Source organism: Panthera pardus, unplaced genomic scaffold, assembly GCF_024362965.1.
Source record: "Panthera pardus isolate Hobbes unplaced genomic scaffold, ASM2436296v1 HiC_scaffold_15, whole genome shotgun sequence".
Lineage (NCBI taxonomy): Eukaryota > Metazoa > Chordata > Mammalia > Carnivora > Felidae > Panthera > Panthera pardus.
The window spans coordinates 22,060,876-22,305,158 of NW_026526710.1; the positions used below are offsets into that span (position 1 = coordinate 22,060,876).

Genomic DNA, 244,283 nt, shown 5'->3' on the forward strand with positions numbered 1-244,283 from the left:
AAGAGATGGTAGTGTTAGACAAGCAAGACTTGGGGCTTAGGCACATGTGACCATGCCCGGGGATACAGGGCAGCAGCTGCAGACCGGTCTTTCCTAAACACTGGACCACATACCTCAGAGGAGTGGGACACAGAATGGTGCCTTCCCATTGCCAGAAAAAGGGGATGTGGTCATGCGTGGGTTGTACAGAGGTTCAAATCCTGGTCTGCCACGGAAGCATATGGCTCTGGGCCAGCCCCACCTCCAGCTACACTCTCCCCATCTAGATGGAGCCATGGCAGGCACTCTGATATTCTTTGTCACCACTGACTCCAGTCTGGACAACATTTGGTGCCAGGGAGCAGATAAGACCAGATAAGATGGGTTGGGGTTGGAAGCTGAACCCTGGGGTCTCAGGACTGGAAAGAGTTCACTGCCACCCCACCTCAGGTGACACACATCCTTAGATGGGGAGCTCACTACCTTGTTTGGTCACCCTTTCAGTCTCTGAACATTTGTCACTGTTGAGAAGTTCTTCCTGACCTCCAGCTGAAACCTTTTTCCCTCTATAGCTTTCCTCACATGTCCCAGGGATGTCCCTACGTAGATGCCCACCAGCTGGGTGGAGAGGTTGGGAGAGAGGGAGGAGACTGGGTTACTGGTCCCTGTGGCAGTGGTCAAGCACTTGGGGCTATCTATCCTGCTTTTGGACTGTTACTGACCCCTACTTGCAGCCTGGGTCATGGTGGGCCCACTGCCAGAGAGTAGTCTTGAGTCCTCTTGGCACTGACACTGTCTACTCTGCTCCCCTGTATATGGCTGGTAATCCAGCTTGGGGTACAGAATCCTGCCTGGAGTGGGAGGCAGGGAGGCAGTCCTCACTTAGGCCAGTTTTGGAGCACAATTCTCCCCTTTGCTCTCTCAAAGGCCTGTCCAGCCCCTCCTGCCACCATCAGCAAGTGTGTGGGAAAGGGATGGTGCTGGACTACAAGCTCACTATGAGAATAGAGCTCCAGGAGGACCAGGGTCCAATGCCCCCGGGGAGGTTTGTAGGACAGCTGGACTAGTGAAATCCACTCCTAATGGAAGGAAGAGAACCCCCAAGCCCACAAAGCAGCTGGGTCAGAATGTCATCAGTGGTGCAGCTCCATAAGATAAGAGCTATCTTGCTCTTAGGGCCCCCTGTGTTCCAGAGAAGGACACTTCATTCTACCTGCTCAGAGCCACAAGCAACATCAGTATGCCAGAGTGTCAAATGTCTCTCACCTCAAGCGTCAACTTCAATTGATTGGTTGTGGCTGCCTGGCTCTAAAAGGCTGTTAGGGTGGATTTACTGTGTGTGCCAGGTACCACAGGAGGGACCCAATGTTGGTACCAGTGGTGAGTTCTGGCCCTACATCACTTCACTTTCTTTCTTCTGATCAAGCAACTATTGGGTGAACACTCTGGCTTCCTGATGTGGGTGGATAAGACATACATGTCTGGTCTCCCCATTAGCACTGTCATGGGCCTGTGACTCCCTGGGTGGACGTGGGGAATACGGTGGGCTGAAAATCTGGTGATTTCCAGGTGTGACCAGGGCTGGAAAGGCTTAGAACTAAGCATGCACCAGAGTCACTGGCCAAGGGGCCATCATATCATGAACTTCCTGAAATAACCCCAATGGGCAGCAACCCCATTGGTTCCTCCTCACACCATAAAGTTAAGAGGAGCTGGCCAAGGATTATGGTCCCATTTGTTGTTATATGTGTGCCTCGTGTCACTGCAGGGAACAGGTGGCTGCTATCTGGCAGAAAAAAATGCACCTTGTGCTAAACTCTACTCAGGTGGCTGTACCCCACAGTGTTCCTCCAAGACCCCAAGTAGGGTGGAGAAAATGGGACACCAGGAAGTGTTTGTGGGGGGGGGGGGGGTATAACTCCTCCCCACCCCCAGGCCCTGAGCTGTGATTGATGGAGGAGGTTAGGGAGGGCACTCCTGTGGCAGTCCTGCAGGGTGGGCTGAGTCAAAGTGTCCGTAGATTCAGACCTGGTGGAGGAAAACCTCTGGTTCACCGAAAGGCCCTTTCTGCTTCAGACACACGGCTTCCATCCTGCCTCGCTGAGCCAAGTTCAGACCCGTATCTCTGCTCTGAGAACCCATAGGCCCTAGAGTGTGACGGACTAGATTTGAGCCAGGTGACCTAAAGCAAGTGAGAATTCTGAGCTTCAATTTCCCATCTGTAAAATGGGAAGTCAGTGGAACTCTCTCGCGCGCGGCTTGCGTGAAGAATACCATCAGATATTGAGGGAAGGGCGCGGCGCGCTGCTCCCGGCGAACAGCAGGGGCCGGAGAAAGGACCCTAGCGAACTAGGAACGGTTCCGGCGAGACTGGAAACCGAGAAAGGAGCACGGGGTCTGCCAATCCCCGCTCGGGGCGGACGGCACGGGGACATCCTGGAAGGCGGCCGAGAGTGGGCGGCCCCGAGGATCCCGCGGCCGCCGCAGCGGTCCCGGCAGGTGCCCGGGCCTCGGCCCCTCCACGAAGGGGACGGTCGTGGCTGGGACGGACACCCCAGGAGCCCAATGGCAAGCCGGCGTCTCCCAGCGCCCGTCCAATTGACGCCGGTTGCCGGGCCGCGCTGGGTCTCCCGACCAATCGGAAAATTCGCGTTCGGAGGGGGCGGGGCGGAGGGTCGCGTCGCTGGCCAGACCCGCTTTGCGCACGGGCCGCGCGAGGGGTGGGAAGGGCTGGCCCTGGGGCTGCACGCTGGGCCCAGGAGGGGTCCGCCCCTGCACCCGTCCAAGTTGAGCCCCCGCGGACCGCTAACCGCGCCTCGCCCTGGGGACGTCGCGCCCCGTGAGCCGAGAGACCTGGGGACGCCCGTCTGGGGGCGGGGGCCACGCTGCGGGGCCGCCCACGCCGCGCTCCAGGTAGGCTCGGGCCGGGGGGGCGGGGTCCGGAGGTTGGGGCCCGGATTGGGACGAGGCCAGAGGTCCGGGACGGGTTCGCAACTGCGGTCTAGCAGGGGCTGGGTCGAGATGGGGTCCTGGGCCGGGAATCGACGTCTGGCCGGGCATAGCTGCCGGGGTAGAAGCCGGGCCCCGCCCCACCTGCACCTTGCCGGCGCTGCGGTGCGCGAAACCCTGAACTACGGGGGGCGGGTCCCTTTGTGCACGGTCTCGGGGCCCTGCCGACTGGGCCAGGGCATCCCGCACCGCGCGTCCCCGTGGAGACTCGGCCGGAACCCGCAGCCTTTACTGCCCTGCGCGACGCCGGGTGCCTTGCGGCTGGGGTCCCGTAGCCACGGAAACTTTACAGCGGTCAGAGGGACGGCGGGGCCGGAGGAACTTTCCCGGGGCGGCGCGCCACCGGAACGCGCGAGGGCACGGCGGGGCCAAGGGGATGTCCCCGCTCCCGGTGTTCCCGCCGCCTAGAGGACGAGGGAGGGGATGCCACCCGGGGTTCCTGCCTGGTGCCCTGAACGGGGGCCGCCCCGACCGGGGATCCCCCGTTCCTGACACCCCTGAGTCCCCTCTGTGGGATACCGGGCCCGTGGCAGAGGTGCGTCCTCCCCACCTGGGGTGGTACTCAGCCTAGGTTTGCCAAGGTGTTCTCCCAGGGAAGGCAGCCTCATATCCCGAGCCTTACCATTTTAATCTTTAGTTAAACGTTGGGTACTTACAACGTGTCACCGTTTCTAACCTATGCGTAGCGTTATCACTGAAAACATTGCTCAGGGACTTTGTTTTCCCTTTAGACCCAATCATGTTTAGAAACATGGAAAAGTATCACCCCAACAGGGTTTCATCCTTTGGGCTAGGCTCTTCATTGTAACCTCAGGTGATTACCCACCTCTCACACCCCTTCCTGTTGTCACTTGCATCACTGTGCAGGGCACACACCAAGTCAGGATTTATAAGCCCAGGGGCTTGGGCAACTAACTAAGGCTTAGAGGGCAATCTCCTCCCATGAAGACATGCAGCAAAGGTAGACTGACAGCCTCCATCCCCTCCCTCTGCCCCGACCACTAGAGATGTGGGCCACCACCAGAGGTCTGCTGGTCCAGAGCAAGTCCTGCCTGTCCTGTGCTCACTGTATCTCTGGACTTGGGACAGTTCTGGACACAGGAGACAGTCAGAGCCTCTAGGCAGTATACTGGGCCCATGGCCAGTAGTTCCTGAGCAGGTGATCCAGTCCTTGAGTCTCGCCATAGCAAGTGGGGCTGTGAATCAAGAATGCATGCTTTCCAGGGCACTTGGGTGGCTCAGTCGGCTAGACGTCAGACTTCGGCTCAGGTCATGATCTCATTGCTCATGGGTTCGAGCCCCGCGTCGGGCTCTCTGCTGACAGCTCGGAGCCTGGAGCATGCTTCAGATTCTGTGTCTCCCCCTCTCTCTGCCCCTCCCATGCCCGTGCTCTGTCTCTCTCTGTCTCTCAATAATGAATAAATGTTAAAAAAAAAAAAATGCATGCTTTCCCCCAGCCTTGCCCTGTCCCACCCACAGTGCCATGTCTGTCCCCTGCTTCCTCAAGTCTATGGTCCATTAGCACCCAGCACGGGGTTGGGCACAGAGCACTCACTATGCTCAGGTGTCTGGTGCTGGCCTAGGAAGGTCACAGCCAAGCCATCCCTGCCCTGATCTTCTTTATAGTCTTTTCTACAGACGCAAATACTTGCTGACCAAGACCCTCCCAGATAAACTGGGCTAGTCCTCAGACCTGCTGAGTTAGCTCCCCACCATGCCATATTGGGGTTGCATAGCACCCCCTCCAGAGGTGGCCCCTCAGGTCTCTTCCCAGTTCCAGAGGTCTCTGCATCTCTGAGGCTCTGTAAAGGCAGGACTGTACTTCCATCCCTATTTATGCTGCATAAGGATTCAAGGTAGATGTACTGCACTCTCTTCTCCTCAGGGGCCAGGCCTGAGGGGCATGAGCAGTAGGATCCTGCACCTTCCAGAGGAGCCAAGAGTTACACACAGCTGGGAAGCAAGGGCACTAGGCATGCTAGAGCTCTAGCCAGTCCCTAGCATCTTCCCTGTGACCTGGCCTAGCCTCAGCAGTGGGAGGGAGTGGGGGTCAAGCTTGTCCTGGAGGCAAGCCCTGAGGACTGCCAGGGGGGCCAAAAGAGGTTCTGGGAACTTCTCAGTGGCGGCTCAAGTCAGGGGAAGGCATCTGTTTTATTGACATCAGCCTCCATCAAGACCATGATGCTGTTTTGGGCTGCTCAGCAGAAGACCCAGAATCAGGGAATAAACAGAGGGAACATGGGGTCAGGGATCCCATATTGGGCTTTCCTGACTGGGACAGCTGCACATCTCAGCTTATTTCACAGGTCAGGCCCTGAGCTGATGGACACCCATTTCATTCATCCACATCTTTCCCTCCTCCTTTCCCCTACTGTGTGTCAGGCACAGGCCCTTCCCACTGCTTCAGTGGATCCTGAAGAGCCAACAGCCTCTAGCAAAGCCACAACTAGCTGAATACGGCCACCAGAGGGCACCAGGGACCACCATGGCAGGCAAGACTGGCTCCACCCAGCCTCCCTCTGTGCTGGGACCCCTCCCTGAGGCACCTGGTAGGGCCAGAGCTCTGCTTTCTCCAGTCTGCCTGTCCAGGGTACAAGCTGGAGAGGAGCAAGGATCCCTGGGGCGAGGCCCCTCAGTAACCACCAGAGAGCCCCTCATCACCTTTGGTGCAGGCAAGAGGAGATGCAGGGACTGAATGGGGCTTGGGCAAGGACAACGATAGGCCCTGAGTGAGGCCTTCTTCAGGCCTGTGCCCCAAGGGCCTCCTTAGCTGACCCTGCCACCACCCAGGTGAGGATTCTGAGCCAGCCAGTCAGGATGAGGCTGCACTTCTTCTGTTCATTTGTAAAAGAAGGTGCAACAGAAGTGGGTGCCTTTTCACATTGTATCCAAAGTGGCCAGGGGCCTGGAAGAGCATATTGGGATTTCTCATGGTGGAGGAGGGCATGAGGCTTGAGTGCAGAGCAGGTTCCTAGGCAGACCTGCCTGACCCCCCACGCGGGTTCCTCAGCACCTGCCACAGCCCTGAGTTGCCTGCCCCGCCCACCCAGCCTGGGCCCTGTCTCTCCTCTGGATTCCATTTGTGCTCATGGAGCTGCCTCATGCTACGGACACACGACAAGTCCATGGCTTTGCAGGACTGGCTGCTTGGCAGCCCCTTGTGTCCTGGGCTCTTGCCCCCACCTGAGATGCAGCAGACCTTCCCAAGACTGGGGGCAGACTGGACAGATTTCCCGGGCACCCAGTGTGAGGAGGCCCATGGCAAAATGAGGCCCAGGTTACTATAGGCAGATGGAACTGCTCCATTTCTCAGGACCCTCCCCATTTGAGGATGGAGCCCGATAAGGGGCAGGTTTGGTGGCCCCCTCAGCCCCCAGGCTCCCTTGTTCAGGTGTCCTTGGCCAGATGAGTGACCCCAAAGCCTGCAAGTCAGCCCTGAGAGGGCTCTAAGAAAGGATTCTCAAGACAGGTACCCCCTGCGCTCTCATCACAAATCCCGTCACTGATTCTATTTTCGTATGTCACGTATGTCCACTCCCTCAGGGCTCTGCCCTGCCCCCACCTATGTAGTGTCCTGTGACAGGGGCACCCCAGGGACCTGGGGCCTTCCAAAGCTGCCACCACTTTACATCCTCCAGACCCTCCCATTCCCCCTACCCTCCTGCAGGAAACCTTTAGTGCCCTCCCCCCAACAGCAGCCCTGCAAATGCCCTCCCCTACCCCCCACTGGTGTGTAATACTGTCTCTCCTCTGTATTTATGGAGCTCTGAGCCTGGCCAGAGCCCCACGGGAGGGAACATGTTCTTCTTGTAGACAAATATCCCCAGCTGATGTGGGGGTGCAGGGAGTAGGAAGACCTGAGTTCAAATCCTGGACCCAGTTTCCCCATCTGTAAAATGGGGTGTTGGGCCAATCCAGGGCACTTAGCAAGAGTAAGATGAGGCACTTGGCAGCACCTCGTGAAGCTTTGCACAAGGCCAGCACTGAACAAGAGGCCAGGCCGGCAGTTATCAGGACTAAGGAAGGCATTTGGTGCTCTGTGGGACAAAACCTATATAAACATTTAAACCAAAAACAGAAGTGTCCCAGAAATGTCACACTCCAAGCAAAGCTGCTCCCTGAGCCTCGGACCTCAGGGTAGGAACAGTAGCTCCTCTGCTGCAGGCAGGGCGGATGCAGCAGGGGGGCAGGCTCCCTCCCAGATTGCCCTTTCAGGCACACACAAGAGTGAGTGTGCACGGATATAGGCGTACGTGCAAACATGCCTGGCTCCCTGGCTCAGGCCACCGTTCTTTCCTGCCTCTGAACCCATGCATCCTGTTCCTCCATTGATCCCACTGTGACTCAGAACCCCTCCTCATGATGAAGGGGCTGCTGTGAGGCAGGGATACCCACTCTCAGGGCCCCCAAATAGGCCATGTCCACAAGAGGAAATTAGAGGCTCGGAACAATCTAGAAAACACTGTAGAGCCCAGGGGAGAGAGCTTCTATCACCCCTGACCCCCCAGGGATGACTTTCTCAGACCTCCGCTCCTCTCTGTGCCACCCTGGTTTTGGTTTTTGGTTTTTGTTTTAAAGATTTGGGTTTTGTTTTAAAACCCTACAATCAGCGTAGGGCTCAAACTCAGCAACTCCAAGATTAAGAGTTGCACGCTCTACCGACTGAGCCAGCCAGGTGCCCCTCCACCCTGTTTTTTCATTTTTATAACACACTCTCTGGCATCGTCCCCAGGCCTAGATACAATGACAGGGAATGTGTCTCCTGAGTCATGGGATGAGACAGAAAGCCCATGGGGCTACAGCTCCTGCATGTGAGGTACTCCTAGCTATAGCTCTGGCCCCTGGGTCCTGGGATCTTGAAGTTAGGCTGCCTTTCTCACAGGGACACGAGTTCTGGGCTGGCTCCAAGGAGCATCAGGAGAGGCAGGTGGCCTGCTACACAGGGCAGGAGTGGGGTCCAGGTGGGGAGAGCAGGACTAGGCGGGTGTTGGGTTCGACTCGGTAGGGCCAGTGAGATCCTGGTGCAGAAGTTCTCCTTGCTGTGCTGTTTATCACATCAAGACACACCCAGCTTTCTGGAATGGGGAAGACGTTATTATCATTCTAGAGCTGAACAATCAGTGTTGAAGGAGCTAGTGAACAGCATTAGAAATATTTACAAGGGACTGTGGTAGCGGTAGTCCAGGTGAGTGGGGATAAGAGAATGTGCACGAACGTGTGGGTACACATCAGGAGCGCCACAGGATGACCTCGGGGTCAGGGATGACAGTGCCCCCACCAGGGGTCTGGCTTCATCTAGAAAGGACTTAGCCCAACAGGTTGGCTTCACAAGGTATCCTCTGGTTTTCCTGCAGGATCTGGAGACATCAGGATGGATGTTGGGACATGCTAATTTCCCCTCCAGATAGGTAAGCAACCAAGGCTTGGCCTGGGGACATCCCCCTCTTTGCATAGGACAGCAGAGTGTCCTAGTGGGCCTGTCAGGTGTGGTTGACTGAGGGATGGACTATGACCCGGGGTGGTGTATTCTTCTGGTCAGCCTCACTTGGGTGGGCACAGCCCCAATGCTAGACAGGGGTGGGCATGGGGGCCTCCCAATGCTTGGACTCATGGATGCCCTGAGTGTGGTCAGCAGTCACCAGGTTGATATCTGGCTCGAGGGGTGAGCCTGCAGTGGGGTGGACCAACCAGGACATTGGCTGGATCTGATCCTCACTTACCTTGACTTGGATGCCCACTATAACCATGTCTGGTATCGGCATAGCCCACCAAGCTTGGCTCTTAACTCAGGTGGTCCCTGCTGCCCAGGGGAGACTAGAGCTACCAGCTGGGGACAGGCCATCACGTGCTGGCCCGTGTCCTTGGATGTTTTCTGTGTTTGTGGGTTCATCTGGTAGTCACTCCTCCAGCAAGACTAGGGTATGGTGCTTGGGAAGTATGGCAGAGTTGGGAGGCTGTGTGGTCCCTGTGTCCCCCAGGTCCCTCTGAATGGTGGGAAGATATGTCCTGTTCGAACCCTGGTCTTTCAGGGTTTGCTATGGTGGCTGTATTTACAGAGACGCCTCATAAAAATGCCTCTGGTCACTCTTGTTCTGCCAGTATGGGTGCCCAGTCCCCAGCCTGGGCATCTGCTCCTGCCCCACTGGGTGATGTCTCTATGGGAGGCTTGGCCAACCCAGTCCTGTGAATTCTCAGTGGTACTGTGTATCCAGCGGGGACGGCCTGGCCCAGCCAGTGACATACTCAAGTGGTGGGGAGAAGGCAGAGGCGACAAACTTGGGAGACCCCAGGCCTCTAGACACCTCAGTGTTCTATGCCAAGGGCTGTAGAACAGGGAGGGACAGGGCCCGGCTCCTTCTTCCTTGTTCCACATGACCGTGGGTGTGGGAAGCTGCCATTTGGTGGTGTACCACCTGGGCAGATCAAGTTCAGGCCAGGCATCTCAGTCGTGGGCTGTTGGGCCACATGGGGACCTCTGGATTGGGATGAAGAGGCCCAGGCTGCATCCTGGGCTCAGAACCTGGCATTGCTTGTGGCATGAGTGACATGGTTTCTAAGGGCAAGGTTGGCAGGGGGCTGGCCCCTGCCCCCCTTAACTCCTGGTAGGCCACCAGGCCTCAGGTCTGCAGACCAGCCAAACACCAAATGATAGCTCTGGTCACAGGGTCTCCCTTATCCTGCCTGCTGCTTTTGCCCGCTTTCCTAGCACTGCTTGCTTGTTTCCTGTCCCTGTGTATCCCTGCCACCTCCTCCTGGTCTTCTCCCAGTTTTTCTCTTGTCTTCTCTGTGCTTCTCTCTGCCTTTTCCTCTCTTTTGTTTCTGTCCTGCTCTTCTTGAATGTGGTGATTGATTATTCTTGTCTGCCATAGTAATTGATTATTCATGTCTGCCATGGGCACTGGAGGGATAGTAGTGGCGTTCATGCCATCTCTGCTCTGGGCTGAAACCATTTCACAAACTGGGAAGCAGAACCTGGGCGCTGGCTATGAGCTCCCTGCTCTGTAGGCCCTGGGGTGCAGCCCTGCCCATATCAAAAGGGAGATAGGGATGGGGAGGCCTTGGGACTAAATTGGGACAGCAATCGATGGCAAGCACCCATCTATCTCCCATACTCACCTTGAGCCATTCAGCACCCCTGTGCTGAGCTCTATATCAGACACTGGGTTTTGTGACCACATCAGGCACAGACATGCCCCTGGGAAGCCCCCAGCCTGGCTGAGGAGGCAGCTACAGAGAAAGTGACCACCTGTAGAATTGCCAGGTAGTGAAGAGAGTAGCAGGGCTCCCCGAGAACGGGGAGCCAGAAGGCGGTAAGGGAGTGATGCTGATACCTGGGGTACATGGGTGCCCTCCATTGCAGCCATGCCAGCACCAATACCACCTCTGGGAAACCACCCCGAGCCTGGCCTTGCCCCTCAGTGGCCTTGTCATTGGCCTCCATGCAGCTGTGCTGAGCATGGCTGTGCTCCTGTGACCACCTGCCCCATGCTGGGTTTTTTTGGCGTTTCGATGTGTATCTCAGCCATTGATAGGAGTCTTTATTATTAAAGTATGAATTCATCCCTCATCTGTTGGCCTACTGCACATTCTTTCCCCATCTTTCAGTTTTTGTTTAGGACAGTTTTTCATCTTCAGAGATCTTTCATATTTTGTGGTGAAATCCATTGAATGTTTTCCCTTTTCAGTTATCCCATTGTCCTTCCTGAGCACCTAATGAGGTAAATACACCCTTATCTTACCCTGAGGTATTTCTAGTTTAACATTTTACACTCAAGATTTCATTCATCTAGAATTTATTTTGATAGAAACAGAAGGTGAGGATTTAACTTTGTTTTTCACTTGTATCTGAACCATTTCCTGACTAACATTTTCTGTCACTGGAAATTGGAAGCATCGTGTAATGTGTTCAGGTTTACGGTGTCTGTGGAAAGCTCCCAGCCCTTAGCCGACACCCACTGCCTAGTTAAAAATTAAGATCAGGCCAGAGCTTCCCCTCAATCAGTCTTTTGTCCTCAAAAGTCATGGTTATTCTGCATGTTTACCCTACATGTGTGTGTTGGAACCACTCTGTCAGGTCCCTCTCCCTGTGACTTCTGTGGGAGTCACCTTAACCTGGCACTCTTTGGAGACAGTTGGCCCTCCCTGTGTGTATCTGTGGCATGTCCTATGCTGGTCTCCCCATGGCTCGGAGCCTTTGCAAGAGAGCCTGTCCCTCCTCTGAGCACTCTTGTTTACTGAGAAGAGGTTCCCGCCCTCGTAGAGCCTTTGCTGGGCCCTTGTTGGTGTGGCTGGAGAGCCTGGTGCAGACCGGCTGCTGTCTCTCCTTTGTGACTCTCAGCCAGGCATCTGAGGGCCTTTGTGATTAGACTCATGGGTCATATCCAGGTGGGCAAGTCCCCAGGGGAGCCCCAAGCCCCTTCCCACTCCAGCAACCCATTCTTCTCAGGCAGGGCAGAAGGAAGAACATTCTATGTGGTGGGGCTTGGGTTCAGACCCTGGCTCTGCTCACCCTATTGGCCTTGTGAAGAACTTGGCACAGCTGATGGTCTGCTGCAGTTATGGCATGAGCGCTGCGCCAGCTTCTGGCTGTGCCATCCCTCGTACAGGGTGATTCACGGCTGGTGGTATGGTCAGTGCGGCAGGGCCAGACTACTGAGGCCTACATCGCCCAGGCCACCAGGCAAGATGGTGCTGTGCTGGCTCTCCTGGCCAGTCTCTGCAAGCCCACAGTAGCATTTACCCTGGCCCTGCATTTACCCAGCCCCCCAACCCCCAGCTTATCTCACTCATAGGAAGACTGCCCACTATCAGGTGGGGAGATAGAAGTACCCCACCCCCATGGCACATCTTGCCAGGTTGATGTTAGCAGTTGATGAGTTTGGTATTTTGAATATGCCTTTAGTTAAACTTTTTCTTTTCAAAATATTTTCACTCTCTGTGAAATCCTAATTAGGCCATTCATTCGTCTGAATGTACTTGCTGCTCTCTGCATTTTGCAAGATAATGAGGCTGCAGAGATGCTGCCATCCCTGTGCTCCCAGGGCCTTCACTTTCTGCCCTGGAGGGAGATGCTGGCACCCCCATGGGCCATTGCTGCCCATGGGATCTGAGCCACAGTGCCTAGGGGTGGGGGGCACCAAGTATATAGATGGGGAAAGTGAGGCCTGGGCCACTGAGGAGTCTGGGATGGTGTAGATGAAGGGGTCTCAGCCCCAGCAAGGCCCACCGTTCACAAAACAGCATCTCTCTTCACCTCCCACACCCCAGGCCCAAGATCAAGGCCAAGGGAGGTGCCTCCTGGATCCTGCTGGCTCCCTTGGGTGTGCCTGAAGGGCTGGGAGAGGCCACAAGACTGAACCACAGAAGCCAAATGACTATGGCACCAAAGTTCCCCATTTTGCTCCCTGCCCCCTCAGTGGGCACAGACTATCAGCCTCACCTGCCATCTGTCCAGGGTTAGTGGCAGGCTCATTGTCACCCAGGGTGGCAGGTGATCTGTCCAGAGTCCCAGGGTGGGCAGGCCATGGCTAGGACCACAACTGAGGCAGGGACTTGTGTGGGACCAAAACCATCTTCTCCTTTAGGCCTCCCAGCAAGGGGGTGGGGGATTATGATGGGGAAACTGAGGCTCAGCAAGCAGAGCTGGGCTTTGCTCCCAGGCCTGCTCCAGGCAAGCGCATCCTCCCCTTTCCAGTCTTCTTGGTGACAGTTCTCTGGCATTTGCCTATCTGTAGGGAGCTATTGGTTATAATGAGACTATCTCAGTATTTGTATTTGAAGAAATAATTCCAGACGTTTATTTGCCAAACCTTTGAAACAAGGGCATTGGTTAATTTTTAATTAAGCCTTTCTGCTTGCAGGCTCTTGTCTTTATGGGGCCAATACGTCCAGAGGTGTAGTGTTGCCAGGGGTGGGGGTGGGCGATTCCCCAGGGGCATGGTGCAGGGAAGGCGGCCATCTGTAACAGGCAGAAGCCTCGTGCCCTGTGAGAAGCCTGGGCCTAGCACGCAGGCAGGCACGTCCCCCTTGCTCCTGGTAACTCTGTCCCCCTTCCATGACTCCAGCTGTCCTGCTCTGCTTGCTTAGAGCGACCCCACAGTTGATGGGCAGGAGGAGTGAACCTCAGACAAGACCCCTGGTCTGAGAACAGCTGCCTTGGGTGGGAGGAGGGGGCTGGGTGAGAGTAGAGGAGTGTCAGCTATCCCTTCCTTGAAGCTGGTTGGGGGGCAGGGAAAGCTTTTGAGCTGGGCCTGGTTTTCTTGTTGACTCCTTCAGCAAATATTTGTCTGGTTTCTCCCTCACATGAGATCCCCCTGTTGCCTTCAGGATAAAAGCCATACCTGGTCCCTGTGATAGCAGCAGCCCTGCTTCTTGCCATACCCACCTCCAGACTCAGCAGGGTCTGCCTGAGTGAGGGTCTATGTAGACTCACACTCTGCATCATTCTAGATGCAGAGATGCCCTCAGCAAGGCAGCATTCTCTTGAGCCTTCAGGGGCCTGAGGCAGTCCTTCTCCTGACATTTCTCTAGTTTCTTGCAAAAATTGGCCTCAGCATAGAGCACATGCTGTGATTCCTCAGTACAGCCCCTGCACGGGAGCCACAGTACTCTGTTGGTGTGGATACTGTTTTCCAGCCGCTCATCCTTGCTTCCTTCTTGCAACAGAAACCTGCTGCTTGCCAGGTGCCATGGTGGCTGCTACTCCACTCTGGCCTGTAATCCAGCAGAGGCCAAGGTGGTCTGTGTCCCCACTGCCCACCCCCCCCACCTTTGGTACCATTTGTGGCAGCAGGGGAAGGTTTAGATTTATTGTGTCTGTTTTGTGTGTGCAGGGGCCTAAGAGCTGGTGACAGAACTTTACAGTGTAATCCTAGGCTTACAGGTTAATTTTCTGTATCTTCTTTAGGTCCTGTTCTCTCTGAACTCTATACATTAGAAATTTCTGTTTCTGGCATGTAAAAGGTGGTCAGAGTTGCATTGGTCTTTTCAATGGGAATCTTGGTTTGAGGACTTTATTCATATTCCTTCTTTTTAAATTTTTAAAAAAATTTTTCAACTTTTTATTTGAGAGAGAGAGAAAGAGAGAGCAAGTGGGGGACAGGGGCAGAGGGAGAGAGAGAATCTTAAGTAGACTCCACACCCAGCACAGAGCCCTATGCTGGGCTAGATCCTATGACTGTGAGATCATGACCTAAGCTGAAATCAAGAGTCAGATGTTTAACCAACTGAGCCACCCAGGCGCCCCTTCATTCTTTTTTTTTTTTTAAACCACATTTGAGTATTCTTTATTTTGGATTCAGTTATGTTGTTGATTCTCTCTGTTGGAAATTGTCTGGGTATTATACCTGGGGAAGCTTTAGAAATAGGCAGAGAGAAAACTTAGGAAACTTGCTGCAAAGGATGTTTTAGTGTTTCTTCATTATGCTCTGGTGTACTCGTATTCATAGTCATTCTTTATTGTATTCTAATGAAAGTATTTAAAACTATGAATTTACCTCTGAGTATAGCTTTGGCTATTTTTTTCCCCAGCTTTGTCAAGATATAATTGGCATATAGTATTGTGTAATTTAAGGCATACAGTGTGATGATTTGGTACACATGTGTATTGCAAAATGGTAAACATTTTGTGGTAAACATAATAAAATTAGTTGACACATCCTTCATCCCACATAATTACCATTGTTTTGTTGTTATGGTGAGAGCATTAACCAATGACTTCTCTCATAGCAACTTCTAAGTATACGATACAGTGTTGTTAACTATAGTCACCGTGCTGTACATTAGATCCCTGGAACTTACTCATCTTATAACTGAAAGTGTATAACCTTTGACCTGCATTTCCCCATTTCCTCTACCCCTCAACCCCTGACCACCATCATTCTACAATCCATACATTTTTATGTATAATGTCTGGATAAGTTTTTCATTGTTTCTAAATAGTCAACTCTATGTATGCTTGAATTTTTATCTTTTATCTATTTATTTAAAAGAATGTTTTGCATATTCTAAGTTATTACACAAGATGGCTCTTTTTAAATGTTTATTTGATAAAATACACACAAAATTGACCATTGTAACTATTCTTAGATGTATTGTTCAGTATCAGTAGGTATATTCACATTGTTGTGCAACCAATCTCCAGAACTTTTTTATTTTGCAAAATTCACACTCTGTTTCCATTGGTGGACCCATTACCTCCTCCCCCTAGTCCTTGGAACCACCATTCCACTTTGTCTTTCTATAAATTTGACTACTTTAGATGCCTTCTAAAAGTGGAATAATACAGTATTTGTCTTTTTATGAGTGGATTATTTCACTTAGTATGATGTTCTCAAGATTTATCATGTTGTAGCATGTGTCAAAATTTCCTTCCTTTTAAAGGTGGAATAACATTCCATTGATAATAATGGTTCATGATCCATTAGTCTGTGTCACATTTTGTTTTTCTATTCATCTATTGGTAGGCACTTGAGTTGCTTCACCTTTTGGCACTTATGAATAATGCTGTTGTGAACATGGGTGTACAATATGTCTTCAAGACCATGCTTTCAGTTCTTTTGGATATATAACCAGAAGTGGAATTGGTTGATTGTACAGTAATTCTATTTTTAAGTTTTTGAGGAACCACTGTATTGATTTTCATAGTGGCTATGCCATTTTACATCCCACTAACTGTGCAAGAGCTCCAATTTCTCCACATCCTTACCAAAACTTGTTATTTTGTGTGTTTGAGAGTAGCCATCTAATGAGTGTAAGGTGACATTTCACTGTGGTTTTGATTTGCATTTCTGTAACATTAGTAAGATTGGGCATCTTTTCATATACTTCTTCGCCATTTATATATTTTTCTTTGGAGAAATGTCTGTTCACATCCTTTGCCCATTTTTAAAATTGGGTTATTTTTTGTTGTTGAGTTGTAGGAGTTATTTACGTATTTTGGATATTAATCCCTTATCAGATACATGATTTGAAAATCTCCCATTCTCTATATTGTTTTTTTACTCTGTTGATTGTGTCAGTTGAACAGAAGTTTTAAATTTTGATATAGTTCGATTTATCTATTTTTACTTTTGTTGCCTATGCTTTTGATGTCATATCCAAGAAATCATTGCCAAATCCAACATCACAAAGTTTTTCCCCTGTGTTTTCTTCTAAGAGTTGTATAGCTTTAGCTCTTACGTTTAGATCTTTGATGCATTTTGAGTTAATTTTTGCATATGTTGTAAGATAAAGGTTCAACTTCATTCTTTTCCATGTGGATATCCAGTTTTCTCAGCACCATTCATTGAAAAGACAGTTCCTTCCTGCATCCTTGTAAAAATCAGTTGACCATATATATATGAGGATTTATTTCTTTTCTATTCCACTGGTCTTTGTCTGCCTTCATGCTATGACCGCACAGTTTGGTTACTATAGCTTTGTAATAAATTTTGAAATCAGAAAGTGTGAGACCTCCAACTTTGTTCTTTTTTATGACTATTTTGGCTGTTCATGGCCCTTTGAGATTCCATATGGCTTCTAGGATGGAGTTTTCTATTTCTGTAAAAAATGCCATTGGGATTTTGATAGGGACAGAATTAAATCTGTAGATTACTTTGGGTGATATTGACATCTTAACAATACCAAGTCATCCATTGCAGAAGCATGAGATATCTTTCCATTTATGTATGTCAGCTTTAATTTCTTTCAGGAAGGTTATATACTTTGCAGTGTACAAGTCCTTCTTCACCTTTGTTAAGTTTATCCCTATGTATTTTGTTCTTCTTGATGTTATTGTAACTAAATTCATTTTCTGAATTTCCTTTTTAAATTGCTCATTGTTAGTGATTTCTGTTGTTTTATATTGTACCCTATAACTTCACTGAACTTGTTTATCAGTTCTGAGTGTGTGTGTGTGTGTGTGTGTGTGTGTATGTGTGTGTATAATCTTGAGGATTTTCTACATGAATGATGTTATCTATAAACAGATTATTTCACTTCTTCCTTTCCAATTTGGATACCTTTTATTTCTTTTTCCTGCCTACTGATCTAAGATTTTTTTCCTTTTTTTTTAAATTTAATTTATTTTTTAAATTAAAAAAGTTAGCATATAGTGCAACAATGATTTCAGGAGTAGATTCCTTAATGCCCCTTATCCATTTAGCCCATCCCCCCTCCCACAACCCCTCCAGTAACCCTCTATTTGTTCTCCATATTTAAGAGTCTCTTATGTTTTTGTCCCCCTCCCTGTTTTTATATTATTTTTGCTTCTCTTCCCTTAAGTTCATCTGTTTTGTATCTTAAAGCCCTCTTAAGAGTAAAGTCATATGATATGTGTCTTTCTCTGACTGACTAATTTCGCTTAGCATAATACCCTCTAGTTCCATCCACGTAGTTGCAAATGGCAAGATTTCATTCTTTTTGATTGCCGAGTAATACTCCATTGTGTATGTGTATGTGTGTGTATATATATATATATATATATATATATATATATATATATATAATCTTCTTTATTCATCCATCAGTGGACATTAGGGCTCTTTTCATACTTTGGCTATTGTGATAGTGCTGCTATAAACATTGGGGTGCATGTGCCCCTTCAAAACAGCATACCTGTATCCCTTGGATAAATACCTAGTAGTGCAATTGCTGGGTCGTAGGGTAGTTCTTGATCCAAGATATTTAATAGAAGACTTGGACAGAAATGACAAAAGCAGCATCCCTGCCTTCTTGATGTTAAGAGAAAAGCTTTAAGTCTTTCATTATTGAGTATGATGTAAGCTGTGGTGACAATATGATGTGTAGCATACGTAGTATGATGTAACATTTTATGTATGGCCTTTATCATATGAAGGTAGTTTCTTTCTATTCCAAGTTTGTTTTGTGTTTATATCATAAAAGAGTGTTGAATTTTGTCTTTTATTCCCCAATGAAATGACCATTTTCCCCCATTATTTTGTTAATATACAGGGTATTATGTTGATTGACTTTCATGTGGTAAGCCATCCTTGCATTTAGGAATAAATCCTACTTGGTCATGATGTATAATCCTAATATACTTCTGAATTCATGGGGTGCCTGGGCAATTAAGTCAGTTAAGCATCTGACTCTGGATTTTGTCTCAGGTCATAATGTCATGGTTTATGAGTTCGAGCCCCATGTTGGACTCTGTGCTGACAGCACAGATTTTGTTTGGGATTCTTTGTCTACCTTTCTCTCTGCCTCTCCCCAGTGTGTGTGTGCACACGTGCTTGCCCTCTCTTTCTCTCTTTCAAAAATATATAAATAAACATTTAAAAATATATATACTGCTGAATTCAGTATGTTGGTGTTTTGTTGAATATTTTTGCATCAATATTCATAAGGGATATTGGTCCATAATTTTTTTAATGTCTATTTTTGAGGGGGGTGGGAGGGGCAGAGAGAAAGGGGGGCAGAAGATCCATAGCAGGCTCTCTGCTGACAGCAGTGAGCCTGATGCAGGGCTCGAACTCATGAACTGTGAGATCATGACCTGAGCCAAAGTTGGATGCTCAACCAACTAAGCGACCCAGGTGCCCCGGTCTATAATTTTCTTTTATGGCTTGGTATCAGGGTAATAATTCCAGCCTTGTAGAATGGGTTAGTAACTGCTCCTTTCTTGTCAATTTTGGGGGACAGTTTGAAGATTAATGTTAACTCCTCTTTGAATATTTGGTAGAATTCACCAGTGAAGCCATCTGGTCCTGGGCCTTTCTTTTTTGAGAGGATTTTGAATACTGATTCAGTCTCCCTGCTAGTTACAGGTCTGCTCAGGTTTTGTTTCTTCATGGGTCAGTTTTGGTAGATTGTGTGTTTGTAGGAATTTGTTCATTTAGGTTATGCAATTTGTTGGTGTGCAGTTGTTCATAGTACTCTGTTATAATCTTTTTTATTTTAAAATATAAAAGAAAAGGCATATGGAACACAAGAGATGGGTGTTGTTGGGAATTTTTTTTACATTTTTCAAGTTTACTTTTTTAAATTTTTATTTAAAAAAAATTTTTAATGTTTATTTATTTTTGAGAGAGAGAGAGCAAGCAGGGGAGGGGCAGAGAGAGAGGGAGACACAGAATCCAAAGCAGGCTCCAGGCTCTGAGCTGTGAGCATGGAGCCTGATGCGGGGCTCGAACTCATGAACCATGAGATCATGACCTGAGCCGAAGTCAGCTGCTTAACCAGCCGAGCCACCCAGTTACCCCTCAAGTTTATTTTTAAGCAACTGAATTTGTAAAATTAAAATAGCTAAAATGTTCCTTTGTTTTACTTCATTTTTTTTTCAGTTTCACTGAGCGTAATTGATAAACTTGTAAGCTGTTTGAAATGTACATTGTAAGGATTGGATATACAAATATATTGTGAAAACGTTCCTACCTTCTAGTTAATGAACACATCCGTCGTATACTTAACTTTCATGTTTGTGTGTGTACCGGCATCTGTGTGTATCGTTTGGGTTTCTGTTGTTGTTGTTGTTGTTTGGCTTGGCTGAACTTTGTGTTTCATGGATTCATATCTAGTCTCTCTCTCTCTCTCTCTCTCTCTTTTTTTAATACCTAATCTCTTATACTCATCAGCCCACAGATGCACAGATATCCTGAGACAGTAAAAATACTCCCCACAGGCAGCTAACAAAGGACTGCTAGGAACAGCTAGTCATCTTAAGGCACATGGCATATCAGGGCATTGCTGGAAAATACAGTTCAACCTCTCAGCAGCCCTTGTACCCCAAGGGATGTTGCCTGGAGCTTCTGCCTATGGTAGGGTGACCCCCTAATTGAAATAGCCTGGACTTCTCTGGGCAATCTGGTGAGCTCCCAGTGAGCCATGTTTGTTCCCTCCCAGGGAAAGATGGATCATGCGAATGGCAAATCATGACTCTGAAAATCCAGGAATTTCACTATGAAGTTTCCTTAAGGAATTTCAGAGCTAGGTTAACTTTTTTAAAGATCTTGATTTAAGGAGGCCAGGCATCTTGTTTAACAAAGCTGTCAGCTATTCCTGGTTGTAAAAGTGTCTGCAACACAAGAGATGGTGAGTGGGCAAGACGATGTGCAGCTGACATCTGGGGATGGACGATGTCCAGCCCCGCCAGGATGTGGACAGCCTGGTGGAGAATGTGAACCCAGAGTTCAGTGCGCCTGGGTACTGGGAACGTTTGCACAGCCAGCAGATCAGGCGGGGTGGGCCTCCTTCCCATACTGCAGAGCCAATATCAAACATTTAGGAGACTGGGGGAAACATCAGCCTACCAAGAGTGAATTGTAAAATGCCGGAAATAGGCATAGCCACACTTTTCTTAGCTTGTTTTCTGGACAGAAAGCCCCGCTTCTGGCAATGTTGTGGGGTGCCGATCCACTCTTCCTGCCTCAGGGAATTCCTGTTCTGTGGAAGTTTAGCCCTGGGATCTATTTTCTACATCTCCTGTCTTCCCTCTTTCATCAACTTTTTGTCATTTTCTGCTGCTTTGGAAGGACTGCCCCGAGTATGCTTTCTGCTACCTCACTCTGCAGATTTGCTGCCGTGTCCTGTCTGCTGTTGTTTGTTTAAAATCTCCATTGGGTCATCATTTCAGATTGCTCCTTTTCATTATGGTATGTTCCCAATTCATCAGTTCAACACTCTCTTTGACCTTTTGAGGACACGTATCAGCTATTCCCTAATACTTGTGCTAATAAATATGCTAAATGTAATTTAGTGAAACGCAACTCTTCTCGGGTCCTTCAAAGGCAGTAGGATTTGCCCCAGGGTGCTGGTGTGCTGTAGGCAGTTCTGTGCTGGCTGGGTGCTTGTGTCCAGGGTCTGTGGCCCGGCCACCCTCACCTGCTACAGAGAGACGTTGGTGTGGACCAGAGACTGGGGCCATTTGCAGACTGTGGTGCCACAGACAGGCCTGGCTTCAGAGGTCTCAATGCGGGGCAGCAGCCTTGCAGGTGTTCCGGACAGTAACGGGGTCTGTGTAGGATGCTGACCCTTAGCATGAGCCACAATGGCTAAGGAGTGCTAGTCCTACTTTCCCCTCCCCCAGTTAGGACCTGTCAGGACTTTCAGGCTACCCACCACCCATTTTCCGGTGGGGCAGGTGAGGCCCCACAGAGCAGCTATAGTGAGCTCAGCAGCCACCACACAGCATAGGGGGGTGTAAATGTGCCTGTGGGTGTATCATGCATCCTTGGGGGGGGGTGTTCATGCTTCTGTGGGTGGCTGCTCACATGTGCCTGCAGGTGAGTTTTAGGAGGCCCCCAAACTGTAAGCTGCCTTCTGCAGTGTTCCCACCTCCTTTGGGCAGGGGTAGGACACACAGACAAGTCCAGCCCCTAGCAGGCTCTCTTGGTATGTGTGGGTGGGTAGGGGAGCCAGAGAGGACGTGCAGGGCCTGAAGTCTGTGCTGGGGCTGGTGGAGTGGAGCCCCCTGCCCTTTCCCACTGGGTCATTTGCATATAAAAGGCGGGAGTTTGCTGCTGGCTGGAGGTTGGTGGTGTCTGGACCTGTTGCCATGGGCACTCCCTAGCTTCAGGAGCAGCTGAGCTGGCTCCCAGCCTGGAGAGGGGGTTAGGAGCAGCAAGGCTGGTAGCCAGCTAAGTTTCTGGGAGGGAAGGGATGTTTCTGGGGGCCCCAGGAGAGGCCTGAGCTGGCCATGGTCACATGCTTGTTGACCCTGGGCAGAAACAGACTAGAGGGGACTTGGCCCTTTGATGCTGTGGGGCCAGGAGCAAGGGTGGAAGGGCCTGGAACCTCCCTCTGCAGGGCGTGCTCTACTCTTTCACCCACACTCACCTCTGAACCATCTAGAACCAGGTGGCCATGGCTGAAGCCATCATCTCGGGTCTTCCTGGAGGGTCTTCCTGCCACCTTGGTGTTTGTTGGTCCTGTCCCAGGCACTGTACTGGAAAGGCCCAGCAGAGTCTCCCTGCTGGGTCTCCAGTGTTCCTAATGAGGAAATAAATGAGGGACCAACTTTTGCACACATCTCACTCTTCCCCTGGAACCTCCTTTAGAAGGCTGAGGAGGATCTTGCTAAGCCCAGGCCCCAGCAGCAAGGATAGTGAGAACCTGGGCTGGGCTTTATTGGCAGCCCCCCTCTCTATAGGCCCCACCACCCCCACCCCTCCCAGGGCTGTGGAGAAAACTGACCTGCTATTGCTAATGATTGTCCAATGCAGCACATTGGTGCCCGCAAGCAGCTAGCAGGAATGTGACAGGGAAACCAGACAGGGAGGGAGAGGTAGGGGTGGAGGGGGTGCTTATTGACTCAGTGGACACTGCCATGTCAGGGTTGGTCCCTTGGCAGCCTCTCTGGGACCCGCGTAGAGCTGCCCACAAAAGGGATTGATCTCTCCTGGGGCCAGCTCTACCCCCAGCTGCTGCCCCAGGGCCATGATCCCCCACCCCAGTGGCTTAGTTAGCAAAGCTGCAGTGGGTCAGATTGAGGTTGCTTGGGGAGGGCTGCCGGGCAGGGTGCCCAGCATGCAGGGGCACTGCCAAGTGCCTGGTCAGCAGCCGTCAGGGTGGCAAGGACCTACAGGCTGGGGTGGGGAGGGGTTCCACTGCTGGGAGCCCGGTAGGGTGAACCTCCCTCTCTGTGGGATGGGGCCCTGACAAGGCAGCCTCCTCACTGGAGTGTGGGCAGGAGTGCTCTGTGCTGGGTCCCTGTCACCAGGCCCACATTGCCCTCAGGGTCTCATTTCCCCTACCCTAGAGCAAACTATGTTATAGCCAGTTTCCCTCTTACACAAGTCTGTCCTGAGGTTGTTTCTGCAGCAGGCCTGCGCTAGGCCACAGAACTGGGCCAGTTGCATTCTCCCTGGGGCCAGCAGGCAAAGATAGGCACCCCCTATAGGAGGGGAAGCCAGGTGAGAGAAGCGAGGGACCATGAGCTGGGATGCCATGCACAGCCCCCTCAGCAGATCTGTTGCCAGACTTGCTGTCATCTGACTTGTCTGCCCACCAAGCACTTCCCGTGCCCAGTCCCCATTGGGTCTTGAGCCTGGTTTCCCATCAGGCAGGAGTTTCCCCATAGCCACTTATCTAGGCAGAACGTGTTCCTTGTCAAAATGATGAGGAAGACATGGAAAATCCCCCAGACTCTAGCAGAGAGCTGTGGGGCTTATCCCAAGGACACTTCTGTGGGCAGCTGGGGCAGGTGGCACTGCGGCGGGGGGTTTCGTTCTAGCTGCTAATCACCAGGCTCTCCCATACTAGCTTCCTTGGCTCTGCAACGCAAGAGGGGGATAGCTGGGCTGAGGGGCCCTGCCTCACCACACCCTCCCCCCAAAGGCTTATTGGCCACAGGCTCCTGGGGGCTGCACCTCCACTGCCCCTCAAAGGGGCTTTGTGCCACCACAAAGAGGCTCTGTCCCTCACAGAGAAGCCTGGGTGTTGCCATGGTGATAGAGGGGGCCAGGAAGAAGGGGGTCCACCATCTTGTGGGGGGGGGGAAGGGTGTTCCTGGTATACACAGGCTGGTAGCCAGTGTGGGTGACTGCTGTATCTGCCTCACTGTGGCCCTTGACCTGGCTGGACAGCTGCCCAGCTATACCTCAGTGGGGCTATCAGGATATTTCATGGGCCCCTTGGCTCCTCAGTAGGGACTGGGCTCCCAGGCTCTGGTGCCAATCGGATCTGTCTGCATTTGGTCCCAGCCTGGCCTTGAGCCTCAGCCCCCTCCTCAGGAATGCCTTGGTCTTTTGCACACCCCAGAGTGTGGTAGGGTGGCACTCTGAGCCTGAACCCTCATCACTGCCCCAGCATGCTGCTCTGCTGCCCTTGAGATAGAGTGTATGTTGGGGAGGGTGTGAGTATGAGTCTCTGCTGGAAGAGATGAGGGAGCCACTCAAGTTCCCTTGGTGGCATTGGTGTTGGAAGCAGCAAACTAGCCAGCTTCCACACAGTAGGATACCCTGGCGCTTGACCATTCCATTGCCCCCCGCCCAGTTTCCCCATTCATGACCAAGGTGGAGTGGGTGGCTACTGGTGCAAGCAGAGAGGGCAGTGGGACTGCCAGTCCCCACCCTCTCCATTTAGAGCCCCATGGCTCCCCAGCCCTGGGGACTTGAGCCCTTGGGGTGCTCCTGGACTGGCTGTAACAGAGACCCCAGAGGAGGTGGATCCTTGCTGCCCATACCCACACTTGGAACCTGCAGGGCATCACCCTTGGGCTATGGCTGCAGCTGGAATCTGGGTCAGGTACAGGAGGGACAGCAAGGGGACTTCCCTGAATACCAGCCTGGGGCCTGGGGGAGAGCTATCCATCTCCATTCCATGAGTTCTGACAGGCACTTCCCAGGGAACCAAGGAGACTTGGGGTGTGCCATAGCTGGCACATGGAGCAAGTATCTGAGACCTGCCCCAGTGGGAATCTCAGGCCACCCCTTTAGGTGCCTCTCATGGTGGCCCCTTGTGCTCAGGCCTCCCACCGAGGAAAAGCAGCTGGTATACTCACCTGCCTCTCCCTGCACTCGCATCCAGGTGAGGCCTGCCTCTGCCATGTCCAGCCCACAGTCACCCAGTCACTCCTAGTCCCAGGCTCTCAGCTCCCACTCTTCAAGCTCTCTGGGCCCTTACAGGTGTCCCTGCCTGATGTGTCCCTGAGCCTCCTGCATCAAGTACTGCCACAGCCCCCTTGTCCTTTTGATTACCTGCTCAGCATCCCCCTTGTCCTGGAGCTAAGCAGTGCTGCCTTGGACCTGGCCTGCACTTGGCCTAGGGTGCCCCATTGGCACAGGGGAAGAGCCCTCCCTCCCCAGACTGTTCTCCCTGCACATGTGAGTTGTCCTCCATATGATCATCAGATGGGTGCTGCTGGGTGCCTGTGTGGATAGCCTGGGGGCAGGAGGTCACTAAGGGGCCATCTCTCCAACCCTCACCCCCACCATGGCGTCTGGTCACTTGCAACAGGGGTACCTCCTCTGCTGGGGAAATCTAATTTCCAGGCTAAATCCAATTATGGCTCTATCAGCTCCCTGAAAATCCCTCTGCTTCCCTTGATCTGCAAGGGGTACTGCTCAGGCCCCTGGGGAGCTGAATTCCCAGTCTTCCTTGTTCACTTGCCGGCCTGCTAGGGCAGGTGGCTGCTTTTCCGTCTCTTCCTTACCTTCAACTATAGCAGTAACTCGGGTCCTCACAGAGCACTGGCAACACTGGTGGGTACAGAACTTTGCCGCCCAGAGTGCCCCAGCGGCCTGAAAGGCCTTTCCTTCCAGTCTTTTCTCAGGGTGCGTGCACGCTTGATGGTGTCCACGTTCATTGCTCTGCATCTTATATCTCTGGCCACATCCCTTGTTTATAGCCTTTACTCACTTGGAGTTGAGGTTCTGGTTTTTCCTTATTGACTTGCAAGAGTACCTTCTAGATGAAGGGTGTCACTTTACTGCTGGATGTTACAAAGACCTAATCCCAAGGTGTTGATTGTCTTTTGGTTGTCTTTATATTTTTTCTCCCACTTTCTGTTATGGAAGGTTGTAAATGCACAGAGATAGAGGGGCTAGTGTGACATGTCCCCACGTGTCCCTCACCAGCTTCCACTGTGATGAAGTCAAGGTCTAGAAGCAAGTTATCATCTTTTGTCTGAAATGCTCACTGCATATGTTACTGTAAATGGTGTCACTTTAAAAACCAAAACCAAAAAACCATAACCACAATACGTGGCCCTTTTTTGGGGGGGGGATGTACAGTAATGGTTCGTTTTCACAAAGTCAAGCTGGTTTGTCTTTCCTTGGCAATTTCTTCCACTGCTTTGAGGTTAAGAATAGCCTCCTCCTGCCCAGACAGCCCAGGCCCTACACTGACTTGGGAGCAACACTATAGTCCTGGGTGGGACAGGCAGACATGGACTCCGCCCTGTGTGAACCCCACGGCCCAGGCTCCAGCCTTGGCTCAGTGCCCATCCTTGCGTGCTGGCCAGAAGCTATCCCCGCAGCTGTGGGTACCATCTGACCACAGTAGGGGTGACAGGGTAAAAATGGGCTCCCCATGAGGCCTGGCCAGCAGTGTTGGGAGCAAGTCTCCATGCTGGCAGTGTTGAGGATAGGGGAAATGATGCCCTCCCAGGCAAAGGGGCTTTGACACTACCAGGCCTGGATTCTGCTTCTGCTTACACCATTTCCTCCCTATCTGGGAGGGGGGGCAAGTGGGGCAGAATGAGGTTCAACCAGTGGCCAGTCCCCTCTCTCCCCTCTTGGGGGACAGCTGGCAGTGTGCCGACAGATGGCCGGCAAGGGGTCGGGACTGGCGCCCAGGCCTCCTGCCTGCCTCCCCCTGCCGTCCTGACCCTTAGGAAATTCCTCTAATTCCTCAACCCAGATTGGACTCAGGCCCCATAATTTGATTTTCTGGAGCAGGGTTTGGCTGGACTCCTTATGAGGAGGAATGTCTGGGTCAGCAGGAAGACATCAAATGTGGGTTTAGGTTTCCAGGGAATGATCAGCATCTCCCCATAGTTCCTCTAATCGTGCCTTTGCTTTCCTGATGGAGCAAGTGCTAGCCACAGTCGTGTCCCAGAGTGTTCAGGGTCCAGGCTCCCTCTACCCAGTAGTGTTTCAGAGCCTTGTTCTTACCCACCTGCCTACCCATTCATCCACCCATCTGACTATCTACCCACCCACCCCTTGTACCCATTCATCCACCTATCTGACTATCAACCCCCCGATGACCTTGTACCCATTCACCTGCCTATCTGACTGTCCAGCCATCTCTCCATCCAGTGCCATCCTTTCACACAACCAGCCCTCTCCATCCACTGCCATCCTCTTACACAACCACCCACTCACCCTCCTATCCACACATTTGTTCACTCATTCATGCATTTCTCCTTCCGTCCAGCCTCCTGTCCTTCCATCCCTCTATCCACTCAGCACCTGTGGTCACTCCTGGAGTGTCCAGGTGAGGGCAGGCTTTCCCCAGGTTCACCACTTTCACTCCTGCCCGGGACAGGTGAGGTTGGCTCTGCACTGCATGCTCATTCCTGTCTTCTTGCTAAGTCAACTCCACAGGTGGTTGGGCATGCTGAGAAGCAGCCTCCACCAAGGACTGCCAAACCAGCGGTGGGGGTCTGGGTGGGGATTGTGAGGGGTTGACCTGATGGACAGTGTGGGACCCTTGCCAGGTGAATAGAAGCTGTGATGACACTGGCCAGAGAGGAGAGCAAGGGTGAGCTGAGACCCCACAAGTGTGGTGCTTCCCTGCCTGCCCTAGGCCTTCCCAGTCTGGTGCCCACCCCTCCCCAGGATTGGGCCCTGCCCCGACACCCCTCTGGGGAAAATGTCTTTAAAGTCTCATGGTCCATTGGGGCGCCTGGGTGGCTCAGTAAGTTTAATGTCAGACTCGGCTTCAGCTCAGGTTATGATCTCATAGTTCATGGGTTTGAGCCCCATGTCTGGCTCTGCGCTGCCAGTGCAGAGCCTGATTGGGATTCTCTCTCTCTGCCCCTCCTCCTGTGCTCACTTGCTTGCTCTCTCTCTCTCTCTCTCTGTCTCTCAAAATGTAAGTAAATAAACTAAAAAGTATATTTAAAAATCTCATAGTTGATCTTTTTAATTTATTTTTTAACATTTATTTATTTTGGCAGGGGGCACAGCATGAGTGGGGGAGGGGCAGAGAGAGAGGAGAGAGAATCCTAGGCAGGCTCCATGCTGTCAGCACAAAGCTGATGTAGGACTCAAACTCATGAAACCATGAGATCATGACCTGAGCCAAGATCAAGAGTCAGATGCTTAACTGACTGAGCCACCCAGGTGCCCCAGTCTCATGGTCAATCTTAAAAATTCATGTACAATTTGCTTCCATGTCATCACATATTTATTGTTTTAATATAAAAATAGCATTTGAGTTACCATCCGAAAAGCTGCTCTCTGGGATGCTGGCCTGGCTCACCTGTACCTACACGTGCTCCTATGCACAGGCTATGCACCTCAGACCCAGGAAGGCCACCATGTCACAAAAGTAGGCTTAGGTCTTCCCTGCTTCCTGGATGTCCTCAGCCAGCACCATGCCTCTTGGATACCCCAGGGCTACACTTAAGGCAGGTGAGGAGGGGACTCCATGCCCAGCATCCCTGCCCACAGGCAGACAGAGGGGTACACCCTCGGGCTGGGGTGGAGGGCATGGGCCCCAGACCCAGAGTCTCTGCTCTTTGTGGACGGCTGCAGGGCACTCTTCCTCCAAGCTGGCTGGCATTTCAGGGTGTCTCCTGGGAGGCACACAGTCATTTAGCTCCAGCTGAGAGAACTGGGCAATGGAAAGGTCAGTATGGGTTTGGCCACCTTCTCACCATAGTCTTAGATTTCTGGGCCCTAGCTGGGTGGATGGGGGCAGTCAAAGTAAGTAGATACCATAGGCTTCTTGGACCTCAGAGTTGGGATATGCTGGAGGGCCTGGAGCAGGAAAGCTGGAGGCCAGTGCTGCCCCCTCAGCTGCTATCCCCAGGGTCTGTAGCCCTAGCCTGGTCCTGCTGGGAGCAGGAAAGGGGAGCCTGAGGTCAGTCAGGAACCCATGTCTCGGCACAAGGAGGAAGGGCAATCCTAGATATGAGGCCCGTAGATTTCCTGATCATCACCTCCCAGAGCCTTGAGACCCATGCTGCAACCAAGGGCTTGAGTGACCTGGCTCCACCTCCTGTCCCACCTTGTGCTGCCCTCCAGGGAGGAAGACCCCACCCATGCCCACCTGGGGCTACCAGGTTCAGTCTATCCATGCACAAGTCCTAGTGCCTACGTGACACTGCATGGGGCCTGTGTGTGTCTGGGACCCGTGCCTAGGCAACAGTGGATGTGCACAGAAGGCTGTGTGCCCACAGCCATGGACATACCATGCTGTTTGTCCTCCATTCCCTGTTGGCCAGAGGACCCAGTCTATAACTCACTCCCCTCATTCCCCCCAAGCTCCTCCCCTGCCCCCTTGCCAGCTACTGCCTCTTCTAGCTGGCCATGCTGATTTCACTGCCCCTCTGCTAGGTCACACTGATGGTTTTATTTGCGTGACAGGTGTTGGAGAAATGAAGCTCAGCTTCTGGGACCTATGTTGATCTCTTGCCTTCAATGGGCCTTGGTTTCCCCAGCTTCACAGTGGGTTGGGCTCTATGGTGTCTTTTCACCTCGAAGTACACCCGTTCCCCCCAACCCTGTCCCTCGCTCAGCTGGTACCAGTGATCAGGCCCAGCACTGACCCCCCCCTCCTTTCTAGGATTCTGTTCTTAAAGCTGGCTCCACCTGGGCCAGTGAGCAGCAGAGCTGGCCCTCCAGGGGTGCTACCCACTGTGCCGTGTCTCTAAGCTCAGCCCCTATGTTGTGCAGGGGCACAGGGGCTGGCAGAGTCAGCTTCAACTGGTTGGGGTGGGCCGGGCCAGGAGGAGGCCCCGAGCAGGACTGGGCACTGCACCACAGTGCCTAGTGGTATGGCTGCATGGCCTGCACCCTGCCTGCTGCCATGCACCTGGGTCTGTGCTCCACATGCTTCCCCTGCTTCTTTTTGTTCATGAAAAACAAATATGCTGGGCAGCCAGGGAGCAAGCAGCGAGGAAAGTGCTGGCTTGTTGCAGCTGCCAAGTCCCTGCCACCCCCACCCACCATCCTGGGGCCCTCAGGAACAGCAGTGGGCAGGGCCCCAGGCAGGCCTGACCTTCCCCACAGACTGGGCCTCAGATGCCTGGGACCCTGCCCTCAACCTCCCTCCAGGTCAGGCATGAGGCACATGGGCCACTTCTTGGTGCAGAATCTCAACCAGGCTAAACTTGAATTTTACTCTGCCATGTGGGTAAATGCCACTCTCGTTCCCAGCCAGTGTGGCTGTGAGTGGAGGCCCGACTGCTGGTCTGTAGACCAGTGTCATCTCCTCACCTGCCTCAGTATCTGACCCACCAGGAGGCCATGGAATGGCTTCTGTCTCCCTGCCCGCTGGTACAGCAGCTCTGCCACACCAGCTGTGTGGCTGTGGATGGGTTTCCCAATTTCTTTGGGCCACAGAGCATCTGCCTCAGTGAGGTGGGTCTGTGCTGGCCCCATGAGGTTGGGATGAACTGGCATGTGCTATGGACAGCAGAGGCCCTGGGAAGTCTGAGAGGTTGTCACACCAGCTCTTCCTACCCTTCCCTTCCCAGAGGACTCTGGGATACCCAGAACCTCAGGTTCTGCTGAACCTGGCAGGAAGCAGGGGCTCCCGGCTGAGAGCCCTACACTCTTTAGGGAGGGAGCCTGCTGCTTCTGGCCAGCCTCAGATTAACGGCTTTTAATTTAGAATTTAATCAATGCAGCTTCTCTCTGGAGAGCTGGATGCTCTGGTCTGGGAGTGAGTCCTATGATCTATGTGTGCAGTGGGCAGGGGGCCTATGATGGCCTCTCTAGGCCTCCACCCCAGCCCCACCTTGACCACGCTCTGCTTTGCCTGCAGCCTGCCGGCATCCTGGTCATGGAGGACTGCAACGTGCACTCAGCTGCCAGCATCCTGGCCTCAGTGAAGGAGCAGGAGGCCCGCTTTGAGAGACTGACGCGAGCTCTGGAGCAGGAGAGGCGCCATGTTGCCTTGCAGCTGGAGCGCGCCCAGCAGCCTGGTGTGGGCAGTGGTGGTGTGGGCAGTGGGCAGCCCCTGCCGGTGGCTTGGCAACAGCTGGTCCTGCAGGTAACACCCCAGTGAGTCAGGAAGGGTGAAAATGGCCAAGTTGGGAAACAATCAAGGGGCCTTGGTGGACCACAAGCCAGCATTGAATTGAATGATTTATTGCAAGACTTCCTGGGACTTCTGAGGAGGGGAGGAAAATGGGACCCCAAGGGGGGCTGGAAGTCTCACTTGGGTGTGTAGGACACCAAGTGATGAATGGGCAGGACACAGCCCAATCCTCAGAATGGCACCCTCCACTCAAGTGAGTCCTCAGAGCCCAGGCAGCTGGGCAAGGTCTGTTCTGAGCAGCTCAGTGGTCACCCTGGTGACTGGGTTTTTCCAGTCCTGGAGTCTCCTTGCCATGGTATTCTCCTTCGTTGCATGCATCAGTGAGTCAGCCCTAGGGTAAGGCTCGAGCAAGGCCCCAGGCTCTGACTGCAGCTCAGAGGGTGACCTAGAATGCTCAATTTCCCCACCAGCCATTGCCCTTAGACTGGGCTCAGGCCCCAACTCAGCCCCAAGATGCATGGAGCCTTGTCTGCTCTGAGGCCAGGTCCTGAGAACTTTAAAGTCAGGAGTCAGATGGCCAGGACTCCTCCTTCCACCACTGTATCCCAGGGCCTGATCTACGGATGGGGCAGGAAGAGCACCGGCTTATGGAGTGGTAGGGGCAGAATGAGAAAACGTGGGATATCTGGAGTTTGGTGTGATTTTTCAGTTCATATTGTTACTTTTCAGTTCATATTATTGACTGAGGCACAAGGCAGGCGATAGGCAGGGCAGAGCTGTCCCTGGTGGCTCCCTGGGTAGGAGTCCACCCTACAGGACTTCCACTGTTGCCCCTTCTCACTACCTGTCCCAGAGGCCTGGGGTGCCATGGCCTCCTGAGTCTTCAGGGTTTCTCAGAATGACCCTAGAGGATCCTGCCAGTAGTGTTCTCAGTTTCCCTGGTTCACCTCCATGAGCAGGCATAGCACCATTGCCTTCCAAAACCTGGCAGCCACACCTCCTCGCAGTGTGTCCCCCAGTACATGCTCTGGTCACTGGGCCCCAGCTCCAGGGAACCAGATAGACTGCTGGCAGCTTGAGGCAGCCTGGACCTCTGTGGCTGGACAGAAAGGGAGGAAGGTATTGGTCTCGATTGAGACTGACCCATTTGGGCTAGCTTTGCCTAGCTAGGGCATGGAGGGCTCAGAAGCAACAGCCTGTGTCAGGTTGGGGGACCTGGCAAGTGATCTTAACCCCAAGAGCCTTGATGTTCTCATTTGTCTGTGGGCAATCCACATGCACAGCTCAGCATGGCATACAGTCAGACATGTCTCCAGAGGGCCCAGACCCACCAGCAGCCCCCACCATTGGGGAGCTGTCTTTCCAAGCCCCTGGTGCTGAGGTGGGCCACAGAGCCAGTCCATAGGAGGCCAGGCCTGAGGCAGGATGGGGCTAGGTGCTAGAGCCATCCCCTCCACCCCCTGGATCTCAGGCACTCCAAAGGGTGAGGCCTGTACCCCCAGATGTGGTTGGGGAGCAGAGCAGCCCAGCTGGGGCACATGGGGACAGTGGCAGTCAGTGACCTTGAGGCCATCCTTCAGGCGCCAGGCTCTCTATCTAGTCCTCCCAGGCCGGAAAGGTCTTTAGCCTCCAGCCCAGAGGGTTGATGCCCCCACAGAAAGATGTTCCCATAGCCTGGAGCTGCCCTGGCTTCCTTGGGGCTGTGAACTAAAGACCTCAGGCCACCACCCCTCCCGACCCCTCCCCACCCACTGCCCTCCCGGCCAGCCTTTGGTTTTCTGTCTCTTGGGAGGAGATGGTTTTCTCAGGGTGAGATCGGAGAGAGCATGTGTTCCCAGGGCTGTGGCTAGACTGGCAGGGCTGATGGGGACATTGGGGCCATATCCGCTGGCCAGGCCTGGCAGCCTTGATGCCAAAACTGCTTCCCAGATTTGTCTCAGCAAGAGATGCCCAGTGACCTACCTGCTGAGCCCAGGGCTTCCTGGAGCTGGTCTTCAGGGTCAGAGCTGGAATCTGTGAAGCTCAGGGCCAGTGGCAGGACAGGTAGCTGGGGCTCAGGGGTTGAGAGGCTAAGGGCTACTGCCATGCTCCCCAGATTGTGCCACTGTCGTGGCCACCTGCCCTTAATCCTCCAGCAGGAAGAGCTCCACCCCACCAAACAGCTGGCTGGAGCAGGGCTGGCCCTCACTAGCCCTCACCAGCCCTTACCGGCCTCTCCTCATGGGAGAACACCTTTAGTGACCTTGCCAGCCATGGGTTAGGCCAAGGTGGGTATGTGGCTGGGGCACTAGCAGCTGGTGAAATTTGGGAGAAGGCCGAAGCAGCTCAAATGTAAGTTCTTCAGGGGAGTGGTCCAGTTCCTCCTGCTGCTGCTCCTATCCCAGGTGGCTCCATGTGAGGTTGCCATGGATGGAGGATACAGGGGCCAGTGGTCAGGGCAACTCATCCCTGTGCAGGTGGGAAAACTGAGGCTCAGATCCACATGCGGTGGATACCCAGAGTGCTTGAGTATGCTGGCTGCATGGGCTATGTACATGACATGTCCAGGAAGAAGAGTGGCCCCTGGGGGGCTGGCTGGGTTTTCTGAGTGGGGTCTAGGGAGAAGCAGGAGGGGGCAGGAACCCCAGGCCCTGCCCTTCTCTCTTGCCAGACCCATGGACCTCCTTGGGCTTGCCCTTGCTGTTATTATCTCAGAGCCTAGTGCCCTTATTCATGATATAAGAGTCATTGGCTTGCCTTTGTAGGGTATGACCCAGGAGAGCCCCAGCCCAAACCAGCCTTCTGTGTCTGCGTTTCCATCCAGGACAGCCAGACTCCCCAGGGTGTGGCCATACCTTCACGCTAGGCTGGAGTGCACCCTAGTTTGGAGAAGCTCTGATTAAACCAGACCCTCTGATACCACTCCCCACCCACCACTTCCCAGTGGATCAAAGGCATGGAAGAGAGAGTGTCTGAAGCTAGTTTGGCTCAAGAGCTTTCACCCAGGGTCATCTAACAATTGAGCACCCCCCCACCCCCATTTGATCTGCTCTGACACCTATCAGAGAGTGGGGGGCCTCTGTATCTTGATGGGGAGAACCCAAGACAAGTGGATCAGTGCAGGTCCATTTGGCAGGCCCCAACTGAGGCTCTGTCCGGGTCCGTCATGGGGTTTTGGGCAAGGGCCTGGACCAGATCTGGAAGTCCCGAGAGGCCTTGCGGTGCTGACATCGTTGTAACAACTGTCTGATCAGCCCTCATTTCACAGCAGGGGGCAACTAATCGAAGTTAGAGCAGCTTGTACTATTGAGGATGGCTGCATTGGCCCCTGCTCTGCCAGAACTCTTTCCCCAATTCTACACGGGGAGGGGCCCGTGAACTCTTATACTGGAGGCAAAATGAGTCCTGGGAAGCAGGACTTGGCCAAAGTCACTCGGCGGGAAAATGTCACTCCAACGGTGGGGAGGAGAGGAACGAGGAGCCCAGACGCGCTGCCGCAGAGTTAGGGGCAACCCTGGCCTGGCTGCAGAGCCGCGCTCTGCGGGGGTAGGGGGCGGGACCTCGCCCCGCCCCACCGACCCCCGCCCCGCCCCGCCCCGCCTGGGCGCGGCCCCGCTCCATTGGCTGCTAGCCGTGACCGCCGCCAGATCCGCCCCCGCGGGGAGCGAGTCCGCCGAGCCCGAGCCCGAGCGGCCGAGGCGCCGGAGCCGATCCCGGTTCAGCTGCCGCCGCCGCTGCCGCTGCCGCCGCCGCCGCCGCCGCCCTTAACGACCCGAGCCCCCCATCCCCCCGCCGAGCCCGGCCCGATGCCGGCCGAACTCAGACAGGTTGGAGGGAACTTGGTCCCAGGCGTGGGGGCACCATCCCTGGGGCCCGGCGGCGGAGGGCGGGGCGCCGGCCTTCCCGGGAGGACCTGCTTTTGTTCCGTGGAGCTGCCGGCCGAAGGCGGCTATTGTCTGTGCCTCGGACCGGCGCCGCCGTTCGGCCCGGGGCGGGCGGGGCGGTGGAGTGAGAGCGATGCCCGGGGCGGGGGGGCCGGGGGGGGGAGTGTGCAAGGCGCGGGGTGGGGCCACGAGGTCTCTGGGGATCGGGTGCAAGGACCCCAGGCGGTGCGACTCCGCGCCAAGAAGAAGGCAGGGATCGGGGTGGGTGCACCGTAAGGCAGCGCCCAGGGCAGGTGCCTAGGTCTTGGGTGGTGGGTGAGAGCCTTCCTGAGCAGCCGCTCCGTGCAGGAGGGATGCCGAGTCAAGAGAGAGCAGCCGGGCTAGGCCTCCTGCTCCCTGGGGAGCTTGGTGGGCCTCCCCTCCCCTTCACACTCCCAGCGCGGGCTCTGACTCTGGGGACCTGAGAAGGCGCTTCCGGAGCTTTAATGGAAGCCCTGTCTGCCTCGGCAGCGCACGTGAGGGGAGCGGTGGAGGAGGGCCCTGCCCACGTGCGGAGGCGGGAGGGGGTCTCTGAGGGAAACCCGGTCAGTCAACCTCCCAGTACTGGGAAGGAGCTGGAAGGAGGCGTGTGGGCTACCCGCACCTTGTACTCAGAGTGTTTGTGGTCCAGTAACAGGCAGGGAAACTGAGGCTGACTGGAGGAGCAACTGCCCCAGGCCCTTTGTGATTAGGGGGTAGATCACTCCTGCCTACCTTTGGCAGCTGGGTTTCTGCTTGCTGTGCATCTCTGGTATGGCCCCTAGGGTCTGGCCAGTGACTGTCCCAGAGATCTAGGGGTCAGCTGGGGGGAGTTGGGGCCATTGTGTAGCTGTTGGATGTGGGCTGGGCTTGGAGAAACTGCGATGGGTGAAGCCAGCCCTGCTATCCCCTGCAACGCTGCAACCAGTGGTGTCTGCTGGGCACCAACTGCCCCCTGGCCTCTTGGCCACTCAGTGTAGACTGCAAGCCCTGGCAGGTGGACTGCTGCTGTGGAGGTGTGAGCTCCCCATCTGCCAGGGCTGGGCAGAGGCTGTGGGCATCAAGAGATGACATCTGTGGTAGCCAAGGGCTCACTCTCTGGTGAGAGACCCAGCCTGGATTGTCTTGGACTCTATCCGTGATGACTGTGCTGGGGGTGGAGGGGGCAGGGGGACACTTTCATTCCTTTACTCTTCCACTCGTTCATTCATTCATTCATTCATTCATTCATTTATTCAGTACCAGCTGTCTTGTGCCCTCTGTGAGCCAGGACTAGGGATTGTGGGAACCAGGTATGGTATCCCACCTTAACGCATTCCCTGTGTGCAGGTGAAACCATGGACAGGGTGGGGCACCTGCCCTGAGGTTTGTTTTTCATGATACCTACCATGAGTTCTCATCTATCAAGTGCAGTTCGTGAGCCTCTGCGACCCCAGTCCAGACTCCACCATTGTAACTTGGCTTGTATCCCTGTTCCTTCTCTCTGCCATTCCCACATGTACCTCAGAGGTTATTGTGGGCTTTTGCCCAGGTGGCTGCCCCTCTACACATTGTCCCACATTGTTTCCTACTCCCCACATTCCTTAGATCAGGCCACAAAGGTGGGACTGGCACTATCCCCCTTGTCCCATGGCCTTGATACCCTGGGTACTTCCCACTTCCAGATGAGGAAGCTGAGCTCCAGGTGTGTGACAGAGCCTAGGGCCCTCTTGCTATGCCCAGCTCCATGCCTCTGGGGACCCTCTCGAGAGCAGTGGTGACTGGTTGTGGGTTTACCTCTCTGAGTACTGGCAACTCTGGCTCTGGGCTTGGAGTCTTGGGCCACTCCCCTCCCACAAGTTCAAGGGAGCCCATGGGGAACCCCAGGTCTGGACAGGAGCCCCACTCTGGGCCAGACCTGTGGGCCATGGACGAGGTAGACCATGGATGGGAGTGCCAGGGGATAGTTTGGGCCCTGGAGGTAGGTAATGGGAGGCAGGTCAGTGGTCCCAGGAAGAGGGGCAAGAATGAAGTTAGGGCTGGGGAAAGGTGACAAGAGACAGTCGACAGGATTTGGCAAGATTTGGGATATGGAGAAGGGCTAAGGGTGGTGTGTCCAGGCTGGTGCCTGTGTCTGGGGTGCAGGGGGGAACCTCAGGTGCAGGGCCAGGGGTCCCTGGGGTATGCTGTAGGTGGACCTGCAGCCCTAGACCAGTGTCTTGAAGCCAGTTGAGGGGATGCAGTCACCCTGGGCAACTGCCTCTATTGAGTGCCAACTGTGTGCTGGTCATCAGTCCATCCCATGTCACTACGCCAAAGATGTTATAGAGGCCTGAGCATCAGGTTGACCTTGGGCCTTTCCCTACTGTAGGCTTTTGGTTCCCCACTCTGCTGCCAGCTCTGAAACTCCCATAGTGAGTGGTTGAGTGGATGTCTAGGGAGTTGGACACAGAGATAGGAGGTAGGAGGAGGTGATGGGATGTGTTCATATGTGCAAGTCCCTCCGGAGGCAGTGGGCACTGTGCACTGGGGGCTGTTAGGGTTGATGTGCTTGGGTCTGTGCACTGGGCTGGGTGCTCATACATACGTATGTATATGTGCATACGTCCCTGTTGGAGGAACCAGGTACGTGCATGTGTATCTAGGTCCTTATCTGCATGTGTGCCCAGGAGTGTGTAACGGGGGCCAGGCCTTCCTGTGATCACAGGCTGACTCACGCTCCTGCTTGCCTGCCCGTCTGGGTGAAGTCATCACCCATTTTTAGCTCCCTGAGGTCATTTGCCAGTGGGGCTCTTGGGGCCTCAGGATCCCACTACCGGGCTGCCTGGGTTGGGTATTAGTAGGTGATGCTGCAGGGTTGTCAGGCCTCATTGGCAGAGGGTGGGGGGGGTGAACTTGGCTCTCCTAGACCTGCATCCCTTTGTCTCCCACTGCACTGTGTCAGACCCTCACCATAGACTAGAGTGAGAATAAACTGAGCCTCAGAGTAGCATTGAGGTCTGAGGTTTGCTTACTCCTCCTCCTCCCTCCTCACACTCACCCCCTAACCAGGGAGTAGGAGGCTCTTCTCTGAGAGTGTTAATTATGCAAATGTATGCAAGTCTACTCAGGGCCCATGCCCTCCTGACAGTGCTCTGGTCCCCTCCTGTCAGTCTTGCTCTGAACCCCTCCCCTTCACTTACAGCCACCAACATGTGGTCCTAGACCCCTCCATGCCTGGCTCCCAGAGCCTGGCAGAGAGCTCAGTGCCTGCCACACATTTGCTCCCATAGTTGCCAAATACAGGTGGGGTAGCCGAGGCCTCAGCAGTGACAGGCTGTCCCTGAATCTGCTCCAGAACTATCTCCCAATGCCCTCAGAGAAGAGGCCAGGCCACCTTGCCTGGCAGCTCACCAGCATGTCCCTATTTAGGGTCTCAGTTTATTCTCTTTCCCAGGGAACATGTTCCTCCTTCCTGGCCAGGTCCCCAACAGGCATTCCACCTGCAACACTGAGTGGCAACCAAGGCTGTGGCCCACAAGGGGTGAGGTGTAGCTAAAAGGCCTTGCAAAGTTTGCCTTTTCTGTGGATACCTGAAATTCCCCAGGTTTGTGAAGTCCTGGTCAATCCTCTCCCTTCTGTCAGGCCTCAATTTTCCTTTTTATAAAATCACATATTGTTGTCCTCTGAGGTCCTGCTTCTGGGAGAAGAGGCTGCATTCTGTGATTTCTTCCTTCCTGTGTCACCAGAACCCAGGGGATACACTTGTTCTGATATGGTCCAGGCATCTCTCTGGACCCCTGAAGAGTTTTCAGGGGCCCAGAACCTCAACAACTATGTTCAGTTAAGCATTTTTTTTCAGGTCAGGACACTAACCTGAGGAGACTTCACACCCTGAGGACCTAGGGAGGCAGACCCTAGGGCAGCTGTGGACACTTAGCCTTACACACTGCTCAGGCCCAGGGCCAGGAACAGAGTAGGGGTCTAGTGGCAGGCAGATATGAGTATGGCCTTCCCTGGGCCTCAGCTCCATTTCTGTGTAGGCCTCGGAGGCCTGGGGCCCAGACGGGGGACTGATCCTTCAAGGCACAGTATCTGAGCCACAGAGCAGGTCCTGTCCTCCTGCTGACCTGGCCCTGGCTGCCCAGGAATGTGCCCCCACTTGCCTGCCCACTGCAGCTTGGGTTTCAGCCCCTACCCATCCTGGCCAGATGCTATCCTAGGACATTGGCATGGTGTGGAGGACCCATGTAGTCAGAGGCCCAGGGGTAGATAGACTTTGGCTCTCAGGCCCCTTTGCCAATCAGCACAGCAGGAGACTGCTCAGCTCTGCTATGGACTGGCCTGTCCTCCTTGAGCCTCAGTTTCTCCACTGGCAAGTCGGGCCATAGGCATATGGGCCTTAAGAGGGCCTCGTCCAGAGCCATCTTGCCTGTAATTCTACCATGGTCAGCCCCTGCAGAGAGGAAGGCAAGGGGGGGCTGCAGGTTGAGAATGAGGTGGGTGACTGAGGTTGGAGAGGCTTAGGGAGAGGTATGTGGGGAGGGGACCAGGATTCCTGTCAAGGACCAACTAGGTACACCCGGCCTGAATTCACCATCTCTGGGCTCTGATAGAACACTCAGCACTTCAGGGGGGGGCACCAACCATTGGGCCAAATGAGGTAGGGCCAGGCTGTGCCCACTCAACACCCCACGAGTGTCCAGGCCGGAAGGAGCAAGGGTATTTTGGGCATTCTGGGAACTGGGTATTTCTGTCCTGCGAGGGCGTCTAGCTGGCCTTGGGAACAGTGGGAGCCTGGGCGTGGCCACGAGGAGTCAGTGAGCAGTGCTGAAACTGCTATCCCAAGGCCTCTGCACTGGAGGCTTCTGGGGCGGGTCAGGGAGGAGGCCCAGGGTACTGGGAGGGCCCAGCCAGGGCTAGTGAGCCATGTCAGGAGAGCAACGTGCAGATCCCACCAACTTCCTTGCCCCACCAGGAACCTGTAGCAGCCAGGAACCTTGCAGCTCAGACAGGGCTGCCCAAGACTGCACTACTGGGGTCAGGGGCTTCATCTGCCAACTCAGCCCAAGGAGGCCCCAGCACTGGGGGTCAGCCCCCAGGGCACCCCATGGTGTTCAGAGACAAGACTGGAGCTGCTGTCTTCACTAGCTGTTGCTGAGACAGGCCTTGGGGTCCATGGGTTCCAGGGGTAGGATGAAGGCACTCCTGGCATCTAGGCCAGTACAAGCATCTGCACTCCAGGGCTGGGTGAACTGTGGCTCCTCACACTGACAGCCCCCGTCTTGCCCAGGAACAGAGCCCGGGCAGCCAGGCCTCGCTGGCCACAATGCCAGAGGCGCCCGAGGTGCTGGAGGAGACTGTGACGGTAGAGGAGGACCCTGGTACACCTACTTCTCACGTGTCCATTGTCACATCAGAAGATGGTACTACCCGGCGCACTGAGACCAAGGTATGGCGGGGCCCAGGCAGTGGGCAAGTAGGCTGTGTAGCCATAGTTCCGTTTATAGAGTGGCTTCCCAGGGGCCACCTATTGCTCAGGTGGAAGATCTAGGCCACCCTGGCCCTGCTGGGGCAGTGTCCAGGCCTCTCAGGCTGCCCAGCCCATTGGCCACCCACTTACCCACCAGGTCACCAAGACGGTCAAGACGGTGACCACGAGAACAGTGCGCCAAGTGCCTGTAGGCCCAGATGGCCTCCCCCTGCTGGACGGCGGCCCCCCGCTAGGCCCCTTCGCAGATGGCCCCCTGGACCGGCACTTCCTGCTACGTGGGGGTGGCCCAGCAGCCACGCTTTCCCGTGCCTACCTCAGCAGTGGGGGCAGCTTTACCGACGGCACTGAGCCCCGTGATGTCCCCAGCTACGGCAGTCTATCCCGTGGGCTGGGTGTGCGGCCCCCACGTGGCCCCCTTGGCCCAGGCCCCGTGGATGGTTGCTTCACACTGCCTGGCCGACGTGAGGCCTTTCCTGCAGGCCCTGAGCCTGTGCCGCCAGCCGGCCGCTCCCAGCCCGAGCGCTTTCAGGCGGAGCCATATGGTTTGGAGGATGACACACGCAGCCTGGCTGCCGATGACGAGGGTGGCCCGGAGCTGGAGCCTGACTATGGCACTGCCACTAGGAGGAGGCCTGAGTGTGGGCGTGGCTTTCGCACCAGGTGAGCACCCTGTGTCCGGCCACTGACTGCCTCCAGGAAGTCTGCCTTCCACTCCCCCACCAGAGAATCCTCCACAGGAAGTGTAGCTGCCAGGGCTAAGTTACACATGTTAGTTTGAATTGGACTGAGTCCTTTTCAAAGACAGCAATAGGGCAGCCTCTGGGATGGTGGAGTTGCAGTTGGTACCCTCCCTGTGGGTCTAGGACATTAGGGAGGTTAGTGACAGTACCCAGTGCCTGCTAGTCCTGTTCTAGTCAGATAACCGTGAAGACATGAGCACAAGAGGCTTAGCACATTTCTCTGAGTTTGAGGCTCCAGCCTTTCCCTGGGCCTCAGTTTCCCCTACAAAAGCAGCCAGAACCTAAGCCACCCAGCTCTTCCTAGCACAGGCTCTGGTTCTGTCATCTCTGCCCTCAGTTCCTCTATCTGTAGAGTGGGAACATGATCACAGCCTTCATATGGATTGTGCTGTGTGACCGTAGACAAGACACCTGACCCCTCCTAGCCTTAATCTCTGCCCTAGGAAGTGGGTTTGATGGTGACAACCCACAGAGACATCTTATGCTCTGGGGGACTGGTGGCCTGAATGCTCCTCATAGAGTCCCACCAGGATGGCTGTGTGCAGGGGAGGGTCACCTCCTACCTGCAGATCCTGGCAGATCCTGCACTGCAGAGATGGGCCTCATGGAAAGGCAGGACTCCCAGTCATGGACACAGATGTTTCATAGAAACGCATTTAGCTCAGAATTGGGGAACACTGCATGGTGATGAGAGTGAGTGAGTTCCCTGATGCAAGCCTTGGTAACCATTGGCTGGTGTTTGGCTCCATCATTGTCTGGGAGTCCGTTCTTGCTGGCCTAGGTCATGACTCTCAGCACCCACTCGGTGCTTGGGGTCAAATACCGAGGTTATTGGCCTATCCCTGCCCTTAATGGGTTCATGGTCCCCCGGAGAAAGTATGGTGAGGCCACTCTGGAGCAGGCATCTTGTGACAGTGCTGAGATGTTCATATGCCCTGCCTGCCTGCACAGGGCCTATGAGGATGTGGCAGATGATGGCGGTGAGCTGATGGAGGAGCGGCCCCCGTTTCCAGCTGCGACAGCACCCCTGGCCCAGCCAGAACGGGGCAGCCTGGGTAGCCTGGACCGGGTGGTACGGCGGTCGCCCTCAGTGGATAGCGCCCGTAAGGAGCCACGTTGGCGGGACCCTGAGCTGCCGGAGGTACTGGCCATGCTGCGGCACCCCGTGGATCCCGTGAAAGCCAACGCGGCTGCCTACCTGCAACACCTGTGCTTTGAGAACGAGGGCATCAAGCGACGTGTGCGGCAGCTGCGGGGCCTGCCTCTTCTCGTCGCTCTGCTGGACCACCCAAGGGCAGAGGTGCGGCGGCGGGCCTGTGGGGCACTGCGAAACCTTTCCTATGGCCGAGATACAGACAACAAGGCTGCCATCCGCGACTGTGGCGGTGTGCCTGCCCTGGTGCGCCTACTGCGGGCTGCCCGGGACAATGAGGTTCGAGAGCTCGTCACAGGTGAGTGGTACCTGGGTTCCCCACATCCCTCAGGGAGGAGGAGAGCGAGGCTTGGCCAGAAAAAGACCCCCCTCCCCCCACCCACCCATTTAGTCAGGAGTCCCAGCTGCTGGGGGGTAGGCATCAGGCTCAGACTGAGTGGTCCCCAGTGTCTCTATCTCTGGACTTTGCTGCCCCTCAGGCAGGACCCCTCTCCACTTGCCCCCATGTCCCTGTACTCTCCAGGTCCAGCCTCTTGGTCCCACCCTCCAGTGGGGCAGTGGTGAGTGATTGTGCCTCATGGGACCCAATTGGCCAGATAGGGTCACATGACCACTTTGGGTAGAGCCAATGGAGCAGTAGTCCCATCCACCCATGAGGTTGAGAAGGGATGGAGGAAGAGAAGGTACCTGTGTGTCTAGCCACAGGCTCCTTACCAGCCCTTCCTCTGCATCCCAGCCCCTCTGATGCTTCCTCCCAGCCAGTAGCTATTATTGAGTGCCTGTGCACATCTTGCCTGGGCCAGGGTAGGCACCCAAGACTCCTCATGGCTTTTGTCACTTCCTATCTTCTTTTTTTTTTTTTTTTTTATTTTTTTTTTTTTTTATTTTTGGGACAGAGAGAGACAGAGCATGAACGGGGGAGGGGCAGAGAGAGAGGGAGACACAGAATCCGAAACAGGCTCCAGGCTCCGAGCCATCAGCCCAGAGCCTGACGCGGGGCTCGAACTCACGGACCGCGAGATCGTGACCTGGCTGAAGTCGGACGCTTAACCGACTGCGCCACCCAGGCGCCCCTGTCACTTCCTATCTTCTAATCTGATGTAGGGCTGACGAAGGATGGGGCAGGTCCTGAGCAAGGTCACATGGGGAGGTAGGGAGGTCACTGCCTGTGTGGTCAGCACTGGCTGCTTGATGGCATCCTGCAGGCACACTCTGGAACCTGTCATCCTATGAGCCCCTGAAGATGGTCATCATTGATCACGGCCTGCAGACACTAACCCATGAGGTCATTGTGCCCCACTCGGGCTGGGAACGTGAGCCCAACGAGGATTCCAAGCCAAGGGATGCCGAGTGGACAACAGTCTTCAAGAACACATCAGGCTGCTTGAGGTGTGGGTGGGGGCTGGGCTTAGGCATTCCCTGTGAGGTCACCCAGGGCTATTCCTGGTCAAGGAGGCGGGAGCCAGGCACCAGAGCCTACATGCAAAACTGGGAATAGCCATGTTCTCATGTCCTGTAAAGTGTGGAAGAGAACTAGCCACCCAAGTCTTAGGAGCTTCACGGCCATACCACAGTTCCTGCCTGAGTCCTGAGAATGGGGCTTGATGAGGCTGTACTCAGCCCCAAGGGCAGCCTCTGGACAAGGTCTGCTATGCTGTCATGTAGTACCCCATGGCCCCAGCCCTGCTCAGTTTTGATACACTCTCCTATCACCGTGACAGCCAGGGTAGGGGGAGCCAGGACCCTCATCTTCAGGTGGCCTCAGAGGCCTCATTCTACCTCCTTGCAACCTCTGCCCTCACCCTCCCACCCTGGGATTCCCTGTGGAGTCCCCACAGGCAGCGCTGGCTCCCCACTGTCCTGCCTGTCCATCAGGATGTACCCCCCGTGGCCCTATGGGGTCCTCACCTCAGGGTAAGGTGGAGCCCAGAACTGCCCGTGGGGTAGGGAAAGCCCATAATTGCCTGCAAATGGACTCACACCTCTGGAGCCACTTCTGCCCATTTCCAATTCAGCCGGTCATCAGAGAAGGCCCTCTGCGCCATACAGTTGCCTGGCTCAGGCTCCTTCCTGGGGTCTCAGTGGTCAGGGAACTGTCAGTAGCCCCAACAGGGTGGTGTCAGAGCCTGTTTTACAGATGAAGACAAGACCCCAAGGCCAGGTGAGGGCTGGGAATTTGCCATGGGAGCCAGGGGTCACAGGGCTTGCTCTTGGCCACCCAGGAACGTGAGTTCGGATGGTGCAGAGGCCCGGCGCCGCCTCCGGGAATGTGAAGGGCTGGTAGACGCCCTGCTGCACGCCTTGCAGTCAGCTGTGGGCAGGAAGGACACGGACAACAAGGTGGGTGGAGCCTGGCAGGGAGGGCTCTAGCAGGTCCCAGGCAGGGGCAGTCTCATAGCTTCCTACAAAGGGTTCTGGGAGATGGAGCAGGAACCGGACCCAGGGGGCCCTAAACTATCTGGGCAGTACAGGGGGAGTAGGCATACTGGTCTCGGGCAGCGCCCTGGGCATGGACCATCTCATAGTGGCCACACTGAAGTGGACATTCCCGAAGCCCTGGATGAGGTCCTACACACAGTGTGTTTTCCACCTTTTTTCTTCCTCAGCCCTTCTCTGGGAGTTCTTAGCCACATGGGCCCCCTAGCTTAGGCCTTCCCATCTTTGCATCCCTGGTTCCTTCTGTGCACACTGGCTGTGGCCAGTCTTCGCCAGGAAGGTTAGCAGTCTCCGTGCCCACCTGGCCCTGCTCCATCAACTCTCCTCTCCCCACAGTCGGTGGAGAACTGTGTGTGTATCATGCGGAACCTGTCCTACCATGTGCACAAGGAGGTGCCTGGGGCCGACAGGTACCAGGAGGCTGAGCCTGGGCCCCCAGGCGGTGCTGCAGGCTCCCAGCGCCGGAAGCGGGATGACGCTGGCTGTTTCGGTGGCAAGAAGGCCAAAGGTGTGTGGGAGGGACTGGGGTACCATTCTAGGACTCCCCATGCAACCCAAGGCTGAAAGTTCTTCCATACCCATGGCAGACACGGAAGCCAGAGACCACCTGATCAGCTCCTGATGGGCAGGTGGGGAAGCCGGGAGCCTCGGAGGCTGGGCCCAGCCCCCTGGGTCATCCAGCTGTCAGGCCGGCGTTCCCTCATCTGCACTGTGGGTCCCCCAGGGGAGGACAGGAGTGAACCTGTGTGGTGTCCCTGCTGCTGCCTCGACTCGGTCCCTCAGCTCTGGGAAGGGTTCTATGGGTTCATGTTTGGGAAGTATCAAAGACGATGCTGCCTCCTGGCATTCATAGAGCACCTGAAGACCCTGAGATGCCCTGAGGGCAGCACCCCACCCTGCCTTCACACCATCCTGACCAGCATTTGCTAGGTACAGCTTCCAGGATCTGCATTCCCTGGCACCTGCCGGGTGACATCTGTACACTGCCTTCACCCACTCCTCCCCATCATGTGGACCTGTTCTGATTCCAGGCCTCCCCTTTCTTATCCCATTTGCTGGCACTCAGCCCTCCAAAGTAATCGCGGTAGGATTCCATGACCCATCTACTCAACCCAGGGTATTCAGTGGGAAGTTGAGGCCTCCTGGGAGGGTGTGGGGGGGGGGGGTTGCTGCCCACTCAGGCTCGTCTCCTCTCTCCTGTGCTTCCTCCGGCTGCCCAGAGGAGTGGTTCCATCAAGGTGAGTCCCTGTTTGTCCTGCTGTCCAGGCCTGGTGGGTGCAGTGGGCACCAGGGAGGTGCCCCCTGCCCTATTGTTTAGGCAGTTATCTCCATGACAACTACAGGGCAGTCCAGTCTCAGGGCCCTGCCCCATCCCCAGTCCCTTCTCCAAGCAGCCATTTCCATGACAACTGTGTGGGCATGACAATGGCAGGAATGTCAGCCCTGGACCTTTTGGGAGGCCAACAGGCTGTTCCTCTATAACTTCAGACTCAGCTATCCCTGCAGGGCTGGAGCTGGAGCTGGAGCAGGAAGAGCCAAAGAGGGGGCAGGGCCTGGATATATTCGTCCCCAGGGGTAACTGAACAAAGTCTGTCCCTGGGAATGAGGCAATATATGGCTTAGAGGGACGACAGAGAGGCCCCATGAGGCTGGGATTCCAGATCATCTGAACTCTGCTCTGCTGCTTTTCAGAGGAGAAGCAGCTCCCTCATCTGAGATGAGGGTGAGTGGGAGAGAGCGAGCTCATTCATGGAGGTGTGCAGGCTGAGGCTGACAAGTGTTATGTGGGGCTGCTGTAGGGGCTCAGCCTGTGGGCCGAGGTCTCTCTTAGCCAGCAGACCCTGGGACCAGGTTCTGACCCCAGGTGGGCATTTCCTTGTGGCTGGGACTCTTGGCCCCAGCTTTGCTTTACTGTTCAACCAGGCACATCCTGTCCTTGCCAATCCTCAGCTTTGTACCTACCTGCCACCCAGCCTGGGCTCCTAGCTCCTGGCAGCTGCAAGGCCTTTGGGTGGTCTGCAGTGCTGCTCCCAGCATCTGAAGGAGATGAGTTCTGGCTTCTGGGGGCAAGGCTGGGACATCCACAGTCCCCACTGCCACCACTGCCCTTCTCCGGCCCTCCCTGCCTACCTAAACACAGAATAGTGTTCCATTGCCAAGACCTCTTGGGGGTGCTCTTGGGTTTGCTTCAGGAAGGAAAGTGCTGTGTCCAGCCCTCCTGATGCACACCCATTCTCTGCAGAGTCTGCTTCACCTCCCCCTACTCTGTTCCAGGGAAGAAGGATGGTGAGATGGACCGGAACTTTGACACGCTAGACCTACCCAAGCGAACTGAGGCTGCCAAAGGTGAGTGGGTAGAGGCAGAGTTCAGGCACAGGCCTATCCAGGTAGTGAAGCTTTGTGCTACTAAACAGGCTTGAAGGGCCTTGGGGATCTGATGGAAAATAGGACCACAGGTATGGGGTTCCCCAGAGGACCATCCAGTCCCTGGGCACCTGCTAAGGGTTCAGAATCAGGGTCAGTTCCGTGGGTCACTTCAGGCAGTGGGGGGAACAGGCACAGAGAGGCCAGGCGATTGCAAGGTCACACAGCATATGAAAGACTAGAGGGGCTAGAGTGAGGCCTTCGGTGAAGGGCAGAGACCAGGTGGGCAGGACCTTCCAGTATCAGCTGAGGAGCTCACATTCACTCAGGGTGGTTTGGGAGTTGGGGTGTATAGTCATATCTAGTACAGAGGCTGATCACACGGGGGGCAGAGTAGTTTGTCTTTCTTATCCCCTGTCTGGAGCCCTGTGTGCTGGCACTGGGAATCCAGCCTGAGTAAGAGAGATCTGCCCTAGTGAGTCCCAAGCCACAGCCCACCCTGCAAGCCCAGACACCCCCAAGCAGGGTGGAAGACCCCGGCCATGGGAGGTCTAGAGGAAAGCATCACAGGCAGAGGGACCAGCTCCTGCAAACACCCTGAGGGGTAACACTTTGCATGGGGGACGTTCTTGGAGCATTTGGGGAACAGGAATCCCAGGGAGGCTGGAGTAGAGGGACCAAGGAGGCATGAGGAATGTGGAGGGGGTGATGAAATGTCAGGTGGGAGGACCCGGAAGAGGGAGTAATGTTTGGGTACAGGCCAGCTGAAAGGCTGCTCAGGCCCTCCTCTCTGAATGCCTTGGGGCAACTCTGCTGCAGCCCGGAGTGGTTGAGCAGGTTGTAGACAGAGAAGGCAGGCCCTGTTGCTAGGGGTGGCCACTGGAAAGAGCTTTAGTTACATAGGAGGGAATAGGGCCCTGTTGCTAGGGCTCCTCCTCTTAGTTGTACAGCCTATCTACATGGGCGGGCGGGCTCTGTTATTAGGGAGTTTGAGTCCCGTTGCTAGGGAAGCCACCCTGGCTGCCACCTCCCTCCCTACCCCTGACCTCCTGGATGCTCTGGCTGCCAGGCAGGTCTAGTACCATTTCTTTTGCACCAGGGGCAAAGGAACAGTGACCTCACTTAGACCCACTGCATCTCACTGAGCTTCTGTTCTTCCATGAAATGGGAATGCCTTCTCCTTTGGGTGGCCCATAAAGAGTGAATGCATTGATGTTAAATTTTCCCTCACTGCACCACACCCATCCCTGGCCCCAGCTGACTCTCACCCTGGGAGGAGAGGGGATAATGGGGGCAGGTGTGGGTGACTGTGGGTGGTGGGTGCTCTGTGCCCAGGCTTTGAGCTGCTGTATCAGCCCGAGGTGGTACGTCTCTACCTCTCCCTCCTCACGGAGAGCCGGAACTTTAACACCCTGGAGGCTGCCGCTGGCGCCCTGCAGAACCTCAGCGCTGGCAACTGGATGGTGAGAGGCCAAGCCTGGTAGGGAGGGGACAGAGAAAATCTTAGGTATCCTGTTGGTGCCTGCCTCTGACTTTGTCCAGGTTGGGAGGGAGAGTAGGGGACACCATGTCTCCCCGAGGTCCAGGAGGTTCAAGGTTCCGGGCGGTTTGGGGCACAAAGGATGCAAGCTGGAGATAGAGTTGAGTTGCTTGGGTTGGACTTTGTCATGCCAGGGAGGAGGGTCCAGCCAGAGGGAACAGCCAGGGTTCAGGTGGGAGAGTGCCCGGGCATGTAGTCATGCCTGAGTGTGCTGAGCACCCTACCTGCTCCACTGCCACAGTGGGCCACGTACATCCGCGCCACGGTGCGCAAGGAGCGTGGGCTTCCGGTGCTCGTGGAGCTGCTGCAGTCCGAGACTGACAAGGTGGTGCGCGCTGTTGCCATTGCCCTCCGCAACCTCTCGCTGGACCGGCGCAACAAGGACCTCATTGGTGAGAACACTGGTGGGGCTGAGCCAGGATACAGAGCCCGGTGGTCTGCTCTGGGGTCCCACGGGCAGGGGCAGAGGGACCGGCAGGGTGGGGAGGTCAAGGGCCCGGCCCTGCCCCTGTCATTCTGTCCCAGCCACTGGAGCTCATGTCTTCCTGAATCATCTCAGAGCCTATCCCCTGTACACGGCAGGTGACGTTGCAGCTTCCTGGGGCTCTCCTGGTGGAGGCCCTGTCTGAATCCCCTTCCTTCCCGCTGGGGTGAGCAGAGGCGTGTCCTAACACTTGCCCCTGTCCTTCAGGGAGCTATGCCATGGCGGAGCTGGTGCGGAACGTGCGCAATGCACAGGCTCCGGCGCGACCTGGTGCCCGCCTGGAGGAGGACACGGTGGTGGCTGTGCTCAACACCATCCACGAGATCGTGTCTGACAGCCTGGACAACGCACGCTCACTACTACAGGCCCGAGGCATTCCAGCGCTGGTGGCACTTGGCGCTACCAGGTGGTTGAGGGCCTGGCCTGGGGAGGGTGGGGTCCCAGTGGGAGGGGGGCGTGGCCGGTTGCTGACCCCGCCCTGGACCTGGCTGCAGCCAATCAGTACGTGAGGCGAAGGCCGCATCCCACGTGCTACAGACTGTATGGAGCTACAAGGAGCTGCGTGGTGCCCTGCAGAAAGATGGCTGGACCAAGGCGCGCTTCCAGGTGCGGCCTGCCTGGCTTTTCTTTCCCTCTTTCACTTCTCCAGGCCAGGTCCCCCACAGGAGCGCCCCTAACCCTATACCCTATCCTGTCTGTTTTGTGCACCTCTTCTCATACACAGTCAGCCACTGCTACTGCCAAGGGACCCAAAGGAGCACCAAGTCCTGGAGGCTTTGACGACAGCACGCTGCCACTGGTGGACAGGAGCCTTGGTGAGTACCGAGTGGGGGCATGGAAACCTATCCCTAAGGTATGAGATGCTCCTCTACCCAGGGGCACTGATAGTGACAAGGCAGGTGAGGGCTAGGGGTGGGGGGCGCTTTCCTGGCTTGTAGCCTCCTACCACCTCTACACCCATGGTGTCCACATTGATGTTAAGCCGGGGTGGTGCTGTCAATGACAGAGGTGTGGCAGAATGGTGCAAAGAAGTTAGTGATGAAGAGTCCCTGAGGCCAGCTGTGCTGGGGGTCTGTCTGTTCTGGTATCCCCACTGCACTGTATCCCCAGCCACCTGGCTTGTGCCTTGCAGATGGTGAGAAACCGGGCAGCCGGGACGTGATCCCCATGGAGGCACTTGGCCCAGGTGAGTGCAGATAATGCAGGGCGTCTTGTTTTCTGGGGAGGAGGAGGGGAGAGGTGCTGAGATGGGCCAGGTGGTTTTGTCTTGTGTGTTTGGTGCTGGAGAGGTCTTCCAAGGAGGTGCTGGTTGGAAGAGATTCGGTTTAGTGGTACTGGTGAGAGGGGTGGACAGCCAGGGAGGGGTCAGTGCCTAGCTGGGATCTGGCCTGCCAGCTGTGGGGGACTGGGTGGGGGCTGGTGTGTTCTGAGCCACCATCATGGGAGGGGTCGTGAGAAGACCTGACCTAGTCCTCCCGCACAGTGCTGGGGCAGGGTAGGTGGGCCCCCCCTGCATCTGGGCTGAGAGGGAGATCTGCTCCTGTGGTGCCTGCCCCTCAGAGTTCCCCTCATGTCCCCACCCCAAGATGGATACTCTACTGTGGACCGGAGAGAGCGGAGGGCTCGAGGCAGTGACCCTGCGGGGGAGGCCTCTGAGAAGGAACCGTTGAAAGTAAGTGGCTGTGGGCAGGTGCCTAGAGATGTGGCATAGCTAGGGCTTGCCTGAGAGGGGCGCCGGCGAGGTGCTGAGTTTAGGCTGCCCAGTCAGCCTGGGGTGGAGCTCATCTGAAAAGCAGTTGGGCTGGGAGATCAAGCCTGACGACCGGCCCTCCCGCCTCAGGAACATTACCAGCAGAGTCAGTCTATGGGTACAGGTGACTTGAAGCTCATATGCACTGGGAGAGACGGGGCACGGGACAGGGTCACTGCCCAGAACAACGCACAGAGCCAGGGGAGTCTGAGCAAGTGTGTCTTCTTCATCTTTCTCCGCCTGTGTGTGTGAGTGGGCAGTGGGTGAGGGCCCACCATGGTCCTGCCTCCATGACAACACCTCCCAGTCCACTCTGTGACAATCCCCTGGCTTTGGGCACAGGCCTGTGTGTGTCCACGTGTCACTCCGCATCTATGTGAGCCACACTAGCTCAGCTTCCCCTTCCTGTGCACCCTGTCTCTGGCCTTACCCGCTGAGCGGCCCAGCCCCAACCTGTCAGCACTGACTAACATGCTGTATTCTGCCTCTAACGCCCTCCTGCCCACTGCCCGTCCGCTGCAGCCCGACCCCGGCAGGAAGGCTCCGCCTGGGCCCAGCAGGCCTGCGGTCAGGCTGGTGGACGCCGTGGGGGACGCTAAGCCTCAGCCCGTTGACTCCTGGGTCTAGCTTGCATGCCTGGTACGTTCTCTCGTCTGGTTTTTCATTCAACTGTTTCCCATCCTCTGGGCAGGGGCTTCTTGTTAATCTCTGCTGGCTGCATGTTCTTTCCCTCCGTGCTCCCTGGTGGGACCCTGACTTCAAACTCATCAGGCTTAAATGCCCATTTTATGGACAGGCTGAGGTCGGAGAGGGACATGCTTCCCTGGGTCTTCAGTCCCAGCCCAGGTCATCCAGGACCCAGAGGAGATAAGGCCAGAGAGCAGGGATGGTCCCCCCACATTTAAATGCCCTAAGCACAGTGCCCCCACTGGACCAGCAAGTCAGATTGGCCCTGATGCCCAGACTCTTGGGGTCAGCCTGCACCACTCATAGCAGCCGCCTTTATCCACATTTTCATTGGCATAGCCTGTGGAGGGGTCCACCTAGCCACCAGGCCACCCTGCTCAACCTTCCCCCTCTCCCTTCTTAGGGCTCGGGCCCAGCCATTTGTTCTTAGGGATCTGATCTTGGGAAGAAGGGAACTCCAGGGCCGGCCCTCACAGACCCTGCTGTGGAGCTTGGAGCCCCCTGGCGCCAGGGGTTGGCAGCGCCTCTCGCCTGGGAGCCAGGGCCGGACATTCTGGACACACCTCCCTTCCTGCCCCCCCTCCTAACTCCTTAGGCTGAGTTAGCTGTTTACTGACATGGTGCTGTGTGTGAGTGAGAGAGAGAAGGCCAGTGGAGCTGCCAGGGTGGGGCCCAGGGAGGTGGCAGGACAAGGCACCGGGCTTTGTTTTGGGGCTGGTGATGTAAAAGAGTGTGCTCTTGTATGTGCAAGGCCCCAGAGGAGTCTAGCAGGGAGGGGGGCTCAGGGAAGGAGTTTAACTCTGGAAGCTGGAGGGGATCCACTGGGCTCTGAGTCTCACCCTGCATGGCAGACAGAACACGGGCAGGGGCTGGCCGTGCAGAGAGGCTCTGGAGGCAGTGAGATGGGTGTCAGGCTGTGCTTGCCCCCACCCTGCCCTCGGATACATGGAGCCCAGTGTGGCAGGAGCCTTCTCTGAGCGACTCTGGCCCAGGCCATGGCTGCCAATCCTGTCTGCCGGAGCCCTGAGTCACACCTCTGGGACTGACCTTCGGCAGCAGCGGGGGACTGCTGCCTAGTGCCTGCTGTTTGTGACTTAAAAACAGAAGAAGAACACTGACAGAAAGCATTAAAAACAAAACCAAAATAAGACTGTATTGGTAAACACCTAAATTTTTGTAAGAAAATTTAAAAATTAAAAAAAGCAACAAAGGAACTTTCTATCTTCTATGGCTCACATCTTTTGCTCCTCCCTGATTGTCAGGTGGGAAATGGGTAGAGGTGGTGTCCATAGGGGGCTCAGCTCCTAGGCCCCAGGAGTGTTTCCACACATGAACTCCCAGGCTCCTGTGATCCCTTTTCTACACACTCAGAGGAGAGGGCTTGCTCCTGGGTGGTTAACTGGGACCTGGGTCCCAGGGTGGTGTCCTGGCCAGAGGTTCGTCTACATGCAGGTGGGCTCAGCCAGGATGGGGTGAGGGGGGTGGGGTGGGTAGAGGAATCCCTAAGGAGCCTCTGAGGGAGCCAGAGGGCCAGTGTTGGTTTAGGCAGCTGTGGATTTAGAGAGATGCAAACTAATTCTACTTGCCAGAGTTGGTCTGAGCCCACTCTTCCATAAACAAGGCCAGGAAGGACTGGGCAAGTTGCTTCTACTCACTGCCACCCAGGGACCCCAAGGGGCCAGGTGCCAGAGACTACACCCTGCACTGTGGTGGGGCCCCATGTCTACCTTTCCCTAGTATCTGCTTGGTCAGAAATGGACACAGAGGCTGACCAAGTGCCCTGTTCCAGTTTCCCGGGACAGTCTCCAGACGGGGGCTCACCCAGTCACCAGATGGGGGCTACGGACATTCCTATGGGGATGCAACAGGTACCCTCAGCCTGGCCAAGTGCCCTGTTCCAGTTTCCCGGGACAGTCTCCAGATGGGGGCTCACCCAGTCACCAGATGGGGGCTACGGACATTCCTATGGGGATGCAACAGGTACCCTCAGCCCGGCCACATGAGCCCCCAGGCCAGCATTAGCATCTAGTGAAGGGGAACACTGTGTGTGGTGCCAGAGTTGATGGCACCACAGGAGAGAAGGAGCAGGGCAGCAGTTAAAAAGAAGCACTAAGTTGATCTCTTTTATTTAAATATTTAGATTTTTAATTTCTTTTTTAGCATCTTTTAAATGTGATACTGGCATATAGGATTATTAACACTGAGCTGATGTTAGTAAAGTTGTGTTTCATTCTTTACAAGAAGGTGAAAGAATGCAGGAATCACAAGTGGATAGTTGTTGGGCACAGTGCCATCACTGAGGCATTGCTGCCACCTGGTGATGGCAAACCTGAAGGACAGACTGAGTGCACAGCCCAACAGTTTCCAAATGTTCCCAACTCCGCCCCCCCCCCCCCCCCCACTTCCAATGTCTGCTGAATATGTCAGTGCCTGAGGACCTGTCGATGTAAGAAACCTAATTGATCGAAAATGCTGGTGGGAGTGAGTGACACCATCACAGGCACCACCTGTTCTGATTGGTATTTACAAACGTACTTTCCAGATGTATTGCAGTGATTGTGCATGGTAAGCTGGCTGCACTTAGGGTGGACCAGTGGTGACAGCCCAGAGTCGCCGTGCAGAGGGTCCAGTGTAGGCAGGCTTTGGCCTCACAAACCTCAAGTGTGCTACATTGAGGACAGACCCCAGAACTGCAAAAGCAGGGTTGGCGGGAGTGCATCTGTTGTGCTTTTCATAACCAGGCTTGGCAAGGGAGCCTGGAGCAGGGTGGGTGGTCAAGGCTGTGCTGGGCCATCCTGGCCCATGTAGACAGCCTTCTCGAGGCCATCCACTGCTGTCGAGTACTCCAGGTACGAGGTGAAGTGTGTGCACTCAAAGCGGCTGCTGTTGCGCACATATGCCAGGAATTCTGGTGTTCCTGGGCAGATGACGTTGTCGGCCAGCAACACTGTCCCCTTCCGTAGCAGGCCACACTCCTGCAGGGGACAGATGGTGGGAAGGGATGAGGGTGACAGGTGCCCATTAAACCAACCACAAATGGGGAGGTTAGGTGCTCTTGGCCAGGTGGAGGCTCCACACACTGGCCTCTGTCTGGCCTGGAGTCAGCTCCTGGCATGAGGGTCTCCCCACTGCCTTCCATCTCCTCCCTGGCAGCAGCCACTCCAAGAAAGGGCTGTGCTGAGCACAAATCCTGCCTCCAGAATGTGGCTCTGTGAGGGCGAATCTTTTGCTCTTTGTTAGGTCCTGCATCCCCAGCCCCTAAAACAACATGTGGCACGCACAGTGGCTAATAATGCTAGCTGGATGAGTAAATGGAGGAGGCAGTGGAGCCAGGATTCAGGCCACAGGACTGATTCAAGGCTAGTGGGGCCCTCAGTCACCCAGTGCCAGGAACACATGGTTCTTCCAGGTGAGATGCCTGGTGCCCAGCGCACGGGCTGCTGTGCACTGTCACTGGAGGTCCTAACGCCTGACGAGGGTGACCCTGGAGGGATGGGGGTGGAGGCAGGGCAGACATCCCCACCAAGAAGCCTGCCCCTTGGGGGTTTGCCCTGGACATCCCCAAACTCTGGCATTTGAACACCCTATCTCTACCAATGCCTGGGCCTGGGCTCTACAGAAGGAAGAAGCAGCAGCTGGACCCAGCCAGGATGGTGAGCTGGGGGTGGAGCTGCCTAGAATATAGGAAACAATAGAAAAAAACTTTGAGAGGAAATGGTTGCCTGTGGAAGAGGGTCAGACCAGGGCAATGGGTCACACCAGTTGCCTTGTCCTAGATTTAACTTTGGAAGCATGGAGCTTCTTTTTCACACGATCATAAAATTAAAAAAAAAAAAAAAAAAAAAAAGCAATGCCAAACATCAGAAGCAAAATCAAAGTGACCCCAGGAGTGTCTCAAATTGCCAGCAGGACCACACATAATGGGCATCTCTAAGTGATTTTAAAACATGGGGATTTAACTCTGTACCCCTCCAGGGATGTGCCCTAGGACAGAGTCTTACAAGGGTCTCAGTTCTGGTGGTGACCACAGTCACTTTCAGCCTGTGGGCTGTGGGGGAAGCCAAGGGTCCTCTGGCCAGAGTGGAAAACACAGCTGTGAGGTCAGTGAGGCTAGGGACAATCCATGAGCCAGAATTTAAACAGAAAGTACCACTGTGAAGCATGGGGCGTTTTCTCTTCTAAAAAGAAAACTCCCTAGCAATCTTGGCCAGAAAAACCTAAAACAGCTATCCGGGAGAAGGCACCCTGGCCCAGGCCCTAGAAGGGGAGCTGAGGTCTCCGGCGGGAAATGGACAAGGTGAGCCAGGAGTAGGGCTCTGAGCCTCATATGTGGGGTCGAGCTGCTCGGGAGCTGACTTCAGTAGGCACTGCTGGCCCCAGCTGGGACAAGTCATCAGACACTAAAAACCGAGCTGACCATGAAAGAAGGAATGAAAGGAAGAAGCTTTGGACGTGTTTGGAGGGTGCTGGGGCCTACCCATCCTTGAAGAAACTGGTCAGAAGGGAGAGAATGGCAGCACTTACCCCACCTTTCACCACACATCACGCCTCCTGATGGAGGACACAGACCCCCTGGAGAAGCCCACCCCGTCTGAGCAAACCTGAGCAAACCTGCTGGGAGGGAACAGCCCTCAGAGGACCAGGTAGCCTGTACTTGAGGTGCTTTTAAACTCTGTGGTTCCTTTTCCACTGGGTGTGTGCCAGGCTTAGTGACTGTCTTGTAACAAAGAGAAGGAGGCAGAAGTGGCAGTGTATGCCTTCAGAGACGGTTATACAAGGCATGATGGCTCCCTTATTGCTCCTTCCGTCTCTGTCACCCATTCCTGGCTGTGGGGAAAGCCAGCCGCCATGTTGTGAGGACACTCAAGCTGCCCTGTGGAGAGCCCGTGTGACATGGCAGTGGGGCCTCCTCAGAGCAGCCAGCAGCCCCAGGCTGACCCAGCATAAACCAAGGGCCCGCAGAGCCCAGCTGCAGGGCTTCAGAATGTGTGTTTAAAAAAGTAGTCATTCCCAATTCATGACTTCTTTTCTTTTGAGATAATTACCAGCTTTGAACAAGCAGCACTGAGAAAACTATTAGTTTCCTAGTTTCTAAATGGCAATATTTGCTACTTTTCTATAAATGCAGGCCCTTGTAATTATCATATACACCAAAGCTGCTGAAATCCCTTCCCCAATCCCTGTGCAGGCCCAGCTGGGTTGGCTGCCTGGCCTCTGCCCTCCACACCAGATTTCCAGGTTCACACCCCTGGCCTGGAGCTGGGCCTCCACCAGGCAGCTGTGGGGAGCTGTGCTCCCCACAGCTGCCTGGTTCCTGGGCCTTGGGTCTTCTTGACATCCCTCCACTGACCACCTATCTCAGCCAATGCAGGTGACCGGTCCAACTTCTAGCCCATGGATCCCCTCCCCACTCTCAGCCCTTCCCTGAGGTTTCCAGGTCTCTGCACCACCCTCTCTATAGCCATCTCTCCCCACTATCCCCAACAGGGATCTTTCCTGAGGATAGATCTAACCTTGTTCTCACCTGCTTAAAGCCCCTCATGTCCCCACCCTGTGTGGCATTCAAGGCCCTCCACACATGGCTCTGGCCCACATTCCCAGAACATCCTGTGCCCTCATAGCCCCCAGGCCAGGGCTGGTTCCTTCCTGCTGCATCCAGGCACCTGGCCCTCCATGCCTGCTCCAGAACCACTCACTGTGTGCAAGGTCCTGCCCAGCCTTCAGCCGTGGCTCCAATGGCCATGCATACCATGCTCATGGCCTCTCTTCCCTGGGCCGAGTGACCAGCCCCTGTGCGAGCTGAGATGGGTTAGCATGACACAGACAACATGGGACCCTTCCATGCTGGCCTCCAGGTGGGGAGGCCGTGGTGGGGCAAAACCTCCCCAGTTCTCAGTGGAGGGCCAAGTAGCCACTAAGTGTGATCTTGACTGCCCAGTTGGGACAGACAAGGTAGCGGTCATCAATATTAAGCTTCGTGGGTCAGCTCATTAACAGCCCATCCAGGGTTCTACCTGGGGATGAGGCAGCCTCCCTAGTCACCACTTTGGGGCTGGCCAAGCAGCAGCGTTAAGGGCTGGTATGGGATGGGGTATGAGGATGGTGAGATAGGGGTGCAGGGGGATGCACAATAAGGAGCCTTTGGGGAAAATGGGCAGGAGATGCCCTGTTAGTGTTCGCCCCTCCCTGCCGCCCCTGCACAGGCTACCTAGCGGGCCTAGCCGAGCCTTTTTGCCCAGAACCACCTTCCTCCCATCTCCACACCACCCCTGGGGCTTCCTCTGGCCCTCCATGCTCCGTGACCTCAGGTGGGCCTGCCCAAATCACCTGTGCCACCAGGGCCACCTGGGGCGGCCCCTGCACCAGCCACCAACACTGAGGCCCATGTGAACCAGGTGGGTGCAGAGCTCACCTCCAGGAGAAGAGTGTCTGGCAGGTACCGGTCCTTCCAGTGGTCAAGGAAGACCATGTCTAGCATGTCCACATCGTATTTCTTCTTCAGCTGGGGGATGATGTCCTGGGATGGCCCGGCCACAACGGTTACCTGGAATGGCACTCTGTTGGTGTCCACACCCAAATGGGACAGGCTACCCTTCCTGGACACTCAAATGTCCTTACCAATCTTCTCTGGGGTTCTGGGGAGATAAGTCTCCACTCTACCCCCTTCCCTCCAAGGACAGCCTGGGAGTTTCCTGCTCTGTGGAGTGGGGTGGCAAGACCTCCCTCACAGAGCTGCTGGGGGTTCCATGAAGCCTGGCCTAGGAGGTGCCATGAGGCCAGGCACAACAGGATAAATGTGGCCTTGAACTGCGTTGGGGCGACCCAAACCTTTCCCCTCCCCCCTTGCACCTGACCCCTGGTGTCTCAGTGTCCACATTTATCACCCTGGGGCAGCAACACACCCTGTCCTGCAGGCCTGCAAAGTCCAGCATCTGCTGGGTGATGGCGGCGTAGTCAGGGTTGAGCTCAATGGTGAGCAGTCGGGCCCCGGGCTCCAGCAGGCGGGCCATGCGCACGGCTGAGTAGCCGCAGTAGGCCCCCAGCTCTAGCAGCACCGATGGGCGCTGCTCCCGCACCACTGCATCCAAGATCTGGCCTGCGGGGCAGATGAGAGGGTGAGCACGGGCAGAGGGAAGTGACCCACTCCTGGTCTTGGACCTGCTCATTCCAAACTGAGCATCAGTCCCTACAGATGCCTGCCTCCCCTGTTCCCCTTGTCCCACTAAACACACTCTCCAAACTCCCAGGGTCCCTCAGGCCTCTGGGTCTCAGCACACTCTGGTCCCTCTCTTTCAGATGATTCTTGGCTGACCCCAACTCGTCCTAAACGAGAGCTGCCCTCTGTAGAAGCCCTCACCCCACCCTGCCCATGAGGGCCCAACTCCCAGGAGTGCAGCACAGCACATGCCTGTGCCCCAGGCTGGAGTCCAAAGGTCAGGAGGGGGCCCTGGTGCCTGCGCTGGGCAGAGTCCAAGGAGCTCTGTACACCCTCATGACCAGCAGGGACAGCCAGGAACCCACTGCCTGCCTTGCACCCTCACCCAGCTCCATCAGACGGCATGCCAGTGCCAGGCCTACCACCAACTCGTAGGTGAGTAGGTATGGGGCAAGGAAGGGTCCCAGGCAGTTTATCAAATGTTCCTCCTTCCCCACGAGGACAGCGATGTGGGTGTTGGGGTCTCTGCACAGCCTTTGCCCCTGGCCGAGGAAGGTGGGTGATCAGCTCCAGCCTCCAGGCTCCAGACAAGCCCCTACCCCAGCATCCAGAAACAGGGTGATAACAGGCCTCTCCTTTACAGGCTGTGCTGCTCCATCGGGGATCTCCATTCCCAGGCCCGCTACCTGCAGGCTGGGCTTGCCTACCTTTCTTGTCACCCACATTCATAGCCCACTCCTTCTGTAAACAGTAGGTATCGATGGCCTCCAGCACACTTTGTGGGTCCCCGGCCACCGCATGCTGCAGCACATGACGCAGGATGCGCTGCTCCTTGGTGTCGCCCATGAACAGGTTGTAGAGGGGCTGCAGGACTAACTCATTCCAGCAGATAAGGAGAAAGCCCGAGTAGGAGTGGCACAGCAGCAGCACCAGCAGCACCAGGCCCAATGAGAAGGCTGCCAACAGCAGGGGTGGGGCCTCCAGCATCTGAGAAGGGGTAGGGATAGGGTGGAGTGAGAAAGAGGGGGGAGAAGGGGCAGGGCAGAGAGCCAGGCGGGAGGCAGCGGGCTTCAGGGCCTTGTGGCTAGCCTGGAAGCCCTGCAGCCAGCTCTGGAGCTCAAACCACCCTGGCGTTAACTGCAGACCTGCCCCTCCTGGCTTCCTCACACTCTCCTCAGTTTGGGGGTGCTGCCAATGCTGATGGGGGCCCAGGGTTCAAGAAGCTAGCTATGAGTCCCAGTTGCCTGGCTCATCTCAACATCAGGGGAATGCAGACCTTTCTGCCCCCAAACAGCTTCCTGCCCCCAGGGCTGTGCCATCAGGTGCACAGAGTAGGTATGTCTGGCTGTCCTGCCTGGGGACCTGCTGATCACAGCTCTCCTCCCTGGGTGCTTTCCCAGACAGCCTGGGTCAGCTGCTGCTCTGACAGAGGTGGGCACAGGGGAGGCTCTGTCCTGTGTGCAGCCCCCTTGGGTGCTCACACCAGGAACAGTCCAGGAGGTTTGTGTGGCCCTTTAAGTGAGTTCTCAGGTAAGAACACAGGCGGTCCCCAGGCCAGGCACTCAGGGCATAGACTCACTCACCACTTCCCTCAGGGATGGCCACACGTCATGTGTCTGTCCCAGAATGAAGGCCAGTCCTGCCTCCTATACCATAGGTAAGCGAGACATGCCAGCTCTATCAGACAACTAACGACAAGTGTGGCACAACCTCCCCTGGCAAGCCACCCTTTAGTCAGGTAGCTCAGAACCCAGTCAGGTGGGGCCCTGGAGATACAGACAAGGCTGAGCCACTCAGCCCTGGGTTCCTCATTAGCACAGAGCAGAGTTCAAGATATTCAGGGTAGATGCTGAGATTTCAGGCTAGACCCCTTATAAAATGGTTAAGGACAAAATAAAGAGGAACACGGAAGCCTCTGTTGGGGCCCATGGTTGCCACAGATTATTCACAGGAAAGGCTTGCTGAACCACAGCCACCACCATACAGGACTCTGCACTCCCAGAAGCTCCCATTTGGAAAGGCACATCAGGGAGAGCAGGCAGACTGAGGGCCTCGGTGGGAAGAGTACTTTGAGGACCGTTGAGGGCTCCAAACCCCCACACCTTGGACCATGAGGAGACAGTGGTGGCTTGGAGAACAGGGCAGAGGATGAACAGGAAGCTGAGACTCTGCCCCAGGTGAGTGTAGACACCCAGATGCCGGTGGTATAGGCCATGTGGCCTATTTACACAAGGCAGAGTGGATGTATTCGCAACAGGTCGGAGTATGCACATGCAGTGGCCCCGGTTCCTTGGCCCACACTTGCTCTTCTGCTCCCAGTGCTACCCTGACCTTCAGAGTCACTCTCATAGCCGGCTCCTGCCCTCCATGCCGATTGAGGGGTCTGTGTGCTCCTTCTCTGAGCTCAGCAGCAAGACAGATAACATTTGTGCAGAATTCGTTTGCCTTTAGATAAACACCAACAGAAACTGTAGCCTAAAAATGACCAGGGTCCAGATATCTGGGCCCCTTCCCAAAGGCCAGCCCTGCCCACCAGGGCAGCACTTCACTTTTCCATCCTCTGAGAGCAAAAGGCCCCAAAGAGGTAGTGAGATGTCCCCTGCAGTGTCACCCGGCCAGGGACACCAGGGAGAGTCTCCCTGGTCCTCATCAGCACTGCCCTGCAAGTTATGACAGGATGTGCATCTGTCCCTTATGAAAAGCAGGAGAAATGAATGAACCACTTTGCTTAAGCCATATTTCCCCAGGAAAATAACTATAAATTTGGAAATGACATAGAAGACCAAGAGTGAGTTACAAAGAACACATACAAATCAATGAGAAAAAGATGATCCAAAGAGAAAAAGGGGCCAAGAGGGCAAATACACAGATTACACCAGAAGGCCCAAAGTCCAGAGCAGGTATGGCAAGTCTTGGCACCACAGTGGGGTGCCCCTGCCTGCGGTGTGCCCTGGGTCCCACCATGCCAGAAAGTGTGAATCGGGTATTCTGTCTGCCATAGCTCCAGGGGCCACCCTGGGAAAGGGCTCCCGCAGGGCAGCATGCACCATAACCCAGGAGGCAGATGAGCGGACACAGGGTGGGGGGTGGGTACAGTGGATAAGGGCAGAGTTTCTCTTTTCTAGGGGACAGATGACAGGGAACGATGAGGGGAGGCCCATGGAGCCTGAAGGAGCCAGAACTTTCCACTGCTCAGGATTTCCTAACCACACATCTGTGTTTGTTAGCATTACTACTAATACCCGTAGTAGTGTTTGGGTGATGGTATAATGCGTCATGTTGTTTTATTCTCTGTATTTAAAAAAATATCCAATAAAGGTTGGAAATATATATCAAAAATAAGAAGTAATATTCCACTTAAATAATCAATTACTTGCTGGACCCTGGAGTCATAAACTATAAATTTCAATCTCCATAATACTTGAATTCTGTTAAAAATTTGGCTTTTAGGGGCGCCTGGGTGGCTCAGTCGGTTAAGCGTCCGACTTCAGCTCAGGTCACGATCTCACGGTCCGTGAGTTCGAGCCCCGCGTCGGGCCCTGGGCTGATGGCTCAGAGCCTGGAGCCTGCTTCGGATTCTGTGTCTCCCTCTCTCTCTGCCCCTCCCCCGTTCATGCTCTGTCTCTCTCTGTCTCAAAAATAAATAAACGTTAAAAAAAAATTTTTTTTTTTTAATTTGGCTTTTAAGTCTCTAATCTCTAGGTCTGTCTGTTCATAACTTTGCACAGCACTGTGTTCCTTAGGGCTGACAGGAGGGCACAGGGAGGGGCCACACCTGAAGGGAGGCTCGGCTTTGACCTTGAGTCCTGGTTACCTAACAGACATGCAGACAGAAAGCACAATGATGGGACTTTAAACCACCACAAGGGGAGGAGGGATCATCAGGAGGATAAAGGAAACTCAACCCTGGCCAAAAGGCCAGGGTATGGAAGCCAAATGGCATGCTCAGATCCTCTCTGTTTTATGTATGTTCAGACAGGCCATAAGGTAAGTTTTGAAGTGGCTCACTGAGCACAGTTTCATACATGCTTTCTTGACTACATTGAGGGTTGGAGGCAAAACTTCAGTGCAAGATCCTGGGATTCCTATCTCTCATGGCTGTTGACCTCAGGGCAGTGGTGGGCAAAGAAAAGCTGCTCATGGGCTTCAGTGTTTCACTGAAGAAGCTTTATAAGGCCTCCACAGATGATACATTTAGTATCATGAGGGCATGAAAGAAATGAAGACATAAATTAACAAAAATACATCCCATGTTCATGGACTGCAAGATTTGGTATTGTTAAGATGTCAATACCACCCAAAGTCATCTACAGATACAATGCAATTCCTATCAAAATTCCAATGGCATTTTTCGCAAGAATAGAAAAATCCATTTGAAAGATCATTTGGAATCTGAATAGCCAAAACAATTGTGAGAAAGAATAAAGTTGGAGGACTCATACTTCCTAATTTCAAACTTATTACAGAGCTATGGTAATTAAGGCAGTGTGGTACTAGCACAAGATAAACATATAGACTGACAGAACAGAACTGAGGCCAGAAACAGACACTCATATCTATAATCAAATTATTTCCTTCTTTCCTTAACTTCCCTTCCCTTCCCTTCCCTTCCCTTCCCTTCCCTTCCCTTCCCTTCCCTTTCCATTCCTTTCCTTTGTAAGAGAGAGCAAGAGCATGAGTTGGGGAGGGGCGGGGGGGGGGGGGGAGAGAATCTTAAGCAGACTTCAGGCCTAGCACAGAGGCCGATGAAGGGATCAATCTCACAACTGAAAGATCATGACCTTAGTTGAAATCAAGAGTTGGAAGCATAACTGATTGAGCCACTCAGGTACCATGATCAAATGATTTGGTAACAAGAGTGCCAGGATCACTCAATGGGAAAGAACAGTCTTTCTAACAAATGGTTCTGGGACAAGTAAATTCCCCTACAAAAGAATGAAGTTGGACTCTTACCACACACCACATACAAAAATTAACTGAAAATCAATCAAAGACTTGACTTTCAGAGCTAAAACTATAAAAGTCTTAGAAGAAAATATAGGAGTAAATCTTCATGACCGTGGATTTGGCAATGGATTCTTAGATATGGCTTCAAAAACACAGGTAACAAAAGAAAAAAAATTGAATTTCATTAAACTTAAAAGCATCAAAGGACACTATCAAGAGAACCAAAGGACAACCCATAGAATGGGAGGAAATATTTGCAAATCATGAATTCCTACAATGCAACAACAAAAAGACAACCCAATTAGAAAATGGACAAAGGTCTTGAATAGACATTTCTCCAAAGATCCACAAATGACCAGTAAGCATATGGAAAGATACCCAACATCATTATTCATGGCAATGCAAATTGAAACCACATGAGATACTACTTCATACTACCCATTGGGATGGCTATTTTCTTTTCTATTGTTTTTTATCTTTTTTTTTTAAGTTTATTTATTTACTTGGGGAAAGAGACAGAATGTGCACACACAAGCGGGAGAGGGGCAGAGAGGAGAGACAGCATCTCAAGTAGGCTCTGTGCCATCAGCGCTGAGCCCGAAACAAGGCTTGAACTCATGAACTGTGAGATCATGATCTGAGCTGCGATCAAGAGTCAGACACTTAACCGACTGTGCCAATCTGGCACCCCAGGATAGCTATTTAAAAAAAAAAAATTCTTCTTCTTTTTTTTTTTTTTTTAAACGGAAAATAGCAGGAGCACCTCGGTGGTTCAGTCAGTTAAGCGTCCGACTCTTGATTTCAGCTCAGGTCATGATCTCATGGTCCTGGGATTGAGCCCTGTGTCAGGCTCTGCGCTGAGTGTGGAGTCTGCTTAGGATTCTCTCTCTCCCTCCCCCTGCTCCTCTCCCACTTGCGTGTGCTCTCTCACTCTCCCCCTAAAAATCTATACATATGGGGGCGCCTGGGTGGCTCAGTCAGTTAAGCGTCTGACTTCGGCTCAGGTCATGATCTCACAGTCCGTGAGTTTGAGCCCTGTGTCAGGCTCTGTGCTGACAGCTCAGAGCCTGGGGCCAGCTTTGGATACCGTGTACCCCCCTCTCTCTGCCCCTTCCCCACTCATGCTCTGTCTCACTCTGTCTCTCAAAACTAAATAAATGTTAAAAAAAATTTTTTTAAAGATATGTGTGTGTGTGTGTGTGTGTTTGTGTGTGTAAAATAACAAACGTTGGTGAGGATGTGGGAAAACTGGAACACTTGTGCACTGCTGACAGCAATGTAAAATGGTGCAGCTGCTGTGGAAAACAGTTTGGTGGCTCCTCAAAAAGTTAAATATAGAATTACCATATGACCACCTATTCAACTCCTGGGTACATACGCAAAAGAACCGAAAGCAGGGACTTGAACCGATATTTGCATACCAATATTCATAGAGGCATTATTCAAAACAGCCCATCTATCAACAGACGAATGGATAAGCAAAATGTGGTGTGTCCGTACAATGGATTAGTACTTCGTCATTAAAATGAATGAGACAATGATTCATGCTGCTACATGGATGGATGAACCTCGGAAGACATCATGCTATGTAAAAAAAAAAGACAGAAAAGGGTAGACACTGTATGATTCCACTTCATGGAATAAGTAGAAAAAGCAAATCCATAGAGACAGAAAGTAGAATAGAAGCTGCTGGGGGCTGGGGGGGGGGGGAGGGGGAGGGGGAAATGTTGAATGAGTAAAGGGTTTGTGTTTTGGGGGGATGAAAAAGCTCTGGAAATGGTGACGATGGGTACACAAGATGAATGTAGTTAATACCGCTGAATTGTATAACTGTAGCATTGAAAAGGTTAAAATGGCAAATTTTGACTTCTGTATGTTTTACTACAGTCCAAAGAAAACAGTGGAAGACAAAACCGGCAACCCTGTTTGTGGCCCTCCCTGTTCCAAAAAAGGAATAGGGACGTGCCATTCCCCAGTAAGGAAGCAAGATCCAGAGAAACAACTGTTGCTCTCATCTCCCTGGGGCACCCAGGCACTCAGGAGTCTGTCTCCACCCTCCAGCTGTCTGCCCCCGGGGGGGGGGGGGGGGGGGGGGCGGGGGGGAGTGTAGCGGGTGGGGAGCTGCATAGACACCAGGGAGGGACGCCTGCCTCTACACTCGGGGTCCTTGGAGGCCGGGGAAGGGGCCTTCCTATCACAGCAGAGTCCGCTTGCCCTGTGTACTTCCTTCCAACGGGCCCACAGTGTATATGCAGCGTCCCTCTCTTAGACCTCTTTCCCCAGATGTCAAAAATAACACCCACCCCCCAACCTTCCTTATTATGGCCAAGCCACACTTGGCCACTTGCCACAAGGCCAGCCCTACAGGACAGAGCCCAAGATCCCGTTCTGCCTGGGAACTGGGGAAGCTCTGGCAGCTCACGGGCACTATCAGCAAGCCCCAGCAACTGTGTGGTTTCAGCCCTGCCCCTGGTGCAAGCTGAACACGGACTCCCCATTTCACTCTTCAAAGGTTGGATGGCAGCACCCACAGGGACCTTTGTCCCATCTCTGGTCTGCTGCTCACTGCTCACTAGTCTGGTAGCGATTCGGACTCCTGATCCAGTGCTCCCAACAAATGTCCATTACAGCAGTGAGGACAGGTTTTGATTCTATGATTCTGAATATACTCTGGAGGGTGGGTGGGAGGAGCTTCCAGAAGGTAGCTCCTGGGCTGGAAGTCCTTCCTGGCTTCTGGGGAGACCTTTTTGTCTCTCTGGTTGATCCTGCTCCTCCTATAGGAGCTTCTCAGTAGATTGAAACCCCCTTCTTCTTCTTCTTTTTTTTTTTTAACGTTATTTATTTATTTTGAGAGAGACAGCACGCACGTGAGCAGAGGGAGGGGCAGAGAGGAGGAGAGAATCCCAAGCAGGCTCTGCTGACAGCGCAGAGCCCGATGTGGGGCAAACCATGAGATTATGACCTGAGCCGAAATCAAGAGTCGGGACGCTTAACTGACTGAGCCACCCAGGTGCCCCCTGAAACCCCCTTCTTGCACCCCTGCTGACAATATGCCACCATGGTGCTAATTCTGTCTGCTTCCTTTCCTGTTGGCATGACTTTACTAAGGATAATTTGGAACTTCAATGGCTTCCGTGGGAAACTGCTGATCTCCCCTAGTGGCTCCTCTGAGACCTCTCCCTTCCATCCACTCTTCTCCTCCTTCCTAGCTTACCACCTTTGCTCCCCGTCCAGCAACCTTACATCCTCTGATATGACCCCTGCAAGCCCCTCCCTCCTCCTCCCAGTCCACCCTGCCATACCTTCCCCTTCCCTCCAGCCCCTCAGCTCCCATAGTCACTAGCATGTAGACCCCCTGCCCCACTGGGGGCTCTCAAAGGACTCAGGGCTTGCTGAGTAACTCACTGAGTAACTCACAGGGCTTGCTGAGTAACAAAGTAACTCACTGGGGTTGAAAAAAAAAAAAGCAAAATGGAAACAAACATTTAGTCCATGGCCTCCATAAGATTATATATCAGGGCAAAAAGATCTTAAAGGCCTCCTCCGTGAACACTGGTGAAAAGCTTTAGCCTTCCTATTGAACAGGTAACTAACCTGCTCTATCTGCCAGAAACATAAGGTCCAACTCTTATATAAACTAGTGAGTTTGGTATAATTGTATTTATGCCTGATGCATGGCTAAAAGTTTTAAATGAAACCATGAGATCTCTATTTGAATCTGTATGTTTATGTATGTAAGTATGTATGTATGTCCATACATGTGTGTATGTATGTATGGTATTTCTCTACCTCCAGGTGATATTACCAAATTAATTTATAAAATCCCTTAAAGTAGTTCTATCCTAATTGGCTTAGAGAAAAATAAGTACTTACATAAACTAAATCTTCCCCAAAACTCTCAGAAATATAAGAACCAACTCAACTGTTTCTCAAGTTAACATAATTTGAGTAATCCAGGACAGAAGACTGGCTTAATATTGTTGATTTAATGAAACAGGTGTATCTTTAGTGTTATCAATATTAAATGGATGCAAACATATATATTTTTTTAAGATTTTATTTTTAAGTAATCTCTATATGCAGCGTGGGGCTCGAACCCCCAACACCGAGATCAAGAGTCACCAACTGAGCCAGTCAGGTGTCTCACAAACATACATTTTTACTCCACTTGGTTTCCTAGTCAAATAAGCTAATATTCTATCTACTCAAAGTTTAGGATTGTACAAATGATAAATCTGATTTTCATCAAACTAAGTCCCTATTCTGACAAACTTTATTTTAACAATTATTGTGCTTTATAATATATCTGCCTAGGAGCACCTGGCTGACACATTTGGTAGAGCATGTGACTCTTGATCTTGGAGTCATGAGTTCAAGCCCCATGCTGGGGACAGAGATTGCTTAAAAAAAAAAAAAAAAAAAAAAAAAAAATATATATATATATATATATATATATGTACATACATATATACAACATATGGCTAAAATTATATATATATATATATATACGCACACACACATATATATATGTACACACATGGCTAAGACGTTACTTTAAAAAATATATATATATAGCTAAAAAATATATATACATACACACACATATATATGTATCTGCCTAAAAACTGTCTCCAAAATCTTTCTGGTAATTTGTAACCTTAGAGTTTTGCCAAGTTAGGTTACATAATACATATTCTTTGACTATCTAAATAATTTTTACATAAGATAAAGTGCTGGAACATTCATTATTAATTATAGTTTAAGTTTTATACTCTTGACTTCTTGTTTTTATATGGTACAGAAGGCTAATGACATTTGGGTCCGTTAATAAGTCTGTTCTTCTTGCCACATTAAAAAAAATTGTACTATTCAGAGTATATACCTCTACAGATTACAAAATGGCATATTCATAAAATTTGTTAATCTGTTACAGAATACCAGTGTATGGCTGACAATTCACAATTATCTACTTCCTTTCTTTATCTATAAAATAAATGTTGCAAATGGCTAAAAATTATAATCATTTTATGAAAATAAAACAACTACTAGAAACAATAAGAGTGAAGGGAAACAACTTGTAAACAAAGAATGTGAGAAAAATAGGATGTGTTTCACATGAAAAGTATGCAAAGAATGTATAATTTGTTTTTGTTAAGGAAAGAATAGTGATTTTGTCCTGGAGTTACATTTTCAAAAGGGGAAAGTATAGGACAAAAACCTGAATGGATATAGAAAGTTGTATAAAGTTTGTGGTAAAAGGAATTTTATGTTATGAGATCCAAGCTGGCTAAGATTAAATGGATTCATATATAATTTTTGAAATGAGCTTTACTATCAATAACATCCTCATGCAAAACTAGAGTTTGGTTTTCTTTCTGCTAAAACAACAAAACTTCTTGAATCACTGGTCTGCTTTTAATGAGAAATTGTAAAAGGCTTTTCTTTACCCTTTGAGTAATCTTTACCAATCTTTACCTTTTGAGGAAATAAAGATCCTCTATGTTATCAAAATAATTTCCTGTGTTTTGTGTTATTACCATGTTCTTGATTACTTAAGAGAACCTGGTCTTCTCACTATCCAAAGAGCCAAGTTTTGTTTTGGTTTTGTTTTTGTTTTTACAATCATGTTATCTCCAATATTTACTTTTCGATTCTTTTATTGACACTTTGGTTAAGTAAATAACCAAATATTGTTTCATAGTGACCTGGGATCCTATTTAGTCAAGCATGCAAACCTTCTGACATTTTTGACAACTCTACTTTCCCCAAATCAAATTCTAAGTGATCTTCTTGATTTCAAGCTCGCTTTGGGATTTCCTAGAGGGTCTCTGGAAGATCTCAAAGGATCTGTTCTTTCACCTTGTAAAAAAGACATGTTAAACTAATTAATTTTTTTTTTAATTTTTTTTAACATTTATTTATTTTTGAGACAGAGAGAGACAGAGCATGAACGGGGGAGGGGCAGAGAGAGAGGGAGACACGGAATCGGAAGCAGGCTCCAGGCTCTGAGCTCTGAGCCATCAGCCCAGAGCCCGACGCGGGGCTCGAATTCACGGACTGCGAGATGGTAACCTGAGTTGAAGTCAGACGCTTAACCGACTGAGCCACCCAGGCGCCCCAAACTAATTAATTTTAATTGACCTGTTGGATTTCCTGAAAGGCACTGTCAGATAAAACATGTGGCTCAACCTTCCAAAAATGATGTTTTTATGAATAGATGTTATTAATATAAGGATGTCAGAAATCATATAAAGTTCCTATAAATTTGCCAGCACCCTCAGAGACCAGGAAATGTCCTGGTATCATATTATCAGTCATAATTCCAGTTAATATGGTATGGATGTTATAGAAATGACCAAGTTTTATTATCAGTTGTGTTTTTTACTTATTTTATTTATTTATTTATTTATTTATTTATTTATTTATTTATTTAAAAAATTTTTTTAGAGAGGGGTACCTGGGTGGCTCAGTTGGTTAAGCATCTGACTTCAGCTCAGGTCATGATCTCATAGTTTGTGAGTTCAAGCCCCACATCAGGTTCTGTGCTGACAGCTCAGACAGAGCCTAGAGCCTGTTTCAGATTCTGTGTCTCCCTCTCTCTCTGCCCCTCCCCTGCTCATGCTCTGTCTCTCAAAAATAAACTTAAAAAAAAAATTTTTTTTTTAAATTTTTTTAGAGGGTGGGCACGTGAGCAGGGGAGAGGAGCAATGGGAAGGAGAGAGAAAGAATCCCAAGGCTCAAGCCCTGGGATAATAGTCTGAGCAGAAATCAAGAGTTGGAAGCTCAACTGACTGAGCCACCCAGGTGCCCCAGTGGTGGTGTTTTTACAAGGGATTCTCATCATATCTTTAACCCCTGGCCATTTAAGTCTTTGTCACCCACAGATAGTTTTTGTTTCGCTCTGCTGCTTCTGCAAAAGCATTTGCAATCAGCTACAGGCCAGAGTGGTTTGTCTTCAACCAGAAGGGACTGTCTCCAAGATCCATGGTAAGGAATATGACAGGTACCTGGGGTACAGACTTCTGATGGCCTTGCTTCAGTAACTCTGAAATGTTATGGGACTGAGTAAGGCTTTCCAGAGCTCTAGTGGAGAAACTGATGGGCTCATGAAACTAACCAAGATCAAGCAGGACAAGAATTAACTACATGGAACAGAATAAACTGATAAAGGATGATTATAATTTTGTATGGCTTTAGTCTGGAATATTCTTGGCTCTTTAGTATTCTATTTTCCGGGTTCAAAAAAAAAACCACTTTTTTTTTTAAGTGTATTTATTCCGAGAGAGAGAGAGAGAGATTGAGTGCATAGGTGCGTGTGCATGAGCAAGCAGGGGAGGGGTTGAAAGAGGGAGAGAGAGAGAATCCTAAGTAGGCTCTGCACAGTCTGCACCGAGCCCAACACAGGGCTGAAACTCACGAACTGTGAGATCATGACCTGAGCTGAAATCAAGAGTCATACACTTAACTGCCTGAAACACCCAGGTGCCCCTTCTTTTTTCTCTTAAGCTGCCCGTGAGTCGTAACACTCCAGCAAGTTAATAGTTTTGTAAACAAAACCAAAGCATTTATCTTTTTCTCCGTTTCTCCAAAAATTGGGAACTATTATTAAGTATTCTTATTTTCATGGCAATATAGTTATTTGCATAGATTCAGTAAGAACCTGTCCTCTTTGTGATAGGACATAACTTGAAAAGGCTGGTTATATAACCAAGGAATGTCATATTTGAAAATGACGCGTGGAATCAGACATGACCAGACAGTTTTGAGAAACTACAGTTGATTTTACAAGGAGGCAGTGCTTACAAAGCCCTCTTGAAAAAAACCAGGCTGGTACTTGGCTTACATAAGATCCTAGCCTTACTCTCAAGGTGAGCAAGGAACATCCCTTCCTGGCAGACCCAGGAACCCTAAGGTATTTGGGGGGACCTTGAGTAGAGAGGAACTCACCCAAATCTACAGGTGAACTGATAGTGAGTTCTTGTTTTGGCTTCCTAGCCTTGAAAGGCTTTTAAAATTCCAATCTGAGATTCCCCATAAAAATGTTTCACAAAGCAAACTTAACAAGGCCTATGTGGTCAATTGCCATTTTTGCTGCACTTATGTAAATAATCAGGCCAAATTTAACGAGACCAGAATGATTTTGTAAACAAAAATAATCTTTGTGTGATTATCTTTGATCAAAAAGGGAAGTGGCTGCAGAGGGAAATGTTATATCTCAATGGAAAAGAATAATACAAACTTGTGGGTTATCAGATTCTAATCCTGTTTATTGTGTTTGAGGTTTTACTATACTACCTATGAACTGGACTGCATTCTTCCATCTTATATATTTTGTCAGCCCTTACCCAACCCTCAGCTCTTCTAGATTCCTTCAGCATCTCACTACAATTCTCCAAATTGATGTTTCCAATTTTTCTCCCTTCCCTCCTGACTTGGCATCACTGAGAACTAAAACCTGACTGCCCAGACCCTTCCTGGGACTCCAGTTGTCCTGTTGCTGCCCTTTTTCCTCCAGGATCTGAAAAAGTCCCGCATGCTGAAGCATGAAGACAATTTGATATAACTCTCAAAGAGCTCATCACACAACAAATCATGTGTGCGCACCTTCATTCCTGGAGCTGCAGCTGCATGGGCCACTCAGAAGTCCATGGGAATTCCCACATCTTCCATGCTCTGCTTGGGGAAATAACCTTGACTGTGACACTGATGTCTATACTATATGACCATAAACACTCAAAACTGCAAACTGGGAAATCCACGGGATTTCCACAATGGTCCTCACTCTACAACCTAGAGATGTTAGGGGTCAATGTCTAAACTCTTCCCAACTGGCCATCTGTGGGACTCAAAAACCAGGTTTATGGTCAGCTCCAACCCTTAATCTTTGCTTTTCTTTCTGTTCCCATAGAAATGCCCCTCATTAAATGCGTGATCACTGGCACCATCCAGCAAGTATCCTCTACTAGCGAGTTCCAACAGATGGTTCAACAAAAGGTGATCAAATGGAAATGGGCTTATATTATTCAGCAGAAAGAACATCTCTTCTTTCCTTTAACAAGAGGGAGAGACCTGCCAAAGACTCTTTCCTTGACCAAACTCTATCCAGGCTCCTCTGAGCCTTCTTCTCAACTAGGCCTCAACCTTGGCCTACAAAGACTTGAACAAACACTAAATAGCATCTAACAGCTCAAAGTTGCATCCTTAGGATGACCTTAGCCCCCTTAAGGTGCATGCCAGAGAAAACTCCAGGCTTCCCAAAGAAGTGACTGTTCCAACAAACACCTGAGGATAGGGCTCCATCTCCAAGTCGCTGTGGGAGCTTTCATAAGCATGACTTAGCACATCCAAATGGGTGTTACACAGACCAGCTTCCTCTTCCCACTTTTCGTAACTTCTCACTTCCCTGACTCACTCCTGCCATCCCCCTCCCCCACTCACTCACTCTTCTTTCCAAAGGCCCAGTGCCTCTGAACAAATCTGAATGGAGCTCAGCTCTTTCCCCTACTGTGGGTAGTTACTGAATAAAATCTGTCCTTACTGCTGTAACTAGTGACCAGCTGTGTTCGTCTATGGCACTTCTCTCCTCACTAGGCCCGACACTGCTCCTCAGAGCACCTCTGGGAGTTGGGAGGCAGCAGGCAGTAGGCAGTCAGGGAAGCTCAGTCCCAGGCAATTGGTCAAGAAAAGTCCCTGACTTTAAAAACTGAAAGGCTGGTATAACAGGTCCATTCTGGAGTGACTTCCTCTTTCTCAACATTCTCACATGGGGATGGGGCCACACCACCCTCACCCAGCTCTTGCTGGAGTGTTGGGCTCCAGTCATTTCCTTTCCCTCATGGCAGCCATTTCCCTGAAAGGAAAAGCCTGGAGGTACCCCAGGGGTCAATCCATCAGGCCTCCAGGGGGAAACTTGTCACTGAGCTCCTCCAGGCCTTGACACCCACAATTCTCCCACTCCCAAGTGTCTGATCCCAGCTCAAAGATCAAGTGTGACCTCTGCAAGCCCATCAAGTCAAAGCACCCCCCCCCCCCGGGAGATACCTCATCTTGAGGTCTAGATCCCTATAGAAGGCCGGATACCCTATCCTTGTCTAGAACCCTATCCCCAAGTCGGATCTTCCCGTTCCAACACAGATCTGCTACTCCCTCAACCCAGTCTGGTATCACAGCCCCTTCCGTCCAGAGATTCCCACCCAAGGTCGGATCCTTTCTCACAGGCATCCTAATTTCCCACCCCGCATCCGGAGTTCCTCACCCCAGGACAGACCCCAGATCAGATGCACCCCAGGTCCGGAGACCACCCCCCCCCCCGCCCCCCACCGCAGATGAGGTCCGCCCCAGGTCGAAGAAGAGCCCCCCTCCCCACCCCAGATCAGATCCACTCCAGGTCCGGAGACCCCACCCACCCGGGTCAGATCTGTCCCGGGTCCTTAGAACCCCACCCAAGGCCGGATCCCCGCGGTCCGCCAGCTCACTCACTTCGCTTTCGGCGGCGGCGGCGGCGGCGGCGTCCTTGGCCAGGCGGACCCGCCCCGGGCCGGCGCAGGCAGCGCCGCGGACAGCCCCGGGCGCCCGAGAGGCCCCGCGTGGCTATGGCGGTGATGGCGATGGCGGCTGCGCTGCGGGGACCCAGCGGGCGCTTCCGGTGGCGGACACAGGCCACGGCGGGCGGGGTGCGGGGCTCGGCACGGGGCGCAGCAGGTAGGGCGGGGCAGGCTCTCTGCGCCGGGCGGGGGTCGTCCAGGAGGGGGGGCGTCCTCCAGGGGTTGCCCACGTGGGGGTGTCCCCGCGAGCAGCATTCTGGGCTGGGACAGGAGTCTGCAGGCTTCCAGGCTCTCCAATCCCCCTTCCAGATGGGGAAACAGCTGCGGGACGCCGCTGGAGGTTCTGCTGGGTGAAATGATCTGTGCTTGCAGCCCCACCCCCAGCCAAGTATATAGTCCTGGTGATTATGGTGGTTGTGACTCACCTCCTGAGGTTACCAGGCGCCATCACCTGCACACCCCATTAGTCACACTTGGCCACCTCCTCCCTGAGTCCCTAGTGGCCACACACAGCAGGTGCTCAGTATTTGCACTGCTTAGAATCATTGACGGGAGACTTCCAAACTGATGGGCTCACTGCTTACAGTGCTGTGCAGGTGCCCTGGGGAGGAGACAATCCCTGGCCAGTCCTCCTGGAGCCCCCAAGGATCATTAACCAAACCAGGTTATTAACCGTACACCAGGCATAGGGGATGGCCCCAGGCTCCAGAGTAGGGGCTGCGTGCTGGGGCTTACAGGAGGGTTGGCACCCAGCCTGCAGGTCATGGTCCCCAGAGCAGGCCACAGTGCCATCACATCTGCCATGGTGGCATGGCCAGTCCCACATGTGGTGACATCTCCCCACCACATGCCTGCACAGTGACCGACTCCTAGACCTTGTCCCTGGATGACTCCCCATGGGGAACCAGCATTGAGGGGCCTGTGAAAAGAAGGGATGAGGCCTCCTTCAGAGGTGGTGGCTGTGGGAGGAAGAGCAGCAGGGTGCTTGGTGGAATGAAGCTGACAGCATGCGTAGATGGGCAAAGTTGTGTGGCCTTAGGGAGCCTAGGGGATCAAGTGGCCCTGCAGAGGCCTGGGAGGTGGGGAGATGGAGTTGCTCTTTAGAGTGGCTTTGCTGACCCCTGGGACTTTGGCCAGGGCACCCCATCTTTGAAAGCCTCCTTGCTGCATGAGTAAGGTGGGATGTTCATGAGGATTAAACGCAGCTGTGCAGTGGGGCCCTCACCCCACTTGGCGAGAATAAAAGATGTATAAATAGGAGCTGCTGCTGCTGCTGCTGCTGCTGCTGCTGCTGCTGCTGCCACGAGCCCAGGGCCCTTCCGGCCACTGTAACCTTGGCCTTAGGGCAGAGTGGGGTGGCCTTGGAGTGGAGTTTTTTGTTTCTACCTGGGCAACACAAAAGATTCTGCCTCCATGACCCTTGGGCAGCAAGGGGAAGGAAGCCCCAAAGCTAGAGCTTAGCTGCAGTGATGAGGAGCTGACAGGACCTGGGCACAGTGCCAACCCCCAACAAGGATGCCCAGAGCTAATTTTGAGCCTCCTCCTCCATCTCAACTGCAGCTTTCTGTCTGAAAGCAGGAAGGCACCTGCCCCATCCCAGGCTTGGGGGTGGCCCATGCCACCCCTGGACAGGAACCAGAATGACACTGCTGTCACCTGTCCCCTAACACCTGTTACCAGGAAGGATGCACGATGCAGGGAATAGTCACAAAGGGACTCCCAAGGTGGTCCCCTGAGGTGGTCAGTGTGCCTGTGGGCACACAGGAAAGCCTCCACTTGCCCTCCCAGAGCAGTGCACCATTCATTCAGCCTTGTCAAACTTGCTGGGGGCCAGGCCCCTGGTTCAGAGGGGGAGCAGAAAACTAAAGGACAATGGGCTCAGAACAAATTGGAGACAGACCTTTCTGGGGCTGAGCACTGAACGTGCAGTGGGGAAAGGAAGGCTATGAGACTGTTCAGGGCACCAGAGTGCACAGGTGTGTTCCAGGTAACCCCCACAGAGCAGCACCCACCTCATCCGCCCTACAGGCCCTTGAGGGTCCTTCCCCCTGGCAGGGTATCCCAACCCTCCTACATGTTTAAAGGAAGATTTCCTACACTTACAGAAAGTTCCACTGCTGACCTCTTTCACGGGTTTATCAGACTGAGAGGCTCCTGGGTGTGCACAGCAGGCAGGGAGAGCAAGCCAAGGATAAGCCCGCAATCTACACAGCCAGTTGGTTGCCCTGCCCTCTGCCTGATAGCAGGCAAAGGGGACACAGTGTGGGGCTGGGGACATCAGGAGCTTGCAGGGACCTGTTCTGTCAGCAGGAAGGACCAGCACCAGCACCTGCAATGGAAGGTAGGGGTGTTCTCCTGGGCAAAATCTTAGTGTTTCCCCTCCCCCTGTTCACCACGGGGCAGCTGGAGAGACACTGCCCTGCCCAGCAGGCGTGTGCTCTTCGCAGCCCAGCAGCAGCTTGTCTCCAGCCAGCAGTCTGTCCTCAGCTCTTTGGGCTCATATCAAAGCCACCAGAATAACTGACAAAGTTTAGGCCTCTTTAGAGCCCTTGAGTTGAATTTGGAGTTAGGTTCACTGTGGACTGGCTGTTTGAACCAAGTTATGGCTCCCTTCGATCCCATGTGCACCTCTCACACATTACAGGGGCCCTCAAATGCCACCTGCTGGACAGAACCCGGGGTGGGCCTGGCTTTGGGGTGGGTGCAGTGGAGCGTCTCCACAGGACAGTCTGGTAGCAGGCCACCATCCAAGCACCCAGACACAAGCTCCTGGTGGTGACTCCCCTAACTTCACCAACTGCAAGCCAGGGCCTCCTCTAGGCTCAGCTGAGCTCTTGTGTCCTTGCAAAGCATAGGTTCTAGACCCCTGTCTGTGGGACATCTACAAAGCCAGGGTCCCTGAGGGATGCGGTCCTCAGGAGTATTCTCTACAGCCTTGCCCACCAGAAAGGCCAAGGTTGCCACAAAGGCAGGTGCAGTGTTTTCACTTCTCAGGTTCCAGTGTGGCCAGCTGTGCTGGCCTTGGGTGGCAGACCCTTATTTGATCACAGGATCCTGTGCTTCACCAGGAGCAGTGGCTGGCTCTAGACATGCTGAAAGCAGTCTGACCTCCTCTGCCTTTCAACATACTAATAATTTTCTGTTATTTCTTCCTTTCTCTATAGGGACTAGGCCAGTGCCTGGTGCCGGGCCTCTCCATCTTGGGCCCTGTGTCAGAGCTTTGACCAGCCGGCCACACCTAAGGACACACCTACTCTCACCTACCCCCGACTCACTCCTTTGCTCACCACGACCCCCCCCCCCTTCTGACTGTCCCTTGCTTGCTTTCCATGCCAGCAGTTTGCATAAGAGGGACAGATAATGTCTTCCTCAGGGCAGGAAAGATGTGAGCGGCCCTCTGTGCCGGGCGTGGGAGTAGGCTTTGTGTTGCCTCCAAGGTGATGCCATGGTAAGCCCAAAAGGCATTTTAGAGTCACTTCTCCCCCAAGGCCCACAGTGCACTAGGCACTCTGAGAGGCCAGGGTGTGCTGCCTGATGCAGGGATTGCTTTTTATATTTTTCCTCACTCAGAACAAAAGGTGACTGTTACAGCCAAAAGACACACTCAAGAAAAGTGTTCTTGTTTTTCGTTTTTGTAATTTTGGGGGTAATTTTTATTTTTGAGAGAGTGTGAGCAGGGGAGGGGCAGAGAGAGAGGCGGACAGAGGATCCAAAGTGGGCTCTGTGCTGACAAGCTGACAACACAGATCCCAACGTGGGGCTTGAACTCACAAACCACAAGATCATGACCTAAGCTGAAGTTGGACGCTCAACTGACTGAGCCACCTAGGTGCCCCCCAAGAAGAGTGTTTTAATCCCATGTCTGGCTTAGAACGTTGGGTGACGTGTAAATTCAGAGCAGTTCTGAAGCAGAGCAGAACAGTTATGGAGCGTGAAGTTCAGAGCAACTTCTTCTTGACCTGATTGTTGTTGCAAAGGCAGTTACACACCTTTGGCCAACCTCACCTGGCATTGCTTGGTTTCAGGATTTGTACTGATGATGGATACCATCGTTGCCTTCTGCCTCGATGTGTGATGCATTATCACCCCAGACCATCACAGGATGGGGGCTCCGATCCTATAAAACAGATCCCGTACCACATTTAACTGGGCAGAGCTGTTTGCCCTTTGGAAATCACATGGTATCTTATGGGATCCATATCCCAGACTTGTCCTGACCCTTCTTCTCACCTCTCCTTTCTCCAGCAGGGAGGCAGGACTACAATCTTCTGGTGATTGGCGGGGGATCTGGCGGCTTGGCTTGTGCCAAGGAAGGTATGTGTCCTGTGCCCTGTATCCTGCCAGTGTGGCGGGGACTCCAAGCTTTCAGGGATGCCTGGAGAGGGCTGCATTGTTCTCGTAGCTAGGTGGAGATGCACCCTGAGTGGCCATGCACAGAATGCATTATCTCTGTAGCTGGCCTGCTGGTCTCTGGGGTCCTACATCCTGCAGGGTCACCCCAAGAGCCTCATCATTTTGCCCTGCTCCCTGCCGCTCCCGAGTTGTCTGTGCAACTCCCAGCAGCCAGGATGACACCCAGGTCTGAGCCTGCCCTCTTGGGCTGCAGCCCAAGGCCTCATGGGAGCTGTCCCCACCCATCTGACATGTCTCCCACCACCCACACCCTTGCTCACTCTTCTGCTACAGCCCCTGGCTGCCTCACTGCTTCCCGAAGGTCTTTCTGGCCTTGCGCCTCACCCTGGCTGTCTGCCTGGCCTGGCCTGGCCTGGTCTTCACCAACCTGGTTAGCTGTGGGGCTCACTCATCTTCCTTCAGTCTTTGCTGCCAAGGGTAGAATTACCCCCTTCTACACACATCTGGTCCCTGCTCCCGGCTCCACTGTCCTCGTTCTTAGCCCTGGCACTGTCCCACAGAGATCATGGTTTGTTCTGCTGTCCGTGTCTAACCAGATGGGTCTGGGCACCCTGGGGCGCTCAGTAAAGATGTGTTGAGTGAAAGGGCTGGACCCAGAGGCATCCAGAGACCTCGTGTTGCAGTTTACCACTAATCTGGATGCGGAACAGATGGCCACCGTTTCACTGGGGGCTCTGCTCTCTGCCTTAGGAGTGCCTGGCAGTCTGCTTGTCTGTCTAAATGATAAGGAGGCAGGTGAGGCAGATGTGGATGAGGGAGAGGGGAAGACAGGAGAGAAATGGTGCCCAAAACATGAAGAGTTGAGCAGCCACCCTGACCATTTAATTACAGCTCTCTGATATCAGATCCTGGGTTTTAGAATCACAGTTGGCATAAAGAAAATTTGCTGTCCACTGCTCTTGCTCTGAGGGGCAGAGGAGGGTGCCGGCCTGCAGTGGAGGGCAGGAACCTTGGAAGTCTCCCAGCTGATATGGGGGCCCACAGAGGGACACGAGGTCCTCATCCCATTGAACCACAGAGCCACCCCAAGAAACAGAGCATACAGACAGTTGTCCCAGTGGTGTGTCTTATAGCAGAAGAAAGCCCTGGATGTCGTGTCCATTCTAGTGTCTTACCTGTAGAGGCACATCTCTGTTAACCCACACCACTTCCCAGGTCTGTCTTTGCCTTTCTCAACAGTGGCATCTCTCCCTGTGGATGATTGTGCTTTTCTATAGCTTTACTGAAATACAATTGACTTAAAATAAACCATACATATTTACAGTGGACAACTTGATATGCTTTGACATACGTACACACCTGTGAAGCCATGTACGCAGTCAAGCTAGTGAACATGTCCGTCCCCCCCGTATTAGCTTGCCGGGGTTGCCGTCACAAAGAACCACAGGCTGCATGGCTTAAGTAGCAGAAATGTATTTCCTCACTGGAGCCTGGAAGTCTGAGATGAAGGTGCCAGCAGGGTTGTTTCTTCTGAGTCCTCTGTCCTTGGCTTAGAGATGGCTGTCATTTCTCTGTGTCCTCACATGGTCTTTCCTCCGTGTGTCTATGTCCTAATCTCATCTTTTTATATGGACACCAGTCAGATTGGAGTAGGTAGGGCCCACCCTATGGTCTCAATTCTAACCTCTATACAGACCTTGTCTTCAAATAAGGTCACATGCTAAGGTTCTGGAGGTTTTGGCTCCAACATGAATTTTGAGGGGACGTGACTCGGCTCATAACAAACCCCAAAGTTTCCTCAAACCTTGGGAACCCCTTCCTGCTGCTCCCTCTCTGCTGCATCCCCAGACAGCCAATGATCTGCTTTCTCTCACTACAGATTAGTTTGCATTTTCTAAAATCTTGTTATACAAGATGAGATCATGCAGCATGTATTCTTACTTCTCTGGCTTTTTTTCACATAGCGTAATTATTTTGAGATTGATCTGTGATGCTGTGTGCATCTAGAGTTCATTCCTTTTTATTACTGATTAGTATTCTGTTGTTTGCATGCACCACATGATGTTGGGCCAGTCACCTATAGGTGCACATTTGGGGTATTTGCAGTTTGGGGCTATTGTGAATGGTGCTGCTGTGAACATTTGGGTTTGTGTCTTGGTGTGGATGCATGTTTTCAATTCTCTGAGATCAATGCCTAAAAGTAGAACAGGTAGGTCATGTAGTATATCTCTTCTTTAGGTATTTTTTCATTTAATTGCCACAGTCTTTCGTAGTCTTCAACGTACAGGTCTCCACATCTTTCATCAGATTTATCATGAAGTGTTTCATATGTTTTCTAATAGCTTTTTGAGATTAAGTCATATACCATACTATTCATTTAAATTGCGTAATTCAGGGGCGCCTTAGTGGCTCAGTCAGTTAAACATCCGACTCTTGATCTCGGCTCAGGCCTTGATCTCAGGGTCATGAGTTTAAGCCCTGCTTTGGACTCTGTGTTGGGTGGGAAGCCTACTTAAAAAACACAAAAATGCACAATTCAGTAATTTTTAGTATATTCACAGAGTTTTACAACTATCACTACATCAATCATAGAAATTTTCACCACCCCCCAAAATTATTCTGTATCCATTAGCAGCCAGTCCTCAGCCCCAGGCAACCACTAATCCACCTTCTGTTTGTGTGTATTTGCCTATTCTGGATATTTAATATAAATATGTGGTCTTTTGTCTTTGTATCTTCCACTTACCATAATGTTTTCAGCACTCATCCACCACACAGCATATGCTAATGCCATATTCCTTTCAGTGGCTAAATATCATTCCACTGCATGGACAGATCACATTTTATTATCCACTTGTCCATTGCTGGACATTTGGGTTGTTTCTACTTTTTTGGCTTTTGTGAATAATGGTACTGGGAACATTTGTGCGCATATTTTTGTGTGGATCTGTTTTCCTGTCTCTTGGGTAGATACCTAGGAGTAGAATTGCAGAGTTGTGTGGTTTGACCTTTTGAGGAAATGCCAGACTATTTTCCAAAGTGGTTGTATCATTTTATATTCCCACCAGCGATGCAGGAAGGTTCAGATTTCTCCACATCCTCTCTAGCATGTGTTATCTTTTTTATTATAGTCTCCTAAGTAGGTGCTCAAATGGTACCTCCTTGTGGTTTGTCTGTGTTTTCCTAATGATTAATGACATGGATCATCTTTTCATGTGTTTATTGTCTATTTGCATATCTATGAGTAAATGTCTATTCACAAGTTTTGCCCACTTTTTTTTTTTAAAGATTTTATTCTTAAAACAATTTTTTTAATGTTTATTATTTATTTTTGAGAGACAGAGTACGAGCAGGGGAGGAGCAGAGAGAGAGGGAGGCACAGAATCCGTAGCAGGCTCTGGGGTCTGAGTTGTCAGCACAGAGCCTGACGTGGGGCTTGAATCCATGAACTGTGAGATTATGACCTGAGCCAAAGTCAGACGCTGAACCTACTGAGCCACCCAGGTGCCTCCTATGTTACATATTCATACATAAACATATTCTGTTTACTAGACCCTTACCAGGTATATGATTTGCCAATGCTTTTTTCCATTCCATGGATTATCTTTCTACTTTCTTGCAGCACATTTTTAATTTTGATGCAAGTCCAGTTTATTTCTTATTTATTTTGTTGCTATGCTTTTGGTATTTGAGAAACAGTGGTCTTACCCAAGCTCACAAAGGTGTATGCCTGTGTTTTCCTCTAAGACTTGTACATTTTCAGCTCTGACACTTAGGCCTTTGGTCCATTTTGAGTTCATGTATACATAGGGTGCGAGGTAGCTGCTTTGGGGTTTGCAGTAGACACCTTGAACTTGTCACAGTCTGCCTGCAAGTGATATTGTCCCACTTCACATGTAGTACGAAAACCTTAGTATGGTAGCGTGCTTCCCTTACTCCCTTCCGAGCCTTTATCCTATGTGGTCATATGTTTTACTTTTACATGTTATAAGCCCCATAACACATTGCTATTTTTTGTTTAAACCATTACCTTCAAAAAAGATTAAACTAATGAGGAAAAAATCTTACAGATCTGCCCGTGTAGTCACCATTTCTGGTGTACTCTTTCCTTTGTACAGATCCGAGTTTCCATCTGCCATCATTTTGCTTCTACCCTAAGGATGTCAGTGAACATTTCTTGTGATGTGGCTCTAAGAGTAATTAATTCTTCAAGCTTTTGTATGTCTGAAGACATCTTTATCTTGCCTTTAGTTTTTAAAATATTTTCTCTGGGCGGAGAATTCAAGGAAGATAGAGTTTTTGTTTGTTTTTTCTTTTAGTACTTTAGAGACATTGTCCTTCTGGCTTCTCACTTGCATTATTTCTTTTTGTTTGTTATTTGAGAGAGAGAGAGAGAGAGAGAGAGAGAGAACACAAACCCAAGAAGGCCCCATGCTCAGCCTGACACAGTGCTCAATCCCATGACCCTGGGATCATGACCTGAGCCAAATCAAGAGTGGGACACTCAACCAACTGAGCCACCCAGCAGCCCTCACTTGTATTGTTTCTGATGTCATCTGGTGCCTCTTTATCTCTGTGTTCTTTCATTGTGTGTCTTTTTTCCTCTGGTGGTTTTCAGGATTTTCTCTTTTCATTGGTTTTGAGCAATTTAATGAGCGTGTGCCCTGGTGTAGTTCTCAATTATTTTTCTGTTAGACTTCACTTAGCTTCTTGGGTCCATGGATTTATAATTCTCATCAAGTTGTGAGAATTTTCAATCATTATTTCTCCAGGTAATTTTCCTGTCCTTCCTCCTCTCCTTCACTATGGGAGACTTTAATCACACATATATTAGGCTGTTCCAAGTTGCCCCTCAGCTCCTGGGTGCTCTCTTCACTTTGGAGAGTTTCTATTCCTGTGTTTCCAAGTTCACTAATAAAAGAGTCTGCAAAGTCTAATCTACCATTAATCCCACCCAATATATTTTTTATCTCTTTTATTGTAATCTTCATCTCTATAAATCCGACCTGGGTCCTTTTGTATATCTTCCGTGTTGCTCCTTAACTTTTTGAACATGGGGAATACAGTTACAATACTCATTTTACTTTTTTTCTAATTCTGACAACTGTGTCAGTTTTTGGTCGGTTTCCATTAACTGATCTTTTCTCTCTTACGGCTTGTATTTTCCTGCTCCTTTGCATGCCTGATGGTTTTCGATTGAATTTCCCTTGCTGGCTTCTAGATATTTTTAGATTCCTAGATACAGTTTTGAGCATGTTCTGGAGTTTGATTCCTTTGCATCTTCCACTTAAGATTTATTAGGCGAGGGACACCTGGGTGGCTCGGTCAGTTAAGCGTCCGACTTCAGCTCAGGTCATGATCTCGCAGTTTGTGAGTTCAAGACCTGCATCGGGCTCTGAGCTGACAGTGCTGAGCCTGGAGCCTGCTTTGGATTCTGTGTCTCCCTCTCTCTCTGCCCTTCCCCCATTCAGTCTCTCTCTCTCTCTCTCTCAAATAAATAAAACATTTTAAAAAATTTAAAAAAAATTTATTTTTAATTTATTAGGCAGGTCCAGAGCTGTGCCCAATCATTTCCAGTGACTGGGATCTGACCTTAATACTTTCACAGCTCCCCAGGAATCATGTGGTTTGTCCAGTCTACCTTCTGGGAACAGGCAGTATTCCCAGCCCTGCATGATCACTGTCTCCTCTGGTCTTTCTGGATGATTCTTTCCTGGCCTCAGGTAAATTCCTCACACATGTGCACTGATCAGATGTCGGGGGTTCTGTGCAGCTCTATCCTCTCTGGTTCTCTGTCCCAGAAGCTCTGGCTGCCTCAGTCTCCCCAGGCTCCCAGCCTCTCTCCTCAGCCATTGAATCTGGTGGGCTCTGCCTGTGCTGCATCCTGAAGACTCTCCAGTTGTGAGGCTCACCTTGTTTGTTTCTTGTCTTCCAAGAATCACTCTCCTTGGAAGAGAAATGTTCGGTTTCTTGAAACCCTTATTTTATGTATTCCGTCTGGAGTTTTGGTTGTCTTGGATGGGAGGGTACATCCGGTCCCTGTTGCTCCATTGTGTCAGATGGGGGAGACAGACGTAGGCATGTTGGAAGAGTCCCCCTTGTTTTTAATTTTTTTTTAATGTTTAGTTATTTTTGAGAGAGAGAGAAACAGAGCACAAGAAGGGAAGGGGCAGAGAGAGAGGGAGACACAGAATCTGAAGCAGGCTCCAGACTCTGAGCTGTCAGCACAGAGCCGGATGCGGGGCTCGAACTCACGGACTGTGAGATCATAACCTGAGCCAGACACTTAACTGACTGAACCACCCAGGCACCCTCCCCACTTTTAAAAAAATTTTTTTTTATGTTTAGTTATTTATTTTTTTTTCTTTTCCTTTTTTTTTTCTAAAATTTTTTTTAACGTTTATTTATGTTTGAGACAGAGAGAGACAGAGCATGAACAGGGGAGGGTCAGAGAGAGGGAGACACAGAATCTGAAACAGGCTCCAGGCTCCGAGCTGTCAACACAGAGCCCGACACGGGGCTCGAACTCACAAACTGCGAGATCATGACCTGAGCCGAAGTCGGACGCCCAACCGACTGAGCCACCCAGGTGCCCCTATGTTTAGTTATTTTTGAGAGAGAGAGAAACAGAGCACAAGAAGGGAAGGGGCAGAGAGAGAGGGAAACACAGAATCTGAAGCAGGCAGAGTCCCCCTTGTTTTTAAAACAAGCACTGCGATCGTATCACTGATCAGTTGAACAAAATGGGTTTTTACATGAAGGCTCTAAAACTTTGTTCTGATCTTGGTTGATAGCCATGAATTGAGTACATTCTGTAGTATGTGAAACACTCATGAGTCACGATGTTTAAGTCGGGCATGCCCTCAGTCAAGTCCAGTGCCCAGGCTGGCGATGCAATTCCCCAAGTAAGCCAAGGGGAAGCCCTTCAATTATCCCTGGCTAATTGGTAACAGGGTCAGAACCTAGGATTGGTGGCCCTGGGAGGAATCTGCTCACAGCCAGTGGGGAAAGCCAGGAGACTCCAGACAGGAGGTGCAGTTGGAGCCCAGGTCTCCCTCCCACTTTGGGGCCTGGCTGATCCTGGACCTGCCATTTGACCTTCCATTTTCTCACCCTGAGAATGAGGTAGCAAATAGCCACAAGGGTAGACCTTGGGTAGAAGCCTCCCATGGTGTCCAGTGGAGAAGAGAGGAGATGAATGAGTCTACTGGGTAGGTCTGGGGAGAGAGCCAGGGGAAGCTCTGAGTCTGGGGCCTCTCCCAGGAGGTGGATACTCCTGTGATGCATGTAAGTATGCTCTGGGTGGGCACCAGGCTCATGCTGAATGTCTGGGCTTGGAGCCAGGTGCCGCAGAAGGCAAGGGAGGGCTGTGGTGGGCATATGAGGAAGGGTGGGCATCCCACTGGGTCCTGGCACTAGGGTGGGTCGTGTGAAGGCTACAGTCAAGAAGAGGCCCTAGGGTTTCCATTTATGGGCAGCACAGCTGTGTGGCAGCTGACAGGTGGGGAGATCTGGGTGTGGAGCTGGTGAGAAGGTGCTGGTCCTGGTCTTTCCCTGCCCTTTTCTGGTGGTCATGGGCCCCTAGGGTCCCCAGCCCCAGCCCCGAAGCAGCTGCCCATCTGCTCGCTCTTTTTGTCTTTCCAGCCGCTCAGCTGGGAATGAAGGTGGCTGTGGTAGACTATGTGGAGCCTTCCCCCCGAGGTAGGTAGCCCTGGATGGGAGCCGTGTGTCCTGGGGAAGAGGGAGGAAGGGTGCCTGGTTCATGCACGGAGGGTGGCTGAGCCTAGAGCCAGTCACCCACTGCTAGTTGGCATCTCTGGCACAGGTCCTGTTTCTCCAGTAAGTCACCATTAATGTAAAGTTCCTTGTTCTTATTTAAAAATGAATCTGACTATAATCATAGACAGTAAATTCACAGGGCAGTGTTCACCTGGAGCGTGTCTGAGTTGCAAACAATGACTTCAAGGAATCCTACACAACTGTAGAACAGGAGAGACTTCTAGTCCCCTGAATACAAATCTAAACATGCTCTTCCCAACATGCCAGGCACCAGGTGGGGCCTAGGCGGCACGTGTGTGAACGTTGGCTGCATCCCCAAGAAGCTGATACACCAGGCAGCGCTGCTGGGGGGTATGATCCGCGACGCTCCCCACTACGGCTGGGATGTGGCCCAGCCGGTCCTGCATGACTGGTGAGGAGCCCTGCCCACTCCCAGTGCTTGTCCGCTGCTCATGGGGGAGGTTGACTGCTCCATTAACCCTCACGGGAGCGTGCTATCAGAGAGTGGCCCTCACTGGGAACAGCTCTGTGCCCCACCCCTTGACATTTGGCAAAGTCTAGAGACATTTTTGTCTAGAGACACCACTGGTGGTGGGGGGGGTGGCTGCTGCACCTATGGGGTTCTGCTAAAGGCCCTATGGTGCACAGGACACCCTCACAAAGGTTGATCTGGCCCCAAAGACCACTGGTGCAGGGTGAGAAACTGATTCAGGTTCCACAGGTGGCACCTGGTCTGCTCTGAGCTGCACACAGGCCCCTCTGTGGTTCTCAGATGACCTAGACTCAGGGCCACTGCTGTGTCCTGGTGGCTGTGGCCCAAAGCCCCTGTTTTCCCTGAGTCCAAAGTCCCACAGCCCCAAACCCAGGACAGAGACAGTGGCCGTGGGGATAGATGTCACATTTTCCACCTTTAGAATCACTTTGTTTCTTAGTATTTCTGCTAACCCACTATTTGCATCTGATTGTCTGTTGTGGGACTCTATAGTTATTGCTTCTGTTGTGGTTTTTAACATCTCTTGTTGTGTGTTAATAGGAGGAAAATGGCAGAAGCTGTTCAGAATTATGTGAAATCCCTGAACTGGGGGCACCGGGTCCAGCTTCAGGATAGGTACTGAGGCCTCCTCAGGCCCTCCTGGCCCTCTCTGGGTCATTTCATACCTTGTCAAGCACTTAACTCCTCAAAGGCTCAGCAGTGATAAGACGAGAAGTCCCTGCCCATGGGGTGGGGGTGCACACACGAGAAGCAGGTGGGGTGAGTGCCCTGTGAGCAGAAGGCCACCCTGCAAGCTGGCACCTGCAGAACCTGGAGTAGCAGGGAGCAGGGGGCATGCTGGCAGGATAGCTGGAGCCCAGGGCTGCACCAAGGAGGAGGCATGCTCGGAGCTGGGGCTAGGGAGAACAATGGCCAGAGTGTGGGAGCATAGAGAGGGCCATCCCAGACGCCAGCACCTTCCTTGAGGCAGGTGACCTTTCTCCTGTCAGGGTGGACCACAGTTATGTGTAAGGAGCCCCATGAACCCCATGTTTCCCAGGCCCCACTCTGTGAAGTCCACAACTCACCTCTCATCTCCAAGGCTCCCACACCCTGAACCCCACACCTTACCACCCACCTCCTGGCACTCTAGGCGTACATGAAGGCACCTGCTGTTGTGTGCTGAAGCATATGTCCAACATGATCATTCTAGCCTGGGACAAGGTCCCATCAGCCCTTTGGGGTCCCCCAACCAAGATGCCGAGATTTCTTCCACCAAAGGATCCTCCCTGAGGAGCCACTACCAGACGGAGAGGTGCCCCAAACTGCACTTGACTCTGGCTAGGCTTTGCTCCTGGCCCTGTAGCTCTTCCCTGTGCCCATGCAGGTCATGGAGGGGACAGTGTTCCCTCAGAGGTCTGGTGGCTCTCATCTGAGCTCTATTTGCTTGGCTCCAAGGAGTCTTCCTGGGCCTGTACAGTAGGCAGCTATTTTGTACCCATGAAACCCAGGACACCTGAGCTGGAGAAGCTGGCCCACCTGCCCATCCTGGGCGTCCCCAGTGATCCCCCCCACCAGGGAGCTGAGCTGTATCCTGTTGTTTTTCCTCTGTGTGGGGCTCAGTATCCCCCAGTGCGGTTTGCTGGAAGCATAGGGCTCTGCCATCCATCCTGCTGGCCCTGGGCAGCAACCAGTCAAGTGCCAAACAGGCCTGACCCCAGGGCAGCTCTAGAGGTGCCCACAGATGGAAGCTGGTGCAGAACTTCTGTCTGTATCCTATGGCTATTGCTGAGCTGTGGGGGTGAGTGAGGACTTGCTTCCTACAGCTTAGGCAGCATATGGAGGCATGGGGCTTGATTGTGGGGAGGACATAAAGTCCAGGAGGTGATAAAGCCTTCCCAAATGTGCCAAGAACCCACCACTACAGGGTGGCCTTCATTATTAGAAGGCGTGGATCATTTCTACACACCATGCACCTGACCACCCTTATGTCCTCATCAGACCTGTTTTCCAGCCTTATTATCCCCTAGAGGGATGTAAGAGTGTAAGAGTAATGTCTTCCTAGTGGGCACCCTTCCTTGTCAGCAGGAGGTTGGTCATTTGGATGGCGGGGATAACTGGGTGCACGTAGGGGCCTCTGTTCCCTGCCGGAAAGTGCCCAGGTGACAAGGATGGACCCTAGGGAGGCTCAGCCACTTCTGTCATCACACACACCAGGGCTGTACTTGGGCTCTCAGAACCATGCTGGCTTCTGTCCAGCAGTTCCAGTTATCTATGGTCCAGGGGACCCTTGGGGAGACGACAGCTATCCTTCTCCCCCTTCATGCTTCCCAGTGCTGTCTGCCCCACCTGAGCTGTGGGCAGGGGGCTGTGGGTCCGAGCTAGGCTTTTACCCATCTGCTCCCTGTTTAATCCCATAAGTGACACTTAATTTACAGAGAAAATATTTGACAATCTTATTTTTATTTTGCAGAAAAGTCAAGTACTTTAACATCAAGGCCAGCTTTGTCAATGAGCACACGATTTGTGGTGTCACTAAAGGTGGGAAAGAGGTGAGTGCCCAGCTCTCCTGAGTGGCTCCTCTCAGGCAGTCCTGACCCTTCCAAAGACCTGGGGTGCTGACTCCAGCTTCATTCAACCCCAGTGATGTTCGCAGTAATAAGTGCTGCTGGAATTGACAGCAGATCTCTCTGAGGCTGGTTGTCACTCTCCATAAACAATGAAACAGACCACTGAGATGCATGTTGTGCTAGGCTGCCTGCTGCGCTGGGCGATAGGGTGGGTGGTCACACCCTTGCAGAATTTTGTGGGGATTGGAGGAGACAAGACACCTGCAGGGTGCTCTGTAAACTGGGGGTGGGGGGTGGTGTTTGGAGTTACAATGTCTCCCTGCCCTCTTCTGTTGCACCCCCTCCTGGCTTGCGTACCCTTGGCAGGCTCCCAGCTCCAAGGGACCTCTGAGCTCCTGGCTGGAGGGTCCACACTGCAGGGCAGCAACTGTAATTAGAAAGTGTGGGTCTCTACCAGGGGTACCTGTGGGCAGTCGAGCCCTCTGCATCTGTGTGCCACAGTACATCTGTGTGACCACAGCTTCCTTGATTTCTTCTCAGACTTTGCTTTCCGCGGAGCATATCGTCATTGCTACTGGAGGGCGGCCAAAGTACCCCACCCACGTGAGTGTCCCCAGCACACAGCCTTCCCTGCCACCCTGGGCACGTTCATGGTCTCTCAGCTCATGCTTCCCACACCAGCAGCATCCCCATTCTTTCTTTTCTTAAAGAAATTAGTTTTTCTATATTCACTGTTGTCACTTTTTCTTTCTTTTTTTTTTTTTCAGTTTTAAAGTTTATTTGTTTTGAGAGGGAGAGAGGGTGTGCACACACGTGAGCAGAGGAGGGGCAGAGAGAGAGAGGGAGAGAGAATCCCAAGCAGCCTCCGTGCTGCCATTGCAGAGCCTGATGGAGGGCTTGAACCCATGAACTGCGAGATCATGACCTGAGCTAAAACCAAGAGTCAGACGCTTAATCAACTGAACCGACTAAGCCACCCAGGCATCCCTGTTTCTAATTCTTTCTCATGTCCATTCTACGGAAGCAGGTCAGCAGGGACCCAGTACTGCTGAATCCTAAGAACAACTGTCACTTCACTCTTCAGGTGGCTCTGAGACACCACCGCACCTGGTCTTCTTTATCTTGCTTTGCTGATTCTTCCTTTTCTCTTCAGCCTCAAAATGTTGGAACATCCAGGACTTTAGCCTTTTCTTCCTTCCCCTACCCCAAATCTTGCTTTTAATTGACATAAAATTTATACACCATAAAATGCACCCTTTTAAAGGGTACGATTCAGGGAGTTTTAGTATATTCACAGTTGTGCAGCCATCAGTCTCCACTACCTAATTCCAGAACATTTTCACCCCCAAAATGAAACCTTGTACCATTAGCAGTCACTGCCCATTCCCTGCCTCCCCAACCCCTGGCAACCACTAGTCTGCTTTCTGTCCCTATGGATTTGCCCACTCTGGACATTTCACATAAATGGAATCAGACATGTGGCCTTTGTGACCTGCTTCCTGCACTCAGCAGAATGTTTCCAAGATTCCACATTGTAGCATGTGTTAGAACTTCATTTCTCTTTATGCCTGAGTAATGATCCATTGTGTGGGTAGACCATATTTTGTTTATCCACTTGTCCACTGATGGACATCTGAATTGTTTCCACTTTGAGTTGTTGTGAATAATGCTGCTGTGAACATTTATGTACAAGTTTTTCTGTGGACTTAAGTTTTCACTTCTCTTGGCTATATACCTAGGAATGGAGTCGATGGTCAGTTTTTAACCTTTTGAGGAACCACCAGACTGCTTTGCAAAGCAGCTACACCATTTTAGATTCCCCCACCAATAACATGTAAAGGTCATACTATACTTTCTTGTTTCTTCACATTTTGTAATTTTCTTATTGAAAAATGAATATTTCAAATAAAATAATGTGTTAACTCTGGAAGTCAGAATCTCTCTCCACTGTAGGATTTTGTTTATTGCTATTGTTCGTCAGGTGGTTTTCTGAACTGATTTTGTAAAATCTATATTCTTTGTCATGGGAGGCCACTGACGTCTCTGCTCAGTTAGCTTAGTGGTCAGCTAGTAACTAGACAGAGGTTTCCTTAAACACCTGGAGAAAACACACAGTCTTTGCTGAGGGGTTCGGTAGGCATTTGGGGACACGCTTTTGACATTTAGCCAGGTACCAGAAACTCTGCCTTAGCCCTCACTACCTACTTGTGCTGGGCCTCAAGGCCAGCCAGAGGTGAGAGTTTCAGGCTGTCTCAGGCCTTTCCCTGGTGTGTGCACAGCCCAGTGCCTACACCTGGCCTTCTAGGTCCCCAGGAATACGTGGGACCTTTTCAAAGCTCCAATGGACGTCTCATTCCTTGGCTTTTCCTTTTAAACTTTTGGGTAGTATGTTGCTTGCTTCAGCTGTTATCCATCACCTCAGGCAGCTGTGACATTACATCACTGGGAAGATCCTCCTCAGAGAGAGCTTTTGGCCCTGGGCAAGGTCAAGAGAGGTGGAAGATAAGCCTCTTGAGTGGGGTCTTCTGGGGAAGCCCCAGCCAGGTCCAACAATGACTCTGGGAAGGAGCTTTGGAAGGCCTCTGGTTCTGTTCTGCTCTCCAGTACGTTTTTAAAGTCACTCTTCATTTCTCAAGGTTGGTGCTGAGCTGAGAGATGGGGCTAGCGTCAGTTAAAACTCCACCAAACTCACTGTTCTTACCAAGTCTCCGCCATTTTTCTTGACTAAATGTTCCCTGTGTTGGGGCACCTGAGTGGCTCAGTCGGTTAAGCGTCCGACTTCAGATCAGGTCATGATCTCACGGTTCGTGAGTTTGAGCCCCGCATTGGGCTCTGGGCTGATAGCTCAGAGCCTGGAGCCTGCTTCGGATTCTGTGTCTCCCTCTGTCTGTCCCTCCGCTGCTTGCACTCTGTCTCTCGCATTGTCTCGAAATAAATAAACGTTAAAAAAAAATTTTTTTTTTAAAGTGCCCTATGTTGCCACAAGCCTTTGGTTAATTTCCACGGTTCTCAAAAAGTTGAATTTTACTCTTTTTTTTTTTTAATTAATTTATTTTTTTTTTTAGTTCTGGCTGTTTTTATGGAGGGGTGAACTTTGGGAGGTCCTCAGTCCACCATTTTCTGCCAGCATCTCCTCCTGGCCCCGTCTTACTTGAGGGTGCTTCTCTGCCCTCACCCCCACAAGGAAGGTGGAGCTAGGGAAGGGGCTCTCCAGTCAGGGTAGTGGAGAGCGGGATGGGAAGCAGGAAGCGGTTTGGCTGAGGTCACAACCACATGGGTCTCACAGGGGAACCTGGGAACCAGGTGGCACAAGCCCTGAGCCTCCACATGGGCTGTGGTGAAGTTAATGAGGCCAGTGGATTTCCCAGGCATGGAGGCTGCTTCTGCCTCCTAGTTAGACAGGACAGAGCACAGATGGAGGAGGAACAAGGGAGTGGTTCTGTTTCTCCTCAGATGCTTAAATCCTAAGCCTCTACTTTTAGTTCGATGCTTTCTCTGGAAATGGGGAACAGAGGGGGCACAGAGGGAAATGTACACCTCCAGTCCTCAGAGGCTACCATGCCTCCCTTCCAGCTGTCAGGCCCTCAAGAGCAGCCTCCAGAGGAGACAGGTGGCTTGTGCACAGAGGTGGCCCTTGGGCAGATTATGTGGCTCTGTAGGGTGGCAGGGTGCTATTGTACAAGGTAGCTACAACAGACGGGAAAGGTGGGTGACCCTTAGTGACCCCCACACCCATCAGCCAAGCCCACATTGGTTCTGCTTAAAGCCCCTGAAGGCCACAGTCAGCTCCCAGGAGCTGGGCAGTCGTCTCAGGCAAACCTGCATATGTGCCAGGGTGCCCTGCAGAGGCAACAGGCCTGGGCCCACCGTGCTGGACCTCAGCTGGGCAGCCACCATGTCTCCATTCGCTCAGAGGAGGACAGAGCAGGAGCTGTCCGGTGCAGGGGGAGTCAGCTTGGTGGCCACTCCACCCTCCCATCACCCACCTCCACCACACCCTCTCTGGGTGCCTGCCAAGAGTTGCTTATGTTTTAGGCCCTTTGATTTCCAGACCTTTCAGTTTTCTTTGCACAACCCCGAGAAATTCCTGACTTTATTTTTATTGCCAATTGGAATCATAAACTGTTTGCAGTCTGCTTCCTCTCCACCAGCACATCTTACTCTTCTTACTCTCATGGGCTGCTGAGAGGACGCTGGTCCTTGTGTCTCCCCAGTCTGCTTGACAGTCCCTCTTGGGCTCCTCTGGGATTCAGGAGAGTCTGTACAATTCCCAGGCTCCCTCAAGAGTGCCCAATAGCATCCAGCCTTCAGCCTTGTGCCTTTGGAGCCAGCCTGTCCCTTTATGCCCTGACTCACTCTGCTCCTCACCTGCCCTCCTCTCAGCCCGGGTCTGGATCAAGGGGAAGGCCCCAGAGAGCAGGGAGAGCCATGCCCCAGCTCCCCAGCCACCTCATACAGCCAAGGTGTGCTGGGGTGTTTTGCCCAGTAGTGGATGGCACACTGAGTCAGATATAGCCTGGTCACCTGTCCCCAGAGGCTAAACCTGAAGAAAAGTCTGTGGAGCAAGGAAGTGCACCCATGTGTGAGCCGGGGTGGTTCTGGCTGAGTTGCGTCTACAAAATGGTCATCCTCTTTGGGGGAAGTCTCTAGGAACAGGCTAGGTGATGCTCTTCTCACACTGATCCTTTTTTTTCTGGGTAGATCGAAGGCGCCTTGGAATATGGAATTACAAGTGACGACATCTTCTGGCTGAAGGAGTCCCCTGGAAAAACGTAAGACCTGGCATGGACCTTAGTGGAAATCCTCTTGTTCACAGTTGCAAACATCAGGGCCATTTAGAACCATATGTTAGTCCTGTCTCTCTAGTCCATTCTTTCTTATCTACTGGAAAGAAGGAAAGGGAACATGGTTCTTGTGCCCCTTGGTGGGGCTGTTGACATACTGCATCCTGTGACTGTCTTAGAAGTGATGACACAAGTATTACAAAATGCATCAGCCAACTGTCTAGGGCAGCGGTTTTCAAATAGGGTTCTTGGAGCCCCCAGGGTATCAGTGGGTCCCGTTAAGGACATCACAGAGGAAGGATATTCAAGGAGGAGAAGGTAAGGCCAGGTCATTAGGGAAAGCCACTGACCTCTCCTTGGGCCTTGATTTCCCCTTTCCTCTGGTTTACACCTTGGGCTTCCCTGAAATTCAGCAAAGGCTCCAAAGTTCTCAGAAACCATAGCCCAGTTGTGGAAATAAGACTTGAAGTGTGTGAGTGTTTTTACACTTCCTGAGCAGGTGATAATGCACTAAATGCACTTCCTGTACCCACAGAGCAGGCTGTTAAGGGGGAGGGGGGGTTTCAGGTCCAGACAACTCTTGTGAGCGGCGTTGGGGGTAGTAGTTGGGGGGGTGGGGGACTTCATGCTTGCAGGGACTGGAAAGGCCACCAGAGGGCAGCAGAGGCTTGATCGTCAGTAGACGCTCGGTGGCCTTGGGACTTGGTTTTGAGAATATACATACATACACACGGGGTGGAAAAGCGAGGAAAAGTGCGAAGGTAAATGGGGGTGTGTGTGCAAGTGTATGTGTGTAGGCACGGGTGTGCTCTGTTTATTGCTGTTTCACTCTTCATGAGACATCTCTGTTCGCAGCCGGGGCTTGATTCCCTTGAATGGATGTGATGTAGTTTATCTTTTCATGACTCATGAGCATCTCCCTAGTCTCTTTTTGTCATCATCATGAAATGCTGCAGTGAAAACCTTTGACGTGCATCTTATTACTGTCATAATGCTTCTTGCATGTTATATACACCTGTCAGGGGTGTTTCCTACAGGTAGAGAACCCAGGTGCAGGGGTAGGTGCTCTTCACACCTTCACCCATGCTGCTAGCAGGCGCTCCCTCCTGGTGGGCTGCACCAGCTTACAGGTGCGCTTCTGCCTGCTGTCCCCCTTCGCCCTGCCTGGGACTTCAGCTTTTTCATGAGCTGTAAAACAGAAGGGAACCTCTCCCCCTGCTCCTTTGGGGTGAGCACCACTTGTTTGTGCCCAAGGCCTATGTGGTCCCTCCCCGTGACTGTGGTCAAGCTCATGCAGGTTTGCATCCCTCTGTCCATCACCTTCTACCAGTTCCCCCAGCTGTGGTTTGTCTTTCTACTTGGGGGTACTTTTTCATACAGAAGTTTGTAGTTTTCATGTTGTCACGTTGATCATTTTTTTCCTCTATGCCGAAATTTCTGAGTTATCTTTTCTTTTATCATCAGCCAATTGGTTAAACATGGCCTGATTTTATTTGGATTTGCTATTATTAGTCATCATTTCACATATTTATTAGCCATTTAAAACTGAGTGTGTTGGGGCGCCTGGGTGGCTCGGTTGAGTGTCCAACTTCGGCTCAGGTCATGATGTCACAGCTCGTGAGTTCGAGCCCCGTGTTGGGCCATGTGCTACAGCTGGGAGCCTGGAGCCTGCTTCGGATTCTGTGTCTTCCTCTCTCTCTGCCCCTTACCCACTCACATTCTGTCTCTGTCTCTCTCAAAAATAAACATTTAAAAAAAATTTAAAAAAAACTGAGTGTGTCTGTGAATGTGTGTGAGAGAGAGAGTGTGCGTGTGTGTGTGTGTGTGTGTGAGAGAGAGAGAGAAAGAGTGTGTGTGTGTGTGTGTGTGTGTGTGTGTGTGTGTGTCTGTGTGTTGTCAGCTTGGTCCTTGGCCCACTTTCTATCCGGTTTTCCTTTTTTCTTATCTGTTTCTTATCTTCCAGCTGGTTTGCGTATTAAGGCTGTGATCCCATGTCGTTTATACTGCAGATTTTCTCAGCTTGTCATGTCGTTTAACTTGTGTGATGTACAAATGGTTTTTTTTTAACTTTTTTTTTTTTTTTTTTTTTTTTTACGTACCTTAGATCTCTTTTTACACTTAATGGCTTTTAGATTTATTGCATGTTCAGGAAGGCCTGCTCCACCCCCAAGATTGTTTTTGAAAAAGAGCCCCTGTATTTTCCTTTAGGCCTTCCACAGGTCAGATTTTCCTTTGTGACCTTGAGGTATTTGCAGTTCATCTGTGATATGGTATGGTGTGGTGTGGTGTGGAATGGAGTGGAGGAGTGTGGTGTGGAATGGTATGGTGTGGAGTAGAGGGTGTGGTGTGGAGGGGTGTGGAGTGGAGGGGTGTGGTCTTAAATGGTGTGTGGCGTGGAGCGGTGTGGAGTGGAATGGAGTGGAGAGATGTGGGTGGTGTGGTATGTGGAGTGGAATGGAGTGGAGTGTGGTATGGAGTGGTAGAGAACAGGCTTCTAGGGTTCCCGTGTCGCTGACCACTCACCCTTGAGCCGGGCTGAAAGCTCCATCCCCGAGTGGAATCCCGGTCCTGCTCTGGCTCCTGGCTCCCACTTTCCTGTATCACTGGCGCAAGTGCCTGGCGTTGGCTTCAGATCTTCTTAGTTTTCTTTCGCATTGATTCCTCTGGGTGGAATGTAGACCTGGTTTGCCAGCCTCTCCACAGTGGTCTGCTGGACCCGTGGTTCAGCCTTGAATGTGCAAGTGCCTGGGAGGCCAGCTCCCTGCACGGAACTTGTGTCCTGTCTGAGGCTGCCATGCGCTTCAGTTGTCTCGGCCCATGACCAAAGGCCAGCATTTTCTGAATCCCAGTCTTTTGTCACATTAGTTCCTGCATATTCTGTTGTTTTCTTTTGTTTGCTCTTTTCCCATTACATTTTTTTTAAAACATTTTTTTTTTTTAACGTTTTATTTATTTTTGAGACAGGGAGAGACAGAGCATGAACGGGGGAGGGTCAGAGAGAGGGAGACACAGAATCTGAAACAGGCTCCAGGCTCTGAGCTGTCAGCACAGAGCCCGATGCAGGGCTCGAACTCACGGACCGCGAGATCATGACCTGAGCTGAAGTCAGCCGCTTAACCGACTGAGCCACCCAGGCGTCCCCCCCATTACATTTTAAAAGTGGTGTCTTCAGTGCCCAGGAAGGGGTCGGTTTCTAGTGATTCTCTCCCTAGCCACTGGTCATGGAGGCTGGGTGTGTGGAGAGGCTGGCCTAGGCCATCACTCAGGGCTGGGGAGGGCGGGAGGCGCAGGCATGGTGGGTGCCACCGGTGCTCAGCCTGGTGGCCCAACCTGTGGGCCCCTCCTCTGTGACCGAGTGCCTGGGCAGTGGCCTGCTCCGCTGGGAAGACACCACCCCAGATATTTTGGTCAGGAAAGAAAGTGCTGTGTTTATTTTCTTCAGAAAAAAAACATTTAGAAGATTTTTTTTTTTTTTTTTTAAAAAGCTCTTTCGTTTAGAAGGAATCTAGGTATGTTATTGTTTAAGAAAAAAGTGTTTGCAATGTATCAGTCACCCGTTTCGTTCTGAGCATGATTTATGTGAGGAAATGGTTTTTTTTAAAAATTAAGCTGGAGATATATCCCTGTACGATGCTTCTGTGAAAATGCGGCTTTTGTCCGGTGCTGTTAATGCAAGTTGTAACAGTGTGATATGGGAGTCAGTGTTTACATGCTACATTCCTCTGCTGCAGTCAAAATAAGCCCGGAGGGTCTACAGTAGCATTTCTGTATTTTATCAGCTTGGGCTGGGGCTGAGGGGGAGGCCTCTGCTCACACTTGGAGGGGCTGTTTCTGCCAGATTTATTTGCCTTATAAATATTCCCTGTGTTTATTTTAACTTGCTTTTAAAATGGAGCTGAAATTAATATGGACCTGAGGGCTGCCCCCCGGCCCTGTAGTGCCTCCCACAGCCAGGCCGGGCATTTCTGCTTGGTCCCATCAGGAGGCCCAGCCGGTGGTGGAGGGTGCCCAGAGAGCCTGGGCTCCGCCTGCAGCGGGTGCCGTCCCCACTGGCCTCTGGGTGGGCACGTCCGGCCCCACGTCCCTTATGGGTTCTACAGCATGCACAGGGCCTTCCTCCCTTCGTCCCTCCCCATGACGGGGCACAGGCAGCATCTGAGACCTTTCAGGATGTATCGGAGTGGGGCACAGTGGCGAGTAGCCCTTCGTGAGGCCTGTGTCCTATGGTTGCTCCACGTCTTTGCCCCCTCAAGGCTTGAACCCCAGTGGCCATAGAGGTGTTGTAGGCTCACAGACATTTGAGGAGTGCCCCTATCCTCCTTTGCTCGAATCCAGGTCTGGGGAACCTAAGGCTGGATAGATGATAGAGAGGGGATGATGAAGCCCAAGCCCAGTTGGTGGAAAGAATTAAACACCCTTCACTACACAGCTGGATTACCCCAAAGGTAACAGATCATGTGTAGAAAACTCTAGCATATGCAGTGTGAGCTCCCAAGTCCATGAGCAGGACCCTGTGAGGCCAGGGGGGAGATGCATCCCGGCTGCCCAGACCCTCAGAACCACACCCCTACCTGAGGCATCCACTCAGCCTAGGCTACCCGAATGCCAGCTTTGTGTCTGGCTTCTTTGGCTTTTCCATTGTTCTTTTTTCTTCATTTTTCTGGGTAAATCCAGGGCAGGTTGAGGAGGAACAGGAAGTGAGGAGGATTCTGGGAGAAGAACAGGGTCCCCTAGGCAGGTAGTAGGAGCCCCTTCGGAAGGAATGCTCAGGGGGATGATGGCCACTTCAAGAAACTATCCACCACCAGTGGAGGAAATGGGGGTGCAGGGTGTGCGCTGCCCTGCATGGGGAAGTTTGGAGAAGGCATGCAACTCTCCCTGCCCCAGCTGTCCAGCCTGTCTGGCAGGTGGAGGGAGGGTGGAAGGGAGAAAGGGAGGCCGACTCACCACAATGCTTTCAAGGAGGCAGGCACTGGGGTATCTGGATCCTTGTGCACCCAGGCAGCTTGGCTCCGCCTTTGATCACACAGCCGGGTGACCTTGGTTCACTCACCTGGAGGGTCACCCCCTCTTTCAGGCCTTCTGGACCCGGGCATCCTGGCTGGGACTTGGGTCCAGCTGCCCAGCCTGCCTGGGCCAGGATCCTCAGGTCTGTGCACACTGTGACTATTCAGGCAGTCTAAAGGTGAGGAATTGAGGTCACTCTGCTCCAGACCCCCTTGGCTCCCTGGCCCAGCTGGTCAGCACTCACACCTAGGGTTCACGCCATGTCTGCAAGGCCAGCTCTGTGCATAGGTGGGCTCTGAGCGGGGAGCTTTGGGGTGACTTAAGTACTGTCACCTTTCTCTGACGTAAGAGGACTTGAATGAGACTGGAGTCACCTAGGGGCGGCTCTTCTCCCACGTTGGCCTGACACACAACTGAGTTGCTGTTTCCAGGTCACAGCCTGGACCCGGCTGTTCCCACTCGCCAGCCCAGGACTGTCCGCTCTCCCACAGCTGCACAGCCTGGCCCTCTCTGTCCTCGGACCCTACTGCTCTGTGAGGCAGAGTGTTTTTGTAACTCAAGCTGATTTAACACTGCCTGTCAGAGTTGGTCCTAAGAGTTTTTTGTTTTTTTTTTTGTGACCCTTATTTTAAGTCTGGAATCTGACTAGGTTTTGTGATCATTTTTCTCTCTCCCTGAGCGCAAAAGGGAAGAATATAAAATTTATCTTGTGAAGAACCACAGCCGTTTGGTTAGGAAAACTCACTCCTGCGAATTTTCTCATTTCCTGCTTAACCTCCACGTTCATTTGGTGTGACAGCCTTGTGTCCAGCAAAAGGGAGACCAGCTATCTGCCTGACACTTGGCTACCAGCCTGTAAAGCCCCACTGACCATCTCCCTGGCATGTCTAAGACATGCCGGGCTTAGGGGCTGAGGAAGACAACTCCTCCAGGTGGCATCTGTTATGAGGCCAGAACACAGAGGCTCTGGCTAGGCGGAGGGGGGCCCAGTGTCAGGCCCTGAGGGGTGGGATGGGTCTGGCAGATCCCAGGCAAGCCCGGAGCCAGCCCCCACTGGGGAGGGGGCCTTGGGGCCCCCCACCCTCCTTGCTGCCTCCCCGGGGCACCTGAGCTCACAGCTCGTTTGGCATTTCCTGCACTGGTGGGGCCGCCAAGGAGCCAGGTGCCTGCCGTGAGGGCCTCACTTTGTGTGGGTGTTCCCTTTGGGGAGCGGATCAGGGGCCTTCAAACTCGAGAGGCAGGTGGAGGGCTCTTTAAGCTGGGGCTTCATGGGTCTGAATTAAGGCTTTTGTTTCTGCTTCCTCCCCCATTCAGATTTTGAACAAGAAAGCCTGCCCTGTGATTAGGCTAATCCCACAGTAGTTATACCTTCGCATGAAATGTTTGCACACCGAAGGGCACAGAGAGCAGAGCTGCCCAGAACACACGTAAAATTGAATCAGGGGCTCCCAGGATGCAGGGTAGTGATTTCCCATGTGGACTGATACCCTTGTGTCTGGGTCTCTTACTGTAGTGACAAGGTGAGTGTTTCCAGGCCTCAGAGGCTCACTCGGGCCCTTCCCCCAGATCCAACAAGCTGGTCCTGACTTCTTCTGGCAGCACCCCTGTCCTCCTGTGGCTGGCCAGGGCCAGCAGTGGTCATCGTGCCTTGGCAGCTGACCTCATGGTTCCCAGGCCCCCTTCCTGGCCAAGAGTCCCTTAGCAGCTAGTGGAACTTGTCTACAGTTTCAAAGCTACCAATAAAAACAAAACAGTGCCCCTGTCTTCTGGCAGCCCCCCACCCCTCGTGATCTGGAGGCTCCGGTGTCTGTCTGTTTTTGCTTTGGCATTTTCCTACTTTAGCTCATTTGAAGAGAGTTCTTGGATCCTGTTTTCTGCAAAGAATAATGATTATTTGATAAATTGGGCACAGGGATGGAGTGAAAACCAATACTCACAAAGACAAGAAGAGACCCAAAATTACCTTCAAGAAAGCAGGATGCTTGCTTGTTTATGAGATTTCAGCTATACACATGCAGTTAAGGACACCCACTTAGGAATGGCTGAGCTGGTGCCTGCTGTCTCCCAGATGTGTCCTCCATTGGCAATTCAAAGCTGGTGGCCTGAGGGGTGGGCACCGTGACTTTGAGGTGAGAGTAGGAGACCCAGAGCATTGAGGTGGCTCCATGGGAGGAGCTGGCTGCTCAGCACCTACATGACTGCCCACCCTACCTCCCCATCCAGCTCCCCATCCACATAGTGCAGGGGGTTGGGGAGTTACCCAGAGGCTGCAGAAACAAAACAGTTTTTTGCCAGAATCAGGAGACTACACTGCCGTGTCCTTGGCAATGTGATAAGAGGGCCTGGGGTTGTCCTGTATGCTGCACCCAGCAGCCAGCTGTCTCCCGCTGGAGGGTCCACTTTACAGAGGCAAGAAGGCTCCAAGACAGGCAGGGACAGCCCCGCTGTCCAATGGAGGGCCTCCCCTAGTGCCTGCATGGCCTGCCTGGCTGGGAGGCGGTTGGCCTGCGCCATCACCACCACCAGAGGCAGGGAGCAAAGGGCACTGCATGTTTGGCATTGATGCTTTTACCCAACTTCATTCTTGCATTTAAGGCAGGATGTTCAAAGCAGTTAAATTCTGCTTGTATTTTAAGTAACTTGTAATTTCCTATCTTAAAGAAAGGCTTATACCTTTCACTGCATATATCAAGCACAAAAGAAGTTAGGTTACATAATTTTGAAAATGTACCTATACAGAGACATGCATATTACACATATACGTGGCTATGTACACACGTGGATACACGTGCACTCCAACATGTCTATTTCTTAAACATTGGCAGGCTCGGATGGAGCTCTGAATGCATCTCCGTGCTTCTGGCCAGCCGCGGGGCCATGTCCCTCTCAACTTTTTCACATACGGAGCTCTGTTCACTCACTTCAAATATGAATCCAGCACAGTTCTATCCCCAGCTCCTGAGAGGAAGCCGTGTGCCAATTGTTCCCCGCAGGGCACCTTCAGCAATATTCCATGGGATACGCTGCTTTTTGAAATGGAATTATATCATTAGTACTTGCTGGGATTAGTGCTGACATTGGGCTTATCCATCCTTACATCACCTCCTCTTGTTCAAAGGCTGAAGGGGTGATCTGACAAGCCCACCCACATGTTACCACCCGGGCTGGGAATATTCATTCTGTGTTAGGTTCTGTGCACATGTGTGGATGTGTGCTTGTGTGCATGTGTGTTCATGCATGCAGAGTGGAGCTGAATAACAGGAGAGGATTTATTCTACTAGGGCAAATATTTTATTTTATTTTTTATTTTTTAATAATTTTTTTAAGCTTATTATGAGAGAGAGACTGAGAGAGTGTGAGCTGGGAGTCGGGGGCGGGGGGGCAGAGAGAGAGAGAGAGAAAATTCCAAGCAGGCTCTGCAACATCAGTGCAGAGCCCAACATGGGGCTCGAAACCGTGAAACTGCATGACCATGACCTGAGCCAAAATCAAGTATCAGACATTCAACCAACTAAGCCACCTAGATGCTCCTATTAGGGCAAATATTTTAAGTGACTCTGCTCAGTGCCTGTGTCCCCCTCTGCCTTCAGGTGCCCTCATCCTTGCTCAGGGGAGCTGGCTCTCCTGGCCCTGGCCTGTGTGTGGTGGCACTGGGCAGGCACGTGTGGACCTTTCCAGCCTGGCCTTCCATGGTCCAAGAATGTTCTGACTATAACTGATGCTTTCCCAGAACCTTCCCCACTGTCTGGTGTCCTCCCTGTCCTGCAAAGCATCTCCATTTCCATCCTGGCCACAGGAGGTCCAGAGGGACCCCATGGCAGAACTTACATTAGGACAGAAGGAAAACCATTCCACTTCTAATGAGATTTTTCTTACCAAGTCCACAGACTCTGTGTTGATCCCACTCCCAGGACCTTGCACAGGATGTGCTGTTTTGTCACTGACCACTCACATCCTTCACCACCAGGCAATTTCCCGACTTAGTGACATAGTGTTTGTCCTTTATTTCACAGTCGGAGCCTCTGGGAAGTGGGTTTTGTACCTTGGGACAACCTGTTTGAACAGTTAGCCTCAGCTGACTCATCAGCAGTGACACATCAGCTGACCAGGCCCCTTGCACGAAAGCTGAGGGCCCCATCCCCACTGCGGGCGCCCCACTTAGACAGCTGCTCATGTGTCATGGTGGGCCATGTGCGGGACTCACCATTCTTTCTCTGTGTGTCCGTTCCTCTAACAGGTTGGTGGTCGGAGCCAGCTGTATCCTTTGCTGGTGTGCAGGTGACAGCCGGCTATGCTCACACTCCCTACGGCCCCTCCTGCACTGCTCTCCCTTCTGCCAAGGCCTACACTCTGCCGCCTGGATCCCAGCTCTTATAGGGCCACTCAGGGCAGATGACCTGTACTCAGGGGACAATTTGAGCCTGACCTTTGAGGCTAGGGCTTCCTGGAGACATTTCCTGAGCCACACACTGAGATGGCTGAGCCAGTCGGGGCAGCTGGACACAGCCGTGAGGCAGGTGGTGCTCCTTTGAGAGAAGCCCCAGCCAGGCCCGTTCCTTCAGAGGGAGCAGTAAAACCAGAGAGGGTCAAGAGAGGAGCCATGGGAGGATCTGAGGTCAGGAGAGGGGCTATCTGATGGAAGATGAAAGCTGGGGCTGCTAGCTGGGAATACGGGTCGAAAGCAGCTGTTTCATGTCTTTCATGTAGGAAACTCTTCCTTGCTGTCGCTACTCAGACCCCTTGGAGGGGGAGCCTGTCCCGAAAGGCTGAGATTAAACTCCAGGGAGCCTGCACAAATGCCCCATGGAGGCAGAAGCTGCCAGGGCACTGGGTGCTGGAGGGTGCCCACAGTGCTGTCACTGCACCTCCAGAGGCCACACCTCACCTTGGGTGTGCATTTGTGGGATGGGGGTATGGGAGGGGGTCTTTGTGTCTCCTTCAGGCTGACTGGGGATTGGTGGGGGAGTGGGTGGCTGGCCATGGCACTGGGGTCTCTCCACTTGGCTCCTGATGTCATGATCCATTAGCATTCCTCAGCCTCTGGCAGATGTGGCCCTAGAGTGTGCTGGCTTCCTCACTGGGCTCGGACTGGATACCACTGTCATGATGAGAAGCATCCCCCTCCGGGGCTTTGACCAGGTATGGCTCTGTGTGCCCCCACTCCCACCTTGTGCTCTCCCCAGGGGACTGCATATCCTCGGCCAGCTGCCCCGGCCCAGACAGGTGCAGGTATGGGCTGGGAATGAGGTCTCAGTCTTTAGAAATTGGCCCTTGAGTTGAATAAGGAGATTGTCCCTGAAATATAAAACACCCACCCAAGTGTGGAAAGGAACATGGAACAGGCACATGGAACAGGCACATGGAACACGTTGCAGCCTCCCACTGGACCTAAGGGCACCCCGGGCCAGCCTCACAGACTGCGAGGTTGAGTCACCCCTTCCCATCTCTCCATTAATGAGAAGGCGAGTGTTGGCTGTAGCACTGTCCTCTGTCTCCCTTGCCAAGCCCTTCTGGTGTCCAAGTGCGGTGCTGCCTCCTCAAGGTCAATACTAGGTGGGGAAGCAGTTGCTAGACTGGTGAGGCCCTGGGTGACCACCTCAGGAGATGAAAGCCCCTGGCAGCATTCCCAGTCACCCACCATAGACTAAAAAAATGTAACTCATGAATCAGGATGAGCGTTTGGTGGTTTTCCTGGCCAGTGGTCCACCCCGAGCACTTGGAGCATCCACACAGTCTTTCAGGGCCTACCAGTTTGATGTCCTGTCCACTGTGCAGGGCCAACACCGCACGCAGTCTTCCTGTCAGTCGGCCACTCCTGAGCTTCCAGGCAGGAGCTCAGAGAGCCACCCTGTGGGGACTAAACAGTGCAGGTTGTCCTGATACAGATCTGGGGCATAGACACCCTTGCTAATGGCGAGACACAGGTACCAGCACTGACTACAGATGCATCCGTGTTAGGAGCACATGGTTTGGTGTGTGTGTGTGTGTGTGTGTGTGTGTGTGTGTGTGTGTGTGTGTGTTTAACTAAAAACTCTTCAAGGGAAAGTCATCCATTAAAACCCACGTCTGGGGCTGTCACTGCTAAGATGTCATATGTCCTACCCCCATGTCCCTGAGAAGAAGACAGACCCCTGTCCATCTGCACTCTGGGCTCTCGGGGCTGGCAAGGTCTCACAGAGGGAAGCAGTGAGCCTGCCATGTCCAGTCTCCAGCCCCACCCCCCCCCCCAGCAGACACAGAGACCTGTCCCTCTGTCCTGTGCCAGCCACTCCATTTTACTTCACTCAGTGCCTCTGCACTGAGCACCTGCAACAGGGCTGCAGCATCCAGGGAAGGTCTCTGTGCCTTGGGCTATGGGTAGAGTGTGCCGGGCAGCAAACAGGAGTCACAGGAGGCCGCACTGCAGGATGCAGATGCGGACAAGGGGCATGTAGGGATGAGGACCACTCAAAGGACTGGCCTTAGCACTGAGCCTGGGCAGAAGCTGGAGAATGATGAGAAGGGATGCCCTGGGACACAGTGGTGAGGCCAGGTGACCCAGGCCCTGCTCTGCCTCAGAGAAGGATGTGAAGGCCTGGTAGCAGGCCTAGGGCCAGTGGTCTTGCCATGTGGCTCAATTTGACTCAGTAGTTCTCCCTCAGACTGTAACAGAGACTTTAGGCTTGTCAGGCATCCAGAGGGATCAACAGCCTACACTCCTTGTGACTGGTGTGACAATCCTGAATAGGCAGGCCTCTTCATCGTGTGTGTCTCTAAATGAACAGACACCAGAGGATTTAAACAGTGGCTTTTATTTTTCCTAAAAGAAAAAGCTGTGTCTGACTGGAGCTCTGGCCTGCACAAGCCCCCACAGTGGCACCAGGAACCAGGCCCCCATCTGCAGCCAGTTGGTGCAGAGCCTTCTGGGCTGGGAGGAGGGAGCCCTCTCTGCAGACACCCCAGCCAGCCCCATGGCCCCACCATACCTGCTACCTTGTACCTCTTAGTGGGGAGTAGAGGTACCCACCTAGTGTCCCAGTTCCCCCAATGGTAGAGGAGGTGACAGCATTTGGCAGGGGCAGAGGGGTGGCGAGTCTAGAGCCAAAGTGCGATCTGGTTTAGGCAGGCCAGAGCCCCCAGGAGAAGGGGGTGCTTCTCTGTCATTGCTTTTAGTAAAGACTTAGCATCTAGAAAGGAGTCTAAAGGTCAAGTGCATCCTAACCAAAGGGCCTCAGGCCCTTGGATTTGGAACCAGGGAGCATCAGATGCGCTCCCGGCTCAGCCCTCAGTTCCTCAGTTCCTCTGTGTGAGGAGGGGCACTGGACCTTCTCCTTTGGAGGAACCTTTATTGGGCTCTTCTAGGGCCTTTTCAAGCAGGCAGGAGACCAAGTCCTTTCTTCCTACAGTCCTCAGTAGCGGACATTCTCACTGCTACCTGGTCCTCACAGCATGTCTTCTTGTGCTTTGCAGCAAATGTCTTCCTTGGTCACAGAGTACATGGCCTCTCAAGGCACCAGGTTCCTGAAGCACTGTACCCCATCAAGAGTGCAGAAACTTCCAGACGGCCAACTCCAGGTCACCTGGGAGGACCTCACCTCTGGCAGGGAGAACATGGGCACCTTCAGCACTGTCCTGTGGGCCATAGGTAAGGGTGCACTGAGCCGCATGTGCACATACACAAGTGAGCCGTACATGGAGACCAGCAGCACCACCTCCCCTTCCTGCTGCCTCCAGGGCTCCCCTCGTTCTGCTGGCTCTCAGGTGGGCCAGTCATTGAAGTCCACCTCTTAGGCCATGATAGTAGCCCGTGGGATTGCTTGCATTACCTCCCTGTGGGTTGCTTTGAGCTCCTCAGGAGTAGGGGTCTTACTGGCCTTTGTGGATGTCATACTTTGCAGATTTCCAAAGATGGCATCAGTGATAGGGCAGAGGCCTTGGGCCTTTCTCCGCCTTGCATGGGCTGGCTGCCACCTCACCCACAAGTGGTTGTATTCTCATTCTCCTATTCTCTGAGAGGCGTGGGTCCAGCTTTTTGTGGGGGTAAAGGCTGAGCAAGCATGGCTGGGCAAAATTAGACCATTGGTGACATGGCCAGACATACTCCTTCCCAGGCTGAATCCTCTTGCATCCCAAAGCTACCCCTGAGGGGCAGGATGGAGAGTGGGGATGCAGCGGGGTTGATACGGGCCCAGGGCCTGGGCCTGGGCTAGTCTGAGGGAGGGACGTGCACTTTGAGGAAAGGCACCCTGGCCGGGAGCCAGGCGGGAAGAACAGAGAGCTCAGCCATGGTTCCCACCATGAGCCTGCTTGTGACTGGGGCACGGTGGTGCTGTGAGTGGGCTGTGGTCGCTGAGGGCTGACAGGTTCTCGTTAGTGAGGGCGTGTGGCACTGGGTGCAGTACACCTGCTTGGACATCGTGCCCACCTGATACCTGTCTTCTAGGGTTGGAATCTCGTTTTCCTAAGCCTTCTGTCAACTTGCATGTGAAAAAAACAAATGAGGTCTTCCTTTCTCGAGGTCTTTAGTTCTCAGGGTCTCTCTGCACTGGGCCTGGTCAGCTCTCCCTCCGCTATGAGCTCAGAACCTGAGTAGCTATCTGTCTCATCATCTGCTTCCATGTCAGTTAATCGAATGTTTACTGAGGACTCCGAGGGGCTGTCCCATCAGCATTTGTCAAGACGTGGTCGGCCTGGTTCCCACATCCCCTGCAGTGAGCCGCCGGGAGGAACAGGGCTGCACCACACAGTGATGTACATCTGAGAAGCCTCTCTGGTTTTCTGAGTTCTCAGAACACTTGGAATCAGACAGTGAGATAAACTCTGGAGGAGTCAGAACCCTTTGCTTGTGTGTGGTCAACACGAGCAGATTTAAGGAGCAAGAAAATGCCTTGTAGTAAATTTAGTGCCTCTTGTCCAAAATTTAGCAAATGGCCACAGGAAATATTCTTGTTCAAATCATAAAAATAAATTTACTTTTATTAAGTAAAACCCACTTAGGTTTATTTTGTTGAACACTGTGAAAGGTTATATAACTATTCAGATCCAGAAGTGTAAATTGATATTTATCTTTTTTTTAAGTTTATTTACTTATTTTGAGAGAGAGAGAAAGAGAATCCCATGCAGGCTCTGTGCTGTCAGCATGGAGCCTGATGCAGGGCTCAATCTCCTAGAACTGTGAGATCATGACCTGAGCAAATACCAAGAGTTGGGCGCTTAACCAACTGAGCCACCCAGGCGCCCCTAAATTGACATTTATCTTAAACTCCATTCTAAAAGGTGAGGTGGCAAGTTTTTCCCCTGATAATGCTTTGGGCCTCCCCCGCCCCCCCCCCCCCCAAAATATGTCCCTTCTCTCACCTTTGGACAGAGGCAAAGGCCTGTGCCCATATGCCATCAGCAAAGCCCACACTGACGGCAGCAGCTCAGAGGGCAAGGGGCCATGCCCTCAGAAGACTGCGAGTTCCTCCAAGCTTGGAGGGTCCCTGGTGGGCAACAAGCAGGGCCCCTGGCACGCAAACCTACTCTCCCCCGCCAGGAGTCCATTTTATTTTTTGTATTTTCAAAAAGAGCATCCCCCAGACAGTCTGCCCAACGTGATTGATGCTGGGGGTGGAAGCTTTTCACAGTCCTTGGCCTTTGACCTTGCTTCCCGAAGCGGCGCTGTGGTGGCGGCGGTTTCTGGCACGCCTTCTGGGGCTGTACGGGCATGTGCTGACTTTGCTGCTCACTCCCGGGCCAGGTTTTGTAAACAATCAGGAGCCACTTCCCAGTTTAACAACTGGGAATGTTTTCTGCTGGTTTACCCCATAAGCCTTTATCCAAGCATTATTTCTGCTTACAATAAAAGATGATCCAATCCAGGACGTTAAAATAAAACACCCTGGGGGCTGAAGGGCTGGTACCACAAATGGCTCCTGGACCATAGTTCTGCCTCAGCAGCGAGCCCTGTGTGCACACAACCTGGGTAAAAGCAGGACAGAAGGATGCCCCTCGTGCCCTGTGGACACACTGAGGGCTGGGACGAGCTTCTGTCGCGTTGAGCTGCCCTTGTGCCTGGTGTCTTGGTCACGGCCGGTGAGGACAGCATCCATAGGGATGGAGAAGTGGGCCCTGCAGTCTACAAGCCAAAGAGGACTCCAAGCCTCTTCCTCGGCCCAGCCTTGATCTCCACGTGGTGGATTAAATACATTAGCAGTTAAAGCAGTTAATTGCTGTGCAGGGGGCCAGCTCATTGTTTGTCTCTGAATCACCCACCCACACCAGGTGTCTCAGATAATAGACTGGGAACTCGCAGCAAGGAGGATTTCCTGTCTGCAGATGTGCCGATTACGGTGCTGAGTGAAGACAGTCAGCCTGCGCTGCGCCGCGGGCTCGAATTCACCCTGTGCAGTTAACCAGTTGTGGCCTGAATCCTCAGCTGTCTGGGGGAGCAGGAGCAGGACAGGGCATCCGAGTGGACACCTGGGTGTGTAAACACCTCTGAGCTGGAGCTCATCCTTAGCTTAGCTTAGACTTTGCTTCAGAGGATGGGCAAAGGGCCTCTGGAGTGAAGCCTTAGGAGAACCAGCAGTTAAAGCTGTCGCGTACCCCTCAGCACCTCAGAAGGCTTTCTATCCTTCCCTTGAGGGAAAGGTAGAGACTCTGGCGCATCCTTTCCTGAACCACAGGAGTCCTGCGCATGATCAGAAAGCCCAGACAGCTGGTGTTCCCACTGTCCGGAGTGCCAGGAAGGGCTGTCCTGGCCCTGCCTCAGGAGCCCAGTTGATCTGTTAGGAATCAGCCATTTCTTCTTCTTCGGACTTTGTCTTAGCAGGAGAGCTGGTGTCGTCCACCTGTGTGTAAAGCCTAAGGATGACTTCTGAGCCTCTAAAATGGCATAAAGGGAGCCAGCAGTCACTGCAGGCCTGGCTTTCCCACTTCTAATCCAACCACCATACTGAGGACCCCGCTTCCTATACAGTCCACCTGAACAGAATGTGCACATAGACCACGGCCAGGGAGGTGGTGGCGTCCGTGGAGACAACACTGGGGGCCTGTAGTGTCCAGGGAGTGGAATGCATTTGCCCAGGAGGGGCTGCAGCCTGGGGCTCCCCTCTCTATCCTGGGAACTGCTTGCTCTGGTTTACATGAGGCCATTTGCTTAGTTAGTCACGTTCAACCTCAGCCGATGGCTCTCTCGTGCCACAGACATGCCCCATTCAAGTCCTATGGGCTATCCGCCCCACCCCCACCCCCTAGGGCTGAGGGGCAGCACTGGGAGCTGGAGGCAAAACAGAAGCAAGCACCCCCACCCCTCTCCCGCAGACTCTAGGAATTCATGGGTGGGAGTGCTCTGAGTCCAGCAAGATGGATGGGACAGTCCAGGCCCCAGTGCCTCCTGAAAGCTGTGAGTGGGGCCCAGGCTCTCCATGGCTGGCACTTGGATGTTGGAGAGGGGCTGGCAGGCTGAACACAGGTGCAACCTTGTTGAGAGAAGCCCAATCCAAGGCCAGCAGGCCTGTTCTTTGGGGGTGGCCTGCATCCTGCTGTGGCTGTAGGAAACTGCATGTGGCCATGTTCTTCCCAGTGGGTACTCCGTAGTGGCCTGTCTGTGATGGGCCTAACTACCTGTGATGAGCCCACACTTCTCTGCTCTCAAGGCCTTAAGGGAAGCATTGCTCTGCTTGTGAGCCTCTGATATTCTAACACCTTTTTATTTTAGTGTAAACGTCAAGTTTAATTAGCAACATGAAGAGAGAACCCAATCTGCTTGTGTATGTGGTTTGTTTTCTTGGAGGAGAAGACAGTCACGGAGCTCTTCCTGGGCCTGAGGCCACAGGCTTCCCCACCACACTATGTGGCCCCAGACGGTGCACCATATGGTCAGTGACTGTCATTTATCTCCGCTCTGGCTCACAGACTGTCCCCCTGCCCTCTGTGTGGGATGCCCTGCACAGCCAGGGGCCAAGAGCTATGCCAGGCTTGCGAGCTGGCTCCTCCGTGTATCCAGGGTCACCCCAACTTCCACAGCCATCAGATCCAGGCTGGCCTACCTTCATGCTCATGGTCATCCAGCAGAGTCTTTTTACCAAGTCAAATTCAATATTTATGGTTAGAACTTGGTGGAAACCAATTTCTTTAAAAAAAGAAAAAGGAAAAGAAAGCCCTGGTGAAAATGTTTCTAAACATAAGTGAACATCGTTTATATGCATTAATGTGCACTATCTAAATCTAAGTCCTACTGGGAACAACCAGCAGGAAGGTTATATTGACATTTGTAATTGTTACAGCAATAGTTACCACCTGCCAGGGAACATGTTCCTTCCTGGGGGTTCCAGTGGACCAGGCTGCAGCTGAACCTGAGCTGGACGCTCCACCAAGTTCTAGGGCTGACTGGTTTAGGGGCCCATGTGAGCTTATTTTATATGCTGTCAGTGCTGCATGCAAGCTTGAAAAGGAAAAACCCATATGTAGGGGCGTTGGTGACAGGTGTCATCAGGATGGCCAGGGGGGAGTGGCAGGTGCTCAGTGGTCATAGTGAGCCACTAGCCTCAAGTCATGATGAGGTCCTCAGGTCATACAAAGGCTCACTAATTTCATTTAGCAAACACTGAGCCCTGCCTGGGCCCCAGACCAGCAGGATCGATGCTCTGCCCTGCCCTTGGGGCGCTTTAGGTTGTGGCTAGGGTTCTGGGGCTCATGTAAAAAGGGCTATTCCAGAAAATAAAAGGAGCTCTTTGCCATCATTATCCTTTTCCCTAAAATCTCAAAGATGACAAGAGACATAATAAATTTTTAAGAGGTAGGTTTCAAGGGATCTGACTAGAGGTGCCAAAGGTGTGAGTTCCGCATTCTGTGTCTGGTCCAGGGTGCTGTGCAGGCTCAGCCCATGGGGGTGGCTGGCTGTGGGGGCCACGTATGTACCCCCCAGGAGGGTTGGTTCTCCATGAGCCCTTGTGAAGCCGCTGGTCCCCCATCCTCTTGGCACTGAGCTTCAGGCTGCTTCCTTTACACACTGGCTGCGCCTGTCTGATCAGAGCCCCTCATTCGCGCTGTCATACTCCTGCTGCCACTTAAATCTTACCTCATTACACGGATTGCCCTTCACTCGTCGGAACGTGTGCTCCAGGCAGGCGTGAAATTGGAGGGAATGCCCGTTTTCCCATAACGGGGTGAAAGACACGCATGAAACTGCATGTGTCCAGTTGTCTGCATCCCTGTGCCCAGCTGAGCAGGTAATAATGACCAACAGGCGCCGTCTGGGGGGTTTTCGACCTTCAGCCTTCTCCGGCCTTCTCCAGCTGGCTGGGTGAGCATCGTGGCCTAGCTGCCTCCCCCGGGCCAGCAGCAGCAGCTGGTGGGACTCCAGTGCAATGAGGGAGGGCTGGCCTGGTCCAGCTGCACTGAGAGCTCTCAGGCTGAATGCAGCTTCTTCTACCACTTCAGCACCCTGGGGTGTCCTGGATGCTGGGCACAGGGAGGGAGGCACTATCTTACCTTGGTGACACCAGGGCTCACGTGGTACCCTAGAGGGACTCAGGCCAGTGGGCAAAGCTGGGCCTGGTGAAGGAGGCAGCTTCAAGGGCCCATCCACATATTTATTCGCACATTGCCTCTGAGGAGGAAGTGAGAACATGTTTGCATCTAGAATCTTAATGCCCTGATTGTGGTAAATATGATGCAGTGGCATTCGCGTATCACATGAGAAGCTCTTACTTACAAGGCAATGAAGTTATGGAGATATGTATAAATGAATGAAAAAAAGGCAAGGAACTGGCAGTTCACAAAAGGAAATACAGCTAGTAAATACGTGGCCAAAAGTACTTAACTTTACTGGTAAATGTACTGGTAATCAAAGAAGCGAAAGTTAAAACAGCAGTGGGAGTGAAGGAGCAAGCCCAGGAAGGAGCCATCTGTCCAGGCACAACTCCCTGCCCTGCTCCGAGGAGGCCCCACCTGGCTGGCCAGCCTTCCTCTAAGGACCTGTCCCAAGGAACTAAACCAACATTTGGACAGACCGCCGTCTCCATCCCAGTGGTGTCCAGGGAGCAGAGATGTGGGAGTCAATCCAGGGGAGCCACTCAGCAGTGCTCGGCAAACCCGAGCCAGGTGCCAAAGAGCTGAGGCCCCAGGGAGCAATGGATCCCATTGGTCATAGAGCGCATGGCCTCCTGGGGGCGGGGGTAAAGCACCATGCATGACACACAGGGTGATACAGATGGGGGGATGCCATGGGGCCTCCCTCTCTCCCCAGATCGCCTGAGGAGTGCTACCTTTATTTTTGCATAAGAGGGAAATGGTCAGGGAGAAGACTTTGCACGGTGCCTGAGTCTGGCTTCTGGTCATTTAAGTCTGACCTGGACTGGGCATTTTCCATGGGGCCAGTGCTGCCCTGCTTGCATGGCTGGCCACTGGGTCCCTACCCCAGCACCTCTGACTTCCTTGAGGGCTCCAGGCCTGAGCTAAGTGGGGTCCGCACACCATCTGACTGGGCCCCTAGCCCTTTTGGGAAGACATGATGGCTCTGAGCACAAGGGAACAGAACTTCAGAGGGTCATGTGGGATGTCCCTCCCTCCTCCATGACCCTTGTCCACATTGTTTGCTCAGTGAGGCCCATGTCCTGGCTGTGGCCCCATGAGGCTGACAGGGCCTACCACATAGCTCAGGGGCATGGCCCACAGAATGGGGTGCCTGGGTGGAGCTGGGCCCCCTGCCAACCCCAGGTCTCACCCCACACAGGCCCAGTCAGCACAGCTTCCAAAACCCAATGTGCCAACGGCTGCCCTTTTAGGGCCATTTCTGTTTGGTGCAACCACTCTCTTCCTTCACTGTTCATTCCCAGAAACATCAGTGGAGTGCCTCCCACAAGTTGGGCATATTCCTTCTGTCTACTCCACTCTTGTTACTCCTTTTAAATTTATCTTTATATTCTTGAGATCTTGGATGTGATTAGGCTGGCATCTGGGAGGTGTGTGGTTACCATGGTTACCATAAGGCACAGGAGGAAACACTTCTGACCTCCCATGACCGGCCAGGCAGGAGTGCAGCATAGCTAGCCTTAGAGCAGGGTGGTCTGCAGGCAGCCAGCTTTACCCTCACATGCTCCAGCCTCAGCCTGGAGCCATCACCTAGAGGTCGTGGGCCTGGTGAGCTGCTATATGCCCTGCTCCCCACAACTGGAGGTCTGGGGAGGAGCCTGAGAGCTGAGCTATGAGTCCCCTACCTGCAGAGCCCCTCAGCCCATCCAGCAGACCCCCACCAGGCCTCCCCACTGGGCCCAACTCCTTCCTCACTGAGGCACAGCACATTCCAGTCCTAGATGCACAAGAGCTCCCAGATGCCAGCTGGATCCCCTACTCGGGAGTCAGGCCTGGGCCCCCACGCTGCCTTATGCAGGACAGGACACTGGCCAGCATGGCATGTTGCACTCTGCATGCTCACCGGTCTTCATTCACATGACTAGTGCCGGTATGGATGCCATCAGGGACCTCTAGGGCCTTGCGTCGCATCACGTGTGTCTGGTATGCTGGGTAATGGGTGTCAGCCCGCCTAGCACCTGATTCCTGTGGCCAAGCAGAATGAAGAAGCTGGAGCCGGCTCCCCATGAACTTGAGAAGCACGGCTTAGTTGAGTTTTTGTGTTTTGACTTCCCACTCTGGGAGAGCAGCTGGAGACTTAAGGTTTCCCTTTCACAGAACTTGGTCTTCCAGATGTTCAGATTGGCACCACCCACTACCCGACCTCTCGTGTGTCTGAGCCACCACAAGCGGTGGGAATTGTGCCTCTGAAACTGTTTATCATTGCCTTCGGGAGACACCCTGGGCCTCAGGGAGCTCCGAGGGGCCGCCGCTGTCCTCCTAGAGCCTGGCGGGAAGAGCTGCATTTGCTACCTCCTGGCTTAGGAAGGCCACCTTGTCTGAGTTAGGGGAGAAAGGGGGCTCTGCTGGCAGCTTGGCTGTGACAAGGCCCAGGGCTGTAAGCATATGAAGGCTGGCAGGGAGGCTGCTGTGCCGCCGTCCCCTGCCCCACTGGCCTTTGCATCTAAGACTTGCTCGTTAGGATTAGCCAAAATGACTGCACTTGAGGACAGGGATGGTGTGTGGTTTGGGCTCTGCCTTGCTGCCCATCTCCATGCTCAGCTCTAGTGCTCTCAAAGCTGGGGATGTATGCTGGGCAGTCGTCACAGGCACACGAGAAGAGGAGCTGAGGCTTATAGCGTCCAAGGCCTGGCCTCTAGCCCCACTCACTCAGCACCTGTGCTGGCTGCCAGAGAGGGTTGGTGGGACCTGCCCCGAGACCCTGAGCAGGACATAAGTTTGTGCATTCTCGCCACCTGCTCTGGGGGACATCCTGCTGCCAGACTCTGGGGACAGGAGGCCATAGCCTATTCATGCAAACACAGTCTGGTGGCAGGATGGAAAAGCATAAATCCACCACAAAGCACCATCCTGTCCCTAGTATGAACTTGTGGGAAGAGCACCCTGCAGGAGGGTGGGGAACCCTGGGATCACAGAGAGTGGAAGGGAGGGTGCCCTACCCCAGGAAGGGCCATATGGGGACACAGGAGGCTTTCAGCTCACTTGGGGCCCACAGACACGCTCCACAAAGACTGAGACACATGTGCACCTCAGCCTCACTGGAAAATGCATGCATATTACAGGAGCCACGGCTTCTGGGAGAGACCTGGGTTGTGTATATTCCATGTCTTCCCCTCAGGGCACAATGCCTTCAGAGGCTGCGTGGCCCTGTCATGTTGTCTCTGCAACCATGGCTAGAGTGACCTTTGTTCATACTGTGCCATGCTATAAGGTGTCCAGGCCTGAAGTAGGCTAGCTCCCTGGAGGTTGGCCTCTGCAGTAGGGAAGGGTTGAGATCACCGTACAGGGCTGGGGCATGCATCATTCTTGGGTTGTCGCTGCTTCTAGACTTTTTCTGTGGTCAGAGCCATAGGAACTTGGTATTTAAAAAAAGAAAATGGAATGAGTAAATTCCACATTTAAATTTGACGTTATGAGGTTTTAACCACTTTGAATGGCACATCAGATCTGTTTCCAGGTTTATTTATTGTTAGAATATAATCCTCTTAGGACATACAGTGGAAATATGCGTTGCCATAGTCTCTTGAGCAAATTATCTTTGTATGTGCTTGGTTATCAACTGCCTATCCAATTAGGCCCATTGGTTTCAAGTTGTTTACAAGTTACAGGGACTTTTCTTCCATTTTTTATTTTTTGTTGTTTGAATATGTAAACTGTGTATATGATTAAAAAACCAAAATTGTATCACAGGCTATATTCAGAGAAGTCTTGTCTCCATCTCTGCTTTCTCTACCCTTTTTCCTTCCTTTCTGTTTCTTCTAGTCCTTCTTCATCTTCTCGTTGCTTCTTTGTGCAAATAAGGGTGAGGTATGTGCATATGTGCACTGTGTATGTGCGTGTGTGTGTGTGTGTGTGTGCATGTGAGGCTCACAGAGGCCAGGAGCCCCTCGACACTATTGTGCTTCATGTTTTACCGATTCCAAGTGGGCATTCTGAGAAGTATTCTGAATAAACCAAGGAGTCTCAGTCAGAACTGCTGAAAGTCTTTCAGCCTTGCTCTTTATTTCCTTCAGGTCGAATTCCAGAAACCAGAAGTCTGAATTTGGAGAATGCTGGAATAAACACCAGCCCCAACAGTCAGAAGATTCTGGTTGATGCTCAGGAAGTCACCTCCGTCCCCCACATTTATGCCATCGGAGATGTAGCAGAGGTACAGCCTGCACCTGCCACCTGGCCTCACCACCCCATGCCCCCACCCCACTGGGCCTCCGGGGCCTATGAGGCTCCCAGAGGCTCTGGACCAAACCCCAGGTGCCATTAGACTCAAGTTCTGGGAAGGATTGGGCATCAGCCTCTGCTTGCTCGAATGCTCCTCCTTTCTGTGGAGAGGGGATAGGAAAGCCTTCAAAACTGAAAGCAGATTCCTGTTGTGAAACTCTGAGGGAGGGGCATCTGTTCACACACAGGGCCTCAACTTCCCCAAAGATGGGCTGGTAATACAGAGCCTTGGGGCTGTCCTGGCCCCAGCCTGGCCCCAGGCTTGACCTCCTCACCTCAGTTTGCCCTCTGAACTGTGGGTGGGTCAGTACCCTCCCCAGTTGGGCTGTCAGATGGGGGCAGGGCACATGGACGCAGCCCCAACTCACCGCCTGCCTGCTGCTCCCCTTGTGAGTCTCTGGTGGAAGCCCCACCCCTAGCCTGGGAGGCATCTTGTCAGCGCCCCTCCCTTCTTCGTGGCCTGTGGCTGGTCTGTTGTGGGATCCCCATGTTCCCAAAGCCTCAGGAGTAGTCGACCTGTTCTGCATATGTGCAGCGTGTTCTAAGGAAGGTGGCTCAGGCGGGGCCCTGGCCAAGCCTGAGAGTTAGATGCTCCAGGACCCCAGACCCCAGCAGGCCTCTTGGCAGCCAGACCTGCCAGCACCATTGACATGTTAGTTTCCTGTGGCTGCCATTACAAATCACCACAAACTGGGTGGCTTAGATCAACAAAAATGTATTCTCTCACATTCTGGAGGCCAAAAGTCTGCAATCAAGGTATGGGCAGGGCTCTGCTCTCCCCAAAGCCTGTAGGAGAAGACGAGTCCTCATCCCTTCCATCTTCTGGTGGCCCTGGGAAGTCCCAACTTGGAGCTACAGCACTCTGTTCTCCTTCTGACCATCTTCATGTGTGTGTGTGTGTGTGTGTGTGTGTGTGTGTGTGTGTGTGTGTCTGTTGTTTCTTTCTTCTTAGGACCCTCTCATTAGATTTTGGGTCCACCCTAAGTGACCAATCCTAAATGATCTCAATTCTTAACTTATATTTGCAAAGAGCCTCATTTCCAAACAAGGTCCCATTCTGAGGTTCCAGGCAGACACGCATGTGGGGGATGCTATTAACCCATCATGATGTGTTCTGGCACAGCCACTTTTCTGAGTTCTGTGGCCACTGCAAGAACAGACAAAAGTCCTAGCCCTCATAGAAGTGACATTCTGGTTGGGGTCATAGATGACAAGTAAATAAGTGAACCATTTCAGGTAGATGTCAGAAGATGCTTAGTGCAGCAGTCCAGGGACACCTGAGGGAGGAACAGAGCCAGCTAGAGGACCCAGGGGAGCTCAGTGAGGACGCTTGTGCCCATCTGAGAGTGTAGGCACCACCCTGCCCACACATACCCCAGAACCCACTTTGGGAAATGCTTGGGGGTGGGGGAACCAGTATCTACAAGTGGGCCCCTGGGTGGAACATCCCAGAGTTGAGGGGGTATAGGTGGCAGCTATCCCCAGTGCTGCAGGACCATCCCAACTTCAGCCTCTGCCATAACTCACAATGGGCAGGTCTTCTGGAGAGCTTGGCACAGAGACCAGAGCGGGAAGCCATGCAAGGCTGGGCCTTCCCTTTGTTCCTGAAGGACCAGCCTACCCATCTGGCATAGTCTTTCATGAAGACACCTGACCCCATATAGACCCCTCCTTCTAAGACAACATGGCCCCTGGCGTTCCCATGGTACCAGAAGGGTCATCCACTAGCTGTGGCCAGTGCTGACTTGTGAGCCAAGAGGCTGCCACTTGAAGCTGCCCGTGAACCCAGACTCATGAAATGGTTCGTGGGGAGCAGACTACCAGATGGAGGTGGGACCCCGGGGACAGCTTGCTGGAGCATGTGGTCAGAGCTGCGGCCACTCCTCACAACCAGGTCATCTCTGACCATCTAGTCAGGCTGCTGGGATGGACGGAAGTGAGTGGCTTCACATGCCCACATGACTGGGCAGCGTTGTTGCTCGTGTGATCTCTAGTGGTTGGGACATGGCATTCTCTGGTGGCACCTTCTGTGTTCATCCTGTGTGCTGCGCCCTAAGATAGCACTCATGGTCCTGGGAGAGTGCCTTGTGTATTAGACCGTGCTTTCTGTGCACCCAGGAGCCGAGCGAGATCCATGTGCAACAGGGCTCATGCCGACATAGCGGAAACCATAGTATTTCAGATTGTGTTGCCAGAAATACATAGTGCACACAAAGGCAGTATCTATTGAAATATTAAATCTACTCAGTTGGAAAGGTCATTCTGGGCAGTCAAAAGAGTTAACACCCCAGTGGTCTGGCATCCAGCGGGGAAGAGTCCAGCAGGCGGGTGGGGCGGCCATTGTCTAGTGCGATATTGTGTGCTGTGCGCATGGACGTTTCCGCAGTTAGTCAGGCCCGGTGGAATGCACGGGCTGCTTTCACAAGTTTATCTCTGTGGATCTCTATTCATTTCTGGAATGTCAAACAACATCTGCATTTCCTGCTGCTACAGAGGTGATTGGCAGCCGGTCCCAGGCTGACGCGTGCAGGAACACTGGGGGCTGTGCCACCTCCTGCTCCCCAGGCAGGACACACCCTGGGACGGAGGGGCCTCCAGCAGCACGGCATTCTGACTTGGGATCTGTAATGGACTGTGACATGCAAGCCAAGCTGCTTGTCAGGAGCACACGAAATGCTTCCAGGGCCCATTTTAGCCTGAATCCCAGTTAACGTGAATGGTTGAACAGTAGCGGGATCTCCTTTGAGCTTTGTCATGAGGGCAGCTCTCCAAGGCCACCAACATGAAGAAGGGGTTCGGAGAGAAGCTGTGCACGAGTGTGGGCAGCACAGCTGGGTGCATGGGCAGCTCACCTGCTTTTCCAGGGAAGGGGGTCATAACTACAGGTGTGTTCTTAGAGCAGAACAGAGGGAAGCAAGCCAGAGAACAAGCCAACCCCCAGGAGCCCTGGGGCCCAGAGGCAAACAGCCTTTGGAGGTTTCTGAAAGGGGCAAGCTTCTCTAGGAAGGCATGGGTGGTGGTGAGGGTACTGCACAGACTCCCTCAGACATGCCAAAGTGACCCCAGGCTCCCTCCTTACATCAGGGGCGGCCCGAGCTGACACCCACGGCTATAATGGCAGGAAAACTCTTGGCCCGGCGCCTGTGTGGTCAGTCCTTAGATGTGATGGATTACAGCAACGTGAGTACCCACTGCCCTTTAGCATGCTAAGTCCAGCCTGGAGACGGCCGCAGTTCTTTCCGGGGGCATGGTGTGTGTGTGCACATACATCTGTGGGAGTGCATGCACATGTGCCTCCACGTGTGCACGCATGTGAGCTTTAGCTCTGAAGGTGTGGCCCAGGAACAAATGAGGGTGTCCACCCGCCTTCTTATGAGCTGCCAGCCAGCACATCTGAGGACCTAGCCTGCACTTGCTGTTCTTGTGTCCCATGGCAGGCATCTTCAGTTTTGGGTCCCCAAGGGTATAGGTCACTTAAGACCTGCTTTCCAGGTGCCCACCACAGTCTTCACCCCGCTGGAGTATGGCTGCGTGGGGCTGTCAGAGGAGGAGGCCATGGCTCGCCACGGAGAAGAGCATGTGGAGGTAAGGTCCCCGAGGACAGAGGGGGGCCAGGACATCATGCCTGTGTGGCGCTCATGCCCTGATGACGGCCTCTCCCCGACAGAGGCCTGGTGAGCCAGCAACAGTATTGGCCTCCCTGCTTTCCAGGGCCTGAAGTTTGGCAGAGTAGGGTAGGGGGGCCCCGAGTGATGGCTGAGATATGGTATGAAGGGACATGTAGGGTGGGATTGCTGGAGGAAGCCCCAGAAATGAAGGCACGTTTGGGTTGTGGTCCCCCTCACTGGGGCATGTGTCTCCCTCCACCTGGAAAGGCTTCTCTTACCCTCTGACCTTTTCCTGCCCTCCAGCTGCTGCTCTCCACCTCCACCCTGCCCCACCTGGCCCTGCCCTCGGGTACCTCCACCTTCCTGCCACCCCTGCCTTGGTTCCTTATCTGAGATTCGTCCAGCGCTCACAGACCCCCAATAGCCCAGACTTAGGTACTCACCCTAGAGGAAGGCTGCTTCTGGAATCTGTTCAGCTGGCCTGCTGTGGCCTGGGGTGGCCCCAGGAGGTGCCCCAGGTGGCTCAGCAGGATGCAGGAGCCTTTGAAACCTGCCAGGCTGTGCATGCTTGAGAGCCTTCCGTGTGGCTTCATCTTGCTACTGCAGCAGCTTGCAGATGGACCAGGAGAAACCAGACCCCGTGTGGCCACCACTGTGGGCCTGGTGTCCTTCGGGAATGAGTCACTGGGTTCCAGGGCCTGCCCCTTGCCCCAGCGCCCCGGTCCCTCCATCAACGGGCCATGCTTGACAGGCCGGCCTTCCCCCCAGCACTGTATTTGCTATTTTTGTTTGATTCATCACAAGTACATGGGGACATATGTTCATGGCATTCTATAATGTTGTTTTATGTTTCACAATGTTGAATGGCCAAATACCCTTTGTTTGTTTTCTTTTCAATTCTGTCTTAGTTAGAACAATATTCTCTGAAGTTCCATTAATTAATAATGGCTGTGCAGCACATGTGAGCGCCCCGCTCATTTTTTACTCGGCCGCAGCCCCGAACACGCTGTCGAACCCTTCTCGGGTGCTGAAAGCCTTTGTCCGACAGCTCCAGTGTGGCCCGGGGGCCTCCCTACATCTGCCTCCCCCCCTTTGCTCAAGTGAGGGCCCAGCAAGCACCAGAGTGCCCTCAGGAGGCCAGAGAGCCACTGGGTGGGCTAGACATCCCCTTCCAATGTCCGCAGTCACCCCGTCCACTCTGCAACATCCACCTGGTGTGTACTCCTGGGGGCACCATGTCCTATGTTGAGCCTCGGACTGTGACTTGTCACAGTGGACCGCACTTAGCCAATCTGGTGCCCACTTTGCTACTGTGACCGGTAGGGGCCCAAGAGGGCCTGGATTGAAGAGGGTCTGTCCTGCAGACAGTGTGGCTCCAGCCACAGTCTACCTTTGTGTGGGAGAGAGAGGGGTGCTATCCATGGCCAGCTGAGCCATGTCCTTGCCCCAGACCACAACCTGCAGGCCAAATGGGCAGTTCTGGGTTCCCACCACGTCCACACAGTTCACTGGGCCTGTAAAATGCCTATGAGGCTACTGACTCCAGGAATCGTTATCTTGTCACTTAGGTTTATCATGCATATTATAAACCACTGGAGTTCACAGTGGCAGAACGGGATGCATCCCAGTGTTACATAAAGGTAAGTGTCCTCATGGGCCTGGACTGGGGCATGCCAGGAGGTGAGAGACAGGGAAAGAGCTGGCACCCACGGGTGGAGAAGCTCCATTCAACCACCCGTGCCCCCAAGGCAGGGCCGCGTGTGCAGCCCTGGGGTCTTGTCTCCAGCCAGGCTGACCGTTGACAGTGTGGCTTTCAGATGGTGTGCCTACGGAAGCCCCCACAGCTGGTGCTGGGCCTGCACTTCCTCGGCCCCAATGCAGGTGAAGTCACTCAAGGATTTGCTCTGGGGATCAAGTAAGTCCAGAGAAATGTCAGCCGTTGTGCGATGCCCAGACTGGTGTCCCTCCGAATGTTGGTGGCTCTGCAGTTGGAAGTCTGCCATGTTGGTGTTGCTTTTATGTAGCATTGTACGTGTTTTCAGCAGAGCGTCTCCTAAGATGTGGTACGTCGTGTTACATGAGAGGCAGCCGGGCCACCTGGGGAGCAAAGGGAGAGGCCCATGTCCCTGATCACCCAGGGTGGTGGTTGGGGGTTGGTCACAGTTTGGGTCTTTTCTACTCAGAATGAGCAGGGTTGGGGCCCTTCTTCACATGGCAAAGCACCCAGTCAGTAATGAGCGAGGTTGACGAGAGCTGCCCCAGGGCCAGCATGTGTTTTCCAGAGCTGGGCCTTGGACACAAGCTGTGCTTTGTAGGGTCCCAGGTCCCCAGGCTTGCCTGGAGCCTTTGCTGATGGAGTCTCTGGGTGGAGGTGAGTTGTCTGGGGCAGTGGGGTGTGGGGCTATCAGAGGCAGGAGGGTAGAAAGGTGAAGCGGCAGTGAGGGAACCGGGAAGGGCTTCCTGGGCCGCCTGGAGCCCCATATGTGCTTGGGGCTTGTGGCTGTGGCCAGGACCCAGCCTTGGAGCTTGAGGGGGTGGGGGGCAGATAGGAAGTAGGAAATAGGAAAGGGCAGGAGCTAGAGCGGCAGGGCCCATACCCAGGAATGCTGATGGGGCTGTGAGGGTTTAGTACAGATGCCCTGGGAGTATTGAAGCCACTGGGTGGGCCAGGCACCTGGTAACAATAATAATTATAGGACAGAGCCAATAGGAAGATCAAGAACATGAATGGGCAAGTCACAGGAAAAGGAAATTAGTAGAAAAAGTAGAAAGTTGCTGTGTCTCATTTGGAATTTTTAATATAATTAAAACACCAAGAAACCATTTTGGCCAGTGAAGGTTTGACACCGTCCAGTCCAGTGGTGATTGTTTTCTAGCATCTGCAACTGGAGATGCTGAAGGTTTGAGCAAATTGGTGGAGTGAGGAGACCCATGTTCAGACACCATCAAGAGGAGGGTGTGAACTGGACATTCCCACTGGGGGCCTTCGGTCCACATTTGAAATGCACACACTTGTTCATGTCAGATATTCTAACACATGTGCAGAGACAGAAGAGGGTTGTTTGTCTCAGCCTTGTCTGTGGAGAGTGGAAGCGCCCTGTGGGGAGTCCACACTTCCTGTGCCTCCGAGGAGGTGGTCGCTGTGCCTGGGGGGTGGTCGCTGCTGAGGGTGCAGGGGAGCATGTGTGTGAGAAGAGTGCTGACCAGAAGAGCAAGGTGAGCAGGACCGGGCAGGGGGCTGGGCCGGTGCAGGCTACAGTAGTAAGTGGGCTCAGGCTCGCCAGAGCAGGCAGGTCAAGCCTCACCTTGGCAGGGAGAGGGAGCAGGCCCACAGAAGAACTGGCTGGAGCCATGGGCCAAGCTGGGATTGTGCCCGGTGGGCTGGGAGCAGCAGGAGGCCAGGATGGAGTGAGGGAGGGAGGGGGGGAGGTAGGAGGTGGGCCTGACGTGGAGCCGCTTGGCATTTGCTGGGAGACACGTGGGTGTTGGCAGCCGTTCCTGGCCACTGGCTGGGGAAGACAGGGTGGGGGCCAGGACTGGGGAGCAGCGAGGAGACTGTGACTTGTGAGGCCCTCCCCTGGGTGACATCTTCAGAGGGACGGGATGCTGTGGACATGCCTCCTTGTGCTGACTCATCGCCTGAGTCCCTCCGTCCCCCTGTGTGCAGGTGCGGGGCCTCCTACGAGCAGGTGATGCGGACAGTGGGCATCCACCCCACCTGCGCTGAGGAGGTAGCCAAGCTGCGCATCTCCAAGCGCTCGGGCCTGGACCCTACCGTGACAGGCTGCTGAGGGTAGGCAGCCATCCCTGCCAGGCCAAGGGCACACGGCGTGCCTGCCGCCCCCACAACCAGGCTCTTTTGAGGCTCAGATCCAGGTATGTAGCTCAGGTAGGCTCTGTGTTTAAGGATGGAACAGTAGTGGGGGGGGGGGGGGCGGGGGTAGGGTGCCAAACTGCTCTCTCTGGGTACATGGGAGGCTATGCCTGCCATGCCGCTTCAGACATGTGAGCCCTGTGCCCAGGCCACAGTGTCTGAAGAAACAGGGCTGGGAAGGAGGCCATTTGAGGGCCCCACCCTCCACAGGGCACCCCCGGACACTGGCCTGGCTGCCACTGCTCCCCAGATGCAGGAAATGTCTTGAGGCTGGGCTCACACCACAGGAGGGGCATTGGGTGTGGAAAGCATCCCCGGCTGAGCTCAGTGGGCTGCCAAGCAGGAGGAACGTGCCTCCCTCCAGTTTTGCTCAGCGCAGAGCAGTGCCAGCTTGTTTCCCTGTTGCCCAGAAGGTGGAGATGCTGCCTTGAGCACGGCAGTCACCGCACATCTGGTTCTGTTAGGGCTTTTCAAAGTCAGGCTGGGAAGGTGGCAGCCGGAAGCCTCGGGGTATGTTCATCCCAGCCCTCTTCTGAGGAGGAAGAAATTAGTGAGACCCTCCCTGACCCCTGCTAAAAGGTTGCATGTGGTCAGCGCCTATTCAGCTGTCGATGTGAGAGCATCCTCGAAGCTTCCACGGCCTGGCCTGGGGTGTCTGCTGTGGCTGTCAGCCCCTCCTGGGGTTCAGCTCCTGAGAGCTGATGCAGACTATAGACTGAATGGGGAACACTCCACAAGATGCCCTCAGGCAGGCCCAAGGGCTGAGCGGTAGCTGAAGGTCCCATGGATTCGGGCGCAGGCCCGCAGCCCCCCAGCCAGGGCTGCCCTTGATACAAACAAAGGGTATCCTGAGGAAACTCCCACCAGAATATCACACCTAACAGAGCTGTTAAGAGCCTGCCATAAATTTTTATCATTTCAAAATATTTTTTGACAGTACGGTGTCCCTGTGACGCATCAATCGGGGAGGGGGGGTGTGGGGGTAGGGGTTCTCCCCGGGGCCTGTTTCTCCTCTGTTCCCAGAGGGTCCCTGTGTGTGGGCACCGGAGACGTGGCCAGACAAATGCAGGGATGGCCTGACTACCCCTTGCCGACACCCCGTTCTTGCAGGACGCAGAAGGCCGAGCCTGGGCAAGCCTCACCTCTGCCGGGAGAGCCCCTGAGGTAGTCAGCGTGGGTGGCTTCTGGACAGACCCCCTGTGTGCCCTGCAGGGATGGCTCCAAGGGTTGTCAGCCCCTGACCTCGCACACCCTCCTGCCTGGGCCAGCCCCGCCAGGCCCCTGATGCCAGAAGATGACGATGTGCACAGAAACCCACCCTGTGGGCTGTCCATGTCCGAGCCCCCCTGGTGTCTCTGGAATGTAAATAAAGAGGGTGTTTCCCTGACATATGCTCCACCTGTGCTGTCCCTGATGCACCCCTCCCCCAGGATGACCCAGGTGGGGGTGGGGCCTGGCTGCCCAGCCTGTCACACGTACACCCCATACCCCCCCACCCCGAACCCCACAGCCACGCCTCAGAAGACCCTGACCCTTTTCTCTCAGGAACAGGGAGCACAGCCGTCCCTCCCAGGGCCCTCTGCTGGGTCTCTGTGCATCTCACAGCAAGGCAGGCCCTTGAGAGGGGTGGGAAGCCACTGGCTTTGTTCCAGAGCAACCTGCCAGTGGTGTGGCCCAGTGACAGGAGTTGGCAGGGGTGTTGGAGGCTTTCTGTCCCCTGAACGTCAGGCATCTCATTACGTTTCCATTGTGGCCCTCCCAGCCAGCTTGTCTGCTGTGCTCAGGCTAATCCTGCACATTGAGGCTTGATGGGTCGAGGGAGCGCCCTTCGGCACCCGGCCGCACCTGTCAGTCACTGCAGAGAGACAGTGCTGACAGTGACGGGCAGGGCCCTGCATTGTGCTGGGGCTTTAGCGGTGGTTAATCTTGTGTCTTCCTTAAGAAAACATCACTTAGTCTACCCGCCCGGGAGCCCTGGATGGGACCCTGCTTGTCAGCGAACAAAGGAATGTCTTTGCACCTAATGGGCCTACGGGAGCCTCAGACACTCGCCTGCTTGGTGTGAAGCGTGTGCAGGAGCTCTCAGACGCCCAATTAAGATGCCGAGTGCAGGGCCGGGCCAGCGCCCTCTTGACAAGTGCGGCAAGAGATCAGCCGTGTCCCATTTAACGCACGGTTGGCGGCGCGCCCCTGCCTTGGAAGGTGCAGGGAAAGCTCCCATGTGCACCGGGGGTGAGGCGTTCCCCTGCCTTGGAGGCAGAGGGTGAGGTCTGCAGAGGGAGGTCAGCTAACGTAGCTGAGCTGCTGGGGGTGTCAGGAAGGCCCCCTTGGAGTTGGGCTGGGCCCCTTCCATGGGGCAAACAAGGAACTTGAAGTGGCTTCGTTGTTTTTCATGATGGCAGAAATGATGTAGCCTGTGTGGGAGCCGTCAGCACACACCAGGCAGTCTCTGGGGCGAGGACTTTCCACCTCCCTGCTCATGCCACCAGTCAGCCAGAGCGCCAGCCCCGTGTCCTTGACCCCACAGTCCCCTACCACCAGTGGTTTTCTCCAGGCACCCTTTGCCCTAGAACAGACCTTGCTCCAGCACACTTGCTGTGTCTGTAACAGCCACTGTCTCCACACTGTGTCCGGCCAGTTCACCCAGCTTGTGTCTTCCTCTAGGAAGGAAAGAAGCATCTGCGGTGCTGCGCCCTGCCAGCCTCATTGTCTAGTCATGCGGGGACTCAGGACACCTCTTGAGGGATGCGTCCTATGTGGCCTTGAGGCTCCACAGCCCCTGTCCAGGAGGCCTCAGGCCCACTGGCCCCCCCTGTATGGGGACTCACACCTTCCTGGCAAACTGTGGGCAGAGGCCTGGCCCAATTCACAAAGCCAATGGGCATTCCATGCAAAAGTCTGCCACAAAAGGCCCAGCGCTGACAACTGCCATCACCTGGGCCACATTCCGGGCCATATGCTGCTTCAGTATATGCCTGCCTGGCCATGGGGTTCAGCACCCTGAATGTCCCACATGCTCCTACTGCCCTGGTGGGCCCTAGGGATGACAGCTCAAGGTCCCCTGCCCAGCACTCAGGCAGGTCACATACTTGGGTCTCAAGTCTGAGCAAGAGCATGGGGAGCAGGACAGATGTGTTGGGCCACAGTGGTTTCTGTCCTGCGTGTCCCAGGGACCGCCTGGCTCCAGACTCACTGTGTAACCCAAGGCCCCCTCCCTGGGCCCAGCCCTGCCCTGCTCCCCTCCTCCCAAGGAGCCAGAGCAGCACTGGCCAGGTGCTGTCCACTTGGCTCCAGGGCCGCCTTCCCTCCATCTTTGCATGTTTTTATGGTGCAATGCAAATATAATTTTAATTTCTCAGATTGTTTGGTGTAACCTGTAATTGTCTCCGGCGCTGTCCTGCACACTTCTGTCTATGGCTCCAGATTTCACAATGATGTAGGGGTTGTGGTGGTGGCGGCGGGGGGGATCGCTGTTGCTCAGGGGCCGAGCTATACCTTCCCTGCCTCACCCTCTGCCGTGAAGGGGGGGCAGGTCACCCTCTGGTCACCTACTACCCCCCTCCTTCCCCTAGCCCCATGAGGTACTGTCCACAATGGTCCTGAGGCCCCCAGGAAGGTGGGTACACAGAGAAGGGATCAAGGGCTGGACCCAGGACCTAAAGGACTCAACAAGGGAGGGGCAGGCTGGATCTGAGGCAGATATCTGGAGCTGATGGAGTGGGCATCAGCCCACAGAAGGTAGCCCAGATGCTCAGCCTGCAGGCCCTCTAAACCCTCCACAGTTGCTGATGACCCCCAATATTCCACAGCCCTGCTGGGACTCCCTGCCTTGCTGGGTAGCTAGTGGGAGATGCTGTCCCTACACGTGCCTCAGCCATGTTTTCACATGACTGGGGAGGCCTGGCTGAGGAAGTGACCGCTGTGCCCGGCCAGGGGCCCTCACTGGTGGAGTTGCCCCATGAGAAACAGCTTGGCATCGGGTGGCACCTGCAGCTCAGTGTCTGTGCCAGTGGCCTCGGGTTCAGGCTTGCCCCTGAGGTCCCTGGGGTCCCTCACTTGGCTCAGGCAGCAGCTCAAAGGTGTGACCAGCACCCTGGGCCCTGGCCCACTCCCCAGCCTGAAGCAGGCCCTGGGGGCAGGACTGAGACCCTCGCCCCTGGCTCATACTGAGCTGTGAGGACCTGCCGCTGAGCAGGCAGTCCAGAACCCTGCAAAAAAGGATGCCCAAGTCAAGGGCCAGTATGCTCATCACAAGCTGTGTCATCCCCAGAGACTTGGGCCACCAGGCCATGTCACTGAGCCCTCCAGACCCTGTTCAGGGTGCCTGGCCCATTCTGGTCAGGGGACTGCCTTGCAGGGCTCATTGCCCCACGCTCATATCACTCACGGGAAGCACCCATGTAGGCATCTAGTTCTTACAAGTACATTACAAGAGGTTCCTCTATGCTGGGCTAATAATCGGGGTCCAGGCCAGGGTGGGGGCCGGGCTGCCAGGGGCCATTTCTGTCTCCCCAAGCTGGCCCACTCAGATGCAGCCAAGCATCCCAGGCCCCAGACTTTTCCCACTCATCTCTGTGTCCCTTTGGGAGCCACCACCCCCACCCCTCTCCACCTTGGGCCCCCTGAGTGCCCCTTTCCATCCACCCACCTTCTTCCTTGTCAGTGCCCACTGTTCCCACTTGGCTCACCCTTGGGTCCCGGTCAGGGCGTACACAGGAGATGCAGTGGGCTAGTCACTGCCAGAGACAGGTTGGGAGCCAACCCCTCCCCACCCCCACCCCGACCCCAGGTGAGCAAGCAGCAGTAGGGTGTTCTCTGTGTGAAGCAATTCTTGATTCACATGGTGAGGATGCTTGCATACGTGGCAACCTCTGGGGCCTAAGCTGGGCCTGGCTCTTAGGGAGCGGCCCCCCAGCCTCAGAGGAAGATGCTCACTCCTGGCCCCAAACTCACAGGCTGTGGACTCCAGCCTAACGTGGGGTCAGTGGCTTTTCCCTCACCTCAGGCCAAGCCGTACTGGCACAGAGGCCAGAACCAGGGACGGGGCAAGGGGTGTAGTCATCCCAACGCAAGACCAAGTGTCTCTCCCCTGGAGCTACCTGCAGGCCTGAGCCTTGCCAGCCTTTAGCCTTATGCCACGAGGGACCCCACTGCCTGCCCACCCATGGCCCTGACCCTCAGCTGACAGGCCACCCAGTGTAGGGAGCCACCAGAGGTTGCTCCTGCTGCTGTTCCAGGATCTGCCACAGCCCCAAGCCCTCTTGGTGGGGTCACAAGCACTCTGGGCTGAGAAAGTGGCCCCTACAGTCTTTGGGCTGGAGGCCTGCTTCTTCTATCTCCCCCTTCTCCTTCCCCTCCTCTCCTTCCCCCAACTTCCCTCCCTTGGCCTTCCTCCTCCTCCCCATCCTCATCAGGTTTCCCTTGATGCTAGTGCCAAGCAGCTGCCTTGTAGAGGAAGCTCAGAGTCAGACGACAGGTCTCATGGGGGCAGCACTTTATGCCCCACCCTTGTTTCTTCCTCTGCCACCATCTTAGACCTGGGCTTTCTTGCTGGATGCCGAGTGTTCCTAGGAACTGCCTTAGGTCATCCTGTACCAGGCAGGGGTATCAATAAATAAACAGATACGCCTTGGATGCTGCCCTCCTGGCTCAGGGAGGGGCGGAGGAATGGGACACAGGCTCTGCCCACCCCAGGCCCCTCTGCACACCCAAGCTGAGGGACGTGCTTGACGCTCCATGTGAGTGGCTTCTCTGCCAGGCTTTTTCACAGGTGTGGGGGCGGGGGGCTTCCCCCAAAGTTGTGCAGACACCAGCTCTGTGCTGCCCACGGCCCAGGCTAGGCATCCCAGCTCCGACTGGGCAGGCTGATGGGGCGGGCAAGCTGCTGGGTGCCCCCTCAAACAGGCTGGTGAAGGAGGGAGCTGCACAGGTAACTGTGGGGAAGACCCAGCCACAAGCTGTGGAGATAACGAGGCTAGTCTCTTAAGATTCTTCAACAGGCAAGAACTGTCAAGATAGATAATTGAGAGAACTGAAAGAGACAGCAGTTCACGCATACAGGCCAGGTCACACCTGTGAGTGTGGAGGGGCTGGTGCCCGTGCTCCCCCCCCCACCCCCCTCTGCTGGAGGACCCACACCCAGCACTCCTTGGGCCTCACCTTAGGCTGAAGGGCCAGCCTCCCTGCCCAGCAGCTGTGACTGGTGTCACTACTTCCTGTTTCCAGATCCCACCATGATGGCGAAAGTTTGCCAAAGGCCAAGGACATGCAGCAGACTCCCTGGGCTCCCATGGGCCACAGACAGCACCCACCTTAGGCTAGCAACATGACTGATGTTCAGGGAGCAAGAGTGACAATAGATGTGCCACCCACTGCCAAGTAGCCAGGGTCCACCAGGGGGCCATACTTGCTCCAGTTGATGCTCTGGATCTCTGGGACAGCCCTGGGAGGGAGGACACAGGACTTGGGGACCATTTTACAGATGCTGCTTCTTGCACTTCCCCACAGAATCCCTCTGAGCAGGTCGGACTCGCCACCCTTTCTTGCCTGTGCCCACTCCTCCCCCATCCACCAGCCCTTGCTGCGCAGCCCAGCCACTGCTAAGCTCTCAGGTTACTGGTCTCTCCACCCGAGGGCTCTGGGAGCCCTGCATGGCCTGGTTCCCGGCCAAGCACCTGTGCCTTCAAGGGCAGTGAAGAGGCCGTTGCGTCAGCCCATGGGGCCCAGCAAAGCATCTTAGAGCTGAGCCCGTCTAATCCCAGCCCCAACGTGGTTTACGGTGCTTGGGTTTCCCTAATCCCGAAATCCAAGCCAGGGTCCCAGCAGCCATCCCAGCGCCATCTGAATGGGCAGCACGAGGACCCCCTCCCATGTGCCTACTGTGTTTGGGGCTGACCTTGTGGGACAGTGCAGAGAGCTGGGCACTCAAGGGTAAAAATCGAACTCTGATAAACTCAGGGGAGCTCAGGAAACAGCCAAGCCTTCTGCTGCCTGGCTGGTCCTGCTCCAGCTTCTTCCCAGGCAGGAAATGCAAAGCCAGCAGCGACAGCAGAAAAGACTGGCAAGGCAGGCCCAGCTCAAGACTGCTGAGGTTCTGGCCTCTAGAGTTTCACAGGACAGTGATCCGGCCTTGCAGTTCCACAAAATTAAGGGCTTTTTTTTTTTCCTAATAAAATCAGGATATCTGGCTTATAACTCATGATCAAATAACACCAAATGCTTGGGAAGAAAGTGGGACCATAAACAAGAGACGGTGTGACCTTGTTACACAGCAGCTGGGTGTCAAGAGCCAAGTGGGCCCAGCTCCCTGCCTTCACCACTGGCCACTTACCCAGCCAGGGCTCTCAGGCACTGGACACCAGGCACATGGGTGTGAGGACCCCAGCAGAGGGCACCCCATAGTCTCCCTTTTTATAATTTTATTAGTGAGGCATGCAGGCCACGTGTGGTGAGAACAGCTAATGGTGCCTCGTGGTCTTTAGCATCTTTGAGGAATTTTCATACCCATAAATTTCCCAAAGCAGATGTAATTAGCTCCTAAGCTACCAGGGTCAAGATATGGGACAGAATGTGAGGAGATCAAAGTAACGTCCAGATGTGTTTTCTTGGGGCCTCCCATTTGATGAGTGAGACCGATGCCTAGACCCCCCAGAAGTCCCCATGGGGTGCAATGGTGCAGCCAGGACACAGGCATGCTGTCATCCTCCTCACCGAGGCCTCAGCGCCAGGTCCCTGCCGTGGGAGAGAGTGGAGAGAAGGCAAGACCTCCGTGCGGCTTCAATGGCTCATTGTTCTGCCCTTGGTGGCTGGAATTGGGCTAGGTGATTATAATAATAAAGTCTTAACAATCAGCCAGTGGTTGGGTTTCCATAGCTTGGGGAATATTTGATTTTCAAAGTCTTTGGCAGGGGAGATGGTGTATAAATGGAGTGTGTTGTTCACGTCGGCCTGTTCTTTGGAAGTCAGGGTCCCATCCAGCACCTTATTTCCCTCAAAGGATGCTTACCTGTCAGCTCCCTGATGCCCAGGCACATCAAGGAGGGAGGCTTACTAGGAGGCCCTGGCACAGTGTGAGTGAGTCCTGCCTTCACCAGCTCAAACAAGCCCTGACCCCCATCCCACCCTCGGGGGGGCTGCTACTAAGTACAAATGGTGGCAGTGGAGGCACTCAATGAGTTGGGTGGCTCATCTTACTCCTGCCTTGTACCCTCTCCCACAACACACATCTGGCCCTTAAGCTTTTGCCCATGCTGTTCCCCCAGCCCCAAACTGGGCCACCACCCTCTGTCACGGCTAATTTCCCCTCCTTAGTTAAGATTCAGTGCAGAAAGGCTTCCCTAACACCTGGCAAGGGGCCTGCTTAGGGCTCCCATGAAATGCTGTTTCTCTCTCACCCCTAAGAAGCCTCCCTTATTCACATCTTTGTCCCTAGCACAAAGCCTTGCACATAATAGGTGCTCAGAGCACGGCTGTCAAATGAACATTAGCATGAAATATTTATGTTATATTTTCAATACCAAAATTTCCACAATGCCCTGCTCTGTAAGATCTGAGGACATGTGCTTCACACACACTATGCATCCATGGGAAAGAGGTTATGGCTTAGAACCTGACCCAACTTACTTCAGCTTACCTCCTCCTGGTTCTGACATTCCAGAGCTGCAAGAGATAAACAGAACACCAGATTTTCTCCAAGCATTTCATCAGGCACCATGTGCCCACAAAAGCAGGCACAGCAGGATTGGTGCCTATAATATAAATGTAAGGAGGGGCTGGCCTGAGTAGTGACTGATAAGTTTATATAGGGCTTACTTGCTATAGTTAATAATGATCAACTCTAGACAAAATAGAAAAGATAACTATCCGAAGGCAGTAAGCAACAAATAAATAAAAGTGGCAGAAACTAGAGGGAATCCAACCTTTGAAAGGAGAGAAATGCACTGGGTGAGGTCCATATTTATACTGCTTTTCCCTCGAGGGCCTTCTCCAGGGCATATCATCAGTGACTGAAATATGAGCAGAAAGCCATAACCCTATTGGCTTGATGTTCCAGAGAACAGAGTTTGGATCAGCCAGAGAATCTTGAAATGAGGAGGAAAATCCATAAAAATGTGCATATCAACTCCCCTCAAATCCTCGGTTGAGTCCTGGACTGCATATGTATGAATGAGACTCAAGGGGTCCAGTAGAAAGATAACAGCTGAGCATAGATTTCAGCTATTGCCTACCACAAAGGAGAGAGTGTGTGGATCTCAAGATCTGCCAGGCTACGGAGACTGTGCAAACACCACAGGCTCTCCATAGAAACCTCAAGAAGTCCATGCCTTAGGAGAAAAAAATTATGTTCCAGGATGAAAGGGTTTGTGAAATTAGGACTAAGGGCAGAAGTGCAACAGATCTATCCTAACAAATATAAAACTAAGTTTTCAAAAGTTCAAATGGAACAAAAACAATGTCAATATGCTTCAGAAGAAAACAATCCAAAGCCCCTACCAACTGCCATTTGTAATGTCCAGAATGCAATAAAAAATTACTAGATGGGCAAGAAACATGAAAATGTGATTCCCAGCCAAGAAAAAAAGCAATCAATTGAAAACAGCCCCAAGATGATTCAGATATTGAATTAAAACGTAAAACAGTTATTGTAAATATGTTTAAGTACTCAAAGGAAAAAGTGGTCACAATGAATGAATACAGGGGATCTAAGCAGAGATCTTTTGGTAAAGAGAACCAAATGCAAACACTAGAGCTGAAAAGTACAACAAATGGAATGCAACTGGATGGACTTTAACTGACCTTAAGAACAGATTGGAGATGACAGAAGAAAGGGTCAATGAGCTTGAAGACAGAGAAAGAATTCTCTGATCAAAAGAATAGAGAGTGACAACAGAAATAATATGGACCAGAGAGACCATATTAGAAAGTCTAATATAATGGTGGCTTAGAAGGAGAAAAGAGAGAGAATGGGGCAGAAAAAAATCTGAAGAAGCAATAACCTAAAATGTAATGAATTTTGGATCAACTTACAGATGCAACAATCTCAGCAAATCTCAAGCAGTATAAACATGAAGAAAATACACCAAGGTACATCATGGTCAAACTCTTGAAAATCAAAGATAAAGAGAAAATCTTGAAAGAAGCCAGAGGGATAAGGACACATCACACATCTGACTTTATATCAGAAAAAAAATGTAGATCAGAAGCAATGGAACAAAATTTATGTGCAGAAAAAAAAAAAAGCCAACCCAGAAAATCTATGTGCAGTAAAAATATTCAAAAATGAGGGAGAAATGAAGACATTTAAATGACAGCAGAAATAATTCCTCAGCTGACTCACACTGCAACAAATGCAACAGGAAGTTCTTCAGGATGAAGGGAAATTACACCAGATGGAAGCTTATAATGACAGAAAGCAAAAAAGAGTACCAGATATGGTGAATATGTAGGTAAATCTAAAATGCTATTTTTTTCCTTTTCTTATTTTCTTTAAAAGACACTGATTACTTAAAACAAGGATTGTAACAATGTGCAATTGGGTTTATATGAATGAAAAACATGATAACAGCAAAAAGATGGTTGCAAATGGACTTATACAGTTGCAAGTTTCTTATACTTAATGTGAAGTGGTACAATATTAACTCTAAGTAGGCTACAGTAAATTAAAGATGCATATTGTGAACTCCTAGAGCAACCAGGAAATACAATACAAAGAAGTACCACTAAAAAGCCAATAAGGGTGCCTGGGTGGCTCAGTCTGTTAGGTGTCCAACTCTTGGTTTTGGCTCAGGTCATGATATCATGGTTTGTGAAATAGAGCCCCCGCATCGGGTTCCATGCTGAGTGTGGAGCCTGCTTAAGATTCAATTTCTCCCTCCTCCTCTGCCCCTCCCCTATTCGTGCACACAGGAACAAGTGCTCTCCCTCTCTCTCTCAAAAATAAAAATAAAAAGCCAATAGAGTAGTTAAAATGAAATACTAAGAAAAACTTCATAAACTAAAAAGGAGACAGAAAAGGAAGAACAGAAAAAAAAAGAAGGAAAGAAAGAAGAGATGGGAGAAATAGAGAACAAGTAGGAAAATGGTAGGCCTAAAACTCACCAAACCTAATTAATATCAATAATTATATAAATGGAGGGATTAAACTCTCCAAGTAAAAGGCAAGGATTACCATACTTGATATTAAAAAGCAAAATCTACCTTTATGTTTTCTACAAGAGATATCTGTACGTAGAAAGACACATCCAGGCTGAGAATAAACAGATGGAAAAGAGATACACAATCCAAAAGTCAAGCATTAGAAAGCTGCTGTGGCAATATTAATATCAAACAACATAGACTGCAAGAGAAGGAATTTCACCAAAGACGGATGTGGTTATTCATAATAATAAAAGACTCAATTTATCAGCAAAGCATATAACAATCATAAATATGTATGCAACCTATGCAACCTGTATGCATATGTATGCATAAATATGTATAACAGAATTCAAAATTAAGATGAGAAATGGACAAATCCATAATCATAATTAGAGATTTTAACATCTGTTTCTCAGCAATTGACACCACAACTAGAAATATTTCAGAAGAGTTGAACAACAGTATCAACCACTTAAAACTACTTGACATTTATAGAACACATGCTCAATAACTATGGAATAGACAGTCTTTTTTTAAAGATAAAGCCACTTTATTGGCTCCTATACTCTAATGGGTAGCTTTATTAAAAATTTTAATAACATTTTAAACATATAATTTAAATATAATAAATTGCACCCATTTAAAGGGTACAATTTCATATGTTTTGTCAGATGTATATACTCAGGAAGCCACCCCAACAATGAAGACATAGAAACTTCCACTCCTCACAAAATATTTCTTTATGCCCCTTTCCACCTTTTCTGTCTCTCTACTTCCTGCTCCAGGCCACCACCGATCAGCTTTCTGTCACTATTGGTTAGTTTGCATTTTCTATTAATGGATTCATACAGTATATATTCCTCTGCTCTGATTTCTCTCACTCAGTTGTGTATCAGCAGCTGGTTCCTTTTTTCTTGGAGACTGTGTTCCGTAGTATAGATGTACCACATTTTGTTTATCCATTTACCTATTGGTGGACATTTGGGTCATTTTTGGCTGTTATTAGTGAAGCTGCAATGAATGTTAATGGACAGCTTTTTGTGTGGATATATGTTTTCATATCTCTTGGATATGAATTTAGGAGTGAAATGGCTAGGTCATATGGTAGGTATATGTTTAATATTATAAGAATGCTGGGGCGCCTGGGTGGCTCAGTCATTTGAGTGTCTGACTCTTGATTTTGGCTCAGGTCATGATCCCAGGGTCATGGGGTCAAGCCCCTCATAGGGCTCCATGCTGATCATGAGCCTGCTTAAAATTCTCTCTCTCCCTCTGCCTCTCTCCCCTTCACTCTCTCTCTCTCTCTTTCTCTCATTCTCTCAAACAACAACAGCAACAACAAAAACATTATAAGAATGCTAAAGAGTTTTTCTGAAGTGATTGTACCAAATTCCCACCATCATTCTTCACATTTGTTTTATTCTTCACATTCTTTGCAAGCAAACATGGAATTTTCACCAAGTAGACCACACACTGAGACAAAACCACGTTTAAAAAATCACAAAAAGATATCTTGAAAATCCCTCAAATATTTAGAAATTAAACAACATACTTTAAATAATCTGAGGACCAAAGAACTCACAAGAGAAATTGGAAAATATTTTGAACTAATGATAAAGACATAACATATTGGGGTGCCTGGGTGGCTCAGTCGGTTAAGCAGCTGACTTCGGCTCAGGTCATGATCTCATGGTCCGTGAGTTCAAGCCCCGCGTCGGGGGCTCTGTGCTGACAGCTCAGAGCCTGGAGCCTGTTTCAGATTCCATGTCTCCCTGTCTCTGACCCTCGCCCGTTCATGCTCGTCTCTCTCTGTCTCAAAAATAAATAAACGTTAAAAAAAAAAAACATAACACGTTGTTTCTGGGATGCAGCTAATGAAGTCATTAGAGGCAAATGTATAGCTTTAGAATTTGTGTTAAAAAGAAAAAATACTTGTGTAAAAAAGGAAACTACTTGTGTTTAAAAAAATACTTGAGGGGTGCCTGGGTGGCTGAGTTGGTTGAGCATCCGACTTTGGCTCAGGTCATGATCTCACAGTTCGTGAGTTTGAGCCCTGCATTGGGCTCTGGGCTGACAGCTTAGAGCCTGGAGCCTGCTTCAAATTCTGTGTCTCCCTCTTTCTCTGCTCCTCCCCTGCTCATGCTCTGTCTCTCTCTCGTTCAAAAATAAATAAAAACATTTAAAAAAATTTTTTTAAAATAAAAAATAAAAAAATACTTGCGTTCATGATCCCTGACTCATGCAACCTCCTAAAGAAAGCAGTAGCAGCAGAAGAGCAAATTCAGATCACAGGAAAGAGGATGGAAATAATAAATATAAAAGTGAAAATCAACATAGAAAACAAATGATAATCAATAAAATAAAATGTTAATTATTTGAAAAAAAATACCAATACCAGGGATGAGAGAATAAGCATTGTTACAGAGTCTATAGGCATTAAAAAATAAGGCAATATTATGAACAAATTTAATTTGCTAAATTGGGCAATTTAAAAATGGACAGATTCCTTAACTTACACAGGAAGAAGTATAAAATATTAAAAGCTCCACATCTATTAAAAGAATTAAATTCTTCATTACAAACTATTCCATACAGAAAACTCCAGGCCCAGAGAGTTTCGCTGATGAATTTTGTCAAACATTTAAGGAAGATAATAATAATGCCAACATCACACCAATTATTTCAGCAAATAGAGGAGGAAGAAACACTTCCCATCATTTTATGGGGCCAGTGTTACCCTGATATCAAAACCTGACAAAGACATTCTAAGAAAAGGAAATTACAAATCAGTATCCCTCAAGAACTTAGATGCAAATGTCCTCAACAAAATATGAGCAAGCTGAACCCAGCAATACATACAAAGAATTCGTTATTGCCAAGTGAGATCTATCCCAGGAATGCAAAGTGGTTTTGCATTCGACACACCATCAATGTAATTTATCCATTAACAGAAAAAAAAAAAAAGAAAAATACTGTGATCATAGCAACAGATGGAGTAAAAGCATTTTACTAAATTCAACACTTGTTTATGAGAAAACAAAACTCTGAAAATTAGGACTGAAAGGAAACACCCTCAACCTGATAAAAAGGCATCTATGAAAAACAGCTGCAGCCGACACCAGACTTGATAGTCAAAGACCAAACATTTTCCTTCTAAGATTAAGAATAGGTTAAGGATGCCTACTCCTACCACTTTTACTGAACTTTTTTACTGAAAGTCCTGGCCACTGCAACAAAGAAAACAAAATCAGAGAGGTATATGTACAAATATGTGTGTATGCGTATACACATTATATATAGATATAAATATGCAAGTGTCATATACATAAAAAAGAAGCACAATTGTTTTTATTTGTAGATGACAGGGTCACATACATAGAAAATCCTAAGGAAATTATAAAACTACTAGAACTAATAAGTGAATTTAGCAAGAGCTCAAGATAACATGTCAATTTCAGTTTTTTGCATACTAGCAAAGAAAAACTAGACATTGAAAAAATGTTAAAGTACTATTTACAATAGCATCAAAAGCCATAAAATGCTTAGGGATAAATTTAACAAAATATATGCAAAACTGTGCACTGAAAACTGTAACAATTCCTGAAAGAAATTAATGAAGACCTAAACAAGCAAAGAGATATAATCTGTTTGTGAATTGGAAACTTCATATCGTTAAGAAGTTCCCTATCTCCAAATTCACTTACAGATTCAACACAATCCTAATAAAAAATCTCATTAGAAATTGAGAAGCTGATTTTTCACAGAAATTGACAAGTTGATTCTAACACTTGCATGGAAGTCTTAAAAGAACTACAATAGTTAAGATAGTTTTGCAAAGGGAACAAATAATTGGAGGACTTAACTATCTGATTTCAAGTCTTACTCTAAAGCTACATACAATAAGTAAGAGAGTGTTTCTTGCCTAAGGACAAAGATCAGCAGAACAGAGTAGAGGGTCCAGAAGTAGAACCACACAAATGTAGTAACTGGAAAAGTGCCAAGGTAATATAGTTGGGAAGAGGATAGTTTTGTTTTGTTTTGTTTAACAAATGGTGCTAGAAAATGGAATGTCCATATGGATAAAAATGAATTTCAACTTGTAACTCACATCATACACAAAAATTGATTCAAAATACCCACAGACTCACATGTAAAAGCTAAAAGAATAGAACTTCCAGAACTACACATAGGAAGAAACTTCATGATGTTAGGGTATCTAAGTTTTTAGGGTACAAAAAGCACTAGCTGCCAAGATGGGAAATTTCTGCTTTTCAAAGGATACCTTTAAGAAAATGAATAGGCAAGTGACAGACTGAGAAAACATATATATAATACACATATCTTACAAACATTTTTAAATTCAGAATGGATGAAAAACTCTTATAAATTAATAGAAGATGACAAGCAACCACATAAAAGCATGGACATCATTAGTTATCAGGGAAATCAAAACCACAATGAAATACCACTCCATTCCTGCCAGAATGATTACAATTAAAAAGACTGACAATACCACATGTTGATGAGGATGTGGAGCAATTGAAATTGTCACGCATTGCTAGAGGAAGTGAAAAGTTCCAGATATTTGTCGGGGGGGGGGGGCGCCTGGGTGACTCAGTCAGTTGAGTGTCCAACCTCGGCTCAGGACATGATCTCACGGTTCATGAGTTTGAGCCTCATGAACAGCGTGGAACCTGCTTCGGATTCTCTGTCTCCCTCTCTCTGCCCCTCCCCAACTCACACTTGCTCTCTCTCTCTCTCTCTCTCAAAAATAAATAAACATTTAAAAAATTTTAAAAAATGTTTCAGATACTTTGGAAAACTTTTGACAGCTTCTTATAAAGTCCACTCCTAGATATTGCCCCCCAAATGAAATGAAACCCTATGTCCACAAAAACAACTTATTCAAGAATTCTCATGCTTTATTCATGATAGCTCCAAACTAAAAACCATGTGAATGTCCATTAACATGAGAATGATTGAACAAATTGCATAGTCCTGCAATAGCATGCCATACAGCAATAAAAAAATGTGAGACACATGCAACCATAACATAGATAAATCTTACAAATACTAGGTCAGACACAGAGTCCATGCTATAGGATTCCATGTGTAAGAAGTTCCAGAATGGGGGGGAGGGTGCCTGGGTGACTCATTTAAGCATTAAACTTTTGATCTCAACTCAGGTCTTGATCCTAGGGTCATGAGTTTGAGGCCCATGTTGGGCTCCACTCTGGGCATGAAGCCTACTTAAAAAACAAACAAACAAACAAACAAACAAAACAACAACCAAAAAAAAAACCTTCCAGAACAGGCAAAATAAAGCTAAGCAGTAGAAGTCAGAACAATGTCTATGAGGAATGGAAGCACTTTCTGGGTAACAGAATGTTCTATAGCTTAACTGTGTGTGGTGGTAGCTTACTGTGCAAAATTTGTGTGACTGTGCTTTTCAAATCTGTATATTTTATTGAAGTAAATCTTACCTCAATTTAAAAAGAAAGAGAAAGAGGGGCACCTGGGTAGCTCAGTTGGTTGAACATCTGACTTCAGCTCAGGTCATGATCTCACAGTTCTTGATTTCTAGTCCCACACCAGACTTTGCATTGATAGTGCAGTGCCTGCTTCCTCTGTCTCCCTCTCTCTCTGCACCCCTCCTGCCCCTGTCAAAAATAAATAAACATTAAAAAGAGAGAGAGAGAGAGAGAGAGAGAGAGAGAGAGAGAGAGAGAGGGAATGTAAAGAAATGGATAGGGGCACCTGAGTGGCTTAGTTGGTTAAGCATTCAACTGTTGGTTTCAGCTCAGGTCATGATCTCATGGTTTCAGATTTGGGCCCCCTGTCAGGTTCTGCCCTGACAGTGTGGAGCTTGCATGGGATTTTCTCTCTCTACCTCTCTCTCAGTCCCTCTCCCACTCATGCTGTCTCTCTCTCTCTCTCAAATAAATAAATAAACTTTAAAGAAAAAAAAAAAGAAATTGACAAAGACAACAATGGGTTCCAAAAGCTTGTTTTAGTTCAGGCTGCTCTAAGAGAATACCATAGACTGGGTGATTTATAAACCACAGAAATTAATTTCTCACAGTTCTGGATGGGAAATCCAAGATCAAAGCACTAGCAGATTTGATATCTGGTGAGGACCCACTTTCTTGTTTATAGACAGCTGACTTCTCCCTGGACCCTCAAATGGCAGAAGGAGTGAGGGAGCTGTGTAGGGCCTCTTTTATAAGGGCATTAATCTCATTCATGGGGGCTCCAAAGCCACATCTCCTAATACCATCACATTGGGGGTTAGGATTTCAACATGTGAATCTTAGGAGGACACAAATATTCAGTCCATAACAATGAAGCACAAGGAACCCCAGGGCACCAGGCTCAGGTGCCCAGCTGCCTGGCTAAGTTGGAAGGGTCTCTGAGGCATCTGTGATAATCACTTAGGGCACAGCCCTACCAACAGGACAGGAAAGAGACCCTTTTCTGGAAAGTGGGACCTTTGAGAAGGCACCAAAGGATTCAGCTCTATATTTTTAGGGAAAATGTTGGTATAATGAAATGAGAAAGGTGATGGCTGAATAGAGAGACACTGGCATTCCTGTTTCTGGGCTCACACATCTATCAGCAGGCTCTAGGAAAGGCCCCTGATGAAGGTCGAGGTGCCAGGAGCACAGATAGGCTTCAGAGGCTGACAGTCCTCAGGCAGCTGACATCACCTTTCTCGGGTAGCTGGTCCCTGCTTTCTTGTTGCCTTCCTGGTCTGGGGATGCAGTGCCAACATCAACCCTCAACACTTTACAGCCAAAGTCCTTGTTCCAATGCCCCTTGCCTGACCACTGCTTTGGGGCTTCCTAATTCAAACATTCACATCCAGCACCCGACACAAGGGGGTGCATTTCCAAAGAGGGGCTGCAAGTTGGATAGGGACTCTCAAGTGTACCATCCCTCAAGTAAGTCTTGGCCTTCATGAAGCCTAGCTTCCCCATCTGTGAAATGGACTGACTCCTGCCTCATCATCCAATGAAACCTTGAGTTCACATGTTGCCCACTTGGTGGGTTCAGCAAAGTTAGCTCGCCTCACTGTGTGGGTGAAAAGGCAGCAATTGGTCCTGTTAAGAACCAAGCCCACAGAGAAGTTAAAGTCATTAATATATGTGTATATATATATATATATTTTTTTCAAGATCAATGTAGTATATTGTATCAGTAGAAAGAAAGAAAGAAACATGGTCATCTCAATTGATACAGGACAAGCGTTTGACAAAACTCAATACTTTTTCATGATATAACATTCAATAAAACTAGGGATAGAAGGACACTTCCTCAACATGATAAAGCCATATGCAAAAAACCCACAGCCAACATCACACTCAATGGTCAAACAGAAAGCTTTTCCTCTAAGATCAGGAACAAGGCAAGGATGCCTGTTCTTGCCACTTGTATTCAACTTAGTGCTAGAAGTCCTAACCAGAGCAATAAGGCAGGAAAGAAAAATAAAGGAATTCAAATTGTAAAGGAAGAATTGAAATTATTTCTGTTCACAGATGACATGATCTTCTATTTAGAAAACTCTAAAGATTCCACAAAAACACTGCTAGACTTAATAATGCACTCTCAAAGTTGCAGGATACAAAATCAATACACAAAAATAGGCTGTATCTCTATACACTGACCACAAACAATCTGAAGAGGAAATTAAGAAAACAATCCTACTTACAGTAACATCAAGCAGAATAAAATATAAGAGAATAAATTTAACCAAAGAAGCAAAAGAATTGCACACTAAAACCTACAAAACATCACTGGAAGACATTATAGAAGACCTAAATAAGTGGAAAGACATCCCATACTTACAGACTGGAGGATTTAATATTACTGAAATATCTATAGTATACAAAGTGATATAGAGACTAAATGCAATCTCTATCAAAATCTCAAGGGTCTTTTTTTTTCTATAAATAGAAAAACTGATCCTCAAAATACAAATTTTTGGAATCTCAAGATCCCCAATAACCAAAATAATGTTGGAAAAAAAAGAATGAAATTGGAGGATTCACACTTCCTGATTTAAAAGCTTGTCATGAAGCTACAGTAGTCAAGACTGACATAAAGAGGGGCGCCTGGGTGGCTCAGTTGTTTGGGCTTTGGACTTTGGCTCAGGTCATGATCTTAAGGTTCGTGAGTTCAAGCCCCACCTCGGGCTTTGTGCTGACAGCTCAGAGCCTGGAGTCTGATTCAGAATCTGTGTTTCTGTCTCTCTCTGCCCCTCTCCCGCTCTCTCTCTCTCTCTCTCAAAAATAAATAAGCATTAAAAAAATAAAAAAAAAGAGTTGGACACTTAACTGACTGATCCAGGTGTCCCTCAATTCCATTTTGGGACACCTGTGTGACTCAGTTGGTTAAGCGTCTGACTTTGGCTCAGGTCATGATCTCATAATCTGTGAGTTGGAGCCCCGCATCAAGGTTCTGTGCTGACAGTGCAGAGCCTGGAGCCTGCTTCAGTTTCTGTGTGTGTGTCTCTCTCTGCCCCTCCCCTGCTCGTGCTCTGTCTGTCTCTCTCTCTCTCAAAAATAAATATTTTAAAAAATTTTTTAACATTTGTTTATTTTTGAGAGACAGACAGAATCTGAAGCAGGCTCCCGGCTCAGCCCAACGTGGGGCTGGAACCCACGAACCGCAAGATCATGTCCTGAGCCAAAATCTGGCAATTAACCGACTGAGGTACCTAGACGCCCCTAAAAAAAATTTTTTTTAAGACTGACATAAAGACAAACATAGACATCAATGGAATAAAATAGAGATCCCAGAAATAAACTATTGCTTATGTTATCAGTTGATTTTTGACAAGAGTTACAAGACTATTCAATGGGAAAAGGACAGTCTTTTCAACAAATGGTACTGGGAAAACTGGATATGCACATGCAAACAGAAGAAGATGGACTTTTATATCAATTTATATATAAAATAACTCAAATGGATCAAAGATGTAAACATAAGGGATAAAACTATGAAACTCTTAGGAAAAAACAGGCAGAAATTTCCACAACATTGTATTTGGCAATGATTTATATATGACACCAAAAGAAAAAGAGAAAAAAATGGGTAATTTGACTTTATCAAAATTTAAAAATTTTGTGTCTCAAAGGAAACCAAGAGAGTGAAAAGATAAACCACAGAATGGGAGAAATATTCACAAATCATATATCTTATAAGGGATTAATATATAAAATATGTAAAGAACACCTACAACTCAACAACAACAAAACAAAAAACCCAACAGGCAAAGGACTTGAACAGACATTTATCCTAAGAAGAGCTACAAATGGTCAATAACCAAATGAAAAGATGCTGGGAGTCACTAGTCAGTAAAATTAAAACCATGTGATACCACTTCATACCCATTAGGATGGCTATTTTTGAACAACAACAAACAAACAAACCCAGAAAAGAATAAGTATTTGTGAGGATGTGGAAAAGTTGGAAAACTTGTGCACTGCTGGTAGGAACATAAGATAATGCAGATGCTCTGGAAAAGTTTGGCAGTTTCTTAAAAAAGTTAAACATAGGATTACCATATGATTCAGCCATTCCACTCCTAGATATATAGCTAAAGAACTGAAAGCAGGACTCTAATAGATACTTGTACACCCATGTTAATAGCAGTATTAGTCACAAAAGCCTAAAGACTGAAGCAACCCAAGTGGCCATCAACAGTTGAATGGATAAACAAAATGTGATGTGTACATATTATTGAATATTACTGAGCCTTAAAAGGGAACAAAAATTCTGACAGGTGCTACGACATGAACGTCTTAAACATTCTAAATGAAATGATAATGTACGGTTCCACTTATATGAGGTACCTAGAATAAGCAAATTAACATAGACAAAGTGGAATAGAGGTTACCAGAGGCTGGGGCAGGGGTAGTGGTGGGGAGCTAGTGTTTAATGGGTACAGTTTCTGTTTGGGGTGATGCAAAAGTTCTGGAGATGGGTGGTGGTGAAGGTTGCACACAGCGTGAATATACTTAATGCCACCAAATTGTACATCTAGAAACGGTTTTAAAAGGGTAAATTTCGGGGCGCCTGGGTGGCGCAGTCGGTTAAGCGTCCGACTTCAGCCAGGTCACGATCTCGCGGTCCGTGAGTTCGAGCCCCGCGTCAGGCTCTGGGCTGATGGCTCGGAGCCTGGAGCCTGTTTCCGATTCTGTGTCTCCCTCTCTCTCTGCCCCTCCCCCGTTCATGCTCTGTCTCTCTCCGTCCCAAAAATAAATAAAAAACGTTGAAAAAAAAAATAAAAAAAAAAATAAAAAAAAAAATAAAAGGGTAAATTTTATGACATGTATATTTTATTACAATTTAAAAAATATATACATAGAACATGGCCTGAATAAAAAAAAAGCAATTGGAACCAAAAAAAAGTGGTTTCTGATGGCCTGGCCCAGTTGGATTAGTTTTTGACACGAGCATACTGCCTGCTCTCTGCTGACCAGCCTGGAGTTGGCCTGAGCTGCCTAGTGCCTGAGGTGAGCCAAATTGTCGGGAACTCCCCCTCTCCTTTGAGGCAGGAAGTTTAAATTATCAGGTCAATTAGGAAAGATACAACCGAAAAATACAAGTTTCATTCACACTTCAAGGAGGCGTTTCCTGGCTGGGTGCCACTTTTATTATTTTTGGCCGAGGTGGCTGGAAGCCCCACAGACCCAAGTAAAGGTACAATGTGATCTTTGATTCGCGTTTCAAAGATCAAAGAGACTGAGTTTGGGTGTAAATGCAGATAACATTTCAGAGATAGTTTCATGAAAGGAGTCACTAGACCAGGGCAGAAAGGGAGCTGGTCTCTTAGGCATGTGTTCCCCTTGAGAAACATCTCTTTCCAGGGGATTCGGCTGCTGATGGCTCCAATACCTCCTGGCCTGCATCCAGGTCCTTGGCTCACAAGGCATTAGGTATCCGAGGGGCAGATACCCTCTCCCACCTCTTGTCTAGTCACCGTAAGCAGTGGAAGAGGAAGCGTGGGGTGGTGCACATGAGGAGCATCCAACCTCATGCTCTGCTCACTTTCCCAAAGTCTCTGGGTGCTGAATGAGCATGCCACTCCTGGGGAGCAAACTTGGCCTTGGCAGCCTGCCCTCATTGTCCTCTCAGTCTAGCCTCCACCCGGGTAGGGCAGCACAAACACACCTCCTAGAAAACCTACAGGCCCCGGTTTACCAGCCTCTAGGCACCCAGGTGGGGCGTCCTCACGGCCTGCCCAGCCTTGCCCTCTGGCTCCCGCACAGAACGTAGGCAGAACCAGGCCCCACTTCCGAGCATGGGGCGCTGGGTGGTGAGAGACACTTTCCACCAAAGCGCCGAAGGCCCTCTATGGCCAAACCCTCCCTGGTGGGCTCTGTTCCCAGCAACCCTCCAGACGTTCGGTAGCGCCCCAGGGCCCAGCTGATTTGAGGGCAGTGGCAACAGCTCCAACATCCCTGGGAGAGCCAGTTGGGTGCCCCGTCCCTCCCTCCTGCTATCCATTCCTCAGCCCCAGTGCGTTTCACGCCGGCCCGCTGAACACCGCCAGCCCTGGCCACCCCACGCCTGCCCACGCAGCCGGGTCTGCTCCAAGCACTTGGCGCGGCGTCGCGGGGCTGAGCGCGCTCCCATCACCCCCCGCGCCTCACTGCCGCGCTGGCAGGGCCTGAGAGCGCCTGCGCAGCTATGGGCCTCAAGGCTCACAGCGCAGGCGCAGCCCTACAGGGAGACTAGTGTGGGACGCGCCGAGTACCGGCGCGGGGACGTATGGGGCGGCCACGCGCACGCTGGGGGCGTGGCTGCGCGAAGTGGTTAGGCTTGGAACTTAGCCCCTGCTGGAGCGGGTGTCGCAGACTTTGGACGGAGGGTCAGTGGGGCGGCGGGAACCCGAGTGCCCGGCGGGGGCCCCGCCCCTCCGTCCTTCCCAACTTCCTGTCAGCGGAGAGGCGCTCGGAGCCCTCGGACTGGGTCCCTGTTGCTCTTCGGAAAGGCGGGCCTCAGTTTCTCGGTCCGCGCCGTGGGCGGGGGAGAGCCTGGAGTCATTTTCTGGTGGTTCCAGCTGTGTTCGAAGGTGTCCCCCGCGCCCTTTCTCACCTCACGGCGGCCGATCTTGTTCTGCGCTTTTTAGGTGGCACTTGGGAGTCTCGCCCTGGGAGGGAGACGGGTCCGTAGTCTCCGGTCGCAGATCCGTGGACCCTCTTCGCAGACGCCTCGTGGAGCCTCAGGTCGGTCGGCTTCTTTTTGCAGTGGGACTTGTGAGCTCATATCCCCGCGGTTTCCTGCATGGCGTTTAAGAAGGGGGTGGTGCAGTGGTCTGCCCTCCACTTGCTGCGAAGCTTTGGGCAAGTTGTTCTACCCCCGGGGTCCCTAGTCTCCTAGGAGCCGAGAACACTCCAGCGTTGTAGGTGCTGGCTTTTGGCTTTGCAGAGGCAAATGCGTGTGCGTCCCGGTACCTGTTCCTTGAGTAAAGCGCTGTGCAGTCCAGAAGGGCCCAAATTCCTCAGTGTTAGGGTGGGGAGAGAAGGAAGAGGGGTCAACAAACTAATAGCTGTGGGAGGGCTAAGGTTCTCAAAAGTGTTAAGAGACCCAAACTTAAGAAGGTTCACGGCCAAGCAGGGCTGGCTGGGTGGCGCAGGGGAGCCTTCACCCTGATGCTACAGGGGTACACAGGCATGCTGATGAGCAGGCAGGGGACAGCTAGGGTTCTGACCGGGGGTAGGAGTTTGGGACTGGGAGGAAGCCAGGGCAGAGACCTGGGTAGTGCGCTGTGTATTGGGCATGGGATGTGGTTTTTGTGCGCAGCCTGGCACTTAACCTTAGATTGGTGGCAGGAGCTTGGAGTGTGGTTCGTGGTCACTGGCGTTCATCGTCATTGGTTTTCAGAGCTTGATGAGGAACTGGACTGGAGTCCCGAGTGGATTGCATTTGTGTGCTGCCACTTGAGCCACTGCTGCTGGCAGGCTCTGTTATATTGTTTTTCTCTGTTAGGATGAGAAGGCTTTCAGGTGGAAGAATCACCCCCCAGAGTGGGGGCCATACCTGAGAGGTTCCTGAATGCTTAGGTGGCAGAAGTAGGTGCTGGTGGCCCTAGCAGCTTCAGATGCTGCAGGCCACCCTGGGAGGTGCTCAGCAGAAAGATCAGCAGAGCTGTGTTTCCCTGGAGGAACTCACTGTGATGGGGGCAGGGGTAGATAAACACATAGGCAACTGTGCACAAAGGTGTGTGCAGACCGTGGTGCCCTGGATGTGAGCTGATGGAACATTGGGATATGTGTGGAGGCGTTGCAGAGTGTGTTCTGTGGCAGCTGTGAGTGGACCTCCCTTTGCAGAGATACTTGGGAAGTGGCCACTGTCAGGTTAGGCAGTGGGAGAGCCCTGAGAGAGGGCTCCTGGCATTGGAAGGGAACTGTACTTGGTGATGGTTGCGGCCTCCTTTCCCACTTCGGGGCTTTTTGGACTGCTCAGGGTTGATGACCACTGCCCTCCAGGCCCTTTACTGGAGTGACTTTGAGGTGGTGAAAGAAGACACAGCGAGTGAGATTAAACTTGAGGGATTGTATCCTGTGCTGTTGACAAGGATGAGGACAGGGAGGTGGTGTTTAGGATGAGGGTGGTGTTGTCAGCACGCTGGACTCTGAGTGGTGAGGTAAGTCTGGAAAGCATGGGTGGAGAGGCTGGTGGGCACCAGAGAATAGTGGGACCCCAGGCTTCTGTCTGGCATGCAGGTAGCCCCTTCCAAGCTCCTAGTGCTTTGATGTAAAAGGATCTTGTGACCTCGTCTTCTTACCTAACGCTCACAGTGTTTGGGGTGACTGGGGGCTCCTTCTCAGTGGATTGAAACGTAGTTCATAACCAGCATGGTGATGTGTGGTGGTTAATCATATGGTCTTTAGAGCCAGGTTCACCTGCCTCAGTCACTTACTGATTGGTGTGTGGCTGTAGACAAGTGACTTCACTCACCACTTTGCCTCTGGTACGATAAGAGTATCAGCCTCATCAAGGTGTCAGTGTTTGCCATAGATAGAGCACTCAGTTAAAGGTTGCTTTTGTTGTTCTCCTGAAAATCCCTGACAGCCAGCCAGGCTGTCCAAGGAAGCCCAGGGGCTTCTGATCTGGCCCCTTTTCCTTCTCTTGGGACTGATAGCATCTGCCATCACACCTTGCCCATGAAACATCACAGGTGGCATTGGCCCACCTTCTCAGGCCTCTCAGGCCTGCCTCTTGGGCCCTCCTTCCAGTCACAGCTCCTAGTGGGGTACCTGGGGTTTGCCTGCGTATTGCCTCCTTTTGCTGCACGGTGGAGATGGTTGGGCCTAGTTCCCGCTCTTCCCCACCTTGTTTTTGGACAGGATTGCCTTGGATGGTGGCCTGCATCTGACAGTCCCATCAGCTCTTCTCAGCTCTCCTGAGGCCACAGCTGTCAGCTCCTCTGACCCTCAGCACTTGCCTGGAACATCTGGGTTTGCCAGACACCTCTTCAGCCCATCTCTGTCCTGCTGTGTCCTGCCCACCCTCCCCGCTGCACCATCTCTTCCTTTCTTCCCCCTTCCTCTTCTAGTTGGTGTGGCAGCTCCCCTCTGCTCCCAGCATGCCCTGTTGCTGGCGCCATCGGCACGGCCCTTGCAATCCCATCCCAGCAGCAGCCAGTTATGCCAACACACACCCTTGGCAGCAGATGGACCAGGTCTCTCTTGGGGTCACATATGCCCCCCTAGTGGATCCCTGGATTGAGCGGCCCTGCTGTGGGGACCCCGTATGCGTGCATACGACCATGGAGCAGAAGAGCACAGCCAGCAGTGCTCCTGGTGGTAAGCCCACAGAAAGGGGACCCCTGGCTCTGTGCATGCCCAGCCCATGACCCCTCAGCGTGGACTTCTACTAGGTGCCAAGCTTGGACCCAGGCACCTTTGATGACTCCCCATGGCTTGTGGACCGATTTTGGGCTCAGTTGGGTGATTACATGTCCTTTTGCTTTGAGAACTGTCAGGACAACCTCAGTCACGTCTGTGAGATCCTTGGGCACCTGACCGGCCAAGCCCGGGCGTGAGCACCCCCCCTACCTCGTCGGGGACCTGCCCCTTCCTAACGATTATGAGCTCTTCTGCCAGGATCTCGAGGATGTCGTTCAAGACCTGAACAGTTTTGCTGAGTACCATGCTGCAGCGCCTTGCCCCCTGGCCCCTGCCTCAAGCCAGTCACCAGTGGCCCTGCAGCTGCCTGTGGTGAGGCAGTACTTATCTAGGTATTTGGAGGTCCTGGCATTCAACGTGGGTGCTGTCCCAGTTGCTGTGGCCACCTTTGCTGTTTATACTTCCAACTCTACATCCAGAAATGGTCTCCCTGAGTAGCAGCTGGCCAAGGAGAGCAGCCTTGGGTCTGTGGAGTCCCTCACCTCGTCTAGTTCTGCATGCAGGGCTGATGCTGGTCCTGTGAGGCCAGCCTCATCCCAGCCAGGGTAGGCGGTCCCCACACCTGTCCCTGCACTTTCAGAATCTCTAACCCGCCTGCCCAGAAACCAGATCCAGTTCCACCAGGGTCCAGAAACCCAGAAGACAAAGGAGGAAGTTTCTAAGACAGAGGGAGACCAGAAGGCATCCTTAGGTACCCCTCAGCAGGTTGCAGACACCCCAGAGACCCCAAGAGAGCTAGCAGTTTCTCTTGCTCCCTACCCCACAGCCCTGGAGTCTGAACACAGTCCAGGCAGATTCAGTAGTGCCCCTTGTGATGAAGTGGCCTGCATAGCTGAAAAGCCCCACAGTGCCCCAGCAGGACAGAGTGGCATTGCCAGATGACTGTAGCCATAGTGTGCCAGGTATTGCCTTATCCACTTGCTTTATTGCTGGGCCACTTGTTTTATTGCTTTATTGGAGGTGCACCTGTTTGGGCTCTGCCCTGTCTGAACACAGACAGCCCCCTTGTCCTCACCACCCCACCTCCTCTTATAGCAGAATATTGGGCTCTACCATGTACTCCTCATTCTCTGACTTCTCCAGTCACCCAGAGGCTGCCTCCCTGTGCATTGCCAGCTGCATTGCCATTAGTTGGACAGAGTTCCATACAGCAGTCCCCATTCAGATATCTGTATGTCTTCATAACCACCCCCTCCCCAGATCCCTCATTCAGTGTTGGCTAGACTGGACTGGGTCTGCCATGCCAGCCCTGTTTAGATCTGTTCCTGGATGGTATCTGTACTTAGGCCCCCTTCCCCATCTTGGCTCTCTGTGACCTTTGTCCTCTGGGCTAGAATTTAAGGAAGGCTGCATGGAGGAAGTGGCCACTTTGATCATTTAGTACTAGTGGGATGGCAGAGAAAGATGCTTCCCTATGGGTATACCAGCAGCCTGGGACAGCTAGGGAGATGGGATACAAGCCTCCTTGCCAGTCTTAACTAAGTTCCAAGCATTTCTCCCTTCTGTATATTAACATTGTAGTTAACACCTGGTGTTTTCAGAAGTTGGCATGAATTTCTGTGTCTCAGTGCCTTTGCCCATTGTTGCCTTCCCACTTTCTGCTATTCAGCATTCACTGCCTCCCTGCCCACTGTTGGGCATTGCTGACTCAACACTTAAACCATAACACTATAAATGACTTGTATCTTTGGGTAGATTGTGAGCCTCTAGGGCAGGAGCTCCATCCTAATCAGCTTTGTGTCCCTGGTACACAACTGGTGCTCATTAAACATGTTAAATCCATGGCTGATCCTGTGGTGTGGTGGCAGCTGATGAGCAGAGCCCTTATTTTGTTGGCAGAAGCACTGTTGTCTGTTCTGTTGAGAACAGGCTAGGCCCTTGCCATGAGCACTCTAGGTTCAGTGTTGCAGGTTTCTGGTGGGTGGGGTTTTGAAAATCGAAGGATCTGGTTGAAGGAAGGAGTTGGGCTGAATAGGTGGGAATGGGAGTCTTGGCAGGTGGAATGTGGCCTTGAAAACTGACTTCCTAGAGCTGGAGTGAAGGAGCAGGAAGCAGACCAGAGCTGTGAGGCCAAGGGGCCAGAGGATTGGAATGAAGAAAGATCCGTTCTGCACAGGATGGGTTTTCTAATAATGAGAACTGAGCTCAGAAGCTCCCTCAAGCCAAGTTTAACACAGGATGGGTACAGTGTACCTACTGTGATGAACAATTAGGCAAGAGTGTCAAGCCCCTTTAGTTTTACAGCTGGAAACAACACTTTTCCAGGAAAGTAGGAAGAACAAATAAAGTGGAAGCATGAACTGCTACTAAAACTATTTTAGAGAAAAAACAGTAGTAAGCAAACATCTGGTAAAAATTTTTAAGTAAAATAGACACCATTGGGATTATTTAGTAATTATCACTTTAAAAGGCTCTGGGTTCACATGGTTTTAAGCGTGAGCTATTTTAAGGCACAGTTGGCTTGTAAATAAAACAGTTGAAAATCTTAGAAATAGGTGGGAAGCTGATACAACCTGAAAAGCAAACAAGCAAGCCCACAGAAGAAATGACTGCAGCCTGGTTCTGATCAAGTGTGGGAAATCCCTGCACGTTGTAGCCCAGCCCCAGATACACTGCTGCCCCTCCACTATTGCTCATGTCTGGACCGTCCTTTTGTAGACCCAGGTCAGACTGCTTCCCACTCCCTGGCCTGCCAATGGGTCTGATATTGTTGGCGATATTGTTTGAGCTGGTAAGATGCCTCTGACAGTAGAACCTGGAGTTGCTCTCTGGGATGATGGCCGAGTCACTTAGTTGACACCCGCACTATTGCTGGCATCTGCGCAGGCCACCTTTCTCATCTACATTTAGTGGACCTGAGATGAATCCCGTCAGCTCAAGATTGCCATTTTCCTTTGGCCCCTCTGGCCCTGTGGACCTTTTCTCCCTTGGGCCCCAGACAGCTTCTGCAAGCTTGGTTTATAGTCTGGCATACCTCTCCTGAGGGCCACCTGTCCCAAGGCAGGCCCAAGAGGATGTGTGGAGAGCCTAGGTGACCAATGTTTTAATTTGGAAAATGTCTCCTGTTGCGGTTGAGCCCTTGCCACAAAGGAAAAGAAAGGAGGTCAGGGTCTCAGTGGCAATGGCCACTTGAGGGTGGGATCAGGAGAGGGTGGGAGGGCTCTGGCCTGGCCTTGTAGATAGGCAGTGCATATGGTGTTGCAAAGTGATAGTTTCACTGCCAGCCAATGCTGTGCCGTCTTTGGCCATATGCAGTGACCTAGCTCCTTTCCCATTCTGAGCGGGGAGAAGGAGAAGGCCCTACCATGCATGATGAGAGGAGGATCCTTGGGCCATTCGCCACTCCTGGCTCTCACATGGGAGATGGAAGAAGATGCTCCTGGGTGCAGGACAGTCTGAAAGTGTTTGCTGGATATGCTCAGGGTCCAGCTGATGTGCTTGGGTCTACCTACCAGATCATCAGGTCTGTCCTTTACTTGCCTTGGAAATACCTGGAGATTTTATTTCCTAAAGATAGGATATTTGTGAGCTCTGTGGAACAGTTTTTAACATACATGTCTCCAAGGAAAACTTTAACACCAGAAGTATTAAGGATAAGGTCCTATGAGAAACAGAACTTTTTATAAAGCTGCAACAATGAAGTTACTTGAAATTTGGTGTGGATGGACGAACAGAGAAGAATAGAGAACTTTGAAATAAAGCCAAATAAATGCAGGAATTTAGTTCATGCTTAAAGGTATTGTTTCAAATTAATGGGGCTGAAATGGATTATTCACTAAAAGGAGTTGGAACAACTGGTTAGCCATCTGGAAAATGGTAAAACTGGATACCCACCTCACTCTGCCAGGCTCTACTCCAGATGGACTAAAGATTTCAGTATTTGAAAAATCATAAAAGTACTACAGGGAAGTATGGTGATTTTTTTTTTCTGCCTGTGATCCCAGGACTTTAAAAGTTCTAGATATCCAGAATTGTTGAAGACGTGGAGAAATAGGCTTTTTCTTGTTGGTGAGAATATCAAATATTACAATACTACAATTCACCCACATAACATTTCTAAGCGTGCAGACCCTGATCACTTGCCTACATGCAGATGGCTGTTGTTTATTCCTTGGTGTAGGGCTTCAGAGCATGGACTTGAGCTCCACTTGCAAATCATGGTCCTTGCTGTCACCTGACCTCATAGGGTAGTGGGAGGATTGAGATAAAACCCACGCAGTGGTCTGAGCCCTGTTGACTGCCTAGTGGGCAGTCACTGCATTAACAGCAGAACTGCAAACAGCCCCATGGTCCTATAGTGAGGAACAAGGTAAATAGAGCTGTTGTCCTGTCATAACAATCAGGATGGGCCAGATTGTGCTGCAGTAAAAACCTCCCACATCTCACCACTTACCTGTCACAGATCAGCTGGGGTGCCCTCTGCCTGTTACAAAGGACCCGTGTTGATAGGAGCTCACTGGACACATTTCTCCAAAACCACCGAGGCAAGGGAAAGACCACAGCAAACCACAAGTGATACTTGTCCCTCCTTTTCCATTCCCATGCCCAAAGGAAGCTGCCAAACCACACCTAAGTTCGAGGGATAAGCAGCTAATCCCCCCGTGAGGTGGGGCTGTCAGCATGGAGAAGATGAACAGGACGCTCAGTGGTGCAGCCATCACCGAAGTAGGGCCAGCCTTCGTCAATACCCACAGGAAGATGCCTGTTTACTAAGGCTGCATGGCTTAAACTACAGAATGTATTCCTCATGGTTCTGGAGGCTGGAAGCCCAAGATCAAGGTGTTGGCAGGGTTGTTTCTCCTGAGGTCTGTCCCCTTGACTTATGATGGCCATCTTTTCCCTGTGTCCTCACATGGTTGTCCGTCTGTGCTCTAACTCCATCTTATAAGGACACTAGTCATGTGGGATTAGAGGCCACCCATATGACCTCATTTAACCTTAATTATGTCTTTGAAGACCCTGTTTCCTAATAGAGTCACCCTCTGAGGTAGTGGTGGTCAGAACTTCAGTGTGAATTTGGGGGTGGGGGGAGGGGGAAGCACTATTTGCCCATAATAATGGCCAAGATGGATTTCTTGTTTTTCATTTTTGCTATTGCAGACAGTGTTGTGGTGAGCACCCTTTGAGCATCGCTGAGTGCTGAGCTGCAGAGCCCCTCCAGGCCACGGCAGCAGGATATGCCCAGTAATGTCTGGGAACTTTTTCTTCTTCTTTCAGAAATCTTCGTGTACCTGAAGGAGAGACATTACCCTATACTTCCCAGTTTTAATGTTTTACCTTTTACATCGACTCTTGAGTTAGCTTGTAACTAATGGCGTGGCTCTGCTGTGGCCATCAGATGGCCAGTGATGAGCAGGGCTCCTCTGCCCACCTGCGCTGGACATGTAATCTGATGTGTGGAGCTTCTGAGTTTGGGGGCTTGTGTTTTCCACAGCGTGACCTATTCTGCCCTAACCAGTAGAGGATCCCATCTCACTTTTTCCCACGGGGCATGGACCTGCCAGCATCAGGTTCAGGATGCCGTGCTGGCCCAATGTGTCCAAGGTGCCATCTTTCTCATACATACCTGGCTCTCTGGTCCAGTCTGTCCCCCACCAATTATCTAGTTTTGTAGTGAGTCTTCATTATTTGGTAGAGAAACATTCCCACTACCTCCCCACCCTGTTCTTTAAATTGTCTTGTCTAATTTTAAAAACGCATATTATCATAAACACAGAGGTGGTGTTTTCCTTGCTTGGCTCCAGCAGTGGTCATTTCTTAAGCCGGGGGCGTCATGTTGGTGGACTGCCTGGCTAAGCATGCTGTCCTGGACAGCGGGAGTCTTGAGCTCACTTTCTCTTCGGGCTGTGCTTTCCTCATTTGTAGATGGGTGACATGATCTCTGTTACAAGGGTGTTGACAGCCTGGGAAGAGCCCCTGGCCTGCAGGGTGCCCTTGGCAGCCCATTCCTTCTCTCCTGGCCTCAGGGGTGCACAGCCAGGGTTGGGGCCTGTGTGTGATGGGTGCTCATCCACTTGCCAGGTGGGGCCACCAGACAGTGGAGAGGAGTATCCTGGGCTGCTCTCCCCCTATGTACCTGAGCAACAGGGGGCCTGGGCTGACAGTGAGCCCACACTCTGCCACACAGGTGGCGAAGTGCAGGTGCTGTGTGGTCAGCACAGGGATGCCTCCTGGCCACTGGGAGTGCCACATCTCAAGCCCCATGAAGTCCTGAGTGCACAGTGTTGTTCACCTTGACACTTTTGCACCATAGCCAAGGTTTTCTGAAGGCCACGAGTAGGGAGGTGGGCAGCCTGTGTGGACCTACAGGGTAGGGGAAGCCAGGAAGCATGGAGTTGGCCAGGTATCCAATCCAGGGTGCTGTCCCCTGGGAGATGGCAGCCTTTCCACCACCAAGACCCTATGTTCCTCCCCTGAAAATCAGAGTGCAAATGGGAGCCATGCGTAGTGGTGGCCAGGAGGGTAGCCCAGGGCCAGTACAGCTCTGCCCCTGTGCTTCCACCCTGCTCTAGGTGTCCACTTCACAGTGCCCACTGTGGCCTCCTGGTCCCTGTCATGGTGTCCTGCATCCCATCCCCCTCTGGCTTGCACAAGATGCTGAACTTTGGCAAGTCTCATTTTGCCACCTGTGTAATGGAGAGAATTTCTGCCTCACATGAGCTTAGAGGCAGCAGGCCCCTCAGGACTGCATTCACTGTCCCTGGTCCTTCCCTGTCCTTCCCTTCCCTGTGAATGTGTGGACCTAGACACGTGTATGTGCACAGAACCCTACAGCCCATTCTGAGCATGCGGTGCATCTGTAGGCATGTTATTTGCATATCTGTGAGTTGTCGGGGGGAGGACCCCCCTGTCTGAGGTAGCCTCTGTCATAGGAGCAAACACATGGATCCCTGTCAGAAAATGCATTACCACCATTGTGCTTAGGGACCCCCTCTTCAAGTGGAATCAGGTTCAGAGGAGGTGCCTGGGCATAAGCCCATGGGGGTTGGCCCCCATTCCATGCCTAAGGATGAGCGTTGTCTGGGTGCTGTTGTCAGCCCTGGGCAGCTTGCTGCTGCAGACCAGATCTCTTGGTGGAAGTGGGCCCCAGAGGCTGGCACTGGTGCATGGGAATGGTCACACTTCCTGTAAAACAAGCTTTTCCGTGTGTTCACCACGGACAAAAATGCTGCTGGCCTTTCGTTGGCTGGGTTCCCACCCCTGCCTGTAAGTTCGTGGGGGCAGGCTGGCTGAAAATGCTTCCGAGTGGGACTTCCTGCTATCTTGCCAAGCTCCCTAGACTTGCTCCTGGGGGTGACAGGCATCCTCAGCTGCAGCTTGAGGTGCCTGTTTATGGAGCGGCCTTGCCTGCCCAGCCTGCCTGCCCTGCAGCCCCTCAGCCACCCTCCCTGGCATTTCCTTTCGGTCCAGCAAGATTGGCCTGTCTCTCGGTCCCAAGGAGAAGTGTGCAACTGCTGGCCTCAGTGGCCCGGCCTCAGGAAGCCTCTCCTGGCCTTGGGGCACACTGGTCGTTCACACCTCATATGCTGCAGCTGCTAGTCTGTCAGGTATCACTGTGCCTTTGTCCATAAAGCTCACTCCTGCTGCCCCAGCCAGCCCAGCCTGGCCCTGCCAGTGTGGGAGCACTGGCAGAGCACCCAGCAGGGACTTGGCTGTGCTGTGGCAGGGGAGAACATGCACGCTGGTGGGAGGGTCATGCTCACCTCTACCTGGTCACCCATCATACCACGTGGGCCTTGACCCCAGCAGGGGAGCCAGGTCCCACGGGATGTGGCTGTAACTTGGCTTCTGTTGCCTTCTCCTCCAAACACGGTGGGGCCCTTCCAGAAGGGGTGCTTGTGGACCTGGGGGGAGGGGAGTGGTGAATGTCCAGACACAGTGTGGGACACTGCTGTGGTTGACTGCAGGCAAGGAGCTCCCATGGGACCTGGCATACTCCTGCCTGAGGGGGTAAATCTTCCCCCTCCGAGGAGCCAGGAATGCCTGAGCTCTGTGGGAGCAGAAGGTTTCCAAGTTATGGAGCAAGTGACTTGCTGCTTTTGGACAGAACGAGAAGCTTCAGGCAAAGGATGGAGGTGGCTGTCAGTGTATCTCCCCGGGGCCTTCAGGAGTGCAGCACCCTTGACTCTACCACAGAAGCCTGTTTCTACAGCTGTCCCCCAGATCTTGTTTGTGGACTTTCTGGTCCATGGGGAGATGTCCTGGCTGTACTTGAAGCTCAGAGGGGGTTCCTGGCCCCAGGGCTTGGCTGTTTTACCTGTGCATTCAAGAAAAAAGCCAGCACAGGACCCTGCCGGGCCTCAGGCCACCACCACCTGCTGCTCCTGGGAGATGGCTATGCCAGAGGCAAGCAGGCCTGGGACTGGTTTTTGGTCCCCTAGGGGAAGGGCTGCTGGAGTGCATGCCTTACACCCCCCTACCCCCACACCATACACACAGTGTTCCCTCAGTCGCCTGGGGAGGTGGAGATGGCCATGTTTGCGGTGTGCACTTGCTGCCCAGGGAGAAGGAGGGTGCAGGGATGGTGCCTGGCTCCCACCTCCCCCTGGACTCCGAGGCCAGGGCTATTCGTGGCTGTGTCCTCCCTCCCCTCAACCCTCCCTCCCAGGCAGGGCTGGCCGCACTGAGTCCCCGGAACCCCTCCCCAGGATCTGCATCTTTGAAGCCACGGATACTGACAGAGGATTCAATGAATCCAAGGTCGCCAGTCGGGCGTTGACAGATGCCCGGCCACGATACTATTTCTGATTTAATAACCGAATGGGAGGCTGGCCCTTGGTAATAATTAGGGCTAATTACTGAGGAGGTGTTGACAGACGGGCTGAGAGGAAACAAACTACCTTTATCCCCAGGCTTAGAGTCAGATTACCAGCCCGGTGCTATCTGCCCCTCAGAAAGTAGACGCTTCAATCACTCACTGAGGCTTCAAAGGGGAAAGGGCCCTGACAATGCATAGGGTTTGGAAAGAAGCTATGAAGTGCGCCTTTGACTCCGAATAGCCAAACGGAGCCCCATTCCAGAAATGGTTTCTTTGTGAAGTCTGAGTTACCCCAGCAAACCTGCTTCCCTGGCTCGGGGCCGGGGAGGGTTGCTGTGGGTGCAGGCTGGGTTGGTGCCGGGGCTGGCCCAACCCACCCAGGTCCCTTCTAGGCTGGGCCTGTGCCTGGCAGCCCATGGGGCCCAAGCAGGGAGGTGCAGCATGCTTTCTTTGGCCCAGGGAGTGTGTCCAGTTCTTTGTGGCCATGAGCTGTATGTAATGGGTTAGAGATCTTACTATCCCAGCAGAATTGCTCCTTCCCTTGTCTCCTCTGGACATGCTTTCCTAAAGCTGACTTGGGCAGGTCTGGGCTCTCTGGAAGGGACTGTGCCCTTGGCCTTCTTTATGGCAGGATCACCCCTCTGGGGCCTGGGCATCATTCAGTGGGCTGCCCCCTCCCCTGGCTTGAGTGGTGAGCCAACGCCGTGGAGAGATATTGACCCCCAGGAGACTCAGCAATAGGGTGACCACTTGAAAAGGGGTTATCCCAAGTTGTAGGCTGGCTTCTGATGCCCTTATGTGGACGTGCTGACTCCCCTGGGACTCCCTACATTTCAAAGACTGTGGATGGCAGTGGTCAGAACCCCACTTCCCTGGTATGAAGCAGCAGCCCTGGGAAGTTTCCCAGTGACCTGGCCTAGAACGCCCAGGTCACTGTGTCTGTGATGTGGCTTCGAGGGGCCAGTTCTGGGATTCTTGCTATAGTCTGTCCTGATCAGGAAGGTGGGAGGGTGACAAGGCAGCACTCAGGATGGGCCTGTCCAGAGAGCATCTTTCTGGTTCCAGGTGTAGCCTGGGAAGTATAAAGTGAGTGGGTCTCTGTTCCTGCAGCCTGAAGGACCAGCCAATTCAGAAGCTTCCCACTAGGATGGCTGTGTACTTCAAGGAGAGAATGAGTTGGTCAGCCTGGTGGAGAGCTGTCTTCTTTCCCTGGCATGCTACTCTGCTTCTAGAAGTAACCATGGTGCTGCTGCTGCTGCTGATGGTAACAGTCATCGGCTAATTTCCTTAAGTGAATACTGCCTACCTTATATTAGGGACACTAAATGAATTTAAATCTATTAGGGCACCATAATAAGATGGTGTATTATTTTAAATGGGATAAACACTTAAAAATTGGCATTAAATCTGTTTAGAGTCACCTGAGTAGAATTAGATAGAAATTGGCTATAAGCCAGAAAAGTCTAAGCAGGAAACTGGGTTTTCATAGCATGTTAGTGGTAAATCAAATCAATTGTAGCTCAAGAAAAAACAGCACAATATTGTCAGATATATTAAAAAAAAAATAACGTTCCAGAAAATGGCCAAGAGCAGTGACCTAGTGCATGCTTGAGCCCTGTTCTCTTCTTATTAACATCTTACATTATTAGCATGGTACATTTGTCATAGTAATGACCCAATATTGGTACATCATTATGGACTTAAGTCCCAATTTATTCAGATATTTTGAGTTTTTACCTAATGTCCTGTTTCTGTCCCAGGATCCTATCCAGGACAGCACATTACATTTAGTTGTCATGTGTCCTTAGTCTCCTCTGGCCTGTGACAGTTGCTTAGACTTTCCTTATTTTTATTATTGCCTTGACAATTTTGTGGGGTACCAGTTGGGTCTTTTGTAGAATGTTCCTCAGCTAGGATATGTCATGTGTTTTTTTCACAGTTAGATGGGTTGTGGGTTTCTGGGAGCCAGACCTCAAAGGTAAAGTGCCGTCTCATCACATATTAATGGTACATGTTGTCAAAATGACATCACTGTTGATGTTGACCTTGGTCACCTGGCCGAGGTAGTGGTTGTCAGGTTTCCTTTCTGTTAAAGTTATTCTTTTCTCTCCCTTTGCAGACTGTCCTCTTAGGAAGGCAGTCAGTATGCGCAGCCCCTGCGTCAGGGGTGGGAATTCTGTTCCACATCCTTGAGGGCGGAATATCCATACAAATTATTTGGAATTTTCCTGCATGCAAGATTTGTCTGCTCTCTCCTGTTTGTCTATTTCTTCAGTCCTTTTATTATATCAGATTGAACTCCTAAGTATCTGTTATTAATATGATCATTATTATGAAATGTACTTACAGTGAGTAGTAACACCTGCGCACACCAGCACGTCCACAATCCTGACATGGAAACTGATCCATTACCTCGGAACTTTCCTCCTGCTCCCCCTCGGTAGTCAGCCTGTCTCCCCACCCTTGGCCCCTAGCCACTGCCCATCTGTGCTCTCTACCTTGTTGGGCCTTTTCTGGAATGCCATATAACTAGGCTCATGCCATATTTAACCTTTCACTCACCATAATTCTCTGGAGAGCCATCCGTTTAGTTGTGTTTTTCAATAGTTTGTTCCTTATTATTGCTCAAGAGTATTCTGTTCACCCATGGATGGTCCTCTGGGGCAGTATGAACAGAGCTGCTATAAACATTCATGTGCAGGCTTTTCTTTGCACATAAGTTTTCATTTCTGTAAAGTAAACACCTAGGGGTAGGATTGCCAGGAATATGATACACGTATATTTCATTTTGTCAGAAACTACCTGTTTTCCAGAATGCTGGTACCACTTTGCATGTGGTACCACATGTACTTTTTCTAATGTACTTTATTTTGTCAGATTTTCTTCTTTATTGTAGCCATTTTAGTAGTTTGTGGCCCTAAGTTCCATTTCATCTAAGTTGTTGAGTTTTTGTGCATTGAGTTGTTTATAGCATTTCCTTACTGCCCTTTTAATGTTGGTGGTGTGTCGGTGTCTTGAGTGATAATCCTTTTTTCGTGAGGATAGTTTGTTTCTTTCCCCCTTTTTTGTGGTTGTCAGTCTAGATAGAGATTTATCAATTTTATGAATCTTTTTTAAAGAACCAATCTCAGGGCACCTGGGTGGCTCAGTCGGTTGAGCATCTGACCCTTGATTTCAGCTCAAGTCATGATCCCAGGGTTGTGGGATTGAGCCCTGAGTTGGACTTTGTACTGAGCATTGGAGCCTACTTAAGATTCTCTCTCTCCCTCTGCCCCTCTCCCCCACTCATGTGCTCTCTCTCTCTCTCTCTAAAATAAAATTAAATAAATAAAATAAAGAGCCAATCTCTGATTTTGTTGATTTTTCTCTGTTGCTTTACTATTCTCTGTTGTATTCGTTTCTGCTCTATCCTTACTATTTTCTTCCTTTGGTTTGCTTTGGGGCTTATTTTGAGCCTCTTTCTCTAGTTTCTTAAGGTGCACACTGGGTCATTGATTTGAGACCTTTCTTTCTTTCTAATGTGGGCGTTTTTATAAAGTGATCTCTACACCCAGCATGGGGCTTGAACTCATGACCCTGAGGTCAAAAGTCTCATGCTCTACCAACTGAGCCAGCCAGGCACCCCATATGTAGACATTTAATGCTATAAATTTTCCTCCATGCCTCACTTTAGCTGCAACCTACAAATTTTGACTATTTTGGTTTTCATTTTTATTGCATGCAAAATGCTTTCTAATTTCTCTTGACTACTTCTTGGACAAATTGGTTATTTAAAAGTGTATTATTCATTTCCCAAATATGTGGAGATTTTCCATTTACCTTTCCACTATTGATTTCCAGCTTAATTCCATAACGTTAGAGAATATATTTTGTATGCTTTTGTTTCTTCTTCATTTTTTAAGGTTTTGTTTTATGATCTGGGATATGGTCTATCTTGATGAATATTGCATGTGCATTTGTGAAGAATGTGTTTTTCTGTTGGATAGAGTGTTCTGTTAATGTCAACTAGGTCACGTAGGTAGGTAGTATTAGTCAGGGTTCTGTATGACTTTTTGGCCACTTATTCAGCTAATTACTAAGGACGTGTTTAAGTCTCCAGCTATAATTACATATTTGTTTATTTCTGCTTTCAGTTGCATCAGTTTTCCTTCATGCATTTTGAAATTCTGTCATTAACTGAGTACATATTTAGCACTCTTAGTATCTTCTTGATGAATTGATACCTTTTATTTTTATGTATCCTTATCCCTGATAATATTCCTTTCTCTGAGGTCTACTTTCCATGATATTAACATATTTTCTCCAACCAACTTTCTCTTATTGTACATATAGTAATTCTCTTTCATCTTTACTTTTAATCTGTGTTTTTATATTTAAGGTGGGTTTCTGCCAGATAACTTATAGTTGGATCTTTTTTTAAATAGCTTATCATTGTTGGATCTTATAATTAACATGTTGAGAGCATTTATATTTATTATAATCATTGATATGATTGTATTTTGGTCTACCGTTTTGTTATTTTCTCTTTTTCCTCTAGTTTTTTGGTTCCCCTCTCCCTCTTTCTTGTTTCCTTATGAATTATTTAAATATTTTCAAATACTCTTGTTTAAATTTTTCTATTGGCTTTGGCTGTATCTCTTTGTATTATATACTGTGTTTTTAATGGTTGCTCTGGAGATTGCAGCGTACATTCTCAACCTTTCACAGTCTTCTTAGAGTTAATTTTTTTTTCATTTCAAGTAAAATATCGAAGCCTTGCAATCACATAGGTCCTCTTATTCTCCTGCTTTCATGTGATAGCTGTCATACTGAAAACCCCACCAGACAGTGTTATTTTAGTAATATACATGTTCACTTAAGGGGTGAAATTTTGCTTTTATATTTACCCAGATATTTACTGTTTGTCTTCCTCTGCCTCCTCCAAGGCCCATATTTCTTTCTGGTTCTCATTATTTTTAAGCTGTAGAACCTCATTTAGTATTTCTTTTAGGCTATATCTGCTGGTGAGAAATTCTCTTCGTTTTCCTTCATCTGAGAATATTTTTGCCTTCATTCCCAAAAGAGAATTTACTGGATATAGAGGGTTTTTTTTTTCCTTTTAATACTTTAAAGACACCCCACCGTCTCCTGGCTTCTGTGGTTACTGATGAGAAATCCACACTAATTCAGATTATTATTTCCCTATGTATGTGTCATCAATGTTGAGTTATTTTTCTTTATTATTTTCAACAGTTTAATTATGATGTGTTTGAATGTAGTTTTTATCCTGCTTATGGTTCATTGAGTCCTTAGATCTATAAATTGTTGTCTTTTCCCAAATTTGTAAAATTTCAGGCAGTGATTTATTCAAGTAATTTTCCTGCTCCATTTCTTTCTCTTCTTCTCAGACTTCAGTGACACAAATGTCAGACCTTTTACAGTTATTTCACAAGTCCCTGAGGCTCTAATCGTTTATTTCAATCTTTTTCTTTTCTGTCTTCATACTGGATAATTTCTATTAATCAATCTTCATGTTCATTGGCTCTTTCCTTTGTCATCTCCCATTCCATATTGAATTTTTTTGTTTCAGATTATTGTATTATTTGGTTTGGACATTTCCTTTAAAAAAAAACTACCTTTTTAAAAATGTTTATTTATTTATTTTAAGAGAAGGAGAGAGCGTGCATGCAAGCCAGGGGAGGGGCAGAGAGAAAGGAAAGAGAGAATCCCAAGCAGGCTCTGCTCTGTCAGTGTGGAGCCCAGCACAGGGATCAGTCCCACACACCGTGAGATCATGACCTGAGCTGAAATCAAGAGCTGGACGCTTAACTGACTGAGCCACCCAGGTGCCCTAAAAAAATTGATTTCTATTTCTCTGTTGAGAACTTTGCTTCTGTTCATTTCAAGTGTGTTTACCTTTGCTGTATGGAGCATAATCCTAAAAGTTGCTTTAGAATCCTTAATGATACTCCCAACATCTGAATCGTCTCAAGGTAGGCATCTGTAAGTTGTCTTTTCCCATGAGAACTGGTCTCATTTCCTAGTTCATGGTATGTTGAATAATTTTGTATTGTATCCTAGACATGTCCTGGTTGAGTATTACTTTGGGCCCTCTGGAGAATGTTGAGTTTTGTATTAGCAGGCAGTCAATCCAGTTAGAATTGCCACACAGTTCTGTCTTGCCCTTTGTGGGCTATGGTTTTAATCTCTTTTCAATTTTCAAACCTTTTAAGATGTTCCTTTGGGTCCGTCCCAGGCTTATGAATCTCAGCAGTGAGCCTGGGACTTTTGTGGGTTCATTCACAGAATTGAGACCTTTTTCTTTAGCTCTTTCCTCTCTGCAATTCTCCCTCCCTCCCCTGCCCCCCACTCACACTCCATCCTGCAGGATTCTCTCTCTGGCCAAAAAGACAGAAGTTTCTCTCAGAGTCATTTCTCCCACACAGTTCTATGTCTGGGGCCCATTCTTGGGGCAGTGCTGAGAGAGAAAACAAACCATCAGGGATTTCCTCTCACATTCTTTAAACTCTTTGTAAAGTTGTTAGTCTAAGTTTTAGCCACTGCTGCATGGCAGCTATGCAAGCTGGGCCTATCCTCAAGGCAGTGCCTCAAGACATAATAATAAAAACAGAAAACTCATCCCCATACAGGTCACTTCTCCAAGGTTTTGCCTCCAAGGTCTGTCTGCTATTGTTCACTTTTCAAAATTTTTAGGTAATTGCTCTTCATATTTTGTCTGGAGTTTTTATAGTTGCGGTCAGCCAGAGAGAGAAAGCCTGTAGTGAGCTTATTGCTTCCTGGCCAGAAACTGTCAAAGTAGTTCCAATTTACATTTCTGCATGAGTGATGTTAAGCATCTTTTTATATGTTTAAGGGCCATTTTCATTTCTTGTGTATGTGAATTCATGTCTTTTGCCTATTTGGTCTTTGGACTTTACTTAATTTTGAAGATTTCTATGTATTTTATCTTATTTTATTTTTTGAGAGAGCAAGGGAGGGCCATAGGGAGAGAGAATCTGAAGCAGGCTCTACACCTAGCATGGAGCCTGACTCAGGGCTTGATCTCATGATCTTGAGATCATCACCTGAGCTGAAATCAAGAGTTTGACACTTACCCAACTGAGCCCTCAGGTGCCCCAAAGATTTCTGTATATTTTAGAAATATTAGAATTTTATCTCTTTCGACATGGAAAAAATTTTAAGTTTATTAGGTATTTTATCTTCTAAGTTGGTATTATGAATGGACTTTTCTTTAACAGGTTACTGTTTGGGCATAAGGAAGCTATTTGAGTTCTCTTTGTTAGTTTTTTTCCTGCTACCATAGTAAAGTTGTTTTTTTTTTTTAATGTTTGACTCTATTTTATGTTTGATTATCTAAGGTTCTCATGTATATATCATCATGTTATCTGGAAAATAATTTAATGTTTTCTTTTCTAAGTCATATGCCTTTAATTGATTTTTCTTATTTAATTGCATTGGTTTAAACCTCCAGTGCAGTGTTGAATAGTAGTATAGATGTTGGGTATTCTGATCTTAGAGGAAATACCTCCAGTATTCCTTCGTAAAGTAATGTCTGTAGAACTAAGGAGGGGATTGTGTGTGTGTGTGTGTGTGTGTGTGTGTGTGTGTGTGTGTATTTTAGTCATTTTTAGTCAGTTTCTATTTGGTTAGATGTTTTAATAAAAAATGGGTATTGAGGGGCGCCTGGGTGGCTCAGTCGGTTGGGCAGCCGACTTCGGCTCAGGTGGTGATCTTGTGGTCCGTGAGTTCGAGCCCCGCATCGGGCTCTGTGCTGACAGCTCAGAGCCTGGAGCCTGTTTCAGATTCTGTCTCTCCCTCTTTCTGACCCTCCCCGTTCATGCTCTGTCTCTCTCTGTCTCAAAAATAAAAATAAACGTTAAAAAAATTTTTTTTAAAAATGGGTATTGAATACTGTCAAAGGCTTTTTTTTAGCATCTATGGAGATAATTATATGATTTTTCTCACTGATTTATTAATATGTTGTATGACATTAATGGATTTTCTAATTGAGCTAACCTTGCATTTCAAGGATAAATTCCACTTGGTCATCATGTATTATTTCTTTAATTTGATGTTATATTTTGTTTGCTAATATTTTACTATTTTTGCATGATATTCCTAAGTGATACTGGTCTCTACTTTCCCTCTGGTCAAAGCTTTAAATATATCTCACGAATTCTGGTTTATAGTGTTTTTCATTGTCATTTTTAAAATTTGTGGATTAAGTACTTCCCCCTTTACCTAAAATCTATTGTTTAATAAATGTTTAAAAAAAATTTTTATGTTTATTCATTTTTGAAAGACAGAGAGAGACAGAGCACAAGCAGGGGAGGGGTGGAGAGAGAGGGGGACACAGAATCAGAAGCAGGCTCCAGGCTCTGAGCTGTCAGCCCAGAGCCTGATGCGAGGCTTGAACTCACAAACTGCGAGATCATGACCTGAGCCAAAGTCAGATGCTCAACCGACTGAGCCACCCAGGCGCTCCAAGTTTAATAAATGGTTTTAAATTTTTAGTTGGGAGGACACTTTAGTTTTTGTTTTGTTAATTTCTAGTTTAACTGTGCTGTGGTTATAGTATATGTTTATAATATTTCTTTTTAATGGAAATTACTGGTATTTTCTTTGTGACCCAATATACAATTTTTACACATGTTCATGTGCACTTAAGAAAAAGATGTAGTCTCTGTTAGTAGAGTGTAAAGTTCCATATGGATCCATAATATTTACCTCATGGAGTCTTCTATCTCCTTACTTACTATCATCTACTTGATAATGACTTGTACTGAGAGTAGTAGTATATCATGTTTTCCAATTATTGATGAGTTTTTTCTGTGACTCTTTACATTTCCTGTAGTTTCTGTTTTATAAAGGTGGTGTTTCTGTTGTTTAGCACATAGATATTCGCAGCTATCATATGTTCATTGTGAATTGCAGCTTTTAGTATTGTAAAGTATCTGGGTTTGTCAATTCTAATGCTTTTCAGCTAAAATTCAACTTTGTTGACATCTGTATTTCAACTCCTGCTTTTTTTTATAGTTTCTTTTACCTGAAATACCTTTGTCCATCTCTAATTTTAGCCTTTTAGAATCACTTTAATTTTTTGCTTATTAACTTTATAATCTGAGTATGGTTTTTCATCAGATATACGTGTCATGAATATTTTCTCCCTGTCTATAGCCTCATTTTTTTACACCCTTAATGTCTCTTGATGAGAATTAGGATTTTGAGTTTCATCCATGTGAGACTGGAGTTTATACAGTTTCAATTTTGTGGAACAGTCTATTGTATGAATATATCAATTCTATCCTGTTCTGCAGTTGAGGGCCATTTGAGTTGTTTCTAGTTTTTATTAACATGCATAATATTGCTATGAACATTCTTCTACAAATCTCTCCTTGTACACATGTGAGAATTTCTTTAGTGTGTTTATCTAAGAAAGGGGACTGTTACATCATAAGGTGTGCAAACTAATCCCAGATTGTTTTCCAAAGTGATTCTTTCAATTTATGCTGCCGGTAGCATGGTAAAGGTTGCTAGTTGTCCCACATTGTAGTCAATATTTGACAGATTGTTTAATTTTTTGCTAATCTGCTAGGAGTGTAATTCTATCACACTGGTTTTGACAAGCATTTCCAAGATTAGGTTAAACATCTCTTTCATATGTTTATTAGCCATTTATGTTTCTTATGAAATATCTATTCAAATTCTTTCGCTTACTTTCCTTTTTGCTGTTTGCTTTCTTCTTGATCTATGTGTTCCTTATTCTGGTTATGAGTCCAGGGCAGATTTATCTTCCTTCCCCTCATCTAGAGTGCTTTTATAATTGTAAACCTACAGAAGAGCTGCAAGTGTAGCAGAGTAAATGCTTGCATACTCTTCACTTGTGTTCACCACTTGTTAACATGTTGCCACATTTGAAAACAATGTGCAGGGGCGCCTGGGTGGCTCAGTCGGTTGAGTGGCCGACTTCGGCTCAGGTCATGATCTCGCGGTCCGTGAGTTCAAGCCCCGCGTCGGGCTCTGTGCTGACCGCTCAGAGCCTGGAGCCTGTTTCAGATTCTGTGTCTCCCTCTCTCTCTGACCCTCCCCCATTCATGCTTTGTCTCTCTGTGTCTCAAAAATAAATAAACGTTAAAAAAAAAAAAAAAAAAAAAAAAAGACAATGTGCAGACATCATGATGTTTCACCCTTGCAACACCATTGCCTGAGAATAAGGACATTCTTCTCCATAAAATACCACTGTCCTGCTGCCCAAGAAAATTAACAATAATTCCATATTATCTGTAGTCCATATTCGCATTTTCCCATTTGTCACCAAAATGTCCTTGATAGCCCCCACCTTTTTTGATCTAGAGTCTAATCAAGGTTCACCTGTTAGATTTGGTCACGATGCCTCTAGTCTCTCAATTTAGAACACTCACCCTGCTTTTTGCTCTTGTTTTTTCTCTTGATCTTGACCTTTATGATAAGTCTGAGCTAGTTATCTTGCCCAGTATCCCATAATCTAGATGTATCTGATTGTTTTCTGCAGGTTGTTGGCACAGATGTACAGGGATGGTGCCGTGTCTTCTGGCATCACCTCAGGAGAGAAGTGATGCTGGTTTGTTTACAATTGGCGGTGCCAGCTTCGATCTCATGGTGAAGGTGGTGACAGCCAGATGTCTCCATTGTTAAGGAACATTCTCCTTCTGTGATCAGTAAATAATCTGTAGTGTAATACCTTGGCACAATGTAGATCTCCTGTTTCCCAACAACCTTTCACCTGCCTGGATCTTTTTTCAAATCTGAGTGGTGATTTTATGCTCTCAACTTGGAGTTTTAGCTCCCTCTTTTTATTTCTTTAAGAGCATTAAATATCCCTGTTTTATATGCCTGAATGCTTTGTGCACTAGAGGTCTAGTTCTGCCTCTTGTTGTTTCTCATGGCTCTCACTCATGGTGCAATGTTTCCTTTTTTGTTTCTATGAGTTTTGGTTACTTGCATTTCATAGGGCTTTATCTATGAATTCATTCAGGCCGGTGTTGAAGGTGGGCTCCTTCTGAGAGACATTTACAGACTGAAGTTTTGAGGACCTCCCAAGGTGGTGTAAATTCGGACTAAACCCTGGGAGCTGGCATTATTCTGGCAACTCTGGTTGTAGGTTTACTTCTGGTTCAGTCTAACACTGAGAATTTAGCCTTGTGGGGGTCTCATCTTTATGGAGATACTCCTATGAGATTGCCCACTTTGGGAGAGCCCTAGCATTGTCTTTCATCGATTCAGAGGCCTTGCTTGAGAACCAGAATTCTGGGTCACTAATGTAGCAAATGCCCTCAGGGCAGGCACCAACTGGGGGCCCGCAGACCTCACTAGGTTTAATTCCACTGAAGTGTTGGGCCTGTGAAGGTTCTAAACTTTTTCTGTTGTTGTTGTTGTTGTTTGTTTTTACCAGCTTAGTGATGTACTGAAGATTTTGGTTTTTTATTTTATTAGCATTTTTAGTTGTTTTGTGGGCATCTATCCTGCTAGGTAGTAGTGCTTCCCTAGTCTGTGCTGGTTATGGAATTCTTAGTGCCTCTTGGGGCTGCTGGAGCTGTTCTAGGCACACGTGTGGGAGGACTTGGGGTCCTCTTTGAGGCACTCCCAGCATCCTGTGTAGCCTGTCCTTATACTCCCAAGCAGGCAGGACCCAGTTGGCGGGGACAGGCAAGAGCAGTGCATGGGTATCTATCTCTGGGTGGTGGCTCCCCTGCTTGGGCTCACTTCATGCTGTTTTTGATTCCAAGCTTCTTCTAGGACCAGTGGCTCTGGGGCAGTAAAAGGAAAGGATTCTGTGACTGAGTGGGACCTGTGTGCAGGTTAGGCTGTGGGGCACACAGAGGTAGGGACCCGTGGTCTTTGGGTACCAGCTTCTCCCCTGGCCCTGCCTCCTCTGTGTTTGCCAGTCACTGGTTGGTTGTGTGTGTTCTCCTGCGCACCCCCCACCCCCCAGGAGGGGCGTCCTTGGGTCCCTGTGGCTGCTGCACCTGCCCAAGGTACACATGGCTTTGTGGGATGGTAAGTTCCAAATGTAGCCCTGATGCCTTTCCACATGGGACCCTGCCCCCGCCCCTGCCCCTGCTGCTGTCCACACCAGGAGGGAGGGTCTGGGGCCCCTCTCTGTGTGGATGACCCTATGTAAGCCCTGCCAGACTGCTGCTTCTAAGTTGGGATGTAGGGGGGCGCTGTCATCATCCATGGGCCAAGGGCCTGAGGGGCTTTCAGGGGGGTGGGGGAGTGGGGGGTTCATAACATCAGTTGGAAAGGCTGTCAGAGTTGCGCAAATTGTGTCAGATTGTCTTTCTTTTTAATTTTGAAAAGAATGTGTCTCTCTTTGACATCTCGAAGAGCAGGCAGAATCCGAAGTTGTGCTCAGTGGATTAAGTTTCATGTTCCTTTGCCCTCTGGGAGGAAAAGACAAGTGACAGAACAGGGAGACGAAGCAGCGGCGGGCGGCTGGTATCACGCACTGGTGTTGCACAAGGGGCTGTGGCCTCCGCTCCGGGAGGCCCAGTGCCAGGGAAGATAGGATAACGCGATTATTCTCAATTAGATTAATAAAGAATAATTAGATGTCATAAATCAAGTAATCATAGGATATTGTCATGGGAAAAATATGTAGCTAGAATTAATTAGTTTTCAAATAAAGCATTTATTTTAATTGCTTGAAATGATGGAGCCCTTAATTGCCGATGCATCATTTTGGCCTGAACATTTTGGTTGTTGTAACAACGTGACGGGTTTGTTCCCTGCAGTTCTGGGGAAACAATAGAGGAGAACTTGATTTCATCACCTCAGACTGAGCCTTGTGCTGGTGAGGTTCTGGAAACTCCCATCAGGCCGCAGGCAGGTGGCAAGTGTGGGCTGGGCTTCGGCTGGCACTGCCCAAGGCCCCCGTGCTGTCTATGAATGTGTGTGTGAGTATGTGCATGCATGTGCATGCGTGTGTATGTATATGTGAGTGGATGTGAATGTGTGTGCCTCCTGTGCATGTGCGCAAGCACGCGCTTGAACATGGTGTGTGTGCAAGTTGGGACTGTACCATGGGAACCTGCACAGAAGTGGCCTGTAGGACTCCAAGGCCTGGACTGTGGGGTGGAATGCTCCCCTCTCCCTAGCCCCTAGAGACCAGGGCTTTTCTGGTGGGTTGATGTGCATTAGCGGGGTTCTCCATTCTTGGGTTTTTCCAAATCTGGGATCCTGGAGCTGATCAGCTATTCTTGCAGAGCAGGCATAGCACAGACAGTCAGTAGCTTCTGAGGATCCAATAGCTGCTCCTCGGAACTTATCCCAAGCCCACCTGCTTGAAGGTAGCCTAGCAGGGTTTGTAGCCCCAGCCCAGAAGCATCTCCAGGCAGCTTACCTGTCCCACAGCAGAGCAGGGGCCATGGGTTGTGGAGCAGTGTGGGGTCAGGTTCTTCTGCCCACAGGAGGCTGTCCTTATGTTTGAGAAGAGTCATTTGGTTTTCAGCCAAAGGTGAGAGGGGCTTTTAGAGTGAAAACCCTAAAAAAGACAGAAAGAAAGAAAGAAAGAAAGAAACAAACAAACAAACAAACAAACAAACAAGGATTTGGCTATTTGTAAGGCACATTCCGAGGGACCCCTTCCTTCTCTTTGAAACCCCTCGATGAAGGCAGGATAGAGCTGTAGAGTGGCTTCCTGGGGTCTCTCACCATTAAGGGTAAGCATCTGCCCCTTCTTGGCCCTGGCCCTGTAGTCTCTGCTCTGGGTCATTAGGATCTCAGCCCCCAGCCCTACTTCCAGCCCTCACATGGGCCAGGCCTCAGCCAGCCTGGTGCTGGCAATGGCCTCCTGCCGGGTCTGTGCAGCGTTTCCCAGGTTCCTGTGGTCTCCAGAGGCTCGGGTCACTGACCGCCTTGTGCTGCCTTGGTGACTTGGAGCCCCCTGGTTTGCAAGTCCCCAGCTGCCTTGATGGTGGCATTTCTTAGGTGTTTTGAACCTTTTGCTTAATCAAGCTACTCCCGGCTCTATTCTGACGGGAGAGAGAGAGAACGAAAGGGTCTGGGATGGTTTCAAGGAGGGGAGGTACACAGGGCTTCGCTGTCAAGGGTGTGGATGAAGTAGTGCCTGGACTGATCTGCTGGAGAAACCCATGCCTCTCTTGCCTCTGCGCCTGCGCATTTGCCTGTCCTCAGCCTGCAGCCCTCTCCTGCATGGGCTTCCTCCGTCCTTGGCCTAGAACCCTCTCTAACCTCTGGCATAGGCCAGGGCCCCCTCCTGGAGGAATGCTGTCTTCTCTGCTCTTGTCCTTTTCCCTGCCCCAATTCCTCTGGTGGCTGTGGCTGTGGCTGCTGCAGTGGTCGGGTGGCCTCCTCCCTGATGGGCAGGTTGGGAAGTGTCTCAGAGCCCAGCAGGAGAGGCCCTCCTGATGAAGTTACTACAGTTCCCCAGCGGTCTGCTCCTGGCCTTTCCCTTTCAACCTTCAGCCTGGCCTGGGACCTGCCCCTTGGTCATTGGGGCAGGTCACTTCTGGTCCAGCAACCGCCCCTGTACCATCACTGGGGCAGGCTCAGGCGGGGACACGGGGAGGCTTCTTCTTTCAGGTGGGTGGGCCCCAGCAGGCTTTAAACATAGGACCAGTGATTTGAGGAAGGGTCACTCATCTGTGATATCAGTCCTCCAGGGGAGTGGCAAGGTGACTCAGTCTCTTGCCCCTTGCCCACACACCAGTGCCCAAACCACTCTGCCCCTTTGTGGCAGCATGCCACTTCAGGCCTGGGTCTGAGTGGCCTGGGGCAGCTCACCAGATCAGTCTCTGCCCTAGTTTCACCAACAGTAAATGGGGTGCTGCCTTCTCGAAGGGTGGTTGTGCAGGCCTTCAGGACCCAGCAGGCGGTATATTTTAGCACACGTGAGGGAGAGGGTCCTCTCCATCTTTGGGTCCTCCTTGCCCAGGGACCCCACACACCTCTTGTCTGTCCATTGGTTCATCCCTTCAGTATACACTTGCTGAGCAGCTGCTATGTGCTTGGCCAGGCCTGTGGTCTGGGGGGAGCAGACCGGCATGGCCCCTGTTCTCACAAGCTTGCTGCGGGGCCAAGGGGCAGCATGTCCCGGCACGTCTTTGCCCCATTTGCAGGGAGGAGAGGAGATGGGCCTCGTGAGGGAGGAGGGAGACTGAATTTGCAGGATTCAGCTAGGTCCAGAGATGAGACTGGGTGTGTGGAGAGCCCAAGTGAGGAGGAGTCTTCCCTGGCTAGAGCAGTGCTGCTGCAGCCAGTGGGGTCCAGGGAGCCAGAAGTTACAGCCGGTGGGTGGACAGGGAGGCCTGGAGGCCAGTGGCGGGCTCTACGCAGGACACTGAGGGTAAGAGTGGCCTCAGAAGGGTGTGGGTGCCATGGTGCCCACCCAGAGATAGTATAGGTTGGGACCACGGTGATGCCATTTAAGTGTAGAGGCCAATAGGCAGGATGGAAGACAGGCTGAAGGGGGTGGGCAGCATCCAGGGGGGCTCCTACTGACTACCTTCCTGAAGGATGACAGGTGTGTCACTTACACCCTCCCTTGGTCCCCAGGTAACTACACCCCCTCCCGGTATGGCAGCCTCGCCGCTCCCACCCCCGGACCCGCGGTTTGTCCTCCGAGGTACCCAGTCGGCAGTACATGCGCTGCATTTCTTCGGAGGAGCTGAAGGGCAGGGGCAGCCGCTGCTCCTCTCAGGGTGAGTAGCTGTGGCCCCAACCTAACCTCAGGGGTTAGCCCAGGGTGAATTCAGAAGGTGGTGGGCTAGCAATGAGCCCGGCGCTCAGTTGGGGGTCCTAGTGAAGGGCTCAGCCTGCCCATCACTCGGGCTTTTCAGAGCCCACTCGACAAGCTGTCCCTTGGGCCGGCCCCCCTCAGAGGAGGTAGGAACATGCCCTCTCTGTTATAGACACCATCCAGTTTACAGTGTCGATGGAGCTCCCCCATTCCTCTCCAGAGAAGTAGACTCTGCCTGAGGGACTCTCTGCCCACCATCCTTGGAAAAGGAGCACTGTGCCACTTTTACCTACCCTTAGTTCACATGTACAGCCATCACCTAAACGAAAACCCAACAACGGAACGTCTGGTCCACCAGCTGGGTGGTTTCCAGGCCAGCCCTACAGAGCATGCTGGGAATGTCCTCCACTGACGCCTCTTCCTGAGTCTGTGCTTGCACTTGTCAGAACAGATCCCTGAGTGGGCTGGTGCACATCTGGAGCCTGCAGACACGGAGGGCGGTTGCTACCCTGGACGGCCATCGGGGCCAGTGTGTAACCTGGCTGCATTCATTGCCCCAAGGGCACCAGCTCCTCAGGTGGGTCTTGGTGGCGGTGAGTGCAGTCCCAAAGGAGTTAAGCCGTGGCCTTCACCAGGGGCCAAGAGCTTGCCAGTGGAGGCTCTTGGGGTTTCCCCCAGCTGCCAGGCAGCCCCTCCCAGTGCGGAGCAGTGTGACCTCTGCCCTTGGTCTGCCCTGAGACTGTAGGTGGGCTGGGTGCCCATCACTGCAGCGTCTGTGACCACTGCACTATCCAGGCACGTGCCCACTGAGATGATGAACACAGAAAGCAGCTCTGTCTACAGCCCCACACCTCCCTGGCCTGAGCAGGCCTCTCCAGGTGCAAGAGCTGGGGGCTCAATGGCTGAGCCCAAGGCATCTCCTTAGAGGAGCCTCACCTTCCCTTCCCCAGGGCTCTGGTGTCACAGCGGCTGCTTTGATGGGTGGCCACCTTCCCACGAGGTGGCTAGGACTGGTCACCAGGGTGGTGCAAAGCCTAAACCTAATGCCTACCCACTGACTGGGGCTGTGCTCCAAACCCTGAGTGTGGCCACCCCTAGGGGCACTGACAGTGCCACATAGGCACCCACGTCCATGGCATTTGGGCTGACCAGCGCAGGGTGAGATGGGATGGCGAGAGCGAGGTGGGGTCTGGCACTCCTGGTAGAAGAAACTGCGTGTGCCAAAGCCACTGCAGGCCCAGCCTGTGCGTGTCGTAGGGGCTGTGAGGGATGGAGGCCGGGCAGCAGAGCCCAGGGGGGCTGTGTTCTGGCACTGCCACCACAGCTTTGTGGAGGTACCAGCCTGGGGACTCCAGGTGAGAGGTGGGCCAAGAGGCAGCAGGAAGGGGCAGGTGGGTAAGAGAATGAGTTTATGTCTACCAAGTTTAAGTGAAACTTTCCTGAATGCCCTCCAGGACAGGTCTGTGTTTCTTCTCTAGATTTGGAGCCCAGACGTCTGGGTACCATGGTTCCCAGTCCCCAGAGGAGGAGGCCTGTGTCAGGGCCCCACCCATCTTCAAAGCACTTTTGTGCCAGACATACCGTTCCCACCACCCTGAAGGTGGCTTGCAGGTGACTGACAGACTGGAGGTATCCGAAAGGGCAGTGGCCCCGGATGTATGTGCTTGCAGGGCCGTTGCGGCACCTTGCCCCCTCCCTGGCCAAGCTGGCCCCCGTCTCCAGTTGGTAGGGAAGGCCCTCCATACAGTTGTGGTCTTTCCCTGATCCTCAGAATAGATGTTGCGCCCAAATACCCCACTTGCACTGGAAGTTACTATTTGTAAACATTCCTCTTGAGTTTTTAGCTGAGGCCTTAGACGCTTTGGGGTCTCCTACTCCTCCAGGGCCCAGATACCTTGGGTTGTTCTCAGGGAACTCCTGGCCCTGAGTTCTGCTCCCTGAGCTGGCCTGATGCTGTGTGGGGAATAAATGTTGATAGTACCTCCCCTTCCAACCTGGATGGCACGGCGGTGGTCCTGCTCTGGGCAGGGGGCCCATGGGTCAGGAGGTCCACAGCACAGACTGTGCAGGTACTTGGAATGCCCAGGTGCATTTACGTTGCACTAGAGGCCGTGCACCCAGCTGTGTTTGGAGCCAAGTCTCTCTAAAGTGGCCCTTGAGAAAGGAAGGTACACTTTCATGTCAAGGGGAGGCCAGAGGACAGAAAGCTGGGAGCCAGGCTGAGAGTTAGGTGCCGCCTGCGTGCCTGAGAGCACACCTGTGCCAGTGACAGCCACCTGGGTGGATTTGTTTCCTCCCTTTTTCATTGCGAATTGTGCATACTTAGAGAAAAGTGCACATAACATGTTTACAGACCGTTGTGTTATTACAGAGTGGACACCTGGGTAACCACTCCAGTCAGGAAACAGAACACTGCCGGGCATGATGTCTGCCCTCCTCCTGGCCTCGGGAGGCAGCCCCTTGCACCTTATTCTCATTGTATCATCTGAATGTGCATTTCCAAAAAGCATGGAGTCATCATGTCTAATTTTTTCTCTACTTAAAAAAATGGAGCCATACAGAGCAGCTTCCTCTGTATATGACTTCTTCTATTCAGCTTTACGTTGTGAGATCCACCATCATGCTACACAGTGCATTGTGTGGGTTTTTTCCTGTGTGGTATTCCACTGGATGTGGATTGTTTACCATTCTACTGTCAGTAGAGATCTCGGTTGTCCACTTGGGGCTGAGAATGACGCTTAGGAAGGCTCCTATCTGGGTTGCCTGGGTGGCAGTTAAGCGTCCAACTCTTGATCTCAGCTTAGGTCTTGATCTCAGGGTTGTGTGAGCACAAGCCCCTCATGGGGCTCCATGCTGGGCATGGAGCCTACTTAAAAAAAAAAGAAAAGAAAAGAGAAGAAAAAAAATCTTAAAAAGAAAGAGTCCCATCTGGGTCTCCTGGTGCCAGGTGTGCCGTGTCTGTAGGTGGGACCCTATACCCAGAGGTGGGCCATCCGGGCCACAGGGTGTGCACATGTTGGGCTGCTCAGAAGGTGGCAGGCTGTCCCCAGTGCAGTAGGTGACCCCACCCTTCCACTGCCCCCTGGGGCCTGGGAGCTTCTGGTGTGGCCTCATTTGCATTTTCCTGACCACTTAGTGAGCCAGCCCTCTTCTGCGTTCGTTAGCCACTGGGACAAAGTCTTCCTTAAATGCACATTTCTTTATTGGATTGACTACCTTTTTCTTACTGAGAGTTCTTTTTATATTCTGGATATGGTTGATATTGTTATATCACCAGTTACTTCTCCACATGGTGGCTTACAGTTTGCACTCACTTAATGGTGTCTTTCATGAGCAGAAGTTAGCCATTGAAATGGAATCAAATCTGCCATCTTTCCCTTATGGCTGGAGCTTCACTCTTGTTTCTTTTTGCCCACACTTCATTTGGAATTGCCTGTCGGTATGGATGAGCATTCTTTGTTTCCATCCGGATACCCGGTGGTCTTGTCCTCCCTGCCCTTATTTCCCCTCCAAGTTCAGTGACGTGGGCAGTTGAGGAGGTAGGTAGTGGGGAGTGGCTTCCAGGCAGGGATGTTGGAGTGGCATGCCCAGTGGCCAGAGAACCAGGGTGATGGGGGCGAGGTCTCAGAGTGGCTGGGGAGGTTGGGAGACTGGCTGCATCATGCAAGCAAGCTTGTTGGGGGAGCATGGCAGTAAATATCTTGAGGAAAAATGGGAGGCAGATTTTTCATGGGTCAGAGAAGGAAGTCACAAACCTGAGAAGGAGGAGGTGGGGAGGAAGAGGCCTCAGGGCATCAGCATGAACTTGTGGCATTTTGAAAATATATACACAAAGGTAGATACAGAAATTCTTGTGTGTGTATGTTTGCATGTGTGAGTGTGCGTGTTTGTGTGTGTGAGGTATGTTTGCACATGTGAGTCTGTGTGTGTGGTATGTTTGCATGTGTGTGTGTGTGTGTGGTATGCTTGCATGTGTGACTGTGTGTGTATGTGGTATGTTTGTGTGTGTGTGTGTGTGTGTCTGTGAGGTATGTTTGCGTGTGCGAGTCTATGTGTGTGTGTGGTACGTTTGTGTGTGAGTCTGTGGGTGGGTGTGAGTCTGTGTGTGTGTGTGAGGTATGTTTGCATGTGTGTGTGTGAGGTATGTTTGCGTGTGTGAGTCTGTGTGTGTGAGTCTGAGTGTGTGTGAGGTGTGTGTGTGTGTGTGTGAGGTATGTTTGCGTGTGTGTGTGTATGTGGTATGTTTGCATATGTGAGTCTGTGTGTGTGAGGTATGTTTGCGTGTGTGTGTGTGCACGTGAGGTATTTGCATGTGTGTGGTATGTTTGCATGTGTGAATCTGTGTATGTGCGTGTGAGGTATGTTTGCATGTATGAGTCTGTGTGAGATATGTTTGCATGTGTGAGTGTGTGTAGGAGGCATTTGCATGTGTGAGGTACGTGTGTGAAATATGTTCGCCTGTGTGAGTCTGTGTGTGTGGGGAGGTGTTTGCGTGTGTGAATGAGCTGTGTGTGTGTGTATTTCCTGGCTCTGTCTGCTGAGAGGGCCTGGTGGCGGCAACACCTCACAACAGTGAACACCACCAGCATCCAGATCTTGGTTTGCAAATATCTCTCTGCACTGAAAGGAACGAGGGTCCCTTGGAGAAATGATACTAGGTCTGGAATATCTTGCTGATGGACACGTGTCAGAAGGACCCTGAGCCAGCTTGAAGGGGGTCCCATTGGCCGATCTGGGATGGTTTCGCACAAAAATAAATAATGAGAAGTGTAGATGACAACCCACTGAGTAACACAGGAATGTGTAAGTCCAGAGCAATGGGGAGCAAAAGTCCGTTCTTCCTGTGGGATAGCACCTTGTAATTGTAGAAGGTGGTGGGCTTGGGAGTCACCCACCAGTGGCTGTGAAGGCCTCAAGGACAGGTGGGCAGCCCTGCTGTGTGCCAAGGCTGAGCCATTTGAGGGTTAGGATGCAGACTGACAACTAGAGTCCTGTGTCTTTGTAAAGGTGTTTTTCCTTTAACTTTTCAGTATCGAGTCGACACGCTTCTCCAACATCCCGCAGGTCGGCTCCTGGGTGCCCTTCCCCTTGGTCACATTGTGTCATGCATTTGTCATAGTCTGCAGTTTGTCTTGGGACCCTGACACCCTGGCTGTTTTCTAAATGTGTACACATCAAAGTCTGCTCTTTGTGGACTCGTCCTGTGGGCTTGACGATGCCCACAATCACGTAGGGCCACCCCAGGGCCACACAGGGCGGTCAGCACGCTGCAGGGCCTCTGTGCACCCCCTGTAGGCAGTACCCCTAGTCCTCCACATGCCATCATGCTCCCCCCCGCCACATACACACACAACGCCCCACCAGGGGAATCGTACAGAAGGTGGCCTTTAAGCTCTGGCTCCCCTCACTTAGCAGATGTTCCTACAGGTGGTTGCATGCGCCCCAGTTTGTCCCTGTCTGTTGCTGAGTGGAATTCTGTGGTGTGGATGTGTCACTGGTTTCTCAGTCTCCTGTTGAAGGGTTGTTTCTGGTTTGGCTCGGGCAGTTATGAACAGAGCTTCTGTAAACATTTGTGTATGGGCTTTTATGTGAATATAGGTTTTAAATTCACTTGGGAGAATTCGTGAGGGTGGGATTGCTGGGTTGTCAAAGTTCATTCACAAACAGAAGGAAGAGGGTGAACTCATGCTTGGGCAGCATAGGGAGTGGCAGAAAGGGCGCGGGAGGCTGGGCTTGGGGCAGGGGCCATGAGGTACCCTGGGCCTGGGTTCATAGTGCACCCCTGGGACGACCCATGAATGTGTCAGGCATCAGGCATCTTGGATGCAAAGCCCTTCCTTCGCTGCAGTTACCCAGCCAGATAATCGAGGCCTTCTAGGTCCCTCTCTGGAAAGTGTCCCCTGCCTGCCTTCGGCGTCAGGCTGGCCCTGGCATGCTCGTCCAGGTGGGACACCCAATCTGCTCACCTGGGAGGCTCACGTTCTGTCTCCTCTTGGTCTGGCAGTCAGGGCCGGGACCTGAAGCTGTGCCTATGGGACCTGGCGGAGGGCAGAAACGCTGTCGTGGACTCCATGCGCCTGGAGAGCATGGGCTTCTGCAGGAGCACCGTCCTGGCCAGGGGTCAGGGGCACTGGATGCTGGCCATGCCGGGGAGAGGCAGTGACGAGGTGAGCACCAGCCCATGTGGTGCCCCTGGCTCCACAAGCTGCTGGCACTTGGTTTCCCTAAACACATATGCTCATCCTAAGCACCTGTTACAGGAACCCTGTGCCCACCACAGAACCCCACAGAGTGGTGGGTCTAGGTCTGTCTGCTGGATCACAGCTCCAGGGGCCTTGACCTGGCCTCCTGTGAGGTGTCCGGTGGTGAGAGTCAGGAAGGGAGGCCCCAGCACCCAGTATCATATGGCACAGGATGGGCGAATGTCAGGGGAGAGACTGCTCAGACAGGTCCTCAGAGGACTTAGGAGGAGACACACATGGGGGGATGACCCAGGCAGGCCAGCAGGAGGTGGTGGGAGAGAAAGTGAGGCCTTATGGAAGTCTGGGCATCGGAGCCAGGGCAGCAGGGGAGGGCGGCCTTCTGGGGAGCTGAACTGGGTCCTGGCATGAGAGACCTCAGTCAGATGTGGGATGCTGGGGGCAAAGACTGGTACCAGGGAAGTAAGCTCAGTATAGAGGGCACAGGTGAGCAGAGGAACTCAGGGAATGGGGCTTCGGGTGGGTGTGATGGAGCCTCGGAAGTCACCATCATATGGGGCTCCAGCCAGAACAGCTAGCAGTAGTTGGTGACAGGGAGATGGGCAGGCTAGACAGCATGTCCACACCCCCAGAGGCAGAAGAGGCAGAGCCCACCATGGGAAGCAATGCCCAGGACATGGGAACAGATGGTGGGACGCAAGGGTGGGAGGGTAAGGTGGAAGATGTGGGTATGGGTGGAGGTGCCAGCTCTTGGGGAGCTGAAAGGAAATTGAAGAAAAAACCCAGAAGCAGCAGCCGGACAGGCCTGGTGAGTGTCGGGGCATGGCTGCTCAAGGGCCGGGCCGAGTGTAGGGGGTCAGGGGCTCTGAGTATGGGCAGGGAGGGCTGGGGTGTGCACACGTACAAGGGGAGGGAGCCTCCTGTCTCCTTGTCCCCTGCTGGCCCCAAGAGGCAGTGCAGCAGGCAGCGCTGCTCAGGGACCCGAGGCCGCGTGCACACGGTGAGGTTTGGCCCCCACCCAAGAAGACTCGTTTGTCTTAAAGATTCAGTTCATAAATAATGAGATAGGAACAGGCATTTATTTGTTCATGATTGCGTTTAAATCACCAATTAGGAGCTACATACACTTTTCTTGCCAATTTGCCAAAAACCTGTTAAAAGTTTTATTAATGTGAAAAGAGAGGGCTGTGCTTCCTCCTGGACAGCCGGGGCCAGGCAGCGCCAAGCCTTGCTCATGTGCTGCGCACTTCAGAACTCAGCCCGGGCTGAGCCAGCCCTTCCTGCTCAGGTGGGGGGTGCCCTAGGCTGTCCTCCACTTCTCAGCCACCCCAAGTCTTCCTGGCTGCTTGTCCCTCTCCCGGGCCTGGCCCCCGAGACCCCGCATCTCCTGCTTGATGCTGTTTTTTGTTTGTTCTTTTAAAGTTTTATTTATTTTTGACAGAGAGACACAGCATGAGCGGGGGAGGGGCAGAGAGCAGGAGACACAGAATCTGAAGCAGGCTCCAGGCTCTGAGCTGTCAGCACAGATCCTGATGTGGGGCTTGAACTCACAGACCGCGAGATCATGACCTGAGCCGAAGTCGGACGCTCAACCGACGGAGCCACCCAGGCGCCCCAGCTTGATGCTGTTTTTAACTGACTTGCTGGTTCTCCATTTGTCAGTGCAGGAGGCATCTATGTTTTTCAGGAACAGCCAGTTTGGGGACCTCGTATATTCTGGGAAAATCATTGTTTTCCATGTTCCCACGTGGAATCTGCCTGGACTGAATCTGTCTGGAAAAGCATCATTGGCCTATGCCCAGACAATGCCTGGGGAGGACGTGCTCCCACCCCGCTTGGCCGTCTGGGTGGCCACACTTGCCCAAACCAAACATTTTACCTTCTGGAAATAAAAGTTGCAGTTGAGTGCCAGATGGAAAGCACACTGGTGTCTGTAGGAGGCTCTGGGCACAGGCATCCAGGCTCTTGCCAGAACCCAGAGCTCCACTTCAGAATCACAGAGGCCCCTGGGCCTGCCCTGGTCCTCAGGTCCTGGGCTCCTTGCTCCCCTGCACCTGGGATGTGGCTGTGGGTTCTGCCACTCACACTTCCTTCCACAGCACCTAGCTCAGGCTTCAGGGCTATCCTGGTTTTCTCCCTCTCCTCTTAGAGCAGGCTTGCTGGGTGACTCACCGCTACCTGATCCCCTTATCTTCATGCCCCTCCACTCTGCCACCAGAGGAGTCTTCCTGGGCCCACAAATTGGGATAGGCCATCCCTCACTGTACCTGTGGGCCCTTATGCCAGGCCATCCAGAGTGCAGGCCTGTGCAGGCTGTGCGTCCAGTGACTTCTGCTTCCTCCATTTATTTTGAGAGAGAGAGAGAGAGCTGGGGAGGTGCAGACGGAGACGGGGAGAGAGAGAATCCCAAGCAGGCCCTGAAACTGTCCGTGCAGAGCCTAACACAGAACTTGAACCTACAAACTGTGAGATCATGCCCTGAGCTGAAATCCAGAGTTGGACATTTAACTGGCTGAGCCATCCAGGCACCCCGTGCAACTTCTTTCTTGTATTTGTTTCCATTTTGCTAGAGCTTCTCCTTGAGCATCTTTGCTGTTCCAGAGGTCTCCTTCTAGCATCCTCTTATTTCACGACAGTAATAACCTCTCACATCACTTAGAATCTTTTGTGTCTCTTTTGTGGGCAGTGAGGGCTACAGTGGCTGGCATGGACACTGATCCTGCAGGCACAACACTGATCCTGCAGAGGGTGGGGGAACCTGTATGTTAGGATACAGTGTGGGCCTCTGGTGAGAGCCCTGCCCAAAAGGTACCCACAGCCTCAGCCTGTGGGGGTGGCGCCCCCACATGGGCCTGCAGCTGAGAGGACCAGGCTGTATCACTGGCTTTCTGCCCTGCCTGTGGTGTCCCCTTGCATGGACCCAGCATGCATGTAGCAGATCTGGAATTCATACTCGTGACTTAATCCCAGACCCTGGGCTCATTCTCCCTTGTGGCTTAGTGAAGCAGCCCAGCCCAGACCCACACACCTCCAGTTCACTAGGCATCAGAGAGCAGGCCAGCTGTCCCTTCAACGCCCCTAACCCCTCTGCACCTCAGATCTTCATCTGCAAACCGGAGGATATCCTCTTGTTGACAAGGGATTATGTGTGACTCCGTGATGACTGCACGTTGTCGTGACATTATCTGTAAAGTGGAGCCTCCCCACCATGGAGTGGTGGACCTACGTTGCACAGAATCCCCTCCACTTCCAAGCACCACAGGAGGGGCCGTCCTTGTCCCTGCGTGGTGGATGAGGGAGGTGAGACACTAGGGATGCAGATGGCTGGGGACCCAATTCTGGTCTGTGGTACTCCAGCACCCAAGCCTGCTCCTTGTGGCTGCAGCTGTCCCCTTCAGATGGTGTGGGGCAGAGTCTGGCCCATGTCAGGTCAGTGGTGAGCCAGGGCCTGAGTATGACCTGGCTATGTGGACCAAAAAGGCACACCTTCCAGCCCAGGCGCAGGAGGGCCTGGTGACACAAAACACCACTGTGATGCCCAGTATAGAGGTGAGGGGTGCTGGGAACGGCCAGGCTCCAAATAGAGTTCCCACTGGTGCACACCATGTTCATTTCCTAGGCTTACTGGTGGTCTCCACATGTTCCCTACACAGGGAACTTCTGTAAACCGTTTGATGCTCCTATGATGGTTCAGAGTTGTTCACATGAAAACCCACACCAGGAAAGAGAAGGAGGCAGAGATCAGGCGAATGGGCAAACTGAGTCAGTGCCGAGCAAGCCTCCCACTCAGTGAAAAGGTAAAATCGGGAGAGGCCGGAGGCGGCTGCCAGGTGGTGATGCTGGTTAGAGGGACATGCCGGTCACTCAGGAATGACGCGTGAGTTTTGCAACACCCGGCAGTGCCCAAGCCCACGAGCCTGTGCGGCCTAATTAGGAGGCTCGGCTCCCAGGTTCCTACGGAGAGCAGACAGAAACTCGCAGCAGCCTTGGCTAATCGCCTTAAAAGTCTCTTGTTTGTATAGCACAGGCTCGACTTGGCGCCGGCCCAAATCAACTTGTTTTCTTACTGTCAGGTTCAGATTCTGGAGATGCCATCCAAGACGTCAGTGTGCACCCTGAAGCCGGAGGCAGATGCCAAGCCGGGCATGCCCATGTGCCTGGAGCTGTGGCAGGTAAGGCCCAGCGCACGCCAACCACGCCCTGCCAGCCACGCCTTCCGGGCTGTGAATCATGCCCCATTCAGGATTTGGTTTATCGTCAAACCAAAGGACAATTAGCCCCCTGGGAATACATGTACACACTGCCTTCCGCAGCCTCGGTATCCCAGCCAGCTCCTGTTGTCCTCCTGCCGCTGCTGCCACTCGTGCAAACTGCCCAGGACAAGCCTAGCTTGTACTGTCCTCCACAGGGTGCCCCCCTGCCCATGCAGTGAGGAGGGACAGCTGGGTCAGCTAAGCTCCGCTCCTCTCTGCACACCAGTCCGCAGCCCTGCAACTGTGCACTGGGTTAGGAGGGAAGTGCTGACTAACCCTGCAAACCTGCCTGGCCCCTGCTCTGCTTGGGATTACTTTGTGTTACTTCTTTGCCTCATAGAGGCAAGAGTGGGCTTAACACGTTGTCTTTGCCTGCAGCCACACTTGGCGTTTCTGATTGTCTAAGCCATTTCCTTCTTTCTTGACTATTCTGATTAGAGAGGGTCTGGAGGCATCTCCTGGGGCTGGCAGCCGACGCCTGGGGCTGGGGAGTGGGTTGCAAGCCTGAATGCTGGTTTTGGCTTGAGCTCCAAGCCTGAGGCCTGGGAGGATTCCTCCTGGGGCCACCCACTTACCTCTACTAGAGGCCTCATTTCTTCTCAAGGCACAGCCTCCTCTCCCCCACAGGGGTCAGTAGTGGCTCAAAGTGTGTGTTTCTGCTCCTCACGGCTGCTAGTGTTTAGGGCAGCAAAGCAAAAGGTCTGGTGTGCTCACTTGGAAAGAACCCAGGCAGTAGTATCTTGGCCATGGTAGAAACCGTGGTGAATAGGTCATTGACCAGTACTTGCCTGGGAGTGCAGTTTATAGGCACTTTCCCAGCTCTGTTCAGTTCAGCAGCACCTTCTGAGAAGCCACCCTGAGCCTGCCTGAGATCAGGAGGAGGTGATTTCCTGCCTCGTGCCTCACTGCTCGTTTGAACTTTTCATAAGATGGGGTTGGGCAGTTTGGAGGTGTCTGTGGGACCAACAGGACCCAGGGGGCTAGGCACCCCAGAGACCCTGCCTCAAGCTTTTTGACCCTGCAGGGACCTGCTCTTTCTTGCCATTGGTTTCCCCTTGCAATTTCTTATCTGAGAACATTCCAGTTGGAATTTGTTTCCAGTTGGAAATCTCTGACAAGCTGATCCCGTGGTGTCCTGCCGCTGCTGTATCTCTCAGAAAGAAGCCCACGGGGAGCTGAGTTTGTGGGGGCTCCAAGAGGCATGCCTGAATGACAGAGCTCCTGGTGCCAGCTGGTATATGGCAGGGAACATCCCGAGGCCGTGACGCCTTGGGCCCTGGCGTGGTGCTCACAGGTCCTAGGGAGGACATCCCGGCTGCATCCGCTCATATTCCGCGCCCTGGAAGCACTGCCATTGTGTAATCATGTAAAAATTCCAGCAGAAAAATGTGTAGAAATGGGATGTACAAACTTGTTAAGGTAATTAATATAGTTGACAGAAGGACAAATCGAGTTTTTGTTAGTTGATACAGATCCAACGCAGGGCATTCTGTTTTAAAAAAAAAAAAAAAGTCAACATTAATTTGAAAGGTCCTTTTTTTTCCCTCTCCAAACCTGAAGGCCCAGGTTGTAATTTATTAATCTGAGTGTGGCAGAGTGGCCTGACGTATTTTTCACTGAAACATTCAGATGTATTCTTGTTTTGCTTTTTAAAGCTGTTGACTTGCATTGTTAGGATGATCATCATACAAGAGATCAGGAATATCCATCACAGTAGCTCTAAGAGGCTCCCGACCCCTGGGCCTAGGGATCCCTCCAGTGAGCTGGGAGCTTCCCACAGGACTGGTCCCAGGAGGTACTGTAGGCATGGCCTGCCCAGCCCACTGGAGTCCCACCCAGTCAGCACAGGATAGGACAGGACACAAAGCAAGTCCTTTTAGCAACTTCAGGTCCTCATCCTGTGGAGAGCAACCTGTCACCCAAGGCCGGAGGACATGAGACCACTGTCCTGGCTGTGGTGTCTGTCCCTGGGGGCCATAGGGGCCCTGCAGCACAGGTGGGGGGCGGCAGCCATCAGGGCTGGAGCTCAGCATTTGGTCACCCTTGGCAACAACAAGGTGAGTCGCTGCAGGTCAGTCTGGCTTTTGATCTGGACCCCCTGTGGTACCTTGATAGGTGGGTGAGTAGCATGCTGCCCCTGAACTAGCCGGGATGCTCAGAACCCAGAAACCACAGGCATCATGTGGACTTGGGCTACAGAGACAGACCAAAGCCAATGTGTTGGCACTGGGAGGAGCCCCAGATGAGGGAAGAATGTACCCAGGGGATCAGAGGGTGGCAGATCCCTGGGGGAGGAGCAGACTGGGCTGAAGCAGGGTGGATGGAAAGCAGGCAACAAGACAGATCACTGCCCTGAGGGGAACAGACCCAAGTGGGCCCCAGGTAAGTTCCTCAGACCTGGCCTGTGGGGTGGGGTCCAGCAGATCTGGTCTAGGAGGTTGGCATGAGTTCCTGGTTGACATGCAGAGCATTGGGCTGTTCTCACCTGCCTGTCACCCTTCCTTGAGTCCAGATATATATGGCTGCTCATGAGGGGAGGCCCTGCCTGGGGAGGTACAGCTACCTGAAAGGGGGATGCCAGAGCAGAGGGCCTGACCGCTTCTTATAGTCTGTCCATCCTTGGAGAAAAGTGGTGTAAACAATTTTATACCTCACAAATAAGTTCCAATCAGTTGACTTGAAAGATAACAAAATGGAGCTTTTCTCCATTTTAAAACTACAGGGAAAGTACACCAACACTGTCATGGCTTTGCACGGAAGGTTAGACGGAACCAGTGACCACGCTTAGCTGCTCCCAGCCTTGGCCCCTGAATGGCAGGCATCACCAGATACTGTGCACACACAGGGTTCATGGTCACAGGGCCCATATCCTGACTGCTTGCCCAGTCGGGCCTGCCAGGAGGCAGTCACCATGCAAGAGGCCCCAGGGAGGAGCACAGGCTGCCCCAGGCTAAGTGAAACTAGGAAGCCCTTTTGTTTTTGTTTGTATGAACATGCATTATCATCAGAAAAAATGTATAAGCCATTTCCGAGGAAATGCAGGAGGTACCCTCCAGACTAGCTCCGGGCTGGGAGGATTCACTGTGCTGTGTGCAAGTCTTAGTGGCTGTGTCAGACTCCCCCTGGCTCCCATCACTAACCAGGGCCCCAGTGACATACAGCACACTCTGAAGCCTCAGTTTCCCCTTCTGATACACGGAGAAAGCCTTGTTTCCGTGTGTTGAGGTTGTAGTATCCACTCGTTAGACACAAGTCCTCGTGCCTTGTGGCTAACCCCAGTTACCTTACTTAGCTGCACAAGCCTGTCCTTTCTGAGCACTCCTAAATGTGGAGAGGCACTCTGTGTGGTGTGTACAGCATCCAGGCCCAGAGCCCCTCTGGGCAGATAGAAGCACCCGTGCAGCTCAGTAACAAGGAACTCCAGCAGGTGGACAAGGAGGGCCTCCATGGCCTTGTCGGCCCATGACCAGTGAGGCCCAGGCACTCTGCTCACCACCAGCCTTGAGACCTGCAGTAGACCATCCTGGAGGTTGCAGGTGATGCAGGAGGCAGCCTCTCTCTGACCAGCCCCTAAGGCCCCCGTCCTCACCACTGACCATCCAGGGGCTGGGGGCCAAGCCCAGTCAGAGTTCCCTAAGGCTCAGTTGAGCTCCTGGCCCTTGGAAAATTCACTGCGGAGGGGGTGTGCTCAGTTATTTCTGACACTTGAGTGACACCAACCCCAGGCAGCTTAGCAGGAAATGCAGAGATGAGTGAAGAGCAAAAGGCATCGGCTGGCGTGTGCTTTGTCCCAGGAGCAACCTGGGCGCCTGTGCTGGAGACTGGGCACCAAGCATGGGGCTGCCGCTCTCAGTGCTGGGGTGACATGGAGTCCCGCGGTGCTCCCCTGGAGTTGTTGCCGAGGCTAGATAAACGAGGCGTCTGCCCAGGGTGCGGAGCCCTCTGACCCGCGTCCTCATTCATCACAATAGCTCAGGGCCGGCAGAGCTCGGCTCACACCAGTCAGCGCCCTGGCGACTCACCAGGCCTGGGGGGTGGGGGGCTTCCGCGGCGACGTTGACAAAGCACAGAAAGTTCATTTTTCATTGAGATGGAGCTCACGATTTCCTTTGGCTGGCAGTTCTAGACAGGTGACCGCCTCACGAAGGGGTGGCCACAAGTCTCAGCCTGCAGAAAGGAGACATGAAGAAGTGGCAGCACCCGGGCTGGCGAGCAGTGGTGTGGCAGTGTGAGGCGGGGTCCGTGCTGGGCTATCCCAGGCTCTGTCCCCCCCCCCCACCCAGGGTCAGTCCTCGGGGTGCCCCAGCACTGGCCCGTGCCAGCTTTGTGCCCATGGTGCCGGCCATCAGGGTGGCATGCATGCAGAACCTCCGAACTGTTACTGCCGGTGTGGGGAACACGGGAAACAGCTCCCGGACTGGGCCACCCCCAAAGCCCAGTGGGGGAGCTCACCCATCTCTGGAGCCCCTTCTCCCCCAAAACATACCAGGACCTTTTGGGAGCTGACTGCTGTGCTGTCCCCGCAGGCCGAGTCCAGTCCCCGCCCACTCCTCCTGGCCGGCTATGAGGACGGATCAGTGGCCCTGTGGGACGTCTCTGAGCGGAAGGTGTGCAGCCGTGTCGCCTGCCACACAGAGCCTGTCATGGGCTTTGACTTTGACTCCCAAAAGGCCAGGGGCGTCTCGGGCTCTGCGGAGAAGGCGCTGGCTGTCTGGAGCCTGGATGAGCAGCAGGCCCTGCAGGTCAGTGCGCCAGACCCAAAGTGTCATTTATCCTGCTTTGCACTAACAGTCTGATAGGCTGAAACAATATTTAGGCATGAAGAGGAGTTGTTGCAGATCCCTGGCTAATTAATCACTGCGAGGCGGGGTGCAGGCCAGCCTGTCCGCGGGGCCGGCGCAGGAAGAAGGGGGCGTGGGCGTTTGTGAACCGTTCACATGGTTTGGGTTTCTCTCAGACCTTGGGTTAACAGCAGTCACGTCTTGTCCATCTAGAGAAAAGGCATGTAGAGTCCGGGAGTAGGCAAGCCCATTTGCAAAAACTCAGAGGAATTCGGTCAGTAAGGAACTGATTAATCAACAAAAACCGACCCAGTGTGGAGAAATCCACGGAGTCACGCCCCCGGGGCAGTCTGTAAGCCAACCCCAGGGAAGCCATTCCTCACGGCCAGAGGCCACAGCCAGGAAGGGGTGTGAGGCCTCAAGGCGGAGCGGGGCGGTGCTGAAAACCTTCCCATAATGTCTCACTGGACTTTCCCTTCCCACATGACTCGTGGAGCACCGGGAGACCAGGTCTGGGCCTGTGGCTGGTGCTCAGCATGTGGTGGCCCAGCCTGCACGCTCAGCCCTGTTTGGGACCTGGGGGGTAGAATGGGGTGGTGGGGGGACGGGCGGGAAGCCTCACACTAGGGCAGGTCCCAGGGGGCTGCGAGTGGAAGCTGCATGGAAGGGCAGTGACGTAAACCCAGGTCTGGTGGGGGAACAGAGCCCTGCATGGGAGATGTGTGGCGCTCAGGGAGACTGCCAGCAGAAGCAGCAGCAGGCTTGGCTCCTGGCCTCACCTGGGTGCTATCACTAGAGTACTAGAGATCATGTTTGTCCTCTTCTGCAGTAGCTTGGTGGAGACAGGAGGCCGAGGATGAAGGCATCCCTTAGGGCCCCTCTCCAGATGGGAGAGCCTTGTCCACAGCCTGGCAAGCCTGCCTCACCTCACACTTGCCCAGCCCAGGCCTCCACAGCCAGAGGAAGAGGCCCTGGGCAGTGGCCAATGAGCCCCTGAGGCACATGAGTTGGGGCGGAGGGGTGGGCCCCTGAGGAAAATCAGGGCACACTGCAGTGCCTAGCAGGTATCACGGGTCCTGGGTGCAACCCAGGGGTGGGACATGGCCACCAGGTCATCCCAAAGGCAGGACAGAGTGAGGACAGCAGGGGCAGGGGTTTCACATGGTGGGTAAGTCCTGAGGGAAAGGGAAACTGAGACCGAGCAAGGTGAGAGGGTGCTAGAGAGAATGGTAATGGCCATTCTCCATAATAAAGAGACCCAAGGATGGAACACTGAAGTCAAGCAGAGTGGGACCTGGGAGGGGCCTTTCATGTCCAAGCTGGAGTTGGAACTGGCATCCTAAAAAGAGTGGTTCCATCAGAGAACAGAGGTGAAAATCAGAGCTAGGAGCAGCAGGGCTGGAACCGTACATGCTGTCCTGGTATGTCTCCAGGTGGGACCCGAGCAGGGACCCGAGGATGGGGAACAGCCAGCCAGAGCCTAGAGAGAGGGGAAAGAGGGGGTCACATGTCACATTTGGGGACAGGGCACACGTTCATGCTTCCTTGGCATTACTCCTCTCCAGCAGACCGGCTTGTGTCAGCACATGGCTGACTTGTTGTAAAGCCAGCTACCCATCTGTCCTTCTGTCCTTATGTTGTCTCAGAGAGTCCACGGAGGCCCTGCAGGAAGCAGGGTTAGATAAGCCTCCAAATGGGGCCTGAGCTGGCTGTCAAGGACCAAGTTTCTCATGCCTCCATCCTGGTAGGAGGGTCCCAAGGCATTGAAATTGTGGACTTGGGTGGGGAGGGGAATGAATGTCTTCATGATGGCTTCATGATGACTGTCATCTTTTTTTTTTTTAAGTTTGAGAGCGAGAGGAGCATGTGAGTGCACGGACGGCAGAGAGAGAGAGAGAGAAAGAGAGAGAGAATCCCAAGTAGGCTCCACACTGTCAACACAGAGTCCAACTCAGGGCTCAAATTCATGAACCGTGAGATTACCACCTGAGCCAAAATCCAGAGTTAGTTAACCGACTGAGACACTCAGGCACCCCGGCTGTCATCTTTAAGAATGGGGCAGAGCCACTCTGGTGTTGGGTCTTCATGTCCTCAGCAGTGGAGGTCACCTTGCTGGGTGTCAAGCCCAGCCAGGTGGGCAGTGGAGTTCTCCCTCATACCCTTCTCTCTGCCTCTCGAGCCATGGTGGGGACCAGGCAGTGCCCCCACCTTCCCACTTTGGGGTCCAGTGCTCCATCCTGTTGTGGCTTGAACTTCATGAGCCTTGACCTTGCAAAGAGCTGAAGACTCAAGTGGCTTCCCTGAGAACCCCACCCCAAGCCCCTGGACCTCTGGAAGGGTCCCCTTCTGCTGACCTGGCCCAGATTTGCCTGGTTTCTGCTGGCTTTTTCGGGAAACAGCTGCTGGAACTTAAGACTTAAATTTATGGTGCATGTTCCAGTCCAGAGATGAACTTTTATTATACTGATGAATTGAAAAGTTGAAGCACAGGGGATTATTAATGAATTTGAAAGTTAAAGCAGAAGGGGAGCCATGCATTGTGGAATGGACGTGGTGGTTACATGATGGTGTTACGCCAGGCTAGGGGGGGCTCACTCAGTAGTACACATCAAAGGAGGAGGACAGTGCTTCTCCTGCTGAGCACAGTCACTAAAAACGGCTGCCTCACCCAGAAACAACTGCACATCAGTTTCAGAGTTGGCCCCAGAGGCCCTGGAAATTTTCAGGTTGTGACGCACAGGCCTCTGAGGAAGAAGTATCAGGGGCCAGCACCCACAGGCATCCACAGGCATCCTTGCCCCAGGGCCCTCAGCACACCGTGCTGGATCTGCGATGTGGCCGCCCGCCCTGGTCCTTGAGCCACGTGGGCACAGATGTGCCTCACCTCACAGCCTGCTGTTGGACTCTCTAATGAGCCCAAATCAATCTCTCCCGGGCGGGCGCTGGGAGCAGAGACGCAGATGAGGTTTCCCGCAGCAGAGCGTGGGTAATGGGAACCAGATGGCGGCTTTGCTGCGTGCGCATTCCTGGCACCTGAGGTCATGTGCTATGAGAGCCACTAGTGGCCACGGATCCTTCCCAGAGGGTCCTCATCCAGGATGGGTGCGGCCAGGGGCCACAGCAGTGACCAAGGGCCTTCAGCCACTCTCATCCAGACACTATGGCCTCAGGAGCACGTGGTGACACTGGGCCACTCGCCTGCCTTCCAGAGGTGGCTTTCCCTGCAGCCTCCAGGGGATTGGGCCTTGGCTGTCGTCAGACACAGGTGGTGTGCAGACCTGCTCCTTCCTCCCACACTTGGGCAGGGCCCATGGCCTTGAAGCAGGGACTGATTTACAGCCAGCAGTATTTTTAGGCCTTTAAGTAATATTAAGCACCCCCCCCCCAACCCCAGGCAGCCTGGGCCAGGAATCAGACCAACCACACTTTCCCCGCATTGCACCGGCAGCTGGTTGGCCAGGCATCCTCTCGTCCTGCTGTGTGGCCATTGCCCTCTTTCTCCCTGACCTTCTTCTCCTCAAAAGTATCAACAGCAGGTCATGTGGGACAGGTAGGAAGGAGACTGGAGGGCCCCGAGACCAAGAAAATTGTGGACACAACCCAACCCACCGTATGCATCTCAGGAACATAGCAGAACCAACAAAGCTCTGGCCACCATCACCACAAACAGTCCCTGTTGGGCCGCCCTCCTCCTCTTCCTCCTCCTCCTCTGGAATACAAGCCTGGGACAGGGACTGGCCTCATTTGGTTTAGGTCCCCATCAAAGCTTTTGCAGTTGCTTCTCTTCATTCCTGCCAGGGGAGCCTGCCTTGTGCTTCTGCCTCAGGGCCAGAGTCACTCCTGCCCCTGTGGGCAGCACTGGGTGTCTTAGCCCCTTCTAGGTGGCGACACTGGCATGGAAGGTGTTCTCTGCCCTGCACCCAGCTTCCAATGTGTGAGGACCCCAGTTCAGGGGCCTCTCTGGAAACTCACATTCCTCTTCCATTTGTCCCGGGCTCTTGGTGTTCATCAGCAGAGAGCAAACTTGAAAGCAGCCCTTATCTCTCTGTGAAATACTCCCCCTGTTAACAAATTCACATGAAGATGGACTATGAAGGAGGAAATCTGGAAGCAGGGCCCCAGGTGGGTTCCAGGGAGTCCATGGCTCTGAGCCCAGGAATCCCCTGGCTAACCACTGGCTTAAGGCAAAGTCCACAGAACAAAGTATGAGGGACAGTGATGGTCATCAGTCCTCATTCCCAGCCACCCTGTCTGGTCCGTGAGAATGGAGAGAGGTTCAGGCAGATGCACACCCTCACATGCGGGCACACATAGGATTTGCCTTCTCACACCTGCACAGAGGCTTCGGCTCCCACAGTCCTCCAGTGCAGGCCAGGCTTGGCAATTGCAGTCCGTGAACTGTAGAACCAGGCACTGGACAGAGCCCTGGAAGAGCAGGAGGGGGCCCTTGACCAGGAGATGCGGGGTGGGCATGGAGGTCCCTGGACAGGTCACTGCAGAGCTGCCCATGTGCTGATGGCACTGGCTAGGAACACAGGACATTCCAAGTAGAGGCTGGGACTGTGGCAAGGATCCTGGCCATGCCATGGGTTGGATGGCACACCCCATTTGCTGTGGGATTTTAGCAGGTTCCCGTCATATCAGATCCTCATTCTACTCCTAGTGGGGAAAGAATCTGGGTTGTGAATGGATGTTGAGCTGTCAGACTCATGGCTTTTCTTCTCAAGTCAGTTAATTTAATATATTGCATGTTTTTGGTTTTTATAATATTAAAACAACTATATATTGCTAAAATAACCCACTACATAGCATGACCATTTCCGCACTGTGGTGCTGGGCCGGAGTTGTTCAGGACCATCTGTCTGTCTCTCAGTAGACTAAGTTTCACCCCCTCTCTTGTTACCCCACTCTGCTTATGGTGTCGGGGTATCAGGAGCCCCAGAGTCTGGAGCCAGGCGTCCCCTCCTCTCCTGATCTCTGAATAAGTTGGCAGGAGGTCAGTTTTGTGAGTGGCCATGGGTCACTCTTGGCCTGTCCCACTGGGGCAGGCATTTTCTCTGCAAGGAAGGCTTGATTTTCTTCTTGAACTAATTTGTCTATGAGCATAAAAACCTCCAAGGTATTTTCATACTGCCTTTTTTATTTGTAACGATTGTTTAGATTTCTGCTATATTTACAAAACTGTTCCATTTTTATCCTTTATCAATCTTATCTTTGTTGATCTTTACTTGTTTTCCTTTTAATTTTTTTAAGTGTTTATTTTTGAGAGAGGCAGAGCATGAGCAGGGGAGGGGCAGAGAGAGAGGGAGACACAGAATCTGAAACAGGCTTCAGGCTCTGTGCTGACTGCAGAGAGCCCGATGCGGGGCTCAAACTCACCAACCATGAGATCATGACTTGAGCTGAAGTCGAATGGTTAACCAACTGAGCCTTCCAGGCACTCCTCTTTGTTGATCTTTAAAGGTCTTTTTCTGTTTCATTTCTGCTCTGATCTTTCCCTTTTTTCATCCGGTGTTCTCTGAGCTTGGTCTGTTTCTCTGACTTGAACTGGGTATGGAGCCCACTCATTCTCTGCCATCCATTCCCCACAGCAGCTGAAGTCTGTCTGTGACCCTCTAGCTGTGTCCCATGTTGGGAGATGTCACCATCTTCATCAGTGCTCACTTTTGGGTGGACCCGATATTTATTTGTTCTCTGACTGCTGAGCTGATCAGATTTATGTTTCCAAATGTTTGATATTTCCCCCTAGTTATTTTTTTATTTTTCAATTCCTAACTTAATGCTGTGTGTTCAGAGAATAAGGTCTGAATGATATCAGCTCTTTGAAATGTGGAGGCCGGTCCAGTTGACATAAGTATTCCACATGTGAGAAGGAAGTGCCTCTCGTTGCTAGACGCGCAGCTGTACCTGCACACACTGAGGCAGTCCTGGCACCCGGGACTGGGCGCCTCTGGAAGCGGCAGGGAGACCCTCATGCTGAGGCACATCTCCGTAATTTTTCCTGCATCCTAGACATTTTTGCTTCTGCATTTTGAAGCTGGCTTAGGAACATACAGATTTAGAGTGGTCATCTTCCTAGGGAAATGAAGCTTTATACTTTAGTGACCTCATTTTTGCCTAAAAGCCTATTTTGCCAACTATTAATATGGTTCATACCAGATTTCTTCTGACTTTACTACTTCTTTTTATAGCTTTTTAAATTTTTAAAATTATTTTTTAAATAATTATTTTTGAAAGAGAGCGTGTGTGAGCAGGGGATGGGCAGAGAGAGAGGGGGACAGAGGATCTGAAGTGGGCTCTGCACTGAGAGCAGAGAGCCCGATGCAGGGCTTGAACTCACACACTGTGGGATCATGGCCTGAGCCAAAGTCGGATGTTCCACTAACTGAGCCACCCAGGTGCCCCTGTAGATTTTTTTTTTTTTAATCTTTTGCCTTCAACTTTTCTTCACATGTAGGTATCTCTTCTCACAGAGCTGGTTTTGCACATGGAATGCATTTCATCGCTGCTGTTTCATAACTATAAAAGTTGTCCAGGCAGTCTCACTCCTCAGGCACTTCTTCCAGAAGCTGATACAGCCACCTGTTAGGGAACATTTACTGGGAGCTTCTGAGTGTGTGAATCTGCACACTGATGGTGCCCACAGTTCTAGGTGCTTCTGTGGGTTTGTACTGGCCCCTCACTGGGTTGTGGGGAAGCCAGCTCCCAGCCAGCTCACCAGCCTTTGTGGGTCTTGTCCCACAAATTTTGATTTCTGTATCTTCATTTTTATGCAGTTCAAAATTCTTTCTTTCTTTTCTTTTTTCTTTTTCTTTTTTTCTTTTTTTTTTTTTTTTTTTTTTTTGGTTCATTTATTTATTTTGAGAGGGAGAGAGAGCGCATGCGCAAGTTGGGGAGAAACAGAGAAGGGGTGAGAGAAACCTAAGCAGGCTCTGCGCTGTCAGCATGGAGTCCAATGTGCAGCTCTAACCCACAGATTTCAAGATCATGACCTGAGCCGAAATCAAGAGTCAGACACTCAACTGACTGAGCCACCCAGGTGCCCCTATTCAGTTCAAAATACTTTCTATTTTCTCTTGTGATTTCTTCTTTGATGCAGTTATTCCTTAGAAGTAAATTATTTAATTTGCCAATATTTGTTGATTTTGTAGATATCTTTAATCTAGCTTAATTCTGCTGTCAGTGAAGGAACCTGCATGATGTCAACGTTTCGATATTTATTGAGGCTTGTGTTTGGCCCAGCACATGCTACATCTTGGTGAACACGTGTGTTCTGCATTTGGTGGGTGGAGTGTTCCGTCAGCATGACCTCGGTCAAGGTAGTTGGTAGCATTTAAGTCTTCCATATCCCTACTGATCTTTTTGTCCGGTTTTCTGCTAGTTACTGAGCAAGGTCTTTGAATCATTGAGTGTGGCTGTGAATGTGCCTATTTCCCTGTTTGGTTCTGTCTGTTTTACTTCATGAATTTTGAAGCGCTGTCATTACACGCATTTACGATGGTTCCCACATCCTGCTGATTGGTCATCATGAAACATCCTTCTGTAGCTCTTGTCACGTCTTTTTTTGTCGTTGTTTAATTGAAACATAGTTGACACACAATGAATGTTACATTAGTTTCAGGTGTCTTGAGGTCGGCCTGGTCTGATGCTAATAAAGTGACATTAATTTTCTCCTGTTTCCTCTTTTCAAGGCACATTTCGCACATCTCCCTTATTTTCAACCAATGTCCATCTCTTTATATTTAAAAAGCATCTTTCTTAGTCTTGCTTTTTAATCCTTTCTGACAATCTCTGCCTTCTAATTGGAGCACTTAGTCTGTTTGCACTTAATATAATTATTGATGTGTCCAGCATTAAGTCTGCCGTCTTGATACTTGTTTTCCACTCGTCACTTCTGTTTTGACCCTCTTTTACCCCTTTCCTGCCTTCTTGTGTGTTAATCAAGTATTCATATTTCAGTTTTCCATTTTATTTCCTCTCTTGGTTTCTTTGCTATAGCTTTTGCCATTTTCTTCTGAGACCCTTGCAGGCCCATAGTATGCATCATTGACATTCCCAACCTTGCTTAGTGTTGCCACACTGCCCCTATGTGCGTCATAACCCCATGCTAGGATGCCAGTTACCACCTTCCCACCCTTTCTCCTGCCGCTGTTATACATTTTACTTCTATACACCGTCTAAACTCCACTTTACAGTGTTATTGGTTTTGTGCTAAATCATCAGTTTTTATTTATTAGAACTTAGAGGAAATAAAAATAGTATAGGGGCACCCTAGTGGCTCAGTTGGTTAAGCGTCTGACTGTTGATTTCGGCTCAGGTCATGATCTCACGGTTCATGAGTTCGAGCCCTGCATCTGGGTCTGCACTGACTGTGTGGAGCCTGCTTGGGATTCTGTCTGTCTGTCTGTCTGTCTGTCTCTCTCTGTCTCTTTGTTCCTCCCCCAGTCGCACTCTCTCTCTCTCTCTCTCTCTCTCTCTCTCTCAAAATAAATAAACTTAAAAAAAAAAGCATAGTACAGTTGACCCTTGAACAATAGGTTTTAACTGTGCAGGTCCATTTATATGCAGATTTTTTAATAAATACAGTGTAGTTCTATAAATGTGTTTTCTTTTCCTTGTGATTTTATTAATATTTTCTCTTCTCTAGCTTACTTTATTGTAAGAGTATGTAGTATATAATACATATAATGTCTATTTCACCCTCTTTTTTAAAAAAGAATTCTGGGGGCGCCTGGGTGGCTCAGTCGGTTAAGCGTCCGACTTTGGCTCAGGTCATGATACCACAGTTCCATGAGTTTAAGCCCCACATCGGGCTCTGTGCTGACAGCTCAGAGCCTGGAGCCTGCTTCAGATTCTGTGTCTCCCTCTTTCTCTGGTCTTCCCCTGCTTCCGCTCTGTCTCACTTTCAAAAGTAAATAAACGTTAAAAATAAATAAATTAATTAAAATAAATAAGTAAGTAAATAAAATAAAAAGAATTCTGCCTATAGGACCTAGGGATGATGCTTTTGTTTTTCTTCTTGCACTTTAAAGCTGTTGTACTGGGACACTTGGGTGGCTCAGTCAGTTAAGAATCCAGCTCTTGATCTCAGCTCAGGTGTTGATCTCAGGACCATGAGTTTAAGCCCCGTGCTGGGCTCCATGCTGGGTGTGAAGTCCACTTAAAAAATAAAATTTAATTTAATTTATTAATTTTAAAAAGGTGTTCTGTTGTCATCTGGTGTTCATAGTTTCTGATGAGAATTCATCATATCTTGTCATTATTCCCAGATGCACCACATGTCTCACTCCACGGCGGCTTTCAAGATTTTTTTCATCTGTAGTTTTCAGAGTTTGACCATGTAGGGGCTTTCATAAGTTCGACAGTTGGACAGTTGGATATCACCCCATAGGTTCCTGAAGCTCTGTTGAGTTTTCTTCATTCGCTCTTCTCTCTCTTCAGGTTGAATAATGTTGATTGATTTGTCCTCTGCTTTACTGACTAATTTTTAATGATTTGCAGTCTGCTGTTAAACCTATTCTACAAATTTTACATTTCAACGATTGAGATTCTCAGTTCTACATTTTCTATTATAGTTCTTCTTTATTTTTTTAACAAAAGGCTTTAAAAAAATTTTTTTAATGTTTATTTATTTCTGAGAGAGAGAGACAGAGCATGAGTGGGGAAGGGGCAGAGAGAGAGGGAGACACAGAATCAGAAGCAGGCTCCAGGCTCTGAGCTGTCAGCACAGAGCCCAACATGGAGCTTGAACTCACAAACTGAGATCATGACCTGAGCCAAAGATAGTTGCTCAACCGACTGAGCCACCCAGGTGCCCCAACAAAAGGCTTTTTTTTTTTAGAATAGTTTTAGGTTCACAGCAAAATTGAGAGGAAGGTATAGACATATCCCATATGCCCCTTGTCCCCCCACATATGTGTAGCCTCTCCCCTGTTATCCACAGCCCACCAGAGCAGGAGAGCTATTATAACTGGTGGACCCACATGAGGGGTGCCTGGGTGGCTCAGTCGGTTGAGCATCCGACTTTGGCTCACGTCATGATCTCACAGTTCATGGGTTCAAGCCCCACATCGGACTCTGTGCTGACAAGCTCAGAGCCTGGAGCCTGCTTCGAATTCTGTGTCTCCCTCTCTCTCTGCCCCTCTCCTGCTTGCGCGTGTGCTCTCTCTCTCTCGCTCTCAGAAATAGATAAATGGTAAAAAAAATTTTTTTTAAAGATTAAAAAAAAGTAAGTAACTGGTGGACCCACATTGACATGTTATCACCCAGAGTCCACAGTTCACATAAGTTCCCTCTTGGTGGTGTGCATTCTGTGGGTTTGGACGAGTGTATAATGACATGTGTCCACCATTATAGTATCACAAACAGTATTTTCACTGCCCTGAAAATCCTCTGTGCTCTGCCCATTCATTCTTCCTCCCTCACTAACCCCTGACAACTACTGATTTTTTTTATTGTCTCTTTGATTTTGTCTTTTCCAGAACATCATGGCGGGGTCAGATTGTCTTATTTCACTGAGTAATACGCATTTAAGTTTCCTCCATGTCTTTTTATGGTTTGATAGCTCATATTTTTTAATGTTTATTTTTGAGAGAGAGAGAGACAGAGTGTGAGCCAGGGAGGGCAGAGAGAGGGAGACGCAGAATCTGAGGTAGGCTCCAGGCTCTGAGCTGTCAGCACAGAGCCCAACGTGGGGCTCGAACCTAGAGACTGTGAGATCATGATCTGAGCCGAAGTCAGACACTTAACCGACTGAGCCACCCAGGCGCCCCAATAGCTCATTTCTTTTTAATGTTGTTGTTGTTTTTTTTTTTTTTTTTAAGAGACAGAGAATGAGTGGGGGAGGGGCAGAGAGAAAGAGAGAGAGAGGGAGGGAGACACAGAATCTGAAGCAGGCTCCAGGTTCTGAGCTGTTAGCACAAGAGCCCAACACGGGGCTCAAACTCATGAACTGCAAGATCATGACCTGAGCTGAAGTCAGACACTTAACTGACTGAGCCACCCAGGTACCCTACTCATTTCTTCTTAGCACTGAATAATATTCCATTGTCTGGAGGCACCACCATTTATTTATCTATTCACCTATTAAAGGACATGTCGGTTGCTTCCCAGTTTTAGCAATTATGAAAAAAGCTGCTATAAACACCCATGTGCAGTTTTTTGTATGGATATAAATTTTCAGCTTCTTTAGGTAAATACCAAAGTGTCCAATTTCTAGATCATGTGGCAAGATTGTGTTTAGTTTTGTAAGATACCACCAAGCTGTCTTCCAAAGTGGCTGTAGAGTTTTGCATTCCCACCAGCAGTGGATGAGAATTCCTGTTGCTCCACATCCTTGCCAGCATTTGGTGTTGTCAGTGTTCTGGATTTTGGCCATTCTAACAGATGTGTAGTGGGTATCTCACTGATGTTTTTTTTTTTTTTAATTTTTATTATTGAAGTATAATTGACATACAATGTTAACCTAGTCATTGTTCTGATTTGCATTTCCCTGAGAATGTATGACAGAAGCACTTTTCTTATGCTTATTTGCCATGTGTATGTCTTCTTTGGTGAAGTGTCTGTTAAGGTGTTTGGCCCATTTTTTAATCAGGTTGTTTGTTTTCTTAGTGTTGAGTCTTAAGAGTTCGTCGTATATTTTAGATAACAGTCCTTTATCAGATACATCTTTTGCAAGTATCTTCTCCCATTCTGTGGTTTGTCTTTTCATTCTCTTGCCATTGTCTTTCACAGAGCAGAAAATTTTAATTTTAGTGAAGCTCAGCTTCTCAATTCTTTCTTTCATGGATCGTTCCTTTGATGTTGCATCTAAAATGTCATTGCCAAACCCAAGATCATCTAGGTTTTTCTCCTGTTATCTTTTAGGATGTTTATAGTCTTGTGTTTCATATTCAGAGCTGTGATCCATTTTAAGTTATTTTTTGTGAATTAGGGATGTAAGGTGTTCATCTATATTCATATTTTTGTACATGGATGTCCAGTTGTTCCAGCACTGCTTGTTAAAAAGACTGTCTTTTCCTTCATTATGTTTCCTTTGCTCCTTTGTCAGAGACAAATTGACTCTATGTGGGTCTATTTCTGGACTCTCTATTCTGTTCCCTTAATCTGTCTCTTTCATCAATAACCACACTATCTTGACTACTGTAGCTTTAGAGTAAGTCCTGAAGTCAGGTAACGTTAGGTCTCCAACTTTGTTCGTCTCCTTTAAAATATTGTTGGTTGTTCTGGGTTGGTTCTTTTTTATAATCTGCATTTCCTTTTTTTCTCTTTCTTTCTTTCTTTCTTTCTTTGAGAGAGAGAGTGTAAGCAGAGGAGAGGGGAGAGAGAGAGGGAGAGAGAGAGAAAGGATCTTAAGCACGCCACATTCAGTGTGGAGCTGATACACAGCTCAATCCACGACCCTGGGATCATGACCTGGGTTGAAATCAAGAGTCAGACGCTCAACCTACTGAGCCACCCAGGCACCCCATATAATCTCCCATTTTTCTGCTAATAATTCCTGTCTATTCACTCATCAAGACAATTATTTTTAGTAATTATTTGAATGTATTTTCTTTCATTTTTTAAAAAACATTTAAACAGCTGCTTTAAAGTCTTTGATATGTCTAATATCTGTGTCATTCTGGGTCAGTTTCTATTTAGTGTTTTTTTTTCCAGTTGACCACGAGTCATATATTCCTGCTTCTTTGCATGTCTAATAATTTTTTGTTTGCATGCTAGACATTGTAATACAGTCTAGTCTTTTGCGCTGAAGAGTGTTTACTTTTGTTATTGCAGGCAATTCAGTTACTGGCTGTTGACCTTGAACTTATGTAGGTTTGGCATTATGCTCTGTCAGGGCAGATATGTGGAAAGCCCAAGGTCCTTCCCAGGCTCCTCCGAAGTGGTGGAACTCACCTTCCAAACTCTTCCTCCCCTTCAGACCATGTAGAGCTCTGTCTCTAGCATTGTTACAGTAGGTCCAGGGTAGGCCTTACCCAAAGGTATGTTCCTCATTCCTGAAGTAAGACCATTGTGTCATCTCAGTTGGTCTTGGGATGTCAGGCAGTGTTTGCACTGTGGCTGGATGCACTGGAGATCACTGTTGAATCTCTTATAACTATTCTATTTAACCCTGCTGCAGCCACTGTCTGGTAAACCTCGTGTGCTGTCCTGAGCTTGCACAGCCCAGCCTTCCACACAAGGATGGATAGGGAAACCAGACATGGCCTTCCATCCCTCCCCCAGTTCCCTCCATGCTGCTGGCTCACCCCACAGATTTAGCTGCTCTAGCTGCCCCACTCTGTGATCTCTGCCTCCTCAGCTTCATGTACACAGAGGTGCACCACCTAGATTTCATGGCTGGGACATTTCCCTGGGCAGATTGCTGCTAGGGTTTTTGAGAGGCCCACTTCATCAGCTGCCCTTCCCCACCTATTGTCCACTGCCTAGACACAGTTGCTTGGTATATTTTGTCCAGTTTGATGGTTGTTTATAGCATGAGGACTGGTCTGGTACCAGTTATTACTCCATCAAAGCCACATGCCTATTGTTCTTGCTTCATAAATGATATGCCTATTTATCTCTTAAAGAGATAGTCATAGCTCTTCATTGTGAATTGTACCCTTTATCATTGATAAGTATGGTATATAGTCTGTCTTCATGCTCTTGGCTCTGAATTCAACCTTTCCTATTACTGACACTGTACCCCTGTTTCTCTTGTGTGCACTCTCCTGGTATATCTTTGCCAATCATTCCTTTGGTGTCTCTCTTACACATAGCACAGATTTGGATTTAACTTTGGAATCCAGTTATAAATCTGTTGAGTATATTTGTATGAAGAAATACAAGGGCAAGTTCTAGGAAATCATGGCACCTAGTGTCAAGGGTGGGGAAGGAAGTAATGTTGTTTTTGTCATTACTTACAGTGGGTTGTCAGATAATCTCTCAAGTATGAGGTTGACTATTTTATCTTAGGCCCCAAATGACAAAAGATGAACAAATCAATGAATTTAACAAAAATTCCATCTCTCTCAGAATCCTCCCATATTTCAGTTAGTTGCATAACCAGTTCTATAGCCATAATCCACATATTGTTTTAGACCTAATCCCAATGGTAAGTAGATTCCATACTCTCTGCCAGGTCATCTGTTAAAGTTCTCTGGTTATCTCTTATGAGACTAGAGTTAATCTTCCAGTCCTTCAGGAAGAGCTTATGGGAACATATTCTTTGAGTTCTTACATGTTCAAAAATACTTGTCTATTGTTTTTATACTTGAACAGCAGTTTGGCTAGATATAAAATTCGTGGACCGTGCCTGCCCTCACAGCCTTCTCTGTCTATTGCCACAGATGTGGCCATGGAACATTCTGAGGACAGCCTAAACCTTACCTCACAGTCAACTTGATCTTTTTGCCTGACCACCAAAGGGCTTTTATTTTTCCCCCCTCAGTCTGATGATTTTCCTAAGGCATATCTTAACATTGACCATCCTGAAGCCTGTCTTTGGATTTGGATTGTAAGACTTCAATTTCTAGAAATTAGAATTGATTTTCTAAATCATTGAGTGTTAGAGCACCTCCACCTGTCTCCTACATCTGCTGTTTTCTCTCCAGTCTGTTGTAACTCTTTGTTTCTCTTTCATTTTGCTCACTTTGTATCTTTCCTGCTCTTCCTATCTAGTTCCAGTCTCCTTCTGCTGTTCCCATTCCCCTTCATTTCTTTGAGTTCTTTCTTCCACTTCTTTCCTGTGCTCTGTCAGTTCGGCTTTCCTCCCTCTGTGTTTGCTACTTTGGGTTCTTGTTTTATAGAGGTGATTGCTTCATGAAGTTTTGTTTTGTTAAATTATGGCAAAAATGCTTGGTGGCAATATTTGTTTGCTTCCAAGGAATATTACCATTTGTATGTATGTATGTATGTATGTATGTATGTATGTATTTTGAGAGATAGAGAGCAAGTGGGGAGGGGCAGAGAGAGAGGGAGACAGAATCCCAAGCAGGCTCCATGCTGTCAGCACAGAGCCCAACACAGGGCTGGAACTCATAAACTGTGAGATCATGACCTGAGCTGAAACCAAGAGTTGGACACTCAACCTACTGAGCCACCCAAGTGCCCCTACCATTTGTTTTTAAATGTTTCTTTCCTCCTTTTCCCTAGTGTTATCTTTGCAGAGATGAGGAATTCTTAACCAAGACTGCTATGGCCCCATTAGGAAGTGAATTAGGAGAAAAGGGTGTGCTGGTGAGACGGCAAACTTCAGGGCAGCAAAAGTTTGTGGTGCACAGGGCTAGACCAATCATGGGATCAGTAGAAGAAAGTGGCCATTGTGCATTGTCACAATGATGGCAAAGTGCCTTTGTCATTTCGTGTGTGGGGACAGAGATGCCAGATTGCCTTGCCATGCATAAGATAGTGCTGTATAACCACAAGTGGTCCTGTGACCACAAAGGCAGCTCCGGATCCCTACCTGTTGCAGGAGGCACGTGTCAAGGAGGGGTCATCACACAGCACTGACTGTGGGAGTGCTCAGCCCCCAGAGAGCAGTTGGCTTCCAATGGCTCAACACAGATAGAATGCGTCTGTGCAACTCCTTGTTTTGTTTTGCCTGCCCCCTTCTCAGAACCAGGCTAGGGACTAAGGTTTCAGCCATGGCCAGTGTGGCAGGCTCTGCAGGTGCTCCTGTGACCTGCACCTTCCTGTTGTCCCCCACTCCTCCTACCTGCACCCACTGGCTCCCCTTCTTGGGGCTCTTCAACCCCTCTTGCTGAAGATGGAGTTTGTTTCTTGTACTCCTCTTGCTTTGGGGTCGGTGTGAGGTTTCCCTAGAAGGGAGAAATGCAGACCTTATTCTTCTATCAAGCAGGAAATGCCTCTTGCATTTCATTAGAGTGCAGTGTATTTCTGTGATGAAGGACTCCAGCACCCAGCCCACTGAGGTCTTTCCTGAGGGCCTGATAGAAAGGGAAGCAGAGTAGCTCTGTGGGGCCTCAAGGGCTCTCTGAGGGAAGGGGCTGAAGTCTCCTTTCATAACCCAAGGGTTCAGCCAAGGGCAGTGGTCAGGCTGCTCCCCTCAGCAGGTCTGTGGCTAGCTCCTGGGAGGTAAGGGGGTAAGTTTATAGGAACATGCAATCATCTTGGCAGCCTGCATTTCCCTCCTTGTTCCAGCTGCCAGACCGGGGATGTCCACAGGTGGGAGCCCCTGTGACAAGTCTAAAGCCACTTCATGGTTCTCTCTGCTGCTCTTGATCTTGTAGGTATGCAAAACTCATGAACTCACCAATCCCGGGATTGCTGATGTCAAGATCCGGCCAGACCGCAAGATCCTGGCCACTGCAGGCTGGGACCATCGTGTCCGTGTGTTTCACTGGCGGACAATGAAGCCACTGGCTGTACTGTCCTTCCACAGTGCTACTGTCCACTGTGTGGCCTTCGCTGCCAATGGCTTGCTTGCTGCAGGGTCCGGGGATCAGCGCATCAGCATCTGGTCACTCTACCCAATTAGCAGTGACTCATCCACTCCCTTGTCAGGACATGTGGAGGACACGGAGGTGGGAGCCCATGCCTTGGCCTGACCCAGGCATGTAGAAACCGTGCATCAGGACCCTTGAGGACAACCAGTCACAGTTATCTTCCTCCAGTTACGAGAGGTGTCCATTCCTTGGAGTTCTCATTTTCTTCACAAGGCTTGGGTTTCCTTTTTTTTTTTTTTTAATTTTTTTAAAATGTCTTTATTTTTGAGAGAGAGAGAGAGAGGGAGACACAGAATCCGAAGCAGGCTCCAGGCTCTGAGCTGCCAGCACAGAACCAGACACAGGGCTTGAACCCACGAACCATGAGATCATAACTTGAGCCTAAGTCAGACGCTCAACCAACTGAGCCACCCAGACGCCCCGGCTTATGTTTCCTTTTGTGAAATACAGCCTCTGTCTGACAGTGACTGCAGTTTACAAAGAGTAACTGGGCCAGACACCTGGGCATCTGTGGTCCAGGTGAGAGGCCAACCTGGGGATACTATTTTATAATAAACTTCCAGTTGCAAACCTGCAGGTTCAAAGTACAAATTCTCCAAGGTGACACCCTGCTTCCCCCTTAGAGTTAGCTCTGAGAGCCATCCTTAGACTTTCCAATGGGCAGGACAGTTGACCCCTGCCCAAATGGGGGGTACCGAATGTGGTCCCCAGGTCCTGCTGACTCCATGTGGCTCCTTATACCCAAGGATGGCCAGGAGCTTCTGATGCACAGGGCTGAAGCCAGAACCAGTAGAAAGAAGTGACCAGACCCTTCAAGAGAACACGGCAGAAGCAGGGTGGCCACGGCTGATGGCAAAGGTAACTCTGGGCAGAGAGAGCTCATGGTTCAGGGCCAGGCCAAACGCAGGACCCATGGGAGGATGTGCCACCCCAAAGAGGGGAAGACCAAGGATGGCAAGGGCAGCTTCAGGGTGAAAAGCATAGCAGAATTAAGTATGGCTGACACAGCCATCAATGACACAGTCCCAGCCAGCGCCATGCACTCAGGGCAACTGGGAATTAGCAGCCAAAGCAGGCAGTGCAGCCAGTCTCCTTCCATGCATGGCTGGGCCCAGCCGTCAAAGCTGGGCTATTGATTGGGAAGGAAGTTGGCCCTGGAAATTGGGATGGAGGTTGTGGGCAGGTAGGAAAGCTGGGGGCCTCAAACCCCTTTGTTGCACTGGCTGTTTTGCCAGAAAAGCCCCCTTTGGTCCCTGCCTGAAGAGGTCAGTCCTTCTTTACCTAAAGGACCTGGAAGGGCTTCCCCTGGGTCAGGGTCCATGTGGGATACTCAGGACCAGCTCCCCCACCTCACAGCTTGCCTTATAACTAAACTCCGGCCCCAGGAGGCCCCAAAGGGTGAGGTACAAAGTGTGGCCCGTGATGAAGTGGCAGTGCTCCAGAAGACCCTCATGCAGACAGAAATCTGGAGAACACGTGTGGGATCCAGGTGGCAGGAATATGAGACGCATGAGGCCAAATCCATTGAAACAGGGCTACTAACAGAGGGTCTGGACTCACTGCAGCCTGAGGAGTTAGAAAGGCCCCCAGGGTTTGGTTGCTTGGTTGAAACGTGGACCACAAGGCAGGTTTGCTAAGTGCAGTTGAAATGCCAGAACCACCTCCGTGTACTGCAGAGGGAATGACCTGAGGGCTCAGGGGGATTGGGGTGCTCTAGGGCACTTATCACTGAGACCTGCTCACCCTCCACAAGAGGGGCTGGAGCATGTGCCTTTCCCCATGTCTTGGAGGCATACATCCACAAGGGGAGCCCAGCGTCCTTGAAGAGCTCTGTGGTCTCTCTTCTCTGCAGGTCAGTTGGAGCCACTGCCACAGAGCAAGGATCTCTAAATGCAGTGGAGTCCGTGGATCTCAGAGTGGCAAGGCCTAGTGGTGGCACTTCATGACCCAAGACATGGTAGGTGTGGTTGTGTGGTGGGCAGCGGGACCACTGCAGCCACCAGCAGCCAGACTCGCAGAGGTGCAGGTGTGGGCTGGTGGCCTTGGGGCCCTGGAAGTGGAGCTGATGGGAAGCCTACTCAAATCTGGCTTGGTCTGCTTGAGCAGAAGCGTTCTGGATCTAGCAGACAGATGTCTGACCCAGGCCACCAAAACAGAGGCACAGCCCCTCCATCACAGACCCAGGCCTTGTGAGGAAAGATCGCACTGTACTGCTGACCACGTATACTTCGGATCTTCTGCCCAGCCTCCCCAGTGACCTACGGCTACTCCCGAGGGGACAGCACACTGTTGGAGCTCACTGACAGCCCTGTCTGGGGACTGGCTTACCCACATGGGCCCTGTTGGACAGAGGTGCTGGAGAGTGTCCTCCGGCACCTTTGGGAGGGACCACGCTGGCCCCGGAGTGTCCTGTAGCCAGGTTACCAGATGTTGGGGGACCCATCTAGAGGGATTTCCACATCATGAATGTCCGAAGGAGAGACTGTTTAGGCTGCAGGCACTTGAACCTCACCAGACATGAGGGGAACTGCCGAGTGAGCCACATTCGGGGTGCTCCTCACAGGGAGGCTGTCAGGTCAGAGACCGTGGAGGGTGGCTGAGCCACAGCCCTGCCATGACTCCCACATACTAAGGACGTTCTAGAACAGCAGCCGTGGGCTGCTCAGTGCTGCTGCTCACCTCCCTTCTCTTTCTCTCTGCAAGAGGCACCCATCTGCTGACATGACCACAGGCAGTGGGACACTGGGTTGTGGGTGGTCATTCTGAAAAATGAACCTTTGCTAATCCTGCCCACGGCCAGGCAGCCACAGGCTGATGCTAAACAGCAAAGGATTGTTGGATGAGTCTCGGAACGCACCTAGCCTCCTTGCTAAAGCAAAGCTGTGAACGCACAGAGTGGTGTCAACATCCCACCCTCACCAGCACTTTTGGGAATGGGCTGCGCTGCAGGCAGTTGCCGGGAGGGAGGGGCATGCCTGTACAGCAGGGGAAGGGAGAGGCGAGCCCCTTCAGTTACTCTGCATGCCCTTCAGGCAGCCCTGCCAGAACCCACTGCCATGGCTGGGAAGCCCGTGTGGGGGTGCCGTCCACCCTGCCTCAGCTCTGGCCCTGAGGCATTGGGCCTGGAACTGGTACAACCTCAAGAGTCTGTGAACCCAATGGCCAAGGAAATGGTGTCCCCACCCCTTGTATATGCCTGTGTCATCAGCTCATCAGGAATCTTGGGGACTCTTGTCTCTTAGCAGAATCGCCATATTTACAAAAACAGCCATGGAGGTGTGTGTTCCAGACAAAGGGACAGGGTAGTGCAAGTCAGCATGAGGTTTATTAAAGCCAGAGATACTTCCAGAATGTCTGAGGTGCGCTGTGTGTGTTGACTGCCTGTGTCTTGCCCCTGGAGATGGTAGAGAGGAGGTGTTGGCAGACGCAGACCCGGCGTCCATACCTGGCCCTCACCTTCCTGTTAAAGGCACCAGCAGAGGTGCATAGAGGATCACAGGCAACTGACCGTGCACTGGGCTCTGGGCTGTCCCACCAGGGTCACATGCTGGTGAGCAGTGTCTGGGGACGTCTTGTGGCCAAATCTCTACTTATGGGGGCCAAATTGGGCTGTGACAGCCCTGCAGGCCCTGTGTGTCTCATGGGGTCTCGTGGATAGGCAAGCATGTTCTGAGGCCGGCCAGGCTTTATGGATATTATAGGGAAAGACTGGTGGCCAGGACTTTTGTCCATTCAGCTGAGCCACCAGGAACCGCAGTGGCACCAACTGTATTAGAAACGCTGGTGTCTGAACCAGCGTGGCTCTCCTCTCGGCCCACCATGGGGCCCAAAGCTTTGTACAACAGGATCTGAGGACGTTAGCAAATCACCACAGACCTGACCAGTCTCAGACTCCCCGCAGCATCATCAGAAACAGGGGCCCCACTCTGACGCCCAGCCTGGAGAAGATGCTTCATGTTTGCAAAGTCCCAGATAGTCCTTGTCATGTCCCTCCTCAGACCTGACCTGGTGTCGGTGGCTGGCTGCGCCACGGGACCCAGGTGTGCAGGAGAACTGCTGTCTTCCAACAGCTGTGCAGCCCCCTTTCTGGAAGCACTTAAGCTGATCTCCCTGACCATCCCAGGGTGGGCTGCAGAGTGGGCACAGCGGCGTCCCTGCGGCTCTCCCACAATGACAGGCAGGTGCTCGATGAGGAGGAGCCTCTGTGTAGATCCACGGTTGTGCTTTACCAGAAGGATGTGTGCATTCTCATGGCCAGTCCCTTTGCTGTTAACTTAGGGACCTTAATGTTCTGGGAGTGGTTTCTTTTCCTTTGCATGGATGATCATAGCAGCTTTATTCATAATAGCCCCAAACTAGAAATACCCCAAATGTATTGACAGATGAAGGGACAGAGAAGCAGACTGTGGTGCATCACTACGTGCAGTCCTGCCAGCCATGAAGAGGAGCCTGGATGGACCCTGAGGAACTGGGCTTGGGTGGAAACTACAGTCTGCCAAGGTCCAGCCCATCCCCAGATCTCCCTCAGGCTGTGCAGGATGTCTGCATGAGGCACCCTGGGGTGACACCTCAAAAGGGCTGATCTGGGCATGGCCTCGGGCAGAGGCCCATAGGAGGTCTCTCACACCCCGTGACAGAGTTTTCTCCACTTTGCATTTTACCACAGTACAAAAGGCCTGCTTTTCCTTAAAGATGTTTCCACATGCCTCGTGTTGGCCAATAAAACCTGTCCTGGAAGTCCAGTTACCAATGGTGTTCCTCAACCTATTAAACAGACAAAAGAAAGAGCAGGGCTTGGGCTGGGCCTCCTGGCCTTCACCTCAGGCCATGTGGGAAGCCCTACTCCCTTCTGGTCACCTGCCTGCAGGCCAGTAGCAACCACATTTGCTGACAGGCCATGTCTGCGTGTCCACATGGTACCTTGGGGGCCAGGCCATGCCTGTGTTCCTTCATGTAAGTTGCTTTCATCAAGACCCTTCCCAGCCCACCAGCACCTCCGCACACCCAGCCACGTCTGTCCGTGGCATCTGGGTGGCTCTTCGAAATCATCCCTGTGATTTTCTCCCCATTTCCAAAGTGCCTTTCCTAGCCGAGCAACATTTTTCAGGACTTCCACTTAAGCACTGTTTCATTCAGAGGTCACTTTGATTTAGCACAGTCCACAGTGGCCCAACTGGTGATTCTGCATCACTGACATCGATGTTATCATCCAGAAAGATGAGGAAGGCCATGGCGCGGGTGCCCAGTGGACAGGAAATGCAGCCAGGCAGAGACCTGTGGTTCCCCAAGGGAATGTCACTAGACAAGCATCACTCATCATGTGTCCTCAGTCACCCTCACCCTCAGGAAGACCTTTTCCAGCCCAACCCAGCCACTGAGAGGGGCTCACTAGTGTCTCAAAGAAGTTTTCGTTAATACTCTCTTAGTGGAGAAGCTGCACACAATCAGAGAAAACTCATTTGGGAGAAGCTATAGACGTTTCTTGTGTGCAGCTCTGGTCAGTGTGTTTTGTTTTTTTTTTTTAAGTTTTATTTATTTATTTTGAGAGAGACAGAGACGGCACAAGTGGGAGAGAGGGAGAGAGAGAAAATCCCAAGCAGGCTCCGCAGCACTATCTGCACAGAGCCCAGCGCGGGGCTCAAGCTCATGAAACCGTGAGATCATGACCTGAGCCAAAACCAAGAGTCGGACGCTTAACCAGGCATCCCTCTGCTCAGTGTGTTCTGCTGTCCTGTCCTTCTTGGCACAGCTTCCATGGGTCAGGAGTGCGGGCACAGGATAGCCGGGGCCTCTGGTGGGAACCTCACAGACTGTAGTTAGGTATCAGTGGGACCGGGTCCTCTTCCAGCCCTCCTGGTTATTAGCAAAATCCACAGCTTTGTGCTAGATGACTGATGCCCAAGGCCTGAGGCTCCTTCACGGCCAGCAGGCGTGGCCTTGGGATATTCTGTGCTGTGACTTTCATGACCCAGGGTGTGATCTGAATGTTCTTTTGGGGAGTCCAAGCATCCCCTTGCCACCACCTCCAGGGCAGAGGGCGCCTCTGGAAGGCTGGGACTGCAGCAGGTCCCACCTCAAGGCCACCTGCCCTGAAAGGCAAGCAGCTGTGCCATTCTGGCCAGCCAGCTCAGGCAAGTGGGTGGCCCGGTATGTGCATCTGAACCCGCCTCAGGAACCTTCTGCAGATCCCCCTCCAGACCTCTGGTAACCCTGTAAGAGGGGTTCACAGCCATTCCCACCCAGCAGGTGGGCAGCGCTTACCCAGCATCCACCACAGGCCAACTCCCTCTCGGACAAGCAGGAAGCTCACGGCAGACCTGGCAAGGACCACGGTCAGTCGTTGAGAATTCATCATCTTTTCCTGCGCTCCCTGAGTTTCATAGATGGGGTAACGTCAGACAGCCATGTGCTTTGGAAGTAGGCAAACCAGCCTCCACGCCTGGTCGGAGGCGGTGAACCCCAGAGAGCTGGACAAGGCACTCAGACACAGGATTACCCGAGGAAGGGCTTGCTGTGGCGCAGTGTCCAGGGAGACCTTGCTGCACTCGCTCGGCAGTCTGGCTTTGTGCTGACGTGCAGTGCGTGTCTTTACACTCCCGAGTGAGTGATTGATGTTCAATCAGGTGTTACCCACCTGTGTCTGTGCCAAGAAGCCACAGAACACCCTCTGCACAAAAGGACTATTTGCACAAAGGAAAAAACATTCCTTCAGGGGGTTCTTTAGAAACGCTTGATACTCAACTAGCTATAACTTCATGGGAAAGCCTGGTGTCAAAGACGAGCTGGCACAGACGAACACCTTAAAGCTGAGTGTGCCGTGCACCTGTGCTCCAGCGCAGGCGAACCGCTGCTCCCCACCATGCCCCACAGCTCCAGCCGCGCAGCCGCCCCGTGTCCAGCCCACTCCCCTCTCCTACGGCATCACTGCCCCCCGGTTTCACACGCGCCCTGCCTAGACTCAGCTTCCCCAGGCCAAGCTCACCAGCTTGTCTGGCACCTCCCTTAGGAGCCAGGCAGGAAGGAAGCACCTGGGCTGGACAGAGCTGAGCAAGATCCCGGGAGCCAGGAGACTGCTATTGAGTGGGGCAGACATACACCCAGCCCACCCGGAAACATGCCCACCACGTATAGGATTGTCAGTTCTACAAAGGAAGTTCTGAAACTGCGCTGAGGAAATCCATGCAGGAAAACATCTGAGTGGGAGACAGAGCCACAAACCATAGGAAGTAGGGTGTACCTGTATTGTGTGCTAAACTGAAACAGGTGCTCATGGCCTTTAAATGAAATGTTTTAAATGAAATATCCCTGCCAAGGGGGGAGTGCCTAGAGCCATTCCATGTGCACACCTGACACCCGACTTGGGCTCTCGGATCTTGGAGCAGGGTCAGGAAAGTACACCTTGTGTGTCATTGACAGACACCCTTGGGCAACAGCGTCTGGGACCTTGGCCCCACAAAGCCAAAAGTATTCATGTTTGCTGGCCCCCAAACATTCTTTAAAGAATAGCTGCTTCTGTGGCACAGGGCAGACGTGGGGAATCCTGCTACGGCCACAAGGCCCGGATGTGGTCAGAGGTGCCAAGAGCAGCACGAGAGGCCAAGGGGGGCTCCCACACAGGTCTGGGATGCATCAGGCATCAAGCAGACAGTCAACAGTCATCTGTTCAAACTGGTGAGATTGTGATAGGCCAAGAATTCTCACTGACACGAAAACAAGAAAAGTTAACGTGAAGTAGACCAGAAGAATATTGTAACAGTGAAGTAGGCCAAGTGTGTCTGAACACTGCTATGGTCTGAATGTCTGTGTCCCCCTCCAAGTTCCTAGGCTGAAACCAACCCTCCGGGTGATGGCAGCAGGAGGTGCTTAGGTCATAGGTGGAGCCTTTGTGAATGGGATTAGTGCCCAGAGAGCTCCCTCTGCCCTTCTGCCACTCAAGGACACAGGAAGTGGTCTCTCGCCACACTCTGGATCTGCCTTGATTGTGGACTTCTGGCCTCCAGAACTGTGAGAAATGAATTTCTGTTGTTTATAAGCCATAGCAGCCTGAACGGACTGAGACAAAATGTTATATTTTTATTGTTTTTTTAAGATGTGGAATGTTAAGGGGTGCCTGGGTGACTCAGTCAGTTGAGTGTCCAACTTTGGCTCAGGTCATTATCTCACAGTTCGTGGGTTTGAGCCCCCATCGGGCTATGTGCTAACAGCGCAGGGCCCGGAGCCTGCTTCGGATTCTGTGTCTCCCTCTGTCTCTGCCCCTCCCCAACTTGTGCGTGTGCACCCTCTCTCAAAAATAAATAAACATTAAAAAAAAAAAAAGATGTGGCATTAATAAACCAGCCGAAACTCAGCAGTGTCCAGCAGTCATCTGTACTCATGGAATCCAGGAGCCAGGAATTTGGGAAGGGCTCGGCAGGGCAGTAGAGACCAGAGAGGACTGGGCACAGAGGACACTGTCGATGTGAACGCTTCTGCATGGCCTCTCAGCCTGGCAGTCTCAGGGGAGCCAGGCTTCTTACATGGGGCCTCCAAGAGCTCATCCAGCAGACCAAGGAGCCTTCTTTGCCCAGCCCTGGTATCAGAAAAGGGACACAAGACCCCACCTCATGAGGGAAGAAAGCCAAAATGTCTTCATCCTTTACAAAATGAGGCTTGTCCTTGTTTCTCTTTGGGTAGCAAGAAAGAGTGAGCACAGACAACTGAGACCCGAGGACTAGGGGGAAGGAGCCCAGGACAGGACCTGGGCCCCCTACCATCACCAGGTGGGAGCACCGAGCCATGCATAGGGAGCACCCCTCACTCCACCCTGCAGGGTGTGATGAACTGCTCATGAAGAAGGTTACCCATCCCAAAACACCAGGCTAGATCTCCAAATAAATGGACAGCAGATCTGGACCTCCCGTCCACATGAAACCAAAGAATCCTTCATCTCAGGGAGAGAAGCTAAGGGTCAGAAGCTGAAAATAAATATGAAGGGCGGGGCTGTCATTAAGAGTTCCTCAACCTGCGGAGAGGTTTTGTTACAGGGTAGGCCAGACTCACTCAGTGACAGCACTGGGCCTTCCTGTGGCACCCAGCCTGGAGCCAAACAGCCGGCTGACCCAGTTGGTAGTCTGAGCCCTGGGGTTGCTGAGAACACACCTAAGGAAGAATAATAAGCAATCCAAAGAGAAACTAGGGGCGCTTGGGTGGCTCAGTCGGTTAAGCGGCCGACTTCGGCTCAGGTCATGATCTCACAGTCCGTGAGTTCGAGCCCCGCGTCGGGCTCTGTGCTGACAGCTCAGAGACTGGAGCCTGCTTCAGATTCTGTGTCTCCCTCTCTCTCTGACCCTCCCTCATTCATGCTCTTTCTCTCTCTGTCTCAAAAATAAATAAACATTAAAAAAAAAATTTTTAGAAAAAACACAAAGAGAAACTAAACATAGTTCAGTGCTTTTAGCACAAGCTTTTGTGAATCTCATATGGTGTGTGTATCTTTCGTAAGATGTTAAGACATTTTCAGATCTGTATGTTAGGCTTGTCACTTTTGTTAAATATTTACAAGTGTTTTTGATGCATTTGCAACCAATGTATAAATGTCGGGGAAATTTTATTCTGTTATATCTGTATACCTGACATGTTTTAATATATCACCCAAGTTAGGGTGTACTATAGTGAGAATTCTTTATTACACAACATACAGTTTATAAATCTTGAGAATTTATCGAACCATTGATATTTTTTTCTATTTTGGAAATCTCAAACAAAGGCCACGATGAAGGAAACACAGCAAACCCCAGGAAGCCAGCACCTGGCTTCAACGTTAAACTGAGACCTTCTGGTGGCCACTGGGCCTGTAGTGTCGAAGCAGGCACTTGGCACCTCCTAATCTCCTGATCCCATCAGATGGGAGTGGACAAAGTTCTGCATGAAACACATGACCTTCTCCTTGTAGACGAGACAGACATCGGGTATCTGATGTGCAGACGGGTGGGGGGATTCTTGGGATTCTGCCCAAGTCCGCAGCCATGGGGGTGAAGCCCACAGCAGCACACGCATTTCCTACCCATAACATGCGAACTCAACGTCCCCCTTCCCTCATTGGAGAAGTAAAAGAACGAGATTAGATTTGTTAATCAGGAAGAACAAATCCTACAGCCATTCCCCACACACCGCTCAGCTCAGTTATAGGGGGAAAGAGGGAGGAGACTGGAGAGGGGGTGAGAGGGGAAAGAACAAACCCCAGAATGGGCTCAAAATGGAAGAAAGGGGCAAGGAAGGGACAGCAGGTTCTCATGTCAGAGGAGAACTTACATTCAGTAACATTCACTCTCTGTTGAAGATGGTTGTGTTGAACTGTAACAAAAGTTCCACTCCCTCCCCGCCTCAGTAATACCCTCCTGCCCCTTTGCTGGCCCCCACCACAGCCCTCGCACCCATGGGTCTGCTCTCTCACCCTGTAGCCTCGCCTCTTTCAGAATGAGTATAGACGGAATCCTACAGTGTGGTGCCTCCCTTCTGGTCACCCACAATTCTGTGTTTGGGGTCTAATGGCTGTCCCCCCAAGAAACGGTTCCTTTCTCCCAGAGTGACCCTCACGCCTGGGGGACCGGGCTCCTGAGCACGGCAGGCAACTGGACTTACCCCTGAGGTGGTCTGTCTTTGTGGAGCCTGTCCTGAGCCCCTCAGCCCTGCCCCATAGAGTCGACTGGCCACCCCCATCCCCCCCAGAGGACCTGGCCAGCATGGTGGCCTCCATCTGTCCCTCCCTGTGGGAACATGGGAGCTCTTAGAGCAGAAACTGCATCTCAACATATGCTGTGTGGCACCCACTTTGACATGTGAAAGTGTGAACATGTGACTCCGCTCCCCACCTCACACCACACCGTTGCCTCCCCTGAAAGAGAGAGGGCTGGTGGGGCTGGGCTCTCCCAGAGCTAAATGGCCTTGCCCGCCCTCCTGAAGACTTGGGATCCCTAACTGAAGCTATGGACCCCCACAAACAAAATGAGACAATGTCCCTGTGAGAGAGACACAAGAGCTAGCTGGACTGGCCAGGGCACAGGCACTTGGGAGAGGCATCTCCCAGGGGTCCAAACCCCACACCCGGGGCTGTCACCAGCTCCCCCAGGGTGTAGGACCCACCACTCAGGCTGGGGGATGAACTGCCTGCCTCATGGGTGAGTCTGGGTCCCTGGGCACCAGTGAGGCTTATGGAGAGAGCCTGGGGTGGACTCGGCCTGGGGAGGTAGCACCAAGAGAGTGGCTCCCAGTAGGAGGGGTGCTCACTCGTCTGACTGCCGTCCAGCTAATTGCCAGGCAGGATGCGGGGCTCAAACTACTTGCGGCTGTGGCTGTTAGCTGGTCCAGACTCTGTGACATCTGGGCCCAATCATTCTGTGTTGGGGCCTTCCTGTGCACCACAGGGTGCTGAACAGCATGCCTGGCATCCACCCACCCAGTATGGCCATCAAAAGTGTCTCCAGACATTGCCGAATGCCCCTACAGGATGAAATTTCCACATTAAAAACCACTTTAGAGACAGGTTAGGACTTGGTCAATCCAAGGTGAACAGAGTGGCTTTTGTAGATTATGGATAATCCAGGGTTTCTTTAATTGTTAAACACATGTAAATATACATTAAAAAATATAAATTTGGGACACCTGTCAGTTAAGTGTCCGACTTCAGCTCAGGTCATGATCTCATGGTTCATGGGTTCAAGCCCCTCGTGGGGCTCTGTGCTGACAGCTCGGAACCTGGAGCCTGCTTCAGATCCTGTGTCTCCCTCTCTCTGCCCATCCCCTTCTCATGCTCTTTCTCTCTGTCTCTCAAAAATAAACAGTAAAAAAAAATTTTTTTAAATATAAATATGCCATTTTAACCATTTCATGTGTACAGTTCAGTGGCATTAAGTATATTCATGTTGTGCAGCCACCCCACCATCCACCTCCAGAAGTTTGTCATCTGCCCAAACTGCAGCTCTCTCCCCATCAGACACTAACTCCTCATTCTCTCCTCCCCCAGCCCCTTGCACCCCCCCCCCTCACACACACACCAATACTTTCTGTTTCCATAGATCTGACTCAGGGACCTCATTTATGTGGGTTCATACAGTATTTGTCCTTTTGTGTCTGGTTTATTTCACTGAGCATAATGTCCTCAAGGTTCATTCACTTTGTAGTACAGGTCACTATTTCCTTTTTATGACCCAATAATGTCCCACTGTATGGCCATCCCACATGTTTATCCATTTATCGGTCCATCGTTTATCCATTGATTAGTTGATGATACTATGTTTGCTTCTACCTCTTGGCTACTGTGACTGATACTGCTGTGGACATGGGTGTACAAGTACCTGCGTAAGCCCCTGCTTCACTTCCTTGGGACACAGACCCAGAGTGGGAATGCCAGGTCCTATGGTAGTTCTCAGTTTAACTTTTCGAGGGATCTCCATCCTGTTTTCTCCAGAGGCTGCAGCATTTTACTTTCCCACCAGCAGCGCACAAGGGTTCCAATTTCTCCACATCTTTACCAACCCTTGTTATTTTCTGTGTGTGTGTGTGTGTGTGTGTGTGTCCTTATGGGCACAAAGTGGTCTCTCTCTGTGGTTTAATCCAAATTTTTAATTCATCATAAATTATTTCCCAGGTGTATGTGTAATAGGATCTCTGTCTTCCGGAAACTTAAATCTCACTGGGATGAGACACCTGCATGGGAAGTAGCTGGAAACTGGAGGGAAACCCAGTGGCAGTGTGCAGGGGGGTGGGGGGTGGGGGAGCAGGGGGCGGTCTTTGAGGAGCCAAATGGCCTCATCAGCACACAGCAGGCACCTCAGCCCCCTCGTGTGTCCTGGTCCACACAGGACTGAAACCAGTCCTCTTCCTGGTGGAGTCCTCTCCCACCAGCAGCTCACCTGTTCAAGGAGCAGGACTGGTAAGTAGCAGGGAAATGACAGTGGCAAGTGAAGAGGCCAGCGGCAGCTGCGGCTCTGGGGACAGTCCTGCAATAGCTTCTGGGAGTCCAGGTCTCCAGAAGAGGGTGCCTGCTGACTGTTGCCTTGGGCCCTGCCTCTAACGGACCCTCCTGGCTGTCCACCCAAAGGGGAGGAGGGCTTGATCATCGGTGCCGAGAGGGTGAGACATGACCAAAAACACCAAGGACTACAAGGGCCCGCTATAGAAGCCTCCATGGGGCGCTGGGGAAAATGAGGCCCACTGCCCCTCGCTGCCCAGCAGAGCTGCCCAGTCCTTCTCAGTGGAGATGACAGCAGGCACGTTTGGGGTCCAGTGGCCTCTCTTCAGCTCCGCCTGTGGGGATGGTGACTTTGCCTCAAAAGCCCAGAGTGCCTGATCCCTCACAGAGCCAGGCTGCTGGGTGACAGGTGTGTGGGGAATGTGTGTATATGAGTGTCCACCTCCGCGATCAGCTGGCAGCTGGCAGCTCCCTGCAGCCCACTCCCCACCTTAGCCAAGATGCCCTCGGGCCAGGTGTATAGCCTGACAGCTCCTGGTCTCTGCAGTTCTGTGCCCTGTAGTTTCTTCCAGGAGAAGGGCCAAGCTGGCCAGCGGCATCTTAATTAAACTGCTTGTTTTTCTCAGTCTTTTTAAGACTTTGCTTACCGTTATCAAAAGACGGATTCTTTGCATGGAAGTTGCTGCTTCCTTATTTTGTTGCTGCCTGTCACCACACACACGCGCTCCTGGTCCCCACTGCCACGTTGGAAGAGCTGACCTACTAGTGCCCTTTGTAGATGAATAGCAGAGGACACACTGCAGCCAGCCTTCCTGCAGCTCTGAGCCCCACCTGCAGACCATGCAGGAGCCGGCCAGGCCGGGCAGCCTTAGCAGACACAGGGAAGGGCCTGTGTCCCAGCCAGTGACTCAAGCCTACCTTACCATGAGGGAGGACTCGGAGAGGGCAGCCCTGCAGTGAAGAGCCTACCGTGTCCTCCAGCGCATGTACTGCCCGACGGGAAAAGATCCAAGCTGCAGCCACATGCAGCCAAACAGCCGTGGGGAGCCCACGAACTATGGCCTCTTCCTTAACTTGGCCTCCATCAGCCCTGGCTGCCATTACCACCTTCACTGTGTGATGAGGTCACAAAAGAAGCCATCCTGTGGAAGAATCTAGAAAACATGTTCTGAGATGAAAGGTAGGTTCAGAGATGGGGACACAGATGGAGTGAGGAGGAAGTTAAGAAGACAGGTGTGTGCAGGAGCGGGCGCGGGGCCATCCATCCTGGAAGGCCAGGGCCACTGTGGGAAGGGCTCAGAGACTGGAGCCCCAGGAGCCCAGTCTCCCAGGGTGGGGCTTTGCTGTCTTCCCGGTGACCCGAGATGCAGTACCCAGAGCTGCTCCAGGCCCTGGCCCCGCAAGTCATAAGTATGTGGCTGAAAGAATGTCCCTCAAGTCCAGGCCCCCAGCAACCGTAAGGCCCACCAGAAGTTCTTCTGATCAGACTGTGACCCCCTTAGACTGAAAACTTCAGCATCTCCGAAGTCAGGACGTGTTTCAGTCTAAGGCGGTCACAGTGTGATCGGAAGGCCTTCTCCTTGGTGGTGTGAGCAACAGTGGTGGGCCTAGACCCTCACGTGTCCCCAGCACAGGTCTCCGCAGCAAGAGCTGGGCCGGCCTTCTCTGTGAGCGGAGGGGGAAGACACGGGTGGCGGCCGCTGGAAGCGGAGGATTAAGTACTTACTTTATGCAATTGAAAGCTGATAGATAAAGGATGTCAGCAATGCCATTCCTCTTTATAATTAAGAAGATAACTTAATTACTGCTATTAAAACCTAAGCTTCTCCCCCATGTGGGCTGCTTTTCATAAAATACCTTTGGTTCTGCTCTTCCCCACACACAGACCTGGCAGCAGTTAAACAGCGGCGCCGAGACTCCAAAGGTTCATCTTGTGAACCCATCTGGTTTGAAGTAGTACGACAAGCAGGGAAGGGAATTGAATCAAAGGCAAGATTTGTGTGTTTTTTTCAATACAGAAAATGTGTGAGGTAGACCAGGAAACAGTCCCATCCTCCGCTCCCAGGGCCGGATGCCACCACCCGGCTGTGGGGCCATGTCCCCTGGCCTGCTCCCCGGCTGTGCCCATGTCACAATACAGAGGTGGCCTTGGGGGTGAGGGAGGCTGATAGGGAGGCATATGGGAATTGGGTTTGTGCAGAGGCAACAGATGTGCCCAAATAGATTCCCGGTCCTGCCCCCCGGCACCTGTGAAACTGCACAGCCTCACTGGAACCCACACGGAGGAGGAGAGGACGGTCCCCACTGCTCACATGGACCTCCACCATTCATACCACTCCCACAGGGCAAGGGTCAGCACCCAGCAGTAAGGGGAAACTGAGGCACAGAGGCTGCAGAACCTGGCAGGTGTGCTCTCCCTTACACCCAGCTCCAGGTTGGGCCACTGGAATCATTCCTTTGGCCCAGGAAGAAGCTCCTTGGGCCCCTGCCCTCCCTCTGTCTGCCTGCACGTGGCTCCCCTGGCTCTGCCGGCGCTGCCCCTAGCAGCTGTGGCCCCGTGGAATTCTCTAGTGCTCAGGCGCTTTGATCCGCAGCACACCTGGAGATCAGTGCCTCACATTCACCCAACTGTCACCACATAGGTCCCACACACTCTTCGGACGTCCCCCAGCCAGAGGGAAGGGGTGGCTGAAGCCCCACAACCAGGCTTCCTCTGCCTCTGCAACTCCAGGCTTGAGGTGCCACCGAACACACTCCCCTCATCCATGCCACAACCTCAGTGTTCTGCCTCCGCACCCCAAATGCTTCCCTGTGTAACCAGCCCCTTCAGGTTATTTGTCATCAGAGACCTGTGTCCACATCTGCCTGTGCCCTATGACTCACCCGACACGCTTGTTTGGGCACTTTCTTTTTGTCCCCATAAAGGCATGTGGTGTTGGCCAGCTTTACTTAGTGGTAGTACTGGGGGAGGGTCCCATTCCAGAACATCCCTGGACCAGCCATGAGCCTGTGGATAAGACCCCATGGGCTGTGGGGTTGTTAGAGTGCTTGTGAGGAGGTGGCAACCATAGGGCTTGCCAAGGTGCCTGACACTTGGTAAGTCCTGTAAAAATGCCAGTCGTTTGTATTGGGGTATCCCACACACATTTCAGCCTTCCTAGGAATCTGGAAGGTTTATGTCAAAGACAGAGGCTCCAGCGCTGGAGGAAAGCAGGACAGCAGGTCCTACCTATGGCTCTGGTCTGGTCTTCCTCCTCTATTTTTTATTTTATTATTTTATTTTATTTTATTTTATTTTATTTTTTTATTTTATTTTATTTTATTTTATTTTTATTTTATCTATTTATTATAGGCAGAGAGAGAGAGAAGCGGGGAAAAGAAGGGCAGAGGGAGGGGGAAAGAGAGAGACAGAGAGACAGAGAGAGAGAATCCCAAGCAGGCTCTACATTCAGAGTAGAGCCCAATGCGGACCATGACCTGAGCTGAAATCAAGAGTCGGACGCCCAACCAACTGAGCCACCCAGCGCCCCTGGTCTTTCTCCTCTAAAAACAGTGAGCTGGGCTGCTGGGGGTGTCATCCCACCACACCCCAGGGTCTTTGGGTCCTCTAGACCCCTTATGTGGGACCCAAAGGAGTGCAGAAGGCAGTGGACAGGCCCCACCCCTCCTCTACTTAGTCAGGAGTTCACCTGTTTCATCCATTGCACATCCATTGTTTTTTGAGGGTTGAGGAGTCTGGGGTCCCTGGACCAGATTTCTGAGGTCCCTTCTAATCCAAGTTCTTCTCATCCTGAGTTGGCAGCTGTACACCTGGAGACAAGTGAAGGGAGCAGAACGGAACCTCTGGGCCAATTGGTGAACCTAGAGGAAGACACTGAGGCACGAGCCCATGAGGAAGCAGATCAGATGGGACCCGAGACCCACACAGTGCAGCACGGCAGCTCACGGAAGGGGCAGGCCAGGTGTGCTCACAGAGGAGCCCAAAGCGAGGGACACAGAAGCTGCCAGGACAGTAGCTTCACAGGGAAGTCAGGGACTGTCTGGGGTAGCTGCCCATGGGAGTGTCAGCCCCACACGGCAGTCAGAGGTGACAACATTGGCAGCGCTCGCCAGGCACTTGTTCCAGGAATGAGTGACCAAAAGGGGCTCTGAAATGCGCAGCCCCCAGCAGAAGCTGGGTGACTGGAGCCACCCTTCCCTCGCCCTCTTCCCAGGATGGAAGATGGGTGACGGCCACCTACACTACAGTGTTGCATGGCCTACACACTGTAGGACCGCCTGGAGGAACAGCCCTCCCCCCCCACCCCCCGCACAGTGCTGGACATCACAGCACCCATCATCCTAAAACAACCGAGTGCCTTTCACAGGAGACTGGACACTGGTGAGCAGTAAGAACTGACAGGTGGGCAGCAGTGTGGGCCATCCCTGCCACACCAGGGAGCACCCGGCGCCCTGCTGCATGATCCCATTTATGAGAAGTTCTTAAGGCAGGCAAACTCATCTATGGGGGCAGAGGGCAGAAAACCTTGCCTGGGGGGCTATTCCCCAGCACAGGAAGCCCTCATCTGCAGCATCCAGCGAGCTGACCTGCAGCACATGTGCTGCCCAGCACTCGGAATGCAGCCAGTGAGGAACCAAATGTTTAATCTTATTCTATTTTTGTTCATTAACATGTAAGTGGCCCACTATGGCTGGCAGCCACCGTGTCGGACAGTGGTGCAGCTTTCTGTCTTGAGTAGGTGATGGTCATGGGAGGGGGTCCACATGCAGGAGGCTGGCCGGCTGCACCAGAGGCCCATATGCTCAGCTTCAACCTCTCATCTGCAGGCCGCACCATCATTGGTTCAGAGGGAAGCTTCTTCTCATTTTAGCTTTAAATGAAACCAAAGTGGAGATCTCTCCAACTGTGGTTCTCACCCCCTGCCCCTCACCATGGCCTGAGTGTTTGAAAGTGTGCAGAGAGACCAGCTCTGCTGGGCATAGCCCAACACTCCTGCAGGCCTCCCAGGACAAGAAGGGATGCAGGGCACATTTGTGGCACTAACATGAAACAGGCTGCATGAGTGGGGAGCCCAGTAGTGCATGCGGCTCACCCAGAGGGAGGTCTGCAGCAGGTGGCAGCAGGGCGTCCATCAGGGATGGGTGTCCAGAGCTGCCCTTAGGAGTCCCTGAAGCTGCATCCACAGAGCCCATTCAATCATATGCTGCGTCTTCACACCCTGGCACTAGATGACCTTTGAAGCTTTGGGGGACCCTGGCTCCAGAGCTCATTCCTCAGCAGCCTTGGTTACCCTTTGTAGACCTGCCTCATGGAAACACTTTCTACCGTCCAATTGCTAAGACTTCAGTCACTTCACATCATCAGATGGGTGAACACATCCTGGAAGAAACCATCCAGTCTAGGACGGACACTGGGAAATGACTGGCTGTGCTGGGGAGAGGTGGCACCAGGTTGCAGCAATTGCCACAAACGTACTCAGACAGACACAGAAGGGGGATAAAACCTCAGCCACTTGCATTTCCCGTCCATCATGTGTCCAAGTTAGCAGCCTTGACGTTGACCGGTTGTCAGCTTTTCCTGCCTGGACTCAGGAAGGGAGGGATCAAAGGGTTCCTCTGGCCCCATCCCTGGTGTTGAGTTAATGGGGAGAGGTCCGTCACCACCTGGCCTGGGGAAAATGCTTCACAGACAGGTTTCAAGATGACTCATGACCACTGTCATTGTACCCCCTGTCCAGGTCACTCCGTGGGGACATTCACAGGGAACAAAGTCAATAAACAGGGGAAAACGCAGGCCTGGGCTAGGTCCAGCCAGGGGAAATGCTAGAACAGCAGAACTGCCTGTTTTTGTCTTTCTGCTATCAGAGTCAGAGCTTCTCCCTTTCCCAGCCCCCAACTGGCAGTGTCCTGTCGTGATGGTTATTTCCAGCTTCCGTGGAAAAGCACCCAGTACAGGCATTGGTCCTGAAAACAGGCGAGGAGTGCCTGCCTAAATCCTAGAGGAGAGACATCTGCCTGCCAGAGTTAAGTAAAAAGACCCTATGTACACCTGGGACTGGGGCGGAGCCCCGGTACCTTCAGCCTGGGGGCGGGTGGGATGAAGCTGCGAGGTGGCAGTGGGGGCGGGGAACTGGCTGGCAGAGCCGGGAGGAGACCCTGGGAGCGAACCGGGTTGGGGCCACAGCAGAGGGGGCGGGGAGAGGACGGAGAGGGGCGTGGCCGAGAAGAGGCTCTGGAAACCAGCCCGGAGAAAGCGCTCGCAGGGCACTGTAGGGACACAGTGGGGACTGTGGGGACTGGAGCTGTGTGGCCTGGAGCATCGGCCCGTGGGGACTGCAGCTGGGGAGACCCCGAAGTCCCCGTATCGACCGGACTCTCTCCCCCCGACATCCCCGTGCGATCTAACTGGACGCAAATAAATGGACACGCAGGCAGCTTCCAAAAGAGGCGAAACCTTTATCAAGTCGGCGCCGGCGCGGTATCTACAGTATCTACAAATATCTACACGTATCTACACCGCCTGCAGACGGGCTCTCGGATCGTCTACACTGCAACTGCCGGCCGGGCCGGGGAGGGGGGGGGGGGCGACACGGTCTCGCGGAGAACAATAAATATCACTTCCTTCCGCCGCTGACCGGGCGCTTTGGCACTGGCGGGCGCGGACCCCGTGGCCCTCGGGGCTGGGGAGGGACCCGCGGTGGCTCCCGGAACTGGGGAACCATATACTTCGACAGCTGTCAGGGCTGGAAGGTGGAGGACCCCGATGGCTTCGAGGCTGGGGAAGGGGAGACCCGCACTGGCCCCCGGGGCTTGGGGGAACGTGTTCTTGGAAGGCCCTTGGGGCTGGGTGGACGGGAACCCCCGACGGCCCTCAGGGCTGTGCGGGGACCCCGGGCGGGGAGCGGCCAGCGGGCGCCCGCATTATCTGGGGCAGTAGTCGTAGGAGCCGGGCGGCGCGGCCCCGGCCGACGAGTACATGTTGGCGGCGGCAGCGGCAGCGGCGGCGGCGGCGGCGGCAGCGGCGGCGGCTGGGCTCACGGCGGGGTGGTGGTGGTGCGGGTGCGCGTGCGTGTGCGGGTGGTAGCCGTGGCCGCGCAGGCCCGGCAGCGGGTAGGGCGCCGGCCGGCTCTTGGGCCCGAGGTAATGGTCGTAGGCGGCGGCCGGGTACTTATACGGGTGGTGGTGCAGCGGCTCCGACGCGCCTGGCGCCTCCAGGCGCAGCTCCGGGTGCGGAGGGCTGGGCCGGCCTCCGGGTGCGCCGGGCAGCGGGACGAGACCGCCCGCGCCACCGGCCCCGGGCAGCGCTGGGCTCAGCACCCGTGCCAGCAGCTGAGGCGGGTGCGCCGGGTCCCCGAGCACGGCCGGTCCACCCGCGTCGCGCTCGAATTCTCGCCGAGCCTCGGCCGCCTCTGCGGGGAGGGCCGAGGGGTAAGCGCGGCGGGTCGGGACGGCAGAGGGGACCCGCGAGCGCTCCAACGGTCCTGGCGGGAAGGGGGCACAAGCCCGCGCTCGGACCCTCTCGGCCCCTTCTCGCCGAACCTGCCGGAGACCCGGAGCCTCCCCAGGGGCCCGCGCCCCTCCGCGGGCGGCAGGCGGGGCGGGCGGGGCGCAGCCGTCGGGCCGGGCGGGCGAGTGCGCGCTTGCCCGCCGCCACCGCCGTTGTGCAACCGGCGCGAAGGCCGCGAGCGCCCCTGGGGCGCAGGCGAGGCCAGCCTCGGCCGCCTGCCCGGGGCGGAGCGCGCGCAGGGCCGCGGCCCCGATTCCACGACCCGGGCCCTACCTTTCTCTGACCCGTTGGGCTGTGTAGGGGAGGCCACCGGGTTCCGCGAGCGAGCGAAGGCGCTCATAAGCGGCAGCGCGCCGGGCCGGTGGTTTCGGGGCCTGCGGAAGGGAGAAGGGCAGCGGGTCAGGGGGGCACCCCGCCAGTCTCCTGAACTGTAGCCATCACTTCTACAGGACACTCACCAGTCCTCCGGGTCGCAGTCTCGAAAGCCTTTGGCGAAAGGGTTGCTGGCTATCTTGAGCTGCGTGATCTGAGGAGGGGGGGTTGGGGAGTGGGCATTGAGCAAGTGGCCGGAGCTCCTGCGCTGGGGCCTGGAGCACCAGGGTAGCCTAACGTTAGAAGGGGCTCCCTCAATAAGAGCCCTTTTACTCTTCCGGGACAATAACCCTCCCACATTTACTCTCCCTTGCTGAGAGTTGTGCCTTTCTGCTGCCAAAGGGGGAGCTTCCTTTCTCGCTAAGGATCCCCTTTGTGGCCCCAAGTGATTGAGATGGAGACCCAGTGCCCCTGCCGGGGATGGGAATGTAGTCACCTCCACCGCCCACCCTGCAGTGGGGGGTGGGAGGGGATGCCCTAGGAATTTGGGTAAACCGTGGATCAGGCCCCTGATGGGGAGTTTCCGGAATGGTTTGGAAAACAAACTTTCAGGCTGCACTGACAGTTGCCGCTGGAAAGGTCAACCTGATAGGAGTCTGGGCTGGCCTGCAGCAGAGGGGAGGAGGCTGCTTGAGGCCTTTGAGGGTGGGACTCCATCGGCCGGCCGTTGTGTTCCACCAGGACCCGCAGTCTTTGGGTCCAAACCTCTTTCCCTCAGGCAGCAATTGGAAATTGCAACCCAGAAGTATTGAATTTGCATCCCCAGGGTCTCACCCGATGGTTCTGGTAAGCAGTGACCGCAGTGAAGCGAGTCTCCTCAAACACAAAGGTCTTAAAGTTCTCCTCAGCATATTTCTCACTATCTTTGCGTGGGTCCACATAGACAACATGGAAGCGGGGCTGGTATCTGTGCATGGAGTTGAGAATAATCTGGAAGACAAGGTGGCAAGTTTGGAACTAGGAAATGGGAGAAGGTCCAGATAAGCAGTGAATTTCCCAGAGAACTTGGACGAAACCCTTAATTCCTGAAATGAGGTCCAGCCATGGGGCTCAAGCGGAGACTGCAGTCAACTGGGGACCACCAGGAAAGATACCCCAAATGGCAAAAGATCAGAGTTTGGATTCTCTTCCCATAGGTCCTTCAGAACTACTTCAGGCCTACAGCGGGCAGTGGTAGGCGGCTGCAGGCCAGAGCTCAGCCCAGCAGGAAAGCGGCATCAGCCGCCTGGATCCTACAAAGCCTCCTGCGGCTACCCCCACACACCATCCTTTCCAGTTAAAAAAAAAAAAAAAAAAAAAAAGACTCCAGCAAAAGATCAGGAATAGAGGGAGGGAAACAAGGTGACAGCCTCTCCCAGGCCTGAGAGCCACCAGGCCCTGAGCCCCTGACCGGTGGGGCCCCCTCTCCTCAGCCTGGCCCTCATTCACAGCCCAAGCTCGGCCTCTGGCTCTGGTCAACAGGGACTCCAGAGGGCCTGCCAGGGTAGCCTGGGGAGGTGGGAGGATTGCTCACATGGCCGTTGTCGTCCAGCAGGTTGTTGGTCAGCTTGAGCTTGTCGAAGGACACAATTTGCTTCATCCATTGTGCACCCTTGGCAGGCGAGTCAGGGTGGTAGTGTACACGGCCTGGTGTGGCAGGGTCCGCTTTCCCGGCTACTAGCCAGGAGGAGCTGTGGAAGGCATACCTGGGGCAACACCAGAACAGGGGTCATGCCACGTAGGGTGAACAGAGAGGGCCTTGCCCAGTGAACCCCCAAAGTGCCTCTCATGAGTTTTCCTATCATTGGTGAACTCAAGCCTTCGGCTACCACACAGACTGGGAGCTTTTCCAAGGGGAATTGTGAAAAAAACAAAACTCCCCCCAGTCCCAATACACAAGACAGAAGGAAGCCGGGCACCAAGGGAGGAGGCTGGGCTCCGGGCGCCACAATTCGCTGCACGCGGGTCTGCCTGCTCCGGGCCTCCCCACCGCCGCCTCCAGTGTCGCCTGCGCGGCGGGAGCCCGGATTTGGCTGCGCCGGCGGCCTCAGGCGCAGGGCGGACCACGCTCTCTTTATTAATTGCTGTTAATTGTCCAGGCAGCTGAGGCCCGCCCAGCATAATCTCTCCCGGCCACCCCACCTTTCCTGCTCGGCTCCTGGGCCCAGCGTTCCCGGGGGATGGGGGAAGGGGACAAGGTGCCCACGCTCACCTCGTGGGAGAAGGAGACACGAAGAAAAGGCAGGGGCTGTGTGCGAGGGGCCTGCCTGCCTCAGGCAAGCTGGCCCAGGGGCGTGGAAGCTGTCTCGGGTCTAGAGCTGGTGGAGGGGCCCAGCCTGTGTGACTCCCTCTGGGGGTGGGGTGTGTGGGTCTGGGGTCTGACCGGGTTGGGGAGGGAGCAGGTCATGGGGGACAGTGGGGTTGGCGGCGCAGGTGCCTGGGACTCCCGGGCACTAATGTCCTTGTGGGCTGCCCTCTGAGGCATCACCAAGCAGGGACCAGCCACTTCCCAGGGCACCCTCCCTGATCCTGCTGGGCGCTCACCGGTAGCGCTTGTCGTCCACTGGAACGAAGTCCATGAGGAGCATGTAGTCGGCCATGGGGTCCATGCCAAAGAGCTTCACTTGAAATGTGGGGAACATGCGCCTGGGGGCGGCGAGGCCTCCGGTCACCTCAGGTGGGGGAGGGCAGGGCTGCCCCACCTTGACCAACCCAGGACAGGCGGCTTCCTGCCGGCGGCTGCATTCATCGGCCTGGCCCCTCCAACTCCTCTCCTCTCAGTCAGCTACTCTAACCCAACTAGGCCCCTGCCCAGCCAAGGGCAAGTAGAAGGGCAGAGTAGCCCCCTGCTCCCTTTTTCAAAACCCCAAAATGGCTCACTAAACACTACAGCTAAGCCTCCACCCCCCAACATTGGTCTATGGCGTCTGCCACATTTGCCTGCGTAGAGCCAGCCTAGCATTTGCTAATTCTCGGCTGACCAGTCCAAAGCTAGCCTCAGCCAGCAGCACCGGATCAGTAAGACTCCCAAGATGCGGTTCCAGACATTCTCAGCCCTCCACAGAGCTTCCCCCAGCTCCATCTAAGCAACCGATGTAAACTCCCGGCTCGAACAAAATGAAACCTGGCACTCTTATGTGGTTCCCAAGAGTCCCAGTTGCCCTTTCGGCTGGGTCTATGGGGCTGCTCCCCAATCCTTCCAGTGAGGCTGAGGCCTCAGAGCCCACAGACCCAATTTTTAGGCTCTGTCTCCAGCCCATTGCTGGAGTCCCCCCATCTTCCTCAGGGATATAAGTCCCCCTCCCCCCCCCCCCACTGTTGCCCCCCAGACGGGATGCAGCTACTCTGGGAGAACTTGGCTTATTCTCTCATGTCCCCTAACTCTCCCCTCCCCCAGACTCCGACTCTATGACCCATCCAGACTCTTAAAAGGACATTCTGCAGCTCCTGGATGGGCCGCCAGCGTGGGCCGGCCCTGTACTGAGAGCACAGCAGTGCCAACCACTGGGGCCCCGGAGGACAGCATGAGGCTTGGCTCCCACCTGCCCTTCCTACGGCTTTGCCTCATAGGCAACTCCCTGCAGGCAGTGGGCAAAACACAGATGCCATGGAGCCAGCCCTCCTGGTCAGACCTGCCACCCCCACTTTTGCAGGCTGGTGGGTGCTGCAGAATGCTGGCTTCTGGGCTGAAGCCTGGCCACCGCCAACACCCTTGCTGCACTGGACTGGGCCAGAGGCTGGGGCACCGTCCTCAGGGGACAGTAAGGAGAGCCTGGAGAAGACCTACAGAGCTGAGGCTGAGCACAGGCCCCAGGATCCCCAGGGAGGACAGCCGGGGCAGGGAAACAGAAACCGCGAGAAGGCTCTGCAAACAGGCCTTGAGTTCCCCTTGGCTGTGTGGACGCAGAGCTGGTGTCTCCGTGTGTACATTAGACACAGCCCGGCACCCTCCTTTGTCTGCTGGTCAAATCGGTTGCATCGCAAAACTTGTTCCCCTTCTCTCTGGGCCCTTAAAACAAATACAGGCCAATTGGAAGGCAGCAGCCCCAGCAGCAACGCCAGGCCCCACAATCACCCGAAATTTAGGCCGGAGAAAACTGGGTAGCAACCTTCACGAAAGAGAGCAACTGTTTTTAAGGGTCTTAACTTTCTCCAAAAAATTTCCAGACAATTGTCTAGCTACCCCTCTTTACCTAACCCGTATAGAGTGAACTGGGTAACTAAAGACGTGAATTTCCTTTTAGGTGGGATCCACTGGGAGCTGGCTGGCTGGCAAGGCCGCTCAGGGGTGGCTGCCTAACCCCTAGCCCCGTGTGTTCCGAGCCAGCCCAGGCTTCCGGCCGCGGGTGCCTTGGGGCTGCGGAAGGGGCAAGCCGGTCCGCCGGGCTTCTCTCCACCAGCCTTCCAAGGCTGCCCGCGCCGTCCCCTCCGGCCCCGCTCGGCGCACCAGGCGGCTGTCGCCGGAGCCGGGACCGCAGAGAGCGAAGAGCCGGCTCGCGCCTAGAGGGGCCCGCAGGTGGCGGGGCCGCGCCCCCACCCCGCTTCTCGACTCCACTCGTGTGGATCGGACCGAGACGCGCTGCCCGAGACCCGCGCCACGTGGGGAGGGTCGCGGGCAGGGAGGGGGGCACCCTGACCTGCCGGCCTTGGTGACGATCATCTCGGTGCCCAGCTGATTGAACTCGTCCCACAGCGCCTTCATCTCCAGCTGCACGCTCACGCTGGCCACCTTCGCGTTCTTCTTCACCGGCGCTTTGGCGGCGGCCGCGCAGCTGGCCCCGGGGCCCTCGGGCTCGGCGGCGGCGCTGGTGGCGGCCCCGGCGGCCGGCGCGAACGGGTAGGCGTGCGGCGGCGGGCCCGGGGCGCCGGGGGCGGCGGCGGCGGCGCACGGGTCGTAGCGCGGCGGCGGCGGGGGCTCGCGCGGGCCGTACGGGTCGGCGCCCGGCGACGCGGCGCCCGGGAAGCCCCCCGCGGCCCCCAGGCTGCTCAGGCTGCTGGCCGTGAAGGCTGCAACGTCGCAGAAGTGCGAGAGCTGCGTGAGCCACGGGCTGGACACGGCGGAGATCATGACCCGCGGGCCGCCGCCGCCGCCGCCCCCGCCGCCGAGGTGAGCGCTGCCCCGCGCCCCGGGCCGAGTGGCGGGCGCTGCGCTGCGCCCCGGGCCGCGCCGCCCTACACCGCGGGCCGGCCCCGAGGAGGCGCCCCGCCCCGCCCCGCCCCGCGCCCCCCCCCCTCAAGCGCCGAGACAATGGCCTCCCTCCCCTCCCCCGTCCCTCGCCCCTCCCCCGCTCCTTCCCCCCTCCCCGGCCCCCAGCCCGCCCGCCGCGGCTCGCTCGGCCCGGGCCCCCCGACCGCCCGGACCGGCTCCCTAGAGCGCCGGGCCGCCCGCCGCCCCTCGCTCTGCCGCCCTCCCGCGTTGCATTTCTCCTTTCTCTCTCCAGGCTCTTTTTCCAATTTGTTATTTCTTTACCTTTGTCTTCCTCCTTGAAATTTTCCCTCCTAATCCTCTTTCCTTCTTCCACTATCTCTTTCGTTTCTCTTTATTTCTGTGTTATTTTCTGCCTTTCTTTTTCCAGTTTTGTCCCTCTCCTTTCTTTCCACTTCATTTTTCATCACTTCGTTTTTCTTCCCAGTCTGCCTTTGCCTCTTCTTTTTCTAGGTCTTTTCCTGTTATTCAGGGTTTTTTCCTCTTTTTTTAAAACAAAATAAAAACTGGAGGTTTTCTATAGCTTTTCCCTTTTTTGATGCCTTTATTTTCCGTCTTAAATTTCCCTTTACTTTATTCTTTTTCGTTCTCGGTCTCTTTATTTCTTTTTCATCTTTCTCACTTTTCCTACCTTCCTTTCGGGTTTTTGTGTTTTCTCTCTTCTCAATTTCTTTTCCTCCCGGCTGCCCTCACCACTTTGTCTCTCATTTTCCTGGGTTCCCAGACTCCATGGCACTCTCCTCTCCTGCCAACTTCCCTCCCACCTCTCCCAGCTTGCGGCCACCTTTGCCCCCTTTCTCTGGTCCTTCTCTCTCCTGTCCTTCCTGGCTTCCACTAGTCCTATTCTGGGCCCGTGTCTAGCTCCTTGTGGGTCTCTGCAGCCGGGTTCCCAGGCTGGAGGTGCACAGGCTTTGGGCAGGATGCCTGCCCTTCCTCTCTGCTCCAGAGTCACTGGAAGCCTGGAGCCCACCCCGCCAGAGCTCCCTCTACCCACTCTGTGCCAGGGCCCTGCCAAAACTCTTTGCTAGGACCCCAAAGCAGCTGTGGCAGGGGGTCTTGCCGGCGGACACAGCGGGGAGGCTCACCTTCCATATCCCTGGTGACCGTGCTGAAGTGCATCCCGGCCGGGAATCCCAGCAGCCGGCGAAGCTTCGCCTGGTCGGAGGACCGGGGACCCAGGCGAGCTGTGCGCTCTACGGCCTCTGCTGCAACCAGAGAGGCGATGCTGAACGCGCTGGCCCGGGGAGACAGCGGGCTCCGCGCGTCCATAGGCGCCCGGCGGCCTGGCCGGCGCCGCCTCCGACTGCGTGCACCCAGCCGCACCGAGGCCGGCCCAGCCCACGGGACCCGGGGGCGGGGGCCTGCGGTGCCACTCAGCCTCCAGCCCTGGGCCCAAGGGATTATGGCGTCACGGCCCCCCCACTCCGGGCCGGTGGCAGCCGAGGGGCCCAGATGGGTGGAGCGCCCTGGGAGTGTGGGGCCCTTCTGCTTTTCAAGCTCCCTGCCCCTGGTCTCTGCTCCCAGGGACCTCCGTGACCAGCGCCCTTCGAACATCCCGCTGTTCCCACCGAGGCGGAGGTTCCCTCTGTTCAGCGAAGCCACTGAAGCCACCGTCGGCTTCTACAGCCCCCGAACGGAGGCAGCTACGCTGGGAGCGCCCAGCCTCAACCTGTGTCGGTGAGGCACCGATGGATCACCGTGGGGCCGCCTGGCTTGGCCTTGCCCCTGCCCTCGGCCCCTCCCGCCTCCTCCTCCCTGGCTGCCCCTGCACCTGGGTGAGGAGAGGGCAGTTCGGGCTCCGGCACTGGCCACAGGCGGACAACACCAGAGCTGTGGCGTCGTCTGTTCCTCAGCGCGGCGGAACAGGACGCAGCCCAGCAAATGCCCCCCAACCCCCTTCAGTCGGCTCACTGTCGTGCCTGGGGACCCCAAGCAGAGGCACGCCGCCCAGGCCGCGCAGCCCGGGAGCCCGAGCGTCACGCGCACCCGCGCGCACCGCCCGCCTCTGGCCAGGACGCTTATACATCCGGAGGGTGGGCAGTGCCCGCTCCTCCGACCTCCCCGCGCACCGACCGGGCGCAGGGAGGGCCGGGGGCGGGGCCTGGACTGGCCCAGGGAGCCGAGGACACGTCGGAGGAGTTCAGGCCGCCGGGTCGTATTGTATGCTGCCCCTGCCACCCACCCTGCATTCAGCCTGCCCACCTGGTTAGGCCCTGCTGCCTTGGTGCCCATCCAGGCCCAGCAGAGTGAGGCAAGACCCACCCTGAGGGCTCAAGGTCTCTAGGCTCAGGGATCCGGGACACTAAGGCCTAACTTGGTTTGTACCTTTCCCCACCTACTGCCACTGAGGTCTTCTCTGACCAGTTCAGGGCATCCATGCCTTTTCTGCCCAGGGTCTTCCTAGCAGAGCATCATATCTCCCAGCTTCCCAGGAGCCTCTCTGGCCCTTTGCCGAGGCTCTGGCTCTCAGGGCCTCTGTTTCCAAGGCTTCTCCGCCTGCAACCATATTGTGGGCCTTCGCCTGCGCTTGCCTGGGATAAGGGTAGGAGGCAGGCAGCCTCTCCCAGGGTTTTTACAATCCCAGGGACTCAGACCCCAGGCTGGAGAGGGTGCTGTCTGGAAAGTGGGGAAGGCTCAGGAACTGAGGACCGGGAGTAAGCTCCATTAGGAAGGGACTGGCTCCTGGGCCTGAGGTCCAAGAAAGATTGGGAGGCAGTGTGTGCAGCAGGTGAGCATGCGGGTATATGACTGGGGTGTGGTATGCGTGATTTCATGTACAGTGAGCCCCCCTACTTGCGCCTCCAGCTGAGGCTGTAGTTGTGGAGTGTGGAGAGAAAGGGAAGTTATTGCCAGAGCATGCCCTCAGCCCTGAATGACCAGCTGTTTGGGGCTGTGACAGTGACACCAACCTGTGGGACCCAGGGGCAGGTTCCAAGGAGGAGTGAAATGTGGAACCAGCTGGGTTTAAGGTCCCTCTCCCTCTCCCCTGAGCAGGGCAGCCCCCCGCCTCCAGGACCCCAGGAGAAGCTGCTTCTGATAGGAGAGCCCAGCTAGGAAGGGACGTTGGTAAGGGCAGGTCATGGCAGTGTTGCAGGAGGCGTGCCCACTGCTGGCAGTCCATACCCAGAAAGGCATGAAGGACAGTGTCACCAGGGGCACCTCATGCTGGCAGTCTGCATCCAGAGAGGCCCTGGGCCCTACAGGCTGCATGTGGGGCCCATGTGGGGAGTCTGGGTGGGGTTCCTGCCTGCTGTTGTGCACTATCTGGGATGCATGCTGCCCCAGCATGTGGTGATGCTGGTGGTTGTGTCCTGTGCACCTGGGGAGGCTTCCGCGCATATCTGGGCACACACCTGAGGGCAGCAGCCAGATGTGGAGTCCGAGGGTGACACCAATATTAAGAAGGGAGAAATGAAAGGGAAAAAATCTGGGGCTTCCTGGATGGGCCTCCCGGGCACTGTCCTGAGGCCCTTGGCCCTCGGTGTCTGCCAGTGCCTGATCCTCCCAGCCCCTTATTAACCCCTTCCTGCTGGAACTGAGAGCTGCTGGGTCTGGCTGGGTGGGCAAAAGTGCCAGAGTTGGGGACTCTGGGGTGGGCAAACCCTGGTTGGGGAAAAGGGCTCTGGGAAGAGGTGAGGGAGCCTCACTTAGGCCTGCTCTGTCTTCGCGGGGTCGACCCCTCTCCACCCGTTGGCGATACTCACCCGAGAAACTGCAGAACCGGGGACCCCGCTGCTCAACGCCGGGGCCCTCCTGGAGCCCTCGACTGAAGGGGCCCGAAGCGCTCGAAGCGCGAGGCCGCCGGAGCCTCCAACCCAGGGCAGAGTCTCTGCGTCCACCGCCCACCCGGGCTGCGCTTCTCGGAACCTCCCTCCGTTCTTCCTGGGGCACCGCACCGCCCTCTCGCTCTTCACTCCGCCGCCCCGCAACCCGCCCGCGCCCTCGCCCTGGCGGCCGCCGTCGCCGCCCCAGCCCCGGACTCGCCCACAGCCCGGAGGGAGCGCACCCACCCGCCAGCCGGCGTCCCGCACAGCCCATCGCGCACGCCGCGCCGCCGCCCGCGGGAAGCCTTCCTCCCTCACCTGGCCCGGCCGCGGCTCCCTTCCGCCTCGCTCCCCCTGCCGGCCGCGCCTCCATTACCGCGAGGTAGGAGTCCTGGCTGGCCAGGAGGGCAGAACGGCTGGGGTCGAGAGCCGCCCGGGTCTGCCTTCTCAGGCCGCAGGCTGCCCCCTCTGCCTGGGACACAGAGAAGACAAGGGCTGCATTTTGTGGCTGGCTGCGAAGTCAGGGAGACTATGAGACCATCTGACAGGCCCTATAACCGAGGCTGGGTGTTGACAGGCTGCAGTTGGGTATGGGGTGGACACCTGAAGTCCTGCGGAGGGCAGGATGTTGGATGGGCTGGAGGAGGGCTAGACCGAGGCACCCCTCCGCACCAGCACAGCTGTAGACTTTGCTTCCCCCTGGGCCAGGCATGGGGTCCCACATGGGTGCTTGGCTGTGCCCCCCAGCACTACCCCAGGATGCTCAGCTACCACCCTCCTCCCCACCCAGCATCTTTGGAGTTTTGCCTGAAGCAAGTCCTGTTTTGGAGGTTTTCTCCCCAGTGTGCTGGAGGTGGCCCCTGGAATGTATTGTCTAGACGGCTGCCTGCCTGGCTCCTCCCGGGAGTGCACGTGGCTCCCCCGGGGGAGCTGTCACCACAGGCACACTCACCCTCTTTTGCAGGACCCCACTTCTCATCTTCTGTGCATTGTAAAGGCACATCTATAGCAATGCGACCATGCTACCGCTGCTCATAATTCACTCAGAACTTCTCCACTCACAACCCTGGAAGGACCTGTGCACCCTTGTGCATCTCTGGTAGAGGCAAAGCGCATAGATCCTTGCACTCCAGTGCTCCCAAAGACAAGGGGCACACCACCCCCTCCTCCAGCGCAGTCTCCCGCCATCTGGGGCAAATGCACACACTGATGGATCCGTGCAGGTGCCCACAGGACACGAGTGCGTGGCGCACTGGAGACACCCTCCTCCAGGAACTGGAGTTTGGATCCGGGCAGAACCAGGCTGTGCCTCCCAGGGCTCAGACTGAGAACAGCCCAGCTTTACTTGATCCCATTAATTCGTTTCAGAATTGATCAGGCGGGAACTACCTCGAGCGAGCGTATGCTTAGACTTGGCCTCAGACGTCTCAAAGAAAAGTCCTGCATCAGGAGCACCCTGCACCCGGCCTTTCTGCCACAGTTAGCGGCTCCACCCCAGGACGAGCCGTCTCCACCGGGTGGCAGCAGGGGCGGGAGGGAGGCAACCTTCGCTGGAGCCGGGAGAGAGGCAGCACGCTGGGCGGCTCTGTCCTCCTTTTCCAGCTCTGTCCCCGCGTCTCGCTCCAGCCCACCACAGGAGCCTCACGAGAAGAACCTTGGCCCCTCGGGGGCGCTCCATCATTCCTCCATCCAATGAAGGTGCTTTGCCCCCGATGCCGCAAACATGGATTTCAGGGAGGCACCGGTGTGGACGAGCAGGGACCCCAAGCTCTGAAGGATGATGGGTGGCACTGCCATGCTCACATTGTCGGCAGAGTGGCTGTGCAGTGGCCTCCTTACCCTGTTGCCCAGACACGGAACAGGGAGAAGAACCTCCAGCTCCCTGCAGTGGAGGATCAGGCTCAGTCCACCCCAGGGTCTGTATCAAAGCCGGGTTTCAATCAGCAGGCGCCCCACGTGGGGCACTGCTTGCCTGAGCACCATCTGACCACATACCTTGGGTTTACAGACCCTCCAGGTGGTGGGCTGGGACTGGGGGGTGGTCTTCAGGGGCTTATGGTGTGGCCTCGGGCTGGGGCCAGAGCAGGGGCAAGAGGAGTTTCCTGCCCTGGCCCTGCAGTACACACATCTGGTCTCCTGTGACACCATCCCACAAAGTTGGAGGAGGCAAGTCCCTCTCTCCAGCTTGAGGACTCAATGTACCCAGAAGAGCAGTGGCTCCGTTGGCCTCTAACTGCTCCCTGGCCCTTCCTTCCTCATGCTCCTCCACCAGAAGCAGAAGTCTCCATGAGCCCATCACTAGGCTTCCTCCTTGGTGCTGGGCTCTTGCCCTAACCTCTGGTGGGCAGGGATGTGTGTCTGTGCCCAGCCCTGAGTTCTGTTGGGTGTGGCAGGCAGCAGGCAGAAGTCCTGCCTATGGGCTCCAGGCTCACCGTGGGGTTCACATGAGGGGGACTAAGGGCTCGGAGGAGATGCCCAAGAGAGCCTAGCCAGGCAGATCCGATGGAGTTCTTGGCAAAGGTCCAGGAGTTAGAAACAGCCTGGTGTGTGCACTCTGGTGGCTTAGAGAGGACATGGGCTGGGGGGTGAGGTGAGGCATGGCCAGGGTAGAGGCTGGCCCTCTCACACCTCCTGTGACATCCCCTAGGACTCGGTTTGGGCCCCAGTACCACCTGCCTCATGGTCCCAGAGGAGGGCTTGCTCCATCTCTGGAGTGCTGGTGCCTGGACCCTGGGGACTGGGGACTGCAGGATGAGCAAATAGGGGAACTGAGATTTAATGGGTAGATGCCACAGGGGATAGCAGCAGTGGGAAGAAAAGGTAGAACAGAGAGACACACACCCCTGTGACACCAGGCACCTCAGAGCTGGGAGGGGGTGGGCCAGGGCCTGTACGGGCCGTGCACAGCTGGGTTGCAGCCTCCATCTGCCCAGGGCGTAGCTTTACCCCCTCACTGTGGGTGCTGTCTTCCAGGAGGGAACGAGTGGGGACCTGGTGAGAGGGATAGCCAGGCCGGATGGGGCTGTCAGCTAGGCCTGGGTGACAGCACCCCCTGCCCCCCACCGGGCACCAGGGCCTCCTGCAGACTGGAAGTTCCCACAACTCCAGAACAAACAAACAAACAGACAGATGCAGAGCCAGACCCTAGGCCCCTCTCCGATTTCTGGGCCTGTTGATTTAGCTGCCCACTTGGCGGGAGGACCCAGCCACATGGTGAGCTGGCTGTCCATCTCTCTGTTCATCTACTGGTCACACTAGCCCCTCTACCCCAGGTGCTGTCAGGCAGAGGCAGAACTCGGAAATACAGGTGATCTAGATTTAGACTGACAGGACTGAGAAAACCAGCCCCACCAGCACCCCTTCCTTGCCCTCTTTGGCCAGGGCAGGAGGACCTACACTATCCAGGGAAAAGGACAGGCCCTAAAGGCTCCTGGGGTGTATTGGCTGAAGGAGAGTGGCCAGAAGATGGACAGCTCCTCTCAGGTTCCTCTGGCCAGCAGGGGACCCAGGTGGGGTACCAGCATCCCCATGTCATGTACTCACATGGCATTGACTCCACCACACTTGCGCGCACACACACACACACACACACACACACACACACACACACACTTGTGAGCATGAAGGTACATGTATGCACACACCACACACATATATGAACACACCCACAGATGTACACACACGCACATTACACACACAAGCATGGACCTACATGTACATGTGCATACACTGGACACAAACAAACACACCTATGAGAATGGGCACACATACTGCTTACACACGATGTGAGCCAGGACACACACATGCATGCACTGTTCATATACACAGACACCAATACAGGCTAGAGTGCACATACCAGCACTTGCAGAACACATACCCAGTCACGCATGGATGTGCAAGTGTATCCTTCAGAGTGGCCACTGTGGCAAGTCTTCGGTGTCCTTGATACTCATTTCACTAATTCAGGTGGACTTTAGATTTAATTGACTTGGATGAGGTCCGTGGGGAGCTGCAGGCACCACATGATGAAGGAAGAATACAATGTTGTGGTCCACTCATGTTGGGAAATTTCCTGCAGGTGACACACCAAGATGATACTCCGGGGCGGGGAGGTCTAATGGCCAGGATGATGTCCTGGATGTTGGGTACAGGAAGAGTCTCTCAACAGGGTCACCCAACAGGGATCCTTCTGGATGGAATCACCTGGGAGGTCAGTCTGCATGCTCAGGCCCCAGCCCTGAATCAGTCTTGGTGGCTAAAATGAGCCGTGGGAGGCTGTGAAAAGTAAGAAACTGGGGACAGGGCCAGAAGCAATGAAGAATGACCACTAAACCAGTTACACCAGTGCCATTGTTAATAGGTGGAAATGAGGATATGCTCCTTTATGGTCTTTGGATATGTTACGTCTCCCCTTACGGATACTTAGAACATTTAAAATAATGGAATATATCCAACTTGGAATTTTTGTTAAATGCTTAAGTTAGCAATTAAATTTAAGTTGTCCATGTATTCACGGTGACAGCAAAGTGGGACCATTTGGAGAAGCTCTGTGTCAAAATCTGATCCAAGTGCGGTGGAGAATTAGCTCTGCACCTGTGCCCCTCTTCATCCACTCTGCTCCCTGGCTGAGCCCCCAGGGCTGCTGGATTGTCCCCATTAACCCAGGATGACATAAGCCTGAGGCAGCCAGAGCCTCAGCACCCATTGCCCTCAGCAGGCCCACCTTGGTTTTTTCTACCCACCAACCTGGGGCTGAAGGCAGGAGGCAGGTGGACTGTCCAGCATCGGGCAGTGGCAGGGATGCTGCTGTCACAGCAGAATTAGTGTGAAGGCACAGTGGCCTATGGGCAAGGCTCTAGAGTTGGGGCCCCTCTGCCGAGGGCTAGCACCCAACAGGCAGATGGGAGACTAAGGGCCTGGAGAGACCTGGGGAGTAGCCAGATTTCCTTGGTGCATGCCCCTCCCCAGTGGATCTTCCAGCCCTGTCTGGTCTCCTGCCTTTCTGCAGAAGGCTGTGTGTGCTGGGGAGAAGCTGCTGGGAACAAGGCAGGGATAACATTTTGGAGAATTGACTCCTTTAGGCAGGGCTCACTGTCCTCTCGGCTCTTCAGAGAGGCCCTTCTGCCTTGACACAGAGCAAGGCAGAACCAGGGATGACTCAGTCTTCATGAGCTGGGGCCAGGTGTGATCCTCACTCTGCAGTGTTCTGTGTCTGGGACACACCTTGGCCTCGGCAAGCTTCAGTGTTTTTGTCTGAGAAATGGGGAGAATTCTCAAGGCCCCACAGGGTGGACAAGGGCAGCCATGTCAGCTCTTTCACGTAGTTGCTCAGCTGATATCATCATTGCAGCTGCCCTAGCCTCCTTGGGCCATCCCTCAATCTCAACCGGTCACCCAGGACTGGGTAGGGCAGCTGTCGCCTTTGTGATTCTGTGGGGCTGCCAGGCCTGGCCTGGGAATCAGTGGCCCATTGGGGAGTGGTCCTGGCTGTGTTCCCAAGAAGCCCAGTTGCAAACATTCTACCCAGCTTCCACACCTGGCTCAGGTACCTAGACTCAACCTCAGTTTCCCCGTGTTCATGAGCATGGCTCCGCCCCACCCCAGCCAGACAAATCCCTTCCCTCCTCCAAGACTCTGCTGAACCAGGTTGGAATTTCTCAAAAGCAAACAAACAAGCGAGCTCAGAGTTGCGGTTTTCAGAGCTCAGATTCCTCCTGTCTGTCTGAGCCAGCGTCAAGCCCGGCCAGCCGCCCCCGGCAGGCTGGACGGGGCCCACAGCTGAGCCCCCCAGGTCGCCGGCTGTTGGACCAGCATGGACGTGCCAGGCTCAGAGCTGACCTGAAGCACTGGGCTGCCCCAACTCCCCCCCATCCCGAGACCCCGCAAGCATGGCAGGAGGGTACAGCCTGCGCCAAGCAGAAAGGACACCTGGCCTGGTGGGGCATGGTTGGACGTGAACAACAATCTGCTGTGGGACAGCAGCTGGTGACAGTGTCCTGCTGAGGTACGGCAGGCAGAGCTGTTGGAGCAGGGCTAGTGAGGACTGGAGGAGTTGAGGACTCAGAGGATCAATGTAGTGGGATGTGACCTAGGCAGCGGGCAGAGCGGGTGGTGATGTCGAAGCGCAGAGTCAGGGCCATGGTGGCCCTGTGGGAACGCGGGGGTGGAGAGGCGGCCGAGGGTGGGAAGGCACCTCAAGGGGCAGAAGGGGCTAGGAGGGAGGGCTGGGACAAGGGGAGGGGCCGAGGGGGCTCTCGCCAGGTGGTCTTAATCTCCTCAGTGAAATAGGAGTCCTGGGGGTGGGCGGGGGAGGTGGGAGCCTGAGACAGCTGCGGGGAGGGGACAGCCTGACAGCCCTGAGGCCCCCCAGACTGGGAGCCCCTGCCTGCCAGGCCTGCTCCCTGAGTCAGTGCTGGGTCCCTGGGCTGAGACTTGGAGCCGGTTCTTCTACCCACCCCTCCCCCCTGGCCTCTTCTGCCTTCATGGCCCAGGGGGTCTGGCCTGCGTCTATGAATGTGTGTAGAGAGTGGCCTTTCTTGCTGTCTCTGCAGCCTCCGGTGACAGGGTGGAGCAGGGGCTGGGTCACTTTCGCCTCAACTGAAGCCCCCCAAGTTGGATCCCCACTAACCCACTAAGCTGTCAATGGCCCTGAGGTTATGCCAGTTGGGGGCAGGGAGGAGGAAGTAGGGGCCTCTGGTCAGGCCTGCACCCTCAGTTTCCCCAGGCCAGCCCTCCACAGAGACCAAAAGGATAGCAGGGAGGGCCTGGGTGGGCTTTCTCTTTTATCCACCAAGGAGCCTCCCAGAGATGGGGAAATTGGGCCACTAGGCAGTGGAGACAGGAGGTGACGTGGACCACGTGGAAGCACCGGCTACCCCATCTCGCTAAGTGGGTGCTTGGCACCAGCTGTGCTGGGTGGACAGACAGACAGATGTGAGCTTTTACCAGTGTCCCAAGCCAACTCAGCCCCTCCTTCCAGCGTGTTTGCCAGGACCTAATGCGCACAGGCAGCCCGGTGCTGGGCAGGGTGTGGGCAGCCCTAGGCTGTCTCAGGCCTCTCTGGGAATGGCCAGGCTTTGGGGCAGATATGAGTGTCTGACGTGCCCACTGGAGAAACCAAGATGGCCCTCTGACAGAGGCAATGTGAAGTAGGAGCTCCTAGGGCTTCCCAGGCCTGGCTCTCTTCCGATTCTGTGGCAGGTGCCTCTCTGAATTGCACTCCAAGTCATTTGTTGGTGGTGTCACTGTTCCCTTCCAGGCTGGAATTGGGGGGCCAGGAAGGGAATCAGGAGACCAGTCTGGCCCATGTGTGCATAGCAGCAGTGAGCATCAAGGCAGGCCCAAGCCGTTTTGATAGGTGACCTCAGATGTCTGCAATTAGGTGGCACATGAGTGGGGCTAAGCCATCCCTCGTGAGCTGGACCAGGTGTCAGCCCACACTGGTGGGGGAAAGTGGGACTGGTCTCTGAGCTTTTCTCTCCCCAGAGTCCTTTCAATGTAGCACCCAGAAAGTTCCCTCACAGTGTCTCAGGTGTCACTTTTCCAGCAAGCTCCTCCCCCGAGTCTCCAACAAGATGACTGTTCATCAATTTAGAGGGAATTTTAGCAGATTCTTTCCTAACATCTACTAAGACCAGCCATAGGTCTACTGCAGGGCACAGTACCTTTCAGTGTGAGAAGATGGAATGTGGCAATACCCTATAGATGTCGCAAGGCTGTCCCTGGGCAAAGGAAGCAGCCCAAGTCTCAGGGAAGAAAGTTCTGGAAGGAGTTTTATTGTTCCCAGATGAAGAAGAGCTATGAGATTGTCTGGAGTGCCTGGGAGGCAAGCAAAGGAGGTGGCCTCCTTTGGCCACAGGGAAGGGAGGGGGACAGTGGGGGTGGCACAGGCCGCAGGGAGACACTAAGCCTGAATCTAAAGGGCATTTTCCTGACTCCAGCTTTGGGCTTCTGGCCTTGCTTTCTGGGATGAGGCCCCTTTGGACACTCAGTCCACTGAGTCTGTTCTCTGCATGTCATCTGCTCTGGGAGCAAGGGCTGATGACCTGTGGCCTGCATGCTGAGGACTTTGGAGTTCGCTTTCCTTGTCCACAGGCCCAATGGGAGCCTGCCCTCCTTTCTAGCTCAGGACTGGGCCTGTGAGGATAACCATGCTATGGATCAGGGTATCCACGCTATGGATAAGAGCAGAGGCCTGAGGCTGAAAGACATACCCCAACTCAGCCCGTGGGGGCCTCAGGGGCTGTGATTGTTGGGTGCCTAGCATTGTGTCAGTAAATTATACTTGTTATGTACACACTTCACGAAACAGCAGTGGCCATGGTGTAGGTGCTGA

General features: G+C 52.1%; 6 protein-coding genes and 1 non-coding gene across 26 annotated transcripts; 4 read left to right on the forward strand and 3 right to left on the reverse strand.

Moving 5' to 3' along the window:
* The first annotated feature begins 2,659 nt into the window (after positions 1 to 2,659).
* ARVCF (ARVCF delta catenin family member) lies at positions 2,660 to 52,283 on the forward strand. Of its 9 annotated transcripts, XM_019435555.2 has the most exons (20): positions 2,661 to 2,892; positions 8,343 to 8,396; positions 30,367 to 30,594; positions 39,715 to 39,873; positions 40,052 to 40,575; positions 41,607 to 42,106; positions 43,014 to 43,197; positions 44,031 to 44,148; positions 44,581 to 44,752; positions 45,465 to 45,482; positions 46,519 to 46,590; positions 47,944 to 48,071; positions 48,390 to 48,540; positions 48,840 to 49,038; positions 49,127 to 49,238; positions 49,357 to 49,447; positions 49,765 to 49,818; positions 50,219 to 50,304; positions 50,905 to 51,021; positions 51,473 to 52,283. In XM_019435555.2, the coding sequence occupies exons 3-19, from the start codon at positions 30,385 to 30,387 to the stop codon at positions 51,007 to 51,009; spliced, it is 2,883 nt and encodes a 960-aa protein (XP_019291100.1). In that variant the 5' UTR covers positions 2,661 to 2,892; positions 8,343 to 8,396; positions 30,367 to 30,384; the 3' UTR covers positions 51,010 to 51,021; positions 51,473 to 52,283. The 9 variants fall into 9 exon arrangements, with proteins under 9 accessions (XP_019291104.2, XP_019291105.2, XP_053758231.1 ...); XM_019435559.2 differs by lacking the exon at positions 50,905 to 51,021 and having other exon boundaries at positions 2,660 to 2,892; positions 50,193 to 50,304; XM_019435560.2 differs by lacking the exon at positions 51,473 to 52,283 and having other exon boundaries at positions 2,660 to 2,892; positions 50,193 to 50,304; positions 50,905 to 51,019.
* Positions 52,284 to 53,165: 882 nt separating this feature from the next.
* COMT (catechol-O-methyltransferase) lies at positions 53,166 to 59,222 on the reverse strand. Of its 3 annotated transcripts, none has more exons than XM_019435572.2 (5): positions 58,933 to 59,222; positions 57,972 to 58,165; positions 57,482 to 57,613; positions 57,084 to 57,145; positions 53,905 to 54,044 (listed from the first exon to the last, which is right to left on the reverse strand). In XM_019435572.2, exons 1-4 carry the CDS (start codon positions 59,210 to 59,212, stop codon positions 57,104 to 57,106), a joined length of 648 nt encoding a protein of 215 aa, XP_019291117.1. In that variant the 5' UTR covers positions 59,213 to 59,222; the 3' UTR covers positions 53,905 to 54,044; positions 57,084 to 57,103. The 3 variants fall into 3 exon arrangements, with proteins under 3 accessions (XP_019291115.1, XP_019291117.1, XP_019291116.1); XM_019435571.2 differs by having other exon boundaries at positions 57,084 to 57,208; XM_019435570.2 differs by lacking the exon at positions 57,084 to 57,145 and having other exon boundaries at positions 53,166 to 54,044.
* On the forward strand, positions 59,108 to 125,325 carry TXNRD2 (thioredoxin reductase 2). Of its 6 annotated transcripts, none has more exons than XM_053902257.1 (19): positions 59,108 to 59,222; positions 73,588 to 73,873; positions 77,962 to 78,030; positions 85,714 to 85,770; positions 86,116 to 86,260; positions 86,882 to 86,956; positions 88,794 to 88,872; positions 89,431 to 89,493; positions 93,592 to 93,662; positions 102,919 to 102,938; positions 103,729 to 103,820; positions 106,131 to 106,305; positions 116,252 to 116,388; positions 119,541 to 119,636; positions 119,949 to 120,041; positions 121,633 to 121,704; positions 121,882 to 121,979; positions 123,732 to 123,940; positions 125,049 to 125,325. In XM_053902257.1, exons 2-18 carry the CDS (start codon positions 73,765 to 73,767, stop codon positions 123,853 to 123,855), a joined length of 1,575 nt encoding a protein of 524 aa, XP_053758232.1. In that variant the 5' UTR covers positions 59,108 to 59,222; positions 73,588 to 73,764; the 3' UTR covers positions 123,856 to 123,940; positions 125,049 to 125,325. The 6 variants fall into 6 exon arrangements, with proteins under 6 accessions (XP_053758232.1, XP_053758233.1, XP_019291109.2 ...); XM_053902258.1 differs by having other exon boundaries at positions 77,965 to 78,030; XM_019435564.2 differs by lacking the exon at positions 125,049 to 125,325 and adding an exon at positions 122,380 to 122,435 and having other exon boundaries at positions 123,732 to 123,875.
* Positions 125,326 to 147,217: 21,892 nt separating this feature from the next.
* On the forward strand, positions 147,218 to 214,487 carry GNB1L (G protein subunit beta 1 like). 4 transcript variants are annotated; one of them, XR_008422186.1, is made up of 9 exons: positions 149,803 to 149,890; positions 174,306 to 174,451; positions 174,941 to 175,066; positions 180,494 to 180,656; positions 184,763 to 184,861; positions 189,469 to 189,684; positions 205,956 to 206,690; positions 206,918 to 207,029; positions 208,024 to 214,487. XR_008422186.1 is itself a non-coding variant. In XM_019435597.2 (7 exons), the coding sequence occupies exons 2-7, from the start codon at positions 174,327 to 174,329 to the stop codon at positions 206,271 to 206,273; spliced, it is 1,047 nt and encodes a 348-aa protein (XP_019291142.1). In that variant the 5' UTR covers positions 147,218 to 147,307; positions 174,306 to 174,326; the 3' UTR covers positions 206,274 to 206,747. The 4 variants fall into 4 exon arrangements, 2 of the variants coding, with proteins under 2 accessions (XP_019291142.1, XP_019291141.1); XR_008422188.1 differs by lacking the exon at positions 206,918 to 207,029; XM_019435597.2 differs by lacking the exons at positions 149,803 to 149,890; positions 206,918 to 207,029; positions 208,024 to 214,487 and adding an exon at positions 147,218 to 147,307 and having other exon boundaries at positions 205,956 to 206,747.
* On the forward strand, positions 149,671 to 151,774 carry RTL10 (retrotransposon Gag like 10). The gene is given in 4 exon segments (XM_019435594.2): positions 149,671 to 150,132; positions 150,134 to 150,575; positions 150,578 to 150,614; positions 150,616 to 151,774. Coding segments are annotated over 4 exon segments (1,200 nt in total). The 3' UTR covers positions 150,875 to 151,774.
* On the reverse strand, positions 162,298 to 162,370 carry TRNAK-UUU (transfer RNA lysine (anticodon UUU)). The gene has a single exon. It is a non-coding gene; the product is annotated as a tRNA-Lys (tRNA).
* An 11,065-nt stretch (positions 214,488 to 225,552) lies between the features above and the next one.
* On the reverse strand, positions 225,553 to 234,159 carry TBX1 (T-box transcription factor 1). 2 transcript variants are annotated; one of them, XM_053902262.1, is made up of 9 exons: positions 233,956 to 234,159; positions 233,270 to 233,389; positions 231,616 to 231,985; positions 229,523 to 229,624; positions 228,513 to 228,684; positions 227,774 to 227,929; positions 227,086 to 227,153; positions 226,901 to 227,001; positions 225,553 to 226,529 (listed from the first exon to the last, which is right to left on the reverse strand). In XM_053902262.1, the coding sequence occupies exons 2-9, from the start codon at positions 233,301 to 233,303 to the stop codon at positions 226,042 to 226,044; spliced, it is 1,491 nt and encodes a 496-aa protein (XP_053758237.1). In that variant the 5' UTR covers positions 233,304 to 233,389; positions 233,956 to 234,159; the 3' UTR covers positions 225,553 to 226,041. The 2 variants fall into 2 exon arrangements, with proteins under 2 accessions (XP_053758237.1, XP_053758236.1); XM_053902261.1 differs by having other exon boundaries at positions 233,270 to 234,159.
* Positions 234,160 to 244,283: the final 10,124 nt, after the last annotated feature.

Excerpts from the sequence above, each read along its gene's own strand:
- GNB1L (XM_019435597.2), top strand. The coding sequence starts at position 174,327 with ATGGCAGCCTCGCCGCTCCCACCCCCGGACCCGCGGTTTGTCCTCCGA. Across the intron at positions 174,452-174,940 it reads CAGCCGCTGCTCCTCTCAGG|ATCCCTGAGTGGGCTGGTGC; the intron begins GTGAGTAGCTGT and ends TTGTCAGAACAG. Across the intron at positions 180,657-184,762 it reads CGGGGAGAGGCAGTGACGAG|GTTCAGATTCTGGAGATGCC; the intron begins GTGAGCACCAGC and ends TCTTACTGTCAG.
- TXNRD2 (XM_053902257.1), top strand. The coding sequence starts at position 73,765 with ATGGCGGTGATGGCGATGGCGGCTGCGCTGCGGGGACCCAGCGGGCGC. Across the intron at positions 86,957-88,793 it reads CGGGTCCAGCTTCAGGATAG|AAAAGTCAAGTACTTTAACA; the intron begins GTACTGAGGCCT and ends TTTATTTTGCAG. Across the intron at positions 106,306-116,251 it reads CACTGTCCTGTGGGCCATAG|GTCGAATTCCAGAAACCAGA; the intron begins GTAAGGGTGCAC and ends TATTTCCTTCAG.
- TBX1 (XM_053902261.1), bottom strand. The coding sequence starts at position 233,738 with ATGTTCGAAGGGCGCTGGTCACGGAGGTCCCTGGGAGCAGAGACCAGG. Across the intron at positions 231,986-233,269 it reads GGTCACCAGGGATATGGAAG|CCTTCACGGCCAGCAGCCTG; the intron begins GTGAGCCTCCCC and ends GCGACGTTGCAG. Across the intron at positions 227,154-227,773 it reads CTGCTTACCAGAACCATCGG|ATCACGCAGCTCAAGATAGC; the intron begins GTGAGACCCTGG and ends CCCCCTCCTCAG.
- COMT (XM_019435570.2), bottom strand. The coding sequence starts at position 59,212 with ATGCTGGAGGCCCCACCCCTGCTGTTGGCAGCCTTCTCATTGGGCCTG. Across the intron at positions 58,166-58,932 it reads GAATGTGGGTGACAAGAAAG|GCCAGATCTTGGATGCAGTG; the intron begins GTAGGCAAGCCC and ends TCTGCCCCGCAG. Across the intron at positions 57,614-57,971 it reads TTGCAGGCCTGCAGGACAGG|GTAACCGTTGTGGCCGGGCC; the intron begins GTGTGTTGCTGC and ends GTGCCATTCCAG.
- ARVCF (XM_019435555.2), top strand. The coding sequence starts at position 30,385 with ATGGAGGACTGCAACGTGCACTCAGCTGCCAGCATCCTGGCCTCAGTG. Across the intron at positions 40,576-41,606 it reads GGGCGTGGCTTTCGCACCAG|GGCCTATGAGGATGTGGCAG; the intron begins GTGAGCACCCTG and ends CTGCCTGCACAG. Across the intron at positions 43,198-44,030 it reads AACACATCAGGCTGCTTGAG|GAACGTGAGTTCGGATGGTG; the intron begins GTGTGGGTGGGG and ends TTGGCCACCCAG.